General features: G+C 42.8%; 2 protein-coding genes, 2 long non-coding RNA genes, 1 other non-coding gene and 1 pseudogene across 23 annotated transcripts; 3 read left to right on the top strand and 3 right to left on the bottom strand.

Moving 5' to 3' along the window:
• The first annotated feature begins 10,832 nt into the window (after positions 1 to 10,832).
• On the top strand, positions 10,833 to 99,585 carry LOC131819341 (uncharacterized). Its single transcript, XR_009349157.1, has 3 exons — positions 10,833 to 10,932; positions 53,912 to 54,005; positions 99,398 to 99,585. It is a non-coding gene; the product is annotated as an uncharacterized LOC131819341 (long non-coding RNA).
• FGFBP1 (fibroblast growth factor binding protein 1) lies at positions 52,878 to 55,137 on the bottom strand. The gene is made up of 2 exons (XM_059154305.1): positions 55,038 to 55,137; positions 52,878 to 53,988 (listed from the first exon to the last, which is right to left on the bottom strand). Exon 2 carries the CDS (start codon positions 53,966 to 53,968, stop codon positions 53,207 to 53,209), a length of 762 nt encoding a protein of 253 aa, XP_059010288.1. The 5' UTR covers positions 53,969 to 53,988; positions 55,038 to 55,137; the 3' UTR covers positions 52,878 to 53,206.
• Positions 99,586 to 131,403: 31,818 nt separating the features above from the next.
• On the top strand, positions 131,404 to 135,993 carry LOC131825757 (uncharacterized). The gene is made up of 3 exons (XR_009351297.1): positions 131,404 to 131,605; positions 132,243 to 132,442; positions 135,913 to 135,993. It is a non-coding gene; the product is annotated as an uncharacterized LOC131825757 (long non-coding RNA).
• Positions 135,994 to 136,933: 940 nt separating this feature from the next.
• Positions 136,934 to 271,527, bottom strand: PROM1 (prominin 1). 19 transcript variants are annotated; one of them, XM_059165080.1, is made up of 28 exons: positions 271,316 to 271,527; positions 266,794 to 266,896; positions 255,452 to 255,542; positions 252,831 to 252,902; positions 246,728 to 246,866; positions 240,365 to 240,814; positions 202,410 to 202,465; positions 192,745 to 192,950; positions 182,551 to 182,671; positions 180,314 to 180,377; positions 178,915 to 179,004; positions 173,128 to 173,345; positions 171,101 to 171,175; positions 168,261 to 168,324; positions 165,194 to 165,353; positions 162,807 to 162,959; positions 157,046 to 157,169; positions 154,891 to 154,994; positions 153,406 to 153,490; positions 151,664 to 151,810; positions 150,786 to 150,857; positions 149,674 to 149,766; positions 147,638 to 147,691; positions 145,537 to 145,617; positions 145,379 to 145,447; positions 142,477 to 142,569; positions 138,331 to 138,446; positions 136,934 to 137,376 (listed from the first exon to the last, which is right to left on the bottom strand). In XM_059165080.1, the coding sequence occupies exons 6-28, from the start codon at positions 240,582 to 240,584 to the stop codon at positions 137,322 to 137,324; spliced, it is 2,520 nt and encodes an 839-aa protein (XP_059021063.1). In that variant the 5' UTR covers positions 240,585 to 240,814; positions 246,728 to 246,866; positions 252,831 to 252,902; positions 255,452 to 255,542; positions 266,794 to 266,896; positions 271,316 to 271,527; the 3' UTR covers positions 136,934 to 137,321. The 19 variants fall into 19 exon arrangements, with proteins under 19 accessions (XP_059021063.1, XP_059021061.1, XP_059021117.1 ...); XM_059165078.1 differs by lacking the exons at positions 266,794 to 266,896; positions 271,316 to 271,527 and adding an exon at positions 262,327 to 262,453; XM_059165134.1 differs by lacking the exons at positions 246,728 to 246,866; positions 252,831 to 252,902.
• On the bottom strand, positions 164,923 to 165,016 carry LOC131822965 (U6 spliceosomal RNA; annotated as a pseudogene).
• LOC131822755 (U2 spliceosomal RNA) lies at positions 175,510 to 175,698 on the top strand. The gene has a single exon (XR_009350311.1). It is a non-coding gene; the product is annotated as a U2 spliceosomal RNA (small nuclear RNA).
• Positions 271,528 to 288,358: the final 16,831 nt, after the last annotated feature.

The following is a 288,358-nucleotide window of genomic DNA, read 5'->3' as shown; positions in this document are numbered from 1 at the left end:
TTCCCTTTTGCTGACTTCTGAGCAATTACAAACCGAAATATGTCTGATCAAGTAATTAGAGAGCAGAGTAAGTCAGTATATAGTTGAGAGCTGAATTTTCAGGTACCAGATAAACATGTTTGTCCTTTGAAGCCCACATTCTGTAATTAGAATTGTGAAATTCAATTGAGCCTTTGGCTCAGGTCGTGATCCCAGGGTCCTGGGGCTCCCTGGGATCGAGCCCCGCATCGGGCTCTCTGCTCATCAGGGAGCCTGCTTCCTCCTCTCTCTCTGCCTGCCTCTCTGCCTGTCAAATAAATAAATAAATAAAATCTTTAAAAAAATTTGTGAAATTCAAGTTCTTTATGCAGCTAGAATGGAACGTGAAGAGAAAGAATACGAGTTTCATCATCAGTTTGGGGAAGCCTGGGTTTATGTTCTAATCTCAGTTCTGCTATTTAGTCTTTTTGTGACTTTGGGTAAGGTAATTAACTCATCTGAGCTTCGGTGTTCTCAAAATTACTGGCTCAGAACAATAACCATTTTATTGTGCACAAATCTGTGGGCTGGGAATGGGTGTGTGTGTGTGTGTGTGTGTGTGTGTGTGTGTGTGTGTCGCCCTGTCCAGCTGGAATAGCTTAAGTCTTCCCCCATGTGGTCTTAGCTGGTACTAGACGATTCAAGATGGCCTGACTCACATGTCTGTTGCCCTAGCTGGACAGGTTTGAATGGCTGGGGACCCACTAGGATGACTGGGCATCACTCTTTTGGTGTTGGCTGGAATCACTCATATGTCCAGAGCCTAGCTTGTCCTCTATGTGTTCTTGTCTATCCACATGGATAGTCAGGACTTCTCTCTATGGTTGGCTGGATTTCCCTCTCAATAAAAGAAGAATCTAATTAGATTCTTAAAGATAGGCCTAGAAGTCCCAAGGCCAGAATCCCATTAGCTACATTCTGTTGGTCAAAGCAAATCACAAGGCCAGCTCAGTTTTGGGGTTGGGGAAAGTGAGTCTCTCCTGATGTGAGGAGGGACATAGTGATCACCTTTGCAGACAATGCACCACAAAGACCAGCAAGGAAAGTCAGCTTTTGCCACACTTCTTCACAAACGCAACTTCTCTCAGGGTTGGTCAAAGTTAAAATCTGAAGAGCACTCAAAGCCTACCTATGGAGATGACACGGTCTTGAAGGGAGAGGAAGGGTATAGTGAATGAAATGGAACTGAAAAATCCCCTCTGAAAAACTTGCACCCATCAAAACCTGGGATTGCAAGCACAGAGCCACAGCTACGTCTCACCACTCCTGTATCCACTGCAGACAGCATTAATCGACAAGTCCACTTGTGTCCTTAATATTCTTCCCCGGTGAAGGCTCTAAGCCATCATTACAAATCTACCAGTTTGAAAAAGAGAAGACACCTCTCTACCACACTGGTCACCTTCTGAGGGGTAGGAGAGATGTGACTCTTTTGAGTATACCCACAGGTTGATCCTGGCAAACCCTGCCCTCTTCTGGTTGAGGCCACTGTTTTAGCCCCTTAGCTTGGAATAGCAGAGTACCCTTAATAAAGTGGTTTTTGAACAAGATTGTGTTTCGTTCTCACACTTCAGCTGAGAAAGGAGGAAACTGAGACTCAAAGAAGTTGAACTGTCAGTCTGTCCAAATTCTGCTGTGGGATAGCAGTGTCCTCAAGCAATCTCTTCCGGCTGTCCATAAAGCCTCATGTAATCTCAAGCTCTCAGAATCACAGACTGTGGGAGCTGAAGTGATGGCATCAGACCAAGCCCTTTGTTTTCCAGGTTAAGAAATGGAGACCCAGAATGGTCAAGTCTAACAGGGCAAGTTAACCCCAGGGCTAGGGCTCAGAGTTTGTTAATCAGTGCAACTTGGCTGACTTCAAACTTTTGGCTTATCTGTTTGGCTGATCTGTGTTGTGAAATAAAGTAGGGAGGGAGGTGGTTTCTCACAGAGTCTGATCCACAGCCCGAAGCAGCTCCAGTACCTTCATTTTCTTATAAAGGCTGTGGAACATTTAAATAAATCTTCTGGTTTAAAATTAATCTATGCAAACAGGTTGCCAAAGATATGAAATATGCTGCTTTGCCAGATTTTGTTTTTGCCTTTGATTTAATATATTTTTAAAAAGATTTTATTTATTTACTTATCAGAGAGAGATCACAAGCAGGCAGAGAGGCAGGCAGAGAGAGAGAGGGGGGAAGCAGACTCCCTGCGGAGCAGAGAACCCAATGCGGGGCTCCATCCCAGGACCCTGAGATCATAACCTGAGCCAAAGGCAGAGGCTTAACCCACTGAGCCACCCAGGAGCGCTGATTTAATATTTTAATAGGGAGGTGTTTCATGCAGTAGTCTGAGGCATTTTATTAAGAGTGAAAAAGTTCTAAAAAATCTTGATGAGTTATTTATGGATAAACATAATCTCACTAGCTTCTTGTGTTTACTTAATAGACGTACAACTTCTCAATAGAGAGATTTCCAGACCTGAAAATTGTGATTTAGGGATAATGAGACAAATCACTGTGGTTGTCATATTTTGAGTGCTCCTGGGAACCAGGAACTCACCTATATTAAGTCGTTTAGCCTTTATAAAATCTAGGTGAGATAAGCATTATAGGCCCCAGTTAAGGATAAAGAAACTGAGACCCAGAAAGGTTTTTCTATTGACCAGCATCTGTTCTCACACAGTGTACCACCATAGATAATAGTTGCTTGTGGATCTTATTCTCTTGACTATTCAAGAACATCTCTCCCCATATTTCCCTCTGTTTTCTATAACAGTTTGCTTTTTGCCCGCTTATTCTTATCAGCACACAAACATGCAGTTAATTTTCCCACTTAACAAAATAACAGACACACAAACAAAAGGATGCTTTTCTGGGCCCCTGGATTGGTGATGTTTCTTCTTAACTCCCTTTTGCAGCAAAGTTCTATGAAAGAGTTAACTAAACTCACTGATTCCTATTCTTTTATTCCCATTGTCTCCTGAACTCACCCTGTCTGCCTTTTGCCCCATTATACTATCAAGAGAGTTTTGACCAAGGTCATAAAGACTTCAGGTTGTTAAATCCACCAACCCTTCAACAGGGTTCACCTTCCTTAACACCTGACACAGTAGACCACTGCATCCTCAGAAACACACCTGCTTCCCTTGTATTCCAGCATACCATACGCTCTTGGTTTTGTCCTTTCTTATTGACCACTCCTCTTTTGTCTCCGTTGTTGCTTCCTATTTTTCCCTGCAGACCCCTTTATGTTGGAAGTCCAAGTTTCAGGCCTGGGACTCCAACTACTCCCTTGGTTGCCTCTCATCTCATGGCTTTAAATACCGCCATAAACTGATGGTTCCCACAATTATATCTCCTTTCCAGATCTCTTTCCTGGACCCCAGAATCAAATATTCAACTATCTCTTGAAATCAGCACTTTCTTATTTAAAAGCTGTCTCAAATTTAACATATTTCAAACAGACTACTCCCATTCATGCCCCTTAAACTCCTACTCAGTTCTCAGGCTTCTCTTACCTCAGTGATGGACAACCATCTCCCCCCAATTGGTCAAGCCTAAACTTCCAGAGTTCCCTTCGGCTTTCATCCAATGAGTTGTGCTTTCAAAATATGTCTAGAATTTGAACATTTACTCACATTTTTCCTGTTATCCAAGATACGTTCACCCTTTATCTGGATTCTGGCAACAGCCTCTTACCTGGTCTCCACTTTTGCTTTTGTTGTTTCTAGTATATTTTCTACAAAGCAGCCAAAGATTTCTTCTAAAACTGTAAACTAGAGCAGTGTTGTTAGATCTTTACTGTTTTTTTGGAGAAGCAAATAGCAAAAGGCATTTAGAATTTTATATAAAATTTTAAGAATGTTAGTGACTACAGCTGACCCTTAAACATCGTGGGGGCAAGAAGCATCAACCTCCTCACATAGCTGAAAACCCATATACAACTTCTGACTCCCCTACAATAGCCTCCTGTTCACCAGAGCCTTACCAATAATATAAACAGTTGATTAACACACATTCTGTATATAATAGATATTATATACTGTATTTTTACTATAAAATAACCTAGAAAAAAGGAAATGTTATTCAGGAAATCAAAATGAAGAGAAAATACATTTACAGTATTGTACTATATTTATTTAAAAAAACTACATGCAAGTGGATCCATACAGTTCAAACTCATGTTGTTCAAGGGTCAACTTAATTACAAGTGTTGGAAATACTGTGAAGGACACCAAAAATTGCATGTCAGTTGGCCACCTTTTGTTATTTTTGCACTAAGCTCAACTACCTGCTGAAAAGACTCTTCTGGTCTCTCACTAGACTCGAGTCCCAGAGCAATGTGCTGGTAACTGGTATTCTATTTGTTTTCCTGTGCGTGTATATGTGTGTGTGTGTGTGTGTGTGTGTGTTTTAGGGTAAGGTAGCACCTTTTTATTGCAGTGTATCATACATATAGAAAAGTACACAAATTGTAAAAACTTGGATGAGTTTTTCACAAGACGAACATACCCAGATAACAAGTCCTCAGGTCAAGAAACCACATTTTTACCACCCCGGGAGCTTCTTTCATGCCCATTCCAGTAAATACCCACCATGGGTAACCACATCTTGTCTTCCTACAACAGAGAGCATTTTTTCTCTTTTTAACTTTATCTATTTTTTTTTTAAGATTTTATTTATTTATTTGACAGAGAGAGATCACAAGTAGGCAGAGAGGCAGGCAGAGAAAGAGAGAGGAGGAAGCAGGCTCCCCGCCGAGCAGAGAGCCCGATGCGGGACTCGATCCCAGGACCCTGAGATCATGACCTGAGCCGAAGGCAGCGGCTTAACCCACTGAGCCACCCAGGTGCCCTCTTTTTAACTCTATCTAAAGGGAATCACAGAATATATACTCTTTTGTGTTTGGTGTCTTCGACTGAGTATTACGTTTTTGAAATTCATTCCTGTTGTATGTTATAATTTTCTCATTCTTATTACTGTACAGTATTTCATTGTGTGGATATATAATAATTCATGTCCCCATTCTATTCTTGATGAGCATTTGGGAAATTTCCAGTTTGTGTTATTAGAAACAATGCTGCTACAATCTTGTACTCACGTACATGCAGACCTATGTACACATTTCTATTGGGTGTATATTTACAGAGTGGATTGCTGAGTCATAGGTTATGCATTAGTGAATTGCTACCAACGAAGTTTTCCAAAGTGATTGTTATAATATACACTATCTCAGTGGATGAGGGTATCCATCCTTGCCAACACTTGGCATTATTTATCCATTCCATTTTAGTCATTCTGGTAGATGTGAGGAGATATTGCATCTGCTTTTTCTTTAAATTTGTGCAAGAGATGGTTCTTACTGCGAGCAGTACTACTACCAACTACTTAACCTATGTAATACTTGAAGAGTTAACTTAATGTAAATTCCTTAAATGGCTCTCCACTGCTTTCAGGATAGGGCTAAAACTCTATCAACTTTCCCCCCATTATTTTCCCCCAAGTGCCTTCACTCAAGTCACATGGGACATCTGCTTTTCTTTCTTTTTTTTTTCTTTTTTTTTTTTTTTTTTCCCTCATGTCTTTCCTCTTTCATGCCTAGCTTCTAAGATTAGTCTTCGTATGTGCTCTTTTCTCTACCTGGAACCCTATTCTCTGACATCACTGCCTGACTGACACATATTCTGTCCTCAGGAACAAGCCAAAACCTTTGCCTCTTCCAGGAAGCCTGTCTTGACCCTCATGAGTTAGCTGCTTAATACTGTGCCCAAAGGATCAGTTTGCTTTTTCACATCCATCAGATCTGTAAGGGAAAAGACAATTTGTGTTTGTCATAGTGAAAAAGCAGCAAATGTTTGTTGAGTGAATGAATGAGTGAACAAATGAATGCATTAATATAGGACATTTGGAAATGGAAGCATGCAGAGATTTGACTGTGTTACTTATCTAAGAGGAATTTTTAAAAAACAATATTACTGCTACTACTACTACTACTACTACTACTATTACTGTCTGGTGCTTCCTTTGATCAACTGGCTTAAGCAAACGGTTGGTCCTGGAAAGCTAACACTCTCTTCCTTTAGTTCAATTCCAGTACTGAAAGGATATTGAGAGATGCTCTAGGCTTATGCAAAAATAAATACATTTAATCACAACAGTTACTCAGTAGACCATGGGGGAACTAATTAAAGCAGGAAACTAACATAACACTATGTTATATGTATTGCATGTGAACTATACTGGAATCAAGAAAAAAAAATTTAATAAAAGAGTGAAAAAATCCTTCAAAAACAAAAATTTCCAAAACCAAATCAAACCAAACCAATTCCCCACTCTGTGTGCCTGGGATGTGACCTTCATCCTCATGCTCCATGACGGCAAGTAGTGTTACAGGATGTTCCAAGCTGCAGGATGAAGGAAGGGACCAGAGTATCTTTTTTTTTTTTTTTTTTTAAACCAGATTTCTCTCTACATTCCATTGGCAAGATAGTAATCACATAGTCACACATATAAGGGAAGCCAGAGAGGGAAGGGGCATATATTTGTTATATCCTCTTATATAAAAGTAAATTTCAATAGCAAGTCTTTTGTCCATAAGAGAGACATAGTATTAAGTAGTTGCAAGTCCCTCATTTTCAAACAAAAATGAGGCAGAGAATGATTACCCAGTTACTGAATGGCCAACTAAAAATGAGAAATTCTAGTCTTTTTCACTATACTATGTTGTTTCTCAGTCTCTTATTTAACAAAGAAAATACATGATTTTTCTACCAATAGATTTAAAAATATGAATTTTAAATGTAACAGTGGAACTGGAAACCTACTATTTTCCCAAGAGAGAAAGAACCTAGATATGTTTCAAGAGGGAAAAAAATTCCCCAAACGAAATCAAACCAAGCAAGTTCTCCGCTCTGCATAGAATTTTTACATATAACTGTATGAAAATGCTTTTGTTCTGTGGGAGACCACTCACTCCACCATGTCCCTCCTCCTAGCATGAACACCATAAAAGCAGGGGCCATGTTTTCTTTGTCTCTACATTCCCAAGGCTTGGGCCAGTGCCTGGGTCTAATACATGTCCAATAATCGTTTGAATGAGATGGCATTTATCACCCACATGTTGGCTGTCTCTGTGGATTTTGGTTTTGCTGTGCAGCAACTTTTGAAGCAGAGCTCAGCACCTTCTTACATCTGTAATGAATGAATCGCATTAGCATAAAATGTCGATTTTACTGAGAGGTTTTGAGTGAAAACAGAGAAAAAGGTTTACCTTACAGAATATGAAGCATTTTGTCCCCCAAGCAAACATACACTTCAAGTCTCTCTCACTGTCTCTTGGTGTTAAGCACTAGATTCCTGCTCTTTAACAGCAGAGCATCTCCCTTAGGAATCTGTGTTTCCCAGGAATAAGATACGTATCCATGAGAAATACTTTTTGTTGTACATGCAATGATTTTAGATCATTCCTAAAAATAATTTAATAACCAAATTTGTGGTTAAAAAATTATTCTTTAAAATTTTTTTCTTACTCCTTTAGAATATATCAACAAGATTGAGTTCAGTTTGCTATTATGTCTCCTTTCTTTTTTTATTTTTCTATACCTTTTTGTTGTTTTTTTTCTCTTTTCTTTTCTCTTCTTTTCTCTCCTCTTGTCTTCTTTTCCCTTCCCTTCTTTTCTTTTTTTTCTTTACTTTTTTCTTTTACAAAGATTGAGCAGGACTCAGTCCAGAACCTAGATGAGGCAGTGGTTTCTAGCTAGACTTTATATCTTAAATTTCTTCACATTGTATTTATTTATTTAATTATTTTATTTATTTATTTTTAAAGATTTTATTTATTTGAGAGAGAGAGCATGAGAGGGAGAAGGGTCAGGGGGAGAAGCAGACTCCCTGTTGAGTTGGGATACCATGGAGTGGGGAGGGCTTGATCTTGGGACTCTGGGATCATGACCTGAGCCAAAGGCAGATGCTTAAGTGACTGAGCCACCCAGGTTCTCCTGTATATATTTTTATAATTACTTTGTGTATATGTAAAATTGTACTAACTTTTAGTTAATGTAGTAAAATAAACTTTTCTTTTAAAATAAATTTAGGGGCACCTGGGTGGCTCAGTGGGTTAAAGCCTCTGCCTTTGGCTCAGGTCATGATCTCAGGGTCCTGGGATCAAGCCCCACATCAGGCTCTCTGCTCAGCAGGGAGCCTGCTTCCCCCTCTCTTTCTACCTGCCTCTCTGCCTACTTGTGATCTCTGTCAAACAAATAAATAAAGTATTAAAAAAAATAAAAAAATAAAGTAAATTTAAATTTAAAAATCAGTCAATTCAAAGAAAAATCATAATTGATGACTGACAACTTTAGGAAAGTAGAAGATGGTAATATTGGGGTTTGGAGAAATGACATTAGATCGAGTTGGATTTTTTTGTTATTGTTGTTAAAAACAGAGAGTCTGGTAGGGTGTAATGGCTAATTTTGTATGTCAACTTGACTAAGCTAGCTAGATAGCTTACCTAGCTAGATAGTTGGTCAAACATTATTCTAGATGTTTTTAAAGATATTGGTAGACTATCTTCTCTGCTGTGTGGGCCTCATCCAATCAGTTGAAGGCCTTGATAGAAAAAGATTGACTTCACCCATGCAAGAAGGAATTCTGTCAGCAGACTGGACTCAAACTGTCACTCCTCCCAGGGTCTCCCACTGGCTATCCTACCCTGAAGATTCTAGACCTGCCAAGCCTCCACAATCATGTGAGTCAACTCCTTAAAATAAATCTTTCTCACTCTGTCTCTGTGTCTCTCTTCTTCTTTCTCTCTCTCTTTACCCACATACACCCTCAAAAAAACACTGTTGGTTCTGGTTCTCTGGAGAACTTTGATTAATACATAGCACTACTTGCATTTTAAGTAAGGTTCAAAATCAAGTGACTTCCCTTAAGCAATAGTATTTAGTAAGTGGCAGGGCAAGGACTCAACTGTGGTCCCAATTCTGTCTGTAATATCATGTGGCCTTTGCAATTATGGAAACTGTTACAAAAGAGAAAGAAGACAAAAATGTCTTCAAACTTTAGTGATGACTGTAGAGATCCATGAGGATAACATGTCCTGAGAAAGCACGTAAAATAGATGTGAAACCCATGTGGCCAAAGAAAGACTCCACTTGGATATCATTCTTGAGAAAGTCCTTAGTGCATGTGTGGTGCATACACACCCTAAACTCATACTCACAGAGCTTAGGTCTAGGGTTAGTTACTTGAATTCTTTTTGTTTTTTAAAGATTTTATTTTTAAGTAACCTCTACACTCAACATAGGGCTCAAACTTAGAACCCCAGATCAAGAGTTGCATGCTCTACCAAATGAAGCAGCCTGGCGCCCATCATTCTTAAAAGCTTGTTCATGAGGATACTGCTGGAACAACTGCTGGTAGATCACCAGCCAATCTGAATTTATTGCCACCTTGATAGTGTAACAGAGTATCAGAATGGGAGGACAAAGTCAGGGTATCTTGATATTTTGAGGTTTTGGAGGCTGGTTTAAGACTGGTCTTTTGAGGGCCTGAGTGGCTCAGTCTTTTAAATGTCTGCTCAGCTTAGGTCATGATCCCAGGGTTCTGGATTTGAGCCCTGTCCCCCCCCCCCCCCCCTTCTCTCTTTCCTGCTCCTCCTGCTTGTGTCATCTCTCTCTTCTCTCTCCCTGTCAAATAAATAAATAAGATTAAAAAAAAAAAAGAGGTCTTCCCATGAATGGGCCTGATTAGGATTGGTGGACACAGTGAAGCAAAGATTCCCAGAGGGAAGGTTTAGAAGCCTCCAGAAGTATTAACAATCACTTGATAACTGTCTATTGAAATACTGAGCAAACCGATGTCCACTTAAATTGGTTTGATTTCAGAAAACTCCTAACCGAACAATAAAGTCATTTGCAACTTTTTGTCTCCCTGGACAAGAGTTTCCTGGAGTATTTGAGTCATGTTGTTAAAGACAGTGATGGCACAATTTGTTTTTGGCACTCAACAACTTTGAAGTATGACTTAGCAGTTTTTACATTTACAAAAAACTCATATTGCTGTACAATGTTGATTTTACTGAGAGATTTGTTTTTCCTTTTAGAGTGGGGGATAGAGGGAGGTAAGGGAAAAGGGGGAGAGAGAATCCCAAGCAGACTCCTTGCTGAGTGAGGAGCCTGATGTGGGGCTTGATCTCAAGACCCTGAGATCATGACCTGAGCCAACATCAAGAGTCAAATGCTTAACCGACTGAGCCACCCATGAGTTGTTATTGAAAGGTTTTTTTTAGGAGACATCAGAAAAAAAGGCTTACCTTAGAAAGTGAAGTCGTGTTGATGAAGACAGAATACTAAAGTTATGTCAAGGTAGATAGCATGTGGGTGTACCTGGATTTGGTTCTTAGGACCAAGACTCTTGGTTACAAGTGGCAGAAGACAAAACCCAAACAGGATTTTCAGACAAAGATTCTGGTGGGTCATAATAAGGCAAAGAATCCAAGAGCAGGCATGCTTAGAACCAGGGCTCACACTATTAGATCGTCTGTAAATGGTATATGATTATAGAAAGATATATCATTATTGTGTTTCAACTTCTCAACTCTGCTGTCTTCTATATCAGGTTTATTCTCAAGCCAACCCTCTCTACTCTTGGGAAACATGGAAATTGATGGAGGGATGCTATTTTAGGGAGGGAGACAGATATAGATCAAGAATGTCTCTAGGAAGAGGAGAGTTAAATCAGCCATGTGAATGCCTAGGGAGGGCCTTCTGGGCAGAGGAAAAGGCAAGGGGCAAAGATTTCAAGTCAGCAATAAGTTTGGGGTATGTGAAACTGGGAGCAGGCCAGTGTGACTGCACAAGGGTAAGCAAAGCAGAGAAAGGAGATGAAGATGGCACTACAGGCCACAAAAAGGAGGTTTACTCCATATATGGTAAGAAGGCTTTGGAGGGTTTTGGGCAGGGAAGTGACAGGGCTGCCTTATGTTTAAAACCATGCTCTCAGGCTGCCAGGTGGAGAATTCCCTATAGGGGAATGGAGACAGGAAGTTTGGTTAGTATACAAGGTGAGAGATGAGGGTGGTTTGATGGTAGAACAGTGGGAGTTGCTAACGGACCAGATGTAGGGCATAAAGGAAATAAAGGAGTCAAGGATGGGTCCCAGGTTTATAGCCTGGAAACAGGGATAACCATGTCATTTATAGAGGTGGGGACACCTGGAGAGGGGACAAGCTGGCAGTCAGAGTTCTGGACATGCTTACTTTGAAATATCTGCTGGACATCCATGCAATATGTTATCCATGCAATATGACTTTGAAATACCTATTAGTCCTCCAGATTCACTTGGACAAATGAGTCTGAAACCAGAGGACAGACTGATCCTGGGATACTTTGGGAGTCAGGAATGTAGATGACAAAAGCATGACTCCAAGAACCAATCCTTGGGGCACTCCAACATATAGAGGTTGGAAGGAGGAGATGAAGCTGCCAAAGGCAACTGAGAAGTAGTGACCTGTAAGGCGAAGCAACCAGGAGTATGGTATCTGGCAGCCAGGTCAAGTGAGCATTTCCAGAAAAACTGAGTGATCCTTATGTCAAGGGTGCTCAGGGTTTGAGTAAGGCAAGCTCTCAGAGTCCACAAGTGGAAATGAATACACTACATTTCAGATCTACGAAACACACATTTTCTGTGGACCACTGGCATTGTGCTCTGAAGTCTTCATTCCTGCTAATAATGGCAGAAGTAGGGGTTAGTGAGGTGATCAAAGATTTCTTCTTCTTTTTTTTTTTTTGATTTTAGTTATTGTCTCAATCTCTTCAGGATCAGTATTAAGTTCAAAGAACTGATCATCAAGGTTATGTTTCCCTCTCAAGGGGCTGCTCCTTCACAACCTTACTCTCAGAAAGCCTTCTGGGGGTGGGACGGAGTGTATGGGACAAGGGTGGGGGTTCTTTGGTCTTTGGTGGTACGTGTGGCTCCTGCTGGCTGGTTCTTTAGTCTTGGCTCAGTTTCGAAACACTTGCTTGGCCCTTGTCAGCATCCCAGGCCTCTTCTGGTCCATCTTTGAGGTGTCTCTTCTCAGGATGGGGAGCACAGCAGCTCTGGGTGTTTTTCACTGCCCTCTCAAAACCCCCCAGCCATGGCCACCTTAATATGGGTGCCATGCTCAGTGAAGGCATTCTCTCAGGATCTTGCCATTTGCCTTAGCAATGACGGGTGAGCAAGAATGAAGCTGTCTCCTTACATTAACTCCAAATCCATGTTGTTCATTTTCACTTTTGTTTCCTTTGCCTTTGGAGATGTGTCTTGAAAGAAATTGCTGTGGCTGATGTTGAAGAGGTTACTGCGTATGTTCTCCTCTTGGATTTTTTATGGATTCCTATCTCACATTGAGGTCTTTCATCCATTTTGAGTTTATCTTTGGGCATGGTGTAAGAGAATGGTCAAGTTTCGTAGTACATATATACAATGGAATTCTACTCAGCCATCAGAAAGGATGAATACCTAGCTTTTGCATCAACATGGATGGGACTGGAGGAGATTATGCTGAGTGAAGTAAGTCAAGCAGAGAAATTCAATTATCATATGGTTTCGTTTACTTGTGGAATGTAAGGAATAACATGGAGGATGTTAGGAGAAGGAAGGAAAAAAATGAAGAAAGGGAAATCAAAGGGTGAGACAAGCCATAAGAAGACTGCTTTGAGAAGCAAACTGAGGGTTAGAAGGGAGGTGGTGAGGGGGTAAAAGGGTGGGTGAGCCTGGTGGTGGGTATTAAGGAGGGCACATATTGCATGGAGCTCTGGGTGTTATATGTAACAATGAATCTTGGAACCCTGCATTAAAAACTAACGATGTATTGTATGGTGACTAACATAATACAATTAAAAAAAAAAAGGAAGTCTTTAGGAACTAGCAATATTTCCAGAATTGGAATATGCATTCTCCAAAACCTAGATAAACCAACCAAATGCAGGGCTCCTTGTTTGGTTGTGGTACGGATGCGGGGGGGTGAAGAGGAAGAGACGCAGTAATAAATAACAGCAGTATTTTCCGTCACTTGTGAAAGGTCCTGGGTGGCTTCTTTTTTTTTTTTTTTAAAGATTTTATTTCTTTAGAGAGAGATCACAAGTAGGCAGAGAGGCAGTCAGAGAGAGAGGGGGAAGCAGGCTCCCCACTGAGCAGAGAGCCCGATGTGGGGCTCGATCCCAGGACCCTAGGATCATGACCTGAGCTGAAAGCATAGGCTTTAACCCACTGAGCCACCCAGGCACCCCTCCTGGGTGGCTTCTATCCAGATTGTTCTTAAGAATGTCACTGGTTAGGTGGGTCCTTCAATCTTTATTGGATTTATTTAACTTCCCTTCGTTGTTCATGTGAGCATTCAAGTCAGTCCTATCTTGCTCTTAGGTTTCTAATATTATCATAAGGTCATCAATATAATATATTATTACACTTGGGACCTGCATCAAATCTAAACACTTTCTGACCAAATTACGACAGGAAACTAACTGGTGGATCCAGATCACCCTGTGGCAGTGAAGTAGATGTAAATTCTGATCCTTTCCACATGAGGGCGAAGTTCCATGGGTTCTCTTTTGAGCCTGAAACAGGAGAAAGGGTTTGCATGGTCATTCACAGAGTATTCTACAATCTGTTTTTACTCACAACACTTCTGACACCAGATATGTGTTTTTTTCTCCCTTCCACATCAATAAATTCTCCTACTTTCTGGACACCAACTAGCTGTCCTACAGTTCAGTTCAGTTCTGATGCTAACTACTCAGAGTTAGTCTCAGACTCCACAGCTTTTTTTTTTTTTTTTTTTTTTTTTAAGATTTTATTTATTTATTTGATAGAGATTACAAGTAGGCAGAGAGAGAGAGGAGGAAGCAGGCTCCCTGATGGGCAGAGAGCCCGACGCGGGACTCGATCCCAGGACCCTGAGATCATGACCCGAGCCGAAGGCAGCGGCTTAACCCACTGAGCCACCCAGGCGCCCAGGCTCCACAGCTTTTAAAGGCTCAACCATCACTTCGGATGCTGGTCAAAAATATCCGGTCTCCAGGTCACCCACATTGTGTTTAGCTTGGCTACAAAGTCAAGGATTCCTCAAACCCCACCCTCATATTTGTTTATTAGAATGACTCACAGAAATCAGAAAAATGCAATGCCTACTAATAGACTTTATTACAAAGGACATGATGGGGTTCAGGACATACTAGTCCAAAATACGGCATGTTGGTGTCCTGAATATCTTAAACCGAAGGAGTGTGGGAAAGCAGAAACAGGAAAGTCACTCTGCCCAGCCACACTACCTTGCTTTTCCTCTCTGAAAGCAGAAGAGATCACATGTGAAAGGAATCCTTCTTCTACAAAGAGGAAGGGAGAAATCCTTATTATCAGAGACTGGGAATTTTGGGGGAAATAGACTGTATAAATACACTTTGTTGATTCTCAGTATTTACTACGTCTGGTCCAAACTTCTCTGCCTTGCCAATTCTTCACAACTGTATTATTTCTTAGTCTAAAAGGTGTAGAAGTTTCTGCTTGGGTCACTTCTTTGAGTCCTCATTCTCATGTGAAGGTTCCCATACACACGTAAAAATTTAACATAACTTGCCTACTTTTCTTCCATTAATCTGTCTTTGTCAGTTTAATTTTCAGACCCAACCAGGGACTCTAAGTGGGGCAGGGGAAATTTTTCCTCCCCTACAGATACAATGAACAGCCAGATGAAGAGGTACATAGGGTGAAGTCTGAAAGTGTCCCCAACTCAGGAGCCCCTGTTCCATGAAATTGGTATGTGTCACCCTCCTAGCCTATAGATGTGTTTGCAGACTTGGAGCCTCCCTAAATCCCATTGTTTAGGGGTTTTTATAGAGATTCTTCATGTAGACATGATTGATTAAACCACCAGACATTAGTCATTTAACTCAGTATCCAGTCCCTCTCTTCTCCAGGGTTTTGGGAGTGGGGTTCCTCTGGTAACCAGCCCCTATCCTGAAACTCCCTAGGGACCCTCCAAGAATCACCTCATTAACATAAATAAACAGGTGTGGTGGAAAGGGGTTTGTTCTGAATAGCAGAATACATGCCTGTCACCTCTATCACTCAGGAAATCCCAAGGACTTCAGGAGATCTGTGCCAGCAGTAAAGGACAAAGACCAAATATATAATTGTTGTTGTTGTTATTGTTATTATTATCATTATCATTATTATTACTAATTCTACAGATTCTTTTCTACCACCTCCCACTCCAGCCACATTGTCTCTTGTTGAATACACCAAGAATATTTGCTACCAAGGGCTCAGCTCATGCTCTTTCCTCTTTCCTAGAGGGCATATGACCAAGTTCCCTCATTTCTCTGTGGTCTTTGCTCAAAGGTCAGCTTCTCAGGAGACCATTCCAGCCATCCAGACTCCCTATCCCTTCACTGTGTTTTTCCTTGTTACACTTACCACTGCCTGACATTGTTATATTTATGTTTCGATTTGTTCTTTTTTTCTCATTCTCACTCTCGAAAAGAATACAAACTTTGTAAGGGTAGGAACTTGGTTTTTGCCACTGTGAATCCACAGCATCTTGATTAGCTCTTGATACATGGTAGTGATTCAAGAAACATTAGTTGAATGGAACAAAGAATGATTTTGCCTAGCTCGGAGAGATGGATGATCTCTGGGTCAAGTGCCCTGCTTGATGAGTACTGGGATTGAGGCAAAGTACAACTTTCCAAACTTGCACTTCACAGTTGTGGGGATGCAAGGAGAGAAGGTCCTTCCCATTCCTTTCCCTTCTCTTTTATCAGGGGAGGCAGAGCTGAAATGGGTCTTTCTCACTCTAGGTTAGCCAACTGCCCAGAACTCAGCAGAAAATCTCAACCTGAGCACTGCCTTCCCCAGGGATGAGTTCTCTCCCTGCGATATCTGTGAATTAGAACCTAGAAAGAAGAGACAATGCATACTTGGTAATAATGCAAATAGAAAAATGAATGAATGACTGAATGGATGGATGGATGAGTACATTGGTTGGAAGACACCACAAAACCCAATACACAAGGATCAATCCATCTGTAGTATTTGCCAGAACAGGTGATTCAGGATCCATTCTTCTATCTTCAAATTTTCCACTGTTTAGGTTTCTCTATACTTTGCTTTATTATGAACATTTTCAAATAGATGAGCAATTGAAAGAATATACAATGAACTCATTGTACACAGAAAACCTCCCCCAGACTGAACAGAAGTTAACATTCCATCATATTTACATTCTTTCTTCCGCTTTCCTCACTCTTTCTATTTTTCTCTCTCCCTTCCTTTACTCCTTCCCTTCCTTCTACTTAAAAAAATTTTTTTTTTTAAAAAATTAACCTGTAGATACTATGATACTCTGCCCCTTAATATAAGTATTTCCTGGGAATAATAACATTTTCCTACTAACCACAGTTCCATTATCACACCTAAGAATATTAACAATAATTCTATAAGCTGATCTAAAATATGGAGTATCTTAAAACTTCTCCATGCGTCTCAAGAACATCTTCAATAGTTTTTTTTTTTTTTTTCTGTCTTTTTGAAGCAGAATCTCATCAGGTACCATACATTGCCTTTTGGTCATATCTCTTTTGCCTATTTTAATCCAAGCAGTCCTTCCCAGATTTCTTATTCTTAATCATTTTAAAAAATATAATCTAGGCCAGCTCTCTTTAAGAATATGCTACATTCTTGGTTTGTCTGGTGTTATTTAAGCTGTTCCATTAATCCTGATTAAGTACAGACACTAGATTAGATTCACATTAAAGACTTTTGCCCAGAATACTTATGTTTTCTATAGCTGCTATAACAAATAAATCTAGTGGCTTAAAACAACACAAATTCATCATCCTATAGTTCCGTAGGTTAGAAGTGCTACACAGGTCTCACTGGCTAAAATTAAGGTTTTGGAAGGGATGTGTTCCTTTTCAGAAGCTCTAGGAGAGAATCTGATTCTTGGCCTTTTTCGTCTCCTGGAGGTTGCCCCCTTCCTTGATTATGGACCCCTTTGCCACCTTCAAAGTCAGCAACACTGCATCCCCCTGGTCATTCTTCTGGAGTCACACCTTCCTCAGAAAGTTCTCCTCTTTTAAGGAGCCATGTGATTATATTAGGGTTACCTGGATATTCAGGGTAATAATTTAATCTGCAAAACTCCTTTTGCCATATAAGGTAACACATGCTCAGATTCCAGGAATTAGAACATAGACATCTTTTGTGGGAAGCAGTATCATACCTACCACAACTCCATAGGTGATACTTTTTGTGTCATCATATCAACAGTCCCAGTATGAAACTGTCCTTCTACTAGTGAAACTAGGTTTCACGGGGCTCAAAAGTGAAGATGGGAGCAGTTAGCAAAGCTGTGTGCCTCAGAAGTATCTGGGTGGGCAGGGGAGGGGATAAAAAAAAAGTAGCTGCCAGAATCTCACCTCAAAGATTTTGATTCATTAGGTCAGGGTTGGTGACTGCCATATAGGTCTTATTTCCTCTTGCAGAAATGGGTGAATCACAGTTGCCCAAGCGTGGGGCCCAGCCTTGGAGGAAACAGGTGAGAGATAACAGGTGGAAGCTCATTTTTTTGATCTCCCTCTGAGGTCTGGCCTCTGAAGGACATGTAGTTAGTGGAGTCATTTTCCAATTCATCAATAGTCACCAGCAAGAATGAACATGCAAATATTTCACAGTCAAAATCAGTGATTTTCTCAGGGAAATGGTTACTGACAGATTTCCTTCTTTGGGAGACAGCATAATTATTCATCCACCTTATCTAAAAAAAGCTGAGTGTGGGGGAGGTCAAGGCCTTCTTGCAAAATTTTTTTGCAATATTTAGCATTTTGTAAATGATATGAATGTATTTTAACTAATTATATTAATTTTTTTTTAAAAAGGGTTGTAGAAAAGTTGAAAAAAAATTAAATGTGTTTTAAGATAAGCCTCCTTCCCTAGTTCTCCTTGTCAGAAATAGTTGCTGTTATCAATTTGTTGTGTATCCATCCAGAAATACAGTATGTTTACACAGGATATTTGTATGGACATGCTTCTATCTTTCTTATACAAATGAGACCATCTTGTACACACACTGGTCCATATTTTGCCTGGACCCAGCTTCATTTCAGCACATAGAATCTATTGGATTCTTTTTTATTTTATCTATCTGTCTATCTATCTAGTATTATTTTTTTTTAAGGGCCCCAATGTGGGGTCAGAACCCATGACCCTGAGATCAAGACCTGAGCCAAGACCAGTCACACACACAACCAACTGAGCTACCCAGGAGTTCCTACTACATTTCTTTTTAAACTTCTTACCTTGCATGGGTGACTAGGATTTATCATGCCACCTCTCTACTTATGTTCTTTTAGGTTCTTTCCAGATTTTGCTACCACAACCCTGATGTAATGACTAATCTTGCATAAATGGCACTTCCCACACATTTGAGCCTATTTTAAGACAAATATTTAGAAAAGGATTTCCTGAGGAAAGGCCTTGTTTATTTATAAAGATTAATTATTTATTGCCAGAGAGGTTGAAGCAACTATACAACCACCAACAGAGGCTGAGAATATCTATTTCAAAATATCGTCTTTTGTACCCACTCTTAAGCAACCGGAGTCTTAAACTGGAGTCTATTTTAGGAGATGCCAGTTGCTTAAGCCCCAGGTTTATGAGGGTGGGGTAAGAGTACCAGTCTAATAATCAGAGCAAATAGGTCCTAGTCCTGGCTCTCTAATTCCCTAAAATACCTCAGACCAGTTACTTACCCTCTCCGGGACCTAGGTCTCTCATCTGACGACAAAATATTTGAACTACAGAAATGCTGACTCCATGATCCCAAATCTGGGGCTCCCAGCTGATATGGCAACAGTCATTCACCACAATGAACGTATAAAGCAGCTCAGTTAGTACACCCTGATCAAGTCCCGTTACTAGCCATTTTCATGGGTTAGGTGACCTGTGAGATACAAAAGATAAAGCGTCAGCCTTGACCTTTTAGGAATCATAGCGAACAAACCTTATGGAAGTAGTGAACGAGAGATGAGAGCATACAACCCAGTGTCATATTAGGTGGCAGGAACTAGGAACTATAGGGCTGAGATTGTTCAGAGGAGGGAGGCACTTGGAATCAGCATGGGTTTCATAGAAAGATGCCATTTCCCTAAGGTAAAAATTTACCAGGCAAGGATGGTAGAAAGGAACCGGGACATACGGTGTTATGAAAGCCCAATTCACATAATTAAACAGCACACTGGAGCACAGGGAAAGCCCCCACATCAAATGCAGTTGTGCCTTATCACTTGTTTGCACAATCATAATCACAAACGAAAGTGAGCTCTAACCCCCCCCCCCCCCCAACTGACATTCCTTCCATAATATTTCCTGTCTCAGGCAACAGCAACTCTATTCTTTCAGTTTGGTCAAATCGTCAAATCACCTTTGACTCCTCCTGTTTGTACCCCTGTCCAGGCAATCATCAAATGCTGTTCAACAACTGTATTTTAAAAGAAGATCCCAAATCCAAGTCTTTCTCTCTACCTTCACCGCTCCCACCTTTTGTCCGGGATGACCAACATCCTGAGCTGGATTCCTGGGAATGTTTCTTACCTGGTTTTCTGCTTCCCCCCATGGCTTCTGGCATGCTACTCTCAACATAGAGGTAGAGTGATCGTGTTAAAATGAAAGTCAGATCACGTCACTCTGCTGGTCTCCCATAGCACCCAGAGTGAAAGTCAGTGTTTACAATGACCTACAAGGTCCTACAAGATGCGAGCTGCCCCTCCTGTGTCCCCCCAGACTTCGTATCTATGATTCTTTCCCCTTCATTCACCCTTCCCTTCTATTGAGCCCTATTAACTTTCTAGATGCTCTGGGCACACTCTAGCCTCAGATCTATGGCACTGGCCCCCTCCTTCTGCCTAGAAAACTCTTCCCTAAGATAGCAGCAAGCTCATACTCTTACTACCTCCTCAAGCAGTCCTACTCTACACTCCTAACCCTCTTTTTCTCACAGCACTTATTGTACTATATAATAAAATTACTATTTTCTTACATTTATTGTTTATTACCTGGTTCCCTCCAGCCCCTGCTCCACTGAAATGTCAGTTCCACAAGAGCAGGGATTTATTTATGTCTGATTGCTGCACTGCCTTAATATGGTGCCTGGTTCATGGAAGGACTCAACATATATTTGTTGAAGGAATGAATAAATAAATCATGGGGTTTTCTGATGAATTCCCATGAAGACAAAATGGGCTGGACAGTCACCATCAAAATGGGTATTTTCCTCTTGGCCTGTTTCTGTCCTCTGATAAGAAAATTAGTGTATCCTATTTTAATTCTCAACCTACCCATTATGGAGTTAGAGAGGGGGAAAGGAAGCGTGGTCACCCCAAGAGCTTCCCTTCCTGGCTCTGTCACCTACTACTTGTGTAAATCACTCTCCCTGGACCTCATTTTCCTGTCTGCAAATTGGGAGCAATGATACAAACCAACTAAGGAGAGATTAAATAAGATAATGTGAAAAGCATTTTAGAAGGATGCCAGCCATTTTGTAAGTACTCAAGAGATTTTTAATCAATTAATGATATATAACAGAGACACCATGTCCTGCTCTAGAATCATCTTCAAGAAGGGAGTCAAAGATGAAGCTTCTGGCTCGAGGGAAATTCACGGTTGAAGTGGGTGGAAATGACCGGGGCAGTCACGCCTCGGGGGCCCTAACCCACCACATCGTCTTCCCACTGTCAACTCATTGAACTCGTTGATTTCCTCTTCTGTGAAGTCGTCTCCCCGTGACAATTTTTGCCAGCGAAAAGGAAAACAAAACAAAACAAAACAACAACATAAAAAACCCAGTTTGGGTCTTAGGGGGAAAAGAAAAAAGGCTATTTCACAGCCAACCTTGTGAGCAATGCCATACCTGCGGGTGGTTCCCTGCCTTTCCGTCCCCCCCACCCCTCCCTCAGGAATTAACCCGCCTTTTAAGGAAAAGACGCCGTGAAAAGGCTTGGGATGGGCAAGACGACTGCAAGGGTGGACGCACTGAAGCTCAGGACGACTTGCGAGCGAGCACGCGAGCGCAGGTAGTAGAGGCGCCGCCAGAAGAGCGCTAGCATCCCGCCCAGCCCGCCCGCAGGCGCAGGTGCGAGCCAGGGAGCAGGTGAGGGCGGCGCGCGCGCTCATAGGCTGGCGCGCGTGGGGCGACATCAGGCGGTGGGGCGGGAGCCCGGCGCGGGAGGGGTGGGTTGGGAGGGCCTGCGGCGCCTACTCTGCGGGTCCGCTCCCCCTGCCCGGTTTCCCTTATTGTCCAGGTGAGATGTGGCTGGCGTGTGAGCCATCAAGCCCCGCCGCTGCCAAGTGGGTGACTAAGTCGGCTTGGTGGAAAGGAAAGTGACTTTAGAAAGAATGACAAAGGCCTCCAGAGGGAACCCGACCAGCCTCCTTCCGCCCTTCCCCATCCTCCATAAAATAGGCATTTTATTGGCCACCGTGTTATTTTACATGCTCGCCTATTGGATTCTCACAACAATCCTAAAGTAGGGATGATTTTAAATTCCCATTCTATAGATGAGGAAACCGAGGCCCGAAGAGGGCTAAGAATTGCCCACCCCCTGGAGTCAGCAAGTGGTGGAGTCAGGCTTCCAGCCCTCAGATCTTTGCCTCCAAACGGACTGAATCGCTGTTCTTTTTTTTTTTTTTTTTTTTTTTTTTTTTTTAAGGACTATAAGTTGCCATTAATAGAGCATGGGTTAAAGCCTCCACCTTCGGCTGGGGTCATGGGTCCTGGAATCGAGCCCCATATCGGGCTCCCTGCTGAGCAGGGAGCCCGCTTCCCCCTCTTTCTCTGCCTACTTGTGATCTCTGTCTATGAAATAAATAAATAAAATCTTTAAAAAAATTTAAAAATAGAAATATAATTGACATGTAGTACTATATTAGTTCGGTATGCACAAGGTAGCGATTCCATATATATTACAATGACATCTATAAATAATGATCACAAGTCTGGTTAACATTTATCATCATACATAGTTCAATTTTTTTTTTTCTCTTGTGATGAGAACTTTTAAGATACATTCTGTAAAGCATCTTCTCATTTGTCCTAGATTTGCTTAGGGACTTGAAACTGATTTCCCATATTGTGGGTGGTGACAAGAAGCCCACACAGACCTCTGCTTCCACCCGCAGAGAACCACACCCTGCATCCTTCTATCCAGATCCCCTTCTCTAGAATTCCTTACCTCACTGAATTAGCAAGTCAGAAATTTAGAAGGGGGTCCCCATTGCTCACCTCCTTCAGACTCTTCTGGGGGCTGAGAGTGTGCTCTCTAAAATGGCCATGTCAGCCAGTTCACCCTTTTTTAATACCTTTAGGGGCCTTCTTAGCCTGGAAAGATCCTCCTGCCCTTCTTTCCCATTTGTCACCCACTTCCCTGAGCCTGGACTCCACTCCTGCTGAATAAATCAGGCCTGTCCAGTCCTTACCAGGTCCTTCAGGGAGGGATTTCACCCTACCCTCCTGACTGCCAGGCCTAGTGGTCTCAAATATTCTGGCCTCAGGATCCCTTTATACCCTTAACAATGATTGAGAACCTCCAAAACTTTTGTTTCTGTGGTAATAGCTATTAATAATTCTGTATTAGAAATGAAAACTGAGAAAACTTAAAGCCATTATTTTAAAACAATAATAAACTCATGACATAACAGAAGCATATTTGTAAAAAATAACTAGTTTTCAAAACAACAACAACAAAATAATTAGAAGAGTGGCATTGTTTTACATTTTTTCCGATCTTAATGGAAGCCAGCTGGTGCATCCTATCTGTTACTTCATTCCATATGTCCTGATATTACCATAGGCTCTGGAAACTTCCACTGTCCCTTTTTCAGGAAGTGAGTGAAAAAGACAAATAACGTCTTAATATATTGGGGCAATAGTTTTGACTTTGTGAACTCTTGGATGGGTTTTAGGGACTTCCCAGATGCTCTAAGCTATAGTGAAACAGCCATTTTTAGAATGTGTGATTTATTTTTAAGTTTTTATTTTAATTCCAGTTAGTTAACATACACTGTTATATTAGTTTCAGGTATACAATACAGTGATTCAACACTTCCATACATCACCTGTTGCCTTCCTTAATCTCCATCACCTATTTCATCCATCCGTCCACCCACTTCCCTTCTGGTAACCATTAGTTTATTCTCTATAGTTAAGAGTCTCTTTCTTGATTTCTTCCCTGTCTCTCTTTTCCCTCTTTGCTCATTTTTTTGTTTCTTAAATTCCACATATGGGTGAAATGGTATGATATTTGTTTTTCTCTGATTGACTTATTTCACTTAGCATGATACTCCATCCATGTCATTGTTGCAAATGGCAAGATTTCATTTTTTTTGCTGGCTGAATAAAATGCCAACAGATAGATTCCAGCAGAATAGAAGATAGAAAATAAAAACAGAAGGCATTTTTTTTTTCTCTTTCTTATGGCTTTCCCCACAGGGAAACACTATGAACAGTTTCATGGGCTTTCTGCCCACCTGATTTATATTCCTAGATCAGCAAATCCACCTCTTCCCCCATTAGAGTAGATATAGTTATATATTTTATATGTATTAATGGACACGATTCATTTATATGGGCAGTTGTTGGGCACTTGGGCTGCTTCCATATCTTGGCTATTGTAGATCATGTTGCCATAAATATGAGGGTGCACATATCCCTTTGAATTAGTGTTTTTGTATTCTTTGGGTAAATACCAGTAGTGCGATTGCCGGAACATAGGGTAGGTACAAGTGCCTCTGCCATCAGGTCACCTGTCACCCCTCACCTGTCTTTGAAACTTTAATGCTCTTTTCTTCCTCTCCCCTTTTCCCTCCTTCTGCCTCTCCCTCCCTTCTTTCTCTTCTTCCCTCTATCCTCCAACTTCTATCCTCACTTTTCCCCAGTCTCCCTTCTTCCCTTTCTCACCTGCCTATCTCTTTTCCCCTTCCGCCTACCTTACCTCTCCTCTCTCCCTTCTTTTCTCCCCCCTTCTCTTTCTCCCTCTCTTTCTCTCTGACTCCCTCAAGGAGCACAGGGTCCAGCTGTAGAAACAGGCAGAGTTATCTCATCACGATTGATCTGGTTTCTTAGCAACTTGTTCCATTCCAGAATCCTTTTCTTGAATCCCTGACCCATGTCCTCTGACCCAGGTGCTACTTTCAGGGCTAGAGAAACAGAAGTAAAAACCCACTATCCCCAACCTAGACTCACAGGACTGTAAGGAGTCAGCTATTCAAAACAAACAAACAAACAAACAAACAACAACAACAACAAAAAAAACACACACAAAAACAAAAACAAAAAACTAATGGGCATCTACTATAGTCTAGGCACCAGGTGATTACAGGGATGAAATGGGCTTTCCTCTGCTCTTAGGGAATTGGGAGTAGGTAGACAGCTGCCTTTGATGGCAGCATAGCAAAGATGGAGGGGCACTGGGGGGACCTGCTGCTCAACTCACCTGGAGGGGTCAGGAGTCAAGAGAGGAGTTACAAAGAGCTTGGAACTATGTGTTCAAGAGGAGTTCATGCCATTGAGTGGGTTTCCCCATCCACTCCCAGTGGAAGCATAAATTGGAATGCTATTCAAAGGCAGAGAGTTGACACAATCCACCAAAGGTCACTGCAAGTATCCTCTGACTGTGGTTTCTGCTGTATAGGATTTTAGTTTATGGATTTCTTCCTAAATGCCTACCCAGAGACTTGTGTAGCTGTGTTCACTGTAGCTTTGTTTGTTGCAGAGAAAGCACAGGAAACAACCCACAGGGCTGGGTTTGAGAAAAGAATGTGCTGGAATGATGGCAATGCATAAAGAAGCAGGTTTGTCTATGTTGCTATGGAAAAAGAGGACACAAAAAGATGGAAGACCATTCCATGCTCTTGGATCGGAAGAATAAATATTGTTAAAATGTCTATACTGCCTAGAGCAATCTATACTTTAAATGCCATTCCAATCAAAATTCCACTGGTATTTTTCAAAGAGCTGGAGCAAATAATCCAAAAATTTGTATGCAATCAGAAGAGACCCCAAATCGCTAAGGAAATGTTGAAAAACAAAAATAAAACTGGGGGCATCACGTTACCTGATTTCAAGCTTTACTATAAAGCTGTAATCACCAAGACAGCATGGTACTAGCATAAAAACAGACACATAGACCAGTGGAACAGAGTAGAGAGCCCAGATATGGACCCTCAACTCTATGGTCAATTAATCTTCGACAAAACAGGAAAAAATATACAGTGGAAAAAAGACAGTCTCTTCAATAAATGGTACTGGGTAAACTGGACAGCTATAAGTAGAAGAATGAAACTCGACCATTTTCTTACACCGTACACAAAGATAAACTCAAAATGGATAAAAGACCTCAACGTGAGACAGGAATCCATCAGAATCCTAGAGGACAACATAGGCAGTAATCTCTTCGATATCAGCCACAGCAACTTCTTTCAAGATATGTCTCCAAACGCAAAGGAAACAAAAGCAAAAATAAACTTTGGGGACTTCATCAAAATCAAAAGCTTCTGCACAGCAAAGGAAACAGTCAACAAAACAAAGAGGCAACCCACGGAATGGGAGAAGATATTTGCAAATGACAATACAGATAAAAGGTTGATATACAGGATCTATAATGAACTCCTCAAACTCAACACACACAAAAAAGATAATAAAAAAATGGGCAAAAGATATGAACAGACACTTCTCCAATGAAGACATACAAATGGCTATCAGACACATGAAAAAATGTTCATCATCACTAGCCCTCAGGGAGATTCAAATTAAAACCACATTGAGATATCACCTTACACCAGTTAGAATGGCCAAAATTAGCAAGACAGAAAACAACATGTGTTGGAGGGGATGTGGAGAAAGGGGAACCCTCTTACAGTGTTGGTGGGAATGCAAGTTGGTGCAGCCTCTTTGGAGAACAGTGTGGAGATTCCTCAAGAAATTAAAAATAGAACTTCCCTATGACCCTGCAATTGCACTACTGGGTATTTACCCCAAAGATACAGATGTCGTGAAAAGAAGGGCCATCTGTACCCCAATATTTATAGCAGCAATGGCCATGGTCGCCAAACTGTGAAAAGAACCAAGATGCCCTTCAACGGACGAATGGATAAGGAAGATGTGGTCCATATACACTATGGAGTATTATGCCTCCATCAGAAAGGATGAATACCCAACTTTTGTAGCAACATGGGCAGGACTGGAAGAGATTATGTTGAGTGAAATAAGTCAAGCAGACAGAGTCAACTATCATATGGTTTCACTTATTTGTGGAGCATAACAAATAGCATGGAGGACAAGGGGTCTTAGAGAGGAGAAGGGAGTTGGGGTAAATTGGAAGGGGAGGTGAATCATGAGAGACTATGCACTCTGAAAAACAACTGAGGGGTTCAAAGTGGTGGTGGGGTGGGAGGTTGGGGTACCAGGTGGTGGGTATTATAGAGGGCACAGATTGCATGGAACATTGGGTGTGGTAAAAAAAAATAAGGAATACTATTTTTCTGAAAATAAATAAATTATATATATATATATATATATAGTCTCAAAAGTAGTACATTCACATGGTAGATGAGTTAAGTCTGCTCAGGCTGCCATACAAAGTACCACAGACTAAGGGATTTAAACAACAGAATTTTATTGTCTCACATTCTAGAGGCTGGAAGTCCAAGATCAACCCTACTGGCAGGGTTGTTTTCTTCTTTTTTTTTTTTTAAATTTTTAATTTTTTATTTTTTATAAGGGGTTGTTTTCTTCTAAGGCCTCTCTCCTTGGCTTTCGATGGCCACCCTCTTTCTGTGTCTGCTATGCATATCTGTGTCCCACTCTCCTTTTTTTCTTCTTCTTTTGAAAGATTTTATTTTCAAGTAATCTCTACACCTAACACAGGGCTCAAACCCACAACCCCAAGATCAAGAGTAGCAGCTCCACTGACTAAGCAGCCAGGCATCCCCTAGTCTCCTCTTCTTATAAAGAGGATATTAATATTGGATCATGGCCCACCCATATGACCTCATTTTCATTAAATCACCTCTTTCAAGATCCCACCTAAACACAGTCACTTTTTCAGATACTGAGGGGCTAGGACTTCAACATATGAAATTGGGAGGGACACAATCACACATGATCAGACCAATTCCAGCAGAATAGAAGATGCAAAATAAAAATTAAAAGCAACAATCACACATGATCAGACCAATTCCAGCAGAATAGAAGATGCAAAATAAAAATTAAAAGCACTTTTTTTTCCTCTTTCCTAAGGTTTTCCCCACAGGGAACCTCTATGAACAGTCTCGTGGGCTTCCCCCCCACCCGGCCTGATTTACATGCACAGCAAATCCATCTCCTCCCCCATTAAAATCATTTAGAGAAACAAGATGATGATTTACACAGTTTTGCATCTTCTTGTTTCCACTGAATATATCTTGGTTCTTTTTCTTTTCTTTTTTTTAAAATTTTTTAAATTTATTTTCAGCATAACAGCATTCATTGTTTTTGCACCACACCCAGTGCTCTATGCAATCCATGCCCTCTCCAATACCCACCACCTGGTTCCCCCAACCTCCCACCCCCCCGCCTCTTCAAAACCCTCAGATTGTTTTTCAAAGTCCATAGTCTCTCATAGCCTCCCCTTCCAATTTCCCTCAACTCCCTTCTCTCCATCTCCCCTTGTCCTCCATGCTATTTGTTATACTCCACAAATAAGTGAAACCATATGATAGTTGACTCTGTCTGCTTGACTTATTTCACTCAGCATAATCTCCTCTAGTCTCATCCATGTTGCTACAAAAGTTGGGTATTCATCCTTTCTGATGGAGGCATAATACTCCATAGTGTATATGGACCACATCTTCCTTATCCATTCGTCCGTTGAAGGGCATCTTGGTTCTTTTCACAGTTTGGCGACCATGGCCATTGCTGCTATAAATATTGGGGTACAGATGGCCCTTCTTTTCACGACATCTGTATCTTTGGGGTAAATACCCAGTAGTGCAATTGCAGGGTCATAGGGAAGTTCTATTTTTAATTTCTTGAGGAATCTCCACACTGTTCTCCAAAGAGGCTGCACCAACTTGCATTCCCACCAACACTGTAAGAGGGTTCCCCTTTCTCCACATCCCCTCCAACACATGTTGTTTTCTGTCTTGCTAATTTTGGCCATTCTAACTGGTGTAAGGTGATATCTCAATGTGGTTTTAATTTGAATCTCCCTGAGGGCTAGTGATGATGAACATTTTTTCATGTGTCTGATAGCCATTTGTATGTCTTCATTGGAGAAGTGTCTGTTCATATCTTTTGCCCATTTTTTTATTATCTTTTTTGTGTGTGTTGAGTTTGAGGAGTTCATTATAGATCCTGTATATCAACCTTTTATCTGTATTGTCATTTGCAAATATCTTCTCCCATTCCGTGGGTTGCCTCTTTGTTTTGTTGACTGTTTCCTTTGCTGTGCAGAAGCTTTTGATTTTGATGAAGTCCCCAAAGTTTATTTTTGCTTTTGTTTCCTTTGCGTTTGGAGACATATCTTGAAAGAAGTTGCTGTGGCTGATATCGAAGAGATTACTGCCTATGTTGTCCTCTAGGATTCTGATGGATTCCTGTCTCACGTTGAGGTCTTTTATCCATTTTGAGTTTATCTTTGTGTACGGTGTAAGAAAATGGTCGAGTTTCATTCTTCTACTTATAGCTGTCCAGTTTACCCAGTACCATTTATTGAAGAGACTGTCTTTTTTCCACTGTATATTTTTTCCTGTTTTGTCGAAGATTAATTGACCATAGAGTTGAGGGTCCATATCTGGGCTCTCTACTCTGTTCTACTGGTCTATGTGTCTGTTTTTATGCTAGTACCATGCTGTATTGGTGATCATATATATTTACTTTTGAGATATATGTGTGTGTGTGTGTGTGTGTGTGTGTGTGTGTGTGTATTTTTTTTTTTTTAGAAAGTCAGTGGAGAATTTTTTTTTTTTAAACATCTCTGCATGACAAGAAATCCTAGTAAGTGTTACATTGGAAAATGAACTGTGCAAAGCCTGGTTTGGAGATGGGAAGGAAGGAAGGGGAGCAGAGGTAGGGTGGTAAGCAAAAGCACATAAGTTCAAAGTCCTGGGGTTCTGGTGTGGTGGGAGTGGGCAGTGGGTGGGGAGTTATGTCTTAGTGAGTTCCATAGGCTTAGTGAGCCTATGGAAGTTGCTCAGGGACAGGACTGGTGGGACTTTGGGCTCTAGGGGAGTTTGGTCTTGATCCTGAAGGTGGTGGGGACTGCTGGAGGATATTGTGCAGGGAACAACGGTGTAGGCTCACTATTGCATGGAAGGAGCATGGAAAGGCACAAGAGTTGTAGCAAAAACCAGACAGGAATCTGTTGCAGAAGTTCCAAGAGGTCACAGTAAGCCAGAACTTTCGCAGTTTAATGGGCAGGGACTCTGGAGCGAGACAGCTGGGTTTTAATCCAGCTCTGCCACTTAGTGGGTGTGTGATCTTAGACCAGTTGTTTAATTTCTCTGTGCCCCAAATCCTAGCTGCAGGGCGGGGATAATGAGAGTGGTGGGTTGTTGTGAGAACTGACTGGGTTTAATGTATGCCAACAGCTTGTAAGAGTGTCTGGGTGTGGTAAGCACTCTCCTGTGTCTGGGTTTGCTCTGTTGTTGTTGTCATTTTACCCAGGGCTGAGCACATGATGCATGATATATGCCTGCTCCATTCTCGTAGGGTGATGGGGAAAGCATGTAGTTCCAGGTTGCTGGCTCATGTTTAGATAAGTGAAGTAGCTGTCCCAAAGCCACACACAATTAGAAAGGTGATGGGCTGGAATATGAATCCGTATCTGTCTTCAAAACCTGCACTTTTAACATCTATATTATGTAACCCAGCCCAGGGCCTGGTCCTTAGTAGGACCTCAATGAGATGTTTCTAGGTGAGTTTACTAAAATGAAGTGCATGAGGTAAATGACTTCCTCAGGGTCACACATCTCATCAGTAGCAGCTGGGTATAGAACCTGGTCTTCTAGTCCCACAACCAAATCTAAATATGCTAGAAAGTAGGGAGGTCAAGGTGCACCTGGGTGACTCAGTCATTTAAGCAACCGACTCTTGATTTCAACTCAGGTCATTATCTCAGAGTCCTGGGATTGAGCTCCCTGTGGGCTCTGCACTCAGTGGGAAGTTTGCTTGAGATTCTGTCTCTATCCCTCTGCCCCCAAGTTTTGGTCTCTCTTTCCCACTCAAATCAATCAATAAATCTAAAAAAAAAAAAAAAAATAGTGGGGAGGCCTTACTAGTTGAGTGGATATAGAACAGAGTCCAAGATCAGTCCCTTGGAAAAACTTTGTTGAAGGTACAAGTGCTGAGGCAAAAGCTTGTACAGCTTGGGGTCATCAGACTCCAAAACTGCAACCAGGGCCAGTCCTAGACTCTTAACTAAGACAAGCTCTTAGAGGGGTACTGGTGAAAAACTGATGTTCATGACATTTGGGAAGATAAAACAAACTGACACATAACAGGGATAAACCCTGAAGTTCATGCTCAGAGCTGTCTGTGGAGTAAACACTCCCTAAATGGGCAATGCATGATGTTGTACTGCATCCCAAGTGTGTTGTAGGATCTGCTGACTGGAGCTTGATTGTCTGCTATCCTGCGAGTTTTGTGACATTTCATTTCATTCCAGCGGCATTACTGATGAGCTGCGCTCTCGATAAAACTTAGTGATGTACTAGTCACCACAAGTCACTAAACTGACAATGTTAACCGTTCAGCCCAGACATGAGTGAGGTTAAGAAATCAGGTTTCAGGAACCTGACAGATATAGTTTCAGAGCCCAGCTCCATTATTTTCAAGCCATTGTTCTCAGGGTCCTTAGCTTCTTTATACCTTGTTTGCCCCATCTGTAAATGGGAATAGGAAAGAATTAGTAAAGACGTCTGATTCTCAATTATACTAATAGAAATTAGGATTACTTTAACTTTCCAGAAAGCTAGAAAAAAAATGAAACACCTGTCTCTTAAGCCATTGAAATAGGTATTGTCTGGACGCTAGAACTTATATGTCCCACTGACAGGTGAGTACAAGAGCTTAAGCATTCTTTTTTTTTTGGTTGCCTGTTTTATAGCCAGCCAAACCTTCTTTGAATTAACTTAAGAAAGTAGAGATGTATGTAATCTATTTTCAAGCACATTTACTCACAAGGATTCCAACTTCATAGGTTGGACCTTACAAAATGATAGAAAATACATAAATTTTTCTGTCCCAGTTCCTGACACAGAACTCCCAAGATCCTTATAATTTCCTAAGGGATTAGAGTACTAGGGGCATCTTCTATTTCTTTGTCTTTGACTCAGTTCCTGACACAGAGTTCCTAAACCTCTCGGAATTTCCTGGGTAATGGGAGTGTTTTTTGTTCTAATGAGTTGACTCCTGGTGGGCTCCTGGTTGGGGCTGGTCACCAGAAAGACCAAATCGTGATTTAGAAGCCCCACCCCCATTCACCAGTGAGGGGAGAGGGTAGAAGTGGGGGTGATGGTGAATTATGCGCTTGTGATGAAGCTTCCATAAAAATCCCCAAAATATGGGGCTCCCAGAGCTCTCAGGACAGTGACACACCTCAGCTCCACTAGGACAGAAGCTCCTGTGCTTGAGACCCTCCTAGACCTCACCCTATGTGAAGTTTCTTCATCTAGTGTTTCATCTACGTCCTTTATCATATACTTTAAGAAACTAGTAAACTATTTTTCCGAGTTCTATGAGCTGCTCTAGCAAATAAATGGAACACAAAGGGAGGCTTATTTGCAGCCAAATGGGACAGAAGTTGGGAGTACCCTGGAACCTACTCCTTGTGATTGGTGTGAAGGGGGAGGGGGCTGTCTTTTGGCTTTGAGCCCTTGCCTGTGGGATCAGATGCTATCTCTGAGTAGTGTCAGAGTGGAGTGAAGCTGTAGGGCACGCAGCTGGTGTGGCAGAATTGCTTGGTGGGGAGAATCCCCACATTGTTGTGAGTGTGGTATTGGTATCAGAAGAAGGGAGAAACATGGTGGGTAGGTGGTGATGGGGGAGAGAATGAGTTTTCTGACACAGACCTCCTTGATTTGTATTAATTGGAGAAGACTGTAGGATTTTATGGATAGAATATGCTTTGGCTTTGGATTCTGACAAGCTGCACTGCAAAATACAGGTACATGAGAAACACTTACTAGTGCTAATTCTGTTATTTTATTTTATTATTATTTTTTTTTTGACATAGCACAAACGATTTTATTAAAAACGTTGTAGAACTTGACCACTCAATAAGTACTGTGCTTTCTAACAATGAAAGCTATCCCCGTGATTAATGTGTATTTTGGAGTTAATGTGTTTTTTTTTAATTTTTTATTTTTTATAAACATATATTTTTATCCCCAGGGATACAGGTCCGTGAATCGCCAGGTCCACACACCCCACAGCACTCACCAAAGCACACCCCCCCACAAAGTCCATAACCCCACCCCCTTCTCCCAATCCCCCTCCCCCCAGCAACCCTCAGTTTGTTTTGTGAGATTAAGAGTCACTTATGGTTTGTCTCCCTCCCAATCCCATCTTGTTTCATTGATTCTTCTCCTTTAACCCCCCATGTTGCATCACCACTTCCTCATATCAAGAAGATCATATGATAGTTGTCTTTCTCCACTTGACTTATTTCGTTAAGCATGATATCCTCTAGTTCCATCCATGTTTGTTTATCTATATATTTTAAAGTGTGGACAATACATAATAATTGCTTTAGCATTTCTAGAAAGAATATTTATAAATATTCATCATTTAGTTTTTATTTGGAACATTAGTTCTACCTATGTAGTTGTGGCATCATGACCTGAGTTTTTACAGAGCATCTGTGAAGGAGAAAGGTCAGTAAGATTCCCAGGTAGGAGTTTATGTCTCCTTCTCCAAGCCCCTTGGATTTCTAGCACCTGTGTGCAGAAGTAGAGAAAATCACAAACTTGGGGAAGTTCCCTGGGGAGGCCCATGGACCTTCCAGAGGCCAGGCTGGCCCGCTGGGAGAGCTGTAAGTGACAGGGCAGAGCCAACAGGAAGAGGGGAGGGTGGAATGAGGAGTGAGATGAGGCCAGGTACAACTAAATGACCAGCTTTGTCTTCTCAGAGTCCCCTGAGAGAGGGTTAGGTAACAGATTGGCTGAAGCCACTCTTATCCTGGCCATGAAGAGGGTCAGGGAAGACAACTAGGAAGACAGAAAGCTGACAATGATTTTTACCACCTGTTTCCTCTTCTAAAGATGGTGAGTTCTAAGGAGGGCTGATCACTTGCCTGGAACTATGGTGTGTGCCAGACTGCAAACTCTGAGAGGCTCAGAGAGAGTTAAATCACTTTGGAAAAGAAAAGGAAGAGCTTTAGGTGTGGGGGGGAAGCAAGAGGTTGGAGCCCTGGAACAGAGAAGTGATGCCACTGTGGCCAAAGCACGAGGTAGGGGAAGAAGAATGTCATTGGATGGGGACTGGGATATGTTCTGCTGTGTGGCATGTGATGGATCACTCTTTTCAGATTCTCCATGACATCTTCAGTAAAATGTAGATCCCTCATTCACAGCATGTTTTCTGGGGATACATCTAAGTGTTAAGTCTTACTAGTAGTGAGGCAGACACAAGGGTGAGGACAGAAGACTCCCAGTGACATGCTTATTTCTACCTCTTTGACCAAAGCAAGTCCAGTGGCCACATCCAAGCTCAAGGTTTATTAATTCTGTGGGTTTCCTATGAGGAAATGTCTGTCTCTCCCACCAAGACTGGAAGGGCCTCTACAGTCAGGTCATCATTATCTGTCCCTGCCTCTGGTACCTATCACAGTGATTGGTACAGAGTAGGTACTCAATTAGTGTATATTGCATGAAAATATCTCTGAGGATTTTTCTTTTCTTTCCATTGCCCCCATCCTAAGTCTAGGTTGGACCTGGACTATCTAGTGTCCTTTTACAGCTCCCATCTTTCCAGGTTCTCCCACTGCAAACATACCCTGCATGCCATCACCACTGATCTCCAACACTACCTTGACTGTAGTTTTCACTAATTTATCAAACTTTAGCACTTCTATCCATCCCTCCTTGGAAATCTTGAAGGACTTCCCATTGCCTAGAATCACAAGTACCTAACTCAGGTGTGTCAAAAACTCTTGCAAAACATTCCAAGTGGTACAGTTGTGAGTTACCGTGGTAGTTAGTCATGACTCTACCCAGTTTTCTCTCACCTAGACACACAATAAGAGGGCATTTTCCTGCCTCTCAAGCTTGGGTGTGGCTACTGGATTTGCATTGACTCAAGAAGTGGAAATGAGTGTGTCACTGGGTGCAAGCTTTAAAAAGCTGTGACTGATTTGCTACACTCTTCTTTTCCAGGAGTAAAGTGACCCTGGTGCACCCTCCACCCATACCCTGGAGCGATAACCTCACAGAGGAAATCCTCGGGGCTGATCTGAGATAAGCATAGGGCAGGAATTGCTGTTCCCATTTACAAAACAGGAGCAATTACTACCTCATATGACAGGAGGGAAGTGGGAGGGAGGCTACATCATTTGCCCAGGTCACTCTGCTATTCAGGGGTAGAACCAAGATCTTCCCACTTCCAGTGGGAGATCTCATCACCATGGTAGCCCCACCCGGTCTGTCCAGGAAGACATGTGGGTAGAGTGAAAGGCACAAAAGCTTTGTCTTTAGACTGACCTCGTTCAAATACCAACTTTGGTGTTTTCCAAGGAGTCTCGGTTGGCAACAACAACAGTCTGTCTTGTAAGTTTATGGGGAGGGTGATATAAGCTAGGGTGGGGAGCCCTGGCAGGCATATGTAGGGGCTTGGTGTAGGTCAGTTAGCCTTGTCTCTTTCCCGTCTGGCTGTCCTCTTGAACCCTGGATTGACCACACCCACTGTCACCTTGAGGTCTTGCTCACGGTGTGCTCTCTGATTATAAAAGCCCCCCAGCTTCTCCCCACACCCCTCTCAGAGCCTCGCCGAAGTCCCCACTTCTCTACTCTGCCTTCTCCTGCATTCCTGCTCACACATTCCCACCTCCAGCACGTGACATTTAATCAACCAAGATGGATTTAACTGCTGCAGTGGTGAGAAACTGATCTGCCTAATTACACCAGACATACCTTGAGGGCATTGACTAGCCTCAGATTCCTGTATCCCTCCTGGAGCTTGACCTGGCCCCAGCCCTGTCTTTTATTGAGTGAAAGTCTCTGGGCACTTCCTGGTGCACTGCTGTGCCTACTTCCTCCCTTATACAGGTGGGGAGTCCCTGGAGGGGCTCTGAAGACTCTCCCACCCATGATGACCAAGTAAGTAAATTCAACTGCGCTGAGTTTACAAATAGGAAGTGACCCCCAAGAATGGGTTGGCTTTCCTGAGCACATCTATGAACCAGGCACTTTATCCAGTGCCTTGCATTATCTCTAGTTGTCAGAAGGACCCTAGGGGTGTTTATAGATGAATACAAATTTTGGACATATTTGGTAACTTAATTGGCAATAATCAGTTGAGAATGATTTCTTATTAATAACCTGACATTTATGTGTCAAGGACTACATTAGCGATTCAGAGAGGTGAATAAGTTAGACATGATCCCTGGTTTCTTGGAACTCACAGACCAGTTGACAAGACATTGAATGTTTCTGTCAACCCTCCCCCGCTGGCACATTCTTGTGTCATTATATTCCACATATGAGAAGCACCAGAGAAGTTGCAGTTACCTCTAATTTTGCCTTTTTTTTTTTTTTTAAGATTTTATTTATTTATTTGACAGAGAGAGATCACAAGCAGGCAGAGAGGCAGGCAGAGAGAGAGGAGGAAGCAGGATCCCTGCTGAGCAGAGAGCCTGATGTGGGGCTCGATCCCAGGACTCTGAGATCATGACCTGAGCCGAAGGCAGCAGCATAACCCACTGAGCCACTCAGGCGCCCCTAATTTAGCCTTTTAATAAATTGTCATGGGATAATTTTATAGACACTATGTAATTTCCTTCTTTTTTTTTTTTTTTAAAGATTTTATTTATTTATTTGACAGAGAGAGATCACAAGCAGGCAGAGAGGCAGGCAGAGAGAGAGGAGGAAGCAGGCTCCCTGCTGAGCAGAGAGCCCGATGTGGGACTCGATGCCAGGACCCTGAGATCATGACCTGAGCCAAAGGCAGCGGCTTAACCCACTGAGCCACCCGGGCGCCCCATGTCATTTCCTTCTTAAAACATCCAGAAGAAGGGGTATTCTTATTTTTCACTGATGTTCTCTAAGTGCCTAGCTCGTGTGTGGTACACCATAGGGGACAATTTTAATTGAATGAATTTCCATTTTATAGATGAAGTTCATGGGAGCTTTGCACACACCAATGGGGAACATGAAGCTGGGACCCAACGAGTGAGTGCATTTTGTTCCCTCAAGTTACTTCTCAAAAGATATACCAGCTTTTGCTTTCCCTTGTTTACCTTCACCCTCTTCCCCAAATGACCACATTTCTTGTTTTGTCTTTCAGGGTGTTCTCAGCCAGTTACCATACATGTGACTTTCTTATTTAATGTGGCCAGTGGGGGTGGGGGGTGGGTCCAAAGTATTCCTATTCCCAGACAGGAGGCATGACCTCTGGAGGCCATGGTCTTGGAGACCTGGTTCACATGGAACCCCTTCCTCAGCAGTCTTTGCAAGTGGCCAAATCTTTAGTTGTTCTGGGAGAGAACTTCAACTGAAAACTTGAAGAAATGCCTTGAGAAAGAAACTGACTCCCCGCCCCCCAAGATAAAAAGTGAAAGAACACAATCAGAGTAGCCTCTTATAAGCCAAATTAAATGAGCTAATAAGAATCAATGCTCTTCAAATGTTCAGTTCATTTAAACACAAAGATGATTGGTTTCTGGCCTTTCTGATTTTAATCCAACAACTCTCACCAGAGGTCTTCATCCAGCTTGATATAGCTGGCAGTTTTGTTTATAGATGTGTGTATGTAAAGTAAATCTTCAAGATTTCCTCCCTATACACCGTTATCTTGCTCAAGGTGTCTGGAGTTCTATTGGATGATTTTATATTTGAACCTTAGCTTCCTCATGTGAGTTGTAGAGAGAAGGATCTTTTCTTCTACTCTGATCTTATAGTGTGAATAATGACCTAGCCATGCACTCAGTCAATAATTCACTCAGCAGTCATTGACTGAGTACAGCCATGTGCCAGATGTTGTGCCTGGCACAGCAGATATAGAGCTCCCAGACTAGCAGTGGGGTTTAAGGGTCTGGGCAAATAACTAGGCAAGGACTGTAGAAGGTGATTGGCCCTAGTGCCTCCAGGTCTGGGCTCCATCAGTGATCTTCCCGCTTTTGAAGTATGATCAGTTTCTCCCTCTTCTGTGTCTTTCTTCTCTACCAGCTCTTTTTCAAAGCTGATTTCATACCATAAAACTCCACTGACCTGGTGGTCCTCCTGGGTATTATTCTACTTTTCTCTCTCCTCATCTAGACCTGTAAGCAGAAGAATCTGTATTCTAGTGTCTACCGCTTCATCTTCACTTCATTCTTTAACCCATGGCAATCCATCCACCAACTTTAGTCATTATTGCTCTTTCTAAAGACACCCAAAACTTACTTCCAACCCGTACTGCTTTTATCTTTTTCTTTCTAGTGTATTTAATTGTGTTGATCCTCTAGCCTCTGCTCTTGGAAACTTCATTCTCCTGCCTCTCCTTGTCTCCTCTGGTCTTTCTCTTTGTCTCCCTTGAAGTGGTTCTTCTTCTCCTGCCTCTCAGTGTTGATGCTCCCAGACAGCTTGGCCTTCTTCTCTGGACATACCCTCTCCCTGGGACATCTTATCCACTCTCATGGTGTGGAGGCCGAGAAAAATTAAGGCAATCCCACCTCAGGTTTAGCCTTAGCATAAGTACAGCCATCTTAGCTCTGGCAGCCATCTCAGACCCCTGTGCCCAAGGGCTGAACTTTCCCCTACTTTACTTTAGTTCTAAGAACCCCCACCCTGCTTTAGTAACAGGAACCCATAAATACCCCTGCCTTAACTAAGCTCGGGGTCCAAGTCCCTACTCCGCTGTGTTGGGTATACTTGGGCCCAAGCTTAAGCTTGTCGAATAAACCCTCATGTGATTGCATCAGTGTTGACTCCTTGGTGGTCTCTCGGACGCAAAAACTCAGGTATAACAATGGTTTTAAAGTAGAATTTACCTACTGACAGCTTTGATATCTAAATTTCTGGACAGAGACCAATCAATATCTGAATTCAAATCAGAGCATATGCTAGATATCTACCTTTTAATGTCCCCACATCAACTTAAATTCAGCTTGTCCCAAATGAAATTTAGTTGGTCATCCAAGAGAATCTTAGCTTTTGTCTTCATTAAGAACCATCAATTTCTGTATTTTTCTTTTTTAAAATCAAAGTTTGACCTCCTTTTTTCCTTTCTATCTATCCCCTTTTCCAGCTCCTTATCATCTCTCACCTGGATATATTCCATCTCATTCTATCTCTATCCATCTCCTTCTATCTCTAGCTCTTATTCCTTACAATCTCTCACCTTGGCCTTTCTTTTACCTGATCCAGCAGATCTCCTTAGCTCATGCCTAACTGCCTGCAGCTCTGTCTACTGAATCACTGCCATAGAGGTCTTTGTGAAAACCCATATCTGACTAAGTTTCCCCCACCTCAAACCCTTCAATGGCACCCATCAGTAATGGAATTAAAAATTGAACTTCTTAACCTGGGAGTTTTGGGTGGTCTCCATTTGCCCTTCCAGATCTTCTTGCTACCTTTCTCTAACTTTCTCTGACCTAGGAGACTGACCTTATAGATTGGTTCAGTTGGGCTCATATGCCCTCTGTCTTCTGCTTGGGTTTGGCCATTGGGAGGCACCAGAAGGATGTCAGGAGACAGGAGGGGAAAGAAGCTGAGATATTCTCCTGCATCCCTCTGGACCCCGCCAGGATTTCCTACCAAAGGCTCCAGGTCCAGTGGTGAGGGAGTGGGGTCTCTAGGGTTGAAGCCAAAGCTACCATTTTCTCTTGGCCTCTAGTAACAGCCTTTCCTTTTGCTCCTTTTGGTCTAGGGAAAGTGGGGCTGCTTGGCTCAGAGTTGCTAGTCCAGGTGTCCCACCACCCCTTGGTGGTTTCCCTCACACTGCCCATATCCTTGTAGTAGTCCCTTCATTAAATATTCTTTAGTTATCCTGCATCTTATACCTATTTCCTACAGCCCTCACTCAACTGATGACAAATGAGGCTTTCTGCAGCCCAGCTACTGCTTCATCTTCCCAGTTTCATCCTCATGCATTGCACCTCAGGAACATCCTCTTGCCTGGGGTTCTCTGCGGAGCCAAGCTTTCCCTTCTACCACACCTTTGCCCATGTTAATCCTCTAAGTCCTACGGAATCACCTCTTCCTAGAAATCTGTCTTTCCCAAGCTGGGTTTAGGCTTCTGTGTGTTTCCATTGTATTTATCACCTTCTTATTAAACTTCTCTTTTATTTTGGCATTTAAGAGTATTGAGTTAAATGACAGATGGCTTGGGTTCAAACCCTGATCCTACTTTGATTTTCCCTTTTAAAAGCAAAAGTCACTACCTTGTAGCACTGCAGTACTGGTTAAGTGAAGTAAAGGCATGCCAAATGCATAATGCAGTGCTGCATCTGTAGAAACATTCAGTAACTGTGCAGTTTTAGTCACCGTCTGCCTCTTGCTCTTGACAATAAGCTCCAGGAAGAAAAGGACCCTTTTTTATTAAATTCAGCTTTAATCACCCAAATGCAATTTAACAACTGTTATAGAGTGGCTGCTCAATGAAAAAGTGTTGAAAGAAAGAAGGAATAAAAGATGGAAAGAAGAAGGAAAGAAGTAAGGAGAGAGAAAGGGAAGGAGGCCAGGCTTGACGTAAGCACCAGGGGTGGTTGAAGACAAGAAAATGAGTCCTTTGTTGGCAAGGGATGAGAAGGGTGTGAAGGGCAGGAGGGAGCATTAGAAAAAGACTCTTACAGTTGGTCACAAGTGCAGTGTGGGGGAAGGGCACTCCAGGCAGAAACAAGCATGTGCATAGGCAAAGGCAGTTGGCTTGTATGGGCACAGAGTACCCGGAAAAAGGGCAAGTGGTTGGATTCTGCTGGACAAGGACATCTAGCAAGAGCTGAAGGTCATGGGAGGAGGAGAGCCTGGCAAAGCAGGTGGAGTCTGGAGCACTCCTGCTTGCTGCACTAAATTTGGATTGTACTCTGAAGGCTATGGGGAACCACTGAGGAGTTTGAAACAAAGGAATGACCTGATCCCATGTGCTACCCACCATCCTTTCCCATCTCTGAACAGCCCATGCCCAGCAAACAACACTTGCCCAGCATCATCTCTCCCAGCTAGCATCATTATCACCAGCTGACATCTTTGACACTTGTCATGTCTATGTGACTATTGGGAGAAAGAGCTTTAAAGTTAGGCAGATCTGGTTCTAGGTTACTGGACTTACTGAAGCCTCACTTTTCTTCCCTGTAAAATGGGCACAAGATACTGTGCCTTTCTGAGGGAGATGTTACAAGGTAATGTGTGTAAGGCTCTTCATGCTCCACCAATGGCCCCTGCTTTTCCTGATGTTAATGTTTGGGTCATGGAACTTGTTGTCTTAGCTACAGCAACAGCCCCTGTGAGATGCTCTTGGTGAATCAGAGCAACTTTAGTCATCCAAGTCCCTGTCAGGCTCTGGAACGTGGAGAGCTTCAGGCAGTTTTTCATCAGAAGCGGTCAATATTGCTTAAGTTTCTTTTTATCTGTCTGTATGAAAAAAATTGTACTTAAGCTCTGGGAACAGAGAGCTACCAATATCCTCCAACAGTAGCAGAGGGATGAATGGCTTTCTTAGTTTGAGTTTGTTTTGTGCCTTTGGCAGCATGTAGAATGGATGGAGAGCATGCATAGCTCCAGCTTGCCTCTCAACTGTCCGTTTCTTTTTAATATTTTAAGAGAGAGAGAAAAAGCACATGAGTCTGGGGAGAGGGAGGGTGAGAGGGAGAGAGAGAAGCGGGCTCCCCACTGAGAACAGAGCCTGACTCTGGGTTCAATCCCAGGATCTTGGAAACATGACCAAGCTAAGGGCAGATGCTTAACCAATGAAGCCACCCAGTCACCTCTCAACTGTCCTTCATTTTAAACAGATTTAAAAGTCCATATAGTCTTGATAATCAAGAAACCTTTCATGTATACTCTTCTGAAAGAATTGAGCTCATGGGATGTCCTCTGGCTTTTTAACTTAATTCCTAAGGAGACAATGGGTGGGGTAACATATCACCTGTCATCTTCTTATCCTACTGAAAATGTCAAGTCCAAATTCACATTCCAATGTAACAGCTCTTCCTGGTCTTTTAGAAGTTAATTACTTCTTTTATGGACAAAGAATAGTGCTATAAACCATATGACATTATTGTTTTGTGCATCAAAATGACTGAATGTTGGCAATTTCATATGGTTTAGGTTAATACAAAGTATAGTGAAAACATTTTAAAAGTACAAAGGGTAAATATATCTCTCTCCTATTCTAATTGCCTGCTTCCTCTCCCTAAAGGCAACAACTATCACTAGTGACTTGAGAAAAAATTGTATACACTTTGAGAAATATTTTACCTGCATATTAATTTATAAACATACTGAAGAGTGATATACATTTTTTAAAAAAAATTTCATTTCTCTAGCTGCATCTCTTAGAAATCCTTCCAGCTAACTCATGGTTGTTTTTAACCAATGCCTATGGATATGAAGGTTGTTTTCAGTGTTTTACTGTTATAAAACAATGCTATAACAAATGTCCTCACACACATATCCTTGGTTTGTACAAGTATACGTGGCATAAATCTCTGAAAAGGAAACTATTAAGCTAAAGGGCTTGCAATTTAAAATTTTGAGAAATACTGACAAATTCCCCTCAAAATGGGTTATACAATTTACATTCTTTCTTTCATTCTTTTTTTCTTGCTCTATTGTTTACACTTTATACTCATCAATTTCATGTCTTCCTTCATATTTGCAGATATTTTTTAGCCCATAAATGGCTTTTTAAAAAAAGATTTATCTATCTATCTATCTATCTATCTATTTATTTATTTATTTATTTGAGACAGGGCAGGCACAAGTTGGGGAGGGACAGAGGGAGAAGGAGAAGCAGACCTCCACTGACTGGGGAGCCCAGTGTGGGGCTCAATCCTGGGATCCTGAAATCATGACCTGAGCTAAAGGCAGATGCCTGACCAACTGAGCCACCCAGCGCCCCCATAAATAGCTTATTTTAATTAACAAAGCTAAACTAAAGCTGCAATACTTAAAGTGCTGGTCATTGGCCTGTTGGCTCTGAGACCTATCCCTATTATTTCCCATGATGCTTGGTATGGGGGTGAAAGGGTGGGGGGCCGAAGCAAACTCATTTCCCAGACTCCCCTGCCCACTGGCTTCTGTTAGGATTGGGTAGTGGAGTAGGAGGGAAAAAACCAGGACCCTGTTCCATTTCTCTGTTTCTGCTGGCATTCCCAGTAGCCACTGACTCTAGTCCCCTCAAGAAATCCCCCCTCAGGGTCTCAGCTCCAGCTCTGTGACCTGGCTCCTGGGATCACAATGCCTTGTTTGCCCTTTTAGATTTTCCAATATCTTTATAACTGGTTCCCCATCTAAATCCCTTCTAGTGAATTATCTTCTTTAGTCTTATATGTTTGATTCCTACCCCCACCCACCCTTAACCAGTCTCTGAACTGGGATACCCAGAGTTGACAGAAGTGAGGAGAAATGGCCATGTTTTTATCCTCTTGGTTTTTATCCATTATTGCAACAATGGAAATTGTTGCAAAATTTTTTTGGCAGGTGGTTTGGCAATGTGTTCCAAGAGCTTTAAAAATGAGTGTGCTCTTGCCCTATCTTCTAGAGATAGGTGTTGAAATATTTATGAATAAAATGTTTTATGTCTGTGATTTAATCCTGAACAATTGTGGAGGGAGGATAATTGGGACATTGTATAGATCAAATGAGATTGGCCACAAATTGATAGTTGTTTAAACTGGGTGAAGGATACTGAGACATTCATTACACTAGTCGGTTTACTTACAAATGTATGCATTTTTCAGTAATAAAAAGTCTCTTTCAAAAGCCAATTCTTAGACCTTGCAATCTACCCTCTAGGAATTTATCCTAAAGAGAAAAAATTCCTAAATGTGAAAAGAAATGACTTATCTGTAAGGATAGTTTTCAACAACAATTCTTTACAATAAACAATTGGCAACAATCTAATTTTGCAACAATGGGAGGGTCTTACCATAATTTCAACATATCACAGAATACCTTGAACACCTTAAAAAGGTGTTGCAGAAACAAGTGTATTGCCAAAGATGTTCATGATATTTTTTGTTTGTAATGATTTAAGTTAAAAAAAAGTTATAAAAGCACAAGATAATATAATCCAGTTAAAAATATTTTTACCTGTGTCTAAGGGAGAATGTGAGGGACCCACACCCAGGCACAATCAGTGTTGTCTCTTCATGGATGGGTCTGTGTTCTTTCTTACTTGTGTGCACTTTCTGGTTCATTTGCTGTTCTTCATACTATGTACTACTTTTGAATTACCAAAAATGACTAGCACATTCTCTCTGTCTGACTCCCTCTTTTCATTTTTCTTCTTCTTCTTTTTTAAAAATATTTTATTTATTTTTTGACAGAGAGAGAGATCACAAGCAGGCAGAGAGGCAGGCAGAGAGAGAGAGGAGGACGCAGGCTCCCTGCTGAGCAGAGAGCCCAATGCGGGGCTAGATCCCAGGACCCTGGGATCATGACCTGAGCTGAAGGCAGCGGCTTAACCCACTGAGCCACCCAGGTGCCCCTCTTTTCCTTCTTTTAATGGTCCTTTCTGAATGAACACTACCCTTGGTTGAGGGTGCATGTACTGGGTTAAGGAACTGAAAGGGGGTCACACCTTAGAGTCTTCCTAGCAAATGACAGTTATCACTTAACCTTTGCCCAGAGAGCTTAGGAGAAAATGAGCAGTTTGGGGATGGGGATGGGGGGTAAAGAGCAAAGTGGGTATGAAGGGAGAGCGGAGTGGCCATATTGCTTTCCACACTTGGCTGACACCTGTGATGAAGAATGTGGGGGTGAGAGGTTGTGGATGACAGAGAGAGGCACTGCGTGGCATGGTGCTTTCCCATGCCCCCAGCTATCCTGGTCTTGTCCCCTCCTACATGCCTCTGTCTATTGGACTACTTGTCCCCCCTCCTGGGATTGACTTCCAGTTTTACCTTCACCTGCCCTTTAGAACATGATGCCTCGTTTGTTGTTGTTGTTGTTGTTGTTGTTTTAAAGATTTTATTTATTTTATTTGACAGACAGAGATGACAAGTAGGCAGAGAGGCAGGCAGAGAGAGAGAGGGAAGCAGGCTCCCTGCTGAGCAGAGAGCCCGATGTGGGACTCGATCCCAGGACCCTGAGATCATGACCTGAGCCGAAGGCAGCGGCTTAACCCACTGAGCCACCCAGGTACCCATGATGCCTCGTTTTGAGGGATGTTCTCTTCTTGATAACTGCCATCCCATCTGCTGATTCATTTTTGGGCATGTGGTCTAATAATAAGGTTAAAGAACCAAGAACTAAACTATGTGCCAGAAAGACTACAAGTTGCTTCATAAACATCATTTCCTTAAATCACCAATACTGCAAAGGTGATAACATCCCCCTGTTCAGCAGACAAGAAGCTGAAAGAATCAGAGGAATGAATTGACTTGCCCAAGGCTCCCTAGGCACTGGGGTGGGGATGGGGGGCAGAAATGGTTCAAACCCAGGTTCTTGCTCTTTCTGCTACATGGTAGTTGCCTTCATGCCTGTATTTACACCTGGGAGCGTGGCTCTGGAGGCAGGCACCTGGGGAGACTCCAGGCTCTGACTCTGGCAAATGATGAACTTCCTTGCACCCCTGGTTCTCCTGACAATAGGATGGTCATGAAATGAGACCATGCAGGGAAAGCATGGTAAACAGTGCCCAGCTGAGCAGATTGCAACCTTAATTGCACATCACAGTTAACTGCAGAGCTTAAAAAATCCCTGAGCTATTCAGCCCCGTGATTCTGATATCATTGGTGTCGGAGCAGCCTGGGCAGTGAGCTTTTCTAAAGCTCCCCATGTGATTCTTACCTTTAGGTAAGGTTGGAATCACTGCCCCTAGCATGCAGGAAGCACCTAATAAAGGTTCTGTCTGGTCCTCACACCTGCTTGGTTTGGCCCTACCTGGTTCCCAGAGTCTGAGGGTTCCAACCTCAAGATTCCTGGACAACAGTGGTGTCTGTTCTGGGGTAGCCCATCTGGGCTTTTGCTTTTGCTGAACCTTAGCCTTCCCTGGTGTTACCAGTACTTGGCTTAGAGAAAATCCCATGCCCAGTTCCAGGAAAGACAATTCTAGAGCAATTATGCTGGTAGGAGTGGGTGTAGTAGGTTTTTAGGCTCAAGACACCCTAGAGGCTCTGGGAAGCCTCCTGTGGTAGAGGAGAGCCCACCCTGGCTGGTCTTCTTGGGGGCTGTCACTTGACATTGGAAGCTAGTTCAGGCAGCATACAGTATAAAAATGCCATTGCCAAGTCACATTGCACATTGTGGTCAGGTTCTAGAGTCAGTGCCTGCTTTGTAAAAACTGATTTTAGTCAAAATCACTTTTATGGCCTTCCTTTGGTTGAGTGCTAGAACAAGTCATTGGTTTGCATTTAAAGCTGAAATAAAATGCATAATTCTAAATACTGGGAGATGACTGAGCAACAGCATACTTGCATCTTCCATGTTTCATGTAGTCCCCTGTGGACCAGGGCAGAAGTTGTCTACTGCATTCATACCTTTACACTTCTCTCACTACCCCTGGCCCTCAGCAGAACACCTGCTGTTGAATGAACTGAGCAAACAGAATGTGCTACAAATTCCCCATTGTCTATGAGGGTGATTTTGTCTGCAGAGCATCTAGGACACCCCACATCTAAAGGTGTACTACCTCTTTGTGCAGGCTAGTCTATAGGAGAAAGGGTATAGAATCAGAGGACCCTAGTGTCTCCAGGACTGCCAATCAATGTTTTGGTCCTTTTAATGTGACCAAATAGTTGAGAGAGTTATCCCCAAGTTCCATCTGAGCCACTCTCTGTGTATATTTGTTTTGCCCAGTAACCCCCTTTCCCTTAAAGGTTTTAGCTTTGTTATCTCTTTAGGGAAATCTTCTCTGATTTGTGACCACTGCTTCCGTCTCCTCCAGCTACACCTGCTGACCTATGCTGATTTCACCTCCCACCCCACCATCTGGCCCTACACCATGCTTGCATCCGACAGCACATTTACATTGGAGCTTCCAGCTTCTTGAAAGTTCTCTAGCGGTCAAATGATTGGACCTGGGGCCAGATTACTTTGACTTGACTTCCATGTCTGATACTTACTAAGACCTTGAGCGAGTTTCTTGACATTGTCAATGTCGTCATAGGAAGAAGGGTAGTGCCTCCTTGTGGGAGACTATAAAGGTTAAGTGAGATAATACACATGCATAGAGCAGTGTCTGGCCTATAGTACATGCTCAGTAAACATTTTTTTTTTTTCTGCATGCTTATCCTGTTACCCAGTTCACAGCACACGGAAGACACTAGTAGCACTTGCTGCATGAATGAAGCTGAGTCTCTGAAATGTTAAGGAACATGCCAGAGTCACATGGCTAGTAAGTAGAAGATTCAGGATCAAGTCCATTTATCCATGACCAGAGCCCACTCTCTTATCTCCATGCCACCCTGCCTGAAAAAACACAGCTACTCTATACTTCCCACCCCACCTCCCCTGACTTATCTGGAGGAGATGCTAAGTTTGGCAGAAGTTATGAGCCTGCCAGGCAGAACTAGTGCATTTCCTAGAAAACAAGGCCTTTTTGATTCCTGTCTTCCAGAGAAGGAAGCCTGCTCAACCTTGGACCTTTTTATTTTTAGGTCAATGACTCCTTGCTGCCTTCCATTTCACTCTTTCCTGGCCCCTTCTGCTGCCTAGGACCCTCTCATGTTTCCAGCAATCAGATTTTCTGGGGGTCCATGTTATACTCATGTTTTCCTTCAATTCTTTTCCTTTCAAAACATCTTCATAAAATCAAAACCCTCTTTCTAATTAGGTTAGTAAATGGAGATCATGAAGGAAGGGACTTTATAATTAAGCGTGTATCAGCTGGGAGAGATGCAGACCTTGCCATCTTTGTCAGGAACCTAGAGAACAGGCAGCATCATGCCCTTTGGAAAGCATGATGTTTAATAATAATAATAACAGAAAAACTAGAACAACAAACATAATTTTTGATCAATGACTGTGTTTCAAGCAAAGAGTTTGGTAATTTATATTCTTTGACTCATTTACTTTATAAGAGTTTCTTCAGTGCTATTTTCCAGATAAGGATATTTAGACTTATTAGGACAAGAAATTTAACCTCAATCACATTTCTGAAATGGAAATTAAGGCTGAAGTTTGCCTGACAGAAAGAAATCTTGTCTCTTGATTCTCTTGTGGTTACACTGGTTTTAAAAATAATTAAACGTGTATTGAGATCCATGCTTTGTACAACATGTTAGAAAAACAGCAGTGACCAAAGCAAAGTCTGCTCTCAAGAAGCTTATATTCTAAGGAGAGGCAATAAGTCAATAAGCAAATGAAGCAAATAAATATTGTGCACTTCAGATGATGAGAGTGGTATGGGGAAAAGAAAACAACGTTGAGGACCAGGGTGGCATCTGAGTTGATATCTGAAGGAAGTAAGGGAGTTCTCCATATAGAGGGAAGAGCAAGTGCTAAGGGACTGTGGCAGGAGAGTACGGAGTGAGCTCTAGGAACAGCAAGACTAGAATGGCTGGAGCAGAGTAATCCCAGGATTACATCATAAAAGATCAGTTCAGAAAGTAGTGAGGGACTGGCTCTTATAGGGCGCTGTAAGGCTCTGCAACAATCTTTGGCATTTACTCTGAATGAGATGGCAGGCCACCGGACAGCTTTTAGCAGAGAAGTGGGGTGCTCCTACTCAGATTTTGGAAGGGATGTCGCTGCTGCTGTGCTAGAACAGACTCTACAAGGCAAGGCTGACAGCAGGAAGAAAATTAAGACACTACTGCAATAATCCAGAAAGACAGGCTGGGGCTTGGACCAGGTTGGCAGTGATCAGGTAGCAAAATGTCATATTTTGGAATATCTTCTTGAAAGTGGGGATGGCAGGAATTGTAGATAAATTAGATGAGCTCAGTGAGAGGAGTCAAGTAGGACCCTACAAGGGTTCTGACCTGCACGATGGGAAGGATGACTTTATGATTAACTAAGTTGGGAAAGACATGGAGGAGCAAGAACTGGGGGGGAACATCAGTGGAGTGTTTCTGGTATATGTTATTTAAGTCACCTTTTGGATATGCAAGTGGTGATGCTGAGTGAGGCTGGAGGTCAGAAGAGAGGTTGAGCTGAAGATGTAAATGTGTGAGTCATTGGCATGCATGTGGTATATGGACAGTGCCCCCCAGAAAGATGACCTGGGCAGCAGGTGGCTTGCAGCACTCAAGCTGTAGATATAAGGGAGGGGAGATGCTGTGGTGAGTCACTGGAAGGCAGGTTAAGAAAGTCTTTAAGTTTGCCCTAAAGAACCAGCTTTGCCTTTATCTCCTATTTTGTGGAAAGTGACTCTATCCAGGCCACGAATGTGAGAGGCCTCCTGGGCCATTAAGTAGAGGGTGGTCTTTGGGAGGTGATTCAGAACAGCCAAACTCCATTTGGCATGGTATGTCTTGAGTCCCATGTAGCCTATCTAGAACATTTCCTACTTGTCTTCTCTCTCAATTAATTGGCTCATTCATTCATTCATTCATAACCAAATCTTAGAAAAATCCATTGTGTAAGGATCACACTTTAGACTTTAAATCATGTCAAATCTTACTGAATGGATACTTAGACCTAATTTATAGATGAGGAAACTGAGAATAAGAAAAAAGTAACTTATCTCAGGTCAAATAACTAAAAATTTAAACCCAGCTTCCTATACTCTGAAGCCCATAATCTTTGCCCCTGCCATGATTTCTCTCCTCTTTTATTAACTCAATAAGTATTTGTTCAGAATAATTATATGCTGGCCTGTGACCCAGTTGCTGGGGCTATTACGATAGATGAGTTGGAGACCATCTTTGCTGTCTTATTTCCCCCACATCCAGCAAGGCTCCTAATGAATGTTTTCTTGCATATTGTTCATGAAGTGTTTCTGAGTGAGACAGCTGAAGGTGAGTACTGTATGTGTGGTGTTATGAGAACCAGTACCACAGATGATGGCTGCCCTTGCCTTTGTTGGTTCCAATCACTTTTGCCTCCTTTCCTTGTTCTGCCAAAAACAACTCAGGAGGGAGGTAGGGGAAGAAGCGAATGGGTAGGAGGCAAGGTGAGATGGGCTGGACTCCAGAGATTCAAGTCGGCACTACACTGAGTTACTACACAGAGACAGTGCTGCAGGCAGGGAGGAGGCCCTCTTAAAGCTGAGAGGTAGTTTTATGAGGAACGTAAGAAATTCCTTTACTGAGCTGCTTTAGGGGATGCAGTCATGCCATCTTGAAGCACCTCTTACCTGCCTGAGATCTTCCTGTCTCTTGCTATCAAGGGTAACTGTATCTCAATCATGCTTACACACACACAGACACAGACAGACAGACAGACAGACACACACACACACACAAGCTGGCCCTTCCACTTCATATTCAGAAAGTCTCCAGAGAGAAAATATGGAGTTCGAAGTTGGATGGAAGCTAATATAAAATCTGTGTTGTGTTTTTAAACTTGTTTTTTACTGTGTTTTAAAAAACATTGCCTTGGGATGTGACTATGAAGGAAGGCTAAGCATGAACAAAAGCTAAAGCTTTTAGCTTTTCAGCTTCTGGAGATTTCTTTTTGAAGGACATGAAAAGGACTGTAAATATGGAAGTGTATGAGACATCCTGTTCACTTTTATTTAGTCTGCATCTAAAACCACAAGTTTGGGGCACCTGGGTGGCTCAGTGGGTTAAGCCTCTGCCTTCGGCTCAGGTCATGATCCCAGGGTCCTGGGATCAAGTCCCACATCAGGCTCTCTGCTCAGCGGGGAACCTGCTTTCCCCCCCCTCTCTCTGTCTGCTTTTCTGCCTACTTGTGATCTCTGTCTATTAAATAAATAAAATCTTTAAAAAAATAAAAATAAATAAAGCCACAAGTTTCACTCTTCTCTCATCAAGTGAAGAAAATCATGAGCTTCAGACACAGAAAGGCCTGGAGGACCTCCAGACCCTGGGTTTCTCACTTTAAGGCTCTCCCACTTCAAGCTTGGGGACCTTGGAAAGTAGCTCAGCTTTTCTGGGCCTCAGTTTCCTTATCTAGAAAATGAAAATGATAACACCTAATAGACAGCATTGTTGAGGGAATTATATAAGAGAAGGGGGCAAAGTCACTGGCATATGCCAGGTTCTCCATAATTATTGTTTTTCTTTGTTATTGTGTTAGGGAAAAACCCCTCTCACTTTTTAAAGAGTTTACCTAAGGAAATTTTGAACATCCTCCACAGCGTGCCCTGTGGCTTGACTTTAGACTGTCACTTGAGTTGAACACCTTCTGTGCAAGCAGTGAGGCACTACGTGCTCTAGATTTATTGACCAATGTGAGTCTTAGAGCAGCCTTTCAAGGTGGGTTTCACCGTTCTCATTGTTGAGATAAACTTCTTGAAGTTCAGAAGAAATAAATAATTAGCATAGAGATACTGAGTGGGAAAAAACAGAGGCAAACCTCTAGCCTGAGTCTAGGAAACTTCACCATGTTGGAAACAAACCTCCCAGTTTTGGCAGTGGCTAAACACCATCAGTGAACTAAGTACCATTTCATGGGCTGGGAGTGAGCTTAGAAAGTCTTTGAATCTAGTCTGGTCAGTTCTTCAATGTTTATGTCACTCAGGCTAGACCAGAGTTATTATTTAATGACCCCTGGAAGTGTTCAACAGTCTTTTCCTTTTTCAGGACTACAAGGAACTGAGATGTATGAGTAGGGGACATCCATAGGGCTCACAATCTGTGTAGAATTTAAGGGAAAATGTCCCTTACGTGAGATGGCTACGAGAATCTTGGAATGGACAGGGATGTTGGTTCAGTTCTCTTGCCAATGGGGATAAGGTTCACAAATCAGGTCATGGCCCCTGTCCTACAATGGTTCTGTAACCTTTGATGTTCCTGAACATGCAAAACCTGAGTCAGTCATTGGAATACAAACACCATGAGAAGAGGGATATTTTTTCTTTTTGTTTGCTGCCATTTTCTAGTCCTAGAAGAGTGTCTGCCATAAAAAGTAATTTCAGGGCATTAGAACTGACTGTTCCCTCTGCTAGGAACATCCCTATTCCAGAGAGTTACTAGGCTTGGTTACTTCATACATATCTAGAATCAGAAGTCACCTCCACAGAGAAGCCTCTCCTGACCATCTGATCTAAGACTGGTTACACTTCATCACTGTTACCCCCTTTTCCTCCTTTAGTTTCCCTCTCTATCTCTTGTATGTTTGTGATTTTATCATCAATTTCCCACTGGGAAATTACCACGGGTCACTGGGAGCTGACCATCCATACACTCATCTACTATGGACAGATATATCTTCAGCACCTAGAACAGAGTCTGGCAGGTTCAGTGCTTAATAAATTACATGTTGAATGAATGCATGTATGCAGACTCCACAGGAAAAGTTTAGCACAGTGTCTGGCACATGGCAAGTGAGAGGATGAATGTTAGTGTTGATAATGTGAGTAATGACACACTTTGGATTGGCCACTGACAATCCTTAGTGTAGGTCCTGGTACTTTGGTGAGTGAAAATGGTCTCTCTTCCAAGCTACCTGCCATTCTTCTCTGCAACCGACAGAGACTCTAAAGTGAGTGAGTGATTTTTTGTTTTTTTTTTTTCTTTTTTAACCATCTTTTGTTATTCGCTTTTTGCTCTTAATGAAATTGTGACAAGGCATTAGGACCACAACCTTCTCTCTCCCCAACTCTTGAAAAAAAAGAAAAACAAAACACTTTCAGATCCTTCTTACTAACAAGTAAATGACTAACAGTAGTATCATCTCTACTTCCCACCATATTCCAGCCACCTGGTTTCTCCCAGCTTCTAGGATGTTTTATACATCTTTGCTTTGACACATGTTGTCATCTGCCCAAAGTGTCTTCATTCTGTCTCATTTCTTACCTAAGAATATTCTTTCCAAAATCCAGCTCCAGTAATACCTCTTCCATGAAGTTCAACCAGAGTTCTTCCAGCAGTTTCCATCTTCTTTTCCTGTTTACACTGGGGTTTTCATCACAGGACATTGTACTTAACCAAGCTTCTCTCCCCCAGGCCAAAAATGAACCCCTAAAAATCAGGGGTCTCACATATAGCAAGAAGAGATGCCCCGCTCTGACCTGAGTCAGTAGAGGGCATTCCTCTAGCATGTGGACTTGGTTTTACAGACCTTCTGGTTCAAATCCTTCCTTCCTTCTTACCATCTGTGAGACCCTGATTTGTTTTTTTAATGACACCATGCCTTATTTGACCCATCTGAAATCAGGGATCCTAATTATTACAGTGCAGTAAGCATCAGACACCACAGACCAATGGATGAAAGGATTAAGATAGGGATTTTGGAATGGGTCACATTGAGGATTACTTAGGATGAGTCATTACTTAGATACTTTTCCCCCAGATATGGGGACTATTTTGAGTTCATTGAAAGTAGACATAAAGAAACAAAAAATGCTTGAACATATTTCTGAAAAATACCCAGAGCTTTATTAAATTTGTTAATTCAGCAGAAAGTACATTGCACTGGAATCATCATTCAGCTCATTCAGCTCAAAGAATGGTCCTCACTGTTCATATACCCATAGCTATGTGGGGCATGGAAACATACATTGAGGTAAACAATCTCTGAAATAAAAATTTAAGGAAATGAATATAAAGTAAATTCCAAACCACAAAAACAAAAGTTACAAAATCTGTTTACATATTCCACTGCACTCTCCTAGCACAAATGTTCATTTTACTCAGAGAGCTTGACAGCATACTGAAGGACTTTGACATAGCACCTCCCAAAGGACTCTTTTCTCTTTTGACTCATTAGCATGAACTGCCCTGTACCATAGTGATGAAGAATTGGCAGATAGAGCTCCAGGATTCCCCACAGTAGTCCAGGGCCGTCTTTGTTTGGTTTATCAAGTCTGGGTCCTCCACACACTTTGGATCCTTGGTAGCTATGGTCTGAGTCTCCACTGAGCTCAAGGAGATATTCTCTTTGACCTTTTTCTGCTCCTTTGGGGATAACTCTTTGACCTTGCTAGGTTCCCTGAGGAAGGCCTTACTGACTTTGCTCTGCTCCTTGGGAGAGGGCTCCATTAACCCCTGGGTGGGTTTCTTATTCTGAATCAGAGTGGAGTCCACCAGCTTGAGATTGGATTCTGGAAACTTCTTTCTGCACACCCTGGTTTTCAGGATGGTTTTGGCATTCCCACAGATTACCTTCTGAGAGCGCAGGTTCCGACCTATTTGTTTCCAATAGACATTCTTTTTGTTTGACTCTAGGCAGGAAGTTGGATTGCCAGTAAAGACACAGGAAAATTTAGTGTCCTCTCGGGTGCACTCAACCTTCAGGGTGATGCCCTCTTCTTGCTCAGTCACCACCCATCTGCAGTTGGCATGGTCTTGAGTGACAAACTTGCCTTTGGTCAGGCGTTTGGGTGGCTCAATATGGGTCTCTCCCAGAGTAGGCAATTTGGTGCCTTTGCTGACATGTCTATTCTTTACTTCCTTTTTGCCCTTCACCAGTGACACCTGAGCAACCAGAAGGAGGAAGGAGAGCAGGGTGAGGCTATGGATCCTCATGGCTTCAGCTTGGTGGAAACCTGTTTGACAAGAGCAGGTGAGTCAGTGCTGGGCAATAGTTCAGCAATGCAGAGCTGCAGGGTAACCCTCCCTCTACACTGACATATGCCTCCTTGCTTGGAAGTGAGATCAAGAATCCTGGCTCCTGGAATTATTAGACCAGCAGCACATCTCTTCATATTTTGGCTTGAATTGAGTCCTGAATGTCAAAAACCTCCTATACTTCCACCACTCTCTGAGCCAAATAAATTCTCATTCACTACTCCCTTACTCCTATGTTTGCTCACCCACTCACTCCCTCACTCCCTCATTCCTTCATTTACTCATTAAACAAGCATTTATGGAATATCTACTCTATACCATGCACTAGACTAGATTTTTTTTTAAAAATGGCGAAAGAAGAGGTATCACTTCTATTTAACACATGCTGTATGCTATGACCTTGACCATTATTTGATTCTCCCTTGCATAATCCACTCAAGAGCTGTTCCTGGTAAGTAAAAATAAATCACCCCCAGGTAACAGATGTAGCAGCTCAGGCTCACACTGGTGAATGAATTGTTCAATATCCCATACTGGGCAAGTGACAAAATGGGAAAGGAGCTAGAACTTATCTCTTTGGCTTTTATACCACCAACTTTGCTCACCTCTTGCATTTCAACTTTACTCTGTCCTTTGGAAATATTGACAACAAATAAGAAACTTACAAACTACTTAGGGTTTCATTTGGTACAGTTCATGATAAGATGATTCATACCATTAGTGCTCCATTTTAAAAGTAATAAAGATTTTGCTTGTATAAGGGACAGACCCAGAAAAATGGTTCAGAACGTATTTCCATCCTGGGTTTGTGGTCTTTCCTTAGAATTGAAAAAGGGAGATAAACAGTCACAGGTATGTGGGCTCCTGAATGAAGGGTGGACGGGGGCCTAGGTACAACACGTAAAGACCTAGTTGTTCCTCAGGGCATTGAGACTCAGCCCGAATGGTCCCTGATAGGATCTTGAAGTCCTCAGTGTAGTGAGAAGAAAGGTGGGGAATCAAACTCGTAACAGAGCCAGACTCTTACCTTATTCGGAGTATGCAGATCCAATGTAATCTCAGATGTGGGAGTGAGGTGAGCTTGCAGGTTTACAGCGGTCTCATCTGCTGTGGCAGGCAGGGAGGTCCTTTTTATTGAAGCTCTGGCAGATGAATTTTATAACACACACCCCTGTCTATCTTTATCACACTCCTCCCAGCCAGGCCCCTTGGGAGGAAGCCAGTTACTGCAGGAAAGTGACTGGTGTAATCCTGTGGGAGGAGTTATATGTAGGGCATTATACCTGCTTCCTTCAAGTCCTTCCCTTTCCCCCGGTGGCCAGGGTAGGAGGACAGCTCAGCCTTGCAAAGACCCTTCTTGATGGGATGAGGACCCCAGCAGCAATATCTACGGGGAGAGTTATAAATAATAGCAATAGCTGTCATAGCTTCCAAGACCTGTACTAGCTCTCCCTGAATTCCCAATACACCCACCCCACAATACAGTAACCAGGACTCCTATCATTTTACAGATGGAAAATTGGAGCTTATTATACTTAGGGCTTGTTCAAGGTCACAAAACTGAGAGGATGAGGAGTCCAGAGTTGAACACTGGGACTACCCACATGCAGTCTGATCATTCCTACTGTCTCTCTCAAGGAATGTTTGTGAATGATTGCCTGCAGCTGAGGAAGCCATCTTGGTTTCCGAGTCTATTTTCACAGAGGCACCTGAAGTTACTGTGTGGACAGAAGAATCCATGGGCTCTGAAAGGCTGGTAAAGAGTGAATTCCTGGTCTGGGAATTTCTGCTGAAATCACCTTCAGGTCACACACAAGGACTTCCCTCTGGTCAGCCTTCCACAGGCAGAGTCTTATACTAGAATGACCTACATGGAATCCTGGAGATGGCATTTTAGTTGTGTGAGCTTCCCCAACCAATTAACCTCTCTGAACCTCCATTTGTTCATCTATAGATTGCTGACAACAGTAATACTTTATTTTGGGCTCATACTAAATATTTTATGGGGCTAAATTGTTCACATAAAATTAAGCAGAACAGATTTGGCTCATAATGGGGTTTCAAGTTGTGTTCATTAAAAATAGACGTGCTTGGTTTTTACAACTAGCATACTGAAGGAGACTCATTTCACAAAGATGTGGACTTCACTACATTTTGTTGCCTCACTTTTTATGATATTTGGGCACAAGAAATTTTTTTTCCTTTTTAACTCAAGTATAAGGAAACAATAGCACCAGACTGAAAGTAAATGCCAACTGACCCTTGTTTTTGGGACAGGGACAATAAAAATGGTGGATACTGTGGTAAACTGGGTAGTCCTGATAAACTAAGTGTCAACAGCCAGCATCGAATAACTGAGAGCATGTTGGCATGGGGGTCAGCATTTTCAGACCTCATGAATTTTTTTTCATATATACATTTATAAAAATAAAAGTAGATACTTGATGTACTTTTAAGAAATAGAGTAACATCCAGATGTATGGATATGAAATTAAGTTGGCATCTAATAAAAATGTTTTAAAGGATATTGTCCTGACCCACAATAAAGATACCAAAAGCATAACTATGGTGGGCTTCTTCCAGCCTGTTTGGGAATTCCAAGGTCACAGAGATATAGATATCGACTGGTTCAAGGAATTTCTTCACGAATTTCATTAGATGTGGTTATTTCCTCCAAACTCCAAGCTTTTTGTAAAATAGGATCACCCCAAGATCCATCCTCATTGTCCTGAACACCTTATTGAGCATAAACACACACTGGCAATATGATATTTTGGGGAATTATTTAGACATAGGCAAAATAAAACTTCTTTGTTTCCCAAGGAGCTATTGACCACAGTGGTCTCCTGCAAAATGAAAAATTCATCTTGATCTTCAAGAAGAAGACAAGTTCTCTGGAAGAGGAGTGTAGGTCAGAATATGAAACATATTTATAAGGAAACATGGACCTTAGGATCTTTTCTGAGAATTGTCTCTAAATTTTGCTAGGGAACATGGAACTTCGCCCAGCGGCTTTGCATGGATCTTTAGTCTTCCTGTGACCCCATCCCAACTTCTGCCTTGATTGTTCTTTTCCATGCAGGGGACACAATATTAGACCAAGTTGTGTAGTTTTTTCCCTATTGGCTCAGTCTGTCATTCCAAACTCATGTACACACACACACACACACACAAACACACACACACACTCACCCTCTAATCAGGCCACACTAAACCACTTGTTCAACATTTCCTGAATACTTGGTACACTTGCTTGCTCCATTCCTGTCTTTTTTTTTTTAATTTTAATTTTTTAAATTTTTTATAAACATATAATGTATTTTTATCCCCCAGGGTACAGGTATGTGAATCACCAGGTTTACACACTTCACAGCACTCACCATAGCACATACCCTCCCCAATGTCCATAACCCCACTCCCCTCTCCCAAACCCCCTCCCCCTAGCAACCCTCAGTTTGTTTAGTGAGATTAAGAGTCACTTATGGTTTGTCTCCCTCCCAATCCCATCTTGTTTCATTCATTCTTCTCCTACCCCCTTAACCCCCCATGTTGTATTTCCACTTCCTCTTATCAGGGAGATCATATGATAGTTGTCTTTCTCCGATTGACTTATTTTACTAAGCATGATACCCTCTAGTTCCATCCACATCGTCGCAAATGGCAAGATTTCATTTCTTTTGATGGTTGCATAGTATTCCATTGTGTATATATACCACATCTTCTTTATCCATTCATCCATTCCTGTCTTTGATCCTGCTGCTACCCTTACTTGAAATGTCCTTCCAGTTCTAGTTTGCCAGGCACACACCTGCTTGTGCTTCAAGATTCAGCTCATATGTCATCTCTTCCCCTTTGGTGTCACTGGGCCCCTCACTATTGCCTGTGTTCTCCATCCTTTCATGGATGTTCATGGAGAGAAATAGATTATCACTCCCAGTTAGTGTTTATATGTGCCAGCATTGTGATGAGGCTGCGTTATTTCACATTTCAGTAGACTGAGAAAATGATGCAATTCTACTATAATGCCCTGAGGAAACTGGAGAGGTTTGGAACCCTAGTAAGGCTGTCCACAGCAGCTTCCCACTGCTTCCTCATGCTCCAAGAATGAAGGAGGTCACTGCCTCCTGGAGGAGTATGTAAAGGCTCATTGACTTTTTCCTACACAAACCCGAAGAGAAAAGTGCATGCTGGATTTTCATGGTATAGACATGTAGCTGAGGCTCAGATAGGCTGAGGACATGCCTGACACACCACTGGAGAAGAATTAAGTGGAGGCCACTTCCAATGTTCTAATTAAAAAGAAATTAACGTGCCCAAACTTTGATAAATTGTAAACTCTCTCTCTTCTCATTCCAAATTTATATATTTTCAAATGTAAGAATATTATAAGCCTTCCAAGATAATTATAAATTTTTTCTCTTGCCCCATATCCCACCCAGGTCTCCATATCACCTGTCTTTTCCATCATAGTGTTACAGTTATAAAACAATTGAATAAACACTGATACATTATTACTAGATTCCATATTTTATTCAGCCTTCCATACTTTTTTTTTAAGATTTTATTTATTTATTTGACAGAGAGATCACATGCAGGCAGAGAGGCAGGCAGAGAGAGAGAGGGGGAAGCAGGCTCCCTGCTGAGCAGAGAGTCTGATGCGGGACTTGATCCCAGGACCCTGGGATCATGACTTGAGCCGAAGGCAGCGGCTTAACCCACTGAGCCACCCAGGCGCCCTGCCCTCCATACTTTCTACCTAATGTTCTAGGTACTAGTCACTAATAGACCTTATTTTGAAGAGTAGTTTTTGGTTCCCAGCAGAATTCCCAGAGAATTACCATATATGTATCCTGTTGCTCTCTGATACACCTACTCACACTGCCACCATCCTACATTGCAGGTGTACAATCATTATGGTTGATGAACTTTCCTTGACACATTATAATTACCCATAGCCCACAGTTTCCATAATAGTTCACTCTTGGTGTACAATCTGTGTATTTTGGCAAATGTATAATGACATATTTCCACAATTATAGCATTATACAGAGTAGTTTCACTGCCCTAAAAATCCACTGTGTGCCACATATTTATACCTCCTCCACCCAATCTCTGGTAATCACCAATCTTTATATTGTCTTCATAGTTTTGTCTTTGACGAATTCCATGTAGTTGGAATCATATAGAATTTATTCTTCTCAGATTGGTTTTTCTCACTTAGTAATAAGATTTTAAGTTTCCACCATGAGTTTTCATGGCTTGATAGCTCATTTCTTTTTAGCACAGAATAATATTTCACTTTCTGGATGTACCACAGTTTATCCAAAGAATACTAAAGAATATACCAGTTTCTTCTGATATGTTTTGGCAATTATGAATAAGCTGTTACAAACCTTCATGTGGAGATTTGGGTAAGAACGTAAGTTTTCATGTCCTAATGGATGATACCAGTCAAGATTTCATGTGACATTGAGGACTCATAACTCTTTAGGTTCCTCTTGCCTGTGATGTTTCCCACTTTCCTTGTTTCTGATGACTTGAGAGTTTTCAGGAGGACTGGGCAGGTGTTTTGAGTCTGTGTCCCTTTTGGAGTTTGCGTGGTGTTTTTATCATGACCAGACCAAGGTTATGTCTTTCTTTTCTTCATCAAATATTCAAGTGATGGATATCAGGTTTCCATTGGGGGTTCCATAAAGTCTGAACATAATTGGTGACCATCTACAGGTTAAGGCTGTTGGTTGAATGCATGTCTTATGCAATCTGGTTGGTGGCAGGGGGTTTCAAGTTGAAAAGCTGATTTTATTTTTTACTCTTATGTGTTTGTTACTGCAATATTGTTCCTTGACCTTGTGGGCTGGCACCTGCAGGTGCACTCACTGTTCTATCCCTGGGTGAGATTTTATTCTTAGCTGAGCCTTAACCATGCAATAATACCAGGCCCAAACTGGTAGAGAACCAGTCCTTTTTTCAACCGTGACCTCATGTTCAGACAAAATGCTGAATTGCTCCATCAAAGTGATATTAATTTGTTGGGTCAAATCATGTGCTTTGAAAACTTATTCATTGTCAGAAAAGGAGAAATTTGGCAAATAACATCAGCTGAAGTCTAATTAGGTGACAAAAAACACTCATCTTTAACTTACGGAACAGTACTGGCGTCCCAAATTTAAAGTCTCATCAGCCATGAGATTTCAGAATTCCCATTCAGCGAACCAGATGATGCATACTGCTAAAATTTTACTTAAGAAAAATAATGGACAGCAGAGAGTTGATGGGACAACATTCAGTATGAGTGCAAATTAAAAATATATTAAAGTTTAGTTATCTTAAAGGAATGCCCTATGTCACACTCCATAATATTGTGCCCATTTTGTTTGAAGCCATGTGCAAAACTTGGTTCTTATTCTGAATCCATCTTAAAATGAACTCATGGTTTTGTATTAAATTAAACCCCCCAAAATGTGGTAAGTAAAAATGGCAGAGTATCAGCAACTTTTAATAGATCAACCCAATAATAACAGGGGCTTTTCCCCTCAGGTAATAAAGCTGTTTGAATGTTTTACGTGTTCTTTAAAAGTTTTCTTAGTGTTTTATAACAAATTTTTCATACAAGGTAAGTTCATTCATCCTCTTTGTGTTCTTCATATCCTATTCTATTTTTAAAGAAAATCACTCTAAAACATCTTAAACATCTTACAAAGAAGTCTTGTCCATTTGGATAAAATTTCTGAAGTACACAGATGGCTGTGCGCCTATACACACATACACACACATACATACATCACATACGGGTATGAACATGTATGCACATTTGCCACCTCATTATCTTGGGGACAGAAGAAGGTCCTAGAGACCTAGGTCCTAGAGAGTCTCTCTTTTGAATTTGCAGTCTCTAATATATTTTTTCTTTTTTTCACAAAGAGTGCCAGTTTACATCCTGGAAAGTTGGCAAAGTGAGAAATTAAACTGCCCTTTCTCTGTGTTATTGCTGTGTGAGTCACCATGTCCACGAGCAAATGAATTGCTGCTCCATCACATGGAAAGGTGAAGGTATTTAGATGAAAAGTGTCATAAAACAGGTCTGGAAAGGCCTGTGAGGCACCTAGAGCAAATGGCACCTATGCCCAGAGAACAAAATACTTTCACATGCTGATCCTGTTTGGTTCCAGGAAGAACAGGGCTGACCTCTAACCAGATGTTCTTCATTCTGCGAGTCAGTCATTCACTCATTCTGTCATTCACTCATCCTATCATTCACTCATTCTGTCATTCACTCATCCTGCATTCACTCATTCTTCTCTTCACCCGAAGAGCACTCGTAAAGCACCTAATGTCCCAGGCTTTCCCTGTCATTGACTAGAATACAGTTAAGGATGACATATATGGTCCTCTTCATCAAAATGATGTTAGATAATAGGAGGGAATGGCAAGGATATTAATCATGACAATATAGGAGTAATTGCTATACTGGAGAGAAAGCTGGGGTGATCTGGGTGGGGAACTCTAACCTAGCCAGAGGCAGGGAGAATTTCTTAAGAGTCTGAGACTGGTTAAGAGCCAGTCAGTTAAGAGACACTCAGCTGGAGGAACAAGAACAGTATTTATTCAATCATTACTCAGGAATAATTCTATGTAAAGTGCTGTACTAGTCATGATGGAGAATGCAAGATGAATGTGATTTGCCTCCTACTTTCAAGACTGTCAGCTTAGTCTACAGGTTGCTACGTAATAATTCCTGTAGTGGTGACATCTTGTCACTTCCTAGCCTCAAGCCTATGATTTTTTTTTTTTTCCAAATCTGCTTACAGAAGAATATCCACTTTTCTGAGTCTAACATCTGTGGCCTTTCCCTTTTTGATCCCAGTTAGCTTCAAGGTCAATACCCAGTACACTATATACACATGACCTTGGGCTCTAGCTTACTGTCCACTCTTCTTCTCACATGTCAGGTTGTTTCAGGACACATTACCTCTGCCAAACTGTTATCTTTGCCTAAAACTCCATTCCATCCTTATCTACCTGGCAAATTCTCCAAGTCCCTCTGGCCTTGACAGATTCATTATAGTTTTTATCTTAGTTCTCTTAAATTTTTCACAGACTTCATCATTATTACAGTTGATTTTTCACCTTGCTGTGGTTCATTCATGTACTTGCCACTATCATTGCCTTGGGTAGTGATATCTCTAGCCCAGATCTCGAACATAAAGCTTAGAAAGCATTTAGTACATATTTGTGAGATCAAATTGGATTTTGCATTTATCAGATTATTCTGATTGTAATAATAGGAAAAAAACTGAAAACAGAAACAAAATTGAAAATTTGTTAGAAGTTTTTTTTTTTTTATAAGTCATGGAAGGTAAAGTTTGTGTAGGATGAGTTTCTCAAATTTTACCTTTGGGATTTTAATTTATGGGGTTGAGTAAGTGACTGTAGGAGAAGATAATGCCATTGAAAGAAGAATTTATAACTTACATTTCGCAAGAGAAGAGGGCATGTCATACCATGCAGGGCCACATAAGGAAGCATCTTGTTTGGTCAGGAAGCAGAATCAAGAGGAAGGGGAAAGTTTGAGCCAGAGCTTTTTTTTTTTTTTTTTTTTTTAAATATTTCATTTATTTATTTGTCAGAGAGAGAGCACACAAGCAGGCAGAGAGGCTGGCAGAGGCAGAGAGAGAAGCAGGCCCCCTGCAGAGCAAGGAGCCCCATGTGGGACTCGATCCCAGGACTCTGGGATCATGACCCGAGCCGAAGGCAGTGGCTTAACCCACTGAGCCACCCAGGTGTCCCATGAGCCAGAGCTTTTACTGTGGTTTCCAGAGGAAAGGTGAAGCAGGGCAACATAAACAGTTTTGAATTGGCCATTCTAAATAATTTCAGTGAGCATTGGGACCTACAGGTGTCCCTATTGTCTGGTGCTTTGCCTTGGGTGGATTTAGACTAGAGGAATAGCAGTTTGCTATGTGAGAGTTCACCTTGCTTTTGATAAAGGAGCTGCTTAACTTGCACATGAGAGATATTTCCCAGTTGCTATATTAGCAATTAATTAACCCTGGGAGGGGAAGTCTCTCCTCAAGTTTGTAAAGTCCTCCAAGATATCAAAACTTCATAAAATAAAGACTATTAAAAACATAATTAATTCAATCTGTCCTCTGATATTTTGACATCATATTAAGGAAATCTTGGTGTGATGCTCATGGAGACTTAAGGAGCAGGGCACAAGTTGCCCTCAAAAGGAAAGAAGACATTTTATTATGGAAATAGTATAGAGGAACACAAGTAGAGGCATATGGAGTCCTTCTAGGCCACCCCATAAATAGGTTTTCTGTTATATGGCATAATAAAAAAAAAATAGGTCTGGAGTTTTGGGAGGTCTCTAACAATACCTTGGTGGAATCAGGAGCTATTAAAAGTGTGAATTTGACAATAATATCTTGGTGCATTTTTGGGTCAGGATGGCAGTCCAGTAGTCATCTTTTGATAACTGGCCCTTGGCCATCATATCCCTTTCAAAAGTGGCCCAGGGATTCCAGGAGGTATAAGAGGAAGCCCAAGCCTCAATAGTGAGGTGTCTCTGAGGGCACTAATGGCAGTAGAGAGGATATGAACTGATAAGTTAGTAAAGAGTATATGTTAAAGATTAATGGTATTGTGTGTAACTAAGAGGAAGAACTCATATGGTGGTCATGATTGGAAACCAAGGGAGGATGCAGTGGTGCTAAGCTAGTAGGGGATAGTAGGAAAAGGCATTGAAGATTGGGTAGTCCTGTACCCAGTGGGTCAGGCGGTTAGACTGTTATAAAGCAGGTGTCTCCCAGGGACGGCAATTAATTTTCACTAATTTATTGAATGACACAGATATTAGTAGCCTCTATCAGATTTCCCTTTAGACATGGGAGTGTGTGTGGGCGGGTTATTTTGTAAGAGAGCAAGGAGTATGCGAGGATCATGAGCTAAGCATATGAGCTCAGAAACGACACAGTTCCTAATATCAAAAGAAGAAAAGCAAAACGTGTCCTATGTCCAATTCATAACCTTAAGATAGGCAGTCCATGGGCATTGCTGGGGCAGAGATTTCAGACTGAAATGAAGTTGTCTCTGGCACAGAGGTTGGATTGGAGTCCAAGGTGAGATGGCAACTGGGACAATGCCATTTCCAGGGATAAGCTCTTGGGCCAGGTGATGTCATCTGGGTTGTAGGACAGGGGTATCCTTTCCAGGTGGGAATTCACTTGAACTGAGGTGGTTCTAAGCATTTACCATGTTTGGTTGAAAAAAAAATGGCTTATTTTTTTCTTTATTTACACATATAGATTATAAAGCAAGGGAAACACCTAAACCAGGAGTAATAAGACAATGGTCTATAGAAGGTGTGCAGTTGCATTAACCACTTTTGTTTTTGTTAGACGTATAAGTTCCTGTCAGTCTTATGTCTAATGAGCAGCCACCTAACTTTGGGACAAAGTATGATTTATGGGTTTCAGAAAAATATGTGTCCTCACTATAGTCTCCAGATCTAAAGAGATGGGGTCAAGATAGAAAATTCATTAAAATAGATTAAGGTCTGGGACAAAATAGGAGCTCTTTTAGAGGTTCATTTGCTGTACTGGAATATTAAAACCAGTTTTGAGAAGTGTCTCTAAATTACATTGGTTACCTGGGAACTGTCAGGAACATAACAATTGTATTGAATAACTCTTCCAGGAGCCCAGCATTGTGTATTCTGAGAAATGAAATATGTGTCTTGGTTACTCTTTGTAATGCCTGTAACTCTGAAGGGGATGCAGAATGTCCTGGCACGACTTTATATTGTGACCTTAGTATACATAGAAGCATGATTTTTTTTTCTAATTACAAGAAATTTTTATTGATTATGTGCCAGGAGTTGTGAAAGGACTTTAAATTCATTATCTCATTTAATCATCACAATATCTTGTGATAATAGCAGATACTATTATCTTCATTTCCAGTAATATCTCTAATATATTTGTTTCTTTTTTTAATAAATATTTTATTTTATTATTTTTATTAAGATATAATATATTATTTGCCTCAGGGGCACAGGTCTGTGAATCATCAGGCTTACACATTTCACAGCACTCACCATAGCACATACCCTCCCCACTCTCCATAACCCAGCCACCCCATCCCTACCCCCACACCCCCCAGCAACCCTAAGTTTGTTTTGTGAGATTACGAGTCTCCAATGGTTTGTCTCCCTCCCAAATTGATATTTTGGGTGTCAGTGAGAAAAGAGCTCGTTAGACTTCTTTACTCTGAAAGGGACAATTTTTAGGGAATGGACCAACTATTTATAACAAGGCTTATTGGCCAAGGCTTCCAGTGCTAAGATGACGTTTGACCAAGTGTGTTGTTTGTATGGTCCTATATCAGGGACATCCTAGTTAAGATATAGAAAGCAACAACATTTCACTGAGCTCACAGCTAATGGTCAGTTGTACCTTGTGCATAGCTATGAATATTCAGTGCTGTTCACTTAAGTAATCTCAAGGGGCTTCTCAAGTAGCCAACCCTCTGTGGGAGGGGCCACCTCCTTCATCACAAAGGCATCTGGTGAGGGAGTAAGAACAGAGGAAGTCTCCCCCTCCTTTGTGTTGAATACACCACGGCGCTCAGGTTTAGCTCCATCCTGTCTTAAGGGGGACTTAGTTATGTAGCTGTGTATAACTTGTGGGGTACTGTTTCCATGACCCGGACCATAATGAGCAGCTGGATTTGGAGGGTTACAAGTGCGGGGTCTATTATAGCCTCTATTTCCAGAAGACTTTACTAGGCAGCCAGTCATTCATTGTTTAATAATATATAACATGAGACTGAAAGGGGCAGTTTCTTGCATAAGAGCTCTTGGCCAACTCATGTCTTTCAAAAGTGACCCAGGGACTCCAGGAAGCATAAGAGGAGGCCCAAGCCTCAATATTGAGGAGTCTCTAAGGGCACCAGTGGGAGTGCTTAGACTTTCATTTGGAAGTAAAATTTGTAAATGAAGGATATGTTGTCACTAGAATCCAAAAAGGACTAAAGGTTGTTGGAGTTGTATGTCTATAATGAGTATGTCAAATGACTCTTTTTGGAGGAGGACATCATCAATGTAATGTCAAACTTGTGTTCTGGTGAACAGTAGTTGCAGTTAAGATCCTGTCTGCCATGGGGCACCTGCGTAGCTCAGTAGGTTGAGCACCCAACTCTTGGGCATGATCTTAGGGTCGTGATCTTTGGTTTCTGGGATTGAGCCTGCCTTGGACTCCATGCTCAACAGAGAGTCTGCCTGGAGGATCTTCTCCCTCTGCCCTTCTCCTCACTTATGTGCATGTGCATATGTGTGTGCTTTCTCTCTCTCTCAATCTCTCTCGAATAAATAATCTTTTTTTTTTTTTTTTTTTTTTTTTTAAAGATCCTGTCTGCCAAGATTGCATGGTAACAAAGCAGTTGGGGCACCCCATAGATAGTTTGATGAAGGTACGTGTGTCCCTTTGGAGGTAAAGGAAAACTGAGAAACTGTTGAAGGGGGCACTGAGCAGAACATGTTAGGCAAATTTATAAGAGCAAAATTATTAGAGTTGGTAATGTAAACAATATTAAATATTGGGTATGAAAACCCTGGTAGATGGAAATACAGCATAATGTAGTAATCCATCCACCATGAGACACCCTATATTTTTTTCCAGATTTAGGAGCAGGAAAAATTGGGCTGTCAAATGGGGAAGTGGGGATAATCATCTGCTTATTAATTAGGTTTTACATAATAAATTTTATCCTTGAAGGCCCTGTTTTAACTTACATTGGATCATATTAACTGTTTTAATAGGAAGCCATTGGGTCCCATTTTATCAAGCCAATTTACAGTGGGTGTTTTTTTTTTTTTTAAGATTTGTTTATTTATTCTAGAGAGAGAGAGTGTGCAGGAGACTGGGGAGAGGCAGAGGTATAGGGAGAGAGAGAATCTTCAGCAGACTCCCTGCTGAGCAAGGAGCCTGACTCAGGGTTAGATCCCACAACCTCAAGATCATGACATGAGCCGAAACCAAGAGACAGATGTTCAGTTGTCTGAGCCACTGAGGTTCCCCTATGAGTACTCTTTTATATCAGTTTGACATAACTTTAAATCCACTTGTTTGTGACAAAAATGAAATTGTGTTAAAGATAAGAGTAAAGTTATTTTCCTATAAGAGTAAAGTAAGCTGTGATAGGATGTCATCATCTCATCCATTGTCCTTGATAAGAACTCAGTAGGTCAGCTAGTGAGGGGCTCCTGAGGCTTAGCAAGAAAAACATGAAGAAGCAGTTGTGGCGAGGGAGCATTTTGTCTAAATATCAAGTCTGCAAGGATGATCTGAAAGTGTTCCATCTGGGTAAGTCTACACTTTGGTGATCTGAAAGGTCTCTTCAAAGACCTTGGGGCTGTTAGGTCCTGCCACAGCAAAGGTTACTCTACCTGCAGTAGCAAAAGCCTTGCAGCAGTCTGGCTCCAAGAAGACCCTCTTGTTTGTCAAAGCCAGCACCATTGTTCTCTAGCAACATGCTCTAGCAACAGGGGAATTTTACTTTGCACTGGCAGTTGGACTTCTCTCCCTAATACCAACTCATACAAAGGTATGCTTCAACTAAATCTGAACTTAATTCCTTCCATCTCCCCTTGCCTGACACGCCAATGTGATTAATCTATCATTGGCTTGGAGTATGTGATTCCTTTACTGGCTTATTAAAAGACATTATCCTGTATGGTTATTGGCTTATGGAATTCCTGCACAACCAAATCTGAGTTAAACTATTGGCAAAGACAATCCCAGTTTCTGGGCATTAGTTTGTCTCTCAAAACAGAAAACATATATATATATATATATGTATGTATATATATATATGTGTGTGTGTCTGTGTGTGTGTGTATAATTATATGTATATATGTATGTACATAATGAAATTAAAACAAAATTCCATAATTTGATCCAATTAGAAACCCAAAATTTATATATTAAAAATTTATATAAAATTATATGGATGACAACTATATATGAAATAAAATATATATAGCAATATAATTTATATAATTAAAATACATAATACAAAATAAATATTTGGTCTTAGTCCCTGGTTCCTGGCACACAGTTCCTAAAACCATTGAAATCTCTGAAGAGATAACAGTGTCTTTTACATGCTAATGAGATGATTGGTGGCTGAGGGTCCCTAGTTGGTCTGGGTGGGGACTGGTCACCAGAAAGACCAAACCTTGTGATTAGAGGGTTGGAAATTTCAGCACCAATCCCCCACCTCCTGGGAGGGGAGAGGGGCTAGAGACTGAGTTAATCAGCAAATACAAATGATGTAACCAATCCTGCCTCTGTCAATGAAATGTCCTTAACAGGGTTTAGAGCTAGATGGGGTTCTGGAGCTTCCAGGCTGAACATGTAGAGGTTCTAGGAGACTGGTATACCCTTAGAGGGCATAGAAATGATATGATCTGACTTGGGGTTTGAGGGAAAATGGCCAGAAAAGAATCATTGAGATGTTTGGGTGCAAAAAAAGTGGTTTCATTAAAGCATGTGGACAGGACCCTTAGGCATTTAGGACCTGCACTGGGATTGTGAAGAGTGATTGGTGATATATATATATATATCAGTAGAGGAAGGATTCCAAAAGGAATTTCATGTGTTAAAGAAGACTTAGAGTATCCTGGAGGCCTTGGTATTGTCAATCTAAGGTTGCTTTTTGCCACTAGGAAAGCATTAAGACAGTTGGGAGTTCCTGGAGGAATGTCATACTCTGTCCGTTTCAGGTATTTGTCAATGGACTCCAAGTTATAAAGAAATTCAATTTTATCGTTGTGTCTTTTGCCTTTGTTGTCCACTTCTGAAGCTCTACACCACCCCTTTTCCCCCACCTTCCTCTGTGCATCTCTTCCTGAGTTCTGTGACTCATTCTAGCAAATTATCAAAACTGAGGGGGGTCATCGAAACCCTAGAATTTTTAGTCAGCCCAGCAGACATGTAGGCAGACTGTGTTCCCCATTTTCAGCTGGTATCTAAAGTGGGGGTGGTCTTGTGGGACTAATCCCTTAACCTGTGGAATACACACGATCTCCAGGGAGTGTCAGTATTGAATTGAACTGCAGGGTACCTAATTCATGTCAGAGAGTTGGAGAAGTCGGGTTAGAGAAAACACCACATATCTGGTGGGGAAAGGAGGGGGTCTTAATAACAAAATCTTTTTAATTAAATAAAAATATTTAATATATTATTATATATTAAATATTATATAAGTAGTATATAACATATACTAATATTACTAATAATATTAAAAATATTAAATAAAAATAAAAAATTTTATTATGTTAGTCATCATACAGCACATCATTAGTTTTTGATGTAGTGTTCCATGACTCATTGTTTGCAAACAAAAAAGACTTTTTTAAAAGGAGCTGGTTGGCTTTTGTTCCTCTACCACATAGGTTCTAAGTTAAATTTAGCATTGGCTAAAATGCACTGATTAACAAAACTCCACAGGCTTAATCAACACTGGGGTTCAAATTATAGCTGTAGCTGGAGATTCCATGGAATTTAAGCATTGTATTACCTATAATCTTAAAAAGTAACTGAATATAAAATAAAGGAAAAACAGATACCCCTTGCTTTACCTGTAGCCTTACATAAATTCCCCAGTATCATAGGACTCATTGAATAATTAATTAAAATTGAAATAAGTCTCTGGTCCTTGTTTTGTTTTGAGATGCAAACTAATGCCCAGAGACTGGGATTATCTTTGCCAATAGTTTAACTCAGATTTGGTTGTGCAGGAATTCCATAAGCCAATAACCATACAGGATAATGTCTTTTAATAAGCCAGTAAAGGAATCACATACTCCAAGCCAATGATAGATTAATCACATTGGCGTGTCAGGCAAGGGGAGATGGGAGATGGAAGGAATTAAGTCCAAATTTAGTTGAAGCATACCTTTGTATGAGTTGGTATTAGGGAGTGCCAGTGCAAGGTAAAGGCCCCCTGCTGCTAGAGCATGTTGCTAGGGAACAATGGTGCTGGTGTTGCCAGGGAAAAACTTGAATTCTCTATTCTTGGGCTCTGACTAGCAACCTTGTTAGTAGTTGACAATGACAGATATATTAGACATTCCTCTGGAACTAAGTGCTCTGGAAAGCTGCTGTTTCAAGCTTGCATAACATTTTCTGTACCTCATGTAGGTGCCTGTGGGAAAGTACAAGCTCAGATGAGACTGACTGTTACAATATGGTTGATCCGGTCCTTATTGCCTGGGTGGCAGCATTAGATCCTCCATCCATTACTGGACTGGAGATACTAATCCTTCCAGTAACTCAGTGGGCTGACTATAAAGACAGGTCTCCATCTGTATGCCAAGGAGACTGAAATGACTTAACAGGACTGTGGGTGCTATCTGAAGGTGAGCATGGACCTCTAGGTCTCTGATTGGGCCTGTTCATGTCTAGCAAAGTGAACACACTTGTTCTCTACTGTCATCATGTGGTTACTTCTGGCATCTCTTGGTTTTTAACAACCCTATAAGGAGTTGCCATTCCTGTGCATGTGGCCTGTTGTGGCCACACCACAGTAGCCCTTAAGATTAAGCTGTGCCGGGCGCCTGGGTGGCTCAGTGGGTTAAGCTGCTGCCTTCGGCTCAGGTCATGATCTCAGGGTCCTGGGATCGAGTCCTGCATCAGGCTCTCTGCTCAGCAGGGAGCCTGCTTCCTCCTCTCTCTCTCTCTCTCTGCCTGCCTCTCTGCCTACTTGTGATCTCTCTCTGTCAAATAAATAAATAAAATCTTTAAAAAAAGAAGATTAAGCTGTGCCATATATTTTAGAAATGTGGATCACTCATGGTCACATGGTGTTATGTCATTCATACCAAACAGGCTCTGACAATGAGCTTATGAATTCAACGGACATTTCATTTTCTTTCTTATCCTGAGGCTGGTGGCATCATCAAGAGATGGAATAAAATTTATTTATTTATAAGAACTGACTAGAAAGGATTGCTGGATAACCCATATTATCATTATTTCAGACTACTCATATAGCCAGACAGTGTGAGCATTAATGCAAGTGATGCTCAGAGGAACATTTTTCTTGAAGCTGTTTCTTGGAAAGGATTAGGGAAGAGGAGGTAGGGGTATGGAAAGATTGGTTCTTCATATCCATGATTCCACCCTAATAACCCAACCACTGCTCTTTTTTTCTTTTTTCCCACCAACTCTATGGTGTGGGAAGCATGACACTTTTCATCACCAGGTGGCATCATTGGTGATAGCATGGAGAGGGTGTTGCTTCTACACTACCTGGTTTTGATAACTGGATATTAAGTATTATACAGCATGAGCATTATGATTATTAGAATTTGTAAAGCTTAGAGTACTTCTACATTGGTTCACTTGAGAAATAACTGGTGCTAGCCCTAAATATCACAACTTCCATCATGGTGTCCTTGCCCTTATGGTTTTGACCCACCTGAATGAAAAGTCTGGGTGTGCTAGATTAAGACAAACAGATTATGTAATTAGGAAGGGAAAGTACATACCTAACACCTGGGGAAGGAACACCATTTACATTTAGGTATAGAATTTATTTTCAGTTAATGTTTATGTACGTAGTGAGGTGATGTTGATGTTTTTCCATATAATTTAGTTGCTCTAGTGTAATTGCTTTTCCTTTACATTTATAAACAAAATTTATTTTTTATTTTTAATGATTTTTAAAAAAGATTTTATCTATTTATTTGTCAGATAGAGGAAGAGAGCACAAGTAGGGGGAGCAGCAGGCAGAGGGAGAAGTAGACTCCGTGCTAAGCAAGAAGCCCGATACGGGACTTGATCCCAGGACCCTGGGATCATGACCTGAGCTGAGGGCAGATGCTTAACCTACTGAATCACCCAGGTGTCCAACAAAATTACGAATTTATTTATTTATTTATTATATTAGTCACCATACAGTACATCGTTAATTTTTGATGTAGTGTTCCATGATTCACTGTTTGTGAATAACACCCAGTGCTCCATGCAATATGTGCCCTCCTTAACACCCATCATCAGGCTAGACCATCTCTCTACTCCCCTTCCTTCTAAAACCCTCAGTTTATTTTCCTGAGTCCATAGTCTCTCATGGTTTATTTCCCCCTCCATTTCCCCACTTCATTTTCTCTTCCTTCTAATGTCCTCCATGTTATTACTTACGTTCTACAAATACGTGAATCCATATAATAATTGGCTTTCTCTGTTTGGCTTATTTCACTTAGCATAATCTCTTCCAGTCCCACCCATGTTGAAGCAAAAGCTGGCATGGCAAAAGCCTTCCTTTCTGATGGCTGAGTAACATTCTTTCGTGTATATGGACCACATCTTCTTTATCCATTTGTCTGTTGAAGGGCATCTTGGCTCTTTCCACAGTTTGGCTATTGTGGACAGTGTTGCTATCCACTGGGGTGCACATGGCCCTTCTTTTCACTACATCTGTATCTTTGGGGTAAATACCCAGTAGTGCAATTGTTGGGTCATAGGGTAGACCCATTTTTTAAATTTTTTGAGGAACCTCCACACTGTCTTCCAAAGTGGCTGTACCAACTTGCATTCCCACCAACAGTGTAAGAGGGTTCCCCTTCCTCTACAGCCTCTCCAACATTTGTTGTTTCTTGCCTTGTCAATTTTTGCCATTCTAACTGGTATAAGGTGGTACTGTGATGTGGTTTTGATTTGAATTTCCCTGATGGCTAATGTAGATGAACATTTTTTCATGTGTCTGTTAGCCATTTGAGTGTCTTCATTGGAGAAGTGTCTGTTCATATCTTCTGCCCATTTTCTTTTTACTTGATTATTTTTGGGTGTTGAGTTTGAGAAGTTCTTTGTAGATCTTGGATATCAGCCCTTTGTCTGTAGTATTATTTGCAAATATCTTCTCCCATTCCGCAGGTTGCCTTCTTTTTTGTTGACTGTTTCCTTTGCTGTGCAAAAGCTTTCCTTTTTAAATTTTTTATTAACATATAATGTATTATTAGCCCCAGGGGTAGAGGTCTGTGAATCGCCAGGTTTACACACTTCACAGCACTCACCATATGTGCAAAAGCTTTCTATCTTGATGAAGTCCCAAAAGTTCATTTTTATTTCTGTTTCCCTTGTCTTTGGAGATGTGTCTTGAAAGAAGTTGCTGTGACTGATGTTGAAAAGGTTACTGCCTATGGGATTTTGATGGATTCCTATCTCATATTGAGTTATTTCACCCATTTTGAGTTTATCTTTGTGTCTGGTGTGAGCGAATGGTCGAGTTTCATTCTTCCGTATATAGCTGTCCAATTTTCCCAGCACCATTTATTGAAGAGACTGTCTTTTTTTCCCCATTGGATATTTTTTCCTACTTTGTCAAAGATTATTTGACCATAGAGTTAAGGGTCTATATTTGGGCTCTCTACTCTTTTCCATTGGTCTGTGTGTCTGTTTTTGTGGCAACGTGATGCCCCCCAGCTTTGTTTTTCTTTTTCAGCACTTCCTTGATGATTTGGGGGTCTTTTCTGGGTCCATACAAATTTTAGGATTGTTTGTTCCAGCACTTTGAAAAATGCTGATGGTATTTTGATTGGGATGGCATTGAAAGTATAGATTGTTCTGGGCAGCATAAATATTTTAACAATGCTTATTCTTCTGATCCATGAGCATGGAATGTTTTTCCATCTTTTGGTATCTTCTTCAATTTCTTTTGTGGGTGTTCCATGTTCCTAGAGTATAGATCCTTTACCTCTTTAGTTAGGTTTATTCCAAGTTGTCTTATGATTTTTGGTGCTATTGTAAATGCAACTGATTCTCTAATTTCTCTTTCCACAGTTTCATTTTTAGTGCATAAGAAAGCAACTGATTTCTGTGAATATATTTTGTATCCGGCCCCATTACTGAATTGCCGTATGAGTTCTAGTAATTTGGAGATAGGGTCTTTTGGGTTTTCCACATAAAGTATCATGTCATCTGTGAAGAGAGAGAGTTTAACTTCTTCTTTGCCAATTTGAATACCTTTTATTTCTTTTTGTTGTCTGATTGCTGTTGCTAGAACTTCTAGTACTATGTTGAGCAATAGTGACAAGAATCGGCATCTGATGTTAAGATGTTGTGTTTCTGATGTTAAGAAAAAGGCTCTCAGCTTTTCCCCATTGAGAATGATATTTGCTGAGGGTTTCTCATAGATGGATTTTATGAAATTGAGGAATGTTCCCTCTATCCCTATCTCTGAAGAGTTTTAATCAGGAAAGGATGCTGTACTTTTTCAAATGCTTTTTCTGCATCAATTGAGAGGACCATGTGGTTCTCCTCTCTCTCTCTCTCTCTTTTTTTTTTTTTTTTTGGAGGCTACCTTTTTTATTTTTATATTGGTTTTTTTTTTCTCTCATTTTCTTTTTTTTTTCAACTCATTTATTTTCAGAAAAACAGTATTCATTATTTTTTCACCACACCCAGTGCTCCATGCAATCCGTGCCCTGTATAATATCCACCACCTGGTATGCCAACCTCCCACCCCCCCCGCCACTTCAAACCCCTCAGATTGTTTTTCAGAGTCCATAGTCTCTCGTGATTCACCTCCCCTTCCAATTTACCCCAACTCCCTTCTCCTCTCTAACACCCCTTGTCCTCCATGATATTTGTTATGCTCCACAAATAAGTGAAACCATATGATAATTGACTCTCTCTGCTTGACTTATTTCACTCAGCATTATCTCTTCCAGTCCCGTCCATGTTGCTACAAAAGTTGGGTATTCATCCTTTCTGATGGAGGCATAATACTCCATAGTGTATATGGACCACATCTTCCTTATCCATTCGTCCGTTGAAGGGCATCTTGGTTCTTTCCATAGTTTGGCGACCTTGGCCATTGCTGCTATTTTAGACCAATATCACTGATGAATATGGATGCTAAGATTCTCAACAAGATCCTAGCCAACAGGATCCAACAGCACATTAAAAAGATTATCCACCATGATCAGGTAGGATTCATCCCTGGGCTACAAGGATGGTTCAACATTCGTAAATCAATCAACGTGATTCAACAAATTAATATGAAAAGAGAGAACCACATGGTCCTCTCAATTGATGCAGAAAAGGCATTTGACAAAATCCAGCATCCGTTCCTGATTAAAATGCTTCAAAGTATAGGGATAGAGGGAACATTCCTGAACCTCATCAAATGTATCTATGAAAGACCCACAGCAAATATCATCCTCAATGGGAAAAAGCTTGAAGCCTTCCCGTTGAGATCAGGAACAAGACAAGGATGCCCACTTTCACCACTCTTGTTCAACATAGTATTAGAAGTCCTAGCAACAGCAATCAGACAACAAAGAGAAATAAAAGGTATCCAAATTGGTAATGAAGAAGTCAAACTCTTTCTCTTCACAGATGACATGATTCTTTATATGGAAAACCCAAAAGACTCCACCCCCAAACTACTAGAACTCATACAGCAATTCAGCAACATGGCAGGATACAAAGTTAATGTGCAGAAATCAGTGGCTTTCTTATACACTAACAATGAAAATACAGAAAGAAAAATTAGAGAATCGATTCCATTTACTATAGCACCAAGAACCATAAGATACCTGGGAATAAACCTAACCAAAGAGGTAAAGGATCTGTACTCGAGGAACTACAGAACACTCATGAAAGAAATTGAAGAAGACACAAATAGATGGATGACCATTCCATGCTCTTGGATCAGAAGAATAAACATTGTTAAAATGTCCATACTGCCTAGAGCAATATATACTTTTAATGCCATTCCAATCAAAATTGCACTGGTATTCTTCAAAGAGCTGGAGCAAATAATCCAAAAATTTGTATGGAATCAGAAGAGACCCCAAATCGCTAAGGAAATGTTGAAAAACAAAAATAAAGCTGGGGGCATCACGTTACCTGATTTCAAGCTTTATTACAAAGCTGTGATCACCAAGACAGCATGGTACTGGCATCAAAACAGATACATAGACCAGTGGAACAGAGTAGAGAGCCCAGATATGGACTCTCAACTCTATGGTCAATTAATCTTTGACAAAACAGGAAAAAATATGCGGTGGAAAAAAGACAGTCTCTTCAATAAATGGTGCTGGGAAAACTGGGCAGCCATATGTAGAAGAATGAAACTCGACCATTCTCTTACACCGTACACAAAGATAAACTCAAAATGGATAAAAGACCTCAACGTGAGACAGGAATCCATCAGAATCCTAGAGGAGAACATAGGCAGTAATCTCTTCGATATCAGCCACAGCAACTTCTTTCAAGATATGTCTCCAAAGGCAAAGGAAACAAAAGCGAAAATAAACTTTGGGGACTTCATCTTCTCTCTTTTTTTAATCAATGTGTTCTATCACATTGATTGATTTGCAAATGTTGAACCACAATCCCACCTGGTTGTGGTAGGTAATCCTTTTAATGTACTGTTGGATCCTATTAGCTAGGATCTTGTTGAGAATTTTGGCATCCACATTCATAAGAGATATTGGTCTGAAATTCTCCTTTTTGATGGGGTCTTTGTTTGGTTTTGGGATCAAGGTAATGCTGCCCTCATAGAAAGAGACTGGAAGTTTTCCTTCTGTTTCTATTTTTTGAAACAGCTTCAGGAGAATAGGTATTATTTATTCTTTGAATGTTTGGTAGAATTCCCCAGGGAATCTATCAGACCCTGGACTCTTGTTTTTTTTATTATTATTATTATTATTTATTTTTTTTAAGATTTTATTTATTTATTTGACAGAGAGATCACAAGTAGGCAGAGAGGCAGGCAGAGGGAGAGAGGAGGAAGCAGGCTCCCTGCTGAGCAGAGAGCCCGATGTGGGGCTCTATCCCAGGACCCTGGGACCATGACCTGAGCCAAAGGCAGAGGCTTTAACCCACTGAGCCACCCAGATACCCCTTTTAGGAGGGTTTTGATCATTGCTTCAATTTTGTTACTGGTTATTGGTCTATTCAGGTTATCAGTTTCTTCCCGTTTTAGTCTTGGAAGTTTATAGGTTTCCAGGAATGCATCTATTTCTTCTAGGTTGCTTAACGTATTGACATATAGCTGTTGCTAATAATTTCTGACTATTATTTCTATTTCCTTGGTGTTAGATATGATCTCTCTCCTTTCATTCATAATTTTATTAATTTGGGTCCTTTCTCTTTTCTTTTGGACAAGTCTGGTCTGTGGTTTATTGATCTTATTAATTCTTTCAAAGAACCAGCTTCTAGTTTCATTAATGTGTTCTATGTATTTCTGGTTTCTAATTCATTTATCTCTGCTCTATTCTTAATTATTTCCCTTCTTGCTCATGGGTTAGGCTTAATTTGTTGTTGATTCTCCTGTTCTTTAAGGTGTAAAGACCGTTTTTGTATTTGGGATTTTTCTATTTTTTCTTTTTGAGTGAGGCTTGGATGGCTATGTATTTCTCCCTTAGGACTGCCTTTGCTGTATTCCATAGGTTTGGGATCAATGTGTTTTCATTCTCATTTGTTTCCATGAGTTATTTAAGTTCTTCTTTGATTTCCTGATTGACCCAAACATTCTTGAGCAGGATGGTCTTTAGCTTCCATGTATTTGAATTTCCTCCAAACTTTTTCTTTTTATTAAGTTCCAGTTTCAAAGCACGGTGGTCTGAGATTATGTAGGTAATAATCTCAGTCTTTTGGTATTTGTTGAGACCTGATTTGTGACCCAGAATGTGGTCTATTCTGGAGAAATTTCCATGTATGCTCGAGAAGAATGAGTATCCTGTTGTTTTAGGGTGGAATCCTCTGTATGTATCTGTGAGGTCCATTTGGTCCAGTTTGTCATTCAAAGCTCTTGTTTCTTTGTTGATTTTCTGCTTAGATGATTTGTCCATTGCCAAGAGTTGAGTGTTGAGGTCTCCTACAATTAATATATAATTATCAATATGTCTCTTTATTTTGGTTAACAGTTGGCTTATGTAGTTGACTGCTCCCATGTTAGGGGCATAGATACTTACAATTGTTAGATCTTCATGTTGAATAAACCCTTTAAGAATGATATAGTGTCCTTCTGTATCTTTGACTACAGCCTTTAGCTTAAAATCTAACTTGTCTGATATAAGAATTTCTACCCCAGCTTTCTTTTGTAGTCCATTGGCATGAAAGATGGTTCTCCAGGCCTTCACTTTCAGTCTGGATATATCTTTAGGTTCAAAATGACTCTCTTGTAGATAGCATATGGATGGGCACTGTCTTTTTATCCAATCTGTAACCCTGTGCCATTTTATGAGAGCATTTAGGTTGTTCACATTGAAAGTGATTATTGAAAGATATGCTTTTATTGTCGTCATGCTTCATGGGAGGTCCTTATTTCTATAGATTGTCTCTGTAAATTTCTGTTGTATATCACTCTTGGGGTCTTTCTCCTTTTGTAGAACCACCCTTAATATTTCTTGCGGGGCCAGCTTAGTGGTCACATATTCTTTCAGTTTTTGCAAGTCTTTGAAGTTCTTTATCTCTCCATCCATTCTAAATGACAGCCTTGCCACATAAAGTATTCTTGGCTCCATGTTCTTCTCATCTAGTACTCTGAATATGTCTTGCCAGCCCTTTCTGGCTTGGCAGATCCCTCTGGACAGGTCTGACGTTATTCTAATGTTTCTCCTTCTGTATGTAAGGAATCTGTTGCTCTTCTTTTCCCTTAAGATGGTTTCTTTGGTTCTAAGATTTGTGCATTTTACTATTACATACCTGGGCGTCCATCTGCTCTCCCTGATCTTGGGGGGGTGTTCTCTATCCCTCTAGGACACTAATGTGTTTCAGTCCCCAGATTAGGGAAGTTCTCAGCTAGGATTTCCTAAAATATATCTTCTAGTCCCCTCTTTCTCTCTCTCCACACCTCAGGGATCCGAATAATTCTGACATTGGAACGTTTCACGGAGTCATTTATTTCTCTAATTCTGTTTTCATTAGAAAACAGGATTCTAAGCTGTTTGTTCCAGGCCTCCTCCTGTTCCTTCTTTTCTATCAGTTTATCTTCCAGATCACTAATTCATTCTTCTGCCTCATTTCCCCTAGCTGTTAGAGTTATCTGGATTAGATTGGATCTCACTGATAGCATATTTAAGTTCTGCCAGATCAGCTCTCAATTCTGTCCTTAGAGAATCTATGTTGCCATTAATGGGTTTCTCCAACTAGCTATTTTCTGCATAATTGTTACCCTGATGCCTATTTCCAACATCTTGTTTATATCCATATCCATTTGTTCTGTGGGTCACAGTCTTTGAATTTTTCCTGTGTTGGGGGTTCCTCCTCTTAATCATTATGTTGAGGGGTGGTTGAGGGAATGTACAGAGTTCAAATTATTGACCACAGCCCAAGCAAGATGCACCTGTTTTATAGGGACCTTAGGGTTGTCGGCCTCTTGTTCTTTCAACCTGTCTTCTGGGGGAGGGGCTTGCTGCATTGTTACTCAGGCTATACTGTTTAGGCAGAGTTGCCTTGCCCCTGTGTGTGGGGGGGATGGGTTCAGTGAAAACTGGCTGGGGTTTTTTTTTGTTCTCTGGCAGCTTTCCCTGGTGGCTTTCTGAGTCTATTCCAAGAGTCAGAGCAGAAGTGACCATATCCAGACTTCTGTCTCAGAACAGAGAGATCTCAGTCTCTTCTCCAGAGAGCCCTCCAGGCCACACTGACTCTATTTGTGTCTGTGTTGTTAAAACCCACAGAGTCCTGGGTTGTGTTCCCTATAGCAGCACTCCCAAGGTCTAGGCACATCTTTGCCTTTTGTGATTCTAAAACCTCCAGCTGCCCCCCAGTTCACATGCATGGTTCTGCAGCTCCAGGCTTCAGTCTGGGGGACTGCCCTAATGTCCTTTCCCTGCCACTACCAGTCTGTGAGTCTGTGCCTGGTCCCCAGCGTGGGAGGCTTTTGAGCTCCAGGTGCTCTGGCTCCGAGGCTTCCTGCCCCTTCCAATTGTTTTCCAATATCTGCCCACAGAATCACGGGGCCCCATTTCATACCTCAAAACTCCACCGGAGATATTCTGTAGAGATCCAGGTATATCTTCTTACATCTCAGGCTGATTTCATGAGTGTTCAGAGTGGTCTGGTAGATATCCAGCTCAATTCAGGGAACCAGTTGAAATAGGGTCTCCAACTCCTCAGCCATCTTGCTTTCCTCCCAAAATTTATTTATTTTTAAAAATTGTAAAATACACAGAACATAAAATTTGCCATCTTAACCATTTTTAAGTAACAGTTCAGTAGTATTAAGTACATTCACGTTGTTGTATAACCATCATCACCTCCCTCTCCTGAACTATTTTTGTCTTGCAAAACTGAAACCTTATGCCCATTAAATAATAACTTCTACCTCTCTCTAGCCCTTGGAAACCACCATCCTACTTTCTGACTCTAGGATTTTGACTACTCCAGGTGCCTATGTAAGTGGAAACATACAGTATTTGCTTTTTTATTTCTGTCTTATTTTTCTTAGTCCAATGTCCTCATGGTTTATTTATGTTGTAGGCCAGAATTCCCTTCTTTTTGAAGGCTGGATAATATTCCATTGCAAGTATATGCCACATTTTGTTTATCTGTTTATTAGTTGATGAACATTTAAGTTGCTCACACATTTTAGGTATTATAAATAATGCTTCTGTGAACATAAATTTACAAATAACTTAGAAATCCTACTTTCAAATACTTTGAGTATAAGCATAGAAGAGGAATCGTTGGCTCATATGATAATTTTCATTTTTATTTTTTTGAGGAAATGCCTCATAATGTTTTCCACAGGGGCTGTACCATTAACATTCCTACTGAGAGTGCAGAGTCTAACAGTTTTTCCACATCCTCACCAACATTTGTCATTTTATTTATTTCTTAAATTGTAACTGTCCTAATGGTTCCTAGGTTGTAAATCATTGTGCATTGATTAGTGATATTAATATTGGACATTTTTCATATGTTGCCCATTTGTGTATCTTCTTTGGAGAAATGCTTATTCAAGATCTCTGCACACTTTTGTATTGTATTGTTCTTTTTTTATTGTGAGTTTAGGAGTTCTTTATATATTCTGGATATTACTTCCTTATCAGACATACAATTTGCAAATGTTCATCTAGGTTTTAGATGAATAATTGCTTTTGTTTAAACTTATTAGTCTTTTAAATCATGTAGAAAACCGAAAGTGAACTTATAATATTGTTATAACCATACTAGTTCTTGTAATTGCTAGAGTATTTACCTTAACTGAGATCTTCATTTCCTCATATAGCTTGGAGTTACTGTCTAGTGTCCTTCATTTCCACTTGAAGGACTCCCATGTGTATTTCTTGCAGGGCTAAAGTGGTGGTAATGGACTCCTTAAGCTTTTGTTTATCTGGATAAGTCTTAATTTTTATTCACTTTTGGACAGTGTTGCTAAATATAGGATTCTTGATTGACAGGGTTTTTTTTTTTTTTTTTTTCCTTCTTCTAGAACTTAGCCTTTTGGCTTTTGGCTTCCAAAGTTTCTTATAAGATATCTGTCAATAACCTTTTTGAGGATCCCTTGTGTGTGAACATTCAAGTGAATATTTAAATGTGAAAATTCACTTTTCTCCTGCTCCTTTATAGATTTGTCTTTGTCTTTTGACAATTTGATTATAGTCTAAGTGTAGGTCTCTGAATTCATCCTACTTGGAGGTTTTTTTTTTTTTTTCAGTGTTCTAAGATTCAATGTTTATGCACCACACCCAGTGCTCCCAGTGCCCTCCTTAATACCCACCACCAGGTGAACCCATCCTCCCACCCCCTCCCTTCCAAAACCCTCAGTTTGTTTCTCAGAGTCCATAGTCTTTCATACTTTGTTTCCCCTTTGGATTTACCCCAATTCACTTTTCCTTTCCTTCTCCTAATAAAGTTTGTTGAGCTTATTGGATGTTTGTATGCATGCCATTTACCAAGTTTGTGAAGCTTTCAGTCACTATTTTTTCAAATAATCTCTATGCCCCTTTCTTTTTTATTTCTTTTCTTCTAGAACTCCCACAATGTGTATTTGTCCATTTGTTGGTCCCATGGGTCCCTTAGTCTTTGTTCCCTTTTCTTAAAATTGTTTTCTTTCTGTTTCTCAGACTCAACAACTTCAGTTGTCCCATCTTGAAATTTGCTGATTCTGTCTTCTACAAGTTCAAATATGCCTTGATTCTCTCCAGCAAAATTTTCACTACAGTTATATTTAAGCTGTAGAATTTTAGGGCTTTCTTTTTAGGTTTTATATCACTTTTTTGATGTTTCCATTTTATTCATACATTGTTTTGACTATCGATAATCTAGGTTCTTTGTATATCTTCAGGACAGCTGTTTTGAATCTTTGTCTAGCACGTCTGTTGTTTCCTCTTTCTCAGGCCCAAGTTCTGTTGCTTAACATTCCCCCATACCTTTTTTGTGTGTGTGTGTTATGTTAGTCACCCATTTTCCCGCTTTGAATGGGACACAATGTCTATTTATTTATATTTCTTTTTGTATAGTGGTTGTTGTGTTGAAAATTAGACATTTTAATTTAATAATGTGGAATTTAGATTTTCTCATTTCTCAAGGCTTTCTGTTTTTATTGTTGTTGTTGTTCTACCCAAATTTTGTAGACTATCTTCATGCCATGGACCATCGTGGGGTGTAAATCTAAGATCTCAGTTCTTTTCTGAATCTCAATCTTTATCTGGATATGTCAATGACTTTGTAATTTCCTCTTACATGTGCAGTTGCTTTTGAATGTTCTAGTTTTTACTGTCTGGAGAAAAAGGAGAAAAAGGGAAAAATGAAGAGAGAGAGAAAAGGCACTGATTTTCTAGCCACATTGGAAATTTGTTAAACCAGAAAGACAGGGAGTTGCAACCATGGGGAAGAAGTGAAATGATAGCTGCTCACCTCTGTGTTTGCACCTCTGTGACTAGAAGAAGCAATCTGTGATCAAAACATAAACCCATATATTTGGAGAATAGAATCCTTATTTCTCTACTGACACCCACAAGCTGCATGCAGACTTACTCATCAAATTGTGCACAGCTGCCTGCCACAGGGCTGGAGTAGAAGATGAATATCCCCTGCCCAGCTAAGAGAAGAAATTGACTTCAGTCAATCACAACTTACTATCCAAGCCATCCCCTAGAATTTGTTCTCAATAGCCTCCAGAGTGCCAAAATACTTACATAGGACAGATTCTGCTGGTGCAATTGTTGACTGGGTGGAGAGGCAGATGCCTTGTGCTTCCTACTCTGCTATTTACCCTTCCTTTTCTTTTTTCAACTGGATGAAGATACTTCTTCATGGTATCTCATGAATAGGTCAGTCAACCTATGAATCCTCCAGTAATAAAGAGTTCACTGCATCACAGAGAACCTTGATCTGTTGTTTATTGGAAGCCCACTATAGGTAAGTGATACTGGCCTTTGTTAAGATACTGGTCTTTGTTAAGACTTACCCTGTGTTCAACATTATATTTGGGACCATCTACCCAAAGAGGTGGGTGCAATCTCCTCTCCATTTTTTCAGAGGATAAAACAAGACTCGGGATTTTGTGTTAGTTTTTTATAGGAGACCCACATTTAAAATGAGGTTTTGAATCCAGAATCAATGCATACTGTCCCTAATGGTAGGGAATCAAAGAAATTTAAGATAGGAACCATGTGTACAAGTGTTTGAGATTTTTGATGGGGGATAGAATTATAAAATAAAAGCTTGTTTAGGGAGGACAGAGAAGTGATAGAACAATTGCTTTGACCTGGGGGAACATAACAGTAGTTCAGGAAAGCCACGAGGTGGTGCAGGACACATATATGGGAAGATGGGAATAGAAACAAACATTTCAAACCGAGGGTGGGCTTTGAGCCTGGTGGTTAGCCCTGTAAAACTGTTCTAGTTTTAGAAAACATTGACTAGATTGCCCCTACTTGCTCTCTTTTCTTGTATAATAGTTTTGTATAAACAGATTTCTCTACCAACAATCTGCAGTTTTTGATCAGCTGTTATTTTTTAAATAGATCAAGACCTTTCCCTTTAGCATGATTTGAAGTATTGCTTGGCTGACTTCACTGTACTTCAGACTCATCTGGAGTGTTAAAATACACTTCACTGTACTTCAGACTCATCTGGAGTGTTTAAATGTGTTAAAATACACATTTGTGTGTCTTATCTTCAGAGACTCTGATTCAGTATATCTGGGTTGGGACCTGATAATTAGCATTTCTAAAACTGTCCAAGTAATGCAGATGCTTCTGCTCCTCAGGCCACACTTTGAGTAGCACTGATTTAAGTTACATTTCATCATTAAAAAAAAAAAAAATACCAAACAGCTATATGATCATTTTTATTTGTACTTTTTTTGAGAGTTGCCTTAGTGAGTTTGAAGTTGGATGTAACTCTGTCTGTGCCCAAACTCATGCTAGACTGTGATATTTGTGTATTAAACACTATAAACTATAGAGCTGAACTGACCTAGTTCCTCTTCTAATATAAAACTTTACAATCTGTTGGATATTGGAAAACTCACACCCCTCTAAGCTACATGACCATAAGTTATAATTAGGAATTAAACTGCTGGCCTCCTGTGGTGAGGATTATTTTAGGGGACAAGTGAAATACATGGAGTCTTTTTAAGAAACAGAATTGATAAGTGTGTCATAGTAGATGTTTGGTGTATATTTTTCAGAAACTCATGGCAGTAAGCCTCCCCTGTCCCTAACCCCTGCCCCAAGACTTCTGTGTCTCTAGATATTCATCAAACGTGTCTTAGTTCCACCACTGACACTGAGCTCCTAGGAGGATAGACCTAGTCTGATACATCAGAGTAGATCATAGGTATATATAAAGAGGATAAAATACATATGCAGGCTCTATTAGTATTTCTTAACAGATTTCATGTTACAATTACCTAGGAATTAAATCAAAACCACTGCCTGGAGTATACTCCAGAGATTCTGATTTAATTAATCTAGACTAGTGGTTCTCAACTTTCATTGTACATTAGAATCACCTGGAGAAATTGGAAAATGTGCATCTCTACCAATTCCTTTAGAATCTCTGGGGCAGGGACTCAAGCATCAAGTAGTTAGTTCTAAAAAGTACTCACAGGTAAGTTCATTTTATAATATGGGTGTCACTTGGGTAAAAGGAGAGACAATTTAAGTACAGAAGAGCTGGATTCTTAATGTGCTCATAAAGATAAACACAAAATTAAGGGGGGGGGCAGTCACTGTTTTGCATGTGCCTGATAAAGTTATTTTCTGTCCTTGCTTATTTTCTTGTCCAACTTGCTGATTCAATTTATATTTTGAGTCTTTAGGGTTATTCTCCTTCAAGTTCACTTCTTTCTTTCTCTCTCTCTCTCTTTCTCTCGCTCTCTCTCTCTCTCTTTTTTTTTTTTTTTTTGGTTATTCGTTATTGTTATTGGGTGACTGCAGTGGGTTGAATAATGTCCCCCCAAACTTCATGTACACCTGGAAGTAGTAGCCTCACCTGGAAATAGGAACTTTGATAATGTAATCACAGTAAGATGAGGTCATACTAGGTGATAGATTCCAGTCCAGTGATTGAAGTTCCCCAAAGAAGAGAGAGATTTGTACACAAACACACAAACACATAGGGGATGACTCCATGTGATGACAGAGACCGGGACTGGAGAAACACTCTATAAGCCAAGATGTGCCAACGTTGACTGCAGTCACCAAGATGAGAGGCCCCCATTGCTTGTTTAACCAAAACCAATGTAACAAGAAGGCTGGGGAAGAAGGTAGATAGATGGAGAGCCAGTGAGATATGTTGGCACTGTTGTGGTTGTGGGTTCCTGCATAGAGCCAGTGCTAATATGTGGTTTTCTAAGGAAGGAAAGAGATTTCCAACACGGAGGAGTTTTAGGAGATGCAGATATGCCATCCTTCAGCATCTCTTACCTACCTGAAAGCCTCCCCTCTCTCGTTATCAAGAAGAATCATTCCTTAAGGGACACATACACACACCTACTGGCTCCTCCACTTCATATTCAGAAAGTCCTCAGAGAAAAAATATGGAGTGGTACATTGGATATAGGCTAATGCAGTGTTTCTGTTTTGTATTTTTTTTGTACTGTGCTTTTAAAAGAACCTTTCAGGATGTGACTATGACAGAAGGTTGAGCATGAAGGGAAGCTTTAGCTTATGGAACTTTTTCTGTATAGGGAAGGGAAAGCAGAAGTACAAATAGAAGGAACTGAGGCATCGTTTTCACCTTATGGCTTGGTCTGCGTCTAAAACCACAAGTTTTACTCTTCTTTCATCAAGTGAAGAAAGTCATGAGCTTCATTCACAGAAAGGGCGGGGCAACCTCCAGACCTCAGTTTCTCGCTTACAGGCTCTGCCACTTCATGTTTTGGGATCCTGACAAGTTGCTCAGCTTTTCTGGGCCTCAGTTTCCCCATCTGGAAAATGAAAATGATAGCACCTACCACACAGGGTTGTTGAGGGGGCTTATATAAGAGAAGGGAGTAAAGCCACTGGCGTATACCAGGTTACCAGTAATTATTGTTCTTCTTTGCTTATTGTGTTAGGGGGGAAAACTTCACATTTTTAAAGATTTTACAAGAGGAAATTTGAACTCCCTCCACAACTGGTTGTGTGCTGTGGACTTTAGTCACTTGTGTTGAACACCTTCTGTGCAAGCAGTGAGGCACTAGGTGCTTTAGATTTATTGACCAATATTTGTCTTACAGCAGACCTTCAAGGTCAGTTTCATTGTTCCCATTGTTGAGATGAGCTCATTAGTGTTCAGAAGATTTAAATAATTGGCACAGGGATATTGCATGTGAAGCAGCAGAGGCAAACCTCTAGCCCAAATCTAGTAAACTCTGCCATGTTGGAAACAAACCTCCCAGATCTGCCAGTGTCCAAATGCCATGAGTGAGCTAGAAAAAGCACCAACTCGTGGGATGGAAATGACCTAAAAAAGTCTTTGAATCTAGTCTGGTCAGTTCTTCAATATTTATTTCACTCAGGCTAGACCAGAATTATTATTTAATAACTCCTAGAAGTATTCAACAGTGTTTTCCTATCTCAAAACTATGTGAAACTGAGATGTGTGAGTGCAAGAGGAGGGCCACAGGTATGACAATTTGTGTGGTTTTTAAGGAATATGTCCTTCCAGTGGTGTGGCTTGGGGATGCTGGTGGAGGGACTGGGATATTGGTTCAGTTTTCGGTGGTGTGGAGGTAAAGTTCCAAGGTCAGGTTCTGGGCCTTGTCCTACAGTGGTTCTATAATCTTTGATGTTTCTGAACATGCTAAGCATGAGCCAATCGTTGGAATATAAACACCATGAGAACAGGGATGTTTTGTTTGTTTGCTACTATTTCCTGTCCATAGGACACTGTTTGGTACATAATAGGAGCTCAAACTAACTAACTAGCTCAACTAACTAATGAATTTCAGGGCATTTGCACTGACTGTTCCCTCTGTTTGGAACATATTTACCCTAGAAAGTCACCTAGGTTGACTCCTCACTTCATTCATGGTAGGCTCAAAAGTAATCTGCAGAGAGATACCTATCCTGTCATCTCATGTAATACTAGCTGCCCTCCATCACTTTTATACTTTTATCCTTTACTTTTTATCTCTATCACTTTTATATTTGGGAGTTTATAATTTTCCTCACTAGTTCCATGTGTATCCATATGCTCGTCTGCTGTAGACTACTGTTACTACTGTTTCTCCAGCACCTAGAACAGAGTCTGGCAGAGTCAGTACTCAATAAGTTACATGTTGAATGAATGAGTGAATAAATGAATGCAGGTAGATTTTGTATGCGTGTAGACATGTAATAAATTACATGTTGAATGAATGAGTGAATGAATGAATGCACAGTGCCTGGCACATGGCAAGTGAGAGATAAATATAAGTATTGATGATGTTGATAAGGACATCATCATTTGTGAATTCTTTACAATTATCTTTTGTAATCGTATTTGAATTATCCTCACAATTGAATTTGGTGGCGGTAACCTCTGTGTGGTGGTCTCTCTGATTATTGTCTGCTGTGTAGTGATGGTCTCTTCCACAATCAGCTCTCTGTTGGTGGTTTCTTCAGTTATGATAGATACTGTGGGAGTTGTCTCTAGGACTTGGATCATCTTTTTAGGGAAGGGTGGAATAGTCTACATCCGCTGCTTGAGAAAGCAATGTTTCACATTTTTAGAACTTGTTGGGAGAGTCCCTTTGACTATGGTAGACCACTAGGGTTTGAATTCCACATTATAACAGCTGAGATTGTTGACTGGAGTGAATTACACCAATTTGAGATTGGATTCTGGAAAACTACCATAGTACAGACTGGACCCCAGAACATGATTGGAGTCTTCATAGATGTTATTCGTGACTCGAGGAATGAGAAATTTTTCCAGTACATCATCTCAGATTTAAAACACTCCATGAAGGAAGTTGGATTACCAGCAGAGACACAGGAAAACTTGTGGTCCAACTGGGGACACAGTATTCATGGCAATGTTCTCTTCATGCTACAACAAATGATGTGTGGACTGGAGTGGGGTGACAATCATGCCAAAGACCATGTACTTTTGTTGCCAGCTTCCCTGCACATATTGGGGCTTGCCCAGAGGGACTCATTGATCTTTGGTAGTTATGCTCATTGTCCTTTCCAAAATTCCCGTTTGCCCTCCAGCAAGAACACCTGAGCAGCCAGAATGAGGGAGGAGAGCAAGGTGAGGCTATGGATCCCCAAGACTTCAGCTTGGTGGGAACCTGTTTGACAAGAGCAGGGGAGCCAGTGCTCAACAGTAGTTCAGCAACGCAGGGCTGTAGAATGACCCTCTATTCTGACACATGCCTCCCTGCTTAGGAGTGAGATGGACATTTAGAAGGGCACGTGATGTAAGAAACACTGACTATTATACAAGACTGATGAATCATTGACCTCTACCTCTGAAACTAACACATTTTATGTTCATTAATTGAATTTAAATTAAAAAATTAAAATAAAAAAAAGAGTGAGATCAAGAATCCTTCTGGTTCCTGGAATTATTAGACCAGAAGCCTATCTAATCACATTTCTCTTTGGTTTAAGTCTTGAATGTCAAATCCTCTTTCACCATTCTCTTAGCCAAATTAATTCACATTCTTCCTTCATTCACTCCTTCATTCACTCATTAAACAAGCATAACCTGCTGTATGACATGCACTAGACTAGATGTGGAATTAACTGCGGTGAATAAGAAATTCTCACATATTAAAAACTAAGAAGCAACTCTTTGGGGAAATTCAAATAGCATTAACCATGAGATTGCCCCAGTTCTGTCACCAACTTTGTTTTGGCCAACTCACTCTCCCTTCTGGTCTCAGTTCGTCTAGAAAATAAGGTGTTAGTTATGATAATTACCAAAGTCTCCTCCAGCTCCATGTGCTGGATTTCTAACCCAGTTCTATATGGAGTCAGACAGCCACACAATGCAAAAGGACACGGCAAGTGACATGAAAGGTGATGTTTGATCCAAGATTCAACATGTTTGGGGTCTGGACACTCTGACACAGATAGGTTTGTAAGGGGGCATTTGGAGTAAAGTAAGAGCTTAAGGAAAGGCATAAAGGAGGGGAGATCATTCTACTTGACTGGGCAAAATTAACCAGAATGAGTGGGGTGAATTCCTACTCCAGCATTTAGACTGGGAAGTTGAAGGGAAGGATGATGCCTAACTGATTTTTAGATATCATCCTATTGTGGCACAGTGCTGGGCATGTAGAAAACCCTCAACCAATGCTTTTAAAAATAAATCATCACATAAATAGGTGACCTTAAATGCTACACTAAACTGCATGAATTTTATTAGGTGGATGATAAAAAAAAAAAAAATGCTTGAAAGAAGAGATAACACTTCTATTTGACACCTGCCATGTGCTTTGTCCTCAACCACTGTTTGATTGTCACCTTGTTTAATCCATTCAAGAAATTGTTCATGTTCTTTTCAACTCAACTATAAGGATTACAATAGCACAAATGTGACAATAAATGACAGATTATGTTTGGTGCAAGGACAGGACTGTAGGAAGTGGTGGAGTCTGTAGAACGTAGAGAATTACGGCCTCTCTGAAGACGGACAGCAGCTCTGATGGAGAATAAGTGGGTACAGTTCTCAGTATTGTCAGATTTTCTGAACACTTAAGGATGCCCCAAATTCAATATGTGTATATATAAAATTGGGTTGGCATCTGATTCAAAATTTTTTTTAATTCTTTTTTATTTTTATTTTTTATTTTTTTAAATTTATTTTTTATTTATTTTCAGCATAACAGTATTCATTATTTTTGCACCACACCCAGTGCTCCATGCAATCCATGCCCTCTATAAAACCCACCACCTGGTACCCCAACCTCTCACCTCCCGCCCCTTCAAAACCCTCAGATTGTTTTTCAGAGTCCATTGTCTCTCATGGTTCACCTCCCCTTCCAATTTCCCCTAACTCCCTTCTCCTCTCTAACTCCCCATGTCCTCCATGCTATCTGTTATGCTCCGCAAATAAGTGAAACCATATGATAATTGACTCTCTCTGCTTGACTTATTTCACTCAGCATAATCTTTTCCAGTCCCGTCCATGTTGCTATGAAAGTTGGATATCTGTCCTTTCTGATGGAGGCATAATACTCCATAGTGTATATGGACCACATCTTCCTTATCCATTTGTCCATTGAAGGGCATCTTGGTTCTTTCCACAGTTGGCGACCGTGGCCATTGCTGCTATAAACATTGGGGTACAGATGGCCCTTCTTTTCACTACATCTGTATCTTTGGGGCAAATACCCAGTAGTGCAATTGCAGGGTCATAAGGAGGTTCTATTTTTAATTTTTTGAGGAATCTCCACACTGTTCTCCAAAAAGGCTGCACCAACTTGCATTCCCACCAACAGTGTAAGAGGGTTCCCCTTTCTCCACATCCCCTTCAACACATGTTGTTTCCTGTCTTGCTAATTTTGGCCATTCTAACTGGTGTAAGGTGATATCTTAATGTGGTTTTAATTTGAATCTCCCTGAGGGCTAGTGATGATGAACATTTTTTTCATGTGTCAGATAGCCATTTGTATGTCTTCACTGGAGAAGTGTCTGCTCATATCTTCTGCCCATTTTTTGATATGATTGTCTGTTTTGTGTGTGTTGAGTTTGAGGAGTTCTTTATAGATCCTGGATATCAACCTTTTGTCTGTACTGTCATTTGCAAATATCTTCTCCCATTCCGTGGGTTGCCTCTTTGTTTTCTTGACTGTTTCCTTTGCTATGCAGAAGCTTTTGATTTTGATGAAGTCCCAAAAGTTTATTTTCGCTTTTGTTTCCTTTGCCTTTGGAGACATATCTTTAAAGAAGTGCTGTGGCTGATATCGAAGAGATTACTGCCTAGGATTCTGATGGATTCCTGTCTCACGTTGAGGTCTTTTATCCATTTTGAGTTTATCTTTGTGTACAGTGAAAGAGAATTGTCGAGTTTCATTCTTCTACATATAGCTGTCCAGTTTTCCCACCACCATTTATTGAAGAGACTGTCTTTTTTGCACTTATATTTTTTCCCCTTTTGTCAAAGATTGTTTGCCCATAGAGTTGAGGGTCCATATCTGGGCTCTCTACTCTGTTCCACTGATCTGTGTGTCTGTTTTTATGCCAGTACCATGCTGTCTTGGTGATCACAGCTTTGTAGTAAAGCTTGAAATCAGGTAGCGTGATTCAAATTTTTAAAAACAGTATCTTGACCAAAAATATACAGACCAAAAGTCATAACTGTGATTGAATTCCATTCAAGATTTGCCTTTTTGAGAATTCCAAGGTCACAGACATATGGACGTTGACTGGTTCAATCAGTGTTTCAAAGGGTCTTTGCATGAATTCCTTAGAAGGTGGCTATTTCCCCAAACTCTAGGCCTCTGTAAAATTGCTCACTTACGCAACATCTCTATTGTTTTGACTACCACCCCCATTGAAGACCTCACCTCCAAAAAAGGGCACTCACAATGTGCTACTTTAAAGATTATTTGGATGTAGGCAAGATGAAGCTGCCTTGTTCCACAAGAAGATAAGAAATTAAGGTGATATCCTAAAAAAAAAGAGAGAGAGAGAGAGAGAGAGAGAGAGAGAGAAATTCATCTTGATTCAAGGAGGCAGTCAGATTTTTTCTGGAGGAAGACTGTAGGTCAGAACACAAAGTAAATTTAGAAGGAAACACATGGACTCCAGGATCTTTTTGAGAAGTATCTCTAAGCTTTGGCAGAGATCTTAGAAATTCTCCCCCACAGACTTCCATTGACCTTCAGCCTCCTTTTGATCCTATCCCAAGTTCTATCTTGGACTTAGTGTTCCAAACAGGTGGCACAGGATTAGGCTAGGCTGTATAGCTCTTTTTTTTTTTTTTTTTTTTAGGCTGTATAGCTCTTGTCCTGTTAAATCAGTCTGCACTCAAAACTCATTTGTAGGCACGTATACACACACACACACACACACACACACACACACACACCAATCTAGCTACACCAAACTGCTCCCCCAACATTTCCTGAATATTTGGTGCACCTGTATGCTTCCTTCCTGCCTTTGATCCTGCTGTTCCCCTTACTTGGAATGCCCTTCCAGTCGTACTTTGCAAGGCACACAGCTGCTTGTCCTTCAAAATCCAGCTCAAATGTTACCTCTTTCCTCTAGATGTCATTGGTCCCTTCATCTTTGTCCATGAACCCCATCCTTCCATGGATGTTCATGGCGAAAAATAGATCATCACTCCAAGTTAGGGTATATATGTGCCAGCATTGTGCTGAGGTTGTGTTATTATTTCATATCTCTCTATATTGATAAAATGATGCACTTGTACTACAAGAGGCTTGGGGCCCCAGCAAGGGGAAACTGGAGAGGTTTGGAGCCCCAGCAAGTCCATCTGTAGCAGTTTCCCACTGTGTCCTCCTCCCAGGATGAAGCAGATGACTGTCTCCTGGGGAAGTATGTAAAGGCTCATTGACATTTTCCCCCACACAAATCCCTAGAGGAAAGTGCATGCTAGATCTTCATGGTACAGACATAGACCTTAGGCTCAGGTTGGCAAAGTTCCTTGGCAAAACACTCTGAATTCTGGATGGCAAAGCCTGAACTGATGGCGGGATTGTTGTTGGTTAACCTCCCAGCAGAGTATTTTGGATTTTACCTTATGGTTCTGAGACATGAATCTGTCTCAATTCTACATTGTGAGGAGAAGACCGAGCCCTGCTGTTCTGTGTACCTCCATTTGCCCATTATCCACAGAAGTTCTTGGCATAGTGTAGGTGTGTTTTTTTTTTTTTTTTTTTTTTTTTTTTTTTTTTTTTTTATCAGAACTGTTGAAGTAATGGGTTGAAAAATTCAACTTCAACTAGCTTAAGAGACAAAAGCACTTACTGGGCAGTGGAAGGAGTAAATTTGGTTCATATACACATAGATTCAAAGGTTTAAAAGTCTCTTCTCTGTCTCTATTTCCCTCTGAATCTCTTACTGTCTCTTTTACATTCTTTCTCTCTCTGTCTTCTCAGGCAGGGTCCTTCCATTTGTTGTAGAAGAGAGCATGACCTTTCATCCCTAGCACCATATGAGTGCCCAGGAGAACTCTGACAGCCCATTCCTGGTACATTCCCTGAGCCTGTTGCAGGGAGCAGAGATGTGAGGTGGACAGCCCAACAAAAGCACAGGGAGTAGAAAATGGGTAGTTCTCAACAAGAAAGAGGGATTCTGTTATCCAAAGAAGGAGGAAAGGCGGACAAAAACAACTCATCTACATTTCAACAGGTTCTCATTTAATGGCAACAAATGCAGATAATAAGTTATATTGGAATTTCACAGCTGTTGACTAGCCTATTGAGAAAGTCTCCCTTCAGGCTAGGTAGGACTTAGCTCATTAAGGAAGCCATATCAGATCCATGGAACAGAACTCTTTCTAATCTGTTTGAGGATCAATAAGTAAACTAGTTGCCTAAGGAGAAGGTTTGTGACAGGAGAAGGTGGAAGATCTCAAAGTCAGAGAGAGGTCTTGAATGCAAAGCTGAGGGCTTTATTCCACAGGTTGAGGATGACCAACCAATATGCAACCCAGGAGCCATCACTCTCCTTCCAGTGTCCTTGGCAGACATTACCAGTAGGGTGCGCAGAGCACTTGTGCTGAGCCTGGAAGCTGCCTCAGAGGTCATTGCAACCCATTCCTCCAGAAAGCCTCTAGTCATCTACCCATGTTGGCATGAAGGATAAAACCTACCTGCCATCCTGCCATCAATGTGGCTTTTGAATATTTCCAGTGTTTTTCCACAGAAATATGAGCAAGCTCACACTTTAGAGAATCCACAAGCCTCACACAAGAAAATGAACCTGTATCAGGAGTGGGACTTACATTGAAGATTTCCCTTTCTTTCACATTTTGATTCAGACTAAATAGCCCTTGAGAAAAAGAAAAGCCAGTAGCGTGTGTAGCCCAGGGTCATGTGCCTTTTGTTGATCTAAAAAAGGATGTGTCTTTGGCCAACTAACCTCCCAATGGAGATGGGAAATAGAAGCCATGGTATAGAGAAGAAACCAGGCAAAAGAGTTCTAAGAACCAGAAATGTGAACACTGCCTCAACGTCATCAAGACTGTCTCTGTTGGGATTTGAAGTTTAGAAATATTCATATAACTGAAACCATTTTATCCTTTCATCAAACTGGTACGATATTAACCCCATTTTATAATTGAGGAAAGTGATTTTAAAGATATTAATACCCCTCAAAATATCTAGCTGATAAAGATGATACTGATAATAGCATCATTAGGGAATGCTTCTGCATTCCAAGTATCAGTCCAAAGTGGCCGCACTTCAAATCATACAACTCTATTGTGACTTCATTTCTACAAATACAGAAACAAAAGCATGATCAAGATAAGAAACATTCTAGACAAATTACTTAAGCCTAGACTATCAGATTATCTCATCTGCAAGTGAGGGAGAATTTTAACTACCTCATAGGTGTGTGTCATTCTTTAATGAGATATGACAAAAGTGCTTAACGAGACCTTACACAATTAGAGCAGAATTACTTAAGGGCCACTTTTGCCATTTTTATTTGAAATGAAGTAATTTACCTATACACTAAAAAATCCCTGTCTTTCTTTCTCTGTTATTTCTCACAGTCTAGTAAAATACTTTTTCAGTCTTAGAAGTATTTCAGATTTACAGAAAAATCACAAAGAGACTTCCATTGCCCCACATCTCACCTAGGTTGCCCTATCATTATCTCCTTATATATCTATGTTACATTTATAGAACTATTGAACCAATATTGATATACTATTGTTAAAGTTCGTACTTTATTCAGACTTCCTTAAATTTCACCTACTGTTCTTATTTTAGTTATCAATAGATTTTATTTTTTGGAGCAATTTTAGGTTAACATCAAAACTGATCAGCAAGCACAGAGCTTCCATACACGGTTTCTGCACAGGGGCACATCACCCACTTGTCAACACCACTACCTACCAGAGTGGTAGGTTTGGTACCATTGTTGTATTTACACTGATGACTCATTATCATCCTAAATCAATAGTTTCCATTATAGTTTATTCTTGGTATTGTGCTATCATGAATTTTGGACAAATATATTATGACATGAATCCACCATTAAGGCATCATACAAAATAGTTTCACTGTTCTAAATTTCCTCTGGGCTCCACCTAGTCCTCCTTCTTGTCCCCATCTTCTGGGTATTCCAAATCTTTTTATTGCCTCTTTTGTTTTGCCTTCCCAAAGTCATATAGTTAGAATCATCCAGAATTCAGTTTTTCAGATCAGCTTCTTTCACTACCACTTTTAATTTTGATGTTCCTCCAAGTCTATTTATGGCCTGATAGCTCATTTCTTTTTACAACGGAGTAGTCTGGATGAATCACAGTTTATCTACCCATTCACCTCTGGAAAGACTTTTCAGATGCTCCCACATTTTGGCAATTATGAATAAAGCTACCATAGACATCAGTGTGCAGGTTTTGGTGTGGATGTGTTCAACTCTAATAGTCTTTTCTGTCCAGAATCTAATCTTAGATTAGAATCTAAGATTAATTGTGACAATTTCCCAACTGTTCTTTCTTTTTCATGACCTTGAGAGTTTTCAGGAGGACTGGGCAGGTGTCCTAAGAAGATGTCCTTTTTGGAGATTGCCTGGTTATTTTCTCATGATTAGACTAGTGTTAGTCATTCTTCTTTTCATCCATCAGATTTAAATGATGGATGTCAGGTTTCCACTAGGGGTTCCATAGGAAATCTTAACATAACTGGTGACTCCAACAGGTTAAAGTTGATGGTGAATGCAAGTCTCATGCAGTCTGGTCACTGGTTGGTGACTTTAAATTCAAAAAGCTGATTTAACTCTCATGTGTTAGTTACCGCAATATGGTTCCTTGACTTAGGGGGCTGACACCTGTGGCTGCAGTCATCAGAAATTTAATAGTGAATGCGATTTTATTCTGAGGAAAACCTTAACTGTGCAAAATATCAGACCAAATTTCGTCAAAATCAGCCCCTCCTATAAAGGGGATCTCATGAACAGGTGTAGAAAATGTTTAGTTGCTGTATCAAAGTGATATTAATATTTGGGGTCAAATCATGTGCACTTTTAAGTGCACTCATTGTCAGGAAATGAGGAAATTGGTTCAATAAACTTCAGCTAAAATCTTATTAGTCTGGCAAAAAGCATTTATCTTGGACCTACCGAACAGTATTGGCATTCCAAGTTTAAAGTGCTCATTAGTCATGAGATTTCAGAATTCCTGTTCAGCAAATCAGATGATGCATAATACTAAACTTGTGCTTTAGAAAAATGAAAAATGGTTGATGGTTGAATTGTTGATGGTACAGTATTCGCTGTGAATGCAAATTGAAAGCTATTAAGTTTATTAATCTTAATAAGATTGCCCTGTTTCATGCCCCATATATTGAACCCATTTTGTTAGAAACCATGTTCAATGCTTGATTCTTATTCTGAATCCACCTAAAAAGTAATTCATATTTTGTGTATTAAATTAAATCACATGAAATTGCTGTTTTTAGTAAGTCCAAAATGGTAGAATATCAGCATTTTAAAAAGAATCAAACCAATAGCACCAGGTTTTGTTATTTTGTTTTGTTTTTGATATTGTTGTTGTTGTTCTCCATAGGACTGTTTCAAAGCCATATATGTATTAAAAATAATAATTTTTAGCTCTTTGTAACAAATTCTCTCTACAAAGCAGGTTCATTGATTATTTTTTATTTTTCATATCTTTGTTCTTAGGGATGTCAATCTTAAAACACCCTTTTAAAAGATATCTGCTCCATCTGGATAAAATTTTCCAAGACACACTAATGTCTGTGATTCTACATGTACACACACACACACACACACAGCTTCAGTATTTTGGCAGAAAAGAAGTTCTCCCTTTCAAATTTTCAGGCTCTAATCTACTTTTTGTTTCAAAGAGAGTCAGTTACCACCCTGGAAATCTGGCAAGGAGAGAAGGTGAGTTATTCTTTCTGGGTGTAATTTTGAGTCACCAGGCATGTAGCCATATGCATTGCCCTTCTGTCACAGTAAGAGGTGAAGACGTTATGATGAAAAATACAACCAGGGCAAGTGGATAGCACTCACACCCAGAGAGCAAAGTACTCTTGCGTGTTGTGGGCTGTTGAGGGAAAAGTCAGGGCTGAGCAGGGGAATAAGACACAGGTTGGCTCTAGAAAGAGCAAGTCTGCCCTCTAACCAGATGTCATTCATTCTGCCACCCAATCATCCATTCATCCTGTCATTCACTTGTTTTCCCCCCATATGTCTAGAGAGTATTCATGAAACACCTAAGGACCCAAGCTCTCTCTGTTATTGCCCAGAATGTAGTCAAGGTGACATGATCCTTGTCCTCAAGGAGATGCAGACAGTATAGGGAAAGACAAGGATCTCAATCATGACAATTGAGGGGTAATTTCTGTGTAGGAGGGAACCTGGGGTAATCTGGGTGGGAACATCTAACCTAGCCAGAGGCAGAGAGAATTTCTTATGAGCCTACAACTGGTTAAAGGACACTCAACAGCTGGAGGAAAAGGAATGTCATTTATTCAGTTCTGACTCATTACTGCTCTATGCCAGTTGTTAATATCAGTTTAGGGAATCAAAGTGAATAGGATTTGGCCTTTGTGTTCAAGGTGGGCTGGTTTAGTCTGTGGCTCACTATCTGATGAGGGCTGAGGGCTAGGGTGGTGACACCTGTCACTTCCAAATATGAATCACCAGTGTTTTTCATTTTTCCACAGAATAAAGTCTTAATTTCTGAAGGCAACATATAGAAACTTACTCTTTTCGAGGCACTGGGTGGCTCAGTGGGTCAAGCCTCTGCCTTTGGCTCAGGTCATGATCTCAGGGTCCTGGGATGGAGCCCTGCATCGGGCTTTCTGCTCCTCCCTCTCTCTGCCTGCTGCTCTGCCTACTTCTGATCTCTCTCTGTCAATCTTTAAAAAAAGAAAAAAAAAAAAAGAAACTTACTCATTTGAATCCCAGCCAGATTCGGCCCTGTATCCATTACCCCCTATAGGCCTGTCCTTGGGTTGTAGTTATATCTGAGTGTTCATTCTTCTGTCCGAATTTCAGGCAATTTCGAGAATCTCAAACTCTGCCAAACTGATTTTTGTCCAAAATTTCCAGCCCACCATAATCTACCTGGCAAATAGTTATTCTGCCTTCTTGTGCCCACAACAGAATTCCTGCTTATGTGGGATCACCTAACTTTTTATAGACTTCTTTGTTATTAGAGTTCATTTGTCATCTTACTGTGGTTCATTTACATTCCTTTTTTTACATAAGATTTTATTTATTTATTTGACAGAGAGAGAGAGAGATTACAAGTAGGCAGAGAAACAGGCAGAGAGAGAGGGGAAGCAGGCTCCCTGCCGAGCAGAGAGCCCGATGCGGGACTCGATCCCAGAACCCTGAGATCATGACCTGAGCCGAAGGCAGAGGCTTAACCCACTGAGCCACCCAGGTGCCCGGTTCATTTACATTCTTGCCACTGTCTCCATCCTGGGAAGATTTTAATTTAGATCTTAAGCATGAAGCCAGAAAGTACTTAACAAATATTTTTTGGATTGAATTAGATTTTGTATTACACAAGACCCTTCTCCTTCCAATAATAAAATAATTAAATTTAACATAGTAAAACAAAGAAAACTTAGAATTTACTAAAAGTTATGTACAAATCATGGAGGCCAAGTGCGGGGCAGGACCTCCCACACACAGAGTTGGGGACTAAAAATCATGAATACCATCTGTCTCACATCATATCTCAGTTTTCGCTGCATGTGTGCTTTGTTTCCTCTCCCTGCTTTTCTCCACATGGTTGGAAACATGGATGTCAGCAGCTCTGAGTTGAGCTGCCTTGTGGAAGTCTCTGGGGAAGACTTTGATAAGTTGGGCTTGAATCACCTTCCTGCCATTGGACTCCTCCACCCTCGCAAAGAGCAGGACTCTGGGGTGAACAGCCCAGCACCTAAACATGTGGTTGGATTTACAAAGGAACAGTTGTTCTCTAAGAAGGGAGAGCTGTTCTCAGCATGGAAGGACTCTGTAGGTTTCATGACTGCCCTGGAAGAAAGTCATGGGTAAGGTAGACGAAGAAGTGGGCAGGAGGCTATTCTAGATTCACCTGAGGCTACCTCCAGACCAATGGCTCTCCATCTTCCCAGGCAAAAGAATTGTTTATGACACCCACAGCCTGGACAGACCTCCCCACCACAGCACTCACACATTTACTAAAAGTGCTCGAGCAACATTGTGGTGAGGGTGACAGCAGCTGTGATATGACCTATTACTGCACACAATTTGCATGATGAGCTCACCCGGGGCCTGCTCAGCAGATAGGTGCTAGTCTTATCCATGTGAAGTGAGGAGGAAATGAAAGACCACAGACAGCTAGTGACTGGTGAATTCAGGGCTCCAAAAGGGTCACAGAGACGCTTAAAAAAATGGTGCATTTACCCCAGGCTGTTGTCAAAGGTGCCACAAAGCCAAAGACCATGTGGAATCAAAGAAACTCAAGACATGGGGTTTGTCCATAAGTTTCTGAGATCTTATTGGGAGAGAGATCAATGAAGTAATCGCTCATTGAGAAGAGGACGGAGGAGCAGTGGGGGTGTCTGGTCTGACCTAGGGAGGGTAGCAGTAGCTCAGGAAAGGCACATGGGACTGCAAGAGCCCCTGCAGGGGGAGGACAGGAATGGAGTTGGGCATTGCAGACTAATAGTGGGCTTCAGGACTGTGTTTAGCCTTATAATCCCCTCCATCCCTGCCACTACCACCACTGTGCACACACACTCAGGACCGGCTTCTCATCTCTATTTCTCCAGAAGTTACATAGCTTCCCAAACTCTGCCAACAATCACAGCTTGCAGTGGGCTTGGCTGCATATCTTAGACAACAGCTATTTACTAAGAGGATCAAGACCTTTTCTGTTAGAGTGATTCGAACTATTGCTTGGCCAACATTACTGTCCTTCAGACTCATCCAGAAAGCTTGTTAGAATACATATCCCAGAGTGACATCAGCAGATTGGCAAAGTAGAAAGCTCTATGACCTTGTTTTCCAACAGAGTTAACAGGAAAGTACAACCAGAAGAGTTTCATGAGAACTCAAGAGACCAGGTGAGAAGTTACAGTTTTCAGCCTAATTCTTGGGAAAGCAGTAGGAAATTGCATGGCACTCTGCATTCCCATCCATGCGCCTTCTAAGCTGCTAGGCATAGTGTGGTACAACTAAAGGAAGCCTCTCATACTGGGCTCCTCCCTAGGGATTGAAACAAAATGCTAGGTCCTGTGTCTGATGTTCTGGTGTGTCTAGGGGCTGCCAATAGCACTGTTCCTTGTCTTGCCTGACTTAAAGCCCTGATGGAACCAGACCCAATTTAAACCTCAGTGAAAACAGTGAGCACCTCAGCAAGTTAGAAATGCAGTTCCACAGGGACCAGTCAAGGAAGAAAATCAGTAAGGACATAGTTGAACTCAATACCACCAGCAATGAACTGAATCTAACTGACATTTATAGACTACTTTATTCAATAACAGCTCAATACACATTCTTCTTAAGCTCACCTGGAGCATTCATCAAGATAGAATATATTCTGGGCTGTGAAACATCCCTTAATATATTTAAAAATGTAGTAATTAGTTTTCCCAATGCCATTTGTTAATGAGCCCTTTTTCCATTGCATTTTCTTACCTTCTTTGTCTTAGATTAATTGATTGTATGATGGTGGGCTTATTTCTCGGCTGTCTTTTCAGTTCCATTGATCTATATATCTATTTTTGTACCAGTACCATACTGTTTTGATTACTATAGCTTTGCAGTATATTCTGAAATCTGAGGTTGTGATACCTCCAGTTTTGTTCTTCATTTTCAAGATTGCTTTGGCTATTTGGGGTCCTTCATTGTCCCATACAAATTTTAGGATTATTTGTTCTAGTTTTGTGAAAAATGGTATTTGTATTCAATAGGGTTTACATTAAATCTGTAGCTTGCTTAGGGTAGTATTGACATTTTAACAATATTTGTTCTCCCAATCCATGAGCATGGAATATCTGTCCATTTGTTTGTGTTGTCTTTAATTTCTTTCATCAGTATTTTCAGGGTACAGGTCTTTCACTTCCTTCATTAAGTTTACCCCTAGGTATTTTATTATTTTTGGTGCAATTGTAAATAGGATTTTTAAAAATTTCTCTTTCTGCTATTTCATTATTAGTGTATAGAAATGTAGTGGATTTCTGTATATTGATTTTGTATTTTGTGACCTTACTGAATTCTTTTATTAGTTCTAGTAGTTTTTTGGTGAGGTCTTTGGGGTTTTCTACATATAGTATCATGTCATATGCAAATGGTGAAAGTTTTACTTCTTCCTTACCACTTTGGATGCCTTTTGTTTCTTTTTCTTGCCTGATTGCTGTGGCTAGACTTCCAGTACTATGTTGTATAAAAGAGGTGAAAGTGGACATGCTTGTTTTGTTCCTAATCTTAGGGGAAAAGTCTTCAGTTTTTCCTCTATTGAGGATGAGGTTAGCTGTGGGGTTTTCATACATGGCCTTTATTATGTTAAGGTATGTCCCCTCTAAACCTACTTTTTTGAGGGTTTTTAATCATAAATGAATGTTGCATGTTGTCAAATGCTTTTTTTTCTATTGAAATAAACATGTAGTTTTTGTCCTTTTTCTTATTGATATGGTGTATCATATGGATGTATTTGTCAGTATTGAGCCACACTTGCATCCCAGAAATAATTTCTAGTTGATAATGGTGGATAATTTTTAAATGCATTGTTTGATTTGGTTTGCTAATATTTTGTTGAGGACTTTTGCCTTTATGTTCAGCTACATTCAAAAGAATGAAACTGGATTGCTTTTTTATACTATCCATAAAAACAGATTTAAGACCTAAATGTGAGACCTGAAACCACAAAAGTCCTAGAGAGAACATAGGCAATTTCCCTGATATTAGCCACAATAATATTTTTCTAGATATGTCTCCTCAAGCAAGGGGGGATAAAGGAAAAATATACAATTTGGACTGCCTCAAAATAAAAATCTTCTCATAGCAAAGGAAACAGTCAACAAAGCAAAAAGATAATGTATTGAAAGTGAGAAAACATTTGCAAATGATATATCCAGTAAGGGGTTAGTGTCCAAAATACATTTAAAAGCTTACACAGCTCACGACCAAAAAAGTCCCCCAAATAATCCAATTTAAAAATCAGCAGAAGACCATGAAAAGACATTTCTCCAAAGAAAACATATAGTTTGCCAACACACACATGAAAGGATGTGCAGCATCACTAATCATCAGGAAAATGCAAATCAAACCACAATGAGATATGACCCCACACCTGTCAGAATGGCTAGTATTGAAAAGACAAGAGATAACAAATATTGGTGAGGATGGGAAGAAAATGGAACTCTTGTGCACTGTTGGTAGGAATGCAAATTGGTGCAGCCACTGTGGAAAACAATATAGAAGTTCCTCAAAAAAGTAAAAATAGAATAATTCCTCAAAGAAAGTAAAAAATAGAATTATGATCTAGTAATTATACTACTGGGTATTTACTCAAAGAATATAAAAATGCTAATTTGAAAAGATATATGCACTTCTATGTTTATTGAAACATTATTTACAATAACCAAATTGTGGAAGCAGACCAGGTATCCATCAATAGATGAATGGTTGAAGAAGTGATATATAAATACAATGGAATATTACTCCACAACAACAATGAATGAAATTTTGTCATTTGCAAAAACATGGATGGATATAGAGAGTATGATGTTAGGTGAAATAAATCAGTCAGACAAAGACTAATACTGCATGATTTCAATAACATGAAATATGTGTAACTTATTATATGTGATTTCAATAACATGAAATATGTGTAACTTATTATATGTGTAATCTTAAATATTATATAAATATTATATGTGTAAACTTAAATATGTGTAATCTTATTTCAATAACACTCATATGTGTAACTTAAGCAACAAAACCAAAGAACAAAGAAAAAAAGAGAAAAATTTAAAAATAGGCTCGTAACTACAGGGAACAAACTGATGGTTACCAGAGAGGAAGTGGGTGAGAGGAGGGATGAAATTGGTGAGGGGGATTATCATGACGAGCACTGAGTATGGTGTATAGGATTGTTGAATCACAATATTGTATAGCTGAAACTAATATAACACTCTATGTTAGTTATATTGGAATTTAAAAAAATTTAAAAAATAAGTATAATTTATGTACAACAAACTACACATATTGAAAATGAAAAAAAAAACCAATACGACACCTACACACTAAAGGTTTATATTAAAGAGAGCAAATTAAACATGCTGCTTAGCTCCTCACATTTTTTCACATAACAATATACCTCATATAACAATATACCTTGGACTCTTTCTTTAGCTGCTCATCCTATTTAATTAAAAAAATAGCAATTATATAATGTCTGCTCTCAAACCACAATGAAAATGAATTAGAACTCAATAACAAAAGATAACTAGAAAATCCCCAAATACCTAAAGATTAAACAACACCATTCTAAATAACACATGAATCAACAAAGAAATATCAAGAAAAATTTTAAATGTTTTGCACTATATGAAAATGAAAGGACAACTTATCAAGATCTTGAGATATAGAGAAAATAGTGCTTAAGGGGAAATTTATCACACTGACTGCATATATAAAAAAGAAAAAATATATAATATAAAATATCTAAATTTCCACCTTAGGAAACTAGAAATAGAAGACCAAATTAAATCCAAATTAAGGAAAAAAGAAACAATAATAATTACAGAAGTAATTAATACAATTAAAAACAGGAAATCAACAGAAAAAATGAATGAAACCAAAAGATGATTCTTTGAAAAGATCCAGAAAATTGACAAGACTCTAGCAAGGTTAATTAAGAAAAAGAAAAAGAAAGAGAACACAAATGATTAATATCAGAAATAAAAGAGGGAGGTGCCTGGGTCACTCAGTAGTTAGGTGTCTGCCTTTGGCTCAGGTCATGTTCCCAGGGTCCTAGGATAGAATTCTGCATTGAGCTCCCTGCTTGGCGGGAAGCCTGCTTCTCCCTCTCCCACTCTCCTCCCCACTGCTATTCCCTCTCTCACTGTCTTTCTCTTTCTGTCAAATAAATAAATAAAATCTTTTGTTTTAAAAGAATAAAAGTGAGGACATCACTCCAGACCCTAAGGAGGTTAAATGTATAATAAAGGAATATTATGCACAACTCCATGCCCACAAAGTTGATAACCTTTAAGCATTGAATCAATAATTAATAACCTTCCACAGCAGAAAGCACCAGGTCAGATGGGTTGACTAGTGAATTCTACCAAATATTTAAGGAAAAAATTATACCAGTTTTCTACAACCTTTTTCAGATGATAGAAGCTGAGTGAATACTTCTGAGCATATTTTATGAGGCCCACGTCACCTGAATACTAAAACCACCTAAAGACATTACAAGACAGAAAACTATGGAAAAATATCTCTCATGAACATGAATGTAAAACTCTTCAACAAAATTATTAGTAAGTGAAATTCAATTTGTGTGAAAAGAGTGATAGACCGTGACCAACTGGGATTTATCCCAAGTGTGCAAAGCTGCTTCAACATTTGAAAACCAATTAAGGTAATCCATCACATCAACACAGTAAGAAAACCACCTAAGTGTATCAATAAATGTAGAAAAGGTGCTTGACAAAATCTAATACCTATTCATAATAAAAACTCTCAGTAAACTAGGAAAAGAGGAATTTCCTCAATTGATGAAGATTATCTACAAAATCTACATTAATATCATACTTGATGGGAGACTTAAAGTTATCCCACAAAGATCAGATATAAGGACAGGATATGATAAAATGTTATAACTTTAGGATGTTTTATGTAATTATAATGGTAACTACAAAGGAAGCATCTATAGATTATATACAAAAGAAAGTGTGAAGAGAACCAAAGCATGCTACTAGAAAAAGTCAACAAGACACAAAGGAGGAAGTAAGAGAGGAAAGGAGAGATGGAAAAAGTTGCAAGACATACAGAAAAATAATTGTTTTAAATGGCAGTAGTAAGTCCTTCCTTATCAGTAAATATCAGTAAAGCAGAATCTGTGTACCGTCTATAAGAAAATTGCATTGTATCTAAGGAACTGAAATTGAAAGGATAGAAAGAGATATTTAATGCAATGCCAGCTGAAAGAGAACAGGGGTGTTCACACTAATACCATATACTTTGAATTAAAAAAAAAAAACTGTTACAAGAAACAAAGGTCACTATGTAATGAAAAGAGGGTCAATTCACCAAGGAGATAAAAACAATTATATTTAGGCCAAATATCAGAGCTTCTAAATACATGAAGCAAACATTGGCTTGAATTCAAAACATGTCAAAATTGAAGTCTAGTCAAAAGACTAGAATTGAAGGGAGAAATAGACAACAACACATGACTAGTTAGAGACTTCAGTTCTCTACTTTTAATAATGGACTGATCAGTCAGAAGATAAGGAACTAGAGGACCTGAGCAAAGTGTAGACCAAATAGACCAAGAGACAGAGAATACTACACCCAACAACAGCAGAATATACATTCTTCTCAAGGGCACACAAATCATCCTCCTGATAGAATACATATTAGGCCACAAAATTTAATGAATTTCAAAAGGTTAAACCTATACAAAGTATTCTTTCTGATCTCATTGGTCTAAAACTGGAGAGGAATAGCAGAAATAAAATTGGGAAACCCACAAATAGGTAGAAATTAAATCACCCATCCTTGAACAACTAGTTGGTTGAAGAAGAAGTCACAAGAGAAATTAGAAAATATTTGGAGACAAATGAAAACAAAACACCATATACTGCAATGCCGGGGATGCACTGAAAGTGGTATAAGAAGGGAAATCTATAGCTGTAAACACGCCCATTAAAAATAAAGATCTTGAGGCGACCAGGTGGCTCATTTCGTTAAGTGACTGCCTTTGGCTCAGGTCATGATCCGAGTCCTGGGATTGAGCCTCACGTCAGGCTCCTTGTTCAGCGGGAGCCTGCTTCTCTCTCTCCCTTTACCTTCTGCACCTCCTGCTTGTGTTCTATGTCAAATAAATAAATAAAATTAAAAAAAATACAAAATAAAGATCTCAAATCAATGATCAAACTTCACACCCCAAAGAACTAGACAAAGAAGAACCAGCTAAACCCACAGCTATCAGGGGAAGAAGATAATAAAGATTAGAGCACAGATAAATGAAATAGAGAATAGGAAAAAAGTAAATGAAACTGAGTTAGTTTTTTGAATAGACCAATAAAATTGACAAGCCATTAGTTAGATTAAGTAGGAAAAAAAAAAAAAAAGAGGAGACCCAAATAATTAAAATCAGAAATGAAGTGATGCCAGAGAAATTAAAAAAGGACTATAAGGGATTATTATTATTGTATACCAAGAAACTGGATAACCTAGAAGAATTGAGTAAATTCCTAGAAACATAAAACCTGCCAAGATGGAATAATGAAGAAATTTAAAATCTGAACAGACAGGGGCACCTGCGTGGCTCAGTGGGTTAAAGCCTCTGCCTTTAGCTCAGGTCATGATCCCAGGGTCCTGGGATCGAGCCCCACATCGGGCTCTCTGCTCAGCGGGGAGCCTGCTTCCTCCTCTCTCTCTGCCTGCTTCTCTGCCTACTTGTGATCTCTGTCTGTCAAACAAATAAATAAAAAATCTTAAAAAAAACCAACTATTCAGAAAAAAAAATAAAATAAATAAAATAAAATCTGGACATATAACCAGTAGGAAATCAAAGCAGGAATCAAAAACTCTCCAATAAGAAGAGCCCAGGACCAGATGGTTTCATTGCAGAATTCCAGAAACATTTCAATAATTAAAATCAACTCTCCTTAAGCTCTTTTAAAAAGTTGAAGAGGAGGAGAACTTCCAAACTCATTCTAGGAGGCCAGCATTACCTTGACACAAAAGCCAGACAAAGACACTACAAGAAATGAAAACTAAGACCAATACTCCCAATAAATATTAACACAAAATTTCTCAACAAAATACTAGCAAATAGAATTCAACAGCACATTAAAAGGATTATACATCATGGCCAAGTGGGATTTATTCCTGGGATGCAAGGATGATTCAAAATAAGGTAATTAGTCAATTTAAGACATCACCTTAACAGAATGAAGGATAAAAGCTACATGATCATTTCAATTGATGCAGAAAAAACATTAGACAAAATTCAAAATACCCAGCAAATTTAGAATAGAAGGAAATTACTTCAGCATAATATCCAGTAAACTTAAAAATAACCAGCAAACTTAGAATAGAAGGAAACTATCTCATTATAATATAATAATTTCTCCATATAGGGGAAGCCCGCAGTGTATATCATACTCAATAGGGAAGGGCTGAAAGCTTTTCTTTTGTTGTCAAGAAGAGGATAATGATGCCCAATTTCACCATTTCTCAATAGAATTGAAGATTCTAGTCAAAGCAATTACATGAGAAATAGAAAAAAAAGAAAAAGAAAAAGTCATCCAAATTGGAAAGAAAAAAAGTAAAACTATCTTTGTTCACAGATGATATGATCATATATGTAAAAATCATATATGTAAAAAATGTAAAAAAATCATATATGTAAAAAATCCCAAAGATTACACATAAACACACACACACACACACAAAGAGTTAAAACTAACAAATAGATTTAACAAAGTTTCAAGATACAAAATTAATATATAAAAATCATGTTTGTTTTCATACACTAACAATGAACAACCTGGAAAGTAAATTAAGAACACAATTTCATGTACAATAACAATAATAAAATGCTTAGGAATAAACATAAAAGCACTGGGCACAGAAAACTACAAAACATTGCTAAAAAAAATTTAAAAGGTCACAAATAATCAGAAAGACTATTTGGTTGGGAGATGTGATAGTATGTCAAATTACCCCCAAAAATCTACAGATTCAACACAATCCCTACCAAAATCTGAGTAACGGGATTTTGCTGTTTGTAGAAACAGAAAAAAAATCATCCTAAAATTCATACGGAATCTCAAGGGACCCGGAATAACAAAAACAATTTTGAAAAAGAGTAACACAGTTAGAGGATTCACACTTCTTAACTTCAAAACATATTACAAGTTTACAGGAATCAAAACAATGTGATAGCAACATAAAGACAGACATATAGACCAATGAAATAGAATAGAGAACTCAGTAAAACAAAACAAAACAAAACAACCTCCTCACATATATTGTTCAATTATCTTCAACAAGGGTGCCAAGAACACTCAATGAGAAAAGGACAATCTTTTCAACAAATGTTGTGGGAAAACTGAAAAGCTACTTGCCAAAGAATGAGGTTGACCTTTATCTTATATAATATACAAATATTAACACAAAATAAGTTAAATGCTTAACACAAGGCCCCAAACTAAAAAGCTCCTAGAAAAATAAAACCAGAGACAAGTTTCATGACATTGGATTCAGCAACAATTTCTTGTATTGAAAAGCAAAAACATGCAGCAAAAGCAAAAATAGACAAATGGGACTGCATCAATCACAAAATCTTTTGATCATCAAAGGACAAAATCAACAGAGTGAAAAAGCAATCTATGGAATGGGAAAAAAATACTTGCAAATCACATATCCAGTAAGGTGTTAATATTCAGAATATATAAAGAACACCTACTCAATAACAACAACAACAACAACAAAAATCAAATAACTCAATTAAAAACTGGGTGAAGGAATTGAATTAACAGTTTTCTAAAGAGGATATATGATTGGTCTACAAACATAAAATGGTGATTTAACATCACTACTTTTTGAAAAGGCAGTCTGTGCATACACTAGTCCTTATAAGAATGAGTCTTGGACCTGGAACACTTTTTTTTTTTTTTTACCAAGAGATAAAGAATGTACCCAGCTTGTGCTGGCCCTTCTCTGGAAATATCTTTCCTTGTTTCAGTGTATGCTCCTTCATTCAGCTTAAATGTGTACATTATATGGCAACTGGCCAATTCCACTGCTATCTCTGTTCTCTGTGGAGAAGGGATGGAGTCCTTCTGCGGTAGCATAAGAGGGGTGTGGGCATGCTAATGGCTGTGCATCAGCTGCTAGGAGGGACCTGTTAGCCATAGGGGACTGATGCCCACTACTGAAACTGATCTTGCTCTTTCTCTTTCCTGTATAAGTAAAGCATCCTCCCATCCAGTGTGTAACTACATTGTGTCTTCTTTGGCGACTCCAATACTAAGAAGCAATGGGCAGAAGTGCTTTAACTTCTACTCCTAACAGTAGTCTATGGGTATTACTTGCTCAACACTAAACACTAGAGAAATGAACATGAAAACTACAATGTGATATCCACTCACACACACAAGGATGCCTACTATCAAAAATCAGAATATAACTAGTGTTAGTAAGGGTGGGGAGAAATTGGAAGCCTTTGCACTATCAATAGGACTATAAAATGGTATGATCTCTATTAAAAAAGAAACTATGGCTGTTCCTCGGAAAACTAAAAATAGGACAATTTTATGATTCAACATTCCTGCTTCTGGGTATATTTACAAAAGTGTTAAAAGCAGGGTCTCAAACATAATTTCCATACCCTTGTTCATAGCAGCATTATTCACAATAGTCAAGAGGTGAAATTAACCTGAAAGCCCATAGAAGGATGAATAGATAAATAAATTGTGGCATATATATACAATGTAATACGATTCAGTCTGAAAAAGAAAGGAAATTTTATCACATGCTACCACACGGTTAACTTTGGTGAACACTATGTTAAATGTCACAAAATAACAAATAGTGTAGGGTTCCACATATATGAGGTATATGTGGAACTATACCTATGTATACCATATACCTATGTATAACTATACCTATGTATACACATATACCATAGTATATGTGGAACTATACTATGACTACTAGAGTAGTCATATTCATAGACTCAAAAAGAGGAATAGCAATTACCAGTTATTGGGGGAAAGAGGGAGAGGGGAATTGTTTAGTGGGTCTAGAGTTTATGCAAGATGAAAAATTCTGGGGATCTGTTTCACAAGGTGAGTGTACTTAACACTATTGAATTATATACTTAAAAATGGTTAGGGTGGTAGATTTTATGGTATGTGCTTTTAACCACAGTTAAAAAACAAACAACAAAAAAAAGACATTCCTGAGCTTCAGCCTCAGAAATTCTGATTCAGTATGTCTGGGGTGGTATCTGAGAATTAACATTTCTAGAGTTACCTAGGCCACACTTTGAGTACCACTAATTTATATCACATTTCATCATTAGAAAAATATTAGAGAGCTACAATGTGTGGTTCTAGTTTGAAATATTAAGAAAGGCTGGGTAATGGTTTGTGCCCCAAATCACCCCAGTCTGTGATGTGCATGGACTGAGACCCAGAGGCCTGGATTCCAAGGGACCTGGCTTCTCTTCTGCTCCAAACACACAAGCTGTTGTGATGTTGGACCACTCACCTCTCTAAGCTTTAGGGGACTTCATTAATAATTGGGAATAAAACTGCTGATTTAGTAGGGATGTGATGAGGGTTATATGAGGGAACAAGTGGAAGGCACATCTGTTTCTTTATAAGAAACAGATTTGATAACTGTGTCATAGTAGATGCTTGATTTATATAATGATAGGAACTCAATGGCACCAAACCTTCCCTGATCCCCCCACCATCCAGCCTTCTGTGTCTTTTGCACTTATCAAATGGGTTGTCTTGGTTCCAACATTGACACTGATTTCTAGGAGGTTGGGCCTAGTTTGTTAGCTTACTTCTCCTCCATCCTGTGTCTTTTATAGTGCTTGGGACATATCAGATGATAAATAAATATATACTAATTGGATAAAATATATAGAGAAGCTGTATTAGTAGTTCTCAACCAGTGTATCACATAAGAACTACCTGAGAATTAAATAAAAATACCAGTGCCTGGGGTACCCTCCAGAAATTCTGATTTAATTAAGCTACGGTATTTTCTCTCAACCTCAGTTGTAAATTAGAATTACCCCCAGGAAATTAAAAAATCCACTACTCAGGCGATATCTCTACCAATTATATTAAAATCTCTGGGCATGGGGCTGAAGTACCAGTATCTTTTTAAAAATAACCTTCAGATGAAACTACTGTGTGGTAGGGTCTGGGCATCATTGGCCAGTTGGAGAGAAAATTCATATACCCAAGCAGTGGATTCCTAACCTGTTCTTAAATAAAGACAAATGCAAAATAATGAGGGAGGCGAGTCACTATTTTGCATGTGCCTAATAAAATCTTATAGTCTGCCCTTTCCAACTTTGTTCATCTAATGTACTTTCTGAGTGTTTAGAGTTGCTCTCCTTCAAATTCACTTCTCTTCCTTTTTGGCTCTTTGAAAATGCTTTTGGGTGACTGTTCTGGCTTGGATAGTGTTTCCCAAAACTGCATGTACACCTGGAGCCTGTGAATGTGACCTTAATTGAAAATAGAAACTTTGTAGATGTAATCAAGTTAAGATGAGGTCATACTAGATGAGGAGGTACTCCAGCCCAATGACTGGTGTCCCCCCCAAAGAAGAGGGAAGTTTGGACACAGACATCCAGAAGATGACTCCACGTGATGACAGAGGCCAGGACTGGAGAGACAAGTCCATAAGCCAAGATGTGTCAAAGTTGACTACAGCCACCAAGAGCTTGATGTCAGGCATCCATTGCTTGTTTGGTCAATATCAATGTAACAGGGAGGCTGGGGAAGAAAGTGAATAGATGGAGAGCCAGTGAAATATGTTAGCACTGCTGTGGTTGTGAGCTCCTGCACAGAGCCAGTGCTGAAATGTGGTTTTCCTAAGGGAGGAGAGAAAGATTTCCAGCACTGAGCATTTTAAAAGATGCTGATATGCCATCCTTCAGTAACTATTACCTACCTGCAAACCTCCCGTCTTTTGTTATCAAGTGGAATCACTCCTTAAGTGAGACACACACACACACACTGGCCCCTCCACTTCATATTCAGAAAATTCTCAGAGAGAAAATATGAAGTACCAAGTTCTAAATAAGCTAATGTAAAATCTGTCTTGTTTTTTAAATTTTATTTTATTTTATACTGTGTTTTTATTTTTCTTATTTTTTTAAAGCTGTTTTATTTATTTATTTATTTATTTATTTATTTATTTATTTATTTGTGTTCAGATGTCTGCACAGGATGTGGCTGTGACAGAAGGCTGACCAGGAATGGAAATGTTAGCTTCTGGAATTTTCTTTCTGTTCAGAACATAAAAGGGATCTATACATGGAAAAGAGGGAGGCACCCTATTCACTTAATGGCTTGGATCACATTTGAAATCACAAATTTCACTCTTCTCTCATCAAGTGAAGAAAATCATGACCTCCAGACACAGAAAGTGCCGGGGGACCTTTAGACCCTGGGTTTCTCACTTACAGGCTCTGCCATCTCATGCTTGGTGACCTTGAAAAGTTGCTCAGCTTTTCTGGGTCTCAGTTTCCTAATCTAGAACACAAGGATGACAACACCTACCAGACAGTGTTGTTGAGGGGATTATATAAGAGAAGGGGGCAAAGCCATTGACATGTACTAGGTTATCAGTATTGTTCTTCTTTGCTTACTGGGTGGGGAAAAAAAACAAAACAAAACAAAAACCTCTCACTTTTAAAAAGTTTACATGAAGAAATTTTGAACTGCCTCCACAGCTGGCCCTGTGGGTGGACTTTAGAAGTCACTTGAGTTGAACACCTTCTGTGCAAGCAGTGAGGCACTACGTGCTCTAGATTTATTGACCAACGTGAGTCTTAGAGCAGCCTTTCAAGGTGGGTTTCACTGTCCCTATTGTTGAGATGAGATCACTGGAGTTAGGAAAAGTTAAATAATTGGCACAGAGATGTTGTATGGGAAGCAACGGGGGCGAACTTCTAGCCCAAGTGTAGGAAACTCCACCATGTTGAAAACAAATCTCCTCCCAGTTCTGCCAGTGGCCAAACACCATGAGTGAACTCAATACCACTTCATGGGCCGGAAATGACATTAAACGGTCTTTGAATCTAGTCGGGTCAGTTCTTCAATATTTATGTCACTCAGACTAGACCAGAGTTATTATTTAGTGACCCCTGGAAGTGTTCAATAGTCTTCTCCTGTCTTAGGCCTACAGGGGACTGAGATGCATGAGTGCAAGTGGGGACCACAGGGATGACAATCTGTGTAGACTTGAAGGAATATGTTCTTCCTGTGGTGTGGCTAGGAGAAGCTGAGGGAGGGCCGGGGATGTTGGTTCAGCTCTTTTGGGTATGAGAGTGAGGTTCTAAGGTCAGGTCCTATGCCTTGTCTGACAATGACACTGCAATCCTTGATGTTTCTGAACATGCCAAACATGAACAGATCATTGGAATATAAGCACTATAAAAAGAGTAATCTGTTTTTTTCTTTATTTACTGCCACTTCCTTTTTTCTTTAATCATTTTATTTATTTGTTTATCAACAATTTCCTGAGCTCTTTCTTTTTACATTTTTTTAAGGGTGAACAATAATTTTTTTAATTAACATATAATGTATTATTTGTTTCAGGGGTACAGGTCTGTGATTCATCAGTCTTACATAATTCACAGCACTCACCATAGCACATGCCTTCCCCAGTGTCCATTACCCAGCCATCCATTCCTCCCACCCCACTTTCCAGGAACCCTCTGCTTGTTTCCTGAGATTAAGAATCTTTTATGGTTTGTTTCCTTCTCTGGTTTTGTCTTGTTTCATTTTCCCCTCCCTTCCCTTATGATCCTGTCTTGTTTCTCAAATTCCTCATATCAGAAAGATCATATGCTAAATGTCTTTCTCTGATTGACTTATTTCACTTAGCATAATACCCCCTAGTTCCATTCATGTCATTGCAAATTATTTACTGCCCTTTTCTACCCCTAGAACAGTGTCTGGCATAGAGTAGGAGCTCAGAGTAGATAATAAATAAACTAATTAATTAATTTCAGGGCATTTGCCCTTAATACTCCCTCCATGTAACACCTTTACCCCAGAGAGTCACCTGGTTTGATTTTTCATTTCATTTATGGTAGGTTTAAAAGTCATCTCCACGGAGAGGCCTCCTCTGCTGTCTCGCTTAAGATTAGTTACAGTCCATCACTTTTACCCTCTTCTTCTCCTTTACTCTTCCTTTCTATTACTTGCATATTTGTGAGTTTATCATCACTTTACCCACTGGTCGTTCCATGGGTCAAAGCATTGATTTCTTTGAAATTCTGTATCTCTAGGACCTGGAACATGGTCTGGCAGAGGCAGCGTTTAATAAATTGTGTGTTGAATGAGTGAATGAATGAATGAGTGAGTGAATGAATGAATGAATGCCAACTCCATGGAATAGGTTAGCATGGTGCCTGCCACATGGCAAGGGAGAGATAAATGTCAGTGTTCATGTTGATGAGGACACCAAGTATAACCCTGAGGCTGTCACACTCTAGATAGGCCAATGACCATGCTCAGTGTAGGTTATGGATATTGGTGAGTGGAAAAGACCACTCTTCCATGGCACCTGTCATTCTTCCCTGACACCCGGAGAAATTCTAAATAATAGAGTTTGCTTCTGACTTTTTGTTCTTCATAGACCTTTGAGAAGGCATTGGGTGTCACATCCTCCTCTCTTCTCAACTCTTTTTTTTTTTTTTTTTTTTTATAAATAAAGTCTTTTTTTTTTTTTAATTTTTTTATTATTTTTTTTTAAGATTTTATTTATTTATTTGACAGAAATCACAAGTAGATGGAGAGGCAGGCAGAGAGAGAGAGAAGCAGGCTCCCTGCTGAGCAGAGAGCCCGATGCGGGACTCGATCCCAGGACCCTGAGATCATGACCTGAGCCGAAGGCAGCGGCTTAACCCACTGAGCCACCCAGGCGCCCTCTTCTCAACTCTTGAATTAAAAAATTTTCAGATCTTTCTAACATGTAAGTGACTAAAAACAATGTCTGTTTCCCACCATATTCTAGCCATGGCCTCTCCCATCTTCTATGATTTTCTCTTCTCTTTGCTTTCACACATACTGTCATCTGCCCAAAGTGTCTCTACTCTGCTGCATTTCCTACCTATGAATACTTTTTCCAGATTCTAGCTTCCATAATACTTCTATGAAGCTCATCTGATACTTTTTCTGCTTTTTCCATGTCCTCTCTCAGTTTTCAGTGCCATTCCCCACATTTTGTTGGAGTTTTCACACAGGTCACTTTATTATCCTAGGTTCCTCTCCTAGGTCAGATAAGCTCCTCAAGATCAGGGGCCCCATATATGGTGGTCATAATGGATTCTGACTTGAGTCAGTGGAAGGCATTCCTCCAGTCTGTGGACATGGCTTATAGACATCCTGGATTCTGATCCCTGCCCCTCCTATCATTTGTGAAACCCTGGCAGTTGTCTTAATCACTCCATACTCCATGTGTCCACTTGAAATCAGGGATACCAACTACTATGGTTCACAAATAATCAAATACCTCAGACCAATGGAAGAAAGTATACAGATAGGAATTCTGAAATGGGTCACCTTTGGGGATAACAGGATGGATAAGCCACAGAATATAGTTTCTTAGATATTTTTTTCATTGTTAGATTGAGGACTATTTATGACTCCATTTAGAACCAGACAGAGAAACCAAACAATTGAACACATTTCTGAAAAATGCCCAGAGCTTTATTATCTTTGCTGCTTTGGCAGAAATAGCATCAGACTGAAATCATCATTCTGGCTCATTCACTTCAAAGACAGGTCCTCGGGCATATACACATAGCTTTATAGGCAATGGAATTATTACCTATGGTAAACAGCTTCTGAAACTCACATCACAAGTGAATATAACTTTAAAGCACAAAAACAAAATTACAAAATCTAAATATTCCACTATACTCTCATAGCACAAAACTCCATTATTTTATGGAAAACTTGGAAAGCTTTGCAGCATACAGAGGGACTAATGACATTACATTTCTTAACTGACTCCATCTGCTTTTGACTCATGGCAATTATTTGTCCATAATGCAATTACTAAGATTTGTCCGTAATGCAATAACTAAGATTTTGCCAAAGGTGAGGAATTACTCCTCATAGTAATTCAGGGCCATCTGCTCGGCAGTAACCAGATACATCTGCTGGGCTATCCTGTTGTGCTGTTTTCTAACTGTACCCTAGTATGACTGCTGGAATGTATCCAGGTCTGCCTGCTGGAATGTATCTAGATCCATCTGCTGGAATGTACCCAGGTCTGGCAGCTCTAATGTATCCAAGTCTGTCTGTTGGATGTATCCAGGCCCCTCTGCTGGAATGTAACCAGGCCCATCTGTTGGAATGTATCTAGGTCCGCCTGCTGGAATATATCCAGGTCTGGCTGCTGGATTGTCTTCTGGTCTATATTTTGGTAGGTGTCCTGAGTTGTCTTCTGCTTAATTTTGATGCTAGAGTCATCCTTACGATTGAGTTTGGTGGTCATTGTGGTTTATATCTCCACTGGAATGTTGGTGGTAACTTCTTTGGCGTAGAAGGATTGTGTGGGGGTGGTCTGTTCTGGGGTGGTCTCTGTGGTTGTGGTCTGCTGTGTCATGGTGGTCTCTTCCATAACCAACTTCTCTGTGGTCTCTTCCATAACCAACTGCTCTGTGGTCTGTTCTGGGGTGGTCTCTGTGGCTGTGGTCTGCTGTGTCATGGTGGTCTCTTCCATAACCAACTGCTCTGTGGGCGTGGTTTGTTCTGGGCTGGTTTCTGTGGTCATGGTTGGCTGTGTTGTGATGGGCCCTTTCATAACCAACCACTGTGTGGGGATGGTCTGTTCCAGGGTGGTCTCTCTAATCATGGTCTGCTGTGTAATGGTAATTTCTTCCATACCCAACTGCTCCGTGGGAGTGGTCTGTTCTGGGGTCATCTCTTTAATCGTGGTGTGCTGTGTAGTGGTGTTTTTTTCCACAACCAAATGCTCAGTGGTAGTCTCTTCATTCACAATGGGCACTGTGGGAGTGGGCTCTGGGAGTTGGAACTCCTTGGTAGGGACAGGAGGTATAGTTTGGCTCTGTTGCTCAGAACTTTTATCGGAGTCTCCTTCAATAAAGATAGGACAGGAGGGGTTGAATTCCATATTAGCATTGTTGGGATCATGGATCAGAGAGGAGTACACCAGCTTCAGATTGGATTCTGGAAACCTCCAACCACACACTCTGGTCCTCAGGACCATCTTGGAGTCCTCACAGATGTTGTTTTGCCAATGCAAGTTCTGGGCAATTTGCCTCCAGTAGATTATATCACTTCTAAAACATGATATGCAGGACTTTGGATTGCCAGCAAAGACACAGGAAAACTTGTGGTCAAATCGGGTGCACTCCACCTTTAGGGTGGTGCTGTCCTTATGATCAGTCACAGTCAAATAGCATGTGGCCTGGTCTCGGGTAACAATTATGCCACTGACCACGTGTTTTTCTTGCTGCCTTCTCTGCACAACTTGGGGCTTGCCCAGAGGGATCCATTGATCCTTGGTTGCAGTGCTGCTCTGCCATTTCACTAATTCCTTTTGGCCCTCCACCAAGAACACCTGAGCAGCCAGAAGGAGGAAGGAAAGCTGGGTGAGGTTATGGATCCTCATGGCTTCAGCTTGGTGGGGACCTGTTAACAAAAGCAGGTAAGTCAGTGCCTTGTTGTAGTTCAGTGATGCCGGGAGACAGGATAACCTCCTCTCTACCCTGACACTTGTCTGTCTGATGAGAAGTGAGATCAAGAATCCTTCTGGCTCCGGGGAAAACTGAAAGCTTTTTCAATAAGGTCAGGAACATGGCAGGGATGTCCATTATCACCACTACTATTCAACATAGTACTAGAAGTCCTAGCCTCAGCAATCATTCAACAACAACAACAAAAAATTAAAGGCATCCAAATTGGCAGAGAAGAAGTCAAACTATCATTCTTTGCAGATGATATGATACTATATGTGGAAAACCCAAAAGACTCCACTCCAAAACTACTAGAACTTGTGCAGGAATTCAGTAAAGTGTCAAGATATAAAGTCAATGCACAGAAATCAGTTGCATTTCTTTTTTTTTTTTAATTTTTCTAAAAGGTTTTATTTATTTATTTGACAGAGATTGAGAGAGAGAGAGACAGAGATCACAAGCAGGCAGAGAGGCAGGCAGAGGCAGAGAGAGAAGCAGGCTCCCCGCCGAGCAAGGAGCCTGATGCGGGGCTCGATCCCAGGACCCTGATCATGACCTGAGCTGAAGGCAGCGGCTTAACCCACTGAGCCACCCAGGCGCCCCATCAGTTGCATTTCTTTACACCAACAACAAGACAGAAGAAGGAGAAATTAAGGAGTCAGTTCCATTTACAATTGCACCCAAAACCATAAGATACATAGGAACAAACCTAACCAAAGAGGTAAAGAATCTATACTCAGAAAACTATAAAGTACTCATGAAAGAAATTGAGGAAGACACAAAGAAATGGAAAAATGTTCCATGCTCCTGGATTGGAAGAACAAATATTGTGAAAAGGTCTATGCTACCTAAAGCAATCTACACATTTAATGCAATACCTATCAAAATCCCATCCATTTTTTCCAAGAAATGGAACAAATAATCCTAAAATTTATATGGAACCAGAAAAGACCTCGAATAGCCAAAGGAATATTGAAAAAGATAGCCAAAGTTGGTGGCATCACAATTCCGGACTTCAAGCTCTATTACAAAGCTGTCATCATCAAGACAGTATGGTACTGGCACAAAAACAGACACATAGATCATTGGAACAGAAGAGAAAGCCCAGAAATAGACCTCAACTCTATGGTCAACTAATCTTTGACAAAGCAGGAAAGAATGTCCAATGGAAAAAAGACAGCCTCTTCTACAAATGGTGCTGGGAAAATTGGACAGCCACATGCAGAAAAATGAAATTGGACCATTTCCTTATACCACACATGAAAATAGACTCAAAATGGATGAAGGATCTCAATGTGAGAAAGGAATCCATCAAAATCCTTGAGAAGAACACAGGCAGCAACCTTTTTGACCTCAGCTGCAGCAACTTCTTCCTAGGAATACCGCGAAAGGCAAGGGAAGCAAGACAAAAATGAACTATTGGGATTTCATCAAGATCAAAAGCCTTTGCACAGCAAAGGAAACAGTTAACAAAACCAAAAGACAACTGACAGAATGAGAGAAGATATTTGTAAAAGTTTAAAAAGATAACTGACAGAATGGGAGAAGATATTTGTAAACGACATATCAGATAAAGGGCTAGTATCCAAAATCTATAAAGAGCTTATCAAACTCAACAGCCAAAGAACAAATAATCCAATCAAGAAATGGGCAGAGGACATGAACAGACATTTCTGCAAAGAAGACATCTAGATGGCCAACAGATACATGAAAAAATGCTCCACATCACTTGGAATCAGGGAGATACAAATCAAAACCACAATGAGGTATCACCTCACACCAGTCAGAATGACTAAGATTAACAAGCCAGGAAATGACAGATGCTGGCGAGGATGCAGAGAAAGGGGAACCCTCCTACACTGTTGGTGGGAATGCAAGCTGGTACAACCACTCTGGAAAACAGCATGGAGGTTCCTCAAAATGTTGAAAATAGAGCTACCCTATGACCCAGAAATTGCACTACTGGGTCTTTGCCCTAAAGATACAAATATAGTGATCCGAAGGGGCATATGTGCCCGAATGTTTATAGCAGCAATGTCCACAATAGCCAAACTATGGAAAGAACCTAGATGTCCATCAGCAGATGAATGGATAAAGAAGATGTGGTATATATATACAATGGAATACTATATATATATATATTATATATATATATAATATATATATGTAATATATATGTGTATATATACATACACAATGGAATATACAGCCATCAAAAGACATGAAATCTTGCCATTTGTGATGATGTGGATGGAACTAGAGGGTATTATGCTTAGTAAAATAAGTCAATTGGAAAAAGACAACTATCATATGATCTCCCTATCGTATCATACCATATCATATGAGGAAGTGGAGATGCAACGTGGGGGGCTTGGGGGGGAAGGAAAAGAATAAATGAAACAAGATGGGATTGGGAGGGAGTTAAACCATAAGAGACTCTTTTTTTTTTTAATATTTTATTTATTTGACAGAGAGTTAGAGAGAGAGCACAAGTAAGCAGAGCGTCAGGGAGAGAGGGAGAGAGAGAAGCAGGCTCTCTGCTGAGCAGGGAGCCTGATGTGGGGCTCAATCCCAGGACCCTGGAATCATGACCTGAGCTGAAGGCAGTTGCTTAACCAACTGAGCCACCTGGGCGCCCCCATAAGAGACTCTTTATCTCACAAAACAAACTGAGGGCTGCTGGGGGGAGAGGGGGTCGGGAGAGGGTAGTGGGGTTATGGACATTGGGGAGGGTATGTGCTATGGTGAGTGCTGTGAAGTGTGTAAACCTGGCGATTCACAGACCTGTACCCCTGGGGTTAATAATACATTATATATTTATTAAAAAATTAAAAAAATAATTTAAAAAATCCTTTTAATTCCTGGAATTACTAGACCAGCAGTCCGTCTATTCACATTTCTGCTTTATATGAGTCCTGAATGTCAAAAACGTCCTACCCTTCCTTCATTCCTTCACCACTCTCTGAGCTAAATAAATTCTCATCCCTCATTCACTACTCCTTTACACCTGCATTTGCTCACTCACTTCATTTATTCATTCATTTAAGAAGCATCTACTATATGTCATGCACTAAATCAGATATTGAATTAACTAGGTTGAATTAGAAATCTCGTATCTTAAACTCTTAGAGATAGTTCTTTGGGAAATTTGAATAGCATTAATTGGAAGTCAGTCCCAACTCTGTCTGTGACATGGTCTTGGGCAAATCATTCTCCCCCTCTGGGTCTCAGTTATATCAACTGGATATTGAGGTGTTGGATGCAATGACTGAAACTCTCTTATAGCTTATATTTTTACATGGGGTCATGAGACCATGTCATGATAGCAGACGTGGCAAGTGACATTAAAGGTCACAATTGATACAGGGCTCAAAATGCATTGAACTTGGACACTCTGAGACAGGCAAGTTTGTAAGACTGGGCACTTGGGGTGCAGTAAGAACCTAAGAAAAGGCATGAAGCAGCAGAGATCATTTAATTTGACTGGGCAAAGTGAGTCAGGGTGGATAAGGATGAATTTCTACCAGTGCATTTAGACTAGGAAATAGAGGGGAAGGATGATGATTAATTGATTTCTGGAGCCCTATTGTGACAAAGTGCTGGACATGTAGAAAGCCCTCAACCAATGCTTTTAAAAATAAATGATTGACTGGAAAGGATGATCTGAAGAACTTATACAACTCAACAACTCTGCACACCCAGATAGTCCAGTTTAAAAAATGGGCAGAGGACTCAAGTGATCATTTTTCCAAAGAAGATTACAAATGGTTAACAGACAATGAAAAGATGCTCAACATCACCCATCATCAGGGAAATGCAAATCAAAACCATGATGCGATATCTCTTTACACCTGTCAGAAGGCTAGAATTAAAAAAAAAAAAAAAGATATAAGAAGTACTGGCAAGAAAGTAGAGAACAAGAAACCCTCATGCACTGTTAGTGGGAATGCAAATTGGGGCAGACACTATCAAAAACAGTGCAGAAGTTTCTAAAAAACTAAAAGATAGATTAATGTTAATAATACTTATATTGATAATATTAACATAAGTAATATTAATATTACCATATGATTTAGTAATTGCACTACTGGGTATTTACCCCCCAATGAAAACAATGATTTTTTTTCTTAAAGATTGCATTTATTTATTTGACAGAAAGAGAGGTCACAAATAGGCAGAGGCAGGCAGAGACAGAGAGGGGAAGCAGGCTTCCTGCTGAGCAGAGAGCCTGATGCGGGCCTCAATCTCAGGACTCTGAGATCATGACCTGAGCCAAAGGCAGAGGCTTAACCCACTGAGCCACCCAGGCCCCCTGAAAACACTAATTTGAAAATATATGTTTGTTGCAGCATTATTTGCAATAGCTAAGATATGGAAGCAACCCAAGATTCCATCCAATGATAAGTGAGTAAAGAAAATACTATATATATATTATATGTATACAATATATATATGCACACACACACATATGCAATGAAATATTACATAGTCATAGAAAAGGATGTGATCTTGCCATTTACAACAACTTGGATTGATTTAGAGGGTATAATTCTAGCTGAAATAAATCTGACCTAAAGAGAAATACCATAACTTCACTTTTATGTGAAATTTAAAAAACAAAACAAATGAACAAACAAAGAGGAAAGAGACAAACAAAAAACAGACTCTTAAATAAACTGATGGTTGACATATAGGAGGTGGATAGGTGAATAAGTGAAATATAACATTAAAATTTTTTTTAAATTTAAAAAAAGAAAAAAATTATGACCTTAAATAGTACACTAAATTACATGGATTTTATCAGGTAGCTGGTAAATAACAAAAGAAACAAAACAAAACAGAAAGACACACACACACACACTTGAAAGGTGAAGAGAAATAGCATTTTTATTTTGACGCTTACTATGTGCTATGTCCTCCGCGAACATTTGATTCTCACCTTAATACACTCAAGAGCTATGCCTGATAGATAATAAAAAAATCATCCCCTGGTATATCAGAAATGACAGTTAAGGCTCATACTGGTAAACAAATTATGCAAATGGGCAAGTGACAAAGATGGGACAGGCAGCCAGACCCTGTCTTTCTAGTCCTGAATACCATTCCTTATTGATTGATGGTTGCCTTAAACTTACTGTATTTTTCAGATAATATTGGTAACAAATAAGAAAACTATGAATTACTTACAATTTGCTTTGGTTTAGTTGATGATAAAATGATTCATATTATTATGAATCCACTTAAAAATACATCATTCCACCGTACTCCACTATAAAAATAAATTCAGAATTTTGTTTGCATTGGGGCTTTTGGGCTCTCCTTCGGTTTGAGAAAGGGTGACAGTCTCAGGCATAATGGCTCCTGAATGAAGGAGAATGGAGAACTACGTATACTAGATGAATAACCCCTAATTCATCAGGGCATTGGGACTCAGTCCCTAGTGTCCCTGAAGGCATCCAGACCTAAGGTTATGAGGGATTTTTTTTTTTTTTAAGACTTAATTTACTTATTTGACAGAGAGTGAAAGAGAGATCACAAGTAGGCAGAGAGGCAGGCAGGGTGGGTCGGGGGAGCAGGCTCCCTGCTGAGCAGAGAGATGGATGTGGGGCTCTATCCAAGGACTCTGAGACCATTACCTGAGTTGAAGGCAGAGGCTTAATCCACTGAGCCACCAGGCGCCCCTGATCCTGAGATCTTGAAGGGCTAGGAGGGGGACAGGTAATGAAACTCTTTTTTTTTTTTTTTAAAGATTTTATTTATTTGACAGACAGAGATCACAAGTAGGCAAGAAGCAGGCAGAGAGAGAGAGGAGGAAGCACGCTCCCTGCTGAGCAGAGAGCCCAATGCTGGTCTCAATCCCAGGACCCTGCGATCATGACCTGAGCTGAAGGCAGAGGCTTTAACCCACTGAGCCACTCAGGTGCCCCAGGTAATGAAACTCTTAAAAGAACTAGGTGCTTACCTTATTCAGAGTATGCAGATCCAGTGTAATCCCAGATGTGAGAATGAGTTTGTAGGTTTACAGCTGTCTCACCTGCTGTGCCGGGCAGGGAAGGCTCTTCTTATAGAAGCTCAGGGAGATGGACTTTACAATATACATATCTATCTATCTTTATGATGGTCCTCCCAGCCACATCTCACGGCAGGGAGTGAGTTCCTGCAGGGAAAGTAGTTGGTGTAATCCTCTGTGTGTGGTGGGGAGGGGTGTGAGGGGGTTGGGGTAGGGGTGGGGGATATTCAGGGCATTAGATCTGCTTCCTTCAAGCTCTCCCCTTTCCCCCAGAAGCCAGGGTAGGAGGACAGCTCAGCCTTGCAAAGACCCTCCTTGATGGGATGAGAACCCCAGCAGCAATATCTGTCGGAGAGTTATAAACAATAACAAAACTATCTTAGCTGCCAAGCCCTGTGCTGCCCATTTTAATTAAAGCTCTCGCTGAATTGATGATAAATGACATCTTACCTTTTGCTTTGACATAGCACCAGCAAGAATTGTGTGGACTCTGGTGAACTAGAATGTCTGCTTCTCTAAATGTCAACTCTCAGGCGCCTGGGTGGCTCAGTGGGTTAAGCCGCTGTCTTCAGCTCAGGTCATGATCTCAGGGTCCTGGGATCCAGCCCCGCATTGGGCTCTCTGCTCGGCAGGGGGCCTGCTTCCCTTCCTCTCTCTCTGCCTGCCTCTCAGCCTAATTATGATCTCTCTCTGTCAAATAAATAAATAAAATCTTAAAAAAAAATAAACTAAATAAACTAAATGTCAACTCTCAGTTCCATCAGCTCTGTGGGGCTCAGCATTGTGAGATTTTCTGAATTTCTAAGATGCCTGAAATCCGGATGTGTTGATATGAAATTGGGTTGTAATTTAACTCATATTTTCTAACATAGTAATATGTTCCAATGATATACAGACTAAAAATCATAACTATGGTTGTATTTCATTCAAGATTCACTTGTTTGAGAATTCCAAGGTCACAGAGATATGGATATTGACTGGTTCACTCATTTTTTTCAGAGTCCCTTCATGAATTCCACTGGAGGTGGCTATTTCTCCAAACTCTAAGCCTTTTGTAAAATTGTTCACTTAGAGACCATCTCCATTATCCTGCCACCACTGTTTAAAACCCTGACCTCCATAAGCATGTGGATTTGCAGGGTTATTTGGACAAGGGCAAAATAAAGCAGCATTGTTCCAAAGAAAGACACAGTTCAAGGTGACAACCTAAAAAAATACAAAATTTACCTTGATCTCAGAAGGCAACCAGATTCTTTCTGGAGGAAGACTGTAAGAACACAAAGCGAATTTGAAAGTAAACACATGGACTCCAGAATCTTTTCTGGAATTGTTTCTGAACTTTGGAGGGGAATATGGAACTTCTACCACTGGCTTCTCAGGGACCTTCATACAGCCTTCCTGTGATCCCAGCCCAAATTCTGCCTTGGTCTTTGTACTCCAAGCAATTGGCACATTATGAGACTAGGCTCTGTAACTTGCCCGATTGGTTCAGCCTGTCTTTACACACACACACACACACACACACACACACACACACACACACCATCTAACCAATCAGGCCACACCAAACCATGGGCCCAACATTTCCTGAATACTTGGTGTACTTGCTCACTCCCTTCCTGCTTTTGATCCTGCTGTTCCCCTTATTTGGAATGCTCTTCCAGTCCTAGTGTGCCAGGCACACATCTGCTCCTCCTTTAAGATTCCGCTCATAGGTTATCTTCTCCTTGTCAGTGTCATTGGTCCTCGCATCATTGTCCATGTTCCCCACCCTTTCATGGATGTTCATGGAGAAAATAGATCACCACTCCCAGGTAGTATATGTATGTGTCAGCATTGTCCTGAGGCTGTATTATTATTTCACATCTCGATATACTGAGAAAATGATGTACTTATACTACAGTGCCCTGGGAAAACTAGAGAGGTTTGGAACCCCAGCAAGTCTGGCCTCAGCAGGTTCCCACTGTCTCTTCATGCTTCCAGGACCAATGGGAAACTGGCCTTCAGCAGACCGATTCTGTAAAGATTCATCTCCCTTTTTTTCCACAAGAGTGCCAAGAGAAATGTGAGGCCACCCTGGATTCTCATGGTACAAATATGAACACGAGGCTTAGGTGAGCCAAGTTCCTCAGCAAATGCCCTGAGCTCTGGAGGGCAGAGCCTGAACTGGTGGTGGGTCTGTTGTTGGTTAACCTCTAAGCAGAGTATTCTGGATGTTGGTTAGGTTCTGAGACATGAGTCTGTCTCAATCTACATTGTGAGGGGAAGACCCAGCCCTGTTATTCCATGTACATCCATGTCCCCATTATCCATAGCAGTTCTTGGCATAGTGTATGTGTTTTTATCAGAATTGTTGAAAATTTCAACATCAACTAGCTTAAAAGACAAAAGCACTTACTGGGCAGTGGAAGGAGTCAAGTTAGTTCACATACACATAGATTCAAAGATTTAAGTCTCTTCTCTGTCTCTATTTCCCTCTGAATCTCTTACTGTCTTTCTTACATTCTTTCTCTCTCTGTCTTCTCAGGCAGGGTCCTTCCATTTGTCATAGAAAAGAACATGACCTTTCATCCCTAGCACCATATGAGTGCCCAGGAGAACTCTGACAGCCCATCCTTGGTACATTCCCTGAGCCTGCTGTAGGGAGCAGAGATGTGAGGCAGACAGCCCAGCAGAAGCACAGGGAGTAGAAAATGGGTAGTTCTCAACAAGAAAGAGGGATTCTGTTATCCAAAGAAGGAGGAAAGGCGGACAAAAACAACTCATCTACATTTCAACAGGTTCTCATTTAATGGCAACAAATGCAGATAATAAGTTATATTGGAATTTCACAGCTGTTGACTAGCCTATTGAGAAAGTCTCCCTTCAGGCTAGGTAGGACTTAGCTCATTAAGGAAGCCATATCAGATCCATGGAACAGAACTCTTTCTAATCTGTTTGAGGATCAATAAGTAAACTAGTTGCCTAAGGAGAAGGTTTGTGACAGGAGAAGGTGGAAGATCTCAAAGTCAGAGAGAGGTCTTGAATGCAAAGCTGAGGGCTTTATTCCACAGGCTGAGGATGACCAATATGCAACCCAGGAGCTATCATTATCTTTCCAGTGTCCTTGGCAGACATTACTAGTAGGGTGTGCAGAGCACTTGTGCTGAGCCTGGAAGCAGCCTTAGAGTCATTGCAACCCATTCCTCCAGAAAGCCTCTAGTCATCTACCCGTGTTGGCATGAAGGACAAAACCTATCTGCCATCCTGCCATCAATGGGGCTTTTGAATATTTCCAGTGTTTTTCCACAGAAATATGAGCAAGCTCACACTTTAGAGAATCCACAAGCCTCACACCAGAAAATAAACCTGTATCGGGAATGGGACTTACATTGAAGACTTCCCTTTCCTTCAACATTTTAATTCAAACTAAATAGCCCTTGAGAAAAGGAAAAGTAAGTGGGCAGGCACTTTGAGACTGTGTCCCTTTTTGGAGTTTGTCTGGTGTTTTTCTCATGATCAGATTGGGGTAATGTCATTCTTCTCTTCATCAAAGATTTAAATGATGGATGTCAGGTTTCCTCGGAGGTTCTATGAAGTCTGAACGTAATTGGTGACCACCTACAGATTAAGGCTGGTGGTTGAATGTAGGTGATTTCAAGTTCAAAGACTGATTTTACTCTCATGTGTTTGTTACTGAAATATCATTCCTTGCCTTAGGAAGCTGGTACTTGTGGTGCAGGTGTCAGAGATTCTTCAGTGGGTGCAATTTGGTTGCGAGGTGAGCTTTAACTGCAGTAATACCAGGTCAAACTTGGTAATAAATCAGTCCCTCCTTCAAAAGTTAAGATTCAGAATAGATTCAGAAAATGTTGAGTCATTGCATCAGTGATATTAATTTATAGGATCAGGTCATGTGCATTAAAAACTTACTGTCAGAAAATAAATTGTCTGGAAAACGTTAACTAAAGTCTAACCAGTCTGGAAAAAAGTGTTCATCTTAGCTCCACTGAATCACATTTGCATTCCAAATTTAAAATCCTCATTAGTCATAAGACTTCAGAATTCTTGTTCAGCAAATCAATTAATACTTCGTGCTGAAGTTTTCCTTCAGAAAAATAAGAGACAGTGAAAAGTTGATAGTAGAGTATTTGGTATGAATGAAAATTGAAAGCCTGTAAAGTTTATTTACTTAATAAGACATTCAGATTCACACACCACAATTTTGAACCCATTTTATAAGAAGTTTTGTGTTATGTTTGGTTTTTATTCTAAATCCATCTAAAAATAAATGCACCTTTTTTGCTGCAGTTTAAACCATATGAAATTACTGTTAATAGTAGATCAAAAGTGGTAGAATATCAGCAATTTCAAATGAATCTAATAATGTTTTTTTTCTTCAAGTAATAGGGCTGTTTCAAAGTCGTTTATATTATTATAAATTTTTTAACATTTTATTTTATTTTTTTAATGTTCCATGACTTTTTATTTATTTATTTTTTATTCAATTTGGTTCCTGGAGTCCAGAGTCTCTCATGGTTTATCTCCCTCTCTAATTTCTTCCCCTTAAGTTTTCCCTCCCTTTCCTGTGGTCCTCCACGTTATTCCTTATATTCTACATATGAATGAAACCATATAATAATTGTTTTTCTCAGGTTGACTTATTTCACTTAGCATAATCCCCTTCAGTTCCATCCATGTCAGTGAAAATAGTGGGTATTCATCCTTTCTGATGGCTGAGTAATATTCTATTGTATATATGGACCACATCTTCTTTATCCATTCATCAGTTGAAAGACATCTCGTCTCCTTCCCCAGTTTGGCTATTGTGGGCATTGCTGCTATGAATAGTGGGGTGCATATGGCCCTTCTTTTCACTACATCTGTATCTTTGGGATAAATTCATAGTAGTGTAATTCCTGGGTCATAGGGTAGCTCTATTTTAACATCTTGACGAATCTCCATACTGTTTCCCAGAGTGGCTGTACCAGCTTGCATTCCCACTAATAGTGTAAGAGGGTTCCCCTTTCTCCACATCCTCATCAACATTTGTTGTTTCCTGTCTTGTTGCTTTTTGGCATTCTAAATGGTGTAAGGTGGGACCTTATTGTGGTCTTGATTTGTAGTTCCCTGATGCCTAGTGAGGTTAAACATTTTTTCATGTGCCTGTTAGCCATTTGTATGTCTTCTTTAGTGGAGTGTCTGTTCATGTTTTCTGCCCATTTCTTGACTGGGTTACTTGTTTTTGGTGGTTGGGTTTGATAAGTTCTTTATACATCTTGGATACCAGCCCTTACCTGAAATGTCCTTTGCAAATATCTTCTCCCATTCCGTGGGTTGCCTCTTAGTTTTGGTGACTGTTTCCTTTGCTGTGCAGAAGCTTTTTTGTTTTTTAGCATTTTATAACAAACTCTCCAGAAAGCAAGTTCATTGATCACCTCTAGGTTTTCATTTTCCATATCTTTGTTTTTAAGGAAAACATTATAAAACAGGTTGAATATGCTTTAAATACATCTGCTTTTATTTGAATAACATTTCTGAAGCACTCAGAAAAAAAGCTAGTAGCCCTTTTGAATTTTCAGTATGTCACAAAGAGAGCCAGTTGCCACCCTGGAAAGCTGGCAAAGGGAGAAGGCAAGTTGATCTTTCTTAGTGTTACCCCTGTGAGCCACCAGGCATGTGGGCATATATGCATTGCACTTCTGTCACAGTAGGAGGTGAAGATGTTACAATGAAAAGCACACCCAGGACAAGTGGATGGCACTCACACCCAGACAGCAAAGTACCCTTGCTGGGCTGTTGAGGGGAAAGTCAGGGATGAGCAGGGGGAAAAGACAAATGGTTGGCTCTAGGAAGAACAGGATTGCCCTCTAACCGGATGGCATTCATTCTGCTACTCAATCATCCATTCATCCTGTCATTCACTTGTTTTCCCCCCATATGTCTAGAGAGTATTCATGAAACACCTAAGGACCCAAGCTCTCTCTGTTATTGCCCAGAATGTAGTCAAGGTGACATGATCCTTGTCCTCAAGGAGATGCAGACAGTATAGGGAAAGACAAGGATCTCAATCATGACAATTGAGGGGTAATTTCTGTGTAGGAGGGAACCTGGGGTAATCTGGGTGGGAACATCTAACCTAGCCAGAGGCAGAGAGAATTTCTTATGAGCCTACAACTGGTCAAAGGACACTCAACAGCTGGAGGAAAAGGAATGTCATTTATTCAGTTCTGACTCATTACTGCTCTATGCCAGTTGTTAATATCAGTTTAGGGAATCAAAGTGAATAGGATTTGGCCTTTGTGTTCAAGGTGGGCTGGTTTAGTCTGTGGCTCACTATCTGATGAGGGCTGAGGGCTGGAGTGGTGACACCTGTCACTTCCAAATATGAATCACCAGTGTTTTTCATTTTTCCACAGAATAAAGTCTTAATTTCTGAAGGCAACATATAGAAACTTACTCTTTTGAATCCCAGCCAGATTCGGTCCAGTATCCATCACCCCCTATAGTCTTGTCCTTGGGCTGCAGTTATATCTGAGTGTTCATTCTTCTGCCCAAATTTCAGGCAATTTTAAGAGACTCAAACTCTGCTAAAAGGCTCCTTTTGTCTTAAAATTCCATTCTATCATTGTCGACGTGGCAAATAGTCATTCTGATTTCCTGTGCCCACACACACACACACAAAATAAAAATCTATGGTTCTTTACCTGGGCTCCCCTAAATTTTTACAGATTTTGCTGTTATAACAGTTGACTTGTCATTATATTTGGTCCACTTATGTTCTTGCCACTGTCATCATCCTGGGAATTGACATCCCCAGTCTAGATCTCAAGCTTGAACCTTAGAAAAAACTTAGCATATAGTCTTTGGATTGAATTGGATTTTGTGTTTTTTGAGAACCATCTGCTTTCAGTAATAGGAACTAATTAATTAGGTAATTAACTAATTAAATGTAAACTGTTAAAGAAAATTGAGAATTGGGGAGAAATTTCTTATAAATCATGGATCCGTGGATTGGGAGACCAGTCCCACAGAGTTGGGACCTGAAGCTCTGTTCTCACATTGCATCTCAGTTTTCTCTACATGTGTGCTTTTTCTTCTCTCCCTGCTTTTCTCCACATGGTTGGAAACATGGATGTCAGCAGCTCTGAGTTGAGCTGCCTTGTGGAAGTCTCTGGGGAAGACTTTGATAAGTTGGGCTTGAATCACCTTCCTGCCATTGGACTCCACCCTGACAAAGAGCAGGATTCTGGGGTGAACAGCCCAGCACCTAAACACGTGGTTGGATTTACAAAGGAACAACTATTCTCCAGGAAGGGAGAGCTGTTCTCAGCATGGAGGGACTCTGTAAGTTTCATATCTGCCCTGGAAGAAAGCCATGGGTAAGGTAGATGAGGAAGTGGGCAGGAGAGCATTCTAGATTCATTCCAGAGCAATGGCTCCCCATTTTCCCAGGCAACAGGACTGTTTATGACACCCACAGCCTGGACAGACCCACCACAGCACTCACACATTTACTAAAAGTGCTCGAGCAACATTGTGGTGAGGGTGACAGCAGCTGTGATATGAGCTATTACTGCACACAGTTTGCATGATGAGCTCACCCAGGGCCTGCTCAGCAGATAGGTGCTAGTCTTATCCACGTGAAGTGAGGAGGAAATGAAAGACCACAGACAGCTAGTGACTGGTGAAGTCAGGGCTCCAAAAGGGTCACAGAAACACTAAAACAAACAAACAAACAAACAAAAAAAAAAAAAAAAAAAAAAAACGGTGCATTTACCCCAGGCTGCTGTTAAAGGTGCCACAAAGCCCATGGAAATTTGGTAATCTATTTGCATCTGATTTACCACAATGCTACCTGCTGTCATTTGAGAATGAGCTGTGCATCTATTTACAAGAGGTCTTTATCACAATAGTATCAGGAGTGGTGTTATTTTAAACTGAATGAACAATGAGCAAACTGACCAAAAGTCATTTCTCTCAGTTGCACTGGATCTCCTGCTCTAGGGACAGCTGGCTTTCTGTTTGGAGAGAAAAAGATGAAAAGTGACACCGTAATTCCAAACCAAGCTTGATACCACCTGAATAAAGGATTCTAGAAGAATGCAGTAGATGAACCTGGTGAGACTTCAGTTCGTCCTGGCCTGGCGTGGCTCCGGGGACAGACCGGAAGGAGAAGAAGAGGTAGAAAGAGAACAAGGATCCCTGGGAGGTGTGGGGTGGGGGTGAGTACTTGAAATAGTTGGAGAGGAGTGTCTCCACACAAACTTGGTCACTATGTTTAATAGGTCCGAAGTTTTTCCAGCTCTGACTTCTAGAGCACGGACTAGGACTTCAGGACAACATTGAAATATTATATTTCTTTATTAGAGAGAAAGAGAGCATGAGCATGAGTATGTAAGAGTAGGGGGAGGGGCAGAGACAGAGGGAGCAGCAGACTCCTCGCTGAGCAGGAAGACCTACTCGGAACCAGGACCCCAGGAACATGACCTGAGCTGAAGGCAGACACTTAACGAACTGAGACACCCGGGCATCCTGAAAAATATGTATTATTATTTTTTTTAAAGATTTTTATTTATTTATTTGACAGACTGAGATCACAAGTAGGCAGGGAGCTGAGCAGAGAGCCCGATGCAAGGCTCAATCCCAGGACCTTGGGATCATGACCTGAGTTGAAGGCTTTAACCCACTGAGCCACACAGGTGCCCCCAAAATATGTATTATTAAACGACCAGAGAGAAGACCTGCCGGTTGCCTCCCAGACAGCATCCGACTTGAGCTCTTCAGGCAGAAAGAAGTCCTTCCGCGGATTCCCCTGTGCTGATTATAAGCTGCAATCTTTCAGGAGCTCACAGACCCAGATAGATCTGCAAGTGGATGGGCAGCAAGTATTTTTCATTCTCACATTTTTTCTTAGCCACTATATTCAAAGCCGTTAGTCCCCAGCCATAATATATGCACCTCCCAGGCAGGTCCGAAATCCTTCCTGCAGATGGTGGGATGGTTGTTAAAAGGTGAGTAACTTGTCTGTGCTTAATCTGCCCCATGTTCATATAAACTTTGAATCACCAAGTATGAGCGGAGGAGTGTGTATTAGAGATGAGGTCAAGACCATCAGTTTAAATTCATCAGTTCAATTAACTTGACAGATAGATTTCCTGTACGAAACACAGACAGATTGCGTCCCACTCATGAGGTTCTACAGCCTGTGAAGGACCCAAGCGCATCAGCTGGGTAATGCCAGTTGCTGTTACAAGGGCACCCAGCCCTGTGAGCTTTACACACTGGAAACTCCTTTCTTCCTCCCGTGAATCCAAAATGGGTGTTTCTATCGTGGATTATCCTGAACAAGATTCAGTTGTTGCCTCTGGAAGCCCAGCCTTGTCAGACTTCCGGCTGCAGCTGTACTGATTACACATTTTGGAAGGATTCTTCTTGGAAGAATCTTTTGCTCAATCTCTTTGTCACAAAGTGTCGAAGATCATTTGTTGGCAAGCTCGCCTGGCCCTGCAAACATGTTTACTGTCCTGACCCACAGGCACCTGAAGGCTGACACTCTTGCCCCCTGAGGGGGCCTGCGGTGATGAGGTCAAGCTGATGGGCTCCCATGGAGAGCAGAGGGCAACAGCTTAGGAGTGGAGTCCTGGGGGGACAACTTCCAGTCAGTTCTCAGAAGGACTGTGCACTGAGGCTCAGAGATGGATTCCCGAGACAGTAAAGGAAAAGTCACACCCCCTATAGACCTCACAAACCTAGTGGGAAGCCTGGACTTAGTTGGGCTCTTTGGGGACAGGAGACAATATGGGCCTCATCTCATAATTTGTTGAGCCTGGTGTTCAAACTGACCAGAAAATCAGCCCAATCTTCCTGGGGACCTGGGTAGCAGGTGTGCAAGAGGCAGCCCCATGAGCCACCTACCCGGGGCCTTTAAGCCCCAAGGACATGGTGGAATCCAATGATCTGATGGAGGGAAGTGTGCTGAGTGGAGCCTCTGGGAGTTGAGAGGCAACTGTGCCCAGAGTCAACCTGTGGGCTCTTCCTTCCCGCACACATGGCTCCCTGCTGTGCAGCACTTGAGATGCTGCTGCTGGCCTACTGCTGGACCCTTACGGAGAGCGAGTGGCTGAGGGACAACTGCCAGACATCACTGTGTCCAGGTGTCCCCTTCCTGCATTGGGCCCCTCAGATCCTGGGAAAGCGAACATTTTTTATTTCTCATAAAAACTAGAAATGGAACATCTAGGAATAGCAAGTCAGGTCCCAGAGACAGGTGCTCATCACTCAAGAAGGTGGTGCCCCATGTTTAGGGACCCATCCTATCTCCCTTGATGACTCACCTGGGTGCATTTGGCTCCATTGAGATGGCTCCCAGGAAAGTCTGAGGATGCCTGGGTCTGGTTTCCTGAAGGCCTATCTCGGTAGAGGCTGATGGAGTCCCCCCGGGGCAGCAGCCCTGCAGTGCTAGTGACAACTCTGGTAAAAAATGAGGGGCTAAATTCAAAGACACTTGCCTTATTTTAGATAATACTCTTAAGGGTCAGGCGTGCCTTTATCATCTGTCCTCGGCTCTGGCCAGCAACCTAACTGGTGGTGAACAAAGACATGTGAATTAAAGACAGCCATGGAGCTTTCTGATGAAACATTTCCCATACCTGATGAGGGTGCCCACGGGGAGGTGCAGGCTGAGATGAGCCCAACTAACAATGGGGCTCTTTGGGGCCTGAATGGTGGCCTGTGCTGTTACCTGGGCAGAGGAATCCCGCTACTAACTGGATGGGCGCCAAGGATCAACCTCATTGGCAAGCCAAGGAGATCGAAATGGCTTATCAGGACTATGGTACCTGTTGGCAGATGAACTGATTTTCTTTCCTATTCTTCTTCTTTTTTTTTTAATGTTTATTGGCCATTTGTTGAATGTTTGTGATGTTCCTCCTGATTTTCTAAGATGAAGCAAGAATCCTAAAACCTCTAAAGAGACGCCTTGCAAATAGATTACAAACGTCCTCTGCCGCCATCTTGTGGCAACTTCTGGCTTCTTGTGGCTTTTGCAACAAACCAAGAAGCCAAATTTTGTGGGAGTGGCAGATTCTGGGCACACTAAAGAAGCTCTCAAGACCAAGCTCTGCCGAATTTTGGATGTCTGAGACATTTACAGTCATATGCTGCCCAAGGGGTCCTGACAGTGGGCTAATGGACATGACATTCAGTAGACATTACGGATTCCTTCTCATTCTCAGCTGATGATGTCATCAAGGAGTAGAATGGACTTTAAAATACTTGACTGGGCATGACTACTGGATAGACCATGTTACCAGCACTGTAGACTTGCCACAGAGAAGACAGTGCGAATGCAATGCAGCTCGTCCTCAAAAGGACCAATGCAACAATGGCTTCCCCCTTCTGCGTCTGCACCTCTGTGACTAGGAGCCGTCACCAGTGATTGGAACACAGATCTCTGCTATCTTTCCTCAAGGACAGGGTCCTTTTGGATGAAATGCATGTAGAGCTGTATTCATAGTCCTCAACCAGGTTGTACATGAGATTACATGTGATATATCCCAGAAAATGATCCTGTTAATCTAGGGCAGTGTTTCTCAATCTTGGTCATCTATTAGAATCCCCTGAGGAATTTTTTTTTTTTTTTTTTTTTTAAGATTTACCCATCTTTTTGAGAGACAGAGTGAGTGTGAGCAGGGGCAAAGGGAGAGGAAGAAAGAATCTGAAGCAGGCTCCTCACTGAGCACAGAGCCTGATGCAGGGCTCGATCCCACGACCACAGACACCATGACCTGAGCCAAAACCAAAAGCCAGAAGCCCAGCAGACTTGAGCCATCCAGGCACCGCTCACCTGAGAAAATGTAAAACTTCACATGTTTGGGCCGCACCCCTAGCCAATTATATCAGCATCTCTAAGGACGGGACCTAAGTATCACCCACGTGAATCTATTGTGTGGGAGGGGCGGGGCATCATTGTGTGAGATAGAGAGACAGTTTATGCTCATAAGCAGTAGAGTATTCACGTGTTTTTAAATAAAAACCAACATAAAATGAAGAGGGAGATGAGTCACTATTTTGTACGTGTCTAATAAAATTTGTCATTTTTCTGTCTTCTGTGATTTGGGTTATTTAAGTTAGTTTCTGTGTGTATAGGTGCTCTCCTTCAAATTCACTTCCCTGTCTGGCTCTTTGCTATTGCTGCTTTGTGATGGTGCTGGCTTGCACGGTGTTCCCCCCACCCACCCCCAAATTTGCATCCACCTGGAATTGTGAATCTTTGGAAAGAGGTTGTCTGCAAATGTGATGAAATAGATATGAGTTCATTCTTGACGAGGACGGGTCCTGATCTAATGACTCCTTAGAAGCAGAAGGAAATTTGGACACAGGCACCCAAGGGCAGACTCCACGTGAAGACAGAGGCAGAAACTGGAGTGATACGTTGGAGGAACGCCGTGCGTTGTCACAATCATCAGAGTCAATCAGAAGGGCGAGGAACAGACTCTCCAACACACTTTCTCTTCGGAAGGGGATTTCAGAGCCCCAGCTTCTAGAACTGGGAGAGAAGATGCTCCTGCTGCGTGAAGCCACCCACTCTGCTTGTTACAGTACCTCTAAGAAAAGGACACAGTGATGTAACTGGTACCTATCATATCAGAATATTTGTCAATAAGATCAGAGTCAGATTTCCAAAATCATTCCTTTATTGTTCACACACACACACACACACACACATCTGTGACTTGCTGAACGTTCTCTAACTACAAGTCTAAGTTCCCAAGGAAGGAAGTGGGACACTCTTCACATCTTGCTCCCAAAGCTAACCTGGAAATCCAATGAAGGTATTACATATTGAAATTTTCATCAAAGGCTCAGATGATTAAAGCAAAGCTTCTAGAGATTAATAAAAAACAGGTGTACACGGTTTTTCACTCTTTGGCGCGTGAGCGCATGTTGCATATAAAATCACTGAACTCTGTAAACTCCGGGAGAGAAGGGTTTCTTTTCCAGAATTTGTGGGTGCTGTAGGTCAAGAACTCGTGCCGTTGGGTCTGTTTAAAAACTTTGTTCATACAGTCTGAGTGGAATGATGTCTATGAAAACCAATATTACCATTTTCCATACTGCAACAAAAATAAATATACCAAAAACATCACGTTACCTCTAAGATGAAGGATTTACATCATGGGTTACAAAGGCAATGTAATGGTCAGGAAAAGTACATGACAATTTGTGAAGTCTACAAAGAAGGTCAAAAGGTATATTCACATTCTGCTCCTTTTAAAACCAAGTACTGAAACAACCATTTTAGAGATAAATAAACTGAATGTATAAAATGTCATTAATTCAACCAGCATTTCTTCAATACCTTGTGTGTGCTAGCCCTCATTTTAAAAGACATCAGCACTGATTTTTATCTGGACATATCTAATGTCATTATGTAATTTTAAGATGTTATTAATTCTGTTTTATAAGCCCATCATATATTAATTATGATGACCTCCCCAGTCCCATCTGATGAATAGAGTTTTAAAAAAGAAAAGTCTTACTTTTTGGCGATACAGTTTCAGCACTATAAAATACTAGAAAGGGAGATACAATTATTTTTTTTAATTATGATTACAGCTCAATAGCTGCATCCCCCACATTTTTTACCCTGATATGGACGTGGGCAGAGTAAATTCAGGAGAGACACAGGTCAAGAGGGAAGAGAGAGTAGTAAAAATGAAGCATACAGGGTCACCACAGAGTGAAGCGCAGGCTACAGAGTCAAAATGAAAAGTAGTAAAAACAGTTATAAAGTAAAGTGCCAAGTCCCCAAGACAGAGGAACTGCAAACAAGAAACAAGAAGGTTGGTTAAGGACGCTGAGAAGAGTAAGCGAGAGGAAGAACATCGTTAAAACAAGCACAAGAAAGTCAATACAGAGAAGACTCCTGAACAGAAGTGACCCCCTACTTAAAAAAAGACCAAGCATAATTTCATCAGAGCTCATCTTCTGCAAGCTCTCTGAGGTCAGTACCACTTAGAAAATGACCCTCCCACGCCCCTGAACTCTGCAGAAATTTGTCTACTTACTCATCGTACACGTCCTCAGAGTCCATTCGACGATAGTACTTGGCCAGCTTCACAGCGAAAATGATGGCTGGGAGTAAAAAGATGGTTGCTTTCCCTATGCCAAACCAGAACAAATTCTAGGGAAGAAAAGAGAATCAGGAGGATTAAGTGCCTGAAGATGGGGAATGGGAAACAGCAGTTGCTGGGGATGGAAATCACTTCCTTGTGCAATTTTTTTTTAAGGAGTTTGAATGTTGTTCATGGAGACCATTTGTGAACTAAATACGAGTCAGTCACTGTGTGAGGCACTGTGTATTGCTGTAAGTCTTTAAATCTTCCTGAAAACCTTGACTCGGTCTTATTATTATATTTATTTTACAAACGAGGAACAGCGGCAGGAGGTGGAGAAGCAAGGGTTTGAATCTAGAATCCCACAAGATGGCGTTTCTTTGCTGCCAAGGAGAAGAGCAGGACCCTCCAGCCAGCCTCAGCTTAATCCTTTTCATGAGTTGTGTGATGTGCTAATTCACCTTTCTGGCCCATCAGAACAGCAGGACCACTGCATCCTCATCCCGAGACAGCACAGTGTGGAAAAGGCATTCTTACGGGGCTTTCAATAAACATTCCATATTTAATTTAACCAATTTTAGGGCTGTGTTCAACCCTACTTTGTCTAAAAATCCGCTTAAAGTATTTTCAAAAATAGTTGCTAGCATTCGTACATCGGATTCACATAGGAACTAGGGTTTATGTCCTTTCTTGAAGAAGCTGAAGTTCCATCTCATAACACGGAGGCCCCCTCCCTACAAGGCGAACATGCTGGTCAGTCTGGAGTCTAGTTTCCTGACAAAATCAATGCCCAGAGTTCGTTCTTACGGTTTAGACCACCTGGCTATAAAGCGGTAGGTGAGCGGTGGTTCTTCCATCGAGAGGGGCATCGGTCCTCAGCTTGCCCATAGCACCCTGCTAGCTTTTGTAGGGGTGACACCCAACACTGTCTAACCTCACTCACCAGTCACAACGGATGCAGCTGGGAACAACCAGCATGACCCTGGGGGCATGGTGCCCTGGCCAGCGTCTTACACTTGGCCGTCTTACACTTGGCCGACTTCGGGAGATACACAGTCAGCCACTGCCGCTGCCTTAGGATGCCTAGGGCCACCTCTCCAGCCCACCGCAAGACAAAGGCAGCTTGAATGTCACAATGCCGCGCGGCCACCTCCCCCACCCCCGCCACCGGCCATGGCTCAGCTACTGCAGTTCTGCTCTTCTCCTGATGGGATGAACTGTCAAAGGGCAGTGGCCCCTCTTGGCCCAGAATTTCCCGTAAATTTGTTCTTCTTCCCCATCCCCCAACATCCTTTTATTGGCAGGTTTCTATGCTACACTTGTTTTGAGAGGTTTTGAAGCTTGATGACAACCGTATCCTTTTACTGGAAGCTGCCATAATTCTTCCGGGAACAATCAAGATATAAAAGAAACATGTTAGTCAGTCTGGAGTCTTTTTTCTTCGCCAAATCAATGCCCAGAGCTCTTTCTTACTATTTAAACCACCCAGCTCTAGAGCTCCAGCCTACATCTTCCTGAGCAGCCTCCAGACCTCCCCTGCCCTGGGCCCCCATTATTTGTGGAAAGGCATCTGATAGTTGGGTGATTGGAGTAGCTGGGGAAGGTGGTGAACACTGGACACGAGGAGATCAGTTCAGAATCCATGAGGTTAGCTCAGAACCCCTAAGGAGGGTTCAAATGAAGCCATCAGGGAGGGTCTGAGCAGCAGGACAAAGGAGTTAGAGGCTGGGGAGGAGGGAAGGTGGTAAGGAGGCCACGCCTTGGGTCCTGCACAGAGAGTGCAGGAGTGCTTCCATTCAGGTGTAAAAGTCCGTCCTGCAGACAGATGGTCATGTGAATGTGGGACAGGGCATTGGACAGATGGAGCGATACAGATGTACTTCAACAAACAGCTGTCTGATCACCATTTATTCAATTGCCTACACCAAGCAATGTGCCAGATGACAGGGACTCAGCAACACACGGGCCCTCTGCTCAGGGAGTCAAGAGTCTAGAGTGCACCGCAGAGGACACGTCTTAATCAAAGAACCATACAAATGTTCAATTCAAACAGCAATCACACCTCTAAAGGAAAAGCATGGTGCTCTGTCAGAGTGTAGAAAAGGGAGCCCAGTCTAGGTGGGATGATCAGAAAAGGCTTCCTGGAAAAAAATACATGGTTTTTTCCCCGCCATGTGTTTTTTTTAATTAATTATTTTTATTGTCATATAATGTATTATTTGCCCCAGTGGGTACAGCTCTGTGAATCATCAGGCTTACACACTTCACAGCACTCATAATAGCGCATACCCTCCCCAATGTCCATAATCCAACCACCTTCTCCATACCCAACAACCCTCAGTTTGTTTTGGGAGATTAAGAGTCTCTTGTGGTTTGTCTCCCTCCCAATCTCATCTTGTTTCATTTTTTCCTTCCCTACCCTACAAACCCCCCACTCTGCCTCTCAAATTCCTCATATCAGAAAGATCATATGATAATTGTCTTTCTCTGATTGACTTATTTCACTCAGCATAATCCCCTCTAGATTCATCCACATCATTGCAAATGGCAAGATTTCATTTCTCTTGATGGCTGCATAGTATTCCATTGTACATATACCACATCTTCTTTAACCATTCATCTGCTGATGGACATCTAGTTTCTTTCCATAGTTTGGCTATTGTGGACATTGCTGCTATAAACATTCGGGTGCACGTGCCCTTTCAAATCACTACATTCGTATCTTTAGGGTAAATACCCAGTAGTGTAATTTTTGGGTGATAAGGTAGCTCTATTTCCAACTCTTTTGAGGAACCTCTATACTGTTTTCCAGAGTGGCTGTACCAGCTTGCATTCCCACCAACAGTGTAGGAGGGTTCCCCTTTCTTTGCATCCTTGCCAACATCTATCATTTCCTGACTTGTTAATTTTAGCCATTCTGACTGGTGTGAGGTGGTATCTCATTGTGGTTTTTATTTTTATTTCCCTGATGCTGAATGAAAAGGACATGTTTGATCTAAGACCAGAACATTATTCACTAGTAATAGCAAACATGTATTGAGTGTCAACGTATCAGTTATGATGTTAAGGGTTTGACATATAATCTCTCAATGAGCCATTGAAATAGCCCACTTAGGTGATAAGTTCAATAATTTTTCAAAGTCATGGAGTTCACAAAATGTAGAAGTAGAATCTGAATCCACAGCCTGTGTTCTCATTCCCTGATGGACTTAGAGCTAGAGTTAGCCAGGTTGGATGTGGGTGTGGAGGGGAAGAATGAGAGAGAGAGAGAGAGAGCATGGAGCCTCCAGTCCAGGTAGCAGAAAAAGCACATGCAAAGGCCCTGAGGTGGGGACATTATGATAGAGTTAAAATGTGAAAGAAAACATGTGTCTGGAGAATGGCGAGAAAGGTGATCAAAGAGTACAGAAATGTGGCCTCAATGGGAAGGGACCCAAGCATGCAGGGCCTGGTGTATTCAGCTAAGGACCCTGATCTTCACGGGGGATAACCACAGGAAGCCACTCAAGTGCTTCCAGCAGAGGAAGGAAGGTGCTCCCAGAGAGTGTTGGCTTGCAGAGACCATCAGTGTATATTGAGTAGTGAATAGAGCTAAAGAATACACTTGACTAATTGGAACTTATCATCCCAGTGGTAATATCTCAAGGGGCTTTTAAATAAAAAATTAAATTTAGTTTGCTATAGCTTTGGGGTTATATATCTGTATCTATATCTCTGTATATAGTTGCACTATCTATATCATCTATATCTATATCGTTGCACTAAGAATTATTTTGAACATCGGCAATCTGCCTACTAGTGAGTGCTTCTTCTCAACTATTCTAGACAAATAGTTTTCTTCATGAGGGTCTCCTGACTTCTATACATGTAATTCTAGGAAGGAACAAAGGTATGCAGCTAGGTCTTTGACTTTTTCTAGTGTGTTAGGTATCATAACACATTCATGTAAATTTTAGATTTTAGGTCTTGGATTCAACAACTGTAACAGACCCAAGTGCAAAACTAGTTTAAATCCGAGGGTGTACTACAATCTGCCAACAAACCCTGAAGAGCGACGAGTTTTTTGTGTTTCCTTATTTTGAAAGATGAAATTCTTACCATGGGGTCGATAATGTAGCTACACAGAAAGACATTCACGGCAGAGTCTAAAGCGGTGGCCACGGGTTTGCAGGCTGCAATTTGCTCAGTAATCTGTGGGGTAAGAAACACAGGAGAACTTTGAACCATGCCCACAAATATCCACAAGAATTAGATGTGCCATTTATCCTTGACCTGTTCTCACAAAAGGGATCTTTACACTGCCTCAGATACGGAGCTGTGAACTGTTGGCCATAGATGACCTCAACGATGTATACAAGTAGGTGCTCAAAAGCGAGATGGTGATTCTATCTGAGCCTGGGTCTCTGATTTCTGCACTTGTTACCCAGAACAGTAAGACCCACCCTGCCAGGCTCCCGAGAGAGTGCAGAAGTCCAGGTGTCTAGCTCAGGGTTTCAGTCTGAATTTCTCGCCTGACCCCTTTGAAATCTGACAAAGGATATGGGGGAAAAAAATGGAAGTCTAATTAAACAATATTTATATTGTTTAGACGAGCGCTTGGCAAACTTTTTCTATAAAGGACCAGAGAGTCAATATTTTCAACCTTCCAGCACTTGCTGGACTCTGCCCCCGTATGGGGATAGCAGTCACAGATGATGAAGAAATGAGGATGCAACTGTGCACCAATAAACTTGTGTGCCCAGAAACAGCGCCACCTGCTGACTCCATTTCAGAAGACTGAAAACTATGAACTCCTTAATGACGTGACAATGATTTTTTTATAACCAATTAAATTAATTTTATTTCTTTTTTTAATTTAAACTAGACAAACTATAGTACATCTCTAGTTTCAGATGTAGCGTTCAACAATTCTTCAACCGTGTATACCACCCAGTGCTCATACAAGTTTAATTAATCACAAACAGATGCTCCAATCCCATTGACTTAAGATAATTATATTCATTCATTTAAAAAGAACTTCTGAGTGTGTACAATGAGCTAGATGTTAGCTCTTTGGCGCAGGGGTGTGTTCTATTTCTTTTCCTTTATGGGTAGGGGTTCACCTTCACCTTTTCTTCCACCTATACCTTACAAGGCAACCCATGTTAACGACTTCATTTTGTTTTTTGAAGATTTTATTTATTAACTTGACAGAGATCACAAGTAGGCATGACCTGAGCCGAAGGCAGAGAGAGGCTTTAACCCACTGAGCCACCTAGGTGCCCTTAACGACCTCATTTTTACCAAACTCAGACAATCCTGTACACTTTTTCTAGGCTTTTTAATGGTTGGTTTTACAAAAAGTGGGGTAGGAGCCATATTCGGTATTTTTTCTGCATCTTATTTTTCTTACTTATTTCTACCCTGTGAAAATCTCTCCTAGACCCCTGGCATAACTCTGATCTACTTTGTACCAAAGGCCAACTAATATACCCACGGTGTGGCTCTTGTATGACTTAACCAGTCCTGTCCAGATTCACTTGGGTTTTCGGGCATTTGCTTCATATTCTCTGTATGAATGTGACCAAACTGTGGTTCCTTTGTCTGGTGGAGGAAATGCACAGCGTCGAGTGGCCACGGTGGCGATGATGATAATACATTTCTTCTGCCCCTACTCACCTGTGTGTGCATGCCCTTTGCCCCAGCCCTGAGAAGACCCTGAGGTCTTCACATCTGGGAGGCGGGAGGAGGTATCAGCATAGACATCAGAAGGCTGAGCCTTGAAGGAGAACCAGGCTCAGGGCCCAGATGGTGGGGACTGGAGGCAGGGACAGGGAGGGGGAGATGACACAGTGGGAATCACATGGAGAAAGGTGAACATTTCAGAGAGTCAAGTGGTTGGGTGTGGCTGTAATATGGGAGTGGGGCAGCAAAGCGGGAAGAAATGGCCGGTAGTCTTGATTCATGCAGCCGAGGGCCAGGAATAGATATGAGACAGTCGACGCTGCACGGGGTAGTCTAAATTTTCCTGAGTCCCTAGGCTTCTTAAAGTCTGTTTTGGCTGGCAGCAAGTAGTCATGCAACTGAAGTAACTCCGCGGTAAGCATCCCCCTCCCAGCCCCTGCGCCAGTGGAATAACCCTCAGAGGCAAGTGGACCCAAAGCCCAAGATGACAAAAGGCATTTTCCAAGCCACTAAACTCCGTGGGTCGGTTGCTGGGAGAATATGCTGCCTTAAAACCACACTACCCCTAACTTCCTCTTCTAATGTATTCACAGAGACCCAACCATTATGGACTGAATCAGGTCCCCCAAAAGTTCATGTGTTAAAGTCCTACCCCTTGGATTCTTGGAATGTGACTGGAATGTGGAGGTAGGGTCTTTAAAGAGGCAGTTCAGTTCAAATGAAGTCATTAGGGTGAGTCCTAATCCAATATAACTAGTGCTTTTGTAAAAGAAGAGAAAATTTGGGCACAGACCTGCATAGAGGGATGACCATGTGAAGATGCAGGGAGAAGACGGCCACCTACAAGCCAAGGAGAGGGGCCTCTGAAGAAACCCACCCTGCTGACACCTTGATCCTGGACTTCCAGCCTCCAGAATTGTGAAAAAACAAACTTCTGTACCTCAAGCCACCTCTAGTAGACTCATAAAACAACTACCTGACAGGCTTGGAGGGGCCCGCGTCAGGAACACACCATCACTACAAAGAGAACTCACAGTTCACTGGGGAGACAGAGTCAAGTATGGCAGGAACCCCCATAATGGTGAGCAAAGCAGCTGGGGGAAAAAGTGAGGGGTATGTTCTCCAAGTCGGTGGGCAGGTCTGAGAAGGGGTCCAGTGTGGATGACACGTGCTGAGTCTTAGGACCCCCACTCCTCATGGTCCCCATGTTCAAGGTCCTTTGCTTACCTCTTACTCAATTACTAGGAATTTAACTTTATTTCCTCCTGATTTTATCCTAGAACATGATTGTCCTAACACATGGCCCTCTTATGTTCCTTAAAGATAAACTACTTACTGAGATCTTGACCCACTGCAGATAGTGTTCAAAGTATCCTATTATCGTGTTCCCGTACTTTGTACTTTCCTGGAAAGAAATCAGAGAGTAGTAAAATCATTAAGAGGACTATCTCATACTCTCTGCAGCCCCGTGATGATGGGCTCACACCCTCTTACTTCAACAATAACTGAGGAGATGCGAGTTTTGAGGAAGTCCTGAGCAGAATCCAGAGAGGAAAGGATATTGGCCACTTTCACCTGGAAAACACAGCAATGGACAGGGTATCAAGTGATGAAGGGATTTAACGAAACGGCATGGGGATACAAGTGCTGTTACCTGGGCCCCACACCACAGACTTGTTAATTAAGAAGACCACCGAACCAGCCCTCTGAAGGCAGGGGAATGAGAGGAGTATGTGATAAGCACTCACTTTGTTCCAGACACTGGGCCAAGCTCTTAATCCAAGTCACCTCATTGAGTCCAAGATTCCCCCTTATCCACAATTTCCTTCACTAGGGATCTAGGCGCAGATGATCCTCCTTCAGACGTATGGTCAGAAGGTCAATAGTAGCTAATGCTCCGTCACATACCTACACCATTCCCCTCACTTTGTCCCATCACTCAGGCGTTTTATCATCTCACCTCATCATGGGAAGAAGGGGGAGTTCAGCACGGTAAGGTATTTTGAGCAAGAAAGCACATTCACATAACTTCCATTACAATATATTGTTTTAATTGTTCTATTTTATTATTGATTATCATTGCTACCCTCTTGTTGTGCCTAATTTATCACTTCACCTTTATCAGAGCTGTGTATGAATCAGGAAAATCATAGTACAATAGGGTTCAGTACTCTCTGTGGTTTCAAGCCTCCTCTGAATACATTCCCCAAGGATGGGGGAGGGGGCCCTCTGGTATACACGGGCTGTCGGAAGGCATTGTGTTAGGCTACCTTCACAGAGGATGTAGCTGACCCTGCTTGATGTCACCAGGCTGAAGACATAAAATCTGGGATTGTATCTAAGTATTTCACACAGATAAGAATCCCCACAAGGCAACTTGGGTCAAGAGCTGATTTCCACCCCAATTCGCCCCCACACTGGCCCCTTGTGAAGGGCAAGGCATAGCTGCACACCGTCACCCTGAATAAAGGAGGCATAGGACAGTAAGGGACCAGGGTGCAGTCCCCAGTCTCTCTCCAGCTCCCCTTGGCATGGGACAAAGGTGATTAGAGGTATAGCAATGGTCCCCAAGCACAGTAAACCTACAGGAATAGTCTTTGAGGCACTCAGGGTCTTGGTATATCAATCAAGTAGCAGGCTCAGTGTGCTCAGTGAGCATACCAGCTACAAATGAAGGAGCTCACAGTTCACAGGGGAGACCCATGTGGCAAGAAGCCCTGTGACAAAGGTCTGCAAAGGCAGTTGTGAGGAAAGCGCAAGGAAGACCATGGAGTTTTCCGTTGTGGCTGACATCCCAAACCTCTCATGGGCAGCTTATTCTGCTCAGTAAGGAAATATATTTTGAGTTGCCTATTGGCATTGAGGATACAAGATGCACACAGCACAGCCACAGATCTCAGTTTCTGCTGTGGGGGTGTCTGTGGTCCAAGGGAGACTCCTGTGCTCCTGAGCGCTGATACCTTCCTAGGCCTAGCTTCTCATAGGATAGGGACTTATTCTCGGGGTGTGGGGCTACGTCCCTACCCCATGATGACAGGTCTGGCCACGTCAGGTCACTTGCTCTGGGCCAACAGAACATAGGCAGAATGGCAGTGTGCTGGTTCTAAGCAGTCACTGAAAGGGCAACCTGTTTCCATTCACCCTCTGATTGCCTGTCCTCTACCTGGAGGAGATGGGGTGGCCCAGACAGGAGCTGCTCCTTCAGGGTGGGTCTCTGGGTAGGCAGAAGGGTGCAGAAGCCTGCTCTGGACCCAACAGTGGTAATGCCGTTGTGGTCAGAAGCCACTGGATTCTGCAGGCAGCGTTATCTCAGTAACAGTGACTGTGCATCACACATCAAGACACAGCTTTTGATTGTGTGTCCAACAGGGCACCAAGGTGAGACATACTTGTAGAAAGCAAGTGGTAGGAAAAATCCAGTTTGGCATTCAAAATAAGTAGATAGCCAAGACTTTTGTTTTTATGTTTTTTTTTTTTTTTAATAAACATAAATACTTGTAAAACCAGTATCTCTGAGAGTCTGTGTGTGCTTTTACGATAAGACTCCTCCCCCCACCCCACCCCACCAGGACAGGAAAGGAAAATAAGTTTTTACCCTCAATCCACTGCTTTTGAGTTGAAGTTCCTTGATGCTTTGGTAGATAGTGCTCTGGTGAACAAACACACATGATATTTTCCAACTTATGACCTGAACCAGCAAGATCACATGCCTATGTCTCCTCACCCCCCACCCCCCCACTGTCAGCCAGCCATCAGAGCTGACTTTACTCTGTAACGGTTTCATTCTAGAAGAAAACAGCAGATGCAAGTAACGATAGCTCTGGTGTCAGGAAAGCTGAAGAAGGAAATCGGGATATGTCTTCTAGAGCATCATGCCCCATGCAAGGTGCCGGAAAAACCTCATTGAGTCGGGTTTGCTCAAACTGGCAGGAACTACTCAAAAGAAATTCCACCCAAACTGCCCAGAGTAGTTTAATCTGAATGGTTTAGATCAGGGAGTGGTAAAAACAAAAATCAGATAGTAAATATTTTAGGCTTTGTGCACCATACCCTGTTCAAAGCACTCAACTTGGTCATTTTAATTTGATTTAATTTTAAACTTTGCCCTTTTAGCTGAAAGCAGCCATAAATCATCTGTAAATAAGATGGCATGGCTGTGTTCCAATAAAACTTTATAAAAACAAACAAAAGGCTGGATTTGGCCCACAAATTGTAGTTTTGGGGGCCATAGTTTCCTAACCCCTGGTTTAGATTTTAGGTCACATGTACAGAGCTATTTGCCTGTTTGCAGACAGGTTACCCCAGCTCTGGGGCAAGGCTGATGAGCCTTGTGTCTCCTTGAAGGAAAGCATTTAAGAAACAGGGAAAACCCAGCTTAAAATTTTAACAAATCTGTGCTAGGCATATACAAGGAGAGCAGAAAATTGGCATGTGCATAGCATACAACAAGCAGAAAATTCAATTTTCTTTGTGCATATGCTAATGAGCTAGAAAGTCAGAAGGGAAAAAGAGATACAGAAAGAGAGAGACATGGTAAAACTCATTCTAGAAGGTTCCACAATCGAAGTCAAGTGGACTGATCTGCTTCTCCAAACCTGAGCAAGCCACTCTGTAACAGGTTTCCCACACATGTGTAATAATAATTCCTGATGTTTACAGAGTCTCTCTGGGACACCAGCCCCTATATCTCCAGGAACCAGGTGACCACAGGGCAGGATCCATTCCCACCCTTTTCTAATGAGAGATGGATAGCCCTAAGACTTTGTGGAGGCAAAAGCAGGACCTGAAATCAGTTCTCCCTGACTCCAGAGCCCATGTCCTTTCCCTGCTACAAACTACCTTTCTTGAATTTGGGGAAAGAAGCCAGAAGGCAGCAAGAAGAAAAACATAGGGGAAGTCAGAACAGAGGCTACGAGAGGAGAAAGGAACCATCGCCCATCAGATCAGTGAACAGAGCTAAACGAGGCAGAGAGAAAAGGACTTACCCTTGCCTTTCCATATTTCTTGGCAGGGTTTGGAGAAAAAGAATTTGAGAATAAGTAAGTGTGAGTGAGTCCAGGGCACAGCCAGCAGCTCTCCAGTGAGGTGCCTAGCTTCCGGGGGGCCTATTGAAGGCCAAGGGAACCAGAGCACGGTATGTGGGTCAACCCCAGAGTTTATCGACCTGGTCACAGGCAAGCGGAAAAGTCAAGGAGATAAAGCACGAAAGGAGTGGTGACAATTGAAAATGTCTTTTTTGAAACCCAGCTTTTACCATTTATTTATTTTTTTTTAAGATTTATTTTATTTATTTCAGAGAGAGAGAGAGAGGGCGCAAGTGTGGAGGGGAGGGGCAGAGGGAGAGGGACAAGCAGACTCCCTGCAGAGCTCAGAGCCTGAATCGGGGCTCCATCTCACGACTCTGAGATCAAGACCTGAGCTGAAATCAAGAGTCAGATGCTCAACTCACTGAGCCACTCGGGTGCCCCTGCTATCACTTATTTGTATCATAGCTCAGTTTCTTAGCCTGAGGCCAGCTGGATTTGACCCACGTGTGCGATGCAGATGCTTCATTAGTCTAAATGAAAGCCAGCCAGTGAGATGGGCTTTTGCTCTGGTCCCGGGGAAACCCCAAAGGTTGTGGGTTGTTACCATTGACTGTTCCAAAGGAATGACTTGGCCACGGTGAACTGTTCTAATAGTTTGTGCATTATTTTTCAGGGACTGTTTCAAACTTCCTTGGGGCTACAAGGAGAACAAAATAAACAAAGATCAACACCATCCTTCTGGACTCTGGAGCACTCTCTCTAACAGCATGAGCTCAGGACAGGGTTGTGACAAGCTTGCAGCCCTCCTTGCACGCTTGTGGGTGTGGGGACTGCCAGGAAGGGCATCGCCAAGACACCCTATCTTGAATGTTAGAATTATGAACTCTCAGAGGCCACTCAATGCCATGAGGCTTTCCTGAGTGCTGGAGGCTGTGCTCTCTTTCTCACCTCATCATCACAGAGCTGCTGTAAAGTCCAATTTCCAGCAGCTGTATCCCCATTTTACTGATGAAAAACCCAAGCTCAACTTAAACCACACTTAAATAGTGTTTAATATATAAATGTGTAACAATTTTATTGCTCCCATTTTATAGACGAGGAAACTAAGGCACAGAGGGGTGAAACATTTCGTCCAAGTTTTTATCATTAGGAAGTGTCTGAGTCAGGATTTAATCCCAGTCTTTGCCCAGAGCCCAGGCTCCTCATCCCCATGATCTGTTGCTTCTCGAAAGGGGTGCATTTGAGCCATTTAGTCATCATCCGCCAGGGGAAGTAAAGAGCAGAAGTTTGCCTGGCTTGGCTGATGTCTTTACCTTCCCTTATCCTCTTGTTACTGGTGACGCAAAGCACCAAATGGAATCTTCTCCCGTTCCCTACACTTCGAGAAAAATGTGTGTGCGCATGCACCTGCGTGCACACGTGTTTAGTGGTAGAGGGGTTGATGGGTGTGAAAGCAGAGATAGTTCTAAAGCAGGGAGAGCTCCACTACCATGAGCAGAGGTCGGGGGCAGCTCCGGGCATTCTGACACCTCCCTGGAACCACTCATGTGCTCACAGACTTCTGGGCCACACGGCAATGGCAGCTGGTGGGAAGTCTTGACATGCCCAGGAGAGAGCCATTTCTAACCAAAGGTTACTTGTGGTATAGGAAGACTAGTATGGACATATGACATCTCTAACGATTACAACACTTAGAACGGGACTACTTGAACTCACCAAATGGTCAGCTTTTGCTTCTAGATCACTTGCAAAGGCTAAAAGATTCACTTTGGTGGGAGCTTTACCCATCTACAAAAGAGGGAGAAGAAAACCGCATCATGGTTGTGGGATTTTTTAAGTCTTAACAATATCTAATAGACAACAGAGTGAATTATGCTCCATAAAATAAGGCTGGAAACTCTTACAGAGGTGACAACAGCTGCACTCTTATTTATACATGTAAAACCATATTATTTTTATTCAACTACATGATCCAACCATAAAAAGAAATCAAGTACTGATCTATGCTATAATGGAGTTGACTCTCAAAAACTTTTAGGTTACATAAAAGGGAAGCAGTAAAGACCATTAAACACAGAAGGGCTCATGTTGTATGACTCCGCTCATATGACATATCCAGGATCGGTAAATTCATAGGAGCAGAACATAGATTAGTATTTGCCAGGCCTGGGAGGTGGGGGAAGGGGAACAACTATGTAAGGGGAATGAGGCTTCTTTTTTGGGAGATAAAGATATTTTAGAACTGGATAGAAGCAGTAGTTGAGCAACACTGTCATTATACTACAAGCTAATGAATTGCTCTCTCTCTTTTTTTTTTTTTTTGAATTTAAAAATTTATCTTAAAGATTTTATTTTTAAGTAATCTTTCCACCCTTCGTGGAGCTCGAACTCACAACCCTGAGATCAAGAGTCGCATGCTCTACTGACGGAGCCAGCCAGGAACCCCAGAATTGCTCACTTTAACATAGTTAATTTATGTTATGTAAATTTCATCCCAATAATTTAAAAAAGGAAAGAAAAACAAAACAAAAAACCAGAGGTATATGCTGTTATTTTTTTTCCCTCAAAGATCAGGCATGAACGCACGGACGCACCTCAGCCAAGTAGACATTATAGTCTATGGTGTCTATGCCCGAAGAGCTGAAGTTCATCAGGTTTTCTCTCCCTGCGGCGTCCAACAGCACAATATTGTCAATATTTACATTCAGATTTTTAAAATCTTTGCTTATGTTTCCAGCATGCTGCATGATAAAAAGAAAAGTTACAAGGAAGCCCATTCTTCAAGAATGCCACATACTTTCACACATTAAAAGAGCAATGACACAAGACAACAAAACCACAGATGAACATTTGACTGGCATTTCTTCCTGGTACTCTTCTCTCCCCTCCCGCTCCTTCCCTGTATCCCTGCCTCCTTCCTTATGCCCCACGCCAGGCACTGTGTGAGGAACTGGGATGCAGAGCAAAATAACACTCCATCTCAGCCCTCAGAGTCCTCAAAGGAAGAGGCAGTGTCATAATAAAGGCACACGAACTGCATCAGGACCCCACGGGCAGGGAAGAGTCTGCCCAGGTCAGTGTCCTAGACAGGGCAATGGAGAGGAGGTGGCTTCTGAATGGGTCTGGACAAAGAGAGATTTTGAAAGGGGTCAGGCAGGCTGTATCCCAGGGGAAGGAGGTAGCATGCCCTGGAATTGCATAGTGAGGACACTTGAGATCACGGGGACATGGCTGGTGATTTGGGGTTGTCCTAGGGAGCAATCAGCATGTAGTGCCTGAGTATCCCGAGCACTCCGTTTCTGGTGCACAGAGAACACGATACACAGCATGATGCCAAATCAGCAGAGGGCATCTGGTGAGGGCTTGAATTATATTTATATGGACATGCAAGGAATATTTAGGGAGGATAATCAACACAAGACAAAATACAATACAATGCAGAATTTGTATTCAGCTTTTAAATAAACCCCTTCCTATCCAAAAACTGTCAGGCCATCATGGTCTCCTGGTGCCTCTGAAAGCCTTCTGTGATGTCTCAGTGGGCAAGCTGAGGTTTAGCCTCTTTCCTTGGTATCCCTTAGTATCTTCTTCCATTGGGAAGCCCAGAAGAAAGAAGGCTCCTTACGTGTTTTCCTATGAGAAGCCCTAAAAGGCCTCCAGGTATGGGAAGGGGGTCAGCCTAGGTTCATGGCACCCTAGGCCTGACCAGCTGAAATTCTCTTGCTCCTCCTCCTGTCCAGTATGCTCTTGAGTGGGCTCTCCTCAGAGTCTTCAGGCTCATGACTTGGGCGGATGGGCTCAGGTGAAGGAGCAGGAGGAAGTCATTCCCTTCTATCAGCGTCCATGGCTGTTGACATGCTGTCTTGCTGAGGGCCAGGGGAGCTCCGCAGAGGCCCCTTGGAGTCCTGGGGCCACAGCCATGATGCCCAAGGGGCAATGAATGTGTGGGATGGAATCCTGGGTGCCTAGGTCCCCCCCCCCCCCCAGGGACTGGGCCAAAAAAGGTGGCCAGTGTTGGAGAGCCAATATCCCTGGGGCTTTGTTCCTCTAAGGACACTGACAAACAGCAAGATAAGATCTTCCTACATCAGAGCATTCGAGTAGTCAACTAGAGAAACTCAGGCCTCAAGAAAGACAACAGGTTGAGGGGGTGAGGAAAATGATGTGGAATTAGACAGAAGCGAGTGTTGCACAACCTTGTGAGTGTACTAAATGCCACTTTTAGATGGTGAGTTTTATCTTATGTGAATTTCACCTCAATGAAAAAAAAAAGAAGAAGAAGGTAACTGGATTGACTAAAGACATGTCCATTTTGTGGCTGGCTCTAATTCCTTACCTCCTGAATGTTGAGATGCTCACTGATATTGTAGCTGTTCTCAAGCTTAAGTGTGGTATAGATGCCCTTATTTTCTTTGCAATCACTGTGGGAATAAACAGAGAAATTATGATCTAGAAAGGTGGCCATACCTACCTCTGTCCCCTGCTACAGATGGAAGGAGGGAGGTTCACTGTTTATCTTTTGTTTTGTCTAAATCTGCATGCAGAGAAGTGGCTTCTGAGTGCTGATGCAGGAGGAAGTCTCTCCCTGTGCCTACTGTTCCAGACTTCGTTCCCTGCTTTGCTTAATGTCCCGACTTTGGAACAGATACAGTAAGACTGGTAAATCATCCTTCTGTCTATCTCCTTTGTGTTTTTTCTACTGCTATGAGGGATAACAAGTTCACAAACAGGGAAGAAATAAATTCTCATTAAAAAAAAAAAACAAATAAAAAATAATACCACCTGTGTGTTACAGAGAGTATCATGGGCTTTATTAAAAGATTCTAAGGCTTTATTAAAAGATTCTATCAAAGCCCTGCCAGGCCACTTGTCTCCCTATTTCCAAGGTTGAGCTTCACTTACTAAGCATATGGTTAGATGTATATTTTCAGGGCAGGATGGAGATAGGGAAGGGGCCACACCTATATTCAGATGGTCAGTACACCTAAGTTGGTTTCACCTCTCCGTGCTTCTCTAAAATGTGCAAAATGCCTCCTTGACTGAGCTAAGAAGGGCAAGCTCATCTGATGCATGTCCCTGTCGCTGAGACAGCCACTTCCTGGAGGTGCCTCTTCCTTGTCCAGTCACCAAAGCCTTCTAGACCTGAGGGATGCCTCGGAGAAGCCACTTTCCCACAGCCCTAGGAGGTGTGAGACTCCTCTCCAGGAAATCCCCAGTTGGCTGGTGTTGTTGGAATGGAGAGCTTGAAACACTAACCACGAGGGGTAAGGCTGCAAAATTCTCTAGGAGCCAGAGTCACAAAGAGCTGGCAGGCTGGGCCAAGGCCAAGAAGATCGGCTTTGTCCTTTCAGGCCAAGGGTAGTTTAATCGTGCACAGCGACTCCAATTGATTGATAACATCTGCCTACAACATGCTGTGGAGAAGATCCTGAGACTCTTCTAACTATGAACAAGACCACAGTTGACTACCAAGGTCTACCATGAAGGCCACTCATCTGCTGTTTCTGCTAGGGGAGCCTCTGAACCCTATTGAACAAAGAGGAAGTAAAATTTCCCAAGGTCCCCACTGCCTGCTCCCTGATCATAGAGTCAAGACTGGAGCCCATCCATCAGCTGCTGGGGGACCTTGATATATCACCATGCCAAAGTCTAGAAAGCTTTCAGGGGAAGGATTTTCTTTTTGGTCTTATTTCCACTATCTCTTTGTGAAGACAATAGAATAGCTGGTCTTATCAAGCTTAAAGACACTTTGAAAGCAAAATTCTCATTCTGGAACAACATTTTCAGTAGCCAAAAAAATGCATAATGTTATTAATTCTACCTGTAAACTTGTTCAAAAGTGAGATTAATATCCGGATTGTTAAACACCATGCCAGAGAGATAGTATTTCCAATTCTCATTTAGTAAATATGGTGTGTCCAAAATCTAGAACAAATTGAAAAAGCTTTTTTAAAAGAGATACTTTTACTCAAATACACATACATATAATAAAATATTCTGTTAAATGTATTTTGGGGATTTTGAAGATCATGGTTTTCTTTATTGGTCTCCAATTTAAAATGAGAAAATAATAGTGTGATCGGAATAAACTGACAACAGGTAGCATAAATGAGAATTAGTGAGCTACTTTTTTTGGAGAACACTTCACTTAGTAAGACAAGTACATTAGAAATGGGAGAGTTGACATGGGAGAGTTGGCTAATAGGTCATATGTAATATCATCAATGTTAAAATGAGCTCATTAGTGCATGACCACATATATGCTTGAGGAATGTAAGCTTCAAAATATTCCCTATTTTATGGCATCTGGGTGGCACAGTCAGTTAAGCAGTTGACTTTTGGTTTCGGCTCAGGTTATGATCTCAGGGTCATGAAATCAAGCATAGAGTTGGCTTAGTTGGCTTAGGATTCTCTTTCCCTTTCCCTCTGCCCTCCTGCTAGTGCTCATGCTCTCTCTCTCAAATAAATAAATCTTTCAAAAGGAAATCCCTATTTTTTTAATTTTAATTTTAATTTTTTATTTCTTTTCAGTGTAACAGTATTCATTGTTTTTGCACCACACCCAGTGTTCCATGCAATATGTGCCCTCCCTAATCCCCACCACCTGGTTACCCTAACCTCCCACCCCCCACCCCTTCAAAACCCTCAGGTTTTTTTTCAGAGTCCATAGTCTCTCATGGTTCATCTCCCCCTCCAATTTCCCTCAACTCCCTTCTCCTCTCCATCTCCCCATGTCCTCCATGTTATTTGTGATGCTCCACAAATAAGTGAAACCGTATGATAACTGACTCTTTCTGCTTGATGTATTTCACTCAGCATAATCTCTTCCAGTCCTGTCCATGTTGCTACAAAAGTTGGGTATTCATCCTTTCTGATGGAGGCATAATACTCCATAGTGTATATGGACCACATCTTCCTTATCCATTCATCCGTTGAGGGCATCTTGGTTCTTTCCACAATTTGGCGACTGTGGCCATTGCTGCTATAAACATTGGGGTACAGATGGCCCTTCTTTTCACGACATCTGTATCTTTGGGGTAAATACCCAGTAGTACAATTGCAGGGTCATAAGGAAGCTCTATTTTTAATTTCTTGAGGAATCTCCACACTGTTCTCTAAAGTGGATGCACCAACTTGCATTCCCACCAACAGTGTAAGAAGGTTCCCCTTTTTAGCAATTTAACACAGCATGGAAGATAATGAAGTCCGGCTTGATGTATCACTATTATTTTTTATGATGAGCCCAAATGGACATAATTAAAAAACACTGACACTCCCAATTTAATTTTCCTCAATCAACTGAATAATTAAAATACCATGACAGCTGGTTACCTTCATAGTCACTCACCAAGTTTCATAACAGATCTGAGGTGAAAGAGCATATATAATAAAACAGCAAAACAGAAATAATCTTTTGAGAACCAGAATCTGGAGAAAAGCATCAGAAAGCCGGAGTGACAAGAGTGCCACACAGACCCAGATTTCCTTGTTAATTAATGATGCTGAACTGAGAGGTGGTCCCATAGAGTCCATAGGACAGAGTTTCAGAGGGAGAAGGTGGAGCCTGAATTCACTTCCCAACAGCCTCGTCAGATGGCCTCCAGGGACAACACTCAGCCATGAGATGTTGAATTTTTCAATGTCTTTCACGTAAATTGAAGGCCTCAAAGCATCGGCATGGGCAACTGTCCTTTGAGAAACCCTTTAAAATATCAGAAGCCTTCTGGGTTACCCCACCTTGGGAATCCCCTCCCAACCCCATTATAGTCCACATCAATGAGCAGGCCTTAACTCCTTGTGCTCATTTTACTTGACATTCGAAAACTTTACTTTTTTTTTTTTTTGCTCTGACAAATAGAAGGAATCTTAATTTACTGAATAAAACCCAAAATGCTCATCTTTTTGCCCCCACAAGATATGGGGAAATCAGTTTCCACTCAAGCCCTTTCCACAGCAGGCCCGGAAGGCATCCTCACCTGGAATAACTTCCCGTTTTGATACGGCTCACAAACCAGTTTTTCCATGTTTCCTCCAATGACAAACGTGAGAACGACGATGGTCATCAGTATCCAACAAAAGAGGAAACTGACTCCAACCCCGCTGGAAACCAAAACCAAAATAAAACAGAAATAAAGTCTGGAATTCTACTGTAAATTAGTCAACATTCAGGGGCACCTGGCTGACTCCTTTGGTAAAGCATGTGACTCTAGATCTCGGGGTCATGAGTTCAAGCCCCAAGTTGGATGCAAAAATTACTTAAAAAACAAAACAACCAACCAAACAAAAAAACCCTATAGGTCCAATATTACCTACCAGTTCTTACTAATCCTACCTACGTGGTGTGGGAAAAGGACCTAGAGTCTTTGCTTTGTGCAGGTTAAGTGAGCCCACCTGCTCCGGACTGGAGCCGGGAAACGGTAAGCACTGTGACCTTCCAGTCCCAGTTATATATTTAGGGAATGCTCTGACTTAGTCTCTGGTCTCCTTGCAGCCCAGCACCATGATTCAGACATCAACTCTGGAGTCAGGTGAGTGAATCTGGCCTTCTGCAGTTGATGCATTGAATGGGGAGGTTCCGAGGTAGGAAACGTACCATGGGGAGTTTGAGAGGGGGTTCTGCGTGCAGAGGGAGGGCTGAGCGCAGCATGAACACAGCTCAGGACGCAGGCAGGAGTGCACGGGTGCAGGGGTACAGGGGACAGGACCTGTCTGGTCCAGGAAGGGGTGGCTGCTGAGGGCCCAGAAGCATAGAAAAGAGCATAAAAGAGCGCTGGAGTTTTGAGAAGGCGTGTGATGGCTTTTATTTTCTCTCTGAGGAAGAACATTCTTGTCAGAGCATGCAGGACAGGAGGGACAGAGGCCCGTGGGGATGGGTCTACCACTGAGGAGGCTGCCGTCCATCCTGGGGTGGTGGGCTGATGTGGCTAGAGGCAGGGGACAGAAGAGATGGGACACAAGAGATGGACACAACCGGATGTGCAGGAGATTCTAGGCAAGAGAAGGCGAGGAAGAGCCCCAGGTGATGCCAGGGCTTGTCAGCAGGGAAAGGAGACACTGGTGCTGAGAAAGGGAAGAGAGGGAGGGATCTGGTCCTGCTCCCCGCGGGAGGTGGTGTGATGCTGGAGGGGAGTCGGCTGTGTGCAGAGCGCACACATCTGGGTTACAGGCTGGCACGAGGCAACCAGCTGCTTAGAAATGACCACTGGTCCTTGGGCTGGGGCTGGAGGGAGAGGCAGCCTGGGCCCCGGCCTGGGAGACGGTGCTGCTTGAGGAGCAGGTGGTGGGAGAGCAGCTAGTGAATAAGGGGCCAGGGAGAGCTGCAGTGTGGGAACGAAAGCACTAGGGCACGGGGTCACGGAAGGGAAAACTAAGGGGAGTCTGCCGTGGGTAGGGAGCACAGGGGACCCAATCACTGCAGGGAGGGCACATTCCAGGGAACTACTGGAAGTCCCCTGGCTGGAAGCCTGGAGGCCACTGCTGACCAGAGGGCAGGGGAGTGGCCTGGGCAGGGCAGGGAGTAAGAAAACAGCAAATATCATTATTTCTAGACATCTGCGCAGGGGGAGGTGTGAGAGGGAAGAAGGGGTGTTAGGAAGTTTTCTGTTGTCCAGTTTCAAGAGGGGAGAAAGCAGACTGTGTTTAAGTGTTGAGAAGCCAGGCTAGGAGAAGGGAAGAGAATGATGACAAGGGGAGAGGGAGGGCGGATCCAGGGCACCTCCGGGGCGGTGCGCAGGGGTGGGAGGGAACAGCAGGTGGGAGGGGCCAGAAGGCAGACTTCCTTTGGCTCAAGTCCTTCGGCTCAAGGAACTGCGTGTTCGTGGATGCAGGGGCGCTGGAGTTTTGAGAAGGCGTGTGATGGCTTTTATTTTCTCTGTGAAGAAGGAAGTCCAGCCTTCTGCTAAGAGAAGGGGAAAACGAGGAGGACAGGACGGATATATGAGTAGAAAAAGCCATTGGAGAAGGAAGCGAGGGGGAGGGGGAGCGAGGAGGGGAGGAAGGAAGGAGGAAATGGGGAGGTGAGACAGGGAAGCCTGTGGAGCTCTGAAGGATCCATTTGAGGTGGGGGTCATAATTCTGTAGGGATGCCAATGTGCCCCATTGTGTGACCTTTCTCTAGGGTGCTCAGTTACTTGGACGTAGACACAGACAGAGCAGACTCCTGACTGAGCCTAGGTAGAACAGGCAGATCGTAACAGATGATTGTACCATCACCAGTACAAACGGAAGGACCCTCAGAAGTGTGTAGGCTGATGGACTTAAAAACATAGCCTCCCTTCTTGAGGGCGGGATTCTGCCCAGTGGACATACTTAAGGTGTAATTATGAATATTTGCCTGGTGTTGCTGGAATAAATAGCAAGGTATGTTCACTGCAGGGGCCCCTGTCAGCCTGAGTTTCTCTGTTCTGAAAGGCTTTGGAGTCAGGAAGCGCATAGGGAAGGGGAACATGTGTGAAACAAAAGCCAGTCACCATGGTTTTAACCGTGTACCCGAGCATGTGCGGGCATCAGAGTTATAAAAATCATCTAAATCTTCGATAGGACACTTCGGACAAACACAGCTACTCTCAAGAGCTTACTGTTAGCATTCCCAGACTTGGTTTACCAAAAATGCTTCTCTATCTAGAAAAGGGACACACCATCACCCAAGGCCTGTCACTCAGAGAAGAATGGCTGAGAAGAATGTGCTTAAAGTGTTGTAAAGGAGGAGAGAAGGAGAAGTAAAACAAGTACAAGAAAAATAACAGGCAACAAAGACCATCTGTGGCCAGCAGAAGTGAAAGTATTTATTATCTGGACCTTTATAGAAATGTGTGCTGACTCCTGACCTACATGGTTAGTGACATGCACGTAATCTCAGAAGCCCTAGTCAAACATCTTCAGGACTTTGTTCAACCACTGAGGGTAGCCAACCTCATTCCATTTCAGTGACCTCAGAATCTCCTATTCCTTGGTGGCTGACGTTTGTGTCATCCCTAGTGCCTCACAATTATAACTAAATGTGCAAAAATACGGCTTGTGATGTTTTGTCTGTAGTTGGGTCCTACTTAGAGTCATTCCCTAGAATGGGAATGACTTGGTTGAGGCAGTTGCTGTGTTTTTGGGTCCTTGCTCCAGCCTGACAAACTGCTTTCTCAACTTGCCACCAGTGTGACCATCTTGTGACACCTGTGGCTACACTGGGTATTAGCTTCTTTTCAAAGCTCCGGATAATCTGAGCATGGTTTCCAACAGTTAAAACTGGAAGTTTCACAGTGCCTGTCAGTATAAGAGAGAGTTTTCTTGTTGTCTGGGTGAGTTTTCCTTCTCTCGGGGGAGACCTTCCATGGGCCTTGGAGACAGATGTACACTCCCCGCTGTATCCCATCCAGTCCCTAATATGCTCCCCGGACTCTTAGAAGACACAAGGATCAGAGCAGAGTCAGGGCTCTCTGCCTCTCCTCCCCACTGATCTTTCACTAGGAGCCCCAAGGGGGATAAGGACTCTTGGTTGGTTTTTGAAGAGACCATGTTCTTCAACATACGGTGTTTCTGTTTTTAAGGACAGGTGGTCTTGTGGTTACAGCTGAACAAAATATACTCTTTCTGGTTCCTACAGGCAAATAAACGGCTTTTAAGAAGAAATTACATTTTTCTAATTGGTTTGACTCGACCAGCTATACTTGTATCACTTTCCCCCTTCACAAGTATCCAGTTGTTTGCCGGCTATCTCAGGAGATGGAAGGGCCTGCCAAACGCAAATTCCATCCTGAGGTTGGGCGACCACGGAGCCCACACCATCCTCGGGCTGCAGGCCACCTGAAATGCATCCGATCAGCCTTTCCCCTATAGTGTGATAAAGTCCATTGTTCCCAAGCCCCGGGCTTCCATGTGACTTTGTCTCTTTAGAGATTCCTTACTCTGCAGAGGTGAGAATTACACCCAAACTGAAATAATTTTAGTCTCCCTCCAATGGCTCATGACTTCCCTGTTTCTTTCTTCTTTGAAGCCAGTAGCACATATGTTGGTTTTGTCCCTTCAAAATGTTCAAATAGAATTTTACAGTAAATGCACCTGTTCAGAGCAATGTACTCTCTCCCATCAAAAAAGGTGGGATCTATCAACTTATCATCAAAACACTGACAAAACAGCCAAGTACCAGGATTAGTAAAATCTGAACATTAAACTCATTTTCTATCTGTAACTGTGTACACTGGAACAAAAAGTCAGGGCAATATACTGTTCCTTGCTGCATTAATTTGAGTGTAGGCATGTGAGCAAATAGGCTTTTCCATGCATGGAGCTCTGTTCAGTTTTGTGCAATTTTGGCAGACTCCCATGTTGTTAGCTTTAAGGTTGTTTGTAAGACCATTGTGTCCTCAGGCAGCTCTTTCTGCTCATGGGTCCTGTCTCCATGCTTTAATAAAAGCACTTTTCTGGGGGGTGCCTGTGTGGTTCAGATGGTTAAGCATCTACCTATAGCTCAGGTCATGATCTCTGGGTCCTGGAATTGAGCCCCACATTGGGCTCGCAGCTCAGCGGGGAGTCTGCTTCTCCCTCTCCCTCTGCCTCTCCCCCTGCTTGTGTGCTCTCGCACTCTAATGAATAAATAAGATCTTTAAAAAAAAATAGTTTTTGCATCACCACCACCAACAAAAACAACAACAACAACAAAAAACCCACAAAAGGCTCTTGTGCTACATTAATGCTAAGAAAGACTTGTACTATACAAGAGATTCCATGTTTGATGGAAAGGCCATACCATCATGGCTCATCAATCTGATTAATTCTTGTAGAGACCCAATGTTTGGAAAAGCACATTAATGCAGGATACTTGCTTGCCTGATTCTCTCAGCCTGGTACTAGTAATGTAGGCTGAGATGAGAGAGTGTGGCTGAGGTTTTGAGTCTCCATTGCTCCAGGGACTTGTTCTAAACCTTTATCTTCCTCTTTGAGCCCCATCACGCTCCCTGCCGCTGATTCTTGAGGTTCAGACTGGAAAAGGATATGTCAACTGGGAAGCCACACAGCTTCCTCTCAGGGGCACATTCAAAGCTTCTATCTCTGCTTCCTGCTTGACATTTCTGGCCCAACTGCGGTCACAGCCAGCTCATGTCCCATGTGCTTTGTCCTACCCTGGTAGAATAAGGGTTTTTTGCTTGCTTGTTTGTTTCAGAACAATGAACTTGGATATGAATATCTTGGAAGCAGGCACAAAGGCTCGTCGCTGGTACCCCACACCTTCTCTTATCACTGATTAAGGCTTCGTGTCTAAATCCCAAGGGTGCTGGGTCGGCAATCTCTTTGCTAAATCAAGTTTCCAGAGTTTCAGAGTAAACAAGCTAATGATACTGTTGACCACAGAGAACAGTGTCTAAGATCAGAACAATCCTCAGCAAGTTTCTGGTGAATAAATGGATGGATGGAGGGAGGGAGGGAAGAAGAGAGAGAGAAAATACAATAGGAATCAAGACGGCAAGCTTAGAAATAATTTCACTACAGAGGAGCCCACCATATAGAAACACAGTGTTTAAGCCTGTCTATCAAAAGTCTAACAATTTCGAGTTTTCTTCTATTTTTTAATGTGTGGTGGGATTTCCCACAGTGACAGAAGCACAGACACAACAGGACGCCCACTCCACTGGAGCCCAGAACACTTAGCCCAGAGGCCACTGGCTTCGTGTCATCTGTTTTCTTCTCTGCATTTCCACCACCCCTCCCCCCAGCCCCCTGACGGGGCAAGGAAGAGCAAACACTCACACCATGAGGAAGATGCCCCCGGTGTTCGAGATGCAGCCTCGTTCAGTTGGGGTGGAATGGCGGTCATAGCCACACGTGCCACACATCAAGCCCAGGTAATAAAAAACGACCATGAGTGTCAGCAAACAGCAGACAACCAGGCCACCCAGCCACCTGGTGAAGCAAGCACAGTGTTATTATACATAAAAGAGGTTGATGTCCTGATAACACAAAAGCTCTCGGGCTAGGGCTGGAGCAGTCGAGTTAACACTTTTTAATCAGATACCGGATTCCCCTGTGAAGGGCTCAGAGAGTGACCTTGTAGCTACAAGAACCCTTCCCACTCCAGTCCTCCAACCCAACTGGCAAGAAACCTTAATTTTTATCTTGGTTTTGAAGAGCTCTGTCTCGCTCATTGGTCATGAGACTATTGCTTCCTTCCTTTGCTTCATTTCCGTGGGGCTTGTAAGCGGAGTTTACTCAAGTACTCCAAAGCTACTGATAACTGTACCCCTTTAGACCTGCAAGTTCTGTCAAGGTTCCTGAGGCGGCAAGCACTTATTATAATGATAATGAGATGTGGACAGATCAGAATGAGACAACAGATAAAGAAATATCAGGTTCTTTTCCCTGGCCTTTCTCTAAAGTGCTTTGGGGTTGCAGGAATAATTGGGGAGGGGAGCACTGTATTCTTTGCTGAACCAGAAACTACATGGGGAGTGCACTGAATATTTCAGAACTTACGAGAGCATCCTAAATCAAGTACTTGCAGAACGCAAATCTTAATTTTGTAATGGTCCGGTGAGACATTTTAGGATACTGGGCCCTCAATTAAGTCTTACTGGCATTCCCGGAATGTACTACAACCTTTTCCAGAAGCTGAGGAGCATTCAAGGGTAGAAATGCTTCCCAACCGTCAAAACACTAAAAAATAAAGAATTTACTTCTGCAACAAAAGCTGCCACTGAAACTTTTCATTCAATTAAGAACAGTCTCAATAACTGTAAAAGCCACCTGCACCCACGCTGTGGCTATTTTGTTCCAGATACTGGAGACGCCAAATCAAACAAATCACGGATCCTGGCCTCGGAAATCATTTGCAGTTAATGTGTGCTTCACCTGCTTGGTTAAATTTCTTTTAAAAATAAGCTTCTAGTTCTCAGAGCAGGGAGACCCAATGTGTAGACAGATAATTGCATGGTTCTTTCCATTTGTGAAACTCTAACCTCTAATGAGATTGTAAATTCATTGAGAAAGGGTCAGTCTTATGTTTGTCCTGACACCTGCTGGGGTGACCTAGCCACACGGTAAGAAAATGGTTGATTACAGGACAATAACTGAGAGCATTCTCAGATGGGGGTTGAAAACCCTCCTCCCAAACATCACCACTGACCTTGTGAAGGTTATTCCACTCCCCTGAGCCTCAAGCTCCTCATCTATGAAACAAGGTTACAAATAGAACAGAACCCTGCAGTTTTTTTTGTTGGGTTGCTTGTTTGTTTTGGAGTATTAAATGAGATGTCATGCGTACAGCTCTTTGGAAGGCAGGCCGTAACTGTTCCTGAATTGCAAGCAATTATTGTTATTATTTTATTATTTATCTTGGGTTCTTGCTTAATAACTATCTGAACAGGAATGGAAGTCTCTGAAATTTCCATGAGTCTGGCCAAAAAGAATGATTCTGAAACTAATAGGTGGTGGGGCTGGGCCTTTTAGAGAGGACAGCACACCTTACCTCTCATATACATGGTCCTTGAAGTACGTCCAGTCTGTAGGTCCACCACTCCTTAGCACTCCTGCCTGAGATGTCCACAGTCATCTCCAAGGCCAAACCCCACTGGCTAACGTTTTCTAATGGGCCAATCCACAGCTGAGGACCACAGCTGCTTACATGAGCTCTCCAGTAATTTACTCATTTCAAGGATGTTCTTTCTCTAAGAACCGACCTTGATATGTTGATTTTATAAGCCAAAGAAAATTAGAATATTATCCAAATGCCCTCCATAATTCCTTTATAGGCTTTCAAATCCTTTTACATATGTTAGATAGTTACAACTAGGATTCTAGAAGCCATTAATGATATCAGAATTGCAAATTATTGACTGTTTGGCTCAAGAACTTCCAGTCTTCAGTTTTTAAAAATATACATGAATTTGCATGCCATCCTTGGGCAGGGGTCATGCTATCTTGTATCATTCCAATTTTACTATACATGCTGCCAAAGCCAGCACTCCAACTTATTAAATAAACATTAACTAGGGTTAACACATACCAAGTTACGTGTTCTTTGTACAATCTTCTCTCACAACATGATCCCAGTTATCAGGTCTGATTTCTCCCCTGTTCTAGAACAAGTTTCACCCCCTAGCTTGCCAGCTCTGGGTGGGGAGAGGGCGGGGGGCACTCACCTGTACGAATCATACTCCTCCAACGTGAATAAATTTTGGTGGATGTAAGTTTCGGTGTCATTAATGTAACCCATGAAATTGGACAGCTTATCCTGTATTGGAATCTGCTTGCCTATATTTTCAATATTTGAACCAAGGGAATTCAAGGAACTTTTGATATCTGAAAGCAAAGACACCCAGGTTATGCATTTTTAAACCTAAGGGAAACAGAAACTCTTGTTTTGGAACCAAAATGAAAAGCTTCAACCCCTTTAAGTTTTCCCCATGTTATGCATGTGTTTCAAACATGGAAAGGTTCTACAACAGCACGAATGCAGCCAAGACCATCAAAGAGCAATTACTTAACAGAACAGCAAGCTATGGGAGCTGACTTTAATGACATGGTGCTTAAGTCAAGCCAGAGTTTTCTTCTGCTGCTTATTTCACTAAAAAATAAAATGAATCTGGTGATTAAAGCCTATGGCATGCCTACCATGGACCAGGCACTTTTATAAATGTTAACTCATTTATTTCACTGAGATAGATCTTCTTCCTATTTTACTAAGCGACCTGAGGCCCATCGAAGTTTAATTATTTCTCCAAAGATCTTTTCTTTTTTTTTTTTTTTTTTTCCAAGAAAGCACTAGAGATGGGATTGAATGTCAGGTTTGTCTAACTCCAAAGCTTCCATTAAATGATTTTGAGAAAATAATTTAATAATAAATAGCATGCAGCAACACGGTATTTCATCAGGAACAATTTTTTGAACAAATGACCCCAGGCAACATTTTTGTTAAAATTTGATTTGACTCCTACAAATTGAGATGTGTTAAAGTTCATCTGTGTTTCTCCTATGCAGACAGCGATACATTCCCAATGGTCAGAGTTTCTATTAACATCCATCCTAACCTTTCAGAGAGAAGATAGGTTCTAATTTTCTGGAAAGTATTTGACCATTGTGATGGGTCCTGGTATCAAAGCTACCCAGGACACAGATGTCATCTAATTTAATGCTCACACGGGTCTGAAGTTGGCGCTACCACAGTGATTCTTGACATGGGTGTACTAACAACATGCTAATCATTTAAATGTCCACTGATCCTGAAAAGGAAGATCAATTTCTTTGTAGAAGGAGAAACAAGACTAACTGTTCTCACAATGTGATCCCAGGGCTCCTGGTGAATTTTGGGTTAATGGTAGCATGAATCAAAATGGAATGACATAAAATGGTGGGAATCTTTTTCAAAGGTTGTTCACACAGAGCTCCTAGGAGAAGACTACTATCCACAGTGGCTCTAGTCTCTTCTAAATGTACCTGAAGACCCCAGGATCTTCAACAAGCTGACTCAATGGGTCTCTTCTTTAACTCTTAGATTTCTGAGAGTTTGAGAGATGTGGGATGCAGACCTTTCCTCCCCTATGAACAGTTCCCTCAACTCAGAATCAGGTTCTTTCTGCTTCTCAGGCTGTCCTGCTCTCCCACACCCCACAACTCTCCCGTCTTGACAGCTCGGGTGACTGTACCTCGCTGGTATCCTCTCTCCTCCGATACTTCCCTCAGGCCCCAGTTTGGATGTTGCTTCCTCCAGGAAGCCTTCCACTACTCTTTCCCACTTTTTGAACCACTTGCTTATGCCTTGTCATGTTACCAGAGTGTGGTAAATGACACCTGTGTACATGCCCAGTTGAAGGGCAAGGCGGGGATCATGCTTTATCCTTCTCCCATCCCCAGAGCCCAGCAGAGCCTGGCACACAGTAGGCACTCAAACTATGTATGTGGGGTAGGACCAAATGATCAAAACATGGGAGCTAAGGGTTCTTATTTGTTTTGGAAGGGCATGAAAATAAGCAGTTGATATTCAGCTGAATGGAGTGATTGATACTCGCCCAGACCTGGGAAAACTCTGGCTTGTGTTGAGGCAATGACAGTGTGCAATGGGCCTCGCTCACGCATACTGCACACCTTGCTTTGCCAGACTTACAAGGGAGGGCTGCACGTATTGGCAGAAGAGGTCCAGAAAGGGGGAACAACAACAAAAAAAAATAAACACAGAAATTAGTAAGCAGGTGGCTCTCAGATGTACAACGCGTGTTAGCCTTCAGATGCTAGCATAGGAAAGCGTGAACTTTGTCTTTTATCTCCTAATATTTTAAAGTAGAATCTTAGGTGAAACAGAAAGAAAACCACAAAATATCTAAAGACCTGTGATGATAGGATAAAATAACTTTTTTAACCCAAAATCTTAGAGGATTGAAAGAACACTATTAGGGAGACAAAAATAATCAAAGACCTCTAACACAACATTTTAAAACCACTTGGTCAACAGAAAAAAGGAAGCACAGAGAAGATGCTTTAAAAGAAGAAGAAGATCTCACATAGCTTCAGAGATTTCTTCTTTAAGCAAATAACCCCTGTCTATTTCCACTGCTGTGCATAGAACTGTGTGTACTGCACTCTTTCTCTGTGAGTTCACCCCGAATACCATACCCTGAATACAACGTGACTCAATCATTTAAGACTAAGGGAATTCTCTCAATATCAGCTCTGCTCCTCCAAAAATCCTAAGCAACCTCAAGAGCCTAAGATACCATTACGGCAACATCAAAAAGCAGATGAACATTTTCTTAAAAAGACAAAATAAAGCCTTATGCATAGTATTCCTGGAAAAAAAATGTATTTTAAGGTTTTTTTTTTTTTTTTAAAGAAAATATAATAATCCACAGTTTTTCCCCAGGGAAACCAATCAAAACCTGACCTTCCTAGTTTAACCACAGTTGTCTCTAGTTCTGATAGCTCAGGATGAGGCCTGGTCACCAGAGTGTGGCTTTGACCTTGCCTCTCTCGCCAGCAGGACAATGTTAATCAGAATTCAATAGGATTATCATTTCTTAAAATCTAAATCCCTGTGTGAAGGTGGCACAGTTAAAAAGGTCTGAAACTCATTTAATCTTCCAGATCAGTGAGAGAATTTTTTTAAGAGAGGAAAAAAAATAACGGTTCTTAACAATACATTTTGTGTGTGTGTGTGCTAATCACTTAATGCTTAACAAAGAGAGAAACAAAATGACTTCAAACTCTGACTCTCACCTGATATGATGTCTGTGGTTTGATTTTGTACCATCTCAGGAATATCATTAAAGGATGTATAGCCCTAGAAAATAGTTCAAAGTAAATTGATACACATAGTGAGTAGAAGGGCAATTAACAAGGATTCACTTTGCAGCTTAGCATGGAGGAAAGTAAAATAAAAATGCTAGCAGTCATCTTCCAGCTGACATCGTCACTATATGGTCATTAAAAGACGAACAAAAAATCCCTTCTTAGAGAGGACTTTGTCTTTAAATTGAATCCATCAAAGACCTTGCTAAAAGTTTTTTGCTTTTAAACTGTTAACTCATGTTATCTATACTAGCGTTTCTCAGTTGCGGGCGATTCGGTGTCCCCTCCAGGGGACATCTGGCAAATGTCCGGAGACATTTTGGTTATCACAAGTATGGCACTATGTAGCAGGGACCCAGGGCTCTTAAATATCCTTCAATGCATGGGTCAGCCCCCACCAGAGAGAATCATCAACAGTGTAGACAGCCCTTCAGCTGAGGAGGCCCTGATCTGTGCAATGTTCCATGAGCAGGCAGAAAGTGAGTTTCCAAACCAGAGCCGTACTTTCCAGAGCAATTAGAAAATTAGACTTGGGATCTAGTCTCACCCAACACACAGCTTTTAATGAGTCTGAAGTGAAAACCTAAACAGCCATGCCAAGCTATGTCCTTTAGGGAATAAATCTGGGACAAGAAGAGGTCATTATATCCAAATAAATCAACTGAACAGTGTTTTCTCCAGAAGGGTTTCATTGTGTTTCTTAGTTGTCTGCTGCTATCTTTAGCCATCTGCTGGGGAACAGTGTATCAATTACAACTTGTTATGGACTCAATGTCTGGGCACCCCTGCTCCCCGTCCCTGGCATCACACCCTGAAATCCTAACCCCTACTTTGAGTGATGGATGGTATGAGGAGGTGGGACCTTCCAGAGGTGATGAGGTCATGAGAATGAAACCTCAAGAATGGGATTAGGGACTTTAGAAAGGGGACCCCAGATAGCTCTCTCCACTACATGAAGATACAATGAGAAAATGGCCATCTGCAACCTGGAGGGGTCTCTCACTACAACTTGGTTATGCTAACCCCCTGACCTTGGACGTCCCGTTGCCAGAACTGTAAGAAATAAATTTCTTTCATTGAGAAGCCACCCGGCCTATGACAGGCTCTTATGGCAGTCTATTCTAAGTTACAGACTTTGTAAGACTGATGGTGCCAGCAAGTTTCCAGTTTAGCCTGGTAACATTGATGCTGGAACAAGAACAGCTACCACTCCTGTCTCCTCAACAGTGACTAAGCCACCAGCACACAGGTGTTTGGATGAGCGTACGTACACCTGACCCCACCGCACTTATCTGCCTTTGGACTTGAGGAGGTCACCCTTTGAAAGAGGTTCTATGGGAGAGGGGGCCTTACAGATCTCCTGGATCAACTCCCTCAATTAACAAATAAGGTGACACCAGGACACAAAGACCAGGAATTTCTTTCTTTTTCTTTCTTTCTTTTTTTTTTTTTTTTTAAAGATTTTACTTATTTATTTGACAGACAGATCACAAGTAGGCAGAGAGGCAGGCAGAGAGAGAGAGGAAGAAGCAGGTTCCCCACTGAGCAGAGAGCCCGACTCAGGGCTGGATCCCAGGACCCCAGGATCATGACCTGAGCCGAAGGCAGAGGCTTTAACCCACTGAACCTCCCAGGTGCCCCAAGACCAGGAGTTTCTAATGAACTGTTTAAGGTGACACTTGACTTTGTCATTAGATGAGTGTTTAACAGATTATCTGATGACCTTTTTATGCCCGTGCTAAAAGACAGAGTCAAGAGTACCACTATTCCTTCCCTTTCCTGCAGGTGCAGGGCACACTTATTGAATCATAACCTACAAAGAAATATTTACAGTGCACTCAACATATCGGTTGAACAAAGAGCAATAATTGGTAGGTTCTCAGGGAAATGATGATGTTCTACACCAATGTAGCCCTTGCCAATTTTAGGGCTTACACTCAAGTGGAACCAGACACATTAAAGCAATAATTATAGTTATGAGGAACTTAACAAAGAATATCTGTTGCACTATAACAATGCATTGAAAAGGGTTTGACTTGGTCAAGATATCCAGGAAAGATCTCATTAAGAATGTGACACTGGGAGGCGTGTGTGTGATTCTGTTGGTTAAGCCTCCAACTCTTGATTTTTGCTCAGGTCATGATCTCAGGGTCATGAGATCGAGCCCCATGTTGGGCTCTGTGCTCAGTGGGGAGTCTGTTTGAGGTTCTCTCTCTCCCTCTCCCTCCGCCCCTCCCCCACTTGCATGCAATCTCTCTCTCTCTCTCTCATCATCTCTAATATAAATAAATAAATCTTTAAGAAAGTGATATCGAATGATTTAAGTAACTAGTACTTTGTAGCCTAAGTGGCTGGGCGAAGGAGAGAGTGGCAGGCGCAGCCCACAGCATGTGTGAATGTGCACAAGGGGGAGGAGACGAAGTGACAGGACTGACTCGCTGAGTGGGAGGGCACCTCGCGTCAGAGTCAGTATGGGGTTCGGCACAACACCCATCAAATTCTGAGTCCCAGGAAGGTGAGATCGTCTTTTGCTTTTTATCTCCAGCATGGTGCTTTGTACACAGCCAATGCTTAACACACATTTCTTGAAGTGCAATGAGAAAAATTACCCGGTGGATAATAGTTAACACCCTTCTTGGCAGCCCTGTTTCCAAAATTTTAGGACTTTTCTTCCCAGTTACCTCTTTTCTTATGTACTAGTCTACCCTTTAACATGATATAAACAAACCACTGTATTTTTTCTTTTTCCAAAAAAAAAAAAAACATACCTGTTGGACCAGGCTGGACAAATCTGTTCGAAGAACATCATTAATATTATCAATTTGCTGATCCAAGGATGGGAGCTGAAAATTCATAAAACAAAATATAAGTCTAGGTGGATACTGCCAACAATTATTTGTCATAAAAAAGGAAGTCATCTTATATCCAAGTCCCAAAGTCTCTATATTATAGGGTATGATTTAAATTTCTTTTGAACAATAGAATATTGTCTGGGGAGAAAGACATTTACTTCAGAGTCGCCTCTACAGGCATTAAGTTTTAGATATTTGGAGGACTCCTATTGCAGTTAGCAAAAATTAGGGAAAGAAATTTAACACAGATCAATTATGTGTAATCTCACAATTTCAGGTACTGGATATTTTTCAATAAAGCATGAACAACCTCTTTAAAGACATGTTTAAAAACAATAAAGCCAAAGGTTATGTTGGTGAGTGGTCTGGAATACATTTCTCCTTGACAGCATTGTACATGGACTTAAAGTGTTCTGTCTCTCACCAAGACAAACATCACGGATCTCCTGACACGATGTACCAAGAAGAACACAGTATCACTCTTGCGATATCCCCAGCAAGTATGCATGACTCAAATCTAATCGTGAAGGCACACAGAATAAACTTAAAGTGAAGGTCCTTCTATAAAATAAATGGCCTATAGTCTTCAAAAATATCAATGTCAAAAAAGAAGAAAACAGGTGGAGGGGTGCCTTGTTGGCTCAGTCGGTAGACCATGTGACTCTCAACCTCAGGGTCATGAGTTCAAGCTCCCTGTCTGGCATGGTCCCTAAGTATTCAAATAAATAAATAAATAAATAAATAGGTAAAAAATTTAAAAAACAAACAAACAAAAAAGATAACAGTGGAAGACTGTTCCAGATTGAAGGAACTAAACATACATGACAACTAAAGACCATGTATGACTCTGGACTGGCCCTTAGACCGGAGAAAGAAAAACAGCTGTATAGTCAGATTTTTTAGGAAAATTGGAATATAAACCATGGACTAGATGGAGTTTGGGTCAGCATTACATGTCCCAATTTTGAGAACCGTATAATAAAGTTTGTGTACAGTTAGGAAAGGCACTGAAATATTTAGGGATAAGAGGACACATCACCTGCAACTTACTGACAAGTGATTGAGAAAAACACAAAATGCACAATATTTTATAAAATGACAGTATACAAATGACAGTATTTTATGCAAAAATGACAATATGAGTAGTTGGTAGATACACAGATGGATAAACAGATGATGAAGCAAACGGAGCAAAAGGTTGGCAACTGGTGTGTCTGGGTAAAGGGTGTGGACAAGAGTTCCCTGCACCGTTCTTGCAAATTTTCTGCATGTTTGAAAGGACATCAAAATAAAAAGTCACTCCCAGAAGACTCAATCCTATACATTTTAAATGCAAGGGAAGATCCCAGTCTCTGAAAGACTGTGCACTGGTGACCACAGTGATATGCATAACTCATACATACACGTGGAGACTGAAGGTGAAGAATGTGCATAACGTTGGCCCATGAGATAGAAAGGTGTGAAGAGTATAATCATATTAAAATATTTTATTAAAAAGAGTGGTGTGTATATACCACTATCTTCATACATTAAAAATCATTAGGAGACTTTATTTTATCTGTATCTCAGGACTTTGTATATTCAAGTTGCTCCAAATTCCTTCTTTTTTCCACTGAATTTTCTCTTTGGAATATGGGGAATTACCTTATATTTAGGCATATGTGGTTAATATACTAGGCATGTCATTTCAAACTATTTTTTTTTTTAAAGGTCTACAAAAACACATCTTGCTTCCTTTTTTCTTTTTAAAGCTGAATTCATTCTGGTAGGTTCCACCAAATGAACTGCAGAGAACACTTAAGAAAGGAAGGGTTTCCCATTTTTCCTTCTGCCTGGCCACAGCTGTGCCAATGTGGTGATCAGGACACCGACAGAGACCCAGGCCGCCGTTCATCTGACAGGGGTCCCAATGGCACTGCCCTGTATCAAGGTCACCTCCTCACCTGGCCCAGGTTGGTATTGTCCTCCAGCTGGTCGAGAGACATTCTGATGTTGTTGCAAGTGGTAGCCACTGGCGGGACAGAGCACATGGGGTCACTGAGTGACTGCTCCACGTTCCTTTTCACATCACTGAGGCTGGTGTTAAGTTGTGCAGTTGACCTCTTCAGCTCCTTTAAAGTGTTGTTCACATTCAACAAGGCTTCTCTGGTCTCCTTGATTGCTGTGGGGACACACCTAGTTTCAGAACAGAAGCACCCACCAGGCAGGCAGTGGAAACTCGTTTTCATCTACAAGGAACCTTCAGGGAACTGGAGATGGACTTATAACAGACATTGGGAGGCAACCAGGGGAGGAGCCCTCTAGGGGAATACAGGGACACTGTTGGCCTCCTTGCCCAGCTACTCCAGCCGGCTCAGCTTTCCGACCTCAGGGCTCTTCGGACAAGATAAAGGAGTAAGAACAAGCCCAGGAATGCAACGGGGACACTGAGTTGCTGCATTCACTGGCCGCCACTGGAACAGTCATGGTAGGAAAAGATGTCACTCCCCTAGCATCGCCCAGTCTTGAAGAGGCCAGCCCTAAAAAGCTAGCATCTTCAACCCTGAGCGGTTTTAACCACATCAAAACTGATCACACCCAGACACATCTCAGCGACGGATATTCAGAGAGCTGGAATTACAGAGTAGCAGGTGAAGAGTATGATTTGGGGTTCAGGCGGGTCTAGGTACAGATCCCTTCCTTGCCACTTGCTGGTCACCAGAAACCGATTCCTGAAAGTTCTTTAGTGATTTCCTCATCTGAGCATGGTGAAACCACCACCACATTCATCCTTGCATGTGGGCATCAGAATGCTCAGACAGATTCCGTGATGTCATCGAGTCCATCTGTTCTATTTGGGGAGACTCCCAGCCCAGGACACATTCTTATACTAGGAGATCCTTGATAATTGTTTGCTATCTTCCCAATTTTTCTGAGGTGTAGAACTATGTATTCATGACCAGGGAGGTTGTGAATTACAACCCTTTTCTACAATGACTTAAAGCCACAGGAGTAAAAAATGTGAAATTTAAACAGAGGGCACTGCTCTTCTCCTAAGCCAGCAGGCTCACAGAACAGATGGCAGAGCATCAAGCCACACTTGGGTGTTGCAAGCGAAAATGTGAATGCCCTTAAAAACTGCTTTCCCCAACCTTCCCTGGCAACCACATACAACTTGAGTGAGAAAACCATGTGCACACACACACACATGCACACACACACTTTAATGCATTGTGTTGTGGGATCTCACCAGAGGTCTTATCCCAATTCCGCAAACACCTTGTGATAGCATCTTTGGCAAACTATTTCACCTCTGCGGATCTCGGTTTTCTCATCTGTAAATTAGGAAGCTGGTTGGGTCATCTCTTGGTTCTTAGGAGAGTCTATAATTCTCGGCTGTGTCTTAACAGGTCTGCTCACCCAAGATGGCACCACAACCCAGCTCTGATGATTTACCCTGAGACCTGGGGAGGCTTCCAGCAGTAGACCATATGGCCATTGGCCCCAAATTTTGTCACCTGGCTTAGATATAAAATCTTCACATCTGCTTCGATCTTTTCTCTTGAATTTTGGTCCAGTCATGTCTTAACAGCATTGGAGATACAGCAGTATTTAAGACTTTGTCAAAGAGCCACTCTGGGAGTCAGTAGTTGCATCTCTTGCACTTACCTCCCAGGATTATCAGCAAAGCATGGGCTCATATTAGAGGGTCAATGAACATCTACCATAGCAAAAACAAGAAACAAAGAACAGGGTTGCAACTAAAAACACAGACAGGATGCAAAAGAGTGTGCCAAAATATGCCTCCCATCACACAACACACACCTCACATTTTAATGTGGTTTACCTCTCAGAGTCCTTTCCATTTTAAGAGAAGGTATTTTAAGGCAAGAGACAAACAACAACAACCTAGAATGATGGGTGATAAAATAAATTGATGGCCCAGAATACGTGTGTCCATTTAAGTACAGTCTGCAGACATTCTGGGTTATGTGTACTATTCCATCATGTCCTAAGAAAGACTCAGAGGTAATAAATATACATTTTTTCCAAAGCCTTCAAAGTATTTTATGTCTATAAAATACCTACTGGGTTACAACTCTGGGAGTCATTCCAGACTTAGCAAGATCACATATATTATGTATCTGAAGTCAGTGGAAAAATATTTTAGATTCTGAATTTTAGTTAATTAACATTTTTACCAGCTCATAGCACATTTCCTTTGTAGTTCCTGATCTGCAGCTCAAAAAAGATTAACACAGATGAATTTGCATGTTTCTGCTATCTCCAAAGCCACTAAACATGTAAGGCTGCAAAGAATTTTTAGCAAAAAAAGTTGTCAAAGCATTGATTCTCAGCCTTTTGGCTAAGATCGAGTGCAGTATCTGTTCTTATCAATTTAATATCTGATATGTCCTCTATCTAAGGACAATATATTAAATGGATTTTTGGAGCAGGGGGATGGAATGAGTTTACTCCATCCACTCCACACATCGACCTGGCATTGAAGTACCTCCAGGAATGGTGGTCCCGTCAAGGACAAAAAAAAAAAAAAAAAAAAAAAAGTCATGTCAGTTTATTAAGCATAGTATAAGACACTTTGGCAACACCAGAGGCTAAACTATAACGTGTTTAGCCTGCTTAAAAAAAAACAATAAAACTTTAAAACTAATGCAGGAAGCACTGAAGGGAGCAATAAAATCTGTTTTAATGGCCTTTAATTCAAAGGAAACTATAATCCAAACAGTAAAAATGGCCAAAAGTAAAGGTACACAACAATCACATTGCATTATTCATATATTTTTGGAAAGAATTTGCCATTACATAATTTTGGAGCTAGAGAACTCCAAAGACCAATTTTCCAAATGCTGAACATCCTTCCATGGCCACACCAGCACCTGAACTCTAGATTTCTAACTCCTCCTCCAAAGTTACTCTCTGCTGTCTTGCCATGCATGGCACCAAAAGCACCCTACATCTTAACACTCTCCAGTGGTGTTGGGACCTAAGTTCCATCTAGTGTGGACCAAGCCCCACAGGCTTTATAGTTAGACCTGCATCTGAATCCTAATTCTACCACTCCCCAGCTACCTGGTCTTGGACAAGTTACATGATCTCTGAGCCTTACTGTCTTGAGTTGGTAAAATGGAAGTGACTATACCAATCACACAGAACTCTTATGACTCTGAATAGGGTTTAGGAAATGTACGTGGCATACCTTCAATACTCCTAGGCCCTCAACACTCTAAATATTACTTTATGGCTGATGATTTCTACAAACACTTGCTGTGGACTTTGTTGGTTGACATCTCAGAAGTCATGTCATTGTCTATTGAGATGCAGCAAAACTGTGTTTAGATAACATGGGTCCCACTTCCCACTTATCCATTTCCCCTGTGTACCACTGGTCCAAAGATGGCTGTGGAACCCCGAATGCCCCAAATGGAGGGAAATCTGGTTGAGGAAGAGGAGCAATGTGACTAGTGTCAGCCCTCTTGCAATTATAAGGGGAGTTTGCATTAGAATGATACAGACATTGTAGAGAATGTCTACATCTCTACTGGGTGGAAAAAAAAAAATCTCACCACTAGATCAAGCCTTACCTGAAGCCACCAGTGTCAGTTATATGAGCAAACAATCCACTTAGTTGAAAACCAGATAGAAACAGATTTTCTATATGTGTTGGGGAAATGACACATAATTATTCAAGAGATGTTTCAAAGAGAAGAGAGATGATGGGAGATATTTGATTGTAAAGGTCACAGAGCCAGCCCAAATCAGGAACCCACTGGTAAATGCAAACACACGAAGCTATGATGAGGGGACACAGAGGATAATCATCAAAAGCTATGCCAAAGATGTGGGAAGTGAAGGTTCAGCATTTTACAGGAGTGACAATTCTCCCAGTGAGGGGATGAGCAGCAACCAGGAACCCATCTCCTTTCATTGTCTGTTCCTGGTGGTTGGTTAAGTAATACCTCCTGCTAACCATAGGATGGGGCAGGGGGCGAAGGGCTCCTTGACAATGTTGTCAAATCTCCAAAGCAGCTAACTTTGGAACTGCCATACCTCCAATATCTTGTCATATATGATATATTTCCTGTTGTTTAAGCCACTTAAAGGGTCTTTGGTATTGATATCACATCAATGGCACCTCCAAAAGACCTCTAAGAATCATCAGCAAAATTCCCAAAGCAAATAAAAACAACTATAATCTGATTTAAATAGGTAGATATATACACAGAGCACATTAAGGGTAACTAAAAAAAAAATCAAATGACTACAACACATTAAAAGATCAGGATGCTTGTAGTCAAAAGGAGTTGCCTAGCGACTGAAGCAGGACTATGAAAGAATGTAATCTGTTTTCGCCTCCATCACCAGCAAAGTTACAGTATTCTACACTTAGAAAATGAAGATAAGGTCTGTGGGCCTTTATTCACTCAAGAAATGATAATTTTCTCTGAGCCAGATACTGTGTTGGGTGTCTCCAAACATAAGCTAGGGGAATTAAGAAATGAACAAATCAGTAGGTCAAGGAAGCATGTGCAGGACAGGGATCTGAGAGAGAATTATGCCTGCAGAGACCTATGGTAGAATAAAGGCTGAGATTCATAGCTTGGAAAGGAAGGTTTGGGGGTTGGAGGGTTGACATGGGATGTGACTGGAAGCATGGGAAGGGGCCAGGTATGCAAGGAAGGAAGGAAGGGGACATGGGTGTTTACAATCACATCCTTCTCTGGGCCTCAGTTTCCTTGCACTGGAAGGACGTGGCTCATGACCAGGGAAGCAGGTGTCAGGGAGGCATCTAAGCAGCACCCACAGTGGAGCACATGCCTTCAGTTGGAGGGTCAAGGAGAAGAGCAAGGAAAGACTAATCAGTTGGTTAAAATGAATCTTACCAACTCCTGGCCTGTTCTGCATGTCATCCTGTTTTCATGTCTTTGAACTCTAAGGGGGGGTGGTGAATGGCAGGGAAGAATGTCAAAAGGAATGAGCATAACTTTCCAACTTCAACACATGCCCTTCCTTTGTGGCCTGTCTTCTTGGGAATCCTGGCTCATGGAAGAATTCACAGTGGAAGGATGACAAATGTAAGACACAGATGAACGGTCCTCTCTACCAAACACTTAGCACAGACATCTCCACATTTGGAAGGGGCTCACAGTCTTATTTTTTCACTGCAATTGAACATGTAGTTTCTTAAAATCAGTACATCTGCTCCCTTAGATCACAGACTGTGGTATCTTAAGATATCTCTACAGATTCCTCTTTTCCCAAAGTTGTTCTTTCCAGGAAAAAGGAAAGCATAACCAATAGACCCCCAAAGACCTAAAATTCTCGAGGCTACTCATCTTCTGTAGCAAGTGTCAATAAGCTTTTTCTGTAAGGGGACAGATGGTAAATACTTCAGGGTTTGTGGGCCACAGGGTCCCTGCTGCAAATATTGAGCTCTGCTGTGAGATGCCCCCTCACCGAAGAACACAGCTGCCCTCCAATAACGGTCTTTACAAAAACAGGTGGCAGGCTCCTAGCAAATGCTGCTGTTATTATTTCAAAGGATTTTGAGACCATTAGTACAACCTCTTTTACACAAACTTAAAAACAAAACGAAACCATTGTGATGCTGTGTGTCTTTACCCAGCCTGTTGGCATGCCCACATCTGGGGAAAACAAAGGGAGCGTGATCCTGGGAAGCAGGAGACTTCCAGTGGGATCCCACTCTCGCCCATTTCTGGAGTAATGCTTACCTTCCGCCATGGCCTTGATATCATCAAGCACGGGCGTGACTTTGGGTCTTAGCTGTTCGTGAATCCCACCTCCTAGCAATGGCTTAATATCTAAATGCAAGGAAGCAGAAAGGGCTGTGAGAGTAGGCTCCAAGGAAGTCCTCATCTCTTAACCCATGTTTTCCTTCCTCTGCAGGATGTCCCCCTTGGAAAGTCATGTGGGGTCTCTCTTGCCCTGAAAACACCCTTTTCCTCCTCGACCTCGTTTAGGTGTTGATTCTTGGGGGAGATTTCTCCACGCTGTTCAAAGTTTCCACACCAGCACTCAGTCCCCCAAGAAAAAAAGCAATCAACACAGGCTGGGTTTTTAATCCTACAGGTGACCCCTGATGATTTTGCAGGGAGATGAGCCCATACAGAGACAGCGAGAGTGGCGCCCCCCAGCGCCTTCCCCAGGAATCACACCCAGCGTCTCAGGGTGGAGGGCATGAGCTCCTTGCTGCGTCCCGGAGCCTCTGGGCTTGTCTCCAGCTACTGTGTGCATCCATTCGCAGGATGTGTCCTGTGGTTTCAGGAAAGCCTAAGACAGGTGACTTTGGGGTCTGGGAACGCTCCAGGGTATTTCCACATAGATTGATAGTAATCGTTCTTTGCTTTATGCCATTTCAGAATACAAGAGTATTCACAGGAACACTCAGTTCCTGGGTAGCGGGAAACCTTAGAAACTCAGGGTTTATAAAGTAGAGCCGTGTGTCTCTGATCTCTTCAGTGAGGCCAGGGCTTCCCAACAATGACATTTATGGATGTTTCGAGCTGGATAATTCTTCATGGTGGGGGCTGTCCTATGCGTTGTAGGGTGTTTGGAAGCCTCGCTGGCCTCTATCCAAGCAGGCGGGCAGCACTGTCCCCACCCTCACCTGTTGGGACAACCACAATATCTCCAGGTGTTGCCAGATGTTGCTTGAAGGCAAAACAGCCCCTGGGGGAGAACCACTGAGGGAGGCTGTGTGGAACCTCCTCGGGGGCCTGCAGGGGCAGCACTGACCGACCCCAATTTCTGAAGCTCACTGGCTTCTCTGGGGAGCCCAGCTCCATTCGTGACCCTGAATCTGACAGAGACCCATTTCCCTCATCACCTGGGGAAGGCAGAACAAGCACAGGGCCACAGGAAAGCAAAAGCATTCTTACCATAAAGGTTGGATTTTACTCATTGGTTAACAAACTGCAAATTGTCCATAACTCTAGGGAATTGTTCTACTTTGCCCCAGCTTTGATGCAGAAGTTGTAGAAATGGCATATTGATCACTTAGCTCATGTTTGATGGGAGATGACCAGAGTCTCTTCTAGCCAAAACCAACCAAACAACCAATAAACCAACAAACCAACAAATGAAGTTGGGGCAACTTTAAGTTTTACTCACTATCCAGATCCGAGAATGCCTTTTTCTTTGTGGTTGCATACTGGCTCAGCACATAGTTGATTTGCTTAAAAAAAAAAAAAAAAAAAAAAAAAAAAGAAGCATGAAACTCTTCTAAAGTCCAAAGCCACAATAAAGAGATCTAACAAAAACCATCTTGAATCAGAACATTTTAAAAAGAAAGCAGGTTCCTAGAGATATTTATATTTTCTGATACCCAGACTTCTTAATACTCCAAAACTTCTTGGCTTGGGAAATAGGATTTCTAATTTCTCCTGATTCTGTGCATTGGTCCTGTGGAGAGTCGGGGGGCGAGGGGGGGGGGGTGGGGGGCGGGGCTGGGGACAAACAGGCCCCTCCCCTGACATGGCGTCTCATCTTTTCCCACCCAAGTCCTAACCAGGCCCAACCCTGCTTAGCTTCTGAAATCAGAGGAGATGAGGCACATTCAGGGTGTCTGGCCGCAGGCTGTGTCCTCTCATCTTCTAAGTGGCCAGCCTGAGTGTTTTCACACCATTCTCTCTCAGTAGCAAGAGAGCAAAAATGAATACTGTGAGGTCTCTTGAAGCGTGAGGTCAGAGCTAGCTCAAGGTCACACCCACTGCATTCTTCTTATCAAAGCAAATCACAGGCATGGACCAGATTAAGGGGTTGGAAAGAGATTCATCTCTTCAAGCAAGGGACTAAAAAGAACTCGAGGCCATTTGTAATCTACTGCATTAAGACCAGCCATTTTACTCAGTGGTCACTACTGAGCTGGCCTCCGAAGATGCTGCTTACCCTCCAGTCTTCTGGGCCCTAGCGGACCTGCTTCCCCACACCCTCCGCGACACTGGGTGTTACCGTTGGCTGAATAACCATTGCCAATCCCCTCAGTGAAAATGTACACTAGTATTTAAATTTTCATTTTTCCAACTACTTGAGTAAGGTTAAATAGTTATTATGTTTGGGCCAATTATATGTCCTCATTAAATTAATGCACATTCTGCCCATTTTTTATACATTTATTAGACCTCTTCATTTATTTTGAGCTAGATAAGTTTCTCCCAAAGTTATGACAATTTACAATTCTTCCAAGATTCTGAAAGCAATCCCAAAGTTCACCAGCCATGACTGCTATATATAATGTTGCCACCTTTTTAGGAAAAAAGTTTTACTTTGAAGTCTTTAGAATGGTGGCTAAAAAAATAGGAAAATTTATTCACAGATTTATTTACAAATTTATTCACAAATTTATTCATGCTTCTTATTTCCCTCTTATAAAGCTATGAATAAAATTAGCTTCTCTAACCTCAAGATTAAAAAAAATAAAAAATGCTTGCAGTTTTTGCTCTTTTAGTTCCAAACCCGTTTTTAAAAACTGGTACAATACCTAATATGTTAGCATTGTTTAGAATATAACAAACCTAGAAGAGTACATCTCTGTGTGGAAAGGCCCATGGATTCTGGTGAAATCTGATTAGGGAATTGAACAGGAAGGCATTTTTCTCCTCATACTGGTACCTATGAGCTCAGCATCAATTATTTGGGCTGGTTTCTACTTAGGTATTTTAAAAAACAATATTTTCTACAGGCAAGACATCACATGCTTCTGGGATACGGAAAAATGTGCCATCCAGCCATACTGCTCCCCTTCTCCCAAAAACAACTTCTGTGTTTTTTGTATGCGTGTATGTGGGCACGAGTGTGTGTATCCCCTTCCCAAGGATTTCTACGCATCTATGCAAATAGGAGCAAATGGGTGTTTATAAAGCAGGAAACTCTTGAAACTCTTGTCTCATGACAAGAGTAACTTCATGTAAACCACGCATAGTTAACTATATTGCTAAGAAGAAAGGACAATGGCACCTAAAGATTTTTCTTTAAAAAAAAAAAATCACGAGACCCATAAAGTAGTTGAGCAGTTATGTAATAAATACTATAATTTTATGTTATAGACCTGTACCCCTGGGGATAAAAATATATGTTTATCAAAAATAAAAAATTAAAAAAAAAAAAGAAAAAAATAAAGTAATAAAATAATGACACCTGTTCTGAAATGACATGTTTGTCATTTTCTAAAATTTTTTAAAAGGTCATTTTAAACATCACTCACTGGGCCTTTATTGCTTCATCTACAAAATTAAAATGTAGCACCTGTCTGCACTGATTTACTGGGCTTCTAGAAGTCCAAATGAGATGCCAGATATATACAGGGACTCAGAAAGTCCCCAAACACCAGGTGTCATTGTGGTTTTTACCGCTGGCGTTCCATTCAGGAAGGCTCTCAAGTCTTTCAAGTTGCTGTCTGCCAACTTCCGAGTCTTTTCAATCTGGGTCCTCAGGTGGTGGTTGGCCACAAAGCCATAGATGATACCCACACTGCCAGAAATGGAAAAGAGAAGGAAGGACATTTATTACATGACGTGTGGTCTTCTGGCCAGGCACAGAGCAGCTCTGCAGATACAAGGGGAGCTGTGTCCTGCGTGGGACCCCTCAGGACGGCCGGACCTTCCCCCACACCTGGCCCCCTCCCACGGCTGCAGCCTTTCTGCCAAGATCCCATCACCCAACATGTGGACCACAGCATGGGACTCAGCCCTCTCACAGGAGACACACATTCATTTAATATATATTGTTCTGTTGGATATGAATCTTACAAATGGAACAATGTTCCCACTAAATGGGTGGAGGGAACAAAAGGAGCAAGGCTCATAAGGCTGTGTGTGCAACAGGGCGTCATTCCTGCACACTTGGAAATGTGGGTGCACACCGTCTTGCTCAGCATGCACACAAACACAGCCTGTGTGCATACCTCTGCTCCCTTCAAAGAAGACTATCAGGAAAAATACCAATATGATGAGGATGGTTTGGGCTTCCTAACATTTTTTGCTCCCTCTAATTGTCCTTATTACTTTTTTTTATCGTCCAGGTGAGTTACTTCAGCGTTAAACTGACAAATGAGATGCTGCGAACAGTAGCACACACACTGTATGGATCTATTTTGTATAATGTACAAAATCAAGAAACCAATGGTGCTAAAAGTCAGTGTTGTACTTGAGGAGGAGTGGCTAATGACATCATCGGTGTGCTCACATTATTCAAATTGATGCCTACGTACTTATGATATGGAAACTCTTCTCTACATAAAATATATTTCAATAAAGATTTTCAAAAACACCGTGAAAGGCATCTTGTATGACAAGTTATTAGGCATCTTGTATGACAAGTTATTCTACATGAAAAATAAAAACACAGTTTCCAAACCATCTAAAATGTCTACATTTGATCATTTTAAAGGCTCTCTTACTGTTAAGTAGTTACTAAATTAATTTGACCAGTTGGTTTGTTTTTGTGTCAAAGCCTTCCAATGTTAAAATGTTACGTTGAAAATTGTTAAATACCGGGGCGCCTGGGTGGCTCAGTGGGTTAAAGCCTCTGCCTTCCGCTCGGGTCATGTTCCCAGTGTCCTGGGATCGAGCCCCACATCAGGCTGTCTGCTCCGCGGAGAGCCTGCTTCCTCCTCTCTCTCTCTCTCTCCCTGCCTCTCTGCCTACTTGTGATCTCTGTCTGTCAAATAAATAAATAAAATAAACAAAATCTTTAAAAAAAAAAAAAAAAAAGAAAAGAAAAAAGAAAATTGCTAAATACCAAAGCCCTTCTGGATTTAGCCACTAGATGGCAGCAAGGAATCACCTAAACTTCGGACAACGGTATTTAACCTACAGAAATTAATGACAAAATTGTTCGTTTGTAACCATCCAATGGAAAGTGTGAATAGGCTCTATAACAAAGTTTTGCAATTTAGACAAACTTACTCCCAGGCAACTCCTCAGTCGGGAAATGGGGATAGTCATTTGCCCTATTTACAGCCATGGTTCATTCCAAGCTGCATTGGTTCATTGCTGGTCTCAAACCTATTTTCCCATTGCAGTATTACATGGGTACATTAGGTTTTCAAAACTAATAATAAAAAAAAAAAGTCTGTAACACACACTCTTGAACAATAGTTCTTATGGTTAACAAGTTGCCATGGAATGGAATGTGACTTAAGGTAGGAATATAAGACGTGGGTTCTAACCCCACTGCTGCCTCTAACTCACAAGATGGGAGCTTGAGAAAGTCATTTTCCTTCTGTGAGCTTTGGCTGGTATTGCACAACTGAAAATTAAATTTGATAAGTACTTCTCGAACTGTAAAGGAGAGGGGTTCCTGGATGTCCACAAGGTCTCCAAGAACTTTTTTACTTTATTTATTTTTAAAGATTTTATTTATTTATTTGGGAGAGACCGAGAACATGGCAGGGAGAGAGAGCAAAAGCAGGAGTGAGGGGTAGAGGGAGAAGCAGGCTCCCCACTGAGTAGGGAGCCCGATGTAGGACATGATCCCAGGACCTGAGCTGGAGGCAGATGCTTAACCCACTGAACCATAGCTCGAGCCCCTCGAAGAACATTTGTTAAAATTTGGGTTGACGTTGATAGTAATTAAAAAAACAATGGACATTAACAATAGTCTGTGCCATTTGGAACCACCACCTTACAATCCATCTTTGCCATTCTTAAGTCAGCTTTGGTATTTACCAGATAGTCAATATACCATAAAAATAATAGTTACTCAATGATGGGCTCATGAAGAATAAGGTCAAATGACTTTGGAGTAGCGTTAACAGAAGAAGAGAAAAAGTTGGCTTGCAGCAACGCACCTGAAGCTTTATTTGCATTGCCCAGTTTCAAACATTCCACCTCATGATGAGTCAGGGCCACCACCTGAAGACACCTGCCCCACCACAGCATATCAAGCAGGGGGCTCCCTTCCATTCTCTCTCCAGCAAGCCCATATTATCATTCATCATGCTCCAGATCCATTTTGTCACAGAAGTAGTCAAAATGAACTTGGAAAACAAACAGGTCTAAGTTTACTTGGCTTTCACTGAAGGGGAGAAGAACCTCCTTGCCTTGAACTCTCAGAGGACTCTCCCTGAAATTCTGGTGGGCTACTCAAGGTTGCTCTATTTCTACCTATGCTTGATTTCCCTAGAAAGAGGGAGAAACTGCTTCTTTGTCAACGTTGGGTAAATGATGGGTCTCTGGTCCATGATGGGTGCTCAATGAAAGTGAGTTTATGGACTGGGCTTTGTTTCATTTGATCCATTTAGAAGATTAGCCATATGTTTGAAGTGTCTAGTTCATAACAGTCTTTGTTCCTTTACTGAATAAATGTCTTTACTCAAAAGATCATCAATCACTAAAATGAATTGCAATACAACTTTGTAATAAAACACTGAATTTTAATGCAATGTATTTAAAAAGATCTACATTTCTGCCAATCAATTATGGATCTAATTAAAATGAAAGCATGGGTCTTTTTTAAAAAAAACACACTGCCCTAAACAGAATTCTGGAATAAAGCTCAAAAACTTTCAAAGCTAATTTTCAGAACTATAATATATTGTAAGTCTTTTACTTAAATTAAGGATGGCTAATTCAAAGACCTACATGGGCAGGCAGAAACCAGAAAGGGCAAGCATATGGTATGAACCTCTGGGAGCTGGAGGTCACAGGTGGGAGTCGGGGCAGATGCTCTGTCCAGCAAGTCCCACCATGATGCGAGACCAATATTGCCAGATCTTCCAATTATTCACAAAAATCTGGAAATCTGGATTTTTAAAAAAAATGAAGTGCTTATTTTTTTCTTCTTCTTCTTTTAAGATTTTATTTATTTATTTGACAGACAGAGATCACAAGCAGGCAGAGAGGCAGGCAGAGAGAGAGGAAGGGAACCAGGCTCCCCGCTGAGCAGAGAGCCCTATGCAGGCTCTATCCCAGAACCCTAGGATCATGACTCGAGCTGAAGACAGAGGCTTTAACCCACTGAGCCACCCAGGCTCCCCTGGAAATATGGATTTTTATGTAAAATTTTCCCTTTTTAAATGTTGTCAACTAATTTAAAAAAAAAACCTAAGTACTATGCAAACTCCATTTGTGATCTCTAATTTAAAAATTTAAAAATCCTATTTGTTTATTTAAGATTTATTTTATTTATCTTTTAGAGAGAGAGAGAGTGCGAGAGAGAGCGAGAGAGAGGATGTGCACAGGTTGGGGAAGGGGCAGAGGGAGAGGGAAAGAATCCCAAGCTGACTTCCCTCTGAGATCATGACCCAAGCTGAAATCAAGAGTTAGATGCTTAGCTGACTTGAGCCACTCAGGTGCCCTTTAAAACTCCTATTTAAACACAGATAGAGAATAAAGAAGTTATACTTTTGTTGACCTTGATTTATATTACTCAATACAATTTTGAAGCAAAAAAAAAATCACATAAATTAATGTTATGGGGTTTTTTTGTTTGTTTGTTTTTTAACAACCATCAGTCAACTATTAGAATAAGCAAGTACTGAAGGAAATTTGCCTCACACAAAAAGGGAATAACATTTCAAGGACTATTAGCAATCTGACATTTGACGTGTGTTTTTATGTAGTACAACAAAATCTCTTGAAACTTTTAGCCAAAGACAGGAATTTTAATTTTTATGACATATTAGTTTTACATCTTCTATATTTTATTATGGAGAGACCAATTTTCTCTCATATATACTTAAAAATAAATACATAAAGCTTTTGAAAACCTAAGGATAAACCTTTAAAATTTATAGCAATTTTTCCCTACCAATTTCCACTGACTTAATGAAATTAGCCCATAAAAGCCAAATAAATGCTTTGTTTATAACTGATCTCTTATTTTTTAAAGATAATTTTTTAATCTTAATATTAAATAACTATCCCCCTCTCATTCACATTAAGAAAGTCTCACGATTTTCAGGCATGCTAGCTCAGTTTCTATTCTAGAACCTTGTGGTCTCAAAGCCAGGAATTGACTATCACAATCCTAATACAAAAAATGAATTTTGAAAATAGTCATCTTCCTGACAGAGACTGGGATTCAATTTTCACCATGGCAATTGGCAAAAGCTGACTTACTGTACTCAGAAACTTAGAAATACACTGGAAAAATAAAGGTATGGCTGTTTGATCCTGTTTGGTTGTTGTCCATCACTTTTCTGGAATTCTGAAAAACACGGTGATGACAAAGCACAAAGGAAAGAAAGGAGAGGAAATTTGGCTTTTTCTGGAGTCAGACACATCTGCTGGAACAGTCTACAGCAAGAAGTGGAAATTCAATCTTCTGCTGATGGTCAAACACTTACATAAACATATGTCAACGTCTGTGAATTCGAACATTCCATAGCTGCCTTTGGAAAAGCTCAGAAAGGAACATGACCACATAGATTCCATGTATATGAGGGGACCTTTCTCCTTAACACCTATGCCTTTCCTAATCAAAAACAAACAAACATACATTTAATTTGTTTCAAATTAAAAGAAGGATGGATGGAAAATAAGAGTACTCAAGATGAATTTAAAAACCAACTTCCGGATTAATTGTAATGTAGCGTAAAGTCACAAAATGAAATTGAGCCTGGTAAAAGGCAAGTAGACTGCTCTAGGTTTATCAAAGTGTTTTTAAAAAAATTTTATCCAAAGATTTTTCATCAATTGTATCCAGTCTCTGCTGAGGTCAGTTGAAGACAGAAGCTATACCTCTTTTTCTTTCTCTGTCTGCCTTCTAGCTTTGTTGAGATTCTTTTGCTTCTTATCCTTTTTAGATTTCTATTTTATTTTATTTTAAAGATTTTATTTATTTATTTGACAGACAGATTACAAGTAGGCATAGAGGCAGTCAGAGACGGGGGGGGGGGGGGGGAGCAGGCTCCTCACTGAGCAGAGAGCCCGATGTGGGGCTCGATCCCAGGACTCTGAGATCATGATCCGAGCCGAAGGCAAAGGCTTAACCCTCTGAGCCACCCAGGCGCCCCTAAATTTTTGTTTTAATTAACATATAATGTATTATTTCCCCAGGGGTACAGGTCTGTGAATCATCAGGCTTACACATTTCAGAGCACTCACTATAGCACATACCCTCCCCAATGGCCATAATTCAGCCACCCTCGTTTTTGCTTTTATGTTTGTTTATTTGTTTTTAAAAGAGAGAGCAGGCCCTTGAGTGCGCAGGAGCAGGGGGGATGGACAGGGGGAAGAGAGACAGAATCTTCTGTAGACTTTACACCCAGCACAGAGCCTGACGCAGGGTACTGCTCGACCTCTTGAGATGATGACCTGAGCCGAAATCAAGAGTCTGATGCTCAGCTGCTTAGCTGACTAAGCCACCCAGGTGTCCCCCTTTCCTCTTATTTTATCTACTATGACTTTGTGGACATACTTTCTTCTCTCTTCTATCTAATCGTCACATAGAAATCTTTGCTTTCCCCAGGACTGTAATCTTTTTGCCTAGTTTTTTTTTGTTGTTATTTTTTGGGTTGTTTTTTTTTTTTTAAGATTTTTATCTATTTGAGAGAGAGAGAGGGTGAGCATGAGTGAGCTGGGGCAGAGGGAAAGGGCAGACATCCTGCTGAGCTTGCAGCCCAATGCTGGACTCTATCCCAGGACCACTGAGATCATGACCTGAGCCAAAGGTAGATGCTTGACTGACTGACCCACTCTGGTGCCCTTCTTTTTAGCTAGTTTTGATTAGTCTGCCAATTCAATTCATCATGTCGAAAATACTTGCAAACCAAGAGAGGTTTCAAAAGAAAGACATCATAATAGCTATTCCAAATTTACAAATGCAAGCCAAGAAGTTTAAACTTCTAGTGTGAGTTTAAGATAAACTAAACAATGTCAAATACTACTCTTACTTAAAGCTATTTATGATTTATATAGGAATTCAATAGATTATTGTAAAATTTGTTTTAAATTGTCACTTAGCCTCAAATAGGTGACATTGAAATTTGAAGATGTGGTTTTTAAATTAATAAATTTTACTTGAGTGGGGAAACATTTTTTAATATAATTTTAAGATTTTTATATATTTATTTGTTTGACAAACAGAGAGACGGAGAGAAAAAATAAGCACAAGCAGGGGGAGCAGCAGGCAGTGGGAGAGGGAGAAGCAGGCCTCGTGCTGAGCAGGGAGCCAGACGTGGGGCTTGATCCCAGGCCTCTGAGATCAAGACTTGAGCTGAAGGCCAACGCTTAACCAACTGAACCATCCAGGTGGCCTGCCCTGGGGAAACATACCCAAACTGAATGTAGAGAAGGCTATAGAGAATCACAGCCTGTCTTTTTTTTAAAGAATTTTCTAAACTGAAATATCCCTGGGAGAAAAAAAAAAAAGAACTTATCTAAATTTATTTGATGGATCGGAGTTCTAAAGAATAAAAAAAAGAAAACCCCAGTAGCATTCATTTTACATATAAATGAAAGCCAAGTTTATTTCTGACTTTGTAGCTTTATTGTTCACATATTTTGGTACTTTAAAAACTTTTTTAAAAGGTTCTATTTATTTATTTGAGAGAGAGAGAGAGCATGAGCAGGAGGAGGAGTAAAGGGAGAGGGAGAAGCAGATGCCCCATTAGCAAGGAGCCCTGCACGGAGCCCCACCCAGGCTCAATCACAGGACCCTGAGATGACCTAAGTTAAAGTCAAATGGTTACCCAACTGAGCCACCAGGGCATCCCAGTGGCATTTTAAGCATAATGTGAATAATTCAAACAGTTCAGGGTGAAATATAACACACATGGCACATAGTTAGACAAAATGTAAGTATTTTCAGTTCCAATTTAAAAATAGGAACCCCCCAAAATAGGAACCCAATATATAATATATGCTTGATTTTTTTAAAAAAATGGAAAGTCTATTATTACATATGTAAACATATATTTGGGTAAATATGTAACTACATACAACAAAGAATTTTCCTGAAATTATAGCAAATGTATTTATATCAAGCAAAAACTGCTAACTTACTGAATAAGTAATCACATTAACAAAAAGCCCTAAGGGCAAGTATTTTCCGATGATATTTTGTCGCCTGAGCCTCATCTTTGCTGTCCAGACTGTATCTCTAGAGAGGGAGAGGCATGGCACTCCAAGTCTCTGGATGAATGAAAGATGGAAGTTTTAGGTTTAAAAGAAATGCGTAGACATCTCTGCTGGGTCTGACAGGTCTTTGGACTGCAGCTAACACTTTTCAGGTAAGGGGAGAGGAGGTAACCACTCCCACAGCTGGAGTGGGGTCTGGGCATTCCTGAAAGTCTTTCAAACACAAAGCAGAGAGACAGGGACGTCTGAAATTACCATTGACATGATCTCAAGCTGCTTTTCAGAATTTACTGGGCAGGAACAGACTCAAATTATTCACAAAGAAGCGTTGGAGAGACAGAAGAGAAAAGAGAAAAACCTTCCCTGATGGTCAAACAAGGGTGCATGAAATTAGCAACCCATGCACGTGGGTCCAGTTTGCACCTAGACTGTTAAGTTCTATTATTTAACTATTTCCAGAAGAAGCATGTCTTAAAAAAAAAGAAAGAAAGAAAGATTGTCTTGGAATCGGTGGTAATGCACAGGCTTTTGTTTTGGGGGGAGATTTTTTTGGTTGGTTAAGTTTGATTTTTGATGCACTGAATTCAGTAGGTAATATCTGAGCATGGTAGATAATTCCAAAGAGACAAAATGTCTATCTGCAGTGAGAAGTGATTTCCTTTCTACCCTTCACCATCAACAAATTGCCTTCCCAGAGCCCACCCCTGCTGCCTACTACTTATACTCTAGGCAAATATAACCAAATGTCTGGGTCTCTCTCTTTTTTTGTTTTGGTCCTAGGGGCCATGTTCCATACACAGTCTACGAGCTGCTTCTCTCAATTCATCTATTCTGGGGACTGTTTCATATCAGCAGGTCTGGAGTGCTTCCCATCCCTTCCAATAGGTATAGCACATTCCGATGAATGATCACCCCACAGCATGCATCCTACCAGGGCCCTGCTAATGACCACACTCACAGAACTTTTCTTCTTGGATTTCCAGCTAAAACTTTAGCTGGTAGGCCAGCTGAAATTGTTCTGCTTAATTTTGTTCAATTTCTGTTTAGTTCTGAATTCTGCTTAAATTCCCTTATATCAGTTATTTAGCAAAACCTGAAAAATCCTACAGCTATGGAGCAAATCAGTGCTTGGAGAAAACAGCGATGAGGAGGCAGACTTCTGGTCCTCCTGTGTCTGCGTCTCCTTGGAACCTAGCATTATTCACATCGTGGGCACTTTTATTGCTGTCGCTAAATGTCAGGACATTCTGAATGAATGAGAAGATGTGCAAGCACATCTCCTGTGACCAAATATCACAACCAGAGGGCCAGGAACGTGAAACTCACTCAGCCGAGGATCCTGATTTGCACTTGGTGAAATGTTACTGTCTTTTTCCTTTCTTTTTCTCTCCTTTCCTTTCTTTCTTTCTTTCTTTTTTTTTTTAATTTATTTATTTGTCTCAGATTGAGAGAGTGAAGTGGAGGGGGAGAGGGAGAGAAGGTCCTAAGCTGGCACTGTCCTGAGTGTGGAGCCTGACGCAGGGCTCAATCTCACCGCCGACCCTGAGATCATGACACGAGCAGGACAAGGGGAGATGGAGAGGAGAAGGGAGTTGGGGGAAATTGGAAGGTGAGGTGAACCATGAGAGACTATGGACTCTGAAAAACAATCTGAGGGTTTTGAAGGGGTGGGGGATGGGAGGTCGGGGGAGCCGGGTGGTGGGTATTAGAGAGGGCACGGATTGCATGGAGCACTGGGTGTGGTGCATAAACAATGAATACTGTTACACTGAAAAGAAAATTTTTAAAAAAGTTGTATGTTATATTGTAATAAATAGTAAAATTTAAAAAAAAGAAAAGAAAAGAAAGAAACCTAGAGTCGGACACTTAACCGACTGTGCCACACGGGCGCCCCCAGAAGGCTGGTGTCTTAAAAGCAGTGTACTTCTGATCTGTCAGCCAATTGGAAAACTTGTGGCCGCAGAAGGACCTGCAGAAGAAACATTCTAAATCATGAAGCGTGTTCTATGCTTCGGGAGAGGGCAGCAGCTTAACTGCAAATTCAAGAAAACTGGGTTTTATTATTAGAAAGTTAATTCTATTCTGCAACATTCACACATTCCCCAGTTCGGGGACTGTACCTGTCCTTCAAGATCCCTTTGAATGTGCAAACCAACTAGGAAATGCTCTGCCTTCTGCAGGCCGCCCGTCTCCCAACAGCTATTTCAGGCAGGAGCTGCTGCTCTGGGAGGGAAATACTTCTTGCAGGCCAAGATTCATCAGCTTGTTTTCGGGAGGAAAAAATACCAAAGGGTTGGCTTAGCATGTAAATGAAGGCAGCCTGATTGTAACACTAACTCGGGTTATGGTGACACTGTTTCGAACCATCCTGCACACGCATTTTTGTTCTCTTCCGTTGTATGGGTGTGTTGTTGTTGTCCTTATTGTTTTGCTTTAAACTCGTGGGCTTACCAGTTGAGACATGGGATATTCCTCACCCACCCAAAACATAAATCTGCTGTCCTCCGAGATGCTACTTGCCTTATGAATATACAAATCACCAGGAGGGAGACTGTAAAGTATTTTCTCAGGAAGGTCCCGTTTTTCTTCTGCCGCTGATGCATTTCTCCACCACACTTGTTACAGCAACGGCACAGACCAAAGCAAAACCCCACCAGAGGCATCAGAAAGACAAAGAGCAGTCCCAGGACAGCACAAATAATAATCCCGATTTCATAGTAGATAATCTGCAGACCAAACAAAAGAAACAGCATATACCATGACACAAAATAACACGTAGAACATTCCATAGTGTGCAGGCTATATTTGTTTAACCTATTTGATAGGTTGAATCTTCAAGTGTGCATGTGCGTATGTCCATCTTGATCCTCCTTTCTTTCTTTTTCTTTTTTTAAGAGGGACGGGCATGGGGAGAGGGAGAGAATCTAAAGCAGGCTCCATACGCTAGGCATGGAGCCTGATGCAGGGCTCGATCTCACAACCCTGAGATCATGACCTGAGCTGAAATCAAGAGTTGGAGGCTTAACTGACTGAGCCACTCTATAGTCCCTTGATGCCCTCTCTTAAAACAGAGGAAGACAGATTTATCAGAATATGGAATCAAGTAGTTACTATGTTCTTCCAACTCACAGTAAAATGTCCAAGTGCAGGGTCAAATTGCAAACGGCTGAATTTAAACCCCAAAGGTTATTGGGTACATTATAGATAACGTATGATGAGTGACAATGGGCGAAGTGAAGAATAGGGCCTTGGTAAAGTGGTACCTCTCCTGCCATGCAGGTACAGCTGGCCTCAGTAACCCGTGTCTCAGATAGTCTTATATTCCTAGGAACTAGAGCAACTTTGAGATAGAATAATGTGACCTAAATGTATTTTCATAGTCACTGCTGGGGCTGTATTCTGGGATGAAAAAAAAAAAAATTAATGCAACCGGATGACACAAAACTTGAGTTTATTCCAATGCCTGTATATAGTTACTCAAATTTCCACAAAACAAGACATTTTTAACGAATGACAATTACAGATTGGCTGTTGGTGACTAACGGACCAGCTAGCTAGCAACGGATTCTGAAGCCACGCTGAACAAAGTAAACAAAACACAATATTGCTCCTAGAAGCGAACATGAGGTCTTAGCACTGAACTGGGAGTCAGAAGACCTGCTTTAAATTCCAGCAGGGCGCTTCTAGTTCCCTAGTCCAGAATTAGCATTAACATCATGAACAGAATTGTGAGGGTCAGATAATTAAACGATTCAAAGTGAAAACAACAGCCAAGTGATGGCACACAGTGAATAGTCAATCAATATTAGTTAAATCTGTGGGCAAATGCCTCAGAGTACTGAGGTACATGTGGCTCTTGAATATTAATTGAATATCCCTTTATATTAAGGATATAATACTTTAAAAAAAGGTGGTTGAATTTTGCTGCATTCATTCTGCTTAAACTAAGCCGCACTCCACAGCCACAGAGAGTCGTATAATGGCCCTTGGGAATGCACATCATTGGCCAATTGAGAACCTAGCCTCAGACACCCCAAACTCTTCTCAATTTTCCTATCATTTCCCAGCAAATGTTCCAAATCATTTACTATTTTTCAAAGAGATTTAAAATCCTTTATAAATCCCAGGAGACACTGAACCCAAATCCAGGAGAGAAGGTGTTTTGAAATGTTCTAAATGCACTATGTTTAGCTCCAAGTACAAATTTCACACTTTATATACTACCTTTGCAATGCTACTGGCTCAATATTATGTCCAAAAGTATCAGGAACAAGATATGTCATTTCCAGAGTTCCCTTCTGGACTGAAATCTGGCTAAGGTCTGACAAGGACCTAAGTGACTTCCTGATACACAACGATCTCCAGAACGCTCTGTAGATTGTGTGGAGTAGTAGCTCAAGGTTGAAATGTGCCGAGATGGGTCGCCATTCTTTGGTGAAGTACTCAAACTGAAAGATTAGGTTAACAACGACTGCATTAGCAAAAACACAAACAAGCCACTTTAAAAACCATCACAGTGGAGAGACAGTGAAGAACAGAGAGTTCTGGAGGAAACAAACATCTCATTACCGGCTGGCTTTAGACAGAGCAACGAGAAACAGCAAACAAGAACTTTACCTTCAGAGTCAAGACTACATTTTCTGGCTGTGGAAGTCAAAGCAGTTGAGGAGTTGAGGAGAGTAAGGCAGAGGCAGCATGCGTCAAGAAAACAGAAAAAGTTACATGAGTGATTAACCACAACAGGGAACGTCAATACTCCATACAGAGAAAATCAAGTGAGAGGAGGATCCCCAAAAGACAGGAACATACAACTTGAGTGTTTATTAGAGAAACAGCCTTGAGGTTGACTTAGGTCTGGAATTTACATCTGAAATTTATATTTGGATTTCTTGAAAGGTTCTTAACAATATGCTAATCAGCTGTGGACAGTGGAGGTGGAGAATTGGAGGGAAAGCTACACATGCTTAACACACTAACTGCCTGGTCTTTGCACAATAGGGGATCAGCAGCTGTTTAGAACCCCAGCTAAAGCAACGGCTTCCAAAGTGTCCTTTCTGAACTGAAAATCTGATGGTGTCATCCTCTTGCTCAACAGCATTCCAAGGATTCCTACCATGTTTCATTCAAATCTTAATGTGATCCTATAACTTAACCCCGACTTCATGTCCTGTTCTTTGTAACCATTCTGTTCCTAGGCAGAAGCCTCACGCTCCCCCCTCTTCTCTCCAGCTCCCCAGTGCTGCCTCCTCACCCAGAATGTTATTCCCTTCACCTCTCTGCTCAGGAAACTCAAGTCTGCCTGGATGTGGTGTCCTCCTGGAAATTTGTCTTGAGAACCAAGTCTGGGTTTGCTTTCTTCCCTGCTTCCTGCTGCCTTGGAGCCCACACTTGCCCTTTGCTAGCAGGTGCCCCACGTGGAAGGACTCTCCCACGGAAGCCTAAGTCATACTGTTCACCCGGAGAGAACAGGATCCATGATATCACTCTCACCATTGTCTCTCAAGTGCCCACCCAGGGACTTGGCATGCAAACGGTGCCCCACTGGAATCAGGTAACCTGATGAACGGAGCGAGGGTGTTCTCTAAATGGTGGTCCAGAGATAGGGCTGGACGACCCCACAGTGAAATACGACAATGAAGATATAGTGAGTTTCCCATGAAATGGGATTTGCTCAGTGGATCTTTTTGGTGGGAAGAGGGAGGTGATAGCATATGAAAGGGGACGAAGTTAACATCGTTGCTAGCATTTAAATATCCCTGTGTGGCAAAATAAAATTGGGTGGCTCTATGTCACTTTTTTGGAAACTGTGTGCTCTGGGAAATCTAGAGGTTTAGGAACTATAGCTTTGGATGGCACATTTTCACAGATGTGAAGGAACGATGACTATGATATTAGTAACTTTTATTTTTTTTTATTTTTTTATTTTAAAGATTTTATTTATTTATTTATTTGACAGAGAGAGATCACAAGTAGGCAGAGAGGCAGGCAGAGAGAGAGGAAGGGAAGCAGACTCCCCGCCGAGCAGAGAGCCCAATGTGGGACTCGATCCCAGGACCCTGAGATCATGACCCGAGCCGAAGGCAGCGGCTCAACCCACTGAGCCACCCAGGCGCCCCTATTAGTAACTTTTAAATGAGACATCCAGCATGTTGGGGTGGGCAGCTCGGAGGCACATGCCCCCAGGGTAACGGGGGGCATCCTGAATGACCCTGGGCATGGCCCCCACAGGCTCGTTGTCTCCCAAACCTACCATAAGTACTTCACAGCACATGTTCAAAACACTGGCTTCCTGTTCTTCCCCTTGAACGGGTATCAGGAGATTTGGGTAAACCCAGCCATCAGTCTATAAAGCAAGCCCTGCATCATGGCTACGATCAGGTGGGTTTCAGAAACCTGCTCTCGCTTCTAAGGTCGGTCATGCTGAGCTGAGGCCCCTGGGCAGAACCACCTGTAAGTTACAACAATCAGCTGATTCTTTTGCATTTAATTTTCCCACTGAGGGGTAGGTCTGGTCCGATATATCTGATGGGCTACCAGCAAACCCCACAGTGGAGCTGGGTTCGTCACTACCTCTTCCCCATCCATGCTGGCTGTCACTCAGGTATAAAGTTATTTTCATGCAATGCAGCAGTCTGAATCCCTCTGCGCCACATTATGCCTGTGGTTTCCCACTCCAGTTAATTACCCATACCATCACCGGGGCCCTTTTCAAAAATATCAAGAACCAGCCAGCCCTGACCAGCTACATCAGAATCTCTGGGGGACGGGCCTAGACCTTGTTGCCAATGCTACTCTGAGCGTTCGTTACCTTACTGACAGAACAGGGATAAGCAGAGATATTATTTTATGCAGTTTTGCAAAGAGAACAAGAGAAAACAGTGAGCAGTAACACATTTTGTACATTATTCTGTTCTAAGCGCTTTACATATACTGTGTAATGTATGTTAAATGAGGTAATACCTTGAAGGGCTTAGGACCAGGTTTCCCCGAGTAATGCTCAATCAGTCATCATTATTACCATCAACAGAAGAAGAAGTAGAAATAATGCGTGTTAACACTATTCTCATCTCTCACCTCCAACAAGCCTCAGACCATGATCCAAGTCATGGACTATCTCACACTGCCTGCCCTCTTAAATGCTACTGAGATCCCCAGAAAGTACGCCCCTTACTTGGAAAGGAGACTGTGTTCTGAACCACGTCGCCTGGGGGGCGGGAAACAAGGAACTCATTCACTTAGCTTTCCCAGACACGTAGAGTGGTAGTGTGGGTTACCACACAACCACTGGAATGATAGACCTGCCATATCCTAAGTGCCAAATTAATATCCAATGACTGTTAACACTAGTGAGGTCATGGAAGTCAGCAGGGATGGGACCCAGGTCCAGCACCTGTCCCCAGAGGAAGCTTCTAGAAAGGGAAAGGTAATAACTGAAGAATGACATGAATGAGGAAGGGCAGCCGACCAAGAAGCTGGAATAGAGAGGGACCATGACCACGAGGAATCGAACCCAGGAGGTCATCCCAAAGAAGCTGGCCACTCCTATGGACAGGGATGCACAGAATGGAAAGTCAGAGGTGGTGGCGGGAGTGGGGGGGTGGGGAGGTGGGGAAAGTACTGGGAGAGCTGTCTCCTGGAAAGGTTTCTAGAGGGTAGGTGGCACGTAGGGCTTGTTGGGGGGAACCAATGTAATCATCTACCTAAATTGCCCCAAACGATGCATTCTTTGAAGATGGGAACTGTGTCCTTTCCTTCAGTTGAGGAGCCATTGCTTGACAAGCTCGGCTGAGAGGGTCTTTCTTCAGAAAGCCCATGTGAGCTGGGGGGAGGGTGACGGTATGCTGTTTCCCTTGGTTTTCAGTCAGCCAGAGACTCTGGGAAGGGGCTCACCCACACGCTGGTCCCCGAGGGAATGCACTCAGGAGCGAGTTGCCCATGTAATCTCTACCTAGACCCTGTGGTGAGGACAGACTATTCTTGGGAAGACCAAACTGAGTAATACTTGTAAGTCATGAACAAGGGCGTCCACCTCTGAGCACATGCTATAGATGTGCTAGGAACCTGGGGTTATTGGAGACATTGCTTGGATTTCCATAGCTCCATCTGCCAGATTCTCAGCTTCCCTCTTGGTTCCATAATTCCAAATTCTATTCCCCTCCCAGATTTCCATTTCTGTCCGACCACTTTTTCCCAGGGATGATTACCCACCATCACAGTCTGTGGCTTAATAGGTAGAAGGCACCGCTTGAAGGCTGTCAGTCTCTCCATACAGCCCAGAATACTCACATGAGCTGTGTCTTCCAGACTTGCCACTTTAGGACTACAGGCCACTACTACAGTGGCCGGATTGAGCCTACTTTTTGTTAGTGGTGTGCTTGTCAGTTCGGAGTTAGACTCCATCTGGGTACAAACCCCAGTTTCAGCATTTAGTCCCTGGGTGACCTTGGTCAAGTCCCCCAGCCTGAGTGCAGGATTTTCTTGCATGCGCCGTGCACACACACCTCTGCCTCGGATCGGTGTTGTTGTGAGGATTAGAGACAATGTCAGCCTTCTAAACCAGTGTCGGCCCAGATGGACAAGAATTAGTCTTACAGAGAGGGCGATGACCTAGTCTACACTTCAGAACCAATGACGTAACCGGAAGTAAGGCTGTATTTCTCATCTACTCCACCTGCCTTGACGTCTCGGTTCAAATGCTAACTCTCCCGTGGCGTCTTTTCCTGATTTCCCAGGGGCAATAACAATCCCCCTCCTCACGTCCTTTATCAGAACTTCTCACGTGATGCGAGTCTCCCTCCATCTCACAGTCCAGCTGTTGACGGCATTAGTCGGCTGGGGCCACCATGACATAGTGCCACAGGCCAGAGGGCTTGAACAACAGAAGGGTATTTCCTCACAGGCCCGGGAGCTGGGAGTCTGTGATCAAGGTGTGGGCAGGGTCGGTGTCTTCTGAGGCCTCTCTCCTTGGCTTGCAAATGGCTGTCTTCTCCCTGTGTTTTTACGTGGTCTTTTCTGTGTGTATATGTGTGTATGTCCTAGTCTCCTCTTCTTTCAAGGATACCAGTCAGACTGGACTAGGACCCACGAATGACCCCATTTTAAGTTAATTACCTATTTAACAACGTTATCTCTAAATACAATCCCACTCTGAGGCGCTGGGGATTAGGCTCTCAGCTTATGAATCGGAGGCACAATCAGCCCATAACATCCATGTTTATTTCTTGTCCCGTATCAATTGTGAGTTGGAGGAGTGAAGGCCATACTTTCACGTTTGTCCCCCTACCATGCCTCGTTCCTAGTCAGAACTATGTCAACAGAGATAAAGCGAATACATAAAACAAAAGAGAGAAGTATTTTTTTAAAAATGTGAAGGAGGAGAGGAGCCGAGGGTCTTAAAGCTCTACCTTTAGCTTTCAGTTGAAGTGTAAAAAGGAGGCAGCTCCATGAAAGTCCTAGTTCCCTTTCAAAGTCAGGCCCAGCCCTTGGAACAAAAGGGCTGTGAAGAGAGTTCACTAAAAGAGCACCGAGCCCGAAGGTCACTGCCACAGCGGCTCCACCGTCATCTGAAGGCTCACCAGAGGAGGAAATGCTGGCTCAGCACTAAGAAAGCTGAGAAGACTCCTCAGAGCCACTCACCTGGCCAGACCTTACCTGTGTGACTGTGTGAATCAGAGACCCCGTGGGCACCAGTCAGGGCAGAAGATGCTGTTGGTGCCCCCCACCTCCCTCAGCCCTCAGTCATCCCCCTGGGCCTCCTCAAACTTCTAGCTACTGCCATCTTTAACTCTGTGCCTGAAGGCCTTTTATGGAACCAGGACAGGTCAGAAGTGCTTGCGGATGAACCCTCTCCTCCCGTAACCTGTGACCCTTCAGTCTCGGCGTCTGGACGCCTCAGCTCCCTCATCCTTCCAGTAGACCAATTCGGACACTGGTGGTTTGCACCGTTTCCCCAGCAATTCTACAGGATGATGCTTCAGTCACCCCTTGGGGCAGGTGGCGCCAGGCCACACCCTTTACAGGCTGCTCTCTCTCCCTTGTATTATTCTCCAATTCCCAGCCAGTGTTCCCTGCACCTGCCAAACAATTGGCTTATTCTTGACTCCTGCTCTGCTTGGGAGGACTCTAACCCAACATGCCCAGCATACATACATCAGACTAAACCACTCAGAGAGCTCCCCCTACAAGGTGCCTGGCTTCCCTGGGGTCTTCACCTCACCAGATCCCTCTTCCTCGGACAACCATAGAAAACATGACCCGGATTCAGGTCATTCATGAGGGCTCAGTTCTGTCTCCTCTCTCCACTTCACCCAGATGCCAACAGCTTTTGTTCATCTACAAAGACACCTGAGGTGGAGAGGAAATCAGCCACTAGGGAGATACCAGTTTTGTAGGACATCCAATCGAATACCAAGCCCACCATAAAGGTCCTGCCCAGCTAAGAATCCTGTCATGGAGAGCGGCAGCGCAACACTGGCAAGTAGGGCTTCTCAGAGTCACCTCAGGGTCTCAGGACCCCATCCTCCAAGGCCTGGAACAGTTGAAGCACGCTACCCCCGTCCATGCCTTGGCAGAACCAGTTGGCATTCAGGCCAGGCTGCTGCTGGCACGAGAGCTGTCCACACTCACTTTGTTCTGCCCAGGAATGCGGGCCGACCCAGGCAATCCTGTTTGGGACACACATGAGGCCCGCGGCATTTAATAATGAAAATGTTCTCCACAGTCCTAGGGAAGGCCGTGAGCACTGCAGAGAAACTGGCTCATCAGCTTTTATACGTGTAAATGGTTTTTAGATAAGGCTTTCCTCTTTGGCTTCTGTGTTTGCTTTCTCTTGAGTATCGCTTTATTGCAAATTGAGAATAGGAGGCATGGTAACCACAGCACCTGCGGTCCATTCACGGGGCAGGAGTTCACCGCCCGCCCCATACACCGCCCCCCACACCCACCGGGAACACTGTCATCCACGTCCTGTGGCTGGCGCTTCAAGAACGTCCGCCATATGTCTGCTTTTATTGTTCTCTTGATAAACACCTTCGTGCCAGGGAAGGAGAGAGCAACGGGACAAAGAGCCTAACAAATGGATTCAACTATTTTCTTTTTTTTTTTTTAATTACCCTAACATTCAATGCAACAAACATTTGTCTATTTCACTGGCAACCCCACACTCACAGTAAACTAAAATCAAAAGAATACACTCTTCTGTTTACGTAGTTGATTGCAGACACAAGCGGAGTGAATGGGCAGAGCAGCACCTCGGTATTAAGTAGAGACACACAGGTCGTTAATATCGTCCACTTGTGAGCATTCCGGGTCCCGCTCACCTCTTCTTCCTCTCCACTCTTTCACGCCTTGTCCTGGTGGCTCACCTGGTCCCCAAAGCCTGAGATGCCAGCACAGGTCCCTCTCCATCTGCGGCAACTCTGCTTAGTATCCTTTTTACCATGAGCCCCCCAATCACCTCCTTGTGGAAGAGCTTCCAGTCAGATTTAATTACTTTCATCTACGTTCCTCTGCATATTACATATAAATCTACTTATTTCCTTCTTTTCCTTCTTCCTTTAACAATGAGGTACTGTCTCTGCCATCTGGCTCTTTATCTCCTGAGACCGAGGGCTGTTTTCCTTATCTCTAGCCGGGGCAAGTGCACACACAAAGCTCTCAATGAACCTGCTCAAATGTGAAGTTGCTTTTCAACAAACTGTATTTTTAAAACAAAGTGTTCTGTTTCTAGAAATGCTCAAACAATTCTACTTAGTTAGGGAGTTCCTCTCCCTTAGCTAAAAAAGTACCATAATACTTCCCTTAAGGAAATTTGGGTTTTTAAATAACATACACCTTGAAAGGTGAATGTTTCTTCAAATCCTACTTTTGGAGTTTCTGCTGCAGTTCAAATGGGATTTATAAAGTGCTTTAATATTTCATAAAATTTCTTAGTTAAAAAAAAACTCGCGGGGTGGGAAGTTGGGGGAACCAGGTGGTGGGTATTAGAGAGGGCACGGATTGCATGGAGCACTGGGTGTGGTGCAAAAACAAGGAATACTATTATGCTGAAAATAAAAATTAAAAACAAAACCAAAAAACAACTCTACAAATTTCACAGGTTAACTGATTGTTTAAAGATTTACTTCCAAGTCAGCCAAAATTTTGCACATACTTATTTTCCTAACAAATATACCAATAAAAATTACCTTCTCATACTCAGTTGAGAAGTCGAACTTCTTTTGTAGAACTTTTCTTAAAATATCTGTGGGGAAAAAGCCACAAAAGAAGAGCAAGTTTACTTTTTCAGTAAAAACACAAAATGCATATTTAGGAAATAAAGTCTATATATACTCACAAAGTATTGTACCTCTCTCTATGTAGTAGTATTATAATTTTATTCCTATTTATTTTAGAGAGAGAGAATGCATAAGCAGGAGGAGGGACAGACTCTCCTAGCAGACTCCCTGCTGAGTGGGCAGCCCAATGTGATGGGGAGCTCCATCCCAGGACCCTGAGATTATGACCTGGGCCAAAATCAAGAGTCAGATGCTCAACCAACTGAGCCACCTGGGCACCCCAATTTTATTTCTATTTCTTAATGTAGGTAAATAACTGAGCTAATGAGGCTCTAACCAGAAGCAAAGAATGGAAGACAAGTATTTTTGACTCACTATTTTGTCAGTGGCAGAATTAGAGGGTTGCCATTTTTAAGAGTTTTCAATTTCTCACAAGACACCTTAATATTCGCCAACATACATGTCATTAATAATCCCTGGTAACATGTGACACAAACTGCTCACTGTTAATTTTTGGAACCACAGATGCAACTTATTCTTTAATCATTCCATATTTATGTAATATTTTACAAATAAAAGGAATCTTACAATTGACTTAATCCAGAGTTCTTCACATGAAACATCCCTCCCTTCCCATCCCCAAACAGCACATGAAAACCTGAAATAATACGCAAAATGGGATTTTTTCCCCTACATGTGCATTTGGGACAATTGCAAATTCTTACATAGGTGAAGACTCACCTCTTACTCTGACCACAAATCCAGTCATGCTGCAACTGGGGATTGGCCAGAGAGAGTAACTTGTCTAAAATCTGTGATGTGTAAGACCAAGCCCAGGTGGGTCTTCCCTTCTCTGCCCTGCGGTACTTCCCACACTCCACACTATAACTGACCCCACCAAGGAACTTCTGCAATGCTCTGGCTGTGCCATGCTGACCACTTCAAAAGTGTATGGCAAGGGAGAAAAGGAATCCCTGCTATGAATCCTTTTATAAAACAAGAAGTTCAGGTTTACACACCAGGAAACAAAGCAAGCCATAACCCCACAGGGCTTTCTGGAAAACAACTTCAACCCGCACAGAGCAGACTAAATGCAGCAGGTCTTCAAAGGATGTGCTAGAGGAGCAGGGATCAAACCAGAAGTTTTGGGATGCCTACACTAAGCCTAGGGTATGGGGAACCCAGGTTATTTCTCCAAGGGACATCAGGGCTGCCCACCCCCACAGATCTCCTCGCACTTTGAACTAGTCACTTCACTTTGATTTGTTTGTTTTTAAGATATATTTATTTGAGAGAGAAAGAGAGAACTCAGGGGAAGGGGAGCAGAGGGAGAGGGAGAATCAGGGAGAGCAGATTCCCTGTTGGGCATGACCCCACACTCAGGGCTCCATCCCAGGACCCTGAGATCATGACCTGAGCGGAAATCAAGAGTCAGCCACTCAACCGACAGACTGTTTATTTTATAGATTAGGCTTCTGTTCTGGATTTCATTGAACATAAGGGTCCACCGATGGTTTTTTTTTTTTTAATAGGAAATCATCCATTTATTAAAATATAATTAATGACACAGGTGATGTTCATGTGTTGCCTTTGGGGATCCTGATCTAAGTAAGAGTTGGGATGGAGACCAAGCTCCATTACCTTCTGGGTATCTAATCTTGGGTAAAGAATTAAAAGCCAGGAGCATTCTCATCAGCAAATCAGGATGATGTCAGTCCCCACCCTCAAAGGATTCCTTCGGGCCAAGTGAGATAAATGAGATTACATTAGCCTGACCACACAGTACCCATCCACTTTTTTCATCTTTATAAACCCAAATCAACCAACCCAAATGAAAACAAGATATCTTCAGGGGAGCTGGTCTCTCCGTCCCTCTCAGGTCACACTGACCAGGGAAGTGAACCCTGAGAGACGGATCCTCACTGGCTTACGTGGGCAGATCTGCACATATGGCCCGTGAATCCCCTGGAATCCTGGAATCCTCACGGTCTGCTCAGGGTTCCCATGAGGTGGAAGCAGAAGATGTTATTTGCCATTTCACCGTGTTGGCATTTGTACTCAGGGTACAGAGGTGATGGTGGAGAAGGCTGTGTGATTTGGCACGAGTCACACAGTGTTCATTGTGTTCTATGCTGCCATGAACTCGAGGAAGATAGAAAGCCCAGTTACACATCAGAAGAATCTTGGTGAAGCATTACAAAATCGTGATTTTATCAGATCTCAACCTCTGAGGAACCATCTTTCTAGGATTCTGTGTCAAGAAACAGAAGTATACATAAGGTGCTCCTCCTGCAGACCCCGGTACCCAGTTGTCTTCAGAGAGAGCACAGGGTCCTCGTTTTGAGTTGGGAGCCAAACCCCTCACGGAACGTTGTTATCCAGGCTTAAGTATCTCGTAGACATTTTCTCTAACATGGAGGAAGTGGAGCCCGCAACTTCAAGAAAGCGGCTGACAGGACTTGCTGCCAGTGATAAAATTAGAGCACTGAAGCAGAAATAAGAATTTTGCAAAATTTTTATCTTTGCGGTTGACAGGCGCGGGATTTTGCTACATCGTTCTCACTCCACCTTAACAGGTTCTATCAATAACAGGTGTAGCAGGTGCTTCCCTAAAGAGCTCCGTGGAGGCAGGCAAATGTGACATACATAGACCAGGTGTTGGCCACAGCCTCAGTGAGAGAGTGACAGTCTTCTACTGTCCAACAGATGATGCCATCAGCTCTCTGGAGGACTGACTCTCCCAAGTTCCTGGGATCCTGGTGGTCCCAGGTGTTGGGGAATGGTCCCAGGTACACCAACGGCACTCCTTACTGACAGCTCACCCCAGTCCTTTGTCGGCCAGCTGGCTCCATCTCTCTGCTAAAACAGATCCTTGCTGCGAGGGCCAAAAATCCACCCGAGGCTTTGGAGCAGGGATGTTCTCCCTCCCCCTGCTTTAGAACAGCCCTGCCTAAGAGAAATCTACTGCAAGCCATACAAGTCATTTCAAATTTCCTATTAGCCACATTTAAAAATTGAGAAAAAAAAAGGGTGATTATTTTAAATTAATTTTAATAATGTTGTACTTAATCCAGATACATGCAATATTTTGTCATTCCTATATGCAATCAATATACAAATATTAACAAGCTACTCTACAGTCTTCTTTTCACACTAAGTAAGTGTTCAGGGTCTGGTGTAGATGCTCATCAGTACATCTTAGGTCAGGTTAGCTACCGTTCAAGGGCTCAGTGGCCACATGTGGCTGTGGCCTCCCTACTGGATGGCACTGGGTCAGAAACTAGTCATCCACCTTGGAGCAATTCCATTTTACTCAAAGCGCCTTAAACCCCCTCCCTCCCAGTGTACCCTGTCACGAGAACACAAAATGAGCATCCACAGTATCCATGTTCCCTTTGCCTTCCCTGTGTATCTCTAAGTGGCTCTTAACCCAGGTAAATGAACTTGGGAAGGCCTGGAGTATACAGCCCAGCGTCTTTGGGGGTAGGGCCCTGGCATTAATGCTGCTGCTCACACCTCATGTGGGAACTCATGAAGCCCCATGTTGCTGGTGAGAACCTTGAATTGATTGTGGTCCATCTCAGAAAGCATAACCCCGGGAAGACCTGGAGTCCCGCTTATGCTTCCTGAGCCCCCGCCATCCTTGCTTGGTGATTCTGCTGTTCTGCAATCCTTTGTGTTTGCCTGTGTCTTCCTGGCCAACTCGTTAAAGGTTTCCAGTGGAGACTATCTTGATCTCTGTTCTGGGGCTTCAGAACTGTTTGTGGTATTGACACTGCATAAATGTAACTTCATCATAAAGAGTGTTGCTTCCTTTCCATAAATCAGATGAGATCCCCGAAGGCTGTGATTAGTTCCTGGTATTGCCTGGTGAGCAAGGTAGCCATTAGCATTTGGGCTACCACAGTGTTATCCTGCCCTCCGTGAGACCTCAGTGTGGATAACAGTGGCCATCTTATCCTTCTTGAACTGAATGAAGGTCTGCTCTGACGGAACATAATAGGCACTTAGCATGGGACAGACAACTCCCAGAGTCCAGGGAAAGATTCTCCCTGCCCTGAAGTTGGGGAGATACCTGGCCACCTTTCCCATGTGGCAATTTATTTTCCATCACACCAATCTCAAGCTCTTTACACAAAGTAACAGTTGCCTTTTAAGATACAGCAGTGTTTTCCCTCCCGTGAAATATGGGAGCCAATGGACAAGGAAGTTCTTTTCATGGTAGAACACTGTCTCTCATTTTCTGGTCTCATGAAGGAGCTCTGTGAGTCTTTTCACAAGGTTGGTGGCTGTCAGTCTCTCTTCATTCAGTGCTTAGATGGAACAAGGTCTTCTTACCTGGGATTTACTTTTAAGTTTCATGTGCTGATGGAAATTAAGGAATGCAGCAGCAAGGGCTAATTCTGATCTCTTAAGTTATACTACCAACTTACAAAGTAGGTTGTTTTTGTTTGGTTGTTTGGTTGTGGGTTTTTTGCTGTGTGCATGTATATGTGTGTGTGAATAATTTCTCTATGGATTTTTTGATGTCTAAAGCCACACAGCAAGATAAAATCAGGAAAGCAGGATCTGCATAGAAAAAAAATTCCATCTTCCTTATCCTAGCCAAAACTCATCTTTGATGAAGATATTTCTGTTCCCTAACTGGCTTCTCTTAATAAGTATGCAGGTTCTGGCCCAAGCTAGGCGAAACGAGATTCCACTCTTGGAATGTTCTCTTGGAAAATGGGTAGACGGCTCAAAAAAACAAAACAAAACAAAACACGCACACGCGCACACACACACACACACTCTCTGCTGTTGGTAGTTGATTGATCAGATTTGTGAGGAACTTAAGTGATCTTGCAAAGATTTTGCTGATATCTATTGACAGACTTACCTGGCTAGGTCTCTAATCAAAAGAGGTGCTACCTTATATCTTCTAAAGAACAGAATCTCCCTCAAAATGCTAAATTATATTTAAAATTGTTTTTAAGGAAGAGATTTTTATATCTGATATAAATAAACATTAATATGTTGCAATTCATTCTTTTTTTAAAAGATTTTTAAAATTTATTTGAGAAAGAGAGAGAGAGAGAGGTTGGGGGGAAAAGGGAGGGAGAGGGACAAGCAGACTCCCCACTGAGTGCAAAGCCCAACCAATCTCATGACCCACCCGACCTTGAGATTGTGACCTGAGTCAAACCAGGAGTTGGATGCTCACTGACTGAGCCACACAGGCGCCCCAATCCTTAGTCTATGTGAAACAGTATTATTTGTAATGCAGTTCTTCAGTAAATATTGCTATGGAATGTTATTTTGTTCATAGCTGGTAATGTTTTTTTGCCAAAACTATTCTAATTTTAGCTTGTTTTATTTTAAAGTTTTTTTTTTTTTTAAAGTTTAGTTAAGTTTTATATTCAGGTCATTTTAATTAGTCTTTTTTGCTTTTTTTTCTACCTGATGTTTCCTAGTCTCTCTAACTAGATGTAACAAGAAAGAATTATTAAAATTAAACCAAAATGAGTGATTACCTTAGAGGCATTATGGTGTTAAGCATCAAAATTGGTCTGAAAAACAATCTGAGGTTTTTGAAGGGGCGGGGAGTGGGAGGTTGGGGGAACCAGGTGGTGGGTATTAGAGAGGGCACAGATTGCATGGAGCACTGGGTGTGGTGCAAAAATAATGAATACTGTTATGCTGAAAAAAATAAATTAATTAAAAAAAATTAGAGACTAAAATATATAGAATTGATTTTTCTTTATGAACACACCTTGGAGGGTGAATCTTTTTTTTAAGCATTTTTTTTCCTAATGTCAAGTTAAATATGTTTGTACTTAGAACTCTTATTAATAAAAATTAAACACACACACGTGCACACACAAAGTAAGCTCTCTCAGACACTTACAGTGTTTGCTTGGAAATGTGATTAGCTAAGAGCATAAACAGTGTTAAGTGTTCCCCTGTGGAGACACCATAGTGTTCCTCTTTGTGGCACTGTCTTAAATTCACATGGTGTGGGGGTCTCTCTACTAAGAATGACTTAATCTGTTAATTTATGCACTAAATCAACACAATAAAGTAAAAGATTTTATTCAGGTTTCTACTAAAAGGATTAGTTTTATAAGTAGTATGAAATAATATCCAAGTTCAACTTAGAAACTTACAAAAGCTAGGTTGGCGAATGCATAACTTTCAAGAATTAAATATTAATTGAAATTTTAATTGTTTCTCTCTGGGCACAAAAGACTTTCCACAGGTTCTTAAACATCTGTTTGACAACTCGCTCCCTCCCCCACGCTAGACCGAATTCCGGAGGGCACAAGGGGCAGGTAGGTAAACCAAGCAGAATGCCTGACAAGTGCAGATAAAACACAAAACTGGACAGGTCAAAGGGTTGACTTCCTGGATGTGCTGGCATTTCCACAAGGGAAGGAAGAGCGAGAGGCATTCTGCCCTAACAGAACCGTTCAGTGCAGTGCTTGGTATGCGATCCACTAACACGAAAACATTAGCACCTGCCACTTCCACGCTCCTACCACACACTCTTCCTGCTCCGCCTTTTCTGGTCCTTCAGTTTGTGGCACAGAAGGTGAGTGCCTGGAAGAACCCATGTGTCACCTCATTTCCTCTGGTCCGCTGCTTGACTGCATTTCCCGGACCCTACACACTTAGATGGGACATGGGACTTGAGTTTTGGCCAATGGAAAGTGGGCAGGCCTGCGAACACAACAGTTCCAGGCCTGGCCTCTAAAATCACGAGACCCTGCATGCTTGCCTCTTTATCCATCTCCCGGCCAAATACGGAGGATCCAGTGGAAAATCCTGAAGGCTGCAGGGATGGAAAGACCGGGGTCGCAGGACCTCTCCGCTCCATCATTCCTACATTAGACTGAGCCAAGACAGAAAACAATTTTTTCACTGACACTTGGGCCTGTTTGCTATAGCATATGGTGCCTCTCACTCTAACTAAAAAAAGAGCCTTAGCCAATTAAGACTCCCTATGTTTTTATACTGGAGTATCTTCTACCTGTAGCCTATCCTGCCAGCATTTTTTTTTTTTTTTTTTTAATTCAGAGTGAGAGAGAGCGAGCAAGCATAGTCAGTCAGAGTGGCAGGCAGAGGCAGAGGGAGAAGCATGCTCCCCATGGAGCAAGGAGCCCGATGCAGGACTCAATCCCAGGATACTGGGATCATGACCTGAGCCAAAGGCTGACTCTCAACGGACTGAGCCACCCAGGCGTCCCAATGTCTTGCTAGCTTTGACCAAAGGTTAACTTGTCTATTCATCTGTTGAAGGACATCTCGGCTCCTTCCACAGTTTGGGAATTGTGGACCTTGCTGCTAAGAACACTGGGGTGCCCCTTCTTTTCACTACACCTGTATCTTTGGGATAAATACCTAGTGCTGCACTTGCTGGGTCATAGAAAGTTTCTATTTTTAACATTTTGAGGAATCTCCATTTTTGCAGAGTGGCTGCACCAGCTTGCATTCCCACCAACAGTGTAGGAGGGTTCACCTTTCTCTACATCCTCATCAACACTTGCTGTTTCCTGTCTTGTTAATTTTTGCCATTCTGACTGGTGTAAGGTGGTAGAAGATATGGTTCATATATACAATGGACTACTACTCAGCCATGAGAGAGGACGAATAGCCACCATTTGCATCAGCATGGATGGAACTGGAGGGGATTATGCTAAGTGAAATAAGTCAAGCAGTGGTTTCACCCCTATGTGGGACATAAGCAATAGCATGGAGGACCACAGGGGAAGGAAGGAAAAACAGAATGGGAAGAAATCAGAGGAGACAAACCATGAAGACTATGGAATCCAGGAAACAAACTGCGGGTTTCTGAGTGGAGGGGAGTGTGGGGAGGAGGTGACAGAGTGATGAGTATTGAGGAGGGCACGTGATGTGATGAGCACTGAGTGTTATATGTGTGACTAATGAATTGTTAAACATATCAAAAACTAATGATATTTATTATATGTTGACTAACTGAACATAATAAAAAAAAAAGGTTAACTCATTTTCCTCAGAAGCAGGTACACACGCATATAACACAGCAGACTGAGGTTTGGTGAAGCCATTAGGTTGGCACTAACGTAAACAGAGATTTTAAAAATCATCTTCATTAAAGGGTTGAAATTTCTGTATTCATAAAAGAGAATGCATGAAAATGCATTCATGCTCAGAAATGTCACTATAAAATGTGGTACGGTGTAGCTCAGGTAGAACACCTACCTCCTGCTTCTCATTTGTGGGTCTATGAAGCTCTGGAAAACATCTACACTCCTGCCTTAAATCTCCATAAGCCTTTCAACAGCCTCTCCAACAACTGAATTTTCCTAATCTACAAAACACATGTTCAAAACACGCTGATTCAGGCGTCTCTACTGCCAAAATATTTAAGGAAAATGCTCTCAGGTTACAGTGTTATCCAGGGAAGTTTGCATCAAAAAGGAGTTAAGACTAAGCTGGCTTAGGATCTTGGGACCATCGCCAAGAGTTATGGGCACAAAATGGCTGTTTAGATGGGTTGAGAGCACCAGCTCCCCAGGGTAGCTGCTCTTTCGGGAGCAGAATACATATTTTCATTAAATGCAAAGTTAGTTGGTGAAAATGTAAACATTTCGTGGTTTTTATGTCACTTGCACTTTCTCCAGAACTCCCACATGAATAGGTCTTAGATTCCAGAGAAGAAACTTACTGTGGTCGAATCTTCTCTTCCCGTATCGGGCTAGGCTTGCTGGGTTCTGTTTTTGTGCTTTAGAACTTCCTGATTCACATTTTCGATGAACGACCATTTATTTCTTCTCTTCAAAGAAAAATATTTCAGAGTGCACACTCTGGTTATTTGAATATTTCTGGTTGAGTAAGTTCTGGTTATTTGAATAATTTGACTCTGTTCACTTTTTATCAAGAACAACATTTAAGGTGCCAACTTACTGCATGAAAAATGTTGAAATCTACATTAAACCAGCACAGTAGATGTGATCAGTTCTGATAGCTAATAGGTTAGTTGAAAGAGAAAACGCATGATAATCATGCCTTCACTATTTAACTTAAGGCATATAGATACACATCTTTTGCCCTTCATTTGATGTGGAGTCAAGGTCCATTTTTGAGTATGAGTTCTCTGGCTAGAATGGAGAGGAGTTAGGACAGCCTATGGTAGAAGAAAGCTCCTCACTGGGGCACCTGGGTGGCTCAGTGGGTTAAAGCCTCTGCCTTCAGCTCAGATCATGATCCCAGGGTCCTGGGATCGAGCCCCACATTGGGCTTTCTGCTCAGCAGGAAGCCTGCTTTCCTTCCTCTCTCTCTGCCTGCCTCTCTGCCTACTTGTGATCTCTGTCAAATAAATAAATAATATCTTAGAAAAAAAAAAAAAGCTCCTCACTTATTTCAAGGTAGACTCATGCCAACAAGTCCACCTCAAAACTGCACACTTAGGGTATATAAGAAGGGATCAATGCCTCACAAAATTACACCACCTACACATAATGTGCGTCCCCCAGAGAAAACACTTGGTGATCTCTGACCCAAGATATGGGGGTACCTGGCTGATTTGAATCTTCAGTGATTGAAATGGGGAGAGGAGGAGCTGGCTTTTCTCCAACTACACACTCCCACCCCCCCACTCCCCACTCCCAATCCCCAAACATTGCAAATGCTTGCCTATGTCAGTCAGGGCTCTCCAAAGAAACAGCACTGTTGAGAGAGGAGACAGATATGGATAGAAAGGGGGATTGATTTAGGAACTGTAAAGGCTAGGCATTTTGAAGATTTTATTTATTTAAGAGAGACAGAGAGAAGGCACATGAGGGGGGAGAGTCAGAGGGAGAAGCAGACTCCCACTGAGCAAGGAGCCCAATGTGGGACTTGATCATGGGACTCTGGGATCACGACTTGACGGAACACAGAAGCTTAACCAACTGAGCCATCCAGGCCCCCAGACTAGGCATTTTGAAATCCTTAGAGCAGGCTAGAAACTCAGGCAATAGATGATGTTAGAGTCTTGAAAGCAGAATACCTTCCTCTTGTGGAAATCTCAGTTTTTGCTCTTAAGACCTTTTAGCTGATTGTGGGAGGCCCACCCATGTTATCGAGGGTGATCTCTCTCACTTACAATTAGTCAACCTGTTGTAGGTGTTAACCACACCTGTAAAAAACTTTTATGGCGACACGTAGATTAGCGTTTCATTAAATCACTGGGTACTACAGCCCAGCCGAGTGGATCCAGAAGCTAACCACAGCCCTGCCCAACCACAGAATGATTACGCCCTGCAGGTGTCTGAGCACGGAGTGTCTGAGCAGCCCTGTTACAGAGCAGGTAGACTCACCATCATTAATGGCGACCGCTGACAGCCAAGCCCCCCAAAACGAGAGGGCTGCAGTTGGGGCCCAGTTAGTGCAAGGGCAGGGGATTCCATGTAGTCTCTGAGGACAACTGATCTTGAATAAGGCTCCTGAACCACCCTTCCAAACTGATTTACGTTTGGTGTGTGCTAAACTACAAGACAGGCAAATAAATCCCATTTGAAAGGATTTCCACCAAAAATAGCAGAACCAGGGCACCTGGGTGGCTCAGTCTGTTGAGCCTCCGACTCTTGATTTCGCTCTGGTCATGACCTCAGGGTCGTGAGATAGAGTCCCACCTCGGGCTTTGTGCTGGATGTGGAACCTGCTTAAGATTCTCTCTTTCCCTCACCCTCTGCCGCACCCCCACCCCAAATACTCCCGCATGTTCTCTCCCTTTCAAAAGAAAAAAGGAAAAGAAAAAAAGTAGCAGAACCAAATTTGTTTCTCACTTGCAAAGTTAAATGTTGCTTCTCTGAAGAGAGTACTTAGCAAGCCCATCTTCCAGAAGCCCTGTTTGGTTAGATGTGTCTGCTGTCTTTTGACACTGAGATGAACACAGTTTGTCCAGTGCTTGGTCACATTTTCCTGTGGCTGATGGGGATAAGGCTGAGCCCAAAGAAGTGGTTTTGGGGACCCAAACAAGGCAAGTGTCTCCGGTCTTGGAGTTCATCAGATTCCCTCGGCTGAGCACATTTCTTCCTGGCATGTCTGCTAGGAGCCTGGCTGAATTTATGCCTGTTCACAACCACTTCATGCCCCAACCATCCCGTGCTTTTCAACTGCATGGAGCACTTCACAATACCGTTCAAATCCTCCAGCAACATGACTAAACTCTGGCTTGGTTTTTAAAATGGGGATTGATGCTTCAGAAATTGAGAAGCCAAGCCGGGTTTAGCAGAACCCGTCAGATGCATTCCCTCTGCCTCCAAGTATGTAATCAAGTATTCTGGAGGGCGAACCTCCCCTCCTTTACTTAACATACAGTGTGAGCACTCTAGCCATGCTTTTTCCTTCATTACAGCTGTCAACACAGGACTCTGCACCATTCTCCTTTAATTGGCTGGAGCAGCTTCTCCCCAAAGGACTGACACACATCGGCTTGTACTTGAATTAATGATGGCACTGACTCACTTGGAGAGAGGAGCACGGGAAAGATGCTGTCTAGGAAGCTATCCTTGCAAAAACATCTGGGACCAGTGTGGCCCTTACAGCTTTTTCCCTGCCATGTGTCCACACTGATTGTGCAGTGCGGTGTGCTCGAGCCTGTTATTGGGCAGCCTTGCCTCAAATTCCTTTAGAGGAAGCAAGAGTTCGGGCTGTACAGGAGAAGGGAAACTTCTGGGGTCTCCTGCAGCCCGAGGTCCTTGACAAAGCTGCATGTGGATAAAGGCTCAGGGCTTCCTGGTTTCTCTAATGCTGGCAGGGGTCTGGGAAGGGACCGCTGGACCTGGGCAGGATTGGCAGCTGTCTTGCCACAAGGATGAATCCAGGGAAGGGAACAGGGACCACAGCCAAAGTATCTGTCGATTCCCGAGCTATTCGGTTCATTTCCTTCCCTGGAAAGCGTAATTCCATTTCCAGCCTTTGTCTCTGGTCTTTGTTGGGGAAAGTTTGCCCTGAGAATCTTTGAAAGGAATATAATGTGCATCACATGTTTTGGTCTGTGCCGGGGTCCTCATAATCTCCCATGCACTCTTGGGAGAATGTGAAACAGCTAAACCCCATTTTCTACTGCCATGTGCCAGAAGGCTCGGCTGTCGACAATGGCCTCTCCCCAAACAGGGGACCAAGGGGCAGAGCAAAGCGGGGCCTTCTTTTTTCCTGTAGGTTTTTTGAGCTCATTTGGATTTTTTTTTTTTAAGATTTTATTTATTTATTTGACAGAGAGAGATCACAAGCAGTCAGAGAGAGGAGGAAGCAGGCTCCCCGCTGAGCAAAGAGCCCGATGCGGGGCTCGATCCCAGGACCCTGAGATCATGACCTGAGCCAAAGGCAGCAGCTTAACCCACTGAGCCACCCAGGCACCCCGAGCTCATTTGGATTTTTAAAAGAAAATTGAAAAAAAATTTTAAACCAAGTACTTTTATTGACATACTGTTCTACCCCTTTCTTCCCAAAAAAATGACATTTAAAAAAAAACCCACATTTCTTAACACTATCGAATTAAACATTCTACTTCCTATGAATGTAAATCCAATTTTACCGTATGTTGTGTAGGATATGTGATCTGGGGCCCTTTTCCCAGCTAGAGATCTTAAAAAGAGATGACGCTGAAATCTGCAAAATTCACATGCTGCCTAAAAAATAATCTTTGGAAAAGAAATCACTAAATATTCAAGATCCTAATAAGTATTTGGTTCAGGCCAAATACAATCTTCCAGTGTTTTATTAATAATGTACTGAAAGTGACATTTTGTGGTGGTGTGTCTACCCCTTCTGCTTGTGCCAGCCAAGCTGTAAGCTCTCCAAGACTCTCTTGTGTTTGTCCCCAAACCACTTTCTGCCAGTTGTCCTTGATGCAATGATATCATTTAATTGAATATTATGTAAACAGATAAAATGACTAGAAAAAGCAAAAGCTGCTGTTTACATAAATTCTAAGTCAAATGTTTTTAGAAACTCAGTAAAGAAGAGTTGTCTTATAAAAGAGCTGTTGAGTTCAAGGTAGGGGACACAACTCTAAAATCTCAGAGAGAAGGGATGCCTGGGTGGCTCAGCTGATTAAGTCTCTGCCTTCAGCTCAGGTCATGATCCTAGGGTCCTGGGATTGAGTCCTGCATCAGGCTCCCTGCTCAGCAGGCTGCTCTTCCCTCTCCCTCTGCCTGCCACTCCCTCTGCTTGTGTGCTCCCTCTCTCTCTGTGTGTGTCAAATAAATAAAATCTTAAAAAAATAAAAAAATAAAAAGTCTCAAAGAGAAAACCAGCAAAAACCAAGAAAAAAAATCAGCACTGAATTCATACTGTAAATTCTTGTTACTTGAATAAAACCCAGATTGAAAATCATAAAGGTTGTGCTGCTGGGGAAATTCCTATTGGAAGACTCACATTCCTACATCCTTAATGTCAGATGAATGTGAGTGTATGAATGCAAAGCAGTCTCCCTCCCACCAGCAAGAAGAACTCATTAGATAATAGACAGTGTTATGGCTTCTCTTGGCCCACCAGAGAGCTCAGCCTGCAAAGCAATCAATTCCACAGAGCACCAAGTCCCTCTGAGGAGAGACAAGGAGCACACAAACTGTTTCCCCTTTGATGGTCTGGTAAAAAGAAATCACTGAAAATGCTGACAAGCTCTTAATGCCAAGTGTGGGCTAGCATGTCTACCGTGGATGCAGAAGGCTCAGAAACAGGGAGGCGTTTGCATTTGCTTGCAAGCCTCTTGTGGGTGCTCGTGAGAGTGACTGGAGCAAGACAGGGGATTGGAGGAAAATCCCCCTGGTGGGATAGGTATAGGTTAAGGGCTGCAGCGGGGAATGGGGCCAGAATCTGCATACTTCCCTAGGCCTCTCTCCAATGAAGCAAAAGTCTTAGACCTGCTAAGCAAGGGGGGCACAAAGCCCTCTCAGTCCTCTGTCCATGGCAAAACTCCATTGTTCCTAGGATGGGGGTAAAAGCAAAAGTCATCTGCCTTTGGGGAAGAAGCTGGAAACTCTACCTATAGGTCACAGGTAAAGACTTAATGCTGATGGGGGGCAGGGCAGAAGCAAGGCCCCTCCATGTTTGGGAATGAAACCACTCTCAGGCATGCTACCATTGGGATGAGGGCAAAAAACATGTGCCTTCCCAAGACCAGTACAGATTCCAACGCAAGAGTTTGGCTGTCATGGGAGAAAGTATGGGAGCACAGAATGAACCCCACTCCACTACCCAAGCTCAGTGGGACGAGTCCTGTCTATGCCTGAGACTGCACCAGGACAACAGAAAACCCCTGCCTCCCGCTATGAGCCTGGCATCAAGTGACAGGCATACCACCTTAGGAGAAGGAACAAGAGCATGGGTAGAACCCTCTGTGCCACAGGTGAGCAGGGATTCCTAAAAGCCAAGGGAGGAGCAGGAGCTCCACATGAAACCCTCCAGCACGTCAGGCCCCACACCACATACCAGGGGAATACCATCTACTGCTGGAGGAATTTAAAGCCTGTGGCCCACTGAATGGGATGACAGCCACAAATTATCCCAACCCAGCTCAACTGTTAACCTGAGGGACCCAACCCACTACACAAGAACCTGATGGGAGAGAAAGCATGTCCACATCCAGGGGTAAAGACAATATGCCTCACTTTCAACAGTTCTACACAGGGTGTCCAGCATTCAGTAAAAAATTACAAGACACAGGAAAAAAAAGAAAGAAAAAGAAATGACCCATTGTCAAGAGAAAATGAGACCCAGAGATCATTCAGATGTTAAAGAACTTTCAGAGACAGACTTAAACAAAAATGTTGTTGTGGGGGGAGTTACATTTGCATTTCAGGGTAAGATAAAATGCTTCAGAAAAGCATGTAAAGTTTTTAGGATTCCCAATATTTACCAGCTTTAACTAACTATCTACTATCAGTCATAATCAGGTTGAATCAGACGGCTGTATTCTCCCTAAAGTAATCCTATTTTTTAAACATAAATTAGTGCAGTGGCAATTCTTCAGGAATTATAATAACCTGTCCTGCTCTGCCCAAGTCTCCAACCTGTGGATTTTATTCCCCTACCCTACACTGTAACTTTCTCAGCGTGCCTTAGAAGGAAGGGAGGGGGATGAGAAGAGAATATTAATTGTCAACATGAATCACCCACTGAGCTAAGTGCTCGGGACCATGTGGCAGAGCAGGAGGAGCAGCCACTGGGAGTCTGTGCGTCTGTTCCCAACACTTAGAAGCTCTGGGACTGGTCTGAATATGGGCCAAATTACAAAAACTATCTGTGCCTCAGTTTCTTCATCTGTAAAATGGAAAGACAACAATCACTCTCTGTGGGCTTATTAAAAAGATCATCAGTGACTCCAGGTGGCTGTCTCCCCTCCAGGCAATCTCATGGGAGAAGCAGCATCATTCCCATTCTCAGATTCACTGCAGCTTCGGAAGGCTGAGTAGGCTGAACTACGTCATTCAGTTAACGAGCGATGGGGCAGGAATTCGAACTCAGATTCACATTCCTCTGGCAACCCTGTGAGGCTTCAGAGTCCAGGGCCAGCCTTGCTGCCTGGGGGCAAGTAGGGAGCCTCGGGCCACTGATTTCTGTTCTCTCTTCTGTTCTCTCATCTATGAAATGGGATAATCATACGCACCTTGCACATCTATACTAAGCAATGTAAATACTATGTGTAAGGCCCTTGGAAACAGTACCTGACACAAAATAAATGTCGTCCCCATTGTGCTGATAGAGAAGGTGAAAGTGGTAGAAGCGGGGGAGGGAGAGATAGCCGCAGTGGTAGCTTAGGAAAAGATAGACCTCTGGACTTTCCAATCCAAGAAAAATATTGGCCAAACATCTATTAATAGCTGGGGAGGGGATAAGACCTGGGCATGGGAGACTTTGGTCTTAGCCTTCATTCTCCATTTACTGACTCCATTATATTTGGCAAGTCTCTTACACCCGCGGGGTCTAAATTTTCTCCAATGTAGTGACATGGTCACACTACACTCACAAAGATATTTAACCAGTATGAATATGTCCCCCAGACCCTCTACCAGGTGTGAAGGATACAGAGCTGAGAAGATGCAGTCCGTACTGTTAGTGGGCTCACAGTCTGCTCACAGACAGGTAAGTCAATGCAATGAAGTGGGTGTGCTTGGGTGCAGTCATATGAGGTTCAAAGTCAGCAGGCTGGGAGGGGTGGGGAGCTGTGGGGACTGAGCAAAGACGCACCATAACAGATAATATTTAAACTGTATCTTAAAAAAGAAGTAGAAATGTATCAAGAGGCAGGAAAGAACTTCAGGGAGAGGAAATGAAGCTGGGACCCAAGTCCTGACCCTGGCTTAGTGAGTCAGGCACTCGAACACCCTTCCAGTGAGTTTCTCCTCATGGAAGGCACGAGGGCAGTCACAAACTCAGAATTAGACTGGGGTTAGCAAGAACCTGGTGGGCCCCCAAAACAACTCCCCAAACCCCAATATAAGCACAATTTGTTTATTTGTTTCAAATCTCTACTGCATAAACTTCCTAAGTGTCAGAAAACAAAAGTCCTAAATGAAGAGGAAGGTAGTGACATGCCCCAAAGCTACCTTCTTTCTGCTGAAAAACAAACCAACTTCTCTTGGATCTATACCTATGCCTATTTATTAGCCACAGGGCTAGGAATGCTGCAGCCCCTGTGGAGATGAAAAGGAATGCTTTATGAGAGTTGAGCCTGAGCCGTGAGCAGTCGCGAGCCCCCACTGAGAAAGTGCCGCTAAATTAAGGCTCCTTGGCAAGTGAAGAAACACATGGCCCTTTCTCCTTATCATTCCCATGTCTGTGTGGAGAAACACACGTTCGCTGCGCTCCCGTGGAATCCAAATCCCTGAGCTCCATCCTCGACCACTCACAAAATTACCACGGAGCCCCTGGGAAATCCTGGACCCTGTCAGTTTATCCATCCCTGTAACATGGCACCAGAATGTTCCCAACACAGCAGAAGAGCCACAGCGAATGAAAAGAGGTGACAGGACGTGACCATCTTACAACCACCACAGTGATGCTTTAGTAAGGCAAGAATAATCTGCAAATGCTAAAAACGCTAGGCAAATGATGGCTGGGGACCAGGGTTGGATATGGAAAAGTTTGGAAGGCACCACCTTTGCAAAACCATCAAACTAAATTTCACCAGTATTGGGACAGAGTGACACCAGTAACCTGATGGAATGGATGTCCCAAGAGGATACAGCATTTGTGTGGTAGCCCTGCAAAATATTTAATTTGAATCTAACTGTGAGAAATCAAGAGAAACTTAAAGTTGAGGGAAATTTTGGGGGCAAAAACAGCTTAGGTTCTTCAAAAAATGTATATGTCATAAAAAATAAATAAATAAAAAGGCTAGGGGGGCCTGTTCTAGATTAGAAAAGCCTAACTCTCCACAGAGGAAACAGGATTTTTTTTTTTTTTAAGATCTCATTTATTTATTTGACAGACAGAGATCACAAGTAGGCAGAGAGGCAGGCAGAGAGAGGAAGGAAAGCAGGCTCCCTGCTGAGCAGAAAGCCTGATGTGGGGCTCGATCCCAGGACCCTGGGATCATGACCTGAGCTGAAGGCAGCGGCTTAACCCACTGAGCCACCCAGGTGCCCCAGGAAGCAGGATTCTTGACTGAACACTAGATCTAGGGAATAAAAACTATAAAGAACATTAATAGGAAATTCTGAGAAATCTAAGTATGGATTGTACATTAGAAAAAAAGGTGTCTTAATAGTGTTCGGTGTCCTGAGTATTGTGCTTGCATGTGGTTATATAGGAGAAAAAGCCTATTCTTATGGGATGTGCAGAAGTACTTAGTGGTATGGCAGAAAAGAAACACTTGGTGAATCTAGGTAAAGGCTCTGCAGGTGCTCATTTGTATGATTCTTGTAACAGCTCCACAGGTTTGAAATTATTCAAAATAAAAATTTGGAAGGAAAAACATACCTAGGTCTCACTCCATCATTCTCTGGAATCACCTTTCCTTTATCAAACTCACCAAACTCTATTTCCAACAACCAGTGAGCCAGTTAACCTACTTTCTTGTTTACTAAGCTCAAAGCTCTTTGATGGGTTCAAAGAGTCACCATGTTTTATTCCTTATTGGGATTCTGATTCAAGGGACAAGAGGAATTGGGAAATAGCTAATTCAAAAATATGAATATTAAACCCAATGGAAGTTAAGAGAAAAAAATTAGCAATTCTTATTCATTATTGTAGGTTGGTAATGACACTGTGGATAGTAAGAAATGTCCATATCTTTGAGAAAAGCACACTGAAATGTAAGGTGAGATGATAACTATGTCTAGGTTTGCTTTAAATGTTCCAGCAAAGAAAAATAGAGAGAGAAAAAGGATAGATGAAGCAAATATGATAAAATCAGATAATTTTTCAGCCAGGCAACTGGTGTGGGGATTCCTTGTATCAATCTTTCCAGTCTTGGGTAGGTTTGAAATTTTTCATTATAAACAACTCATAGGAAATCTTATTCACCTCGCACTCTGTTATCCAATCCAGATCTTCATCACACACCTAATCTACTTTTAGTGAAGCAGTCGACTAATCACTCCTTTGGCCTCTCATCTCTTTTCTCTTCCACTGCTTTCTTTCTACACAATGCTGTCGGATGAATCCGTCTATAACCTCCTTTATATGGCCTCCACTAATTATCTTTAGAGCTATCCACCATGTCACCCTGTCCTTCCGATTAAAATAAAAATGAGCAATGACTTTGGAGAAGAGCGGTCAGTATATTTCTTGATTTGCCCAGACGGTCCCACTTCACAATCTGTTGCCTTGACCTAATCGTTAGTAGAGTTCCCTTTTACTCTTTAAATGCCCTGGTTTAAATGATGGACTAGATGGTCACCCAAATCAGGTGATCCTGAGTTGAAACTCCAGATCTGATACATAATGTTGTGTGACTTACTGAATATCCTTGGTCCTCAGTTTTCTCATCTGTAAGATGGAGGTAATAATACCCATTGTTGAAAACCAATATGTGAAAAACCTTGAACAAGATAAGATGCCCACCACATATTAAGCAATCAATAGGCAGTTGATATAATTCTATCTTCCTCCAAACAAGATCCTTCTAATCTAGCCAGGTTTCTTCCCTGGTCCCTAAAACCAAACGTGCCTTGCTTGTGACCCCCTGAGTCTTGCTGATATTATTCCTCCACCCATCAAAACCCTCCTTCTATCCTTTGAAGTTCAAACTTGAGGTCCTCAGCCAACTTCCCTCATTGCTAAATACCTACAAGTCATCACTCACTTGTGACATTTAATGACCCACTGGCTTATGTGTTCTCTGGACGATTTATTTCTGCAAATACATTTGTCTCCTCAACCACAAACTCTTCTTTCCTTTAAAGCAGGGAAGTTCTCTCTCTCACATAAATCCTATGCACCTGTGGTAAGCACTTGTATGCCCTCAACACTTGTATGCCCTAAATGAGATTCAGGAAACTACCATTATTCTAAGAAGAATAGTTTCCTTGAAAAAAAGAACCTAGAAATACAATCATGGTCTAGTCATAAGAAGTTTTGCCTTGTTTTAAGAAATTCCTTCTTGATTAAGTCCCAAAGGGGGTGGTGTTGGGAAATCAGACACTTCCTACAAACTGAAACACAATTCCAAACCATTATTATTGTTGAACTTTAAGACCCCAGTCTTTCCAATGGTATATTAAATATCAGACAAAATACAATTTCCCTGTAGCTCTAAGTCCTTAAGTCAGTCTGGTTTTCAAATGTGCAACCTATTTTTTTTTTTTAATCTCATTTATCATAATAAAAGAAATAAACCCTCAAGCATAGTCTGGTTAGGTAATCTGCATACACAAGAGACCTGTGGGTAAAAATGGTTCAAAACCAGATGATCTAAATATCTTTCTGTTTTTCTTCTAGGACATAACTTTATGCCTCCATCTTATATGGGGGTAGAGTGTGATTTTAGCTATATAAAAACACTGACAAAAAAGATCTTTGCTTAGGGAAAAAAAAAGTCTAAAGACAGGAGACCAAAATGTAAACAGAGGTGATCTTTGGGTGGGAGAATGGATACATCTTTTATTTATGTTTCGGTGTATTCTGTATAAATATATTCTACTTGTAAAATGGAAATAAGGGGCACCTGGGTGGCTTAGTCGGTTAAGCATCTGACTCTTGGTTTCGGCTCAGGTCATGTTCTCAGGGTTGTGAGATCAAGCCCTGTATCAGACTCTGCACTCAGTGTAGACTCTGCTTGGGATTCTCTCCCTTTCCCTCTGCTCCTCAAACCTCCCCCACCCCAAGATTAATAAACAAATATTTAAAATGGAAATAAATAAGGGTATGTCTATTGTGTTGGTAATGAATGATATTACAAATGATTAAACAATTCACTTAGTCAACAGAGACACATTCATTCAACAAAAGCTCCTGCTATGCTCCAAGGATCAGGAATCCATTTGGAACAAGAAAGGAGGCACTGCCTCCCATGCTCAGAAAATCCTCCCTGGGCCCCTTTCCTGCTTGCTTATCCTACCAGCTCTCATTTGGCTGTACTATCTTAAACAAGCAAGATTATTATTTCTGGGCCTTAGTGGTCTCATCTGTATGATGGAATACATTGGATGATGATTTCTGACCCAATGATCTTCCCCAAATGACATCTTTTCTAAATCTAAATGGTCCAGTGACAATTCACAGTAAACAAATCAGGCGAAGGGTTCCTGATCTCATGGAATCAATACTAAAAGGACTGACTCTGCTACATAACTAGGTTCAAGGCATTTCAAAGGCAAACTCCCCAAAAGAGGAAACAAGCAGATGGAAACACAATCAATCTCACGAGTAGTCAGGAATCTATATTAAAGTACTAACATGTTATGTCTCTGGCAACTAATTCAGTCTTTAAAATGTCAATGCATTTCTGGTGGTGGCATAAAACATCACAGGACCTCCTGGTAAATTGATAACTCTTTCTGAAACTTTGAAAATGATCAGATCTTTCCACTAATAATAATTCTCCTTGGCACAAAGAAGTCTAAATGCCTGAATAACCCTGAGTGAACAACTGGAAATCAAAGTAGAGAGGGAGGGGTCGTTTTCTATGTGGTTCCATTCATTTTCTCCATGCGGTCTAAGGTCTTGGCTGACGGAGGAGGGCATAGCATAGAAACTAGAGGAGAGAAGAAAGAGTAGGTAAGTAGGAAATGGGAACGTGCTCGGATATACATTTAAAATGGGGCCAGTAGACACAGTTAGCCGCTCTGAAAGCAACCTGAGAAAATGGTGCAACCAGATTTGGAATTCTTTGGGAAGATGATCGAGGTAGGAAGGGTGGGCAAGGGGATGTCTATAATGCAGGTTGTGGGTGCCCAAAAAGTGAAGGTGAGGGGCTCTCAGAGTGAAAGTCGGGGTGCTGAGTCGGAAAAAAATAAGCGAGGAGGCGGCCTGCTGTCAGCATAGCAGATCAGGGAAGACCACCACTGAGGAGGAAGCCCGGGCAGAGATTGTGAAGATGCCAAGGAAGAAGCCACCTGCTGTGAGGTTGCAGAGCCTTCAGGTAGAAGGCGCAGCAGGTGCAAGGCACCAGTGTCAGGAAGTGGCTTAGAGTCTAAGAAAGTTCTAGGCCAGTGTGCCTGCAGCACAGTGAACAAGTGGGCTGTGCAAGAACGCATCCACTTACGCATATAATCGAGACGTACTGAGCACCTGCTTTGTCCCAGGCACCATGCCAGGTTCCGAGGATTGCAGTTGTTGAAGAGGCAAACAAGATAACATAACCCCCTCATCAAGATGTTTAGAGTTTAATAAACAAGATAAACAAATATTTACTATTACACCAAGATATGTGCTCCAAGGGAAGGGAGCAGGGAAGGGGGTCCTACATTGGTATACATTGGTATGGCTGGAGACAATCTCTTTGAGGAGATGACGTGTGAGCAAAGACCTGAGTGGCAAGAGTGACAAGTCAAGCAGAAGAATGGTCCAAACAAAGGAAGCAGTCAGATGGTAAAGGTCTAAGGCAGGATGTGGGGTGGTGTGTTCCAGGAAGAACAGGGAGGCTAGCTGGGTTAACTATTACAGTCATCAGGGAGCTACTATGTATAACCCTCCGCACTGTCTGTGTGAGTCAGGCGGCCACTGCCATGGACCAGGTGATAGGCAGCCTCACGAGGGGGATGACTGTCCCCACACAGAGAAGTGGCCAGATCTGACACACATGTTCACAGCAGAACATCTGGCTTTCCCGGCGAACAGACTAGTCTCTAGGAAGCCTGGCCTGTGCCTGTTATTGTAATGCAATTCTCCGTTTCTGAAGTCAGCTATGAACTTGAATTTCAGCACAGATACTCATTTCTGCTCAGCCTTCCTTCTACGGCACAAGTTAAATCTGGAATGACTCTTTTAAAGAAATGCAATTCCCTGCAACACAGGCCTCCAGGGTAGACAGTCCTATTGAAGAGCGGCTGCATTGAACGCAGCATGTCACAGTAATTCCCCTCCTCGCGGCCTGCTGTCCAAATCTCATTAGGCTGAGTTTCTGGGTCAGCCAATTTCCAAGAGGATATTACAACATACAACCCCCCTCTTCCCCAGGATATACAAAGCTATTTACTTCCAATCAGGTCTAAAGAGAGCCTTCATCTCAATTAGCAAACATGGGCCATGGAATCAGCAACCCCATCAAATTAAAATATTTTAAAATTAAAATTCAGGAACTTAGAGATTCCTGCATAATGTCATAAATGCTAAAGAAATGCCAGACAAAAATACACAGTTCTGTCACCACCTTTTGGCTCCCAGGGTGGACTAAGAAGCCTCCCCCTCACCGCACCCCAACACAGAATGACTAACTAGAAGTCATGTCTCTCAAGCAGTCATCTGTAAGCTAATCACCACTCTCCTCACCAGCCTCCAGAGACTTCTTTCACCTTGGCTGCTGCCCTGGGAGGTCTTCTCCAACCCTCCTCCTCTAGTTTGAAATTATGCAGTTCTTTTTTTTCTTAATCCCACTCAATAAAAATTTGGCCTTTGGGGATTTCTTATTTTTATTCCTACTTCGTAAGAGAACATGAATAAGACGAAAGAAGAAAGACAAGCCAGCCCTGGGACATAAGATGCAACTCCTTAGCTCCTGGCAGACAGAGATGTTCTGATCTCTGGTTCAGCCCCCCACGTGCTTTTGGCATTTGTGGAAAAGGAAGACGTGAAGCTTCGAAGGGGCGCACGGGAGGGTCCTGTAATGGTGGCTAGAGGCAGAGCCACTGTTCTAGAATGCCCAGAAGCCACCTACAATTGCTTAGGCCAGTTGTTCAGAAAACGTTCAAGACAAGAAGGAAGGCTTTTTCCCTCATGTACTCTCACTAAAAGGAAACTCTGAGACACAGTCAACAGTTGGCTTAATGTCCTGATGCAACTGAAGAAAGGCCAGAACATTCCAGAAAGCACTGAGGAGAGTTGCATGAGAGGAGCGCTCACCAGGAGCCCCTCCGCTGAGCAGCTCACTCCAGGCTGGAGGAGATGAACATTTATAAATAAAGGGACCATAACAACTCACACTTAGCCTTTCACATTCATTTCTTTTATACAAGATAAAATTACTCACTCGACATGAGTCAAACTGGGTAGAAGAGGAACTCAAAACTGAAATGATAGATTATTAGAAATTACAAATGAAAATCTGTATGTCAAATCTACAGGATATTTCTAAATTTACAGGAGAAAGCTGAAACTATTCTTAGGGGATATTTTACAGATAAATCTATTAGGAAATGAGAACAAAAAATGAAACAATTGAATGTTTAACCCAAAAAGTTAAGGAAGAAAATTAAATAGATGTGTGAATGCAGAAGGGAAAAATTCCTAAAAACAGATCGACTGAATGAACATAATTTTTCATTTCAAAGGCACACGGAAAGCCAGTAAAGACCAGTCCTTCATTGTAAAGTTTATTCCTGTTGTGGTGGGGAAGACGGAGGTGGAAAGCAAGCAATGCAATGACTGAAAGACATGTGGAAATGTTCTAAAATCCATGAGTCATAACTGGACTTAAACCTACATATCAGAAGTTAAAATCAAGCTACTTATTTTCCTTCCTAGACTTCTTGGAAGTAGAGCTCACAAGGCGAGAGGCACTGCTTGATCCCACTAAAAGGTATCATGCAATAGCCTAGTCTAAAAGCATGATAAAAAGAGTAAGATCCAGAAATCAGGCAGACCTGAGTCCAACTCCTGCTCTGCCCACCCACAAGCTGTGTGATCCCGACTAAGGGCAGTCCTCTCTCTGAGCATCTATTTGCACATATGTAATATAGAGATGATGTCTACCTTACAAGCGACTAGACAACATTATTAAGATGTTTTTGCATTTCTAATGTAGGTTTAAACTGGATCAACCTTTATCGAGTGCAACTGGGCAATGTCTATTATAGGTACAAATTCATTAAATTCTAAGTTGGCCTGGCAATTCTATTTCTAGAAACATATCCTCCATATGTACTTGCACATTTATGAAATAATTAAAGTGATTTTTAACGCTGTTGGTAGCAGTAAAATGGTGGAAATGAGTTAATCAGTAATGGACTCCTTCTACAGTAATAATAAAGGGTATGAGGAATTCCCTCTTTATGTATTGATATAAAGTAATGACCAAGTTGTATGTTTAACAAGAAAGCGAGGTGCCAAATAATATATTATCAATATACAATATATTATCATTTGTGAAGAAAAGACCACATGCACATTTTTGCTCATGTATGTAGAAAAGACATCGGACAAGACACAGACACACAAATGTATGCATAAAACTGATAATAGTGATTGTCTGTAAAGAAGCTAGCTGGGACAGAAGCTTCACACTGCATATCTTTTTTTATGTTTAAATTTGGGGCCATGCAAATATGTTACCTATTCCAAAAATTCAGTATTTTTAAAATTCAGTGAGATATTGGAACAAATCAAAGTGGAAAATACCAATAATTCAGCTGGAAAATAAGCAAAGGCAAAAAGAGGAAGTTCTTTGCAAAATGAAATGTAAATGTATAAAAGGATATGTATGACTCACCAGTGATTAAAGATATACAAATTAAACTATGATTTTTTTTTTCCTATAATGTGTCAGACTTGCAATGATGAAAAATCTCAATAACCAGAGTTGGAAAAATGTGTGGGTATGCATGTATTTTCAGGCATTAATAATACTGGGTATGCAAATTGGTACACAAACTCAGGAACCACTTGGTAATATCAATCAAAATTTTATATACACACATTTGTAACAGTAATTCCTTATCTAGAGGTTCCTCCTATTGAATTTACTTGCCCAAGTATGCCAAGCTAGACATTCACAAGCAGTCCTTGTAGCAATATTTGAATAGCAAAAAGAACTGCTAACCGAAATATCCATCAAAAATAGTGAAATGCATTGTCTAATCAATGGAACACTATATAGCAAATGAGGAAAAAGACCTAAATGCCATCACTATGGAACAGAATAAACACAACGTGGCTTACTCATACAATGGGACATTGTTACAGCTCAAATGAATGGATTAGAATCAATGGGTTTCAGCATGAATAGAAACCCAAAACTTGGAGCACCTAGTGGCTCAGTCGGTTAAGCCTAAGAAAACTACCCATGTTTTATGAATTTTCTTCTCTGTACTTCCCTGCATTTTGTGACGTTAAAGAGAAATGAAATGGATGTCTAGAATAATCTATCAGATATTGTAAGTTTGAACAGCAAGGGGCAAAGAGCATGTTGAATAATTCCTTTAAAAGAATGTATGTGTGTGTGTAAAACATTTTTTATGTTTATTTCCAGAGCCTAGAACATAGCCTGGTACTTGGTAAGGACTCACCAAATACCTACTGAATGAATGAACGAAGGAGTGAAAGAATAGCTACATATAAAACTTGTTAGCAATCATGACATTTTAATGTTATTTTCTTTTTTTTCTAAAGATTTTATTTATTTATTTATTTGACAGAGAGAGAGAGAGAGAGACAGAGCGAGTGAGCACATGAGGGGGGTGAGGGCCAGAGGGAGAAGCAGTCTCCCTCCTGAGCAGGGAGCCCAATGAGGGGCTCAATCCCGGAACTCCAGGATCATGATCCAAGCCAAGGGCAGATGCTTGACTGACTGAGCCACCCAGGCACACTTTTTTTTTTTTTTTTAATTTGCTTTTAATGTGTATATATTGCTTTTATATTTAAAAATAAAATTAGCTTTAAGTTATTTTAATAAATACTGGGCATGAGAGCAATGTACATAATTGGACTCATGTGGTGATTTAAATTTAATTAAATATTTATTCCTTCTTAGTTCAGGTATCTTCAGGACTTCTTGTCACCTTTAGTCTGGATCACACATGATGTTCCTCACACTGTAGCTATTCTTAAGCTCTCCACAGATATTTAATTACTGTTAAGTTTGGGAATACTGTTTGCTAAAAAATTATAAACTTGAGTTTTCCCATGAATGTAAAAAAGCAGTAACCTTGAATATAAAGTAATAAGTGTCTGAAATACATGGAGCTATCATAAAGTTTATGCACTTTGAATTCTAAAGGAACAATGGAGCCACCCACTGCAATGCACACATATGAAGTGAAGCATTAGGATTCCAAGAAAGCAGAGCTGCATTAACAGCTGACAATGCAAGAACAAAAGAAAAAATTTGCAAAGCTGACAGAAAGGGAAGTTATAGAAAAAAATGTAAAGCAGAGGAACACACTCCCGAAAGACACATGGCCCTGAGGGTTTTACTGTATAAGAGCTCAGTGGTATCATCCTGACACCAGTATTTCAAAAAAGTACACACAGCAAATGCTCAACTTTTGCCAAGTAAATTAAAAATTTGGTGGGGAGGGAAAAGTGTTTTTCAAGCTCGGAAGTACCAAAACAAAAGCAAGAGATTACAAAGGATCCTCCGAAGTACCAGGCTTTGCCAGCATCAGTAAGTTTATAATCCAGAACTACAAACTATCAAAAGGCAGTGTTAAACATGTAAGAGTGAAAGTGTGCAAGGAATACAGAAATAGGACAAAATAATGAGATGAGAGGTTCCAGATTTCCAGAATAGGGATCACATGGGGAAGGTTTTAAAGAAACAACAGGACTTTGGCCAAGAGGCACCTGGAGGACAGGAGGCAAGGAACAAGGTATCTGATCTTGAGGGGATTTAGGGCCTCATGTCAGGCAGGGACTACAGTGAATAAAAAGCAGGTAGAAAGGAATTACCCATGAAAATCCTTTAAATCTCTGACCTCCAGCATGCAATGTCAGTCTTTCTTTTAAGCGCTGATGGAGGTGGTAACTCCTTCAGACAAATACTACATGATATGGTTGTACATCAGCAGTAAGACCCGCTTATACAACTAATTTCTCCTTTTCTTCCTTTTCAGCAGGTATTGTTGAATCCTCATGAATGAAATGCATGGAAGTTGTGACTCGGATCATAAATGTATGAATGACAGTGGAGACCTGGGGAGCTAAATCCCACTTTCCAGCTGCCGAGATCACCCAGCCATCAGGTCCTTCCCTCATGCACCATGAAGTGACCACCTCTGCCAGGTACACGTGACCCTCTGCAACACCAGTCCATGCATCCACTTACTGGGTGCAAGTGTTTGCTAGGCCCGTGACAACTAAAAATCACAAATGGAGTGGCTCAAAGCACAGGAATGTATTGTCTCACAGTTCTAGGGGCTGGAAATCCAAGACCAAGAGTGGACAGGACCCTGCTCCCTCTGAAAGTTCTAGGGAAGGAGGTGTTCTAGGTCTCTCCTAGCTTCTGGCAGTTCCTTGGCTTGTAGAACCATCACTCCAGTCCTCACCTCACATCTTCCCCATGTCTATATCTGTCTACCAATTTCACCTCATAAGGACACTAATCCTATAGGGTTAGGGGCTCACCCTACTCCAGTATGACCTCAGTTTAACTACTGGCATCTGCAACAACCCTGTCTCCAAATGAGGTCACATTTTGAGGTACCAGGGATTAGGACATCAACATATCAATTGGTGGGAGGAACACTTCAACCCCAAACACTCAATTTGCTCCCAACCTTCTCTCTGCCTCTTTATGTATAATAAGTTCAATGTGTAATTAAATATTACACAAACTAAGGAAATATGCATATAAAAAGAATGAGCACAGAAAACAAAATGTTCTATAACGACAATAAAAACCAGTAATTAGATGAAATCACGTGTGAGTCAACTGTAAAATTCTGGGAAGAAAAAGCAAACTGAAAACACACAATTCTGAACTCTACGTGTTTTCTTTGAATTCAAAGAAATCAAAACAAAGAAGCCAAAAATTACAAAGGATACATTTTGGCTGCTATTTATATCAGAAACGCTAATCATGAAACTTCAAACAATTAACTCATGTTAAAAAAATGTTTTCAGTCTTGGCTCTACATCAAAAGGTTGGTGAATGAGTGTTTCAAGTTCCTTGTTTTAAAACCTTTCCAACTTGGGCAACACCCTAACAGGGACATATCCATGAAATATTACTAAGTGAACACTTGCTGTTACAGAACATGTAAAGTATTTCATTTTGTTCCCTAAGATTTTTAACAAACCTGAGAGCATGTTTGCAAACAACATTGAAAGGACTGGACACATTGTAAATCAATGCAAGGAGACAGTGATCATCAGTGCTGCTAACATCACAAAAAGGGAGACAACCAGACAGTATCCGTATCCTGGTGCAAATGTACAATACCACCTATAAAGTGCCTTTGTAGAATGAACTTGTATCTGATCTTTGTAAGAAAGGCAGAGAAATATGTTAAGAACGCCATGAAAATGGAATCAACCAAGTTCAGCCTATAAGAAATACTGCAGGAAAAATAACTAGGTTCTTCAGCAAAAAAATTGCAAGGAGGAAAAAGACCTAGAGGCTCATCCTAGAAATTAAACAGAGACAGAAGGAGACATATCAACCTATTGTAATATATGAGCATTATTTGGATCCCAATTCAGTCAAACTGTATTAAAAAATTGTACTTACAAGACAATCAAGAAATCTGAACACTTCAATACTTAATTATATTAAAGAACTGTTGTTGGCTTTCTACAGTGTAATAGTCCAGCATCTTTATTTTTAGGGATAGGTACAGAAATATTTATAGATGATATGATAGAAAGATTAGAATTTGCTTCAAAATGAAGGGGATGAGTAGGAGGAATAGGTAGAGGTAGAAACCAAACAAAACTGATCATGAGTTGAAAGTTATTGAAGCTTGGGTGATGGGGAAATGAAGGCTCATCAGAAGGCCTTTGGGAGGAATTTAGGTTTAAATGAGGTGTGGAGGTGGAGCCCTCATGATGGGGTTAATGCTTCCTAGGAAGAGAGAGACCTGTGTACATGCAGGCTCATGCTCTCTCTCTCCTCCATCTGAAGATGAGAAGTGAGAAGACAGCTGTTCTCAAACAAAGAAAATGACTCTCGCCAGACACCTTGATCTTGGACTTTCGGCTTCTACAACAGCAAGAAATAAAATGCTGTTTACGGCCCCCCCTCCAGGCTGTAGTATTTTGTGACAGCTGCCCAAACTGACTAAACAGGCCCCAACTGGAAACCTCCCAAGTGCCAAGCCAGTAGGATAGATATATAAATTATAGTATATTCATATGATAGGAGAGTATGCAACAGCAAAATGAATATTTACAACCATATGCAACAATCTGGGTGAATCTTACAATTAAGATATTGTGCAAAAGAGGGCAGAAACGAAAGTGTATATACTGTGTTCCAGCAGGTGTAGTTCATCTATGCCACTGAAAAGCAGGAAGGGGTGTTACCCTTGGGTAACAGGAAACAAGTGAGCAGGAAACAAGATAGGGTTCTTCTGGGAGCTTGTTCTTTGTCTTGGAGCTGGTCACACAGATGTGTGCAGTTTGTGAAAAGTCATCAAGTTGTCGATATAGGTGCACTTCTTGACATGCGTATTGTGCTTCAACACAAAAATATTTTAAATATTTTTTAAATTAAAAGAAATACATTGATTTAGTAGATTCAGAGTGAGACCTAAGGATTTGCATTTCTAATAACCTTCCAGGTGATGTTGATGCTGTTGTTCCAAATGCCACATTGGGCAGCACTAAGCTAGGCCACTAGTGTGTCCAAATATACCTGAGAATTTCCAGGAACAGGCTCAGTAGACAAAGCATACTCCTATGGTGGCCTCCTTCCTGTAGCTCAGGTGAGGGTGACAAGATTGCTGAGCGAGACCTCCCTTCATTGTCTACAGAGCCCCATGTAGATGTGCTGGCATCTCCCCAGGCTCATGGCCTGACAATCTCCCAGCCATGAAGAGCTCTAGCTTTGGCATTCTCCAGGCCATATCCTATGAGCCACTATCTCAACTTGCATCAATAAGGCCTCTACTTATGCACCTGGAATGCTCTCCTCTGCTTCCTGAAACCTTCCACACCCTTCAGCTCAGTTCAGATGCTACTTCCTCCATGAAGCCTTCTCTTGGCCCCATCATGACTAATCCTTTCTTGGGATAGCCATGAGCCCACTATTTACACTGGACTATGAGCAAAGACAACCCTACCCTGCACCTCAGCCCCCTACGGAGGTGGAGATCTCCTCCCTCAATGTCAGTCTTCCGAGAATAGAGAAACTCAGTTGATGCCATCTCTGCCAAACAGCACCAGGCTTGGCACCTAGTAGGAGCTCACTACATATTTGCAGGATTAAAATATGAGCTCTTAGAATCAAATAGCTTTGAATCTGATTCCATTTTTCAGAAATATGACCTTGGTCACATTACTTGGTATCACTGGGCTGTTGGGGAGAACTATAGAAGAATGTAATGGGTGTGTGTGTTGAAGGTGTGAAGGTAGCCTTCAGAAAAGCATCTAATTCCTGCCCCCAGGAGCCTGTGAAAGTTACCTTATTAGGAAAAAGGGTCTTTGCTGACATAATTAAGTTAAGGATCTTGAGACAATATTATCCTAGACGTAAGGTGAGCCCTAAATCCAATGACAGGTGTCCTTATAAGAGAAGACCAGTGATGCAGAAGGGGACTGTGTGAAGACAGGCAAGATTAGAACACCTAGAGCCACTAGAAGCTGAAAGAAGCAAGGATTCTCCCCTAGAGCCTTCAGAGAGAGCATGGTCCCACCAGTACCTTGACTTTGGACATCTGGCCTTCAGAACTCAGAGAGAATAATTCATTGTTTTCAACCACCCAATTTGAGATCATTTGTTATGGCAGCTCTAGGAAACCAGCACAGTGGGGATCCAATAAATACTTGTTCTTTTGTCTGTGCGATCATCAAAGTCTGACATTAGTTCAAAGGCTTTTAATGAATATGAATTTTATACATTCAAATTTTATTTGACAAACACACAGCACTTACTGTATGTTAGATAATGTTTTGCAAATGTTTGCTTTGCAAACATTATTTCTTTAAATATTACGAAGACCCAAAAGGTCCCATGATTATTTTTTTCTTGAGAGAGAGACAGAGAGAGAACAGGGAGAGGGGCAGAAAGAGACGGAATCTCAAGCAGAATCCATGTCCAGCATGAAGCCCAACATGGAGCTTGATCTCATGACCCTGAGATCATGACCTGAGCAGAAATCAGGTGCTCCGAAAGTACAATGACTCTTTTCATCATTTTGCAGAGGAAAAACTAAGAAACAGAGAGCTTAAGTAACTTGCCCAAGGTTACAGAGCTAGTAAACTATGGAGCCAGGATTCGAACCCAGGCAGTGGCTCCAGAAAGTGAGTTCCTCACCCCAGCTCAAGTACTGGACTTGTTCCAGAATATAGATACCCGTCCAGCAGAGGATACGTGGCAGGCCTGCTAGGCCTACATTCTCTCCTGCTACTGTCCATCCTGCTGTGCAGCTCAGACCCAGCACTGCCTTCCTTGTACAGACCACACTTCACAGCTTATTCTGCAAGAGTAAATTGGAGGACTTCTGCTCAATGCCAATAGAAAAGTGGCATTTAATTCCACATTGGTTCCATCCAGCAGCTGTTCCGGTGGCCTCTTTCTTTACATTCGTACTTAATCTCTCATTTCCTGCATGTACTTAAAGGCTTCCTCAAAGAACATCATCACTGGAGACTAGAGGAGTAGGGAGCTTTTCTTGTTTCTTTTTGTGGGGCTGGCACACATGTCCCAGAAAAGCATAGCCTGGCTCTGTTGATGACACACAGAAAGTCGGGACCACAGTCCAGCAGGACCTTGTAGACAACGTTACAGGAATATAGTCAATAGGACAGGGTTTTCTGTTTAGCTACAAGAGTTGTTCTATGAAGCAGAAGACACATGAGATGAACTGAACAGTGCCCGTTACAGTCTGCGGATGTGTCACCTCCCTGCCAAGCCCACTCCACACTCACAGGTCTCTGGGGACATATGAATGCAATCTGCACAGCAGATACCCACAGAGGCAACATAGTGCAGCACTGGGGGAGGGGAGACAGAGTCATGGGCCCTGGGTCAAACCCTGGGTTGACCGCTTAGCCATCAGTGTATGTGACCTTGGGACAGTCCCTGAGTCTCCTGAGTTCTAGATCAGCAAATACAAGCAGCAACTATGAGCTTAGACAATAAAGTCTGCCTCTGCCATGGACTCCTTGCATGACCCCCAACTAGTTGTGGACCTCAAGTTCCTCTTCCATAAAATGAGAATAATGGTACCTAGCTTGTAGAGTTATTGAGCTGTTCAAATCCCGAAAGCAGCTACGTGATAGTTGTTTGCTCGTACATAAATTAGGATGAGAAGGCTGCCCAGCACAGTGAGTGACACCAGGGAGGAAGGATGACTAGATATTAGTACTTTCCTTCAATGACCTTATCTGTGGCCAGGCCCACTGCCAATATGAGTGTTGGGATCCAAAGGAGACAATGCTGGCTTTGTTTGAATTAAGTAAGAACACACAGGTGTTGGATACAACATCCTGATTCCCAGTGGACATTGGCAAAGACACATCTATGAGCTGTCCGCCCTATCATTCCCTTTCCTGGGAGGCACCTCCCTACCTGTGCTGTGGGGACAGTGATGGCTCCCAGGGTCAGGCCCACGAGACGTGACCATGGCCACCATTACTCAGTGGGTCTGTGGTAGGTGACTGGCCGAGGCAGAACTGGAACTTGGGTTTGGGACTTAAAAGAGAAGAACCCTCCAACTATTCTCCAGGAAGTAGGCTTGAGTTCTGCAACACTGGATATCCTGGTTCTCTGCCAGGAGGGTCTGCAGGAGTGGATGAGCCCAGAGGGAGGGGGGACGGGAAGGCAGAGGTGCAAAGGGACTGTGTGCAGAAAGGAGCCAAGGTGGAAGACAAGGAGGCCCCGGAGTGAGACCCAGTCTCACCAGTCCCTGGTGGCTGGGCACCACGAGGTAACTGGGAGTCATAATGATAAACTCCTTTTTGACTCTCTCAGTTAACAGGTTTATGTTACCTGCAAGGGAGGGAACTCCCACTCACTACAACATCCCACCCAGATCTCAGACTCAGCAGAGGACAAGCTTCACTCTTCCCTCCTCCCACCTGCCGCTCACCCAGCTCTGGCACCACCCAAATCAGATTAACCCAGAACGCTGTCAGAAACAGGTCAATCAGCCTTAAAAAAAAATCTCATTTAAAAATACGCCCAAAACAGAGCAGAGAGTAATTTTAGAGACTTTCTATAAAAATAAAATAAAAGCGGGGCTCCAGTCGACTAACTCTGATCTGGGTCATAATTTATGCCAAATTCATCATAAGACACGTGAAATTGAAAAGGCACTGTGGACTATCCACGCCAGATAATCTTCTATCACACACACTCTCAGTGGGCAAAATTATCATTTTTTATAGCCACCCGTAGATATTTTGAAAGCACTGTGGTAAAGTAAAAGGGAAAGAAATGAGCCACAAGGTATGCTGAGAAATAACTCATCCTGGAGACAGAGGTTTCTCAATCTCCCCCTGCCTAGCTGTGTGCCTTGAACATGTTCTCTCGTTCTGACTTAGCTTTCCTGTCTGTGAAGGAGGGTATAATAAATAGAAATAAGAACTTCATTTACCACCATCATCTACCTGCCAAAGTTGTTGGGGGATTCGAGTGAGCTAATAGCAAAGAATGCCTTATGGCAGATTCCAGGGAGAGTGGGAAAGAACACAGAAGAAGAAGGAGAGTCTATCAGATGAGGAGTAAAGACCATGCGGTAGACTAGCACTGCCCCCAAGCCCTGCCTTCTAGAACCAGTTTTGGGACTGCGGGGCTTGTGGGAAGACACAGCCCACTGAACTTCGAAAGTAATGGAATGGCTTCTTCCATGGTAACTCCTGGAGTATTCTTGATGGAGCAGCAGCAAGGGTATTTCAGTGATCCCTCCCTCTTAGAGACATCTTTTTCTCATGTCCTTTTTTGGCACCAGTCTTGGTGTCATATTTGGTCAATTCTTCCTCTCAAATAATAATATTACTAGCAGCTACGCTTATTGAGGATTTTTATCTGTGCTTTTCAGACATGGTTTTAAACACAGGTTTTACATACATCATCTCATTTAAGCCTCACAGATAAAAGCTACAAAATGAGTTATAATTATAGTCATATTACATCTATGAGAGCAGAGGCTCTGAAAATTAACTTGGCCAAGATCACCCAGCAGGTAATAGACAAGAGTTAGGATTTGAATCAAAGTCCTTTGAAATGAAAGCCATGAAATTGATCCTGCCTCTGTTTCCCCCATTACCTTTGCCTTGTGCTGAGTTAGCCCGTTATTATCTCCCTCTGGACCACTGCAGAACACTCTACCTCCCTAAGACCCCTCCCACCAGCTGCTATCAGATTCTTTTTCCAAAACCCAATTCCCCTTCTGCCTTGGCTCCCAGCCCTGACCAGGTAAACCACAGAAAATCAGGCGCTCTCAATAAATGATGGCCAAGTGAATGACATTTTTGCTTATGCTGCCTTAGCTTCCTTCCCTCTACAAAATTTGCCAGCTTATCAGTCAGGGTCTGACCCTTAACAGATTTATTCCATAAATACCCACCTCATGGGTCCACCCTGAATCACTCTCTCATCCACTCCCTAGGGCATCCAGTTCCCTGCGCCAGGAACACCCCTCTCTCAACTCCTCCAGTCATCCTGTCATCATCACCGATTTTAAGTTGAATGAATGGACAAGCAGCTCCTCCTGAATGTAAGCCATCGTTCTCTCCTCAGAGAGACTAAGCAGGGGACTCTTGCAGCTTCAGACCAGGGGCAGGTGTTTATGAAATACCCACACCAGGTTCTCGAGCATGTTCTACTGTGCTGTATAGTTACCTGTCTTTCTGGTCTGATCTAACCTGATCTTTTCCTCCTCGCAGGAAGGTAAATAGACTTTTGTGTAAACTCCCAGCTAAACAAGACCATTCCATCTTGGATTTATAAGGATACACGACGGGCTTCACTTTAGAGAGTTACAAATGCAAAATCCTTTATATTTTTGGCTCAGACACGGGATGCAAAGTGGAAAACTTCCCAGTCCAATAGCATGAGAAAAGGGAGGTCAGGATCGAGGGTCCTCCCTTTCTCGTTCACTCCTGCACTGGACCGGGACCCTGGATTCAAAACTCTCTACCCTTTCAAATGAAAGTATATACCTTGAATATGTTACTTTGTAGAGGACTTGCCATGAAGTCATCTGAATGACTTCAAGGTTAATGTATTAAGTTAGTTAAGCTAATGAGTAGGATTCCATTTCTCTCTCTCTCTCTCTCTCTCACTCCTGTACTCTCTCATTGTTGTTGTTTTTACATCTTCGGTTATGAAGATGTCTGCTTATGATCTGGCATTCATGAAATGCAGTGGCCCAGTAGGAAAAACCATGTCTGCTACATGCCCTTTATGGGGTAAAGTACCTATAAGGGAATCTGAGACCATTATGATATCTAGCAACTGGATGAAACAATTTAAAAAATGGGATGGTGGGGGAAAAAAAATCCAACACTCCAAGATCTTAAAGAATAATTCAATATTATATTCTTTAAGAAACCCAATCCCCGACCCCCTCCTCCAAAGGGTAATGCAGCTCTGCTCTGGTATACTATTGAGACTTTTGGGAATTTCTTTTTCCAAAGAAGTAAGTATTGATGAAGGTCAAGGGACAAGCAGGGCTAACACCCTCAGATTACAGCAGGATTTAAATTCTTCAGACGGCTCCTTCTAGACTAATAATGACGCCAGAGTTCAAAACCTGAGAATGTGTTGGATATAGGATACCTCTGACCTTATAATTTGAATGCAAACTTCTAAAAATATGGCTTTTCTTTGTAAAACAAGGGTGAGGAAACCTTTCTCTGAAACCTAGAGGAAGCAAAATAAAGCAACATATGGAAAGAGATTATAGGGTAACTAATTACATGATGTGCCTTAATGACACATGGATGCTTCACAGTCTTTTTGAAGATGCTGTTACAAATTCATATAAAACAACCGAATTCTATTCCTTTTGCATTAAAAAACTCCAAAGAAACTAAAACTAAAAACATGAGGTATTTGATTATTCAATAATATTTACACCAAGTCTACAAATAAAGGAAGAGGTACCTATCGAGAATAGTGAGCTTGTATCCCACATTAATAAATGAACTATTTTCTACTTCTGTCTTTTGGACTTCCAAATTTAGTCTTTCAAGCAGGGACATAAACAGTACGTAGTATTTGTTCAGATTCTCTTCAATGGCAACAGGGCTCAGAGTGATTTGTTTCATTACACTGAAACTTAAACTAATATAAAAAAATGGAGAACTACACTTCAAACTGTTTCAATGTCTTAATCTGAAATAAAAAAGTAAGAAAATTTTAATATAAATGTATCATAACGAAAATCTATAAACTGCCTATAATATAAACAAGTGTTAAAGCTCACTAAATACCTTCTCTCTCTCTCTGTCTCCCTGTCTCTCTCTCTCTCACACACACACACATACACACACACTGACATATAATCCTCTTATGAACAACAGTTGACCAGCTAAAGAAGATGATAAGGATTACTACAAATTTTATCATTTGTATATTGTAGTAATCAATAATAGCATTCAAATTTTCATAGTTTAAAGAACAATCCTAGAATAAGTCTAACATGAAGTCAATAAAAATTTAGACTGCCAAACCGTAATAGCAGATACTTCCCACAGACCATTTAAATTTTCATAATCTCGTTCCTGAAAACCCACACCCACAGACTTCCCAGTACAGGGAGTAGGACAAACAACAATACTCATGAAGGGTAAGGCACCATGCCATTAAAGTTCTGACAAGAGACCATCCCTCCTTTCCTTACACTTCAAGTCTTAGAACTGAAGCGAAGAGTTAGCCAGGTAAACATGGCAGGTCAGGACAGTCATTGTCCTCAGCAATGTGAAATTGTACTTTGTGGTAGGTCAAGGAGGGGTCAGTCTGTGAGTGCTGGCCTAGCCACCAGAGGTAATTATTAACTCACCTGAGAAAATTTATTTTTAACCCTAATTTTTACCTTTGGTTTGCACTTGAGAGTAATTCATTGCTCTCACCAGGAAAAAAAAAAAAAAGAAAGAAAGAAAGAGAGAAAGAAAAAAAAAAAAAAGAGGGAGGGGAAAAAAGATCAAGAATTGGAAAACCAGCATAGCACCATTGTTTGAATTCATTTCTTATAATCACATTCATTAACAACCTATTTAACCTGGCACAAGTGTTCCTAACTTCTGTCTCAATACTTTCTGCTCCTGTGCAATCCAATCACTTTGAATGTTATGTTTTAAAATACTCCATATATAAATAAAATACTGAATATAATACATATTTACTGTATCATGATTGACAAACAGTATTCTGCATGCCCATGTGAGTGTGTCTGGAGACAAACTGCCCCTCCCCATTGGGCACTTACCTTCAGGGAAAGCATTGGGCTGCACCACGTGGAGGAAGACATGCACCATTTTAAAGAGAACACCAATGGGCCCAGCTTTGTAAGAGTCTTTGGTCTCATAGTTCGTGGTCGGCAATTCAAATTCCAAACCATCAGAACCCTTTGTGGATGACAATGGCCCCAGGGCAGAGGTATCCCAGAACAGCTCCAGCAGCAGCAGGAAGCTGAGGAGGAGAGCCATGGCTAGCCAGATCCTGCACGCATGAGGTAGAGATGGGGGCCTCCGGTCTCAGAGGTTCTGGAAGCCTAGGATGAGACAGGAGTATGTGTTCCTGCTCCAAAGAGGCTCGGCAGCAAGTGCTGGGTGTGTGGAGTCCACTCTCTTCCCTGGCCGGGTTGGCATGCAACAAAGGCCGTCTGAGAATCTTTTTGTGGATCCGGGTCCGGGTCCGTGGGCTCAAGGCACCATCCCTGGTGGGAGAGAAAGGCAGCACTCAGTTCACACGCAGCCTGTCTGCCCCAGGAACCTCCAGAGAGGAGGCGGCACAGCTTAGAGGTAGCGCATCTGCCTAATCCGCTGCCTGGGAGGCAAAAACAGAGACTGCTTAGAGCTGCAGGGGCACAAAAGCCAGAAGGCCCCACCCCAGGGTCCAGATGCATAACGCAGACCTTGATGGGTTCCAGAAACACTCTATGCTGCAGAGAAGGCTGTTCAGCCTTAGGAAGGGAGACTTACTGAGCACTTACTATGTACCCAACACTGCTGTACATGCTGGGCCAGCTGGACCCTGTTGAAGGCATTATACCATTTACAGATGAGGAAACCTCTCCACAGAGGACTTCGGGGACTTGCCCCAGGGTCAGGGATGATTAACGGGGGGGGGGGGGGGGGGGCGTGTTACAATTCAAACCCCAGAGTTTTCCTTCAGAGCCCCTGCAAGACACCAGCACACCCACACCGTTCCTACAGAGTCATCTCTCTGGGGCTCCACGCAGGCCTTCAGAGGCCCCAGCCATAGACCAGAGGCTTATTTTTTCTCCAGATTGGTGCAGGTGTCCCTGCTTTCTGGAGACACATGTTATCTGCTTTTTCTTCTACTCATTTGCTCACTGACCTTATTTCAGAGATCTGCCTCTCCACCTCATCCCCAACCCAAACTAAGACCTCAGGGGCAGAACCAAGCTGTCTAAGGCTAGGTTACACTGGAATTTACCTTTCTAACATGTCCACCAGGTAATCCTGAAAGAAACCTTTGCCCCCAAGTAACTACCTGGGAATTACAGGTCCCAGGGATAAGAGACAGGGCAGTAACTACCAGGGAATTACAGGTCCCAGGGATGAGAGAGAGGTCCCCACCACCCTTCCTGGGAGGAAGAAACAGGAATGTGAGAAGCAGCTATCAAGCCAGTGTATAGCTAAGGCAAGAGACCCAGAGGGCCTCCAAAGTAGACCCTGTCCACTTGTGTTTCTAGCCCCAGAACTGAACACAAGACAGGGCAGAGTTGGGGTTCAGTAAGTACCCCTCAGTGTAAAACTGAAAAAGCCAAAATGACTGATTTGCTTATGCTACTGCGTAGAACTAGGTGCATCAGAATGCAACATCGGAGAGGAACTGGGATGCTCTGCACCTATTCTATTCTGGGGTCAGGAGCACCCTGATTATATTCTATTTTGTACATGAGTTACACACTTAGTAACTTTCAAAATAAGGGCAGGGTGCTCCTAAAACCCACTGTGCAATGGGGGAAAGAGGGTCTTCAAGAGAGTGACACATTGCACAAGGGGCCAGAGGGCCTACAACTTGTATTCTACCAAGCTGTAGAAAGTTTCAGATGAAAGGTGCAAATGCATGAGCTGTTTGAGTGAAGATGTTAATTCATATTTAATCCCCTGGATATTGCCTCATCTTCTAAGTCTTGTCCTACCCGGGTTACTTCTGCACAGAACTCCCAAAAGAATGACTCTAAGCTCTCCACATCTAATCATGGGCTTCTCAGAGCATTTACAGCTCTCAGTGCCACCTTGTTAACCCTGAATCAGCTTCCTGTCAGCTCTCCATCACACCATGGATACACCAGGACCCTGGTAACTGTTTCCAAAGGGCATTCTCCCTTCCAGGCTTGGCTGCTGCAGCTCCCCCACCCCCCACTTGGGCTCTGGAATGCTAGCCTTTCACTGGTTCTGGTCAGAAGTCACCCCTGTGTGCAGTCAAACAGAGGCCTGCTCTGCTCCATCTTCAAATAGTTTCCAGAGAGGACAAATGAGAAAGAAACAAAGCCAGCTAGCCTTTACAAAGCCACTGTCTGGGAGTCTCCGGGGCTGCACAGGGCAGGAGAGGGAGATGAAAGGTGAGGGTGGCTGTGTTATTCAGGACTAGGACTACTGACTGGCATTAGACAGGCAGGCAGGCATGCACATGCACACTACACACACCACACACACTAGCACATACCACACACCACACCACACACACTAATACACACCACACACACCCCACAAATACACACACCACACACACTATCATACACCACATGTACACACACCACACACAACACACACACTAACACACAACGCACAATCGTACACCACATGTACACACACCATACACACCACACAACACACACACTATACATACATACATCACACACACTAGCATACACCACACATATACACATCACACACATTAACACATGCCACACACACTAACACACTCCATACGTATTCACACCACACATACACACACCACCCACATTAACACATACACCACACACTGACACACACCACACATACACACACTGGCACATGCCACACACGCTAAACACCCTAGCACACACCACACACACTAGCACTCACCAAGCACACACCACACACACTAGCACACACCACATATACACCAACACATTAACATACACCATACACACTACACATACATACACCACACAAAACACAACAAACATACATATAACACACACTATCAGACATATACACTACACACTGATACACTGCATGTATACATACCACACATATACATACCACACACACTGACACACTCCACACATATGCAAAACATATATACGTACAACACACACACTCATATAAATATCATATAAAATACAACACATACACACATTACATGCCCTCATCTTGTTTCCTGCTAAAGCACAGGCAGGGAGCACAGCAGCTGGAAGGATTAAAGGCTCAGCTGCTAAGAAAGGCTAACTTCCTGGTAATGCCACCACACCTCAGCCAGGGATGAGGAGAAGCACAGCAGGAGAGAGATGGCAAGAGGCCTGTGAAGAGCTATGAATAAACAGTTTCAAACTCTCTCTGGGAAAAAGCAGGGGAAGGCAAATCCCAAGTGAAATGCAGCCCCACTCACTGCTGCGAAGCTGGAAGTGCCAATTAAGCTAGGCAGCACCTAGAGCTACGTGTCCAGATTTCTTCACTTCTTGCTCCAAAGTGTCGGTCCCTCTCACATTTAGAAGTAAATGTTAATACTAAAATCTCACTACTTAGGAAACACTAGATAATACAAGTCAAGGCAGAAGAGAGGTTGTGGAACCTCACCTGTTAACCTCACTGGGTAGCAAGAGCAGCTGGGGCAGCTCCTGGGACTGCCAGCATAAAACACAAGCCAGTTCTCTAGGACCAGGAGCTGCATTGGCATAAAATGCATATTTATTTATTTATTTATTTATTTATTTTAAGATTTTATTTATTTATTTGACAGAGAGAGATCACAAGTAGGCAGAGAGGCAGGCAGAGAGAGAGAGAGGAGGAAGCAGGCTCCCTGCTGAGCAGAGAGCCCGATGCGGGACTCGATCCCAGGACCCTGAGATCATGACCTGAGCCGAAGGCAGAGGCTTAACCCACTGAGCCACCCAGGCGCCCCAATGCATATTTATTTAAAATGCTGGTTATCAGACCTAATTTCTGGGGACCGGGCCCATTAATCTGCATTTTTAACACTCTTCCCAGGTGATTGATTCTCAAGACAACTGAAGTTTGAGAACCAGCACTGGCCCCGAGTACTCACTCACCTAGCTTATTCAGGCCACTTTGCAAAGACATCTTTGGTTTCTCAAATGCAACTGCAAGACAACAGATGCAAGGAAGACTGCCCCAAATGCCCTTCTTATAGTGCATTAAACTGATCGATCCCAGCTGCTGTGGAATGGTCTCTGACTTGCTCATCTCTGTGCCTGCCAGAGCCAGGCACACAGTAGGCACTTGATAAAGGGTTGCTGAAATAAAACAGTGAGGGGTAGAGAGAGAATTGACCTGAAATAATCCTTTCTACCCATTTCAAAATTGTATGGAACATTTATTAGCTTGGAACATTTATTCCAAGCCTCTGGAAGGGAGATGTTGGAGTGTTTGTAGCTATTCCCACGATATAGGCAGCAGACTGTATCTTTACTGGCTTTGCCCATGGCAGAGCTACTGGTCTACCATTCTGGGGCCATGCCTTCTGCTGGGACCCCCAACTTTGCAGGGCTTTGGGAACTGCTTCCTCAGGGGCTACTCCTCACACAGGCACCAGACTAATCAATAAAGGCGATCTCACCATTTTTCTGACTTATGGGGTACCGGTTCCTGGTTTCCATTCCAAATGCGTTGAATTCAAGCTTGGAAGGTGGCCCGAGAATGTGAATTTTGAGCAAATACTTCACATGATTCTGAGCTTGATTCCAGAAAATGGCACTTCCACAGTTTGAAAGCAAATATGGTGACCATCTAGCTTCATTTCTCCTTCTTTCAGAAGGATCTTTGTATTGAATGTTTGTCAGCTGCGATTTCGGGGGTGGGGGAATGGACTGCTCAACTTCTGAGCCTACCTTTGTGAGTCTTGTAGGCAGAACTCCTGTTTTTATTGTGAGGACAGCCAAGGTGCCCAAACTGTGGTCTGGGGGGTGCCTCAAACCCACCAAGCGGATGCCTATTCCTCGGCTTGTCAATGAGGGGCACACTCAATCAGAGGCAGTCTCTAACTCAGTCTAGCAGTGATGGCACAGTGCCAGCAGCCATAGCCAGAGTCTTGCGGTGGCAGCCGTGGCCACACACCAGTTGAGGGTCCTGTTGTATGTCCTGCATGAGCTCCTGAGCCTAGCTGGCCAGTCTTCCTGTCACTACCTAATACCCAGGCCTTTTTCTGCTAAAATTACCCAGAGTTGGCTTCTATCATTTGTAACAAACCATCCTGACCCTTAACAAATCTGAAATAGCTCTTGGTCCCCTGCAAAACCTTTATCCTTCATATTTTAAACAATGCCAATAAAATAATACTTGGTTTAAAGTCTTATTCCTTTGACCTGTCCTTTGATGCACTTGTTTACTGTGCTGGAATGCACAGAATAGTCCCATATGGAAATCATAAGGAAGTTCATTAAAAAAAAATTATGGGGACATATCAAGGAAGCAAAACAAAACTAAAGAACGTTGCTGAAGTGACAAGAGGCCACACGTTTGAGACAGGGCAGGAGTTTCCTGTTCCACTCATTTGTCCAGTGACTTGAGCAGTGGCTTATATTCTCCCTGCTTTCCTGTGCTTGTCTGTGAAGTGGGGTTTTGAATAAGGCTGGAGGGTTAGACAGGAGTAGATACAGCACCAGGCAGCCAGCTGGCCGTCAATAAAGGGCCTGAACCGCCTGCCACTGCCAGCATCAGTCCTCCATGCTCCACCATGGCCCTGGGCTCACCTTGACAGAACAGCTCCAGAGGACACTCACAAAAAAAGGAAGAAAGAAAAAGTAGTAACTTCACACACAGTGTGAATCCACGGCGATTCCCATACTCGTTTTTGAGCCACAAAAAAACCCAGCAGCCGGGTAAGGTTCAACCCAGCATACAATGGCAGATGTTTGAGTCTCCAGTGGGGCGTTCAAGGACGACCCCCCACCCCCTCCCATCATTCACCTGTGTGTCTTAACGAAGGTCAGCCGCTGCCCACAGGCACCGTGGAAAACCTTTCTGGATCAGAGCTTGGGCGGGAGAGAGGTCAGCAGCCGCCTGGGGTTAAGGCTCAACCTGTTGCTGCAGGAAGCTTGGGGCGCCGGCTTTCCTCAGCCTTTCCCTCCCACCCACCGCCAGGCCGGGCTCCTTCCTGCCCTCTCCCCCTCCTCGGCAGGAGGCTCTCCCGGGCTGCGGGACACAAAAGAATGGGCGGCTGGGCGGGCGCGGGAAGCGAGGAGACTCGAGGAATCCGCCGCCGCCTGGGGGAGGGGGTTGCCGGAGTAACTTGGCTGCCCCGTACGGCCGCGCGGGATCCCCGCCACAGCCCCCGGAGGCTGCATCGGGGGCGCCAGGGAGAGGGGGAACCGGAGCGGTGTGCCACCCCCTCGAATCCCCTCCCCGTCTCGGAACGGGCTTTCAGGGAAACTGACCTTGGGCCCCCGCCTCTCTCGCACCTCGAAGCTTCTTCCTCTGTCCACGCTTCCCTTTGTTGTCCCAGACGGCGCCGAACTGGCGAGGTGCGTCCAGGGCACTCAGCTCTCCACCCGGCAATTACCGTAGGTCCCCTAACTGTGCACACAAGGGGGTGGGGGCTGCGTCAAACCAGGGATGCGTGCGCTCTCCTATAGACGTGGGGACACTGCCTCCAGTGGCTCCCCCCGGACCCCCCTCCTGCTATGGTCTATTGCACCGCGTACTCCGTTTGGAAAACCAGGGAGAGGTGACCCCTTTACATCCCCGGCAGGGCAGGCTCAGTGACTCGTGCCCTCAGGGCACCCCCAGCACTCCCCTCCTCGCAGAACAGTTCTCAAGCCCCTGACGAGTCTCCCCCTCTCAGAGAGTGAGCCCGCGGCTTCGGGGGTCCCGGTCCCGCTTGCTTGTGTCCTGGTACCTGGCGAGCCACAGCCACCGATTCCCCTCTTGTGGCTGGAAAAAAGACCCACCGCGGAGACACCAGGGAGCCGGCAAAGTTTGCGCGCGTCCGCGCTCTGTCTGGAACTCCGGCTGGCGGGGCGCCCGGACCACCTCGCCCACTTTGCAGTCCCCCGGCTCCCAGGCAGCTCTCAGGGCTCGTACTACCTGCCCCGGGGCCAGGGGACTGGGCGTGGAGGGCTGGGAGGAGAGCGGCACTGAGCGAGCCCCTCCGTTCCCGATTTGTCGCCCCCAGCCTTCTGCTCAGGCCCCCGCAGCCTCCGCTGACGCCCCCAGGCTCCGGGATGAGGACGCCTCTACTCACCGCGCGCCGGGTCCAGCTCCAGTTTCGGGCCCCGCTGCCGCCCGCCCTCCCCTTGCAACGGCGTTAGCCCAACTCGTCCGGCTCATGAATGATTTATGAGCCGCTTCGGGGACCACCGGGACGGCTTCCAGAGAGGCGGCCCTGCAGCCCCGCGGGCGGTCCAGCCCCGCGGGACGCGCCGGGCCGGGAAAGGCGCCGGCCCTGGAGGCGCGAGCGAGGCCTGCCCGGGGTGCCCGCGGGGACCTGTTGCGGCCTCCCCTGCTCCCGGGCGGGGACTTGCAAACGGAGCCTCCGGAATGGCAATGCTACTTAAGTCAACTCACCCCCAGCCGGAGAGCTGAGCGCGCGGCCAGATGCCTGCCCAGCACTTGGTCTGTATTTTAAAGAAAGCTAAGCCGGGGGTTCTGGATGCGCTCCCGACTGGACCCGCGAGGCAGCTTCCCGGCCCGGAGGTACCCACCTGGCCTGGGCTGCATGTATTTCCTGAGGCGGGAGTCCGGCTCACCCAGCACGCCCTTCTTACAGCACCCGCGTCTCCCTCACCTAGGAGAGCTCTCTACTTGGAATGCCATTCCCCTTCTAAAAACTCCTCCTCTCGCTGGTTCCAACCCAGACAGGCTTTCGTGACCCCACCCCACCCCACCACCCCCCGCCCCTCGCCCCAGCTGCTTTAGAGCTTCTATTGCCGGGTCCCAAATGACTTATTCTTTTCTAATTCACCCAAACAAAACCAAACCCAAATAATTTGGTTCCTTTGTATATTATGTACCAATCACGATGCTCGTGGCCGGAGCTGTAAAACTTACAGAAATCAGTCCTTGCCCCCACGTATAGGTACAGGCATCCACTGTAGACCGGAGCACAACGCACTTTAATTATTTGGTTCAGATGTGGGCCGAGAGTCCCCTGTCATCCCATCTTCACCTCTCTGCCAAGCTGCCAAGCTGAGACGGTGGACACCATCCATAAGTACTCACTCTGTCTCCTAACCTAACTGCATTCACCAGTGTGCCCCTTGCGCCTGGCTCACCACTTCCAGTTTTGAATGGAGAATACTGTCTGTGGAAAACGTGAGACTTACAGAAGAAGAGCACTGCCAGGATGGCGTCTAGCACTCGGTTGACGGTTCACGTTTGTGATGCGGAGGGATGGATGGACAGGTGGATGGGTTGGACTGTTGGACAGGACAATTTCCACCAAGGTTCTCACTAACCCCAGAATCTAGCATAAAACCTGTGCTGGAAGGAGCATTGTTTAAAGTTTAAATTGATCTTGTATGTGCCTACTTCTAGGACAATAAATGCCAGGTCAGGAAACTTCTGAAAAGGGCACTAGAGGCACCGCAAATTTAGGTGGTCGTATAATCAGGCCTGATGTTTCCACCCTGAAGCCCCTGCTGGTCAGGGGCCTCTGCTTCTGCACTGGCAGAGGTCCCCAGCACTTCTCCAAGGCAGCCGTCTGAGGACTCTGGAGAGGGTACTCCTTCCCTCCTAATAGCAGTCAAGTCAACTTGCATCAGATGTTGACCCTGTCCCTTTTTATCACTGTGACTTTGGCTCCTTAGCTTCCTTGAGCCCGTTTTTTTGTCTGCAAAGTAAAGACAGTTATGCCTCCCAGGGCTCTTGTTTACTGTTAGTAATAATAATAAAAATAACAATGACAACAGTAGTAGGAGTGAGCACTAACACTCAGTGAATGCTTCCTCTGAATGAGGCACTATGCCCAGAGCTTTAAGTGCATGATTTTGTGTTATCTTAGCAACAAAGACAGCATACGATCTCCATCTTAAAGATAAGGCTAAAAACATGTTCAGTCTTTTGCCTGAGGTCCCAGAGGTAGTAAGCAAAGTGCTAAATTTGAACCCAGATCTGGCTCCAGAGCCCATTATTGCCCAAGCACACCAGAGTACCGAGAGATAACATAAAACCCTCTATCCTGCACCCCCTGATTGACAATGTCGTGTGGCACTCCAGCATCACATTGAAATGATTGGCCATCTGTCTTCCTGTAGGCACCGAATGCTTCAACTGTTTTTATCCATTTTCATATGCCTCCCTCCCTCCATCACCAACTCTATGTGGACCATTGGAGGCGTTCAATAAGTGAATGAGTGAATAATAAACAGAACGCAATATTAAGATCTGTTCTAAGCAGCCTTAGGCAGACAGCAACATAGGACTTAATGATTTATTTTGTTCAATTCAGCTTGGAGTTCTAATGCTACCGTCCTGCTATCTAGCACAACTGAATTCCTCTGTCATCTGTTACATGCGACTGGAGGATGTAATATTATTCCTATATATCCATTTAGTCATCAGGTGCAAAACTTAGGTCTCCTTTCTGAAATCACTCCTCATTTTTCCTGCCCAAATGAAATCTAAATACGAGGCAGCCCGACATCCTAGGGAGAGCAGGGAGATTCATTCAAATGCTGTCACTAACTGCCAGTGTGGTCCCTGGTAAGTCCTGTAACCCCCATGGGCTTCACATGTCCATAAATCCAATAGCCTGGCTCAGGGACTGGATATGGCTTAGAGGCTACCATTTTGGATCCTGCAGATATGGGATATTGTCATCAACACAGGAAGGTCTATTAGATAGTGCTGGTTTAAATAGTGAACCATAATAAGGGGGAAATGACAGCAGGACTGGGGTAAGTAACTGAAGTTTCCACAGAAATTATCAGGGTGATGGAGCATTAGAAATAAAGTGTTGAGATTAATCATTGTCAGAGTATACAACACTGGATCATTCAACAATCCTCAATCTTTGACAAGCCGTTCCTTATGAAGGACTTTGGATAGTCTTTTCTGAATCACTAAGACTAAAACAAAATAGGTGAGTGAATATATTATTCTAATTAACCTGACATTTTCCACCATGAATAACTAGCCCCCCCCAACTCCCCACCAAAATATGTGCTTGTATGACCAACAAACATGGCAACATGTGACCCTTTAGGAAATCACATTTGTATCATCTCAGCATGGGCTGCCCTGCCTTCTTAAGTCTGAAATTTGTGTAAGAGACAGCTCAGGAGAGAGGGAGAAGTTAAGCAAGGGGCGGGGAGAGAGAGGATTTGTTCCAAACCGAAATTCCACTAGTTTTCAAGGAAAAGGCTTCATGTAAGCCAGGGTTCGCCTATAAATGTTTCACCTCATGCTTTCCTATTCTTTTTGCCTTTTCTCCCCTTGCCTCTGGGCTTAGAAACCACACATCGCTTTGCTGATGTTTACTAACCAGAAGCCAAAAAAACATGTTCCTTGTAGTTCAACAACCGTCGGGTAAGATTTGTAACTCATTCATCAAGCCCACTGTGTAGTAATTCCAAAGGTGGAGGAAAAAAATTTCAAACCAGTTTGGGCAAAGAGGAAGAAAGACAGAGCAGGGGCCAGACCAGGGCCAAGGCCAGTACCTCCGCGCCTGGATTCCGAACCTGGGAAGTTGGAAAACCCCATCACACTTACTGGAGGCTGGCGCAGGGTGGTTTTATATTTTATGTGCTGGATCTGCCTTCTAGTAACAGTTTCAAATAAATGCTTCATCTCTAGGGCTGGCTTTCATCTGCTCCTTTCCTTCTGACATCATTTTTAATATGCACGAACTCAAATGGGGCTTCCTAATTTGCCTTTGGTGACTGCGTGGGGAAAAATGAGAGCAGCAGAAGGAAAGGGAGTTATAAAGCGTTAGGATACTTGATCTCATTTTCTCAAGGAGGGTGAGGTTCTTTCCCCTAAATGTTTGGGCTGAGACTAGGGAGGGAGGGAGGCAGAAAAGTTCCACAATTTCTAGTTCTATAGTCATCGGTTTTTAAATTGTATCTCCTAAAAGGCTCACCCAGGAACTTGCAATATATACGATATTGAAACTTATTACGATTCCACTAAGAAGTGTTTTACCCCTCTGGGAATGATTGCCATTATTACTTCCTTCTAAGAATTTGCACTTATCCTCTTCTCAGTATCTGAAAGCATGTATTAGCCATCTGTTAGTCATCCATTCAGTAATATTGATGCAGCCCCTACTACAGAGGTCAGGAGCTAAAGAGTCCAGTTACTCTGACCCAGAATACACTTAGGGGAAAACAAGAAAACTTTCCTCCAGCACTGTCTTTCCTCTTATTTACCCCTTGCCTATTTTCCTCATCGTAAGACTTTTTTTTTTTTAAAAGAATTCTCCTTTGTTTCATACTCTGTCTGCTACTTAAGCTATAATCAGATATGTATTTTAGGCACAATAAACTATCTGCTAATTAAAACACTCACTTTGTCCAGAGCAACTAAAATGTTAAATTATAGCCCCCTCCAACGTTGAGGGCATTATGCCAAGCGAAATAAGTCAGAGAAGAGAAAAACAAATTCTGTATGATCTCACTTACATGTGGAATCTAGTAAAACCAATTCATAGAAACAGAGGTCAGATTTGCGGTGGCCAGGGGCGGGGGCTGCGTGTGGGGGGAAGAGGGTGAAGGTGGTCAAAGGGCACAATCTTTCACTTGTAAGATAAATAAGTCCAGAGGATGTGATGTGCAGAATGGTGGCTCTAGTTAACAATACTCTATTGTGTATTTGAAAGTCACCAAGCAAATAGACCTTAAAAGTTCTCATCACAGGGAAAAAAAAAAAAATTTCTCAGTAAAACCGGAAAACATGAAATAAAATAAAAACTATGAAATACGATATAAAGAGTTCTAGTTCCATTTAGCTACTTATTCCACAGGATGAAGAAGGAACAGTGATCTGTTGTTGTACGGTGGGGGAGGCATGGGATGTGGGACTTGAGCAGATGGGAAGACAGTCCTTGCTCTGCTCATTCATTCATTCATTCACTCACTCACTCATTCATTCTTTCCTACATTGCTTAGCCGCACAGTCCACAGGTATTGACTGAGCACCTTCTGTGGGCCAGACTGAGCAGCGAAACAGCAGAGAATAAAACAAAGGGGTAAGCCCTCGCCCTCCCAGAGCTCACTCCCTTATAGGGAACACAAAGCGTGAAAGCCATCAAATCCATACTCATATTCGCTATATACCCTTGAATAAGCTACTTAACCTATGTAACTTCAGTGTCCTCACCCACAAAATAGAGGTTGTGCAAAGCATAAATGAGCCAGCGTATGCAACATGCCTGGCACAGAGTTAGCGACAAATGTCAACTCTTATATCTGCTTTTTCTATTTCTTTGCCAAACTCTCTCTCACCCTCAGCCCCCACCCCTCTTTTTATTTCCAATCTCATAGATTAGGAGTGTGGGGCTGTTGGAACCGCGAGTTAAATCCGCTTCCCACAGATACTTACAAATTATGCCCCAGGGATTTGCAAGGATCCAAGTCAGAAAAAACAGATTCGGCACATATTCTGATCTCTGCCCTGTAGAAAAAGTGTCCAACACTTGGAAATGAGCAAAGGAGAAGACTGGCGTTTTTTTTCAGAGGGAGGGGCATGTCTAAGGGACCCTCAGGGAATTACTGGATTCTATAGAGGCATGTACCTGTCTTGTTTCTATCAACTAGGCTGTATCACAAGTCTGTGAGGATAGAAATGAAATTGTAGAACACCGATGACAATGCAAATGAATGTTCTCCATGAAAGATAATTTCATTTCTACCCTGTAGAAAAGATGACCCCAAACACAACATTTTAGTACCCTATAGGCTGGTGACAGGCTTTGCAACTGCTGGCAAATAATCATTTTGGCATTCCCAATTGTGTATATAAATGTCTGCTTTTCAAAGTGTCCTCTGAACAGGTCCCAACATCTTACTGGTTCTCTCATTAATTACTGAACTGAGTAAAACCTTTGACATGTGTCCCCTATATATTTACATGCAATATTTTTCATTCCTTGAACATTATAATTTGGAAACCCTAATGGAGCTTATTGACTTCTAGGGAGACAAATAGCAAATTTTAACATGAGTTAATTTTGTTAATGAAAACTTCAATAAATGCTGGAAAGGTGAAATTCTAAACCATTGTATAGATTCTAATAGTATAACAACAGCCCATTCACTGGGACAAAGATGCTGTAAGCGGCACCCCAAAGTTCCTGCCAACTTCTCCCCCAAAGCCTCCCTGCAACAGCCCCATTTAGAGCAATCTTCGACCCAAGTGCCACTGCTAAGGACAAAGGGAAAGCTTTCAAAAAGTTAGATCACAATAAACTCTTTTTAAATGCTGCAAACCCAGGGAAGCCCAGGTGGCTCAGTGGGTTGAAGCCTCTGCTTTCAGCTCAGGTGATGATCCCAGGGTCCTGGGATCAAACCCCACATTGGGCTCTCTGCCCAGCAGGGAGCCTGCTTCCCTTCTCTCTCTGTCTACTTGTGAGCTCTCTCTGTCAAATAAATAAATAAAATCTTTGAGAAAAAAAAGCTGTGAATCCAGGATGATTTGTTTCTTAAGTTTAAGGTTCTTAAAGACAAGGAACGTGGTGTTTTAGACCATATGTATAAATGTGGTTCTCGGCTCCATTCTCCGCATTCAAGTGGACACCTCCCCCATGAAAGATGGGGGCATGCCGAGGAAGGACGAGTTTGGTGAAGTATGTGTGCAGGAACTGTGCTCAGAGATGGGCTAATTCCTTCCAATAACCTGGGTGAAACCTGGGAGAGAGTTCCAGAGTCGTTTTCATTATGGAAGGAGGAAAAACTTACAAAGTGACAAAATTATTCTAGATCATGGTGTGGTTTTTTTTGTTTTGTTTTGTTTTGTTTTCTTTTTGGTTTTGTTTTTGTATTTTTAAATTGGACACTCTTGACATTTTGAGCTGGCTAATTCTTTGTCTCGGGTGGTCCTGGGCATTCAGGGTGCTCAACAGCACCTCTGACTTCTAACCACTGGATAGATGTAACAGTCCACCTCCCAGTTGTGACCACCAAAAAGATTCAAAACCTGGAGTTTGTTTGTTTGTTTGTTTGTTTGTTTGTTTGTTTTTAAAGCAGGGGAAAAACTATTGATTTTGGGAAGATTTTATCAGATATATTTAAAGAGGGACTTCCTGGTATCAGATTTGGCAAATGCTAAGAATTTTGGATATAAACTGAAACATATACATCACCCAAACCACTTGACCCATCATGTTGGGTACCTGGCCCTGGGGAGCCAGCCCTCACATTGACTCCACATCACCCCCAATGAGAGAATTGCAAACTGAGTTATATCAGGAAAGTAAATTGCCTATTTTTATGCCTCCTGGAGATATTCACAATGTCCTGTGCTGGGTGCTGGGTGTTGGGTGCTTGGTGCTTGTTCTGAGTATAACCTATAGCCCCTGAAGAAACTCGACAGTTTTCTTAGAACTTTTGAGCAGAGAAGCATTCAAGGAAAAAAAAGAAAAAAAAGAATAGGATTGTTAATATTTCCCAAGACCTAATGAGAAAGGGCCTGGCATATTCCAGGACCTCAGCAGATCCTAGAGAAAAACAGGGGAATAAGGTGAAGCTCGAACCTCATAAGGAGGCAAATAAATGTAAGCAGGAGTGAGACGGTGCTGCAAGGTAGGAAAAGTAGGTCTGGTTTGTGTCCTTGTGGCTGGCGTTGATTAGCTATCTGCTATCTGTCAAGCACAGAGCAACGTACTTTCCATACATTCCCTTATTTGATTAACCCTCCTAAAGGAGCACTGTTACTCCCATTTTCCAGAGAAGGAAACAGGCTCAACACCTGGGGCAGTACTTTGTTGGTTTCATAATAAGAATAAAAATTACCATTTACCAGGGTAACCGTTACTCTAAATATCTCATTTACTATTTAAGGTAATTGTAGGAAGTAGGTATTATCCAAGCAAATCAAACAAAAGTCTGTTGCCCATTTGTTACGTATCAGGATGGCTCTAGGTGGTAGGCACGTAGTGGCAGACGGGCCCTGCCCCCACCAAGTGTACAGTATAGGAGGGAAAACAGACGCTGACAAATGCTTACAGGTGGGATGATTCCTTTCACAGTCCCGACTTCTGCCTCCGTGCAGTGAGCTCCAACGCAAGAATTCAGAGGGCAGCCTTCAGACCTAGGACTGGAAGTAAGCGAGCTTTTAATGAGCATTAGTCTGTGTCAGTCAAGATCTGTCCTTGGAACTTGGGGACACAGAGGTGACTTCAGCCCTACCCCAGTGAGAAGCTCTTAGCGTGGACCTGGCTGGTTGTATATGGTCGTTGCGCTGTTCTGCTCTATTAAATGGCAAAGTAACAGTGCGGGTAGGGAAATAATTTTACAAGAAACTGTAAAAGGAATGAACAACACAATTCTGGATCTGTTGGATTCCAAAAAAGCAACGCTGATAAACCTGGAAAAGCAGGGCCGTGGAAAAACTGAGCCAAGGTTAGGGGTTTCTAGAGCTGAACTGGGACAAAAGAATTACCAACTTGCAGAAAAAAACAACCATTCGTATGCACATCATTCTGCAGAATGTTTCAGAAGCCACCTAACGGTAAAAGTGCTAAAATGCATACAACCAAAAAGAGGAAAAATTAAAGTTGAATCCTAAGGAAAAAAAAATCCCCTGGTAAGGAGCCCTATAGACGCAAGGAATACTAATGAACATTGTAAGCATGCACCGAAGTAAAATTTAAGTCAGTAAAATTACTGAAGCCGAGTAATAGGTATCAGGGGTTCTATTTCATACCAGTTTGAAATTTTCCACTACAAAAAGGTTTTAAAAAAAAAAAAGAAAGAAAGAAAAAAAAGAAAGAAACAACCAAGGCAATCAATGGCTGGGAGAAATAGGAAGTGGAACTGGGGTCTGTCCTTGAGCTGCGGTGAGGTCAGCATGGTTGCCGCGGGTGAGGCCGAAGGGCTGAGTTGAACGCGGGGTGGAAGACCAGTCAACAGGCAAGGAGAGTGATCTGTCTCGTCTTGGCTAAATTCATCACATTGGTTCTTACGGAAGGACAATGGCAAATGCCTGGGAAGTTTAATAAACAAGGGCCAGCTCCCTCTTGGTTGTGGCCCGGAGAGTAACACAGATTCTGGGATCACACACTGTGGAACAGATCGCCTAGGTTGGAGTCTGGCTCTGGCGCCCCTAACTCCATGTGCCACCTTGGCCGGATTACCTAACACCTGTGAGCCTCAGTCCCCCTCACCTGTAGAGTTAACATCGGTAGTGCCTCTGGGTTTTGAGAACATTAAATGAGATACGCTATATACTGGAGGGTTCCAGGGAGAGCTGGTTCTCTCCCCCTGATCACTGCACCTCTGATTATTTATGGCAGGACAGTGATCCTTCTTTAGGTTCTACCTTGCTTTCTCGCATCTCACAGGTCTGAGGCTGGTTGCATTAATCAGAGAAAGGGATATCAGAAAGACATTGGGGCTACAGGTTATAGGATGGCTCTGACATCCCAACCCCCAACCCCTACCCCAAGAAGGCAGCTCTTCACTTAATCTGTACTAGAAGGTATAAGAGGGTCACACTATCTCCATAGCCATCCCCACCATGGAAAACAATCCAAATGTGTCCTACCGGTCTCCACATGCATCACTACAACCAGAACACTTGTTTGAAAGCAAAACCTATTTAGTATTCTTCCATTTGCCAGAGTTTTCTATCTCAATAGTCCTACACAATCTCCCAAGAAATTCAACCTTACCTATATTTATTATTTGTTATTTGTAGAGTTGTCCAACTCAAAAGCCCTTTTCTGGGTGACACAGACACCCTTTTGTGGGGAGTACTAGTGGGTCAATCCAACATCTTCCACCACAAAAGTCAAACATTATCTTCCATTGACCTGTCATGCACTCAAGGGATGGTCCTACCCAGGCCTGGCCAGTTGGCCACTCCTGCCCCTGACTTAGATTCTGGAGTATATGTGATGCGGCAAATAGGGCCAATCAGACCAAGGGAGGGTAGCAGTGATGGTGCTGTGGAGGGCGACAGGTGCCAACAGCCACGTCCTAGCCAGACTGTGTGCACTGCCCTTGGATCTGCTTCTGCTCTCCAACCTCCTGACCAGACCAGGAACCATCTGACACACTTCCAGTTTATTCCTTCTCTGGCTAAGATTGGCCAGAGTTGCTTCCTGTTAATGCCTGATTGATGAAAATGCTCCCTCTACCATCTCCTTTGCCTTCCCTTTCCTCTCCAGTCCATGTCTTTCTTGCCAGTCCCATGGCGACGGTGCTAACTCAGCCACTCTGCATGTATGCTGGAAGTCTCTGCCTTTGAGCAAATTGCTTAGGCGAGGACTTGGGGAAGGTGATCGAATGAGTCCTAAGGTTCAGGATCAGATCCCAACTTTACTTAACACGTTGATTTTGTTCCTCCATGGAGTTGGGGCATAGCTATGAATTTTTAAAATACTGCATTACAGTATGATTTGTCTTAATTAATGAACTTTTGGGCACCTACTAGTATTTTGTGCTGGCCCTTGCATGGCTCTGTGCAATACTGGTCAGGACCAGAGCCCACCCACACATTTCCCTTCATTCACTAAACAAGTTTTTCAGGGCTCTGCTCTGCACCTGATTATACTAGGCTTTAAGCACACAGAGATGATTAACACCAAGTCCAGCCCTCAAAAATGTCACCATCTCATGGGGGAAACAAATAAGGGGCATTTTGATTTCTAGATACACCAACAGAGGCAGAGGTCAAGATAGGTATGGCTACGAAAATGGCAACAATAAATATGAGTCCAGCCCTGAGGGGACCAGGAAAAGGCTCCCATGGGGCTGTTGGTGCCAATCCTTTGGAATGAGATGTTCACCAGCTAGAGAACAAGAAGCACATTCTGAGCTGAGGAACGAGCATAGCCAGGTATGTTCAGATTCAGTTCATGATACGGTGGTGCTGGATTGTAATGTGCCTGGAACATGGTCTTAGAGAAAAGGAATAAAGAGATGAGTCTAGACCAGAAGAGTAGAAGAGGTCAGGCTGTGAAGAAGCGTGGATGCCGTGCCAAGGGATCGTTTCAGACGGTGTTAAGACCTATGGAGAAAACCAAACTGAGTGAAGTAATGGGCCAAGGACACGAGGGGGGAGTTTTTCCGAAGTCCTGTCCAGATTTTAACTAGGTGGAAATCTCTTCGGCCCCAGGGCCTGTGGGCCAATGCTCCATGCTACCTGGGGTCGGGAGCTGAGAGTGCTGGACCTGACCCTTCCTCGGGCCAGAGCATGGACTTAGGGATTTACCTCCTGCCTCTGGGCTCCCACTTCCTCCTTCAAGAGAGAAATCTCTAAGAATCTTCCCAGGATCTGACACTCTGATTCATGCTTCTCCGCAAGCTCAGCACCATGTCCAAGCCACGTTGTGATTTGTAGGGAGTTTCATATTTTCACTTGGGAGACAGCCATTAAATGGCTTGTTAGTACACACACTGTCCTGCTACTCTGCATCTCCCTTCAGTCAACCCATCCTGAATTTTAAACTGAAGCCAGGAGACCCGTGGTGGGCCTCAGTGTGAGTGTCTGGATATCATTAAGAGGTTTCTAAGAGCTTATCCTGCGCTTCCTGGCTTCGCTGCTTCTTGAGTCGGCTTGCACTTGGGTCCGGCTTTCTCGACACCCCTCAGAGCGCCCCACGCCAAATATGACTTTGATTGTGGTGTTTCAAAGACATTTAGAGTAAGTGTGCTCCCCGGGAGCCGCTGCTCTGTGGCGCAGGCTCTAGCCGCTCGTTTGATGGGACAAGCGTGTTCCCTGCAGGGTCAGCTCTGGGTGAAAACGGGAAGTCGGTATGGGAGGAAAACTGGCTTTGGAACCAAACAGACTACATGTATGGCTTATCGGGTGGTTTTGGCCTGTCCTCTGATCTCTCAGAATTCGTTTTGCCTCGGACAACATGGGAATAATAATGCCTGTTTTACGGTTATTACAAGGGTTTTGTGAAAGGACACGGTTGGTGCTCACAAATACTTCCTCTGGGCTTCCTCTTGGAGGCTGCATCTCCGTGTTATTCTTGGGGTGCTCTGCCCTCCTCTTTCTCCACCTGAAACCCCAGGTTTGTGATCTCTGCCTCTTCCTCTTTCTCCTTTTGTCCAGCATGCCCTCCCCCGACCCCTGAGTCATTGAGACATTTGGGGAGCATCCCTTTCATCCTGGTGATAGCCTCTGTTAAAGGGCTGGACCACAGGACGCCTGGGCGGCTCAGTTGGTTTTAACACCTGCCTCCGGCACAGGTCACGATTCCAGGTCTCTGAGATAGAGCCCTGCATCGGGCTTCTTGCTCAGTGGGAGGTCAGCTTGTCTCTCTGCCTCCTGCTCTCCCTGTGTGTGCTTGCACTCTCTGACAAATAAATAAATAAATAAATAAATAAATCTTAAAAAGGGGGGGGCCTAGGGGTCTCACTAGGTGCTCGTGATACCCTGCTGTGTGTCTCTGGTGCCCCGTGAGGCCCACGCTGTGGTCAGAGAGCCGGGAGCCCAAGTCTGGGCAGCACCTGGGGGTTGCAGTCCCTGCCCTTCTGCTCTCAGGGAGGCTGGGCAGGCTGGGAGCTGCCTGCCTCACCTCCATCACTGCCATTTCCTGGTTTCCAGGAGGACTGTCTATACCTTTTAAGGTATCCAGGGACTTGGGGGCACCTCTGTTCTTGATGCGACCTTCTGTGGAAGGGACCCCAAGCTAGCACTGCCCAACTTTCTCCTGAGGACAATTGGGGAAATGCTCCTTTTGTTTTTGCCCATCACCGCCCCTCTCCAGAGATGACAGACGTGGGGCCTCAAGACACTGGCTAGGACCAAATGACAAGGAGGATTGCAGAACCAGCACTCCAATCCCTGTCTGGGACTGCTGCTCTGTCTGGCTCATCTCTCATCAATTCCTGCCGCAAGTTTGAGTTTCCTCCTGGGAGTATGAGGTCTCGAACCTCCAGCCATTGCCTCCAAGGACGTGTCTACCACTTCCCCAGCCAGCCTGCACGCATCCCTTCCCAGTCCTGCCAATGCCTCCAGCCGCAGCAGCCACCGCAGAGGAGGACACCGGAGTCTCTGAGATTATGCGTCAGGCCTTTTAAATCACAAGGGTTCAATGCCGGGGTTTTGGAAGCAGACCACTGTGTATTTACTGCCCACATCCCTTGGACGCCATGGATCCCTCTGGGCTGGAGCTTCCAGGTCTGAGTCATGGCTAATACCAGCACTTCACACGGCGTCAGACTGTGAGGGCTCACAGAGTTAATACGTACCAAGAGCTTGCACGGGCTGACGTATATTATTCCTCAGCACCTGTGTGCTGAGCACCTGCTGTGTGCTGGCTGGGGTCTACCCTGATGTCATGGTGTCGGTCAGTGGGGGGGGGTGAGTGATTCAATGTCACGGCTGACTCAGAACCACTGCTTTGCCCGGGACACAGATGTCTCCGTCTTTTCAGGCAGGAGGAAGAAAGGAAGTACTTGAAACACACCAAGCATGCCCTCCCTCCTCTCAGGACCAACACCGTGCTTGGGTTCCACTACTCCTGTTTCCCAGATGTGCTTGAAAGAATTCCTGGGCCTCTGACTTCAGATTCAACTGAAACTGTGGAGACCAACATTGCGGCAGAACCATTCCTGTCAATCAGGAGACCTCGGGAGATGCTTCACTCCAGGGTCTCTAAGCTCCTGGGCACCCGCTTTGCTCAGGATAGAGGAAGTAAAGACAGGACTCCCAGAGAGCTCCCGGCCCACTGATCCTCCAACTCTGGCCCACATATCGCTGAGAGCTGGACCTGGGCTCTCTCACTAAACCCACTGAATAAACCTGGGCCTTCCAGCCCCTTGAGGTTTGCCTTAACATGCCCTGGAGTTCCAGGCACAATACCCATTTATATCTGCCTCCAAAATGCCCCAATCGGTGATTGCGGCCATTCTCCTGAGAGATGCTGGAACACTGCCCAGCAGGGGCCTGCAGACTTCCGTGTGGCGCCTTGCCCTCCCTTCCTGCACAGCGCCCCTCAGATCTCCCTCCAACTCTGCTTTCCTTGGATGCCCCTCACGTGTCCCGGGGCTGATGCTGAAGCAGCAGGAATCAGGAGACGAGAACTAGAGAATTAATAGAAGATGGGTACCGAGGGTCCTGGATTCTTCAGTTCAGGGTCTTTCTTTCACTCTCACAGTAGGGGACAAGATGATATTGAGGAAAGACCTCCGTGGGCCCCTTCATTGTGGAATAGGGGGCAGCATGGCAATGGAAAGGTGTGGGGCTTGGGCCCACTGGCTCCATGACTCAGCACAAGTGATTTGCTTTCTCTGAGCCCTAATTTCTCATCCATAACACAGAGCAAGACAGGGCTGTGTATCTTACAAAGCTAGTCGCCCCCCTGTCCCCAATAAAATCCTGTTCACAGCTTTGTTACCAGAAGCCCTCTCTGGAAGGACTTCCTGTCTGGGAACATGGTTTTCTGCCTGTGATGCATGGGGACCCTTGAGTTTGCTGCCCAGGCTCCCAAGACCAGTTTCAAGGACAGACAATGCCTGATGTCAGTTACATGGGGTAGATTATTGAATATGAGTACCACTTAAGAAAAAGCATCCTATTCTCTACCCCAACACAACATTTTAAAAAGGAGGGCCTAAGAATAGCCCTGGTCTTGATGAGTATTCAGGAAGCCTGCAAATCATAAAGATGTAGCCCAGACTGCTCCATTGTCCTCTTCTTGCACCCAGAGATGTTGAACTGAGCTGCACGCATGACCTCTCCAAGTAAGAATACATTTCCCAGCCATCCTTGGAGCCAGCATGCTCATATGACTAATTATGACCAAGCAGAATTATGTAGGAATGATGTGTGTATTCTCAGGAAAAGGTCCTTAGAGGATGTTTCCAGAGAAAAAAACCAATAGGATATCTATATGGAGAGGTATTAGCAGGAATTGACTCACGTGGTTGTGTAGACCAAGGAGTCCCACGATCTGCAGCCTGCAAGCTGCAGTCCCAGGAAAGCCAGTGGTGTAGTTCAGGCTGGTATCTGCAGGCCTGAGAACCAGAGGGACCAATGATGCAAATCCCAGTCCAAGAGCAGAAGAAGATGAAATAAAATACCCCAGCTCAAGCGGGGGCGGGGAAAAAAGAAGAGAATTCCTTCTTCCTGGGCCTTTTGTTCTATTCTGGCTCTTGACAGATTGGCCAATGCTTAACCACATTGTGGAGGGCATGTTCCTTTAGTGAGTCCACTGATTCAAATGCTAATCTCATCTGGAAACACTCTCATAGACACACCCAGAAACAATATTTAATCTGGGCACTGGTGGCTAGTCAGATTGACACCTATAATTAACCATCACAGAAGGAGAAGTTACCTCTTTCGTTTCTTCCTTATACCGGCTGACCAGAATTTGCACTGGTGGCTGGAATCCAGCAGCCATCTTGGGCCATGAGTTGACCTTGAAAATAAAGAAGCCACACATAGCCCAGCAACAACATAGAAGGAACAGTGGAGCACCACTCCAGCCCTGCACTGGCTTTCCTCTGCCATTGGGATCATGGCTGACAAAGAAATCTCTCTAAGGATTAAGTCATTGTTATTTTAGTTTCCTCTATTCCTTGTAGCCAAACTTTCTCATAACTAATAAAACGCAAACATGCCACACTCAGAGGCAGATGGTGGGTTCTGTGGGGGCTTCTTTATTTGCCACTCATGTCTGCCTTCATTCACCTAGCGTGTTTGAACTTCCGTTCTCCCCTCCAGCCACAGAATTCATTCAGGAAAGGTCCAGCTACCGTTGTCGCACACTTGTGACAGAGGGCCAGAGGCTGGGATGAAGGGGGACAAATTCCAAATCCAGAGCAGAAGGAACCACGTCCCTTCCTTCATTTGTCCTTTCCTGTAGTCAATGCTGACTGATTCTGTGCCAGGTGCTATGCGGGGGTCTCACAAATACTCACTAATGACCCACTGATGGAGGCATCATCCCCATTTTCCAGAGGATTGGAAAGCAGGTTTTGAGAGGTAAGGAAATGGCAGAGTGAGAATCAGTCTGCTTCCCTGTAACCCGCACTGATTACTTTTTTAGTCATTGAGCATACATCTGTTTGATCAGTGGGAGCTCGTCCCGGGTATTACACAGATTGACTCCAACATGGCAGAGAATGTAATCATCTGAAGAGTGCCCTGTTTCTAGCTCAGGATGGTAAGAGGGCGGGGTTGGGCCATCAGTGAACCCCTGGCCATTGAGTGCCTACTATGCACCCTGTTCCCTCACAGTTCATCATCACCAAGGTGAGGTTTCTGGGGCACCCGTTGCTCTGAAGGGTGAATAGCCCAGTTTTCTGTGTCAAGCTCCCCGGTCAGAGGCTCAGAGAGCTGGGTTGGGCTCCATCTTTGCTGCCTGCCCACTGTGTGCTTGCAGGTAGGTAGGTTAACTGCTCTGGGCTTCTGCTGCTTCCTTCAGGGCCAGTGAGAGTGCCTCCCCTCACCCCCGCTCCCGCCTTGGCGCATGCTCCTTGGGAGGATTCCTTCATTCAGAGTTGCCTGACGCTCCTCAAAGAAGTGCTATTTAGGGTTATCCAGGAAATTACACTCTTGGTGGAAATTCAGGAACCTTCCGTTAGGCCCCCAAAATAATTCAGGTAAATAAATACGCGGCTTCAGTTGCAGTTTCTTTTTATAAAAGAGAGGAGACATTTGAGAAGGAACTGTCATTATAGTTGAAACAGTCATTGTCATCATGTTTTTATGTCCTCTTCGACCTTTTACTTTTGGGAACCTCTTTGAGAAGCTGTCTCATTGAAATGTGTTTCCAAAACTTATTTGGTGACAAGAATCTCTTGGGGTTCTTGATTAAACTACAAACACACAGAACCAGGATCCCAAATCAATCTTAGAGTTGTTATTCTAAAGGATGGGTGTGGGACCAGGATTCAGCACTCGTAGGAAGTGTCCAGGGCCTAGGAGTTTCTAGTGGTCAGAGGGATTTGGGGAGTACCCACTGGGCACGTAGTGTGGAAAGTCTGGCTCAATGTCTGATGCTCTCTTTTTAATGTTGGAAAACTCAAGGTCTGGAAAAATGAAATGGCTCATTCATGAGCTTGCAGGAGCTGGGCCTATGTAAACCAAGACTTGAGTTCAAGTTCTGAGGCGACGAGGAAGTCAGAGAGAAATTTGAACCCTGATCTTCCTGCTTACTATCTGTATGATCTTGAGCGAGTTTTCTATTCAACTCAGGCATCTGTACTAGTGCCCAATCATGTCCCTGACTTATATGCTGATGGGTGAATGAGAGAGAATCAACCTGCCCTTGGGTAATCCAGAGCGTGGAGCAGAGACCAACAAAGAGCTCTCAAAGGTAAGGACGGCAGCCAGAGTGGAGGGGGCCCTGCAGAGGAACCCAGCCCACCTGGCTTGGTCTGCAGGGACAAGATAGGCTTCCCTGAGAAAAGCTGGTTAAGGGCTCAGAGGATGACTAGGACTTTGCCAGGGGAGCAAGTGGAGGAGGGCACTGCAGGTACTGAGGAAGAAGTAAAAAGACAGGTAAGGACCTGAACCAAGGCCTCTTGAGGAGTCAGAGAGAGACCAGTCTAAAGGCGGTGGTCCCCCAGGGAACGGGGGAGGGAGGCTGGTGCAGACCATGCAAGATCTCATCTGTGCACATGTGCTCTATTCTAAAGGCAGAGGGAGGTCACTCAAAGATTCCGGACGGTCCTATGCCATCAGGTTTTGGAGGCATGTTCCTGAGCCTCCGAATCTTCGTCTATAAATGCAGGGTCATAACTTGCCTCCTGCTCTCCCTCTTGCCCACTAATTCTTCACCTCAGAGGCAGACCAAAGCTCTCAGAATGGAAGCCAGATCCTGTCACTCTTTTGCTCAAAAATCGCTGGTAGTCCCCATCTTGACCAGAGCTCAAGATGGTGGTACCCCATCTCCGGGACGTTCTCGGCTCTGTATGTTCAGTCCCTCAGGAACCGTGGACCTTAATTTACCTTGCTAAGTTCAGACCACCTCTTCCTTTCCTCCTTCCTGCCCATTTTCCCATTCTTCCTGTTCTTTAATACTTCTGTAGTTTCCCTTTTATGTTCTGTTCTCCCAGCAGGCCTCATTGTGTGCAGAAACTGTGGTGGGGGTTGTGCTGTCTCCCCGCCTCCTGCTTCCAGTGTAGCCAAAGTAGCCAAACGCTGTCCAAAGTAGCCAGCATTGCCTATGATCCTCTGGCCTCCATCCCCAGGCCTCCCTGTTGCTTCCCTTCAAGCTGTGCCCTGACCCAGGCCTCTTGGCCCTCCAGGAGGCTCGGCCCTCAAAACCCCTGCGTTTCCCAGGCCTTCTCTGACCACGCCCCTCTCTGGACAACTCGAACCTGCTATCTCATACATTTGTGTATGCAATTCTCTCTTGTATTCTCCCATTAGAGGGCCAGCACCATGGGGTGGGGAGTTCAGTGTCTGTTTGCTGCCATCTCCCCAGGGTCTGGTACAGAGCTACCAATGCATGGTATTTGTGTGTAAATGATGGGATAATACCATAATACTGCATGGTTAATGAGATGCTTAAATAGCAGAATTACTGTATACGTAGTACCGAGGGCGTTAAGTACTTAGCAAGTGGAAGCTTCCGGACTCCCAATTTGAAGTCCTTCCCAGGGAGGCCTACAACCCCTGGGCCACCAGTTGCCCCTAGGCCCTTTGCCCTGCCCATCTGCACCAGGCTCTGTCCCCGACTGTCGCACCTGATCCGTGCTGCCAGGTGCTGGCTTGGCTGTGTTCCTAGAGGGGGATAGGCAGTGTGCCACAGTTACTACTCATGCTGCTGAGGGAGTCTGGAGTTTGGCAACTCAAAACTACTCATTGTTCTGCTGCCCCCGGACCCTGTGTGGTCAGAGCCTGGTGTGGCCATCACGCCCAACTGGTGTCAGGTGTACGCCAGGGCACACAATGAATTGGTACTATTTTGCAGGTGCAGAAAAAAACCAAACCCTTCCCTCAAGCCTTGACTGATGGCTTCTTTTCTCTGACCCTGACACAAATGAACTGTGACTCCAGCACTGTGGACTTGGGATCATGTGCAGAAATCTCCCCACCCTAACCTAATGGCAAGGTTCACAGAGATGGCAAAGCCCTCTGCAGGAAGGGCCCAGGCAATATCCCCGGGAGGCTCTCCCCTCCTTGCTTCTTGCTCAGACCTCACAGAGGTGTAAACGAATAAATGGAGGTTGTGAAATCCTCTTCAAGAAAGCAGAGCTGTAAGCTGCCAGGTGGCCTTTAAATCCACCTGCTTCAGGAGGGTTGAGGCTTGCCCTCTGGGCTGGCTAGGGAGTTTGGACTCGAGAACTGAACTTGGTTGCAAGGTGTTGTGGATGTCTGTGTGTTTCCATGGTGGAAAGAGAGTTTGTTGCTTTTTTCGGTTCTCAGAACCCACCTGTATAAACGTCCTGGAGATGAGAACGAACTCATGTATGATCATTGCGGGGATGACAGCTCAGCCTCCGATTGCCCCAGGACCTCCTGCCGGGTCACCAGTACTGTTCCGGACAAAACAAGGGGCAGATTAAAAAACAGCAAGCACAGAAAGAATACAAACCAAGCTTAAAAAAACAAAGCAGAGCAAAAAGAAATACACCAACATGTTAGCCATGATTATCCCAGGAGCAGTGGGGCAAAAGTCTTTTCCTTTCCTGTTCTTTTTTTTCATTTTTCCAGACTTTCTATTAAAGAAACATGTGGACCTTTATCATTAGAAGAAGAAAGCTTTCTTTGAAGGGAAAAAAAAAAATCACTGTAATTGTATAAGACTATCTATCTTCAACACTTCTTTTTATATTTTTTAAGGTTTTTTTTTTTAAAGATTTTACTTATTTATTTGTCAGAGAGAGAGAGAAAGAGTGCACACAAGCAGAAAGAGTGGCAGGCAGAGAGAGAAGCAGGTTCCCTGCCAAGCAAGGACTCAGGACTCCATCCTAGGACCCCGGGATCATGACCTGAGCTGAAGGCAGTGGCTTAACCAATTGAGCAACCCAGGCGTCCCATTTTTTTAGGTTCTTAAAGTTATTTTTGTTGTTGTTCAAGTTTGCAGGGGGTATATTTTGGTAACCAACTTTTCTGGAAAAAAAAGTGAAAGTTTAGAAAAGCATTACCGTTCACTCTGGAAGTATTTCATTTAAGAAGTTCATAGAAATGCTTTAAAGGACAATTGTCACATTCTGGTAAGTTCCAATAAACAGCAGAGTGCATTATTTGGAAACATGATTTTTATGGATAGTTTTTTTTTTTTTTTAATTTCATGTAATCAACTGTAAAGTCTTATTTCTTCAGGGACTGAGCTAAATTCAGTGAGCTAAATTTGCCCCGAGATAACACTCCAGGGCAATTCTCTAATTTTTCTATTCTTAGCTTCAGTGGGGGTTTTAAAAATACCCATTTTAAACGGTGGTTTCAGCTGATGAGCCCAATGTGCTAGCTACAGAACTCGGTAATTATAAGATTTCCTAGAATAAATTTAATTGGCAAACAAATTCTTACAATCAGCTGTTATTGTTGCTATAAATACCTCTCTTGCCTTTTTAAGCCCTAGCTGAGCTACAGGAGTTGTTCTGGCCTCTGGAAAAATGCGAATTAAATTTATGGGACCTCATTGTAGCCAATTGTTTTGATTTGTCTCAGGCAGGTGCCCATGTAGTTCAGAGTCCCCTGCACAAAAAGAATACAATATAAAGTTATTTTCATCCTTGTGAAAAAAGGCTATACTGTTTTTATTTACTTTTGGCATATTATAATCAGGTTTACAAATCCATGCCTATTTATGTCTAGTGAGGTCATCTCCTGGAATTCTATGAATGTATAAGGTTTAAAATAATTTAACTGACTATAAGCCATTTTGTCTTTATATAAGTAGAGATTTTGCTTATCTTCTTGACTTTATTTATTTTTTAGTTTATTTATTTTATTTTATTTTATTTATTTTCTTGACTTTAAACCCTGGTTCTGTATCTTACTAGCTGTGTGACCCAGGGCAGCTCACACAATGTCTCTGACCCTCATTTATAAAACAGAAATGGTAATACCTCTATGCAGTAAGACTGCTGTGTTTTGGAAATAAATACTTTAGAAAATAAAGTATGTGATGGCATTTATTAGCACAGTGCGTATTTAAATATACTTCTTTCCCCCCAGACAATTTTCAGAGAATAATGTCAACTCTATTCAATTTTATTTCAATTACTCCAGACTGTGAAAATTGCTTTGACTGCAGTGTAAAGAAAGAGTCTTGGTTCTAAGGGAAAGGAATATTCGTGTTACCTGGTGTGATTTTACAACAAGCTTCAAGAGCCTCAAGCTAGTCCTTGAAGGATGGGTAGTTCTGATCTGAAGGAGAAGCCAGGTTTTGGAAGGAGGGAACAGAGAAAGAACACTGTGAGGCATCATAGTAGAAGCAAAGTCATGGCTGGAGAAGCATGTGTGGCGTGGGGGAGAGTCCTGCAGAGTTCTGGGTCTCCTCAGGGGAGAAGGGGCAGTGGATAGACAGGTGTGGACGCCATGTCTAATAGCTCAGTGGAAAGAACTGTGTTGTTAGAATTGTCTCTGCCATGTTCCCGTCCCTTGAAGGGGCCTGACACTCCCTAAAAGCAAGTCTTGGAACTCTAGTCGAAGCTCAACAGACATTAATCACCATTAATCATTGACTAAGTGAGTATTTATTGGCCTGTCTGAGGCCCTTGGGAGTGAATGGTGAGCAAACACACATTTCTTGCCTTGCTGGGGTTTACATTGTACCAGATCAAAGGGACAGCAGTCAGATAAACAAATATATGTACTGTAGAATTTAATTTTAGGCAAGTAGTGCTGTGAAGTAAGACAAAAGTAGAGAGAGACAAAAGTTACTGTTTTCCATGGAGTGCTCAGAGACATTTCTCTGAGGTGATATGTGAGTCAAGACTGAAGTGCATATCTGTGAGAAGAGGGTTTCTGGCAGAAATATAGCAGGTGCAAAGGCCCAGATATGGAGTTGCTTCAGGTGCTAATGGAACAGTAAAGAGCCTGGATGATTTCTATGCAGTACTAGAAATGGGGCCAAAGAGGTTTGAAGATACAGAGGAAGGTTTCTAAACTCAGACTCAAACTTGTCCCTGATCCTGCTCTGAACTTGGTCCTCCTAGACAGATTCTCTTGGCCCCTGCTGATTCCCTCTGCCCTGACAGGACCCCGACCCAGATGTGGCCATAGCACACAGTCCTGGAGACCAGTCTTGGGAAAGGAAGCCCATGGAGAAGGGTGCCTTCCCCACCAGTGTCCTCATCAAATCCTCACTTTTGTTCTCCAGGGCTGGTAGCAGGGGGAAGGTGGTCCACCATGGGAGGGCTATGATAGTCTCACCCCTGAGACTCGCCTTTCCTTCCAGGGTCTCCCTGGTGTCATCACACCCCTGACGTCCAAGACCCTGCCCATTCTTTACTCTCTCCGACCCAACCCTGGACATAGAACTTTCCCTCAATTTGTCCCAGCCCAGCTGAGACTGTGCTGGACTGTTTAGCAAGACTTTATAGGGAATCTTGGGAGCATCGAAGGGACATAAACAGAATGACTGACAACTGTCACCAACAAGACTGCTTCCAGAACCCTCAAGGCCACCCACGCTATCCCCTGGTGGGCTCAATGTGTTCCCAGGCAGCCGTGGCCACCATCCAGCACTTGGCACCCCTCCTTCCTACCCCCAGGGTCCAAGTCCCCACAGGGGGGCCCACAGAGAAGAAGATGGCAACACCTCACCAGTTTAAGGCCCACCTTCCAAGCTACTTCCTGTCCCAGCGTCCTTCTCTTCCCACCTGATTGACACTGAGAGTGTCCACTCCCATCTGAGAGACCCTGCTCAGCACCCCCAGGGGCTTGCAACCCCGGCTTAGACACATCAGAACACTGTCCTTTCAGTGTCATTCAGAGGTCTCATATATTCCCATGGGAGGGTTCCTCACAGCCCTACCTGGTGCCCCTGGACTCAGTCTGCCCCTGAACTGCTTGCAGCAGGAACTCCCCCCTGGTCATCTCTGCCCACCAGCCCACCACAGGGGGAACCAGGAAGCCTGGAGGGATGCCTTCTTGCCCCACACTCTGCCTGTGAGACTCAGGCCTCCCTGGGCAGAAGCTAGATCTTTGGCCCAGCGGTTGTGGTGGGTTTACTGGGGAGGTCCTCACGACCTGCTGCTTTCAGGGTGAGGACATGCCTCCTTTTACCCATTGTGCTTTGGGCTGAGGAACTTTTACTCTGTTTGCAGGATATGTACTAAAATAAATGGTACAGAGAAGTGGTCCAAATTCGAACACAAAAGGAATGGGGCCTGGATAAGCTGTCCGGAAGAAGAAAAGAAAAAAACTTGCCTTGTAGCACAGGTGTGTAGAGCGATATTGCATACGTGACCTTGACAGACTGAATTCAAGATTATACTATACTCCAGATGCAAAGATTCATTTTCTTGATTCCCTCGGGGAAGAGACTTGGCAAAATGCCATGGCTGAGGAATAGAGGGGGCCACTGGAAGGCAGAGCACTCTGCTTCTGGGCCGGGGGTTTTGGCTACCACACTGGACAGCTTGGTAAGCCAAGAGGCCTGAAGCTCAAGGAAGAGGAAACCAGGTCTGGAAGAACCCACGGAACCTGGTTTCTGGACCATTATGGCATTTTATGCTGAGCTGGCAGCACAGGTCCATCTGAGAGTGTACATGGGATCATCTGGAATATGGTAGGAAACCACCCAGTAAGAGTCCTGTAAGACTCTTCTACTGCCCAAGCAAGATGAGGACATTAGATATGACCCTGAGAGCAAGGCTCCCTCTTTCCATAAAGGGAACACATTTATGAGCACTCCTTATCCCTGATCTCTGGTCACTACTATAGCCCCCCTGTTATGGGTTAAAATGTGTCCCCCCCAAAATCCATGTTGGAGCCCTTACCTTAGTACCTCACACTGTGACCTTATAAGGAGGTAAGATCTTTGCAGAGGTAATTAGTTAAGATGAGATCTTTAGCATGAGTCCTAATCCAGCATGACTTGTGCTCTCACAGATCTTTCGAGGACATCTGGACAAGCCTCTCCCATGGTACCGAGCTCCTCTTCTTGGGGCAGTGGGGCCTTCAGGAGCTCTGGGGTTTCCCCACACCCGGAACAGGCAGCACCTTCACGCTGTAAGCACAGAGGGTTCTGTCTGTAATTATGACTACTCGCTGCCCTTCTGTGGTTAGGTAGCAATGGTGACAGTCATCTCCCTGGATGCCAGGGAGGGAGGGACAGTGCTTCTCATTCTCTCCTCCCTCTCTGAAGCATTCTGATTCCCAGCAGCCAGAAGGAAGAAAGGCCCAACAGTACATTTCCTTATCTTAAACCGGGGTGTTTACCTTTGGGAAAGTAAATAAGGTGGTTGCAGGAAGTTTTTGAAAGAGAAAATGCGTGGCTCTGGGTGGCTGTCCCCTTTCCCACACTGGCATTGTCCCATTGAGTCTCTGAGTTAACTGAAGTCCTCCAAGGGGTCTGTCAGCCATTCACCCATCTCAGCCTGTCCACACCGGGGGCCGGGGGGGGGGGGGGACACAGGCTGCTCTGATGGAAAGCAAGTTAGTGATAGAGCTGAGAGTCAAGCTTGTGTCGTCTCTCCATAGAATTAATCAGGAGATCATTACTGAGCACTTGCTATTAGTACGAGGGAAGAAGGGACAAATGTAAACACAGTCAGACCTTGTAAACTGTCTGGATTGGCCCCTCTGAGCCCTCTCTCCTTCAGGGCTGCCTCACCAACTTGGTTGCCCAGTTGTTGCCCCAATCAGGAATCAGATGGTCTGGTCACCGAGGCTCCCAGACTACAAAGCAAGTCCAGAGTGACCACCATACCTGGCTGGCTTTTGTGGAACCATCTTCCAAGAGGCAGCAGAGGAAGGAGAAAAGTCCAGGCTGTAAGATTGCTTGGGGGTCACCAAATCCTACTACCCCATTTCTATCTTGTTAACCCTGTGAAATCGACTTCCTAGTTTTGTGCTTAGAGAGATTCAGGGGGTCAGATTCAAAGGACAGAGGGTGCTTATGGGTGGGGGAGATTTACCTCAAATGATGACATCACGGGTAAAGAACAATGATTAGTTCCAGAACAGGGGCCAACATTCAATCAGCCCCCACACTTCCCCACACTGCTGGGCCCTGAGGGACCATAACAGGACCAGTGCAGAGGACACTGTGGAGCAGAACAAAGTAGGAAGGACAAGGTTGTCATCTAGAAAAGACTCTCCAGGCTCTAAGGGGCCTGATAAATACCTCTTTCTCTGCAGGGAGCAGTGGGGCCCACAACAAGGTGCTGGCCTCTCCCCAAGGGGTCCAAAAACCCTCAGGAGGAGGGATTCTTAATGGAAGCTCCTGCCCTGAGAGGGGCAGGAGGGATGGTCACTCTAGCAGATCCGGCTACTAGACACGAATGAGCTACAGGTATGATCCCACGCTCCTTTTTTTTTTTTTTTTTTTTTTTTTTACAGAGATCACAAGTAGGCAGAGAGGCAGACAGAGAGAGAGAGGGAGAAGCAGGCTCCCTCAGAGCCTCAGCAAGCTCTGTTGAGCAGAGAGCCTGATGTGGGACTCGATCCCAGGACCCTGAGATTATGACCTGAGCCAAAGGCAGAGGCTTAACCCACTGAGCCACCCAGGTGCCCCACCCTTTTTTTAAAAATTGAGGTTAAGTTCATAGAACATAAAACTAACCATTTTAAAGTGTACAATTACATGAAGGGTATTTAGCACTCTCAAAACAAAGCACGGTTCTCTGTAAGCAGTAGCTCCCCATTCCCAGCCCCTGCACCACTCTCTCGAACTCCCTCATGTCCTGGCAACCCCTAGGCTGCCTCTGTCTCCCTGCACTTACCTATCCTGGATACTCCCCCTACTTGGTGTCCTACAAAGACCCACCAAGCATCAGCTTGAGAAGGGTGGGGCTGTGGTTTTCGTTTTGATATATTTTCACCTTTGTTGAGACTTGTCTGTGTGTGATAAAGTTGCAATGTCTTGGTGGAAAATCTGGAAATGGACAAAAGCCCAATGCGGAAACTGAAATCTCTCCTAGTCCCATGCCTCCCAATCTCTGCTAACATCTCAGGGAAAAACCTCTGATTTCACCCCTCTGCCGATGTGGACGAGCATCTGAGCCACTTCCCAGTTGTGTGCTGGATTCTTAACCTGTATCATTCCTTCACCTGCAAAATGCCCATGTAATAGTACCTGCTTCATGGGTTTACTGAGAGGAGAAATGGGAGAATAATACCTGTGAAGTGCTGAAAATGGGGTGAACCACAGAATGAATGCTCCATCAACACAGACACATCAGCTACTATTGGGTTTTTCCCAACTTAGTGATGTGGGGGTTGTCGTATCTGCAGAGGAAGAAACTGAGGGTCAGGGAGCCCAAGTTACTTGCCTAAAGGGCAGAGAAAGCAAATATACATAGAGTGCCGATAGGTGCTGATTGTTCCATTTCACAGAGAAGATAACTGAGGCCTCATGGGGTTAAGGTCGCACAAGGTCACACAGCTGCCTAGTGAGGGGCAGAGCTGGTTTTTCAGAAGGCCTTGTGTGTTGCTCCAGCCCCCACCAGCGCCGCCTCCCTCATATCTGAGGCCTGTATTCTGGGATTTTGAATCATGTGGTCAGTGTCCCTACCTTTGGGCGGTTCCAAGCTTCTAGTTCCACCTTCCTCTCTTCCCAGGGCTGCTGTTGGCTTCCCACCTGACTTGTGGCCCTGGTGATCTGGCCGTGAGCGAAGACACCCAGGCGGTGCTGCCAAAAGGCAGAGCTGGGGAAGCAGGCTTTCGAGGGCCCAGGTTTCTGCCACCGGAGCTGCTCAGGTCCTGCTCAGAGACTGTCCGGGGGCCCCGGGTGATGCCTTGCCAGGTGCCGGGGGCCTGGCCTGCCCTTACATGCACCATCTCATGGAAGTTTCCTGACTCCGCCTGAAGAAGGGGAAGCCCTCTGGAGGAAGAGCAAAAGCCTCCGGCTTGGCAGAGCAAGGAAGCCGTCTCAGGTCTGGCTTCTGGTCCAGCGACAGCACCAGCTCCCAATGGTGGGTGTTTGATCCCGTTACCAAAGTGATCAGATGGGCCGTGGAGCTTTCCCTGAGAGTCCACAGGAGGACTGCAAGGCTGCAGCCTTTTCCCAGGATGCTAATTAAAAACACAAGCCGACCAATACGGCATCGTAAATAATTCAACTTGGAGGAGCCCAGGGACCAAGGTTCACACTGCTGCTCGAATCCCTGCAGAGCACACTTGCTTTTGCAGCTCTTGACCCCCCTGCACTTGTCCCAGAGACACCAGGGTGTGGGGAAAGCCTTTCCACCCTGACAAAAAGGCTGTGTGAGGAGAAATCACCCTCCCTGTTCCTGGATAGGATTCTATAAAGACACACTATTGGAGCACAGAGGACCCCAGGGGAAGGGATGGAAAATGGAATGGGAAAAGCCAGAGAGGGAGACAAACCACGGGAGACTTTGAACTCTGGGAACCAAACTGAGTGTTGCAGAAGGGGAGGGAGGTGGCGGGAGGGGGTAACTGGGTGATGAGCATGAAGGAGAGCACGTGTGGTGCTGAGCGCTGGTTGTTGTAGGCAACTAATGACTTGTTGACCACTACGTCAAAAACTAACGATGTACTATATAGTGGCCAACAACATAAGAAAAAAAAAAAAGAGAGAGAGAGAGAGATATGCTAATGGAGGCCCAGTCCACCGTCTTGTGGCTGTGAGGTGGATGCCAGTGAACCCAGCTGTAGGGCAGGGGGCACCCAGGCCCTTGACCAAGCAAACTTAGACAACCTGCTCCCAGCCACCTTTCTACTACTTGTTATAGGAGATAATGAGCCCTTTGTGGCTGAAGCCATTGCGTCTATTATAACCCAGGAATTCCGGCTCAGTGGGGCTGGACGGAGGCTCATGAATTTGCACTTCTAACTCCCCCCAGTGACGCTGACACTTGAAGTCTTCATGGCTTAAGTAAATTTTAATTGCGTGCTCAACCTCTAGCAACCAAAAGCATCCTAGCTGATAAGTGTTTTTGGAGGGTTCCCTGACCGTGGCTATCATGCTTGATACTTCAAAGCCACGCACCACAGTTGTTCATCCACCCCTCGCAATAGGCCGAGAGGCAGCTGAATTTGCAGAAGGGGAAACTGAACTTAGAAAATTAACGTTTGTCAGAACCTTTGTGTTTGCGAGGGACAGAAACCTGGCTCCAAAGGAGTTTTCAGCACAAAGGGAAGGTTGTTGACACAAGGATGCAGACAGAATAGAGGCCAGCCCAGGCACAGCTGGCTCCAGTGGCTCAGGTTGTGTCGCTGGTGTCTTCCTTCAAGCAGCAGACAACCTGACCACTCGCTACCCAAGGCTCCCATCCAGGTCACTGTATTGGGACTCCAGAGGACGGTGTTTCTCTCACCCATGGCCACATCTAACCCCCTGCACCCCTCGGGGAGGGTGAGAAGAGAAACCACAAGAACCACGGGAGAGGCAGTCACAGCCAGGCTTAGGATGATGTGGCTGTCGTTGGTGGGAGGCATCGAGGTTGTGAAAAGCAGTCAGATAAGCTTCGGTTTGGATACCATGGTACTATTTCCATTTAAATGTATTTAAAAATCAGAAAAGCCTGCTTTCTTAGGATTCCTGTTGCAGGGTTTGATCCTGAAAATGTGGTCCCTGTAATTAATTATAGCTCATATCTGACCCTACAGCTCATAAGTGCTAATTATGACCTCTTCCACTAGATTATATGGACCCTGATGGCAAGAAACGCTTTATTCATGTATTTCCTCCACAAACATTTGTTGGCTCTGCTGTGTGGCTCAGAGAATGTCACTAATAATGTTGAGTCTGTTCTAGTTAGGAGATGGCCTCTGGTCAGCTTGGCTCCCAGTGCACGGGGCATCCGGGGAGGGGTAGCCTTATGGCGGAAAGATCCATTTCATCACACTCTCCAGAAACAGAAATTTGATCACAATTTTGCTACACACACACACACACACACACCAGTTTAGAATGAGTTTGATTACATATACCAGAACACCCAACATAGAGCTTAAACAGACTGTGAGAAGGAAGGAAGGAGGGGAGAAAGGATGCTGAGAAGACAACCAGCAGTGTCTACCACACTCTATATTTGTAATGGGAGGCTCTGAGATTGGTCCTAGTAGTTCTGAAACTTCAACACAGAGAAGTGGAGACAAGCCACTATTTTTACCTGAAAGCTGGTATTCTTATTGTTCTAGGGAAAACTTTATCTTTTTTTCTTTTTTAAAGATTTTATTTATTTGACAGAGAGAGATGACAAATAGGCATCTCTAGGCAGAGAGACAGGCAGACGGGGGTGGGCAGAGAGACAGGCAGACGGGGGTGGGGGCGGGGGGAAGCAGGCTCCCCGTTGAGCAGAGAGCCCAACTCGGGGCTCAATCCAGGACCCTGAGATCATGACCTGGGCCGAAGGCAGAGGCTTAACCCACTGAGCCACCCAGGTGCCCCGAAAACTTAAATCTTTTGACAAAGACTGCACACTGATTTTGCAAAGACCCTGTAATAAGTCTTCTGTCATCCAACAGAAAAGGCCAGAACCTCTGAAAAAATTCCAAGCATGCTGTTGCAGACCACTGGTTGCCAAGTGCCATAAGCAGATGTCTCCCTTACAGGCAGAGTTGTAATCTTTTGAAGATTACATTTGATCCTTGCCTTTTAGTTTAAGACTGAAGATGCCAGGATCTAGCAGGGAGAAAAGGCAAACCAAGTTGGTAAGAGGTAGGATCCCTCAGGGGACTTAGCCTCTGGATCTAGGGAGCCAGAATACTTTGTATTCTGGCTAAGTGTCTTTTCTATTTTATCACTTTTTCAGAATGTTACCTACAAGAATAATTTATCAACTATCTGAACCTGGTCTTAGCTGTTGTCTGAGGGAGATGAGGGGAAGAAGGAGCCAGGCTCAGGAAAACAGCAGGTATAAAATAGTAAGAGGCTATCTCCAGGGAACGAGTAAGATGTGGAAAGGTTGTTGTTCAAGTGACAAGTTACACATAGAACAGATTTTGAAGCATGTGTGTCTCCCTCTGGGACCTCTGGGAAGGGAGCCTATTAAAACCCTGTATTTCCGGCTAAGTGGATGGTTTGGGGCATGGTCCTAACCTTGGCTATTTAAGGGAAGGGTTTCTCATTGGTTGAGCAACTTCGAATACCTGGGTAGAAACTAATGGTTCATGAAAGTTTGACTTTGGTTCAGTGTTTGTTCACATATATGATCAGACGTGGCCTTGCCATTTGGGAAGAAGCTATGGAGCCAAGTGTCTACCTCTTTGTCATCTCAAAGCAGATATTAACTGGGTCAGAATGAATCTCATATATTAGCTTCCAAGCTATTTTCAGGTCCCCAGTACTCTCCCCTCTGTACCCTAAGTCTTGAATCTGACTTTTATTTTTTTGCCAAAAATCCTGCTTCTTTTTTTAAAGTCTCTTACAAGGATCCCCCTGCACTTTTGGTGACTGTGTAAGCTCAACCACAGAAAGGCGGGGAAATCACAGTCCCGGAGTTCACCTGCCCTATCAGGGACTCATTTCTCATCTGTCTCATTCAGACCTTAGGAGTAGCTTTCCCACAGATGACTAAACCATTAATTAAGAGCGCTTTAAAAGAGACAGATGTTTATCTCTTTCTTATGTAAATGAAATCTAGAGGTGGACTGCTCAGAGCCAGAACAAGTACAATAGAAGAAACAAAAGGGTTCAGGAAACAAACTGAGGGTTGCTGAATGGGTGGAGAGGGCTGGGGGGCTGGTGATGGGTACTGGGGAGGGTGTGTGCTATGGTGAGTGCTGTGAATTGTGTTAAACTGGTAATCCACAGACCTGCACCCCAGAAACAAATAATACATTATATGTTAATAAAAAATAAAAACATAAAATAAAAAGAAACAAAAGGATACACTCTCTTCCTTGCAATGAGCTTTCTGGAATGTTCCACGTAAGACTTTTGTTTGTGTTACTGCTGTAGAGATGCTTAATGTCTACGAACACTAACTTTCTTAGAAATAGAACATCCCCTCTTTAGGCGGGTTTATAACTGTGTGAAATAAAACTGTCTTTTGCAGTTCAGATAGCTAGCCAATGGAAAGAAGTATGTCGCGTCTAATATCTAGAAATTGTCCTTAAAGACGGAGGGCGGGGTGCCAGGATGCCCTTCTTGCTCTCACCCTCTCCTGCTGGCTAGAATACAGACATGTTTGTTAGAGCGCAGAAGATATTTTGGATATCGGGTGGAATCAGTAATATTTCGGATGTGGAACTACAAGACAAAAGGGGCCCAGGTCCTTGACTATCATGGAATGGCTCCACCAGACTCGCTTTGCATCCATGCAGACTGTTTTCTTCTGAGAGAGCCGTAAATTTCTACCCTGATTTAGTCATTATTTGGACTATTGTTACAGCAACTGAACAAATATCACACTATACACAGATGGCTATCAAGTCCTGGACGGTGCATGTAAACTGGAAGATTGGGGGTTGGAATGGGAGAGCCATGCCCTAGCTCTACGGAGCTTCAGCTAACTTAGCATACCTTTGCAGCCCAGCCCCCTACCCAGAGATTCTGTACACCCTCCCACCCTATTGGAAATACTTATAGGAATGATGCCGCTGATGGACATGTCTTAATATGATAACAATGAGGATGCAGGAAAGACTTGAGACAAGCTATGCTGGAAGGCTGATGGTAATATGGGCAGAAGTAGGAGGACAAGGTGGGGGAGGTGGGTATGGCCTGAGCTGATGATATCCTGCGGTGATGCCCATCAGCCAGCAGAGCAGCCATCTTGGAAGCCTCAGGCAAGGACTCAGGCAAGTGGGGTTGGCGGTAGCAGGGCAAGTGAGTAGCTCTGCTGTTCAAAAAGCTTTCAGTACCTACGGGGGTGTTGCTCAGGGACTATTCTAAGCGGGACAGACGGTGGTTTCACTAAGTCTAGTCAAAACAAATCCTAAAAACATAAGAGGCAGCTGTGAAAATAACTCTGATGGATTGGGCCATTTGCTAGTAAAACAAAGGTTATAACCAGCCCTTCATTTGCATGATGCTCCGTGCCTTCTGGGCAGGACAGGCTACATAATTTTCAGGGCCTGGTGCAATATCAAAATGTGGATCCCTGCTTGAAAACGAGGAAGAATTCCAAAATGGGGATAGAAGAGCACTGAAACAGGTGTGAGGTGCTGTGGGACTGAACAGATTGCGCACCCCAAAGGCCAACCTGCTCTCAAGCACTTTCCTTCTCCAATTTCAGAGAGACTTTTTGAGAAGCTCTGACCCATCCAAGTCATTTGGAATGGATAGCTTTTCTGGCTGTTCAGCATTAGATCACTCTTCCGATTTGAGGGATGGAGGGATTTCCCACTGTATCAGTCCAGGTGAGAGGCATGGCCCCTCCACCAAGAAAACCCACTCCCAGCCCCCAGGACACCAGGGAATAGGCATGTGACCCAGGCCTTGCTAATCAGAGGCTTTCTCCCAGGATTTCAAGGTTTTTTGCATCACTCACAAGTGATGAGGGAGCAGGAGGCTGGCTGAGGACAAAGCAAAAGCTGGCACCTTGCACCCCCTCTCCACCCGCTCCCCTTGCTAATGTGTGTGACATTCCTCAGGCACCTCTGGCTGCCCTAAAAGAAAAACAAATAGTTAACTTGCAGAGATCACAATCCTGCAAGGCAGGAGTCTCCCTTGGTTTAAAAATGTCTTTGAGCTTTACAACAAAGAAGTTACCTTATCAATAGCCCAATTTCCAAAGGCACATAACTCAATTCCTCAAGCCCTAATGTCACCCTCCCCTCCATAAAAACAGAAGGAGGCTGAGGTAGAAGGAAAAGTAAATAAAGTTAAATTTCTTCTAAACTTAAATCTCACTAACAAGGACACTTGATAGGAGAAATGTGAAACTTTAAATCTCCAAGATAGTGTCGAGAATCATTCCCAAGCAGATGGCCCACTGATAGACATCTAAAGGGTCTCACAAGATTTTTACTACTAGTAATGAATAACCTTTCTTTCTCCCAACAATAGCTAGCCCCTCAAGGTCCTATAGACCTTGCTTCCAAAATTCCTTAGAGACTAACATCACCCTCTTTGTCCTCACCTACCCAACACCTGTGTATATAATCTGCCACTCAGGATAACGGCGCAGCAGCATCTCCGTCTGCCCACGGGTCCTGTCCCCATGCTCTAATAAACCACCTTTTTGCACCAAAGACGTCAAGAATTCTTTCTTAGCCGTCGGCTCTGAACCTCACCCCATTGAACCTCACCTAGGTTCAAGAACTTCATCAATAAGCATTCAAGATCCTTAGAAACACTTCTCTGGGGAGGTCAGATTCCGGAAGCCAGGGCAGAGGTGAGGGTCCAGTAAGAACAGTGGGGAGTGTCCAGTGGGAGCCAGGGCTAGTGTCCCATCCCCCCTTTCCTTGGGAGCTGCTCCTGCATTCTCTGCCACAGATCCGCGCCCTCTCCCTGTCCTCCCCCCACCAACTTCATGTTGCTCTTTCTCCAATGTGCAAGTTCTGGGGGGATCCCCGAGACCACTCAGAGGCTCAGCAAGGCTGTCATACCCCCATTTGTGCTTTTCCACCATGAAAGCTCACAGATAAAAATCAGCACGAAGAGGTGCAGACAGGAGGGTCTGGGGGAGTTCCAGGAAGGAGCACATGTTCTGTTGTCATCTCCCAGTGGAGATAAGGGCAACCCTTACTTCTCCCAGCAACCGTGTGTGACAAGACTGTGCTGAGTCTTGACAACCAGAGTTTGTATGGGGGTTAGCCATGTAGACACAGCTGACTGCCCTGCCCACGAGGCTGACCTTCATTTCCAGCCCCTCTGGAGGATGGGCCCTACTGTGTGGCCCAAGGCCCCACCAGAGTTCACAAGGTTAGGGTAGACTCTCTGGTTTGGCTCAAGAGGCCCCAGGGAAAGAGACTCTCCTATCATGCAGAACACTCCAAGGGCTCAGTGGTTACCTCCCAGAAGCTAGAGGCAAAGGCAGCAACTCTCTCTCTGGGCAAGGTGAAAGGCTCCCCACCCAGATTTCCCATCCATTTCCCATTCTGTGTGCCCCAAGCCCTTTCTTAGGAAGCCCTTCTCAAGTCCCCAGCTGCCCAGATCCTCTTGATGTCTTCTGAGGTACGGAGAGACGATGCTGTGATCTCTGTTTCCCACATGAGTCAGCCAAGGCCCAGACAGGTTGAGGAACTTGCCCAAAGTCACAGAGATCATTCCAAGGCACTACATCCCGTGACATAGCCCCGTGTCCTTTTGGCTTCACCCAGCAGTAAGGAGCAGGAATCGCTGCAATGGACGGCAGCTGCCAGGAAGAATCAGTCCCTGGAAGGCCTAGGAGATGGAGGTCAGCTGAAATTCAGCACAAATATTTGAGGTTGTGAATTTTTTAGAACCCAGATAAGCCTGCTGAAATGAGGCTTGGCCAGCCATCAACGTTCTCAGGAGAGCAGAGAGGCAGTTTGTGGAAATATTTCAGTAGATCTTTACAAGTTTCCAAAAATAGTCTCCTTTTTCTATGTTGGGAAAGCTGGCCAGGCTTCCTAGGAGACGTGGCAATGGGGGGGGGGGGGGTAGCCTGTGTCCACTGAATGGAAACAAGCCTGGAGCACTGAGGTGGCTTCTCTAAATCATTTGTTCCCCACCCTGACCTAGAGGTAAAAGTTCTCTGCGAAGCACAAGATTTATCTCCTAGCCAGGGAACAGCGCGCCCCCGGCCCTACAGCCAGCTGGTCCCATCTGCAGTGGGGAGCCCTGGGAGAGCGATGATCACTAAGGTAACCACAAGGCCCTGAGGGTGGGTGGACACAGGCATGGAGCAGCTGCTACTACTGGGCACACAGATTGTGCCCTGCTCTGGAGGGATTCCTGGGGGCCCTCTGCCAGCTGAGGCCTCAGACCCAGGGCAAGCAGGGGTGCCTGGAGAGAGCTGCTTGCAGAGAATCTTCTTGGTCTCTGTTGTGCTCCTGTTGGATCCTAAAAAACCACGGACCTGGGAGACCATTTCTTCCAAATGGGGAGACCGAGGCCATGACAGGGAAACGACATTTAGCGGAAGAGCTGGGAGTTACAGTCTATATTCCTGACACCTCCTCCTCCTCTAGGGGTGACCTTTCAATGCAGCGGGCACTCCGGGGTCTCCAAGACAGAAAGGGGCTAGATCCTGCTGCAGGGGAAAGTGTGTCCATGCATGCATTCAGCAATCATTTCCTGAATGCCTCCCAGGTAGTTTCCCGTAACAAATTACCACAAACTTGGTGTCTTAAATGGAAATCTATTCTTGTACAGTTCTGGAGGCAAGAAGTCCAAAATCAAGGTGGTAACAAAGATGTGGTCCCTCTGAAGAATCCTGGGGAGAACCTTCCCTGCCTCTTCCAGGTTCTGCTGGCTCCAGGCATCCTTGGCTTTTGGTTGCCGGGCTCTAAACTCTGCCACTGTCTTGATGTGGCCTTCTTGCCCGTGTCTCCTCCCATCCTCTCCTAACACACTTTGCCCTGGGTTTAGGGCTCATCTTAATCCAGGATTATCTCATCCTCAAATCCTTAACTATATGTGCAAAGGCCCTTTCCCCAAATAAGGTCACGTGCGTAGATTCTGGTGGACATATCTTTTGGGGGTGGCAGATCTGCACTATTCAATTCACTATATCTACCACGTGATGGACTCTGTTCTAAACCCTGGGCACAGTAGGAAGTGTGACAGATAGGTCCAGCTTCATAAAGTTTATATTCTAGTGGGAAAGAGGGAAACAAGCAAACCATGATTTCTTGTTAATTCCAGTAGAGAGAAGTGCTCTGAAGAGCACCCTGGAAGGGCAAAGGGGCAGAGATTGTCCAGGTTGGGAAGCGTTCTCTTCAAAATAAAGTGGTCAGAGTTGCCCTCTTGCAGGATGCCTGGACACGAGAGGGGGCGTGGTCAGCGCATATCACTCGCACATGCACAGATCCCCCCATCCTGTCCAGGGGCCTGAGAGGCAATAAGATAACTTAAGCAGAGTGAAAACGTGGTAGCTTGTCTTTTACAGAGCATGCGTTGGAGGAGTCCAGCTGTTTTGGAAGCCTTTGTGGCTGCAAATGTCGCTACAGTAATAAGAAAAGAAATGGTAGAGGGTTAGGACGATAGATGCGGGAATTTGCAGACTTTTAAGACTGTCAGGGACTGAGAACTGGGAAAGAGGCACTGCATCATCTTCCAGCATGCTAGCTAAGACTTCTCTTGTCCGCATAGAGTTCCTGAGTCCGCCCAGTTGAAAGCAGCAGGCTCTCACGTGTTCTGAAAGGAGGCGGTAGACACAGCCCCTCAGGAATGCCCAGATCTGCCCAAATCTATGACTCTGGTGCTCCTCACTCCACATGCTGGAGCAGTTCAGAGGTTCATCAAAGGCGATCTTTTAAAGCCAATTCACAGATTTGGGGAATGCTGTGGTGTTTTTCATCTTCTCCCAAGGGGAAAGGGAAACAGGGGAGCTCCTCATTTCCAAAGGGGGAGGGGGCCAGAAGAGAAACTTTGCCCAAGGTGAAGGGCTCAGGAAGGCCAGGCTGGTGGCCTTGGACTGGGCGCTGAAGGTCTCTTGAGCTGGTCAGGGCCAGTGGTCAGGCCAGGGGGCCATCGCAAGACCAGAGCACAGTGAGCATGGTGACAAGTGGCGTGCCCTTTCCTGGAGCTGTCCTGGAGGCATAAGGAGGATCAAGGACAGCAAAGGAAGTATCTTGCTCTCCCAGAGGCCCATGGGGCCAGAATTATGGGAGTCTTCTTGTGGCCAAGGGAATGACAAGCAAGGAATCAGTGCGGAACCACCCTGGTGAAAACCTTGCCCTAGAGGGCTGTTACGGAGCCAGGGAACCTCCATGGGGAACCATAGGGCAGGAGGTAAAGAAATGGAAAGGAGCTATGAGAAGTCAGACAGGGAAGGTATCTCACATGCCAGGGGGCCCAGGTGGTGACAGGGGAGGGAGTGAGCAATTGGGATAGCTTTCAACGGACAAAAGTGCTCCCTAAAAGAGAGAGGAGAAAGAGGGCCATTATGGGCTGAACTGTGTCCCTCCAATAGATACAATGAAGTCCTAACTCTCAGAACCTGTGAACATTACCTTACATGGAAATGAGACTGTGGCTGATGTATTTAATTAAGGTGTGGTCATACTGGAATAGGATGGGCCCTTCATCCACCATGATCAGTGTCTTTATAGGAAGAGGGAAACTTAGACACAGACACAGACAGGAACAGGGCATATGAAGACAGAGGCAGGGACTAGAGTGATGTGGCCACAAGCCAAGGGTTGCTGGAGCCGCCAGAAGCTGGAAGAGCCAAGGAAGGATCCTCCCCTAAAGATTACAGAGAGAACGTGGCTTTGCCCAAAGCTTGATTTTGGATCTCTAGCCTCCAGAACTGTGAGAGAATACATTTCCATTGATTTAGCCATCCAGGTTGTGGTAATTTGTCATGGAAGCCCTAGGAAATTAACATAGGGACCAACCACTGGACATCTGCCTCAGCAAGTACCAGTGGTCAGATATTTCAATAGGAGTCCAATAGGACTGGTTTGTCTTCACATCTTCTGCTCCCCCTGCCTACACTTTTCCCCCCAATTCCTGAGAAGCTGAACAAGACATATGGGGGAGAGGAAAGGAAAAAGATGAACTGAAGGACACCTCATACCGCATTCTCGATGCTCTCTTGCCTAAACTGGGGGAAGAGGCACTGCTTTGAATGGGAAGGGAGATGAAAAAAAGAAAAGAAAGTTCTGGCTTAGGTTGAACTGGAATCTTTTTACTATCTGAATATGACCAGAACAAGCTTCAAGATCCACTTTGAATGTGGGAAGTTGCCTCAAGGAGTCCAGACGGGGAGAGAATCCACAGGAAACACACAGGTGGAAATATCTGACTGGCTTCAGCCTCAGCAGGAGCCAAATTGCCTCTCCAGGAGACCAGGGCCGGGGTGGCGGCGGGGGGAGGTGGGGGGATAGGCAGCAGGAAGTCACCTGGAATTCCCCACGATCCCCTGGGCTTTTCTGTAAAAGGAAGGAACTCTTGGTTTAGCTTCATGGAAGTCTCAGATTCCTCTTCTCCAAGGACTGAAAGATAATCTGAAGCCCAGGTCTCTATGGGGAAATGGTCCAGACTTCAAGGGATTTGCCCAGCAAATCCTTGTTCCAGCAACAACTTCCCTTGGAGGCTAGTCAGGGCAATGTTCTGTGGTGGGGAAGTGCTTTCAGTGGGGGGCAACTTTGAAGACTGTAGATAGTGACACAAACTCCGGGGTAAATAGAGCCAGCCTTCCTGACTGAGGTCTCGGCATTTGAACTCTTTGTTCCTGGCCAGCTGTGCAGCCTGGAATCAGTGGTTTTACCATTGGGATTAACTTAGGAAACAAGAACCCTCTGGCAGTTTCTAGGCAAAAAAGACACTTAGTACAGGGAATTAGGTGCTTACAAAATCACCTGAAGCCTGTTGAGGAGTGAGGAGCTCTAGACCAGGTCACCAAGAGTGTTTAAAGAGTAGCTGCAATTTGTTTCAGTCGGGGATGGCAAGATGTCCAGGCCTGGAAGAACCTTCATGAAGTGTGTTGTCCTCATGAAGCCCTAGAAACAGGAGGCTCAGCACAGGGAAGTACCGGGTTGGTAGGAAGGTAGAGGGAGTAAGGGGAAATCTGGACAACAGTCTTTCTCCAAGTTTCCAGGAAATGAATGTGCTGCTAGCACGCTTGGGATCAGCTAGTGGGCACAACTTCAGTAGACTCTGGGACAGATGTGCTGGCCCAAGTGTGTCTACCCAAGAGCCCATACATGAGTGTCCTTAACAGGAATAGTCATAATGTCCAAAAGGAGGAATTACCCCAAATGTCCATTGAATGATGAAGAGAAAAAGAAAATGTGACCTGTCCATACAGTGGACATTATCCAGCAATAGTAAGAAATGAAATACTGAGGCATGTCACCACATGGATGGAGCTTGAAAATACTGAATTATATATAAATAAAGCTGTTAACAAAAAAATCATGTAAACTTATGTCCACACAAAATCCTGACGCCGGATGTTTATAGCAGCTTTATTTATAATTGCCAGAACATGGAAGCAACCAAGACGTCCTTCAGGAGGTGAATGGATAAACCAGCAGTGCGTCCAGACCATGGAATATTCTTCTGTGCTAACAGGAGGAGAGCTATCAGGCCATGAAAAGACATGGGGGAATCTTGAATGCATATTACTAAGTAAAAGAAGCCAATTGAAAAGGCCACACCTGGTATGACTCTAACTAGATGACATTCTGGGAAATACAAAATTACAAAGGTAGTAAAAAGATCAGTGGTTACCAGGGGTTGGAGGGAGGGAGAAGGTGGGATCAACAGAATGAGTGCAGATTTTTAGGACTCTGAAGTTATTCCATATGATACTATAATGGTGGATACATGTTATATATCTGTCCAAACCCATAGAGTGTACAACCCCAAGAGTGTGTCCTCATGTAAATTATGGACTCTGGGTGACACTGGGTGTCAGTGCAGGATCATTGATTATAACAAATGTGCCACCCTATGGAAAATGTTGATATTAGGGGAGGAGGTCTTGGGGGCCAGAGGATATATGGGAACTCTGTACTTTCCACACAATTTTGATGTGAACTTAAACCTTGTCTTAAAAAAAAATAAGACTTGGGGCACCTGGGTGGCCCCGTTGGTTAAGCGTCTGACTTGATTTTGGCTCAGATCATGACCTCAGGATGCTGGGAGCCAGCCCCGAGTCAGACTCTGTGCTTTGCTCAGAGTCTGCTTATCCTTCTCCCTCTGCTTTCCCCCTGCCCCCACTCATTTACACTCACTCTCTCTCAAATAAATAGATGATTTTTTTTTTTTTTTTAAGGCCTATTTCGTGGAAATGCAAGCTGGTGCAGTCACTGTGGAAAACAGTATGGAGTTTCCTCAAAAAACTAAAACTAGAACTACTGTATGATCCAATAATTTCACCACTTGGTATTTACCCAAAGAAAATGAAAACACTAATTCAAAAAGATATATGCACTCCCATGTTTGTTGCAGCATTATTTGTAATAGCTAAGATATGGAAGCAGCCCAAGTGTCTATCCACCGATGAACAGATAATATATATAGGTATGTATGTATTACTCAGGCATAAAAACAATGAAATCTTGCCATCTGCAGTGGCATGGATGGACCTAAAGGATATCATGCTTATGAAATAAGTAGGTCAGAGAAAGACAAATACCATATGATTTCACTCATAGGTGGAGTTTAAGAAACAAAACAAATGAACAAGGAAAAAGAACAAAACACCAGACTCTTAAATACTGAGAACAAATTGGTGGTTGCCAGAGGGGAGGTGGGCGGGGGAAATAGGTGATTAAAGAGTACATTTATCATCATGAGCACTGAGTAATGCATAGAAGAACCATTATATTACACCTGAAATGATAACAGTGTATGTTAGTTATACTTGAAAAAAACAAAAGTAAGTAAAAGACAGGTATATGAATAGAAAAAAATAAGGCCTATTCCTTAAAAATTGCGTATGATCTCACATACATGATCACTTAACAGTTTGACTCACGTATTTGCAGTCTCTGTAAACACTTTTTATATAAACAGTTTCATGTTACAGTGTTTAGCCTGTTTTTCCTTACCTAATGTTTTTCCTCACCAATATGCTATAAACGTTTTTCTATGTTGATGAAATTTTTATTGCATTTTGTGATATCTGCATGGAAATCCATCATGTGGATGAACTACAATTTATTTAAACACTCTCAGACATCATTTTAATTTGTGTTAGTATAAATAACACTGTGATAAGTATTACATGTTCTTAGACTAAATTCTTTTTTTTTTTTTTTAAAGATTTTATTTATTTATTTGTCAGAGACAGTGAGCACAGGCAGACAGAGTGGCAGGC

Source organism: Mustela lutreola, chromosome 1 (assembly GCF_030435805.1).
Source record: "Mustela lutreola isolate mMusLut2 chromosome 1, mMusLut2.pri, whole genome shotgun sequence".
Lineage (NCBI taxonomy): Eukaryota > Metazoa > Chordata > Mammalia > Carnivora > Mustelidae > Mustela > Mustela lutreola.
The sequence above is the reverse complement of the archived record's forward strand: the minus strand, read 5'-3'. Positions and strand labels throughout refer to the sequence as shown.

Coding starts and splice junctions, on each gene's coding strand:
- FGFBP1 (XM_059154305.1), bottom strand. CDS start 53,968: ATGAGGATCCATAGCCTCACCCTGCTCTCCTTCCTCCTTCTGGTTGCT.
- PROM1 (XM_059165080.1), bottom strand. CDS start 240,584: ATGGCTCTCCTCCTCAGCTTCCTGCTGCTGCTGGAGCTGTTCTGGGAT. Junction 182,672..192,744: donor GTGATTTGTATATTCATAAG/GCAAGTAGCATC, acceptor CATTTCTGGCAG/TGTGGGTATCATCTATGGCT. Junction 165,354..168,260: donor AACCACAGACATCATATCAG/GTGAGAGTCAGA, acceptor CTTTGCTTTCAG/ATATCAAAAGTTCCTTGAAT.